Source organism: Marmota flaviventris, chromosome 7, assembly GCF_047511675.1.
Source record: "Marmota flaviventris isolate mMarFla1 chromosome 7, mMarFla1.hap1, whole genome shotgun sequence".
In the NCBI taxonomy this organism is placed as follows: Eukaryota; Metazoa; Chordata; class Mammalia; order Rodentia; family Sciuridae; genus Marmota; species Marmota flaviventris.
In genome coordinates this window covers 60406005-60634039 of record NC_092504.1, presented here as the reverse complement: position 1 = coordinate 60634039, position 228035 = coordinate 60406005, and the positions used below count along the sequence as shown (strand labels likewise).

Genomic DNA, 228035 nt, shown 5'->3' with positions numbered 1-228035 from the left:
TAGTCCAATTTCACCATCGGGGCAAGGTTGCTGGACATCTGTCCCCTAACCCCACCACAGTGGGTCTCCCTTCCTATACAGTAAGTGTGAGAAAGTGGCCTTGCTCACTAGAGAATATACAGATTGCTTGGTGCTAACTATAGGGTCAATTAGGAATGCCAGTTCTCCTCCACCTAAGGACCTTGGAGCAATAGGTTTTGCAGCCCCTCAAGGGAAAGTAAGGAGTATAGAAGTCCCGTGAGGAGCTGGGTGTGGGCTCTGTGGCTGCTGAAAAAATGAGGGAACTTTTGGGTCCTAACTGACACCAGAGGAGCACCCAGAGCCATTCGTGGACAATCCTGCTTGTTATAGAACACAAAACTCACCTATGACTAGTTAGCCCTTTTATTTCTCCCTGAGGAAATTTTCTCACATCATTGAATTTTCAAATAGAATATTCTATCAGATCATATCCAATATTTTACTCTCAGACCATCATGTAAGTCAGAAATGGTATAAGAGAAAGACAAACATTCCTCAGGAGCGTTTGGTATCTATTCAACTCCTCATACTCCCCTCTTCTTTTAAAATTCTCCCATGATTTGCAGTTTTTATGGATGTAAAATTCATATAACATAAAAGTTAAGTGTAGATCTGTATCTTCTAGTAAGTTCATGTTATTGTGCAACTACCATCCTTGGATCACTCCAAAACATTTTTATCACCCATAAGGAAAAATCCTGTACCAACTAAAAGTTACTCCTTGTTCCCTCCTCTTCCTAATTCCTGACAACATCAATCTGTTTTCTGGCTCTAAGGATTTGCTTATTTTAGGTATTTTATACATGATCTTTTGTGTCTGGCTTCTGTACTTGGCATACTGTCTTCAGGGTATATCCATGTTGTAGCATCTCTCAGGACTTCACTCCTTTCTTTGACTGAATAACATCCTGTTGTATATACCACATTTGTTTATTTATTATTGGCTGATAGACATTTCGGTTGTTTCCACCTCTTGACTTGTATAAAAAGTGCTGCTATGAGCATTTGTACACAGTACTTGTATAAGTGCCTATTTTCGATTCCCTTGAATATATACTTAGAAATGACATTCCTGTGTCACATGGTAATTTTGTATTAAACTTTTTAAAGAGCCATGGTTCTTTAAAAAGATTTGTTATCTTTTGAATCAATTTCTAGTTTGATTTAGAATAGATGACCACTCTGCTCAAGATAGGTTGCAATGCTGTTGAAGCAATCACTAGTCTTGAACATTCTGAAACATTTTCCACTGAGGCTAAGTAGAGATAGTATTTATTTATTAAGAGCTGGAAATGTTTCTCCTCCTCCTCCTCCTCCTCCTCCTCCTCCTCTTCCTCCTCCTCCTGCTCCTTCTCCTCCTTCCTCTTCTTCTTCTCCCTTTCCTCCTTTGTTAGGGATGAAACCCCAGGCCCCCCACATGCCAAGCAAACTCTCTGTTACTGAGCCATATCCCAAGCCCCTAAAACTGGAAATGTTTCTAAACAAACACTTGTAAAGTTAACTGAATAAAAGTTTTCTTTCAAGTTGGATCAATAAGGAAACTTCTGGGTAACAATTCCAAAGAGGCCCAGGGAATGTGATCAGAAGTCATGTGGGGACTGGGTTAGAGACAAAAACAGGTTTTAATTTTACACATTTTAATTTTACACATTCTATAGTGTAATATCCTAAACTTGCATGTCCTGTCTGCCCCTCCTCTCCTGCACTGCTGTCCCTGATTGGACACTTCTTCCACACTCTTTGGGGCTGACAAGGCCTGCCTTGGCCAGCAGGCCATTCCTTCTTTACTTTCCATCTCTCCTGTCCCCCACCCCGCCCCCAGAGAGATGCTGAGTGAACTTGGCTTTTTGTTTGAACAATGTCTACGGATGGAATGAATCACTCAAGGATAACTGTACTCTTGTGTTGTTTATTTGATTTCACAATGTGCAGGAAATCAGGCAGCCCTGACATTTCACAATCCCTCAGCTTTGCCACACTGAGTTGAATAGCTATTTAAACACAACCCAAGCCTCATTTGCTTCTAGAAAGTACCATCAAACTATTTCCAGAGGGAACATTTTTCATGTTAGAACATATTTTGGAAATTATATTTTTAGCCACCCACCTGGCAACTCACTCCTGGCTCTCCATTAGAATAGCAAGTCCAGGCAGGCAGAGGTATTCTCTCTCACACACAATTAATTCCAACCCTTGTTCTCCTGAATGCCCAAACCCTGACAACATTCTAATGTCACAGCTTTTTCAGCAAATATTCATTGTTTTCCTTTTGCTCTCAATTACAGGAGGCCAGAAATCCCAAACAGTGGTGAAAGAGTTAACAGCTGATGTCAGGGCTCAGGTTGGGGTTCAGTTGTAGAGCACAAGCTTAGCATGTGTGAGGCACTGGGTTCAATTCTCAGCACCCTATATAAATAATAAAGAAGTAAAATAAAGGTATTGTGTCCATCTACAACTAAAAAATTAAAAAATAAATAAACAAAAGACTTGATGTAAGTGTCTAGCTGACTGGGGTTTGGGTACAAACTTTGCTTCTGACTGGCTACCTGCTGTTGGACATGATGTTAGTCACCTTCTCTGTGCCCACTTCCTCATCCTTAGAGCATTTACCTCCACGGGGCACATGAGGGTCAAATGAAGTAATACAAGTCCACCGTCTGGCACAAGTCTCCCCTGAACAGCTGGTGGAGAATAGTGATGTATTCATCAGATTTGTCACTATTTCTTTTCTTCTTTTTAGTTCCCTGCTGCCTACTCATCTCCACTCCACCCCACCTACACATTCTATTAGTTAGAAGAGTCTATGTTTGTGGTTTCAGGACAGGAAAGGGAACAAGGCAAATTGTTTGCTTTTTCCTAATTTTTGTATTTTTAAAAAATGTCTGCATCCTTAGAGGAAGCACAATTCAAATTAGTAATAATAATTTTAAAAAAGGAGTTGAAGAGGAGAATTCTCATTTTCCCATAACCCTGTAATCCCAGGCTCTCGGGAGCCTAAGGCAGGAGCATTGCAGGTTTGAGGCCAGTCTGGGCAATTTAGTGAGACCCTGTCTCAAAATAAAAAACTGGGCTAGTGGTGTTGCTCAGTGATAGAGCACCCTGGTTTCAATACCCAGTACTAGAAAACAAACAAACAATAAACTAGAAAAGATCCTCCAGACTGAGGAACAAAGATGATAATGGGAAGCCATGAGAATTTACCTTGTGGTTGGAAGAAAAAACAGAGAGTGCCTTGGGCAGCCTCACAGAGATGCCCTCTGCCATGTCATGGCATAACATGGCATAACATGTCATGGCATAAATGTGATAAAATGTTCCTGGTAAATAAACTCTCCTTCAGGGATTTGTAACCTGTCTACACAAAGAAGTTTGCAATACCAGAACTTTGGAATGATAGAAGAAAGGGAGGAGAGAGTAATTTTTTTCTTATGAATCCCACAATGGTCAGGGTAGAAGATGCTCCACAAACATTTAGAAATAACACGTCAATTACTACAGTATGATGGTACATTTAATAGATCATCTTCAAATAATAATAAAGTCAAGAGTTTTAGAAGCATGTTGAACCCAGACTTATCACTAATTTAGCAAAGCCTAGGGTCACTTCCATTCTTTTTTTAGGCTCCTGGAATATTAAAATAATCAATAAATAACAAAACACATGATGAAACAATTCACTCCAAGAATTAGTAGTTTTGTACCAAGCCGTTCATTTGCTCACCATTCTGCAATTCGGGCAAAGCTCAGCAGCAATAGTTCATTACTTCTGACCCACGGGGCATAGGTTATTTTCAGCTGGGAACTTGGTTGGGAGTATGACATCATGAATGGCCTTTCATGCTCCAGGGTCCTTCCCATGTGGTCTCTTATCATTCAGTCATCTAGTCTGAGCTTCTAACACAAGTTAGATCCCAAAAAGGCAAAAGAAGCAGCTGCCAAGCTCAGTAAAGTCCAACCCTAGATATGGTATCCATTTTGTCATGTTCTGCTAGTTAAAGCAGGTCACCTGGCCAGCCCCAGCTTTAGGGAAGGACTTTGATAGGACACAGGACTATAGGAAGAACAAGAACCATTAGCAATTACAGGGAACCATCATGGTTGTTAAGAATAAGGATGTATTATATGATGGGCATGATGGAGTACACCTGTAATCCTAGGAACTCAGGAGGCTGAGGCAGGAGAGTCAAAAGTTCAGGGCCAGTCAAAGCAATTTAGAAAGGACCTAGGCAACCTAGCAAGACCCTGTTTCAAAATTCAAATTATAAGTTCTGGGGATGTGACTCAGTGATGGAGCTCCCTGAGATCTGTTCCTAGTACTGGGGGGAAAAAAAGTGGTATATAATAAATATTTACACTATAAATGCTTTCAGCATAAAAGTATACAATGACTATATGACTAATCTCCTTTAAGTGTAATGTCAATATTTTAAATTTAAGTTGGGGCCCAAACGGCCTCTTGCTTCCCCAGGTAGCCCTGTCTTGAAAAATATGGACAAAGTTCTTTTTTCATCCTGAATGACTGTGTAATTTCAAAAGGTACCAAAAATTATTTATTCATTAGTGTGCTTGTTCTTTTTCAAGTATTCTGATTTTATGTGTAGAATTTTTCTGATTGTGTCCCTACCAGGATACGAGGCTCCCCATGAAACGTAGGAACAGTGGTCCCTTGCCTTAGCACCTCGCCCTCTGGAATTTCAGGGGTTATTAGTATATGCTGCCAAGCAGTGGCCACACCCTGAAGTAAAGTGCAGAATGTCACCTGTAGGGTGAGATGATTCTATGGCAATTAAATTAATGATGCTAATTAGTGATAGAGGCCGAAATGAATGGCTCTGTACAAAACTACTAACTCTTAGAGTGAATTGTTTCATCATGTGTTTTGTTATTTATTGATTATTTTAATATTCCAGCTCAGAAATGAGGAGGAGTTCCAAGGAGCATTGAGAAGCTTATATCAGATTTTTATATGGGGAGCCACCCGTGAGCTACTTGAGGGGTCTTCACTTGGTACTGAGCCATGGAGACTCAGGTTTTTCTCTTGGGAACTATCCGGGCTCTCCTGTGTGCATCAGATTGCCCAAGGCATGAGATCTCTGCCTCTGTTCTACTAGGGAGACAGCTTTCTTGGCTCTGGAGTGGGGCGTAACCCATTGGGAACTGGACAGCCCACCTCCTACCTTATTTGGCATAGAACATTCCATGGAAAACCTTTGATGTTCCCCCATATAAATAAAGCAAGTAGAGGCTCCAGCTCTCTCTTTCTAATGCAGAAGCTCCATCCCTAAGATCTGCTAGGCGTTCCACCCCCGCTTTTTAAGAATTACTTTCTGTGTCCTGCGGTTTTTTTTTTTTTTTGCCACCTGCTCTTTCTTAGCTTGTATTTCACAGCCAGCCCACTCCACAAAGAGGAACTTCAGTTCCGTTGACTGTGAGGGACGCAGGTGAGATTTTTAGTCTTTGGACCAAAGTCCCTGAACGTAGTAGTCATAGGGTGGAGATGAAGGATGCAAACAGAAAGGCCAATAGGTTCAAAAGTTATGCCAGCCTTCATGATAAGACAGAAATTACTGCAGGATTAAAGACTTCTATTTAGGGGATATGCATTCTTTTTAAAAGCTGTTTATATTTTCTGTAATTAGGTCATTTTTGTTCTGTCATAGTGTTTAGTACATTTTTAGAATGCTGGTCTAGTCAGCTGTGCTAAGAGGAACCAAGAAAGAGCTTTTTGTCAGCTTGGGCCAGAGATTTAAAAGGGAAGTGGTTCACAACAGCCTGACGCAGTAGAAACAATCAAGTGAGAGTTCCTCAATGGGAAGGTAAACCGAGGACATCAGAGCAGGAAGCCCTTGTTGAGAAACTCTCCCCACACTAGATATCTGTCATATATGGCTCCATCTCTCCATCCTCACAGTCAGTGACTTATCCTGAGATCCAGACAAGAGGCAAGAAGGAATCTCAATGAATAATGAGATAAATGCGATGGAATTGGTGACCAGGGCAGGAATGGGTAGGGAATAATGGACTTTACACTCCAGAATGAAGCCAGCAAACAGAAAATCTGATTTTAGTTGTCAGAGGTGGGGGTAGGGGTTCAATTTGAGCATGAACCTGTGAGTTCCAAGCATTTGTTCAGACATGTTACCAAATCATTTTTCTAGTTAGAGAAGGAAAAGACACACAAAGATTGCTGCAGAACCCCCACCTCTCCCCCACCCCCCCAAAATAAAAACCTAGGAAAAAGACAAGTGAGGGTTGATGGGTTAGTGTGGTCCCTCAAGCAAACTGGAACACTGGGCAGAGTGAAGTTGTTCAGACAAATGAAATCTAGAGCAGAAATGGGGACAAAATAGACTGTGACCATAGCAGAATTCCAGGTAGGGAAATGGTGAACACATGAGGACTGCGGGCCACACAGGCACAGGAGCCACCAGGCTTGGAATAGTTGAATCATTCCAGTCTCCAACAGGATCTGCCACTCAAAGATTGTTGGTAGCTGCAGCTGGGTAGAGCCAAGGAGTGTACAGCTACAGTAACTGCCAATATTCCAGCCTCAGTCCTGTCCCACTATCTGCTGCAGTTAACTATGATTGAGTGATATACCACACCAAGACTTAATAGCTTAAACCAACAATAATCCTTTATTTTGCATTTCAAGCAGGGCTCAGCAGTGGTCACTCATCCCTGCTCCATAATGTCTGGAGCGCATGACTCAAATGGCTGGGGACAGGTGGGAGACAGGAGAACATCTTTTTTTCTTGCAAGCTCAAAGCATCTCCCTGCAGTCCTTCCCATGCCCTCTCTAGGATAGCAGTCTCAATGTAGTTAAACTTAGGGGAGGCTCAGTGTTCCAAGAGCAAGTATGTCCGGAGTCCCACGTAGAAGTTGCAAGACATTTATGTCCTAGCTTCAGAAGTTCCAGGATATGGTCATTTCTACCATGTTCTGTTGGATTAGCAAATCATTAAAATTCAAGAGGAGACAGTATCGATACTACTCTTAATAGGAGGAGTGGCAAATAATTTGTCACCTTTTTAATCCATTACTCCATCTCAACAAGTCCTCAGCAACACCTCTTGATTCCTGTCCCCAGGTTCTCATTAGTGACAGCAATGCATGGAGTAGAAAAGGTGAGGGCATTGGAGGTCACCAACCCTAAATTGGTCCTAGGCAGGATCCACCACTTAGCAACTAGTTGAACTTGTTAGGTTGCATAACTCTCTGGAGACCAATTTCGTCATGTAAAATGAGGATAATATGGTGTCCCACAGAATCTTTAGGAGATTGGTTCTGGGACACCCTCATGCCCATGGATATCAAAATCCCTGGATGCTTAAATCCCTTATAGAAAATGACACAGAATTTGCGCAGAACTTACACTCATCCTCCCATATACTTTTAGGGAGGTTGTGTGTGTGTGCGTGCGTGCGTGTGTGTGTGTGTGTGTGTGTGGTGCTGGGGATTGAACCCAGGGCCTTGTGCTTATGAGGCAAACAGTCTACCAACTAAGCTATATCCTCAGCCCCTCCCACATACTTTTAAATCATCAGTAGATCACTTATAATACAATGTAAATGCTGTATAAGTACTGTTGTACTGGGTTTAGGCAATAGTGACAAGAAAAAAGAATCTGTGATTCCACACAGATGCAACCATCCTAGGTCTAACTACATAATACACATTAGCAAAAAAGTAGCTTTTATTCCTAAATTTAACTACATTGTATATATCAGCAACAATCTAGCTTTTACTCCAATGTTTTCAATCTGTGGTTGGTGGAATCCTAAGGATAAGGAGGACTGACTGTACTACTGCACTAGCCAAGAAATGTACTTCTCAGATCTTCCAGGGCAGATAGCATAACTGCCCAGGGGCTCTGCCCCAGCTGCTGAGCTCTGCTGAAATCTATCCTCTGATATCTATCTCCAGGTCGAGCAAGAGGCTAGCTTTCCAAGGCTGCTCCCAGCCCAGGACTAAGCACAGCAGGGATACTAAGGCAGGACATGCCAGACTTTGGGGACAAGGTTCAAGAACCAACACCCCTCCCCGCCCCCATGGCCTTGCTAGACTCAGCAGTGTCACCTGCTTCCTTCCATCCACCTTCCTTCTTTGCCCCTTTCCTTCACAAGAATCACATTTGCATCTCAGGTCCAACTCCTTGTCCAGTTCCCCTCCTACATTTCATTGTGCAATACTCCTATGGGACATTGTTCCTTGAGGACTTAAACACAACCATTTAATCATAGGGCTGCCGCAGGTATTAAATGCGTGGGTGTGTGTAAAGCACTAGGAAAGGCTTAGCACAGAACTAACATTCATTCCACACTTATTGAGTCCTTGCTGTGTGTGGGCCTGACCTGGGTGCATGGGATGAAATGGTGAGCAAAGCAGATGACACTACCAATTTAATTTGCTTAAAGCTCTTGCAGTATCCCAGCTCTTCAACAGGACACAAAGAGCCTTTCAAATCTGATCCCCAGGGCCTAGATATCCATCCAATGCCCTGCACATCTGAGCCTATGGTCAATAGAAATTTCCTTCTTCCCTCCTACAGATTTGGCTCTTTCAATGCCTTGCCCTCTGTTTCCTACTCTGAAATGCCTTCTCCACTCTTTCTTGCATACTTCCCTTTGGAGACAAACTCTTACATATCTTCCAAAACCCAGTTCAACCGTGGGGTCCTAAGTCATCCAGGAGAAGTCGCTGGCTGGCTCAGATCTCAGCATGCATCTTGTAAAAGCACTTGTTACACTGTGCTATAATTTCTGTGACAGTGTGCTGGGTAACTTGGAAGTTCCTCTGGAGCAGGAGCAATGTCTCATTCTATATGAAGCCCCAGCATTTGGCCCATAGTAGGCTCTCAGCATTTATCCACGGAGTGGGCAAGTCAATGAGCAACCGAGAAAAGCGATTTCCCACTGCCCTAGCCCAGGATGACTGCGGAGCCTGTGGCGAGGGGCTGGGGGCGCGGCCCGGGCTGGCCGCGGTCCCACAGTCACAGCCGCAGCCGCTGAGGGCCTGCGGGGACCTGCAGCTGCTGGCACCGGCCGAATCGCGGCCGCTGCTGCGAAGCACATGACTGCAGCCTCGCCTCGGCCCCGCCCGCTTCCCCCGCGCAGTCGCCGCTGGTCGCCTCCCCGGGTTGCTGCGAGGCCGACCGGCAGGCGTCTAGGCTCTGCGAGCTCCCTCCACCCTCCGAGCTGTCCCATCGAGGAAAACCGAAACCAAGCCTGTCCTTCACCCCGCGGCCCCGCCTGCCTGGTGCTCCGAAGGCCGCTCTCGCCCAGCTGCAGAGCCGACACAGCGCACCGCCCCGGCAGCGCGGCGAGCTGGGCACCGAGGACACGGGCACCGGGAGGGCGCGGGCGCCAGAGGGTCCCAGGTCTTCTCGCCGCTACTGCAGCGGCCTTGGAGGCTGCTCCTCCCTCCTTGCAGTTGAGTAGCATCGGGTGCGGCCTGACCCGGCCCGGGAGCCGCGCGCAGAATGGGCAGATGCTGCTTCTACACGGCGGGGACACTGTCCTTGCTCCTGCTGGTGACTGGTGTCACGCTGCTAGTGGCCCGGGTCTTCCAGAAGGCCGTGGACCAGACGATCGAGAAGGTGAGCGGTACGGGGCGTGTGTGTGTGTGTGTTTCCAGGACACCCTCGCACTTGGACCGCGGGCAGAGAAGACCTGCACCCGGTCAAACCCTCCAGACGGGGACCCTCCTTTCTTCCTGTGCTTTGTAGAGAGGGTTAAAGGATGGAGATGGAGTGAGAGGAATGCAGATGACTGTGTTTCCTTTCATAATAACAAATTGGACTGTGACTCTTGACTTTTCAAAAATGCTTGCGCTTAGATTGTCATTTGTATCTTTCCCTACCCCCCTCACACACCTCAATCTCTGTTGGACCCAAATTGTTTTTCTGTTTCATGAAGAACTAAAAGTAAATGAAAGACACCACAGAAGAGGCAGGTTATGTTAGCTGCTTGCCTAGCCTTTGAAGTGGTGTAGGGCTGGGGAGGAGAAGTGGGTGTGTGGTCTATTGTGTTCTTGCCTTCCTGTTCTGGGTAGGGCAGTTGGAGTAGACAGACCAAGTCGTTGGACTAGGTGACATTTCATCCATCAAAATCTGCTTACACAGACTTAGCAGCTTTGTATCTTGCACCAACAACCTGTGTCACCTTGTCTCACCATCATTCTTGCCTTTCTCAGACAGCCACCACTCTCAGGCACAGGTGCATGTAGATCCCTCTAGGAATTGGGACCTGTCTCTCCCCTTGCATGAGTAGGCTGCAAAGCTAGTTATGTCAGGAGCCTTCTCCATCCTTTGACTTAACTGGTCATTTCCTCTGCCCTTTCACCCACATCCACCAAGCCATGTAGAAAGAGGAAAGAGAAAGGTACTGGGATCTTTTTCCTTTTTTTTTTTCAAGTCACTGGAGCAGCCTTTCTTTTTTAGCACCAACAATTTCATGCTTTTATACCACTGATCTACACTTGTTATCAGCTAGATAAAATAGAGTCCAGGCCTTGTCCAGGTTGAGTTACTCTACTTCCTGGTTAGTAAAGTTGTTTTATTCCAGGTGATAACAGCTATCTCCCTCTAACAGGTTTTGAGAAGTAATCAATTACTTGGAATCTGACAATTAAAGGCAATTTTTAAAGAAAGTGCCATGGCAAAGCATCATTTAATTTTTCACAAGTTCACATTGCCAAGGGAAGACAAGGTCTACTGTCTGAGCTTCTCAAAGACCATTCTTTTCCTGAGCACCGAGTTCAGGAACAAAATAAAGCAAATCTTTTCTCTCCACATTCAAATCAAGATTTCACAGGATTTGTTTGAGGATGTAAACCCTTGTTTTTAGGGTCTAAGTAATCTGATAGTTGATATGTGAATTTTCTTGTATGGCTTTAAAGAATTGTTTCAGGGGAGCCAGATAGGGTGAGTGATCTTCCCAGTTCCTCAGCTCTAGCCAGCCCTCAGATTCCCTGTGGGTCTCCATTTCATGTTGGCCCGGATTGCAGGTGGAGTGTTGCTATAAGGCAGCCTAATACCTAAGTTTGTATAGGTTTTTCCAGTTGATTTTCTCCATAAGGAATGGCCAAAGACTGATGTTCCAGTACAGGGGTCCTTTAGAACTGACCAACCCCAGCTCTGTAGCACTGTACAATGGGATGTCTGAAATAAAAGGTTAAGACTAGTTTAAGTGAACAGATTCAGGAATGTTGTAACTCAACCAGAGGACACACCTTACCTTTTCACTCTTTTCACTCTTTCCTGGATAATCTGTAGGGTACAAGGTAGCACAGGACAGTGGGAAAGAGTAAGGACTTTGCAGATAAAAACTCCTGGGAATGAATCCTGGCTTCAGGTTCTAGCTGGGTGACCATGGACTAGTTGTTTAATCCCTCTTCATTCATTTCCCCTATCTGTAAATGGAGATAATAACAAATAGTGTACGTAGAAAGGTTATAAGAATTATTCAAGAAAATGGATATGATTTTCCTGGGATATAGTTAGTACTTAATACATGATAGCAATTTTGTTTTTATTAGAAGACACACGATGAAAGCGTACATGAGATTGGGAGTCAGACACACTGTATTTAGATCCTAAATTTGCCATTTTCAAGTTTTTTCCTCTGGGCAACTTCTCTGAGCCTCCGTTTCATTACTTGTAAAAGTAGGAATGAGAGATGTTAGTATTTTGGACACAGTGGTATATTTACTATGGGGCTCATAAAACTTAAGCTTTAGATCCCTCACTTGCAGAGGCCCTTCCAAAGCCCTGTACCTAATTCTGTATCCCAATTTTTATTCCCAGGAAGGACCCCTCAATTTATATGAGGTTCAGGACCCATAAAATCTGAATCTGCCTCTGCATAGTATTATGGGGCAAATGTAGAATTTTACATAATCTCAGGCAAGAAACACATGACCAATATAGGACAGTCATTATATTCCTATTAGTATTATCATGTAATAATTCTTTCATAATTTGACTATTATATAGTTGTAATTGAATCCACTCTTCTATTTCCAGTTCTTAGTGTTTTCATTGGAAAGTTGTCCATTGAAAAAAAAGGAGAGGGAAAAGGGATGAAGTTCAAATGCATAGTTTGGCTAATTATGAGAAGTAATTAGTACAGTAATTCCTGTAAGAATAATTTATCTCAAAGTGAACATTATCCTTGTGCTCTGCAGTGACCATAGGTGACTAAAGGGAGACTTTTATGATGGCCAGTGACTATAGTGGAAAAAACTAAAATATTCTTGTACCAACAGCCTGTGTTGGCTCACTGGAGACTGCCTTGTATTGGGCAAGCCCTGTAATAATTGCTATTCAATGTTCTGCTTTGCAAAAGAGGCCTTGTAGTACCTTCCTCCTTTTGGGCCCATATATTCATTTCCTGGGGGACATTATGGCATTAACAAGGCCTTTTCTATCAAGCACTTGAACTTTCCTAAAGACCTAGTGTAGAGACCCGGCAAACCCTTTTCTTCTTACAAGGGAGAAGGAAGAATTTCATGTTGTATTTCATGTAGTAGCCCAACCAATTGTCTTGACATCTGGCACAGTGCCTGCTACATTGTAGGGACATAATAAATGCCTGCTGTTTCCCTTTTTAATTTTATTCTCAGAGCTTTGCACATGCTAGGCAAGCACTCCAAAACTGAACCACTGTTGTCTCACTTTTGATCGTTTTAATGGAAAGAAGAGTGCCCTGAGAAACAGCAGAACTAGACTCAAATCATTTTGTCACCTACAAATACTTGGATTATGTTGAGTAAACTAAATAGCAAGTTATTTTAAATTTATTTTTTAATTAAACAAATTTCCTAGTAGCAAATCATTTAACCCTGAAAGATTCAGGTTTCTCATTTTGAAAATGAGGATAATAAGAATATATTGGGTTGTCAAATAATGAAATAAAATTATTTCTGTAAAGCCATCAGCTTAGTGCCTCACACAATGCCAGAACATTAACATTTGTTATTGTGTTTAGCTATAGTTTTCTCTCCTCCTCCTCTTCCTCCTCCTCCTCCTCCTCCTCCTCCTCCTCCTATTACTACTATACTAGGGATCAACAACTATACTGAGTTGCTGAAAGTCTCACTAAGTTGTTTCTAACTTGTGATCCTCCTGCCTCATTCTCCCAAGTCCCTAGGATTACAGGCGTGTGCCACCATGCCCATCTCATCTATTGACTGAAGCTTCTATGGTAACTCAAATTCCTTCTAGCTCCAAATTTCTGAGATTCTATGATACAGGCACAGTGACTTTTATTTAGGGGCAGTTATACACCTCAGAATAGTAAATTTACCTCTTGATCCCTGCAGACTTGTTGACAGTTTGAACATTTAATAGAAACAGGAGTGTGGAACTAACCTTAGGCTAACAAGAAATGGGTTGGCAAGAAAATCAATGAGAGGAAAAGAGACTTCATACCTTTTACCTCTTCTTCACAGGCCAAGGCAGGGTATAGCAAATGAACAGGACAAACACACTTACCCTTCACCTGGATGGAGGCTTTGGGCAAATGAGTAGTAGCTGGCCTCTTTGGGAATGTAGCAACTTTCAAGGGTTCTACTAATGCCTCAAGAAATAAAATAGAGTCATTTTTAACCAAGTAGCTTTGGTTGGTGAATATATGGAGTCTTCTTTTTGATTTTCGTTTATCATTTTTCATTAAGTCTTCTTTTTTAAAGTCAATGCAGTAAAACAGCTTTGTTGCTGTATATGTAAAGGCGATCAGCTATATATTATCCTAGAGGGCTCCTTCCTGGGTATATACTTTATCTCCTGAGTTGCTTCTATTGGAAGCTAGGAAAACTTAGAATCTTAATGTAAGATTTTTCTTTTTCTCCAGTTTCTATATCTAATATTTTTGTCTTTTAAAATTATAGTTATGAACATATTGATTGTACAAATTAATGAGATTCACTGTGAAATTTTCATACGTGAATATATCATTCATTACAATTTTTTTTCTTAATCAGAAAAATGAAGAGATTGCTTTATATGTTATTTTGCATTTAAGCAAAGTGAGGCCTGGGGAAAGTAAGTAATTTACCTACAGTCCAATGGAAAGGTAGGGGTAGAGTTAGGCATGTGTGCTGGGTCTCCTGATACTGAACCCACTTTCCCCACCTCAAGGATGGCCACACGTTCTGTTTGCCCAGGATCATCCTGCCCGGTACCTATTGTTCTGGTTTAAATATTAGCACCCTCTTTCCTCCAAAAGATTTCTGATTTGGACAATAAATTCTATGCCTCCCCACCCCCACTCCGTGTCACATTGTCTTCATATACTGCGCTGACTTCCACTCTTTGGCATTAAAAAGGTCTCATGCTCTTTAAGAGCTGTGTCTATTCAAGCTAGCTCAAGCTAAGCTGGAGGGGGGAGCCCTTAGATACCTAAGGATGAGAAGCACAGCATATTAAGTCCTCCTGAGAGTACAGTAAAAATTGGAAAGTCAGCAGGAACCAGGCATACTTTCCCACTCGTTCCTTTTCTTTCTCCACCAACCAGCTTCCTCTTCTGCCTCATCCTGCCCTAGCTGTTTATGCATCTGGGGCTTCCCAAGCTCCACCTCTGCATGGCTTTCCAGCTGCTGAGACTCCCATAGTCATGCTTCAACGCTTAGTTTCGCCTTTCTGGGTTTATATCAGAGTGATGTGGTTGACTCAGCACAAGCAGAAATGACCAACCTACAAAGGCAATATCATTTATTTCCTTGCAGGATTCTTTGATTCCTAAGCAAAATTATGCAACTCTTTGCTGGCTTCTAGAAATATGATCTTGTGATAGCACAATCATAGTATGTTTCTTTCAGCTTCTTACTATTCCACCCTGACCACAAATGCACCTATTATTAATATTTATGGCAATGGAGTAGACCAGTAGTTCTCAGCATAGTACCCAGACTCTAGGGAGATGCAAAATCGCTTATGAAAATGTAAAAAATAGCAGACCTTGCCCAAACCCGTTAATCAAGTTAAAGAGCTAACCATGAAATCCATTACTAGTTTGGATAATGATTATAGTAGCCCATATCTTCATTTCTTGAGATGGGGATTCTAGTTGAGGATATTACTACTAATAATTACTACCATTCTCCAAATTAAATTAAAGCAAAGATTGGGGTGAGGGGAAGTTTTTGCCTATGAAAATTTTTTGCTTTGCTTAATAAAGAGCAAAATTTCAGACTGTCAGGACACAGCAAAGGGGCCGACCATCTGTTCTACCAGACATTTGCTTGTTTCCCAGAGAAGAATCAGCAGGTGGGAATAAGCTCATTAATGATAACATAGGAGGTTGGCCAAGTGAGGAGACATTTGTGGCCTTTATCATCAAGATATGTACTGTTCATACACAATACACTGAGAAAGGGACTGTTTTTAATCAGAGATGGTAACTAAGTATCTAAAGGAAAATAAAGGTTGTTGAAGCTATTTGCTTTCTATTTCTAAAAGCACTTTTAGGTATATGCTTTAGCAGTCATTCGTTTATTTAGCAAATATTGACAGAGTGTGTATCATTTTCAAGGCAGAATGGATTAACAGTGAACAAGATACCATGCCTCCCCTTACAGACTTTGTAATCCAATTCAAATATTTTGGCCTCTATCTTTTTTAACCTCTTAAAAAAATGTTGAGGATCCCAAATAATTTATGTTTCTGTGGGTTATATCTATTGATGTTTACACTATTAAAAATTAAAACTAGTGGGCTGGGGCTGTAGCTCAGTGGCAGAGCGCTTGCCTAACATGTGTGAGGCACTGGGTTCCATCCTCAGCACCACATGAAAATAAATAATATAAAGACATTCTGTCCATCTACAACTACAAAAAAAAATTTTTTTTAAATTAAAACTGATATTTTTAAAGAACTTTTTCAAACACAAGAACACACACATACTCCAGTAACCATTAGAGCAAGGAAATGTTACATGTCAGGTAGCATCTGGAAAACTCCACTCTACTCTCAGAATGCAAGTAAAAAAGGCAAACACTATCTCAGTGTTATTATGATAGCTTTGACTTTGTGGAATCCCCTGAGATCCCAGGTGTCTACACACTATACTGATCCAGTTTTCATTTAACTATGTTAATTTTTAGAATAATTTTTAAAATACATAATTTCCTTGTCTTACGTTTCTGTAAGACCAGTTTGGAAACTATACTACTAACATTTTCAAACCACCAGATTTTTTTTTAAGTGTGTTATTTGTTGACTGTGTCCTTCAAGTGTCCCCAGGAACCCAGTGTTAAAAACAATAGTTTGGGTTCACTGTTTTTAACCCAGTGTTAAAAACAATAGTTTAACCCAGTGTTAAAAACAATTGTTTGCATATCTCCTGTCTTTAGCTGTGTGCTGTTCAAATTAAATGAGAATATCTGCATCTCTATAATTAAATTTCAATGATTCCCTTCTAGCTGCATCCCTGCAAGGATTTTCAATCCATATGACATTGTTTGGCATTTTAAACTAGCTTGAAATCTCTTTCTGAAGGTAGAGGTCCTGTCTTATTTAATTCTATACCATCTTCTCATACTGTCAAATGCAATACCTTATAAAAAACAGGTGGTCAGGGGTTGGGGGTGTAGCTCAGTGATAGAGCACATGTCAAGCATGGTTAAGGCCCAGCACTGAAAAAAAAAAAAGGGGGATGTCAATAAAAATTATTGGATGAATGGAAGTATGGATGAAATTTATATCTTTGGGAATGATTTTATTTGCATGTTGTCATTTAGCTTTACATTTGTCCCATTCTATAGGACAGTGGTCACATATTTGCCTCATGAATGGCTTATACATTTAAAATTGGGAAACTTCTGTGATTGGTGGCACATTCATGTAATCCTAGCTACTCTGGAGGCTGAGACAGGAGAATCACAAATTCAAAGCCAGCCTCAGCAACTTAGTGAGTCTGTCTGGAAATAAAATTTTAAAAGGCTGGGGATGTATCTCAGAGGTGGAGTGCCTGCCTAGCACATGTGAGACTCTGGAGGTTTAATCTCCAGAATTGGAGGTTGGGGAAAAGATCTGGAAATTTCACCCAGTGATCCAGATTTCTAGCTTCTCTTGGAACCTGTGGATACTCTGCAGTGCTGGCCCCACCAAGTCTTGTGTGGCAGCGGTCCATGAAGATAGGGACCAGCCCTTAGTTGGAACCTGCCTTCCCTGTTCTCTGCTGTCTTAGCCAGTTTGAACTGCTTCCACAAAATGCCAAGGACTGGATGGCTTATAAACAATAGAAATGTATTTCTTACAGTTCTGGAGGCTAGGAAGTCCAAGTTAAGGCACTGACAGATTTGACATCCAGTGAAGGCCTGCTTCCTCATAGATGGAGGTCTTGTCAATAGCTTCACACAGCAGCCTCTTTTATACGGGCATTGAATCCAATTCATGAAGGCTGTGCTCTTAGGACCTAATTACTTCCCCAAAGTACCTTCTACACCACTACATTGGGGGTGAGGATTTCAACAGAGACATTTAGTAGAGACATTCCTACCACAGCATCCACTGTCATTAACACCCTCTTAGATTCCAATGCCCAAGAAAGGTACCCTTGTCATCATGCTTTCTCTGTTGTCTTTTTTAGAATAGAGAAATATCTCTCTGTATCTGACCCTGTTTACCAAAAGAGAGAAATCGAAAGACAGCTCGAAGAGGGTCACTTGTTTAACAAAAATGGGACAGGGCATATTTCTACCTAGAAGTGAGTTCTTTCATCCATCTAACCTCTTCACTGATTTTCACACCCTGTCCGGAAAGATTGAAGCACAATGCCATTGTTATAGTAATGTCATCACTCATCAGAAGTCCTATTTTTTAAAATTTATTTTACTGATTAAAATGTTTAAAAAATTGTATATATTTATAGTATACAACAAGATGTTTAGATGTATGTTTACATCATAAAATGACTAAATCAAGTTAATTAACCCATGTATTATTTCATATACTTATTATTTTGAATGGTGAGAACTTAAAATCTGGGCCAGGTGCTGTGGTGCACCTGTAATCCCAGCCACTCTGGAGGCTGAGGCAGGAAGATTTAGAGTTCAAACCCAGCCTCAGCAACTTTGCGAGTCCCTAAGCAATTAAACAAGACCCTATCTCTAATAAAATATAAAAAAGGGCTGGGGGTGTGGCTCAGTGGTTAAGGGCCCTGGGATTCAATCCCTGATATCCCTCACCCCCCTGGAAAAAAAAAAAAGAACTTAAAATTTACTCTCTTAGCAATTTTGAAATACAGTTACACATAAAATACATTGCTATTTAGCTATAGTCGCCATGATATACGACGGATCTCTTGAACTTACTCATTCTGTGTAACTGAAATTTTGTGTCCTTTTCAATACCCCCCCCCTTGCAAGTCCATTTTAAGGGAATCTTCTTTTTATACTTAATTTCTGATAATCAGTAATGGAAGGAAGAGAGGACATAGGTATAAATAAGAAGTAAGGAACACATCACATAGTTCAGCTTTAAGAGATATAATCATAACCAAACAAGTTGTAAAAAAAGACTGGACGTACAAGTTATGCATAGAACCTGGACATTGTTCCCTTGGCCACATTTCTTGTTTATTCAAACATTAAAATTCTTTTTCTCACCTACTGTCTTATGTTTAAGTTCCCTTCTGGTAGCTGCTTTTTCCCATTAGACTGGCAGTTCCTAACCTTGGCTGCACATGTGTAATCACCTAAAACCTCTAAAAACATACCCTAGTCGGTATTTCATGGCAGGAGGATTTTTGGGATAGCTATTCCTCCACATGGTCCTGTATGGACTTTATAGACAGAGCAGCAGCTCACTCATGAACTAGCCTCAGATCTCATTAGCTAAAATCATGACAGTTGCAATTAAAGCCAAATGAGTTAAACAACAGTGCTACAAAAACAATGAATGCCAATATTTTGGTTCCTAAGTTAAAATAAGGATAGAATAATAATGGCAGCTTATTTCTTTTAGCACAAGAGAGAAATGTTGAGTAGTGGGCATTTCTTAAATAACTATAAGAGTCTGGTTTGGGTTTGGTTAATTGAGAGAGAAATTTTTAAACACAAAGCAAAACAACAGATATTTTGATATTTGGTAAGTTTTATTAATCTGAAATCCAATAAGATCCATTTATACACTATTCAGCCAGGTCTGCATCACCTCTGGGTAAATTTAGACTCTATAAATGGCAGCATGGATGTATAAGTTGTGTTTAATTATTAAGTCATCCTGTTGCCCTGAAACAGTGACTAGCAGTGCTCTTGAGTCATGAAAGTTTTCTTAAAAGTATAGCTGATTGCCATCAAAGTCTAATGCAATTCCCTAAGTGCTTATTTTTGTCATTTGGAATGGCTTACACCAGGACAGTTTGTTCAACAACTCTTGTGGCATTAACTTCCTGAAAGGTCATCTTCAGACCAACTTGGAGGTGATGTGACTTGTGGCTGTATTAAATCATGTCGGTGGTCAGCAGTCGAACCTAATCCTCTGATCTATCGCATACACATCAGGCCACAGCCTGGTCAGTGACTCCCTGCCCATTGTCATCCACTCATGGAGATTTCTTTCCTGCCTCTGATCTGCTTTTTGTTCATTCAAGTTTAAGATTATGCTGGTGGAAACTTTACTTTTATTTTAAAGCAGTCTTACTTTATACATAATCAAAAATATCATACTTTCCTAGTAATCCAAGATGCTCTTTTGCCACTATTAAATAATCAAAAATTTCTAAAAATCTTTTAAAATCAGTATTGATGTGGAAATGCTGAGGTAATTGCTCATAAACTGTTTTCTGAAAATAACTTGACAATATTTACAGGCTCATCTGTTTGTGACAATTTTGACCCACTAATTCTAAGAAATTAATCAATGACTTGATATTCAAAGATATTCAAGAACATTTGCTGCAGTATGAAAAAAAAAACCCACAAATATCCAATAATAAGAGAATGACTAAGTAAACTGATTTATCACTGCAATGGAAAAGCATACAGATATTAAAATAATATTTTTAAAACCTAATAATAACCGTGTATAAAAGGGCGAGTAAAAGTTGATATGAAATAATACATATCTTATGATCTTCATTTTATCCAAAATACACTTATACACATATATAAAATACCAGAGAGAAATAAATCCACCTGTTAATAGTGATAGCATGGATGACAGGGCAAATAAATTTTCTTCCTTTTAGTTCATTGTCCCAATTTTCTACAAGCAAGATGGAGTGGGTAGGGAAGGACAGAGGAACAGTTTGCTTGATTTAAGGTAAACAACCATCAGTAGCTTCTTAGGTGAGTAGAGATTGAAAGCAGCACTTGATTCTTTGCTGAACATTTGAAGTAATATGATTTGCAGCTTTTAACTGTCTCTTCTAAATATCAGTATACAAATTCCTGTTGATTGATAATTTATCATGATATCTAGGTATTTTTACCTGTTGAAATGCAATATTGTCTTGATTATAAGTCAGTGGGACTTTTGTGTCTTCACCTAAACAGGCTTATGCCTGTCAGACATATTGAAAGCCCTCACTATATACATATTGGATGATAAACAGAAAAGTAAATTCTCAGAATAAATTATAAGTTTGGCTGTTGATGCTGCAAATTCAGCACATAAGTTGGTCATCATTCTAATATTTCTTTTACTGATAGTGTCCCAGTATTGTGCTTGGAAACATTCATCATGTTCTGCTTGACCACATTCAGTGCCATCCAAAGTCACATGGTAAAATTGATTTAGGATCAATTATGCTGATTTTTAAAAATTGGTTTAATGAAGAAAACTCAGCTGATTACAAGGTTCATCCGGTGGCTGTCACTGAGGCAGAATCCTCAGAGAAGGGGATCAGTTGTTCCCAAGCCATGGTGTTAAGGTTAGGCTGGCACTGGGCTGTGACCCGGGATACTGGCTCCTTGTATCTGACAGAATGAATGCCTTCTTGTGCCAAACATTCTCCAGGCCTGAGCTTAAGGTTATTATTTGTTAGTTTCCCAGTCCTTCCCTTGCAGAGCAAAGTCTGGGAGTACATGTTGAATATCTGGGGCAGAAATTGGAAATTTAAATCAAAACAGGGCCCTCTTCTGGACCTCTTTGGGTGGCAAGGGTTAGAGGGGTTTTCTCTGGATACATTAGCATAAAGGGGACTGAGCAGTCACCAGGGGCTCTAGGTTTCAGTTCACCCTTTCTTGGTTCCTCCTGTGTGGGGAGCTGCTCTGGTTTCCTTTCCTCAAAAGATCAGGGTGACTCCTCCGGAAGTAAGAGATCAATTTATGGCTTTTCTGTAGTTTTACAGTCCCTCTGGGAGTAGGGTTGCCAGATAAACTATAAGATGTACAGTTAAATTTGAATTCCACATGGTAACAAATGTTTTAGTGATAGTATGTGTCCTGCAATATTTCTGTTCACTGTGAGTTATTAGTTGTTAACATCCTGCCATATTTATTTCATCTCTCTCATGTACACTTTTTTGGGGAAAGTATTTAAATATAAGATACAGGCATCAAAACACTCTGCCCCTAAATCCTTCAGTATGCATCTCAGAGGGATTAAAGCATTTTGTTTACATAACCCATGTGTTATTTGGGACATACCAATTCAAAAAAAAAAAATTGTTGTTTATATGAAATTCAATTTAAACTGGAAAATCTGTGTTTTTATTTGCTAAATCTGTAACTGTAAATAGGGGTGCTGTGGAGTGGCCAAGCACAGGCTTTGCAACACTTACAGACCTGGACTTGATCAAATTTGACTTAATTTATATATATGTAGATAAAAGACCAGAGAAAAATAAACCCACATGTTTACAGCGATAGCATGAATACAGGGGTAAATTCTCTCTCTCTTTTTCCTGTGACTCTGAAATGTCACTGCAGTGGGAAAGTTTACAGAATTATACAAACCGAAAAAAAAAAAAAGGGAATTCTTATTTTGCGCGACTCGAATTAATTCATAACGTACGTAAAGCCTTGTGCAGCCCCTAACTCTAGCAGCTGGCAAGTGGTACTGATGGTAACTCTCTTCTGAGCCGAAACTCAGGAGAAGATAAAAAATAAAGATGCAACTGTTTTAGAAACGCTGGCAGCCAACTGTATTTACAACTCCCCTCTGTTCTCTGCTTCCCCTTCTCCCTGCGGACTTGGCGATGGAGGGCGGTGGAGGGGACGCGCGCGTGCGCAAGGGCGCGCACCAGTGCACAAACACAGAGCCCCCGGTGTACCCGGGGTTTAGAGAAGGTTCCCTGACGACCCTCAGCCGTGAGGTGGAGAAAAAGAGACATATGAAAAGTACATAAAAAGCACCACTGTTGAAGGGGAGATTCGAATGGAATAAAAGAAGTGGGTGAGTTTGTTGGATGTCATCCACTCAAGTAGGAAGCTGCCAGGGCAGAGAACTACCCTGAGAGGTGGCCTACCAGGAACAGCCAAGCCGGGCAGAACAGAATTTGCCGCCAGCTGTGACTCTGGCCTGCTAGCAAGGATTTTTTTTTTTTTTTTTTTTTTTTTGTGTGTGTGTGTGTGTGTGTGAATAGTGTTTTCATTTGGCTTATTTAGTTAAGGACTCGAGTCTACCAAATGTTTATTTCTATCCTAAAAGTTGGAGTGACGAGTTCAAGTCAGACTATTCATAGATGCCTGAACAGCATGGCGTATCCCCCTTTCTGGAAATGGTTTTGTCTTCCTTCATTCCTTGCTTCTGGAAACTTTCCCACTTTTCCTTTGGATCTTTGGTTACCTAAGAGCTGGATGGAAACCAAAAGATAAACCTGAGCAGTGAAACATCTGTTCACTCACATTTGCTGATTCTCATGAAGTCATCATTTGGAGTTGGTTATCTATAACAAAGAAAGGAGATCTGAAGTCCTGTCTCCCTATAAAATTCCCCATGAACTGTGATGGCTGTCAGCATATAGGCTGGTCTCCAGGCGAAATCACTGATCATTGTCTGATCCCACTACTCGCATCCACCCTAATTCTTCCCATACCCTGTTCTTCTGGACCTGACTCCTTCCTGTAGAAAACTCTTTTGCCTAACCCTTGAGATTGCTGGAGATATCATTGTTAGAGCTGTCTCTCAAATATTCCTTGCAATAATCCTTTCAAATAGTCTCTCCTCACCAAAGATTTGGTTTTTATTTGACACTCCTGACCTTGTGCCAGCTGCCTATGTTGAGTTGACACAGGAAAGAGTTGTAGAAGATTAAACCAGTGTAAATGGGAGGAGGGGTGGACTGGGAGCAAGATAAGGATTAATTGAGACCAGTTGTGTGTGTATCTCAGGACCTAATCAAAGGGCTCAGTAAATGCTTGTGGTCTTAGTTATTACCATCTTCAGGTTGGGGTTAAGAGGATGTCAGGGCATGGTCTAAAGAAGAAAACAAACAAACAAAAACAGATCATGTCACTCCAGTGAGTCTGGTGAAATATAGGCAACTCAGCAAACGTGAAACAGAACAAGGGGGCCCGGGCAGGAGTCATTAATCACGGTCGGTCCTCTCTTCCAGCCCCAAACAACAAGCTGTTAACATAAAACTGGAAACAAGGGCTGGAGTGCTCAATGGTAAAGCTCTTTCCAGCAGTATCTGCCCTGGGTTTGGTCCCTGGAGGGGGCGGAGAGGGGTGATAACCGGAAGGTGGAACAGGAAAAGAATGACTTAGAAAATTATAGTTTAGGTTACAAAAAAAGCAATTAAAAAATTAAAAAGACTACATAGATATAAGCAATGTACTTAATGATCTATGTTAAATGTAAAAAGCAGATGTAAAGCATACCTGTGTGGGAACACAATGAGCAGATAAAGTGGGGGAAATAAAGATAATTTAAAGATTTTAATTTTTTAGTTACCCTAAAAATAATTGTTCCTTTTTTTTTTAAGTGAAAATCAGATTCTATAAAATGCTACTGATAAACTCTAAGGGAGGGAGAAGGAATGGAAACAAAGAAAACCGGTTCCTTCTAGTCTTCGTTTATTCTTGCAAAACAGGGTGAGCTTAGTCCTCCTAGGTTCAGCTCTCCAGAAGCCCCAGGTGCAGCCACCTGACATTGCACTTCCCTGGTTGATTTAGCACTCTAAATTCCTTGCTGATTTTTCTGGACACTTTTCACAGTGTATGAATAATTTTATCTGTTTAAAAAAAATCACTTCAAAACTGTGTACCCTGGGGGGGTGGGCTGGGTTGTGGCTCAGCGGTAGAGTGCTTGCCTAGTATGTGTGAGGCCCTGGGTTCAATCCTCAGCACCACATATAAATAAATAAAATAAAGGTATTGTGTCCACCTATAACTAAAAAATAAAATAAAATAAAATAAAAAGAATTATGCAACCCAAGAGAATTCTCAAGTGTCAATCAGCCTGGTTAGTCCTCTGGTTTTTCTTGCCTGCTTTGTCTTTAACATGTCCCTCTGTTTCAGGAAAGAAATAAACATTTAGTAGACTTGATTCCCTAACTAAACAAGCAAATTAAAATATTAGTGATAACAATTAAAATAGCCCCTGATGGCTTGCTAGAGTCATGGCTAATGGCAGATTGTGCTGCACCTGGCTTCTCCCCAATCTTTGCCTCCACCCTTGTTTTTTTCTGCCTGGCTGAAGGAATCTGATCAAGACTATCTTCTCTTCCAATATCACAAGCAAAATCAAGGGAAGCTAGTGTCTATGTTTCCTAGGATCATACTTAGTTGATTGAACAAATATTTCTCCAGGGAGGTCACTGTTCTAGGTGTCCCAGGTGCTATAGGAAGTATTAAACAAACAAACACCCTATTCTTCTTTTTGTAGATAAGCACTTTTCATTTTGAGACACCATCAGATAAGTTAATACATTGACATACTGAATAGTGGCATTTTTCTTTCCATTTTAGGTTGCTAGATTCATATGCTTTGTGTTAATTCCTAGAAACTTCAATTTTTCAGTGAGACCCTATCTCTAAATAAAATACAAAGTAGGGCTGGGAATATGGCTCAGTGGTCAAATGCCTCAGCAATTCTTATATAATATGTCAGAAGGTTCAAAGGAAGGGAGAATTTGTCCTATTGGGGACACTCAAGCAATTTGTGGAAGAGGAAAAATTATTGTCTTGCCCTTTTCTGGAACGTCATGGACAAGAAAAAGAGATCCTTATTTTAATGAAATCAACTTTTTAAATATCTATGGATCTTCAAAATCCTTTAGAAGATAAGTAATATTATTTACACATTAGACCCCATATGTAACATATTAGTTGTAGGTAGGTTAAACTCCAGTAACTGAGCTGTTTTTTTTTTTTTTTTTTTTTTTAAGTGCTGTATGTATATTTTATCACGGGAGACTCCACCATATAACATGTATAATTAAAATGTGTAGTATGTTATAAATATTTTATTAAAATGTTTTATGCAGAGATGGGATAAGAGAATGGAGAATGGAGGAAAAGCTTCTCTGAGTTCCAGACCCAGATCTGACATAAGTAGAGAAAGGTTGGATACCTCTTATCAGCCACAGGACCTTTCAAGTTACAGTGTTTTCTTGTACTCTGGGCTTGAACTGACTGTTTCTCTCTCCTCCTCAAATAGGTTAGGCTTCTGTTTAGAAGGTAAGATAAAAAGTTACAAAGCTCCTAACTGCTTCAAATGATTGATTAAATGTCTCCCATACCTGAGGCAGGAAGTGATCAGTGTGTGGCAGAACAGATCAAAACAACTTGCCAAGGAGTCAAGAGCAGGATCTTGGAGGTTTGGAAGAACACAAGGGATTTCATAGTTTGATTTTTTTCCATCTCATCATCCTGATCTCAGCTCATCCCATTATGACCCAACACCTATAAATACCTATAAAAATTTTAGGGCACTTATAAAATTGCTCAATGTAAGTTTTTACAGGAATCCTGTAGATAGGGTGATGGGACATAATGGGTTAAATCAGTCAGTGAAGACCAAGAGTATTTGAACAATGTATCATTTGGATAGAAAACTGAAGGTTGGACATTCCAAACTGACTTGAAGTTTTTCTGCATTTGTTTATTCCATAGTCACCTTGCGTTTTTTTTTTTTTGTTTGTTTGTTTGTTTGTTTGTTTTTTGTTTGTTTTTCTTCAGCAGAGATTCTTGGTATTTTTTCTGTTCAATAATAGAGCTGTGTCATTGCGTTTTCTTGCAACATTGCTTCTATTAAATTGGAGCCCTGGGCTATTCAAAGTTGACATTCTGTCATGTGCTTGTTACATTTATAGCCAGTGGTTTTCCAACCTGTTCTGAAGCTGGTCTCTGTTTATTGTCACTCAGAGCTTCTTTGTCAGAGGATTGACAGGGAGAGCAGGGGCTGCTTTGCTTGCAATCTGATGCTGTTTTGTGGGGGAGGGGATAATACCAGAGATTGAACTCAGAGGCATTTGACCACTGAGCCATATCCCCAGCCCTACTTTGTATTTTATTTAGAGATAGGGTCTCACTGAGTTGCTTAGTGTCTCCTTGTTGCTGAGGCTGCCTTTGAACTCCCAATCCTCCTGCCTCTTCTCCGTCTTGCAATCTGATTCTTATTGTTTCACTAGTGTCATGATATTGTACCAGTGGACCCCATTTTCCTTTCTCAGTTTTATTTTTTAAATTTTCTCAATATTAATTTCCCTACTCATTATTTTAAAAGTTGGAAAATACAAAATCTCATCAAGGAGAAAATAACAGTGATCCAAAGTCCCAACGCTTAGAGTTAATAACTGTTTTCATTTTGGTTTATTTATTTTTAGTCTGTGCTTTTATCTTTATTGTGTCTTTTAATAATTTCTGCTATGGAAATACAGTTTTTCTCCTTTAACATATTGAAGATTGTTATGGCTACAAGGTAATAGGAGTCTGCCTGTTAGCTGTAGCCACTTTATTTATCAGGCTTATGTTATCAGGCAACTGTGAATAACATATAGCACCCAAATCTCACTGTCTTAAAGTAACATCTATTTCACCTTGATGGGTGTAGGCTGGCTGCAGTTTCGGTTTGACTGGCTGAGCTCAATTAGGCTGGCTTCTAGGCTTCTAGTCAACTTCAGGCCTGGTCTGCACATTTCCATTTTAGGATCTAGGCTGAGGATCACCAGCTGCCAGGCTCTTCTCTTGGCAAAAAGTGACATCTCCAAGACATCTGATACAGAGGTGCCATGTATCTTAAGACCTTAGCTTCAAATGTTGCATTGCAACCACCCACTTACATTCAGTTGGCGAAACCTTGGCATTGGCCTGGCCTGAAATCAGTGGGGTGGGAAGAATACTCCTGCCCTAGGGAACCGTGACAATTCATTAGGTAAGGCTGCCATAATAAGTGCCACAGGCTGGGTAGCTTGAACAACAGAAACTAAGAGGCCTTGTTTCGGACTGAGCTCTGTACCAGGTCCCCAGAGACCCAATTAAAAATCAAAATGGAGCCATTCATAATAAAGTTAACCAAACCAAAATTAAGTTATCTTCTGCAAAATAAAGAGAGAACCAAATTTCCTAGAACCTGAAGTAAATTGTTGTTAAAAGTGAACTTCTATTGCCCCTGCTTACAAGGAAAATTTAAAAAATGACCAATCTACTTTATTGTTTTTTGTTTCTACTTTCCTCATGCCTTTTCTGTCTGTAATACCACCTCCTCTGCTCAGTACATCAGAACACTTATTCTATTTTGCAGCACATAAAGTCAAGTAAAATCTTTAAATTATTGTTATTTTGTCCTTTGACAGCAGGATTGACTTCTTCTGAAGCCTCTCTCCTTGACTTGTAGATGGCCATCTTTCCCTGTGTTTTTATGTGATCTTTTTCTATATATGTATGTATATCTCCTGACTTCTTACGTGGACACTAGTCATATTAGATTAAGGCCCAACTTCAGGACCTTATGTAACTTTGGTTACCTCTCTAAAGAACCCAATCTCTACATATAGTTACATTCTGAGGTCCTGGGAGTTGGGACTTCAACATACAGACTTGGGGGTGATAGGGGTATATAATTTAGCCCAAAACACCTGGCAAGGGTAGGAAGCAAAGGAAGGATTATGGACAAAGAATACAGTCTACCATAGTCGCTTAACCTCAGTGAGGCTCAGTTTCCTTGTCTTTGAAACAGGGTCAGGCATCTCCATTTTATGAATTTGTTGGGGATTTATATAAAAATGCATATAAACTCCTGGTGGTGAAGTGAGTCAGGATCAATGTGGTTTCAGCTCAACTGGAAGGACCCAAACTGGTCTGGAGCCTGTCTCCTTGTTCTTGTCTCACCTGGGCAAGCTGGAAGTGTATGGTACTTTTCAGAAGAGGCTAAATTCTACAGCAGCTGTACCATCAGTGACATCTTTGAAAATAACAAAGCCAAGTGGGGCATTTGGTTTTGGCAATGCCATGTTCCCACCCATGAGCTATGTCTCTAGCAACCTTCCTTTACAACAAATATTCATTGAGGACCTATGGCTTCATGGGACTATGGGGCCTCTTGGTGTAATGCATGGAACTATTCTCAAGAGATAGCCGTTGAATGCCTGTGAAATAATTAAAATAACTGAGGTAGGACATCTGAGAAGGGAGCATACTTCCTGCTTCATGTCCAAAACCAATGGCCTTACAGTTTTGTAAATCTCCTTTTGTTTTTTCTTTCCTAGAATATGGTGTTAAGGAATGGTACCGAGATCTTTGACTCCTGGGAGAAGCCCCCACTGCCCGTGTATACTCAGTTCTATTTCTTCAATGTCACCAATCCAGAGGAGATCCTCAGAGGAGAGATCCCTCGGTTAGAGGAGGTGGGGCCATATACCTACAGGTAAGTCCCAACCACTTGCCTCCTTCCCATGCTAGAAATATGGAAGGATCCCATTGTGCCTGCTCCTCTGCTGGCATCACCCTGTGAGGAGCACAGGTGTTGGCTCCATTCTGTCTGAAACACTGCTGATGGGTGTGATACCTCCATAGAAAATGACTGACTGTGTGGACTGGGCCGAGTTCTAGTGTATTTTATTTGCCATGAAGAACTATTCTCCACCTCTGGTCGTTTTAAGGTCACCCCTTGATACTCTTTAGTGACTTTCAGGGTCTTCCCTACCATTTCCCATTTCCACATACCTTTTAAAGTCAGTTTCCAGAATTTACCATGGGTCTGAGATACCTTTCTGTTTCTTTTCTGCCCCTTCCCCCGACTTATCCTGGGTATGAAAGATAACTGAGTGGCAGGGTTGGTTAGAGTCTTTGGCAATAACCACCAGTTTTAAACATTGGGGAAGTAGAATTGCATTAATTATTTTTTAAAAGATGAACAGCTTGTGGATCTTATAATCAGAACTTTTTCCCTCTTGCAATATCCCCCTTCTCCCTGCTGAAGTAGCTCCTCCTTCCCTCTGCAATAATCTTTCCAGTAAAGTCTCTCCTTGCCAAGTTAAAAATGGATAGATTAATAGAGGAAGCTGAGAGTAAGCTCTTTCTTTTTCAGGACCACTAAATGGTCGAAATGCCTATAATCTGTCATAACTGTTCACTCAGTGTTTGATGCATGGCTGATTCATTTGTTATGAATCAATATTTTTCTTGGTGCTGAAAATTCAGAGATAAAAGCCCTGGTCCTGCCTTTAGTGATCACACTCTACCTTTGGAGTCAGACAATGACCTATTTCTAATCTTACCTCTACAACTTATTGACTCACTGTGTTTTAGTTTCCTTATCTGTAAAGTAAGGATAAAAATAAAACCTCCAAGTAGGATTATTTGAAGACAAAATGATTCGATGAGTCAGTATTTATAAAATGCTCAAACTAGTGCCTAACACACAGTTAGTGATAGCAAGTAAGTGTTTGCTATTATTATTAGTCTTAATGGATTTATTTGGTCTGATCATAATTCACAAATCCAGAATGGTAAAATGAACCCAGTTGTTATGTAAAGGAATTTTAAGAAAATGCTTAGGTCCTTATTTTTATTTTCTTATTTATTGAGAGACAAGGTCTCACTATGTTAACTCAAGTTGACTTCAAACTCCTGGGCTCAAGTGATTCTCCTGCCTCAGTCTCCCAAATAGCCAGGACTGCAGGTGTGTGCCACAGTGCCTGGTGGGGTCCTCATTTTTTAAAGCACTTTTATGTCTATGACTAGGGACTGGGGTTGTAGCTCAGTTGTAGAGTACTTGCCTGGCATTGAACCTTGTGAGGTCCTGGGTTTGATCCTTAGCACCATATATAAATAAACAAATAAAGTGAAAATCCCATTGGCAACTAAAAAGTATTTTTAAAAAATGCTATGACTAAAGAAACTGTGCTGTGTGGTAGAGCAGTTCTCTATCTGAGGCTCTCCTGGGCAACAAATGGTTGCAGGATTAGGATCCAGTATACTGCATGGTGGTAGTTTTATTGTTTTAACTAAATTTCTTAAGGTGAGGGGGAGGCTGCCTCCACAGAAACAAACCTCCCCTGAGAACTCAAAAAGAACCCCAACACACGACTTCCCCTCTGGGTCTCCTGGCCTGCTCCTGTGGTCATTATCCTTGACTCCTGAGAAAAAAGACATGGACTCTAAGCTGGGTGCTGTGGTATGTGCCTATAGTCCCAGCTAGTGAAGAGGGTGAGGCAAGGGCTGGGGATATAGCTCAGTTGGTAGAGTGCTTGCCTAGAATGCACCAGGCCCTGGGTTCAATCCCCAGCACCACAAAAAATAAATAAATAAATAAGAAAGAGGGTGAGTGACGCAAGAGGATTACCGGACCTCAGCTCCAAAAACAAACCACCAAGAAGACGACATGGATTCTAATCAACTGAAAGCAAATTCAACATTCTGCTGAAATGTCTAATGGTTGTTGTGTCTGGGTGTAGGTATGCTCTATTAGATGTGTTTTAGGAATAAATCCTAGAATTAAAACAGCATTCAACTATAAACATAGCCCTCCATGTTCCCATTTAATATGGGCCTTGACTAATTACTCCTGGGGAAAGTTCAGGAACATTGTTTTCAGGGGTTCTTCCATAGATCATATGTTGTATTAGCAGTCCCTGAGGCCTTACTACTGGAGGCACAGACATTGTATCTCATTGAAGCTGTTTGAAATATTGTGGATGTTCATAAATACTTTAAAGTTATGGTAATCATCCAACCTGCTGCTACTTCTGTAGTGTTGATAAAGAGGCATATACATATTGCTTCTTAAATCACAGATTTTTAACTTGATAACAGTATTTCAGTATATAGTAGGCCCTCTGTATCTGTAAGTTCTGGGCTTATCCATCTTTCTGTCTGTTTGAATAGTTAATCAACTATTTGAAAATATTTGGGAAAACATTACATTGTTGCTGCTATGTACAATATAGTTAGTGCTGTGGTATTGCTTCTGTACTGAATAGGTACATATTTTTTCCTGGTTATTATTTCCTGAACAATACAAAAATATGCAACTATTTACACAATATTTACACTGTACTAGGTGTCATAAGTAATCTAGAGATAATTTAAAATGTAGGGGAGGATGTGCATAGGTTACACACACATATTACACCATTTTATCTAAGGGACTTGAGCATCTGAGGATGTGCATATGGGGGTAGGGAGCTAGAACTGACCCCCCAAAGATACCAAGGGATGACTAAAATCGGTTTCCTTGGTAATTCTGGGTATTTTATTTCCTGTATTTTAAAACGTTGATCTGAGAAATGGTCCTGAGGTTTTCATCATAGACAGCCTATGGAGCTTATGGCACAAAGAAGGTTAAGAATCTCCTGAGAGCTGATCCAGTAGGTTGGAAGGATTGATTCCTCATTGACTGTCTTATTTTTCCTCCATGAGCTTTCCTGCCTCTGGTCCTAATTCTTGCCTTCATTTCTTCTCCACTCTGTTGCCAGAGTGACTTTATAAAAGACACATCTGATATTTCCCCCTCTTCCCTGCTAAGTGTCCAAGTGATGCTCCTTGGGTGATTGATGTCCAAGGTCATAGAGATTTGGCTCCTTGTTTGTCTAGCCTCTTTTTAATTTATTTTTTGGACTTGTATTAGTCAGTTTTCCAGAATGATAACAAACACTTGGGGTAATCAACTTATACAGAGAAAAGGTTAATTTTGACTCAAAGTTCTGGAGATTTCAGTCCATGATCGGTTGGCCCTGTTGCTTTTGGGATCTGTAGCAAGGCAGCCCATCATGGCAGGAGTGCATGGACCACTCACCCCATTGCTTGGAAAAAGAAAAAAAGCGGAGAGGCAGTTTGGAGTCCCACCCTTCCCTCCAAGGGCACTCTGCCAGTGACCTGAAAACCTCCTTCTAGGCCCTACCTCTTAAAGGTGCCACAACCTCACAATAGAGCCACTCTGGGGAACAAGCCTTTAACACATGGGCCTTTAGAGAACACTTATCCAACCATAGCAGCATTCTTTTTTCCCTTTTTTGTGGTGCTGGGAATAGAACCCAGGGCCTTGTACGTGGTAGGCAAGCACTACATCAGCAGCCTTGCAGCACTCTTAACCTAGAATTTTAAATTCTGAGTTTTCCAATAGAAATTTAATACAAGTCACACAAGACATTGAATTTTTTTTTCTATTAGACACATTTTAAAAAGTTAACAACAACAACAAAACAGCCAAGTATGGCGGTGAACCCACATAATCCCTGTAGCTCAGGAGGCTAAGGCAGGAGGATTGCAAATTCAAAGCTAGCCTCAGCAACTTAGTGAGACCCTGTTTCAAAATTAAAAAAGGGCTGGGATGTGTCTCAGTGATTAAGTACCTCTGGACTTAATCTCTGGTTAAAAAAAAAAAAAAAGTTAAAAAATCAGGCAAGGGCTGGGGATGTGGCTCAAGCGGTAGCGCGCTCGCCTGGCATGCGTGTGGCCGGGGTTCGATCCTCAGCACCACATACAAACAAAGATGTTGTGTCCGCCGAAAACTAAAAAATAAATATTAAAAAATTCTCTCTCTCTCTCTCTCTCTGACTCTCTCTCTCTTTAAAAAAAAATCAGGCAAATATAATTTTAATATTTTATGTAATTCAATAAGATCCAAAATGGTATCATTTCAACAGGTTATTGATATTCAGAATATTGATGAGATAGTTTACACTTTTTTTATACTAAGGCTTTGAAATCCCATGTGTCTTTTACATTTACAGCATGTTTCATTTCCTTCTAGTTATATTTTTAGCACACATAGCTGTATGTGGCCAGGGGTTACCATATTGGACAGCTCAATTCTAACCATTCTGCAATTACTTGTAAACTGCCCCAAACTCTACCATGCATCAATTGCCTTTGTCAAAGAATGAATTCATCAACATTTTATTTAGCTTAAATCTGCCTCTTCTTGGAACTTGTCCCTGGTATGTGCACCCATTACAATAGTAACTAAATGCATTTTTTAAAAAAAAAAAATTTATGTATATATGACAGCAGAATGCATTACAATTCTTATTACACATATAGAGCACAATTTTTCATATCTCCAGTTGGATACAAAGTATATTCATACCAATTTGTGTCTTCATAACTGTACTTTGGATAATAATGATCATCACATTCCACCATCATTAATAATCCCATGCCCCCTCCCTTCCCCTCTAAACCCTCTGCCCTATCTAGAGTTCGTCTATTTCTCCCTTGCTCCCTCTCCCTATCCCACCATGAATCAGCCTCCTTATATCATCTTAATAATTGATTTACATATCTGTCTTTCCTTCCAAAGTACCAGAAGCTCCATGGAGAGCAGGGATCAAGTCCTTTCATCTCTGAATATTCAGTGTCTAATGAATATGTGTGGAATAAGTTAATGAAATATTCTTGGCTGTGACTTAAATTCATAGGACACAAGAGGAGAAATTGTTTAAAAACAAAGAACCGGAGTAGCTTAGCTGGAACCACAAGACTTAGGCAGGAAAACTCAAGAATAGGATCAAGAAGGAGGGACTGGGTCCTAAAAAACGAGTAGCTTTGTTAGGAACATGCATAAACACAGAGCAGACTGTTGAGGACTTCTAACTAGATTGAATGGGTTGTGAGATCTGGGATTCATAGAAAAACATGGCTTTTCAGGCCCCTCTATGGGGCCTGTTGGGCTCTATATATTTGCTTTTGGTAGTCATTCCTTGGATCTAATTTCTGTCACTTGAGACTGTTGTTTCCTGTACAGGATAGGCTGAGCATTCAGTAGCTCCTGCCCAGGTGTTTGGTAGTTCCACAGGCTCCCTCCCTCCACCTGAGTCAGCTGACTGTGTCTGCTGTGCCAAGGGACCTGGGGCAAAGGAAGGGGAGGGTGTGGGGCTGCTGGTGATGGGAAATCTCTGAGTGGGGAAAGGCTGTGCTAGGCCTGACTCACCCGCCCCACCATTGACAGTTGGCAATTTCCCCCTAGGTTGACACCTAGTTCAGACTGTGATTGTTCTTGGGAAAAGATGACACAGTTCCACGTGTTGATAAAAACCGGTCCGTCTGGTGTGAGGAATGTAGTGCCTTATTTGTATTTTTGTAAAGCTGTGGATCCACACAACTTTGCTTCATGAATTCTTTGTTTAGTGACAAATGTGCCTAAAATTTGTATCAAATTTATAATATCTCGTGGCTTTGCAACCATTTTGAGATTGAAAAAAAATTTTCTAGGCATCTTTTTTCTTTTTCTTACTATTTAACATTTCAAAAATTAAAAAGATAATTGTCCAAGTCCTTTTCAACTAATTTCTTTTTTCTTTCTTTCTTTTTTTTTTTTGGTGCTAGGGATTGAATCAGGGCCATGTGCATGTGAGGCAAGCACTTTACCAACTGAGCTATATCCCCAGCCTCTTATATGAATTTGTTAAAATGTCCCATTATATAATGTTGGGTTTCATAGTTACACTGTCGGTTTTATTCATTTCTTTTTTAGGCCTGATAGTAAGAAACAAAGATGTGAGGCAGGTGTGTTACCGCACAACTGTAATCCCAGCTACTCAGGAGGCTGAGGCAGGAGGAGTGAAACTTTGAGGCCAACCTGGGCAACATAGTGATATCCTATCTAGAATACAATTAAAAGGGCTGGGGATGTAGCTCAGTAGTAGAGTGCTTGCATAGCATTCACGAGGCCCAGGATTCAAAATCCAATACTAAAAGAAGAAGAAGAAAAGAAAAGAAGATGTGAGGGATATAAAGTGGGCTTTTAAAAAACTGTTCATTGATTATGAAGTAATATTGAATTATGAAATAGTAATCAAAATATATAATATCATATGTAGCATTATCTTTAAAAGGATAAGCTATATTTTATATTATAAACATTATATATATGCATGTATGTATACCTATATTTGTGTATTTATATGCTATACATACATATACAGTAATCACTAAATATAAACTTGAAACTGCAATAAAGTAAAAAAGGAAAAATCTACTATCCAAGGTTTCACTGTCGCAAAGATAAGCAATGTTAATATTTTGGTGGATGTCTTCTCAGCCATTTTTCTAGGGTGAGTTTAACTTTTAGATAGTCCTCATACTATATGCACATGCAAATACATATATATTATATATATGTAAATATACATAGGCATTATATAAGTATATATAGTGAGTATATATATAGGCATTTCCCCATGTTATATCTTTTTTTAAAAAACTGACAGATTATTAACAATCATAAAACTATACAACTGCAATAGGAAAATCAATGTTTATTTAATGAATTAAATGAAAACTAACCTGGATCTTACAGGGTTTTCAGCAGGTTCTGGGTTTGGTGCATACCTCCAAGGACAGGACATAGCTTGCTGGGAGCAGCAAGGAGTGAAAAGGTGGAACAATAATTTATCAAACATTTTCCTAACGGTTTTCCCCCAAAGTAATTCCCCTGAAATTAAAACAGAAAATAAAATATATGTATACCCAATTTCGGAAATGACTCACCACCTGCATCAATCTTCATTTTACAGTTTCGTTATTACTTTTTTAAAGGTGCTCAACACAAACTCAAATTTCATTTTAAGGCCATGAAATTGAGGGATGTGATATAGCAATTTCTTAACATCAAAGTTTAATTACTGCATAACGGTTCAAGCAACAAATACAAAGAAAATATTTGTATTGCTTGCTTCTTTCCCTCCAGCACAATCATGACTACAGCAGGCACTGTTGAACTGGTCACAAAAATTGTTGCATGAACAATATTCATTCTTTTTTAAAAAATGGAAATTTTACTTGTTTTTCTTTTCTATTATGGAAAAGAGAGCTAGACAGTTTTAGCATCGTTTTCTGCTGGCTGATTAAAGTCGTGAGCATATAAATCCTCTTGGTCACTTAACCTCCATCTAGCATGGAGGAGACACAAACAGTGAGGGAGTGTGCTTCCCTCATTCTTATCAATAGGAAAGCCAAAGCAAAAATAGAGCCCCATAGAAATTTCAACATTGAATTGTTTTCAAATCTGGAAGCTTAGGAGTCAAAGCTTTATGTGTCAGTAGACTCTGCAAATCTTTGTTAGCTCAAAATAAACCCTGATCTAGCAGATGATGTGTATTCCAAAGCCTATCTCTCAAAAAGTCCCAAGTTCCTAGAAGGTCTATTAAACAGAGGCCAGCAGTAACCACGTGCCTCTCATTTGCACTCTGTGAGAGTCACGTCCCTGTGATATAAAGGACAGCTATAAGTCTCCAGAGCGTTTCAATCCATGCACACACACACATACACACACAGAGTTATCAATAGCCAACATTGCTGACACTCAGAAAACTAAATACTTTCCTAACTGAATTCTAAAGGAAAAGTACCTTGAATTTAAGGGTTTTTTTGTTTTGTTTTGTTTTTTTTAACTTTAGTCTTCAGTATTGAAACTGCTGTGTTACTCCATTTTTCCATGAAAAGAAATAGAAAAATTAAGTTGGGGGAAAAATGTTTAAAATGAATGACCTTGGGAAAACATTATTAAATAGGTTAAGAAAAAACCTTCATATAAAGAAAATATCCTGGGCTTGGGGTTGTGGCTCAGTGATACAGCGCTCGCCTATCACATGTGAGGCCCTGGGTTAGATCCTCAGCACCACATATAAATAAATAAAATAAAGGTATTGTGTTCACCTACAACTAAAAAAATAAAATAAAAATAAAAATAAAGAAAATATTCCAGCAGGAGGTAAAAACTTACATGCATAGTGTTGCTCACAAGAGCATGACTGATAATAAATAACAGAAGCAAATGAAATATTCAGTAATAAAACTATGAAATAAATGAGGAAATGCCCAAATGATAAAATGTCATATAGCCATTAAAGATAATTAGGGAGATGATGAAAGATGAAGATCTGTGACATTGCTAAGCCAGATACAAGCAGAATCCCTGCCACATGCGAACAGCATGTATACTGCGCTCCTGTGCAAAAACCACCTGGAATGTATGCTGAAATGCTGTGTCACTGATATGGGTAGTTTTCCCTCCGTTGAAAAATGATAGAAAACTTTTATAGTGGCTACAAATTCTTTAGAAGAAAACAGAAATATAAAACATATATTTGAAATAAATGCGCCTGAGGGAGGCACAGTGCTGACACCAGGCAGAAATCCATTTGTCTCAACTAGGGAAGGTGGCATCTGGCCAGGCGCAGCTCTCAGGAGAGGGAGGCCCTTCAACAGGAGGGAGAGAAGAGGAGGCCCTAGAATGTCCATGGCCTCACCCGAGGTCCCCAGTGTCCCCACAGTGTCCCCAGCCAGGCCCTGATGTACCCACCTACAGCACTTTCATAAATACACACTTCTATGTTTGAGAACAAAATTTTACATCAGTCTTTGTAAATCCAGATGCATAATTATCTCCTCATAATAAAGCAGTTTTCAATCAGCAATAAGTTATTTGTTTTTTAAATGACAAGGTGGTGTTAATTATTTATACAGGTGACCATAGAGACCACTGGGTGATAGCCATCACAAGTACCATTAGATAGAGCATTATGTAAGAAAATAACAATTTCAATACAAAAGAGAAATACTCCATTTCCTATTTTACTGTGAGAACTGGGGCAAAAGATTACATTTTCTCTAAGTGCAATAGAATGGAGTTACAAAGCCTTCTCCATAAGCCCCCAAATATAGGGATGGAATATTTTTTATTGTTTTTATGTTGACAATTATAACTACTAGCAAGTTTAGCTCTCTGAGGAAAATGTTCATTAAGACTAAATCACACAGAGCAGTAATGATTCTCAAACAATTGCCTAATAAAAAATTTTTTAAATAGGAAATTATTTATAACACTAAATTATTGTTATCAAATATACGTATATCAATGAATCACCATGTCATCATATATCATCAACATCAATAAATGCTGTAGTCAAGTGGCTTATTAGTATATTGCAGTATTCTACTACAGAAATAGCCATAAGGAGTTTAACATACTCAATATAATGATAATGTTTTAATTTTTGCATGCTATGTATCTTTCAGTTACATTCTCCCAATTGATTACATTCCAAATAGCTTTTAGATAATCAGGTCTGACTTTTTTAAAAATATTTTTAAGTTGTTGATAGACCTTTATTTTATTTATTTATATGTAGTGCTGAGAATCGAACACCAGTGACTCACACATGCCAGGCAAGTGCACTACCGCTGAGCCCCAGCCCCAGCCCCAGAGCTGACGTTTTTATGCTGAAGGTAATAAGCATGCTCCCAGACATCCATCCCCTGCAGTGGAATAAGACCTGTTGTTCTTTGCGAAGGATCCTAATTAGAACAGGCAGCGATCTGCAGGCGTCCCTGCTCCTTATTGAAACAGAACCAACCCCAACCTGACCCCCCGCCCCCCCCCACACACACACCAACAGAGACACCTGCCATCTTCTCTTTAAACTTGTGGAAAGAACCAAAGTCACATTTGATGGCTTCCAGCAACTCTCCTTTGGGTTCTCCACCACCGTTAGGACTCAGATTTGTCCAGAAAATGTTGTGATTGACATGACCTCCGCCGTTGAACTTCAGTGCAGGTTGAAGGGCCACCTGAGCTGTAACACCTCCCTTGGCCAGTGCCTCCCGGTACTTTTCTCCTCCGCGAGGTTCAGGTTGTTCTCGTTGGCCGCGTGGTGCTTGCTGTGGCGCAGCTGCATGACCTGGGCGTTGATGTGCTGCTCCTGGACGCCATAGTCGCAGGGCAGGCAGATCGGGGAGGCTGGGTTTCTGCCGACACCCTAGAGACCCCGCGCTGCACGGCGGCACCACACAGCGCTCAAGGTCCTCAGCCGCAGCCTCAGAGCCTCCTTACCGCAGCGCCCACCCGGGGCGAGCTAGTGTCTGCCCCCCCGCCCCCCCCCCCCCCCCCGCGTCCCAGACCGCGCCCCCATGTTATATCTTTTTTTATTTTAATTTATTTATTTGTTCTAATCAGTTATACAGGACAGCAGAATGCTCTTCGATTCATTGTACACAGATGGGGCACAATTTTTCACTTCTCTGGTTGCACACAAAGTAGGGTCCATGTTGTGTCTTGATCTTTATAAAATAAATGTTGATCATGATAATATTTAATAAAGTGAATATATTACTACTACACCTTCTTCTATGATTCCTTCCTTTTTGAACATACAGATCCAGTTCTTGTATCAGAATAGAATAGTGTTGAAACTTAGAAAAGGAAGAGCTCCTATCGTTTGTGGCGACATAACTGAAGGCTGATATGTTAAGTGAAATAAGTCAAGCGCAGAAAGGCAAAGACTGCATGATCTTATGCATATGTGGGATCTGAAAACCTTGATCCCCTAGAAGCAGGGAGTAGAATGGAGGTTACCAGAGCCTGGGGTGGGGGTTGAAGAGATGGAGGACAGTGAGTTCAAGGGATAGGAGGAGGAACTTATAATTTTCTAATAGCACAACAATTAATTATTTCCAAATAGCTAGTAGGAGAATTTGGAATGCTCCCAGAACACAGGAAGGAACACTGCTTCCTAAGTTGGGCCATAGATATGCCAGTTACCCTGATCTGATTGTCACCCATTTTATAGTGTATTGGACTACACTGTGCCTCATAAATATGTACAATTATTATGTGTCAGTTAAAAAGAAAGAAGTCCTACTCCCATTAAAGGTTTGATATTCAAGTCTATTTTCTTGTAATTCAGTCTTTTTTTTTTCACATGTAACTTTTTAAGGATCAAACTGTCTTCCTTGCCATTTAGCAAAGGTAGAAACTTTGTTCAAACTTTTAAATTGTGTGCTTCTATTTCTTGGATTCTTATCTCTTAGCTAAACATATAATTTTTTTTAATATCAAAGAAATGATAAAAAATTTAAATCCCACGATTGTTTCCAAGAAGAGTGCCTACCCTTCTTCTAAGCCTGACTTGCTCTTCTATGATAGTCTTTTAGATTAGTAGCCACCACCACCCCCCAAAAAAAGGAACAAAAGTGGTTTTGAATGAAATAATGTATTTTTTTAAATCCTTAAACTCAAAACTAAGAAAAATAGAAAAAGATCCCCTACACCTTAGTGCTTGCCTTTGGCTTCCCTCTGAGACTTGGAAACTCATCTTCACGGGACATGTTTTTTCCGTGCAGCCTTGCTCTCACTTGATGCTGCTCTTTCACATCATCTCAGTCATGTCATCTTCTGCCCTGACCACAGCTTTCCCCTATGCACTCGGGAAGTGGGTCCTGTGCTGTCATTCTGTGCTGTCTGTCCGCCTGTCCCTCTGCCTCTGTCTGGAAGGCATCCTCCACCTCCTACCTAGGGTCAGCCTATACCTTCCAGGACCAACCCACAGGTGCATGATGATGTTCTCAGGATTTGCTTTCCTGTTGCCGCCCTCTCCATGGTCCTCTAGCTCCTGTGGTCTTCCAGCAGAGCACTTACCACAAGGAAGGCAGTGTTTCAATGGCAGTCTCCCTGTCCTGCTGTGGGTTCTCTGAGGACAAACAAGAACCAGGACTCATCCTGCCTCTCAGGAGCTAAGCACAAGCCTTTGCACGTGGTATTAGTAACTAGTGCTTCTAGGCACTTAGTATGTGCCAGGTGTGTCCTCACTGGATGGTCGATTTCTGTGGATTTAATTCTCATAACAACCCTACAAGATAGACATGTTATTACCTCCATTTTGCAGATGAGGAAACTGAGCACAGAAGCAATGAGTAACTTCTTAGTCCCAGAACAAGTATCAATGATGCTAGAGTTGAATGCTAAACCTAGCAGTCAGATCTCGACTTACACTTCTCTCTTGTGCTCAGTCACTCCCTACAGTGATTTTCAGCAGAGGATTAGGTGAATGAAGGAACCAAAAGGACCCAAAGAAGGGGTTGAATGACAGTATTGCAGACAGCCCTGAACTGCACCCAGCCCTTTTTTTTTAATTTTTTTTTTTTTTTGAGACAGGGTCTCACTAAGTTGTCCAGCCTGACCTCAAACTTTTGATTTTCCTGCCTCAATCTTCTGAGTTGCTTTGAATTACAGGTCTAGAGCACAGGCCCAGGTCATTTCTTAATGCCTAGAACCATGTTTGAGATTAACAAATGTTAACTGTGGTCTGAGTTTCATTAGCATCTCTTAATCAAGAGGGACTACCAGGCACTTTTAAATATGGTTTCTTGAATAATTTACTTTTGTTTTTGTCTTAAACTCTTGTTTGTATTTCTAGATGCTTCTTTGGTCTATTTTTAAAAGTGTCTTTTCGTGTTCTCTGATACCATAGGGCAGTAAGTGATCACTTCTTGCTCTCAACCCGCTGTTTACCAGTGGCCTCCTTGATTTTAGTTGACTGTTGGTGATCACCCATGGGGGATTTGGGTCACTAGATTTGTTGATGTTATTACTAAAACCTTTCTTTGTGTGCTGTGTCCATCTCATTGTTGCCAGAGTGACCAGAGTGCTTGGGAGGAAAACATTTTAGTTTCCTCAGACTAACATATATATTTTTTAAGTATTTCTTTTTTAGTTACAGATGGACATAATACCCTTATTTCATTTTCATGTGGTGCTGAGGATCGAACCCAGTGGCTCACGCATGCCAGGCAAGCACTCTGAGCCACCACCCCAGCCCCTAGCAAGTTGTTTTGAGAGGAAAGCCCTGGCTGTCTCTCTTTGTGGTTGCTTGGCCTCTGTGGAATCAGAGGTCATGTCTTACTGTCTTCTTTCATTAGAGCACTCTGTAAAGGCCAAGTGTCAGTCATGCCTTACCAGTCATGACTGGTGGAGGACTCCAGACTGCTGAGAGAAGTCACGTAGTTAACTGTAAGTGACCTGGCATAGTCAACCTGCAGGGAATTACATTTTTTTTTTTTTTTTTTTGAGATTTGGAAAATTTTGATATTCCAGGGTAAGCAAAAAAGAAAACATTTAAAAAGCTATCTCTAGTCAGTAAATATAAATAAACATAAAGGAAGCAGGCTCTAGGTTTGGGATTATCCAGGCTTCTAAGTTCATGACCTAGGGCCTAGGTGAAGAAAAAAAATAAGCCTTACTTAGCCAGGTCATTGACTTTTGACATTAATTTTCTAACTTGGCAGAGTTGACCCCTAGACCTATTCTGAGTTCTTCCTCTTGGCTCCCCAGCCTGGCTTTCTTTGCCTGCAAACTGGTGTTCACTCTCGTGTCACTTTTTCTACATCTAGCTCCTTAGCATCGAGCTCAGTTAATGTGCACAGCTAAGTACATATTGTAAACAGCTACTCTTTCTTTTAAAATTTTTATTATTAGTTGTTCAAAACATTACATAGTTCTTGACATATCATATTTCATACATTTGGTTCAAGTGGGTTATGAACTATATGGTGTAAACAGCTACTCTTGCAGAAGGTTTGGTCCTCATACTTGCTACAGAGAAGCTCTGGGAATGCCAGTTGAATGTGGAGAAATGTGTCCTCTCTGTCAGCACCAGCTGTGGCTAAGCAGGGGTTTAGCTTTGAAATTCCCTCTCCTCCTTCATCTTCTAACAAATCACTTTGTTTTTGTTATTTCTAGTCTAACCCTTAATTTTATTCATTTATTTTTCCATATTTTTTATTGGTTCATTATAGTTGTACATAGTGGTGGGGATTCATTGTTACATACTTATACATGAACACAATATAACAATATAATTTAGCCAATATCATTCATTCCCCAGTATTTCCTCTTTCCCTCCCCGCTGGGCCCTTCCTCTGCTCTACTGATCTCCATTCGATTTTCAAAAGACACCTACCCCTGAATACCTTTCTTTTCCTTTTTCCTCTCTAGCTTCCATATAGGAGAGAAAACATATAACATTACTGAGTTTAGCTTATTCCACTTAACAATAGTCTCAAGTTCCATCCATTTTCCTGCAAATGACATAATTTTATTCTCCTTTATGGCCAAATAAAACTCATTGTGTATATATACCACATTTTCTTTATCCATTCATCAGTTGATGGACACCTAGACTGGTTCCATTGTTTGGCTATTGTGAACTGTGCTGCTATAAACATGGGTTTGCATGTATCATTATAGTATACTGACTTTAATTCCTTAGGATAAATACTGAGGAGTGACATAGCTGAGTCCTATGGTGGTTTCATGTCTAGTTTTTTGGGGAATTCTCATACTGATTTTCATAGTGTTTGTACTAATTTACAATACCATGAACAATGTAAAAGTATTACTTTTTCTCCATATCCTCTTCAGAACTTATTCTTGTTTGTATTCTTGATGACTGCCATTCCGACTGGACTGACATGAAATCTCAATGTTGTTTTGATTTTCAGTTCCCTAATTGATAATGATGTAGAACATTCTTTCATATATTTGTTGGGCCATTTGTATTTCTTCTTTGAGAAATGTCTATTTAATTCATTTGCCTATTTATTAATTGGTTTATTTGTTTTCTTGGCATTTTTTGAGTTCTTTATATATTCATGTATGTAGACATATGTTTGATTGACTTAGTAATTATACATATTGATGCTGAACAGTGACAATATGTATAATTACATATTATATGTGGGATGTGGACTGATCTAATCATGACAACTAACTTATCGTCTCATTTATTATTTATGTTTGGAACATTGAAAATTCTTTCTATTAGCTATTTTGTACTATTCGGTTATTAGAGTCAACCATAGTTATCCTACTGTGCTCTACCAAACACTTTCTAAGAGATTTCCTAATACTTCATTTGGGGAACTAACTTGAACCAAACTGAACTGCATTACAAACAAGAATAAACTGTTTTAACTTACTAAGCCTTGGGCCTTATTTTTTTTTTCCCTCAGTAGTGGGGTTTGAACCCAGGGAAGGCCCTTGCATATGACAGGCAAGTGCTCCATCACTTAGCTATATCCACAGCCCTTTTCAAAATTTTTATTTTGAGATAGAATCTTGTTAAGTTGCTGAGGCTGGCCTCAAAGTTTCAATTCTGTCTCACTCAGCCCCCTAAGTAGCTGGTCTTACAGGCATGCACCACCACACCCAGTAAACCACAATTTCTTCAATGAATTTTCAACTGAATTCAGGATAGAAATAAGAAGGCATTAATAAATAAATTGAAATTCAAAGTGAAGCTATAAACTGAAGTGAAAATGTTGATAATATTTCAGGATCAAACCATATCCAAGGAAAGAGAGTTTCTTGGTTGCTTCAATTCCCTGGTCAAGATGGCCCTTGACTGCTGTCCTTTCCCAATCATGGGGGGAAAGAATGAAAACAATCTTTTTGGAGAAAACTATCTGAAGCCTCATTTTCTTCAATCCCACATTTTAGCTTCAATCCCAAGGTTTTAAGGGTTTCTATATACAGCCTCTCTAAATAATGTATCCTTTAGAAAGAGTTATATTGAAAGTATAACTTTGATACTGAAAAAAAAGGAAAAGTCTTGTTTATGAAAGTGGTATCTATTTTCAAATATTTTTTTTTCTTTTAGGGAAATCAGAAACAAGGCAAATGTTCAATTTGGAGATAACGGAACAACGATATCTGCTGTTAGCAACAAGGCATACGTTTTTGAACGGAACCAATCTGTTGGAGACCCTAAAGTTGACTTAATTAGAACACTGAATATTCCTGTACTGGTAAGCAGACATTTTTATATCATTGTGAATTTTAGAAGAAAGGAAAAGGATAAGGCTAGTATATAGTTTTGGTTTTAGGAACCTATTTAGGAACTACCATGCTTTAAAATATATATATATATATATATATATATATAGTAGAAAATGTATCTTCCTTCTCTTCTTTAAAGCCATCTTAGACTTTTTTTTCCCCCTGAGGTCTATTAACAAGGTCTTTTCAAATGATAATAAAAATACAAATTTTAGGATTTGTTTTCACAGTTTCTTTCTGTGTGTTCAGCATTAGCACTTGTGAAATAAATAAGAATTTCTTTGGTAGCTAGTAATTTAAAACATACTTATTTGCCCCCCCCCCCCCCCCCCCCCCGCTTTTTTGTTATTCTAGCAATAGAATTCGCATACCACTTCTTAGTTCAGATTTCTATCTGGAATTTCAGATTCTCGAAATATGCGGATTGACTTTTTTCCTCCCTTTTTCAAATTGCAAAGAATGGGCCATTGATTAGAACCTATTGATAATGGCAATTCCATCTTATAATGGCACCTATACTCTGCCTATACTATACTGAAACCCAAGAAACTTGTTTTTGATGGTTGTGGGGGACCAGGGATTGAACCCAGAGGTGCTTAACCACTGAGCCACATCCCCAGCCCTTTTTATATTTTTTTAAAAATTTGAAACAGAGTCTTGCTAAGTTGCTTTAGGGCCTGGCTAAATTGCTGTGGCTGGCTTTGAACTTGCGATTCTCCTGCCTCAGCCTCCCGAGCCTCTGGGACCAGGAAACTTTCTGATTCAAGTACACTCAAGTACACCAACCTCTTGGTGACTTCCCCATACATATTCAGTTAGACACTTGTTGGACCTAGAACCTGAGGGAATATGGATCTCAGATCCTGCCTTACTCTGCGACCTAGTGGTGTACCTTTTATAATGAGGGTACAACTTTCAGCTCCGCTCAGAAGGAACCATAGCGCCACTGTGTGGTCAAAAATGCCATGTATTCACAAGAACTTTCCCCTTCTGTGATGTTGGGATGACAGCCTGCAAATGAGGATGCTAAGCTCACATTTACAAAACATAATATGAGAAATAACAACAACTGAAGAGCCTTATTATTCCACATGCAACCAGAGAGGAGCTCACAGACTGATTTTCAGCTCTTTAACCTCAACATAGAAGTTTCCAGCCCCTCTTGATGAGGGATAGTAGAAGAGAGGTGTTTTGGAGAGGAGCACACTCTGATCTTAAGTTGCCTTTGTCACCCAGACTGTCATAGAATGGGCCCAGGTCCGCTTCCTCAGGACACTCATCGAAGCCATGTTGAAAGCCTATCAGCAGAAGCTCTTTGTGACTCACACGGTTGACGAATTGCTCTGGGGCTACAAAGATGAGATCTTGTCCCTCATCCATGCCTTCAGATCTGACATCTCCCCATATTTTGGCCTGTTTTATGAGGTACGTTGAGTTTTCTTCAAAGCTTCTTTGTTCAGCTTATGGTGAGGGCAAGGGGGGAGGCACCCCAACCAAGATTTCTTCTTACCTTAAATTTTCTTCTAGAATTCCAAAATTGTCTGTCATTCTAGATGTGTCTTATACTGTATGAAAAATAAGAAAGTGTATGTGCATGTGGTTTTTTGTTTTGTTTTTTTTCTTTTTTATCCTGAAGCTGGGGATTGAATTCAGGGCTTGCACATGCTAGGAAAGTGCTCTACCCCTGAGCTACATCCCCAGCCCTTTTTAAATTCTATTTTGAGACAGGGTCTTGCTAAGTTGCCAAGACCGGCCTCAACCCTCCCTGTTTCAGCTTCCTAAGTAGCTGGAATCATAGGCATCTGCCACCATGCCTGACAAGAAAGTAGTGTGTTTTTTTTTTTTTTTTTGAGGAAAAAATTCTTGAATAACATAAATAGTTGGCAAGCTGGTAATAGACAAAACTAACCTCAGGAAGAAAGTGTTATATTAGGGGTAGGTAGGCTCCAGGATCACAGGTAGTTTGCTTATCTTTAAATATGTAGTTATTTTCAAGTTCAGCCTATCTGAGAATCTTACTCTTATCTATGTCACAGTCTTCTGAAAAATTCCTTCTCCAGGATGCTTCAGATTTTGTTCTCAAGCCTTTGAATTGATTGAATGAGGTCTACCAACTCACAATTTTTTTTATATATATACTAGGAACTTAACCCAGGGTTAAATTAACCACTGAGCCACAGCTCCAGTGCTTTTAAAAAAAAGTTTTTCATTTTGAAACAGGGTCTTGCTGAGTTGCTTAGGGCCTCACTAAATCCTGAGGCTGGCTTTGAATTTGCAATCCTCCTGCCTCAGCCTCCTGAGCAGTTGGGATTATAGGCATCTGCCTCACCCACTCACGTTCTTGAGGGTAATCTCTTTTAGTTAGTTAACTGATTGTAGGTATTTATTCCATCCATGAAATTCTGTCACAATAGCACATCTAGACTTGTGTTTAACCAAACAACTGAACAGCCTTTCCTAGACAAAGTGACAAAAAGTTAATTAAGTTATCACATTCATTTATTTTCAGAAAAATGGAACTAATGATGGAGATTATGTTTTCCTAACTGGAGAAGACAATTACCTTAACTTTACAAAAATTGTGGAGTGGAATGGAAAAACGTAAGTCTAACGACTTATAGTTTTAATTATTTTTTTCATCTTTTATTTGAACTAAGTATACATTCTTTAAAAATTTTAGCATTTTGGGGGCTGGGGATGTGGCTCAAGCGGTAGTGCACTCGCCTGGCATGCGTGCGGCCCGGGTTCGATCCTCAGCACCACATACAAACGAAGATGTTGTGTCCGCCGAAAACTAAAAAATAAATATTAAAAATTCTCTCTCTCTCTTAAAAAAATATTTTAAAAAATTTTAGCATTTTTGGATGAAAATGTATAAATATGTAAATGTGAAAATGTATAAATATTCTTGTAATTATTTTGTAAATTAAGGGGACATGATATATTTTTTAAATTAAATAATAATGATTTGTAGAGTTATCAGGATCAGGTGTAAATTACAAGTCAGGGTCAAGTCTCTCTCTTTCTCAGTAGTCATGGAAAGATGTGCCATAGCCACAGCACAAATACTTTCCAACCAGTGATTGTTTGAGGAGGGAAGGATGATTCTGGTTCTCTTTTTAATTTCATGGTTGTGAATTGTTGATGTATTTTTCTCTAAAGATAAAATATGTGTAAGTTCAGTATTATAGCATTTTAAGAATGTTTTATATTTTAATACTTACAATGTATCACTAAGCTACTTCCAAAACAGGAGCTGAGATAGCTTACAATAAAGCTATATAGAAAACAAAATAATCTGATTTTTTTTTTTTAGAGTCAGAAAAATGAGAAACCTTTTACGGAGTAGGAGGCTAATTCTTCAAAGCCCAAAGTCAAGGAGTTCCATTCCTGAACATTTGATTTACTTGTAAACTCCAGAGTAATCCAGGAAAAGGGATATACAATGAGTTTTGTGGGGTTTATGGCTGTGTTATTTCAAGGAAATAGACTGCATCCTGACTTCAAATTCTGAGAGAAATTCATCATGTATATTTTTTTGTAAAAAGAACTTTGGGTAACATAATGAAAAATGTCAATAGCAATTTTAGGTGTAACGTAAGCATATCATATTACCGTATTTCTAATTCATTGGAATAATTTTACAGAAAGCTTAGCTAATATCTGTGAGGTACATTTCTTTCTGTTTCAAAGGTAGATTCCAGAAAACCCAGGAAATGAGCGGTTAACTTGTCCTGTTAGTGCTTATTCTGTATCAGTCATCTGGCTAGTTAAAGAACAGGAAAAAATAAAAAGCATTTTCTGTGAGAATTATTAAGGCAAAATGCTGCACGGTGTACCTAACATACTACCGCTTTTAAGAAATACAAATTTTAAAAGCATGTCCAAACATGAACCATGTCAAACAAACCAAGGAGGCAGTAAGGAGGGTGAGCAGTCACCTCACAGAGATGAAAACAGGCAAACTCCTCCTCAGCCAGGTAGCCAAGGGCATCAACAGTGGCAGGTCGTGTCGATACCGTGTGATAACAGGCACAAAGTGGTACTTCGTCTCTGTGGTCTTCTTCCTAAAGCCCAGCCATGAGAAAAACACCAGACTAATCCTCAAGGAGGGATATTTTTAAAAAATACCCAGCCATCCCTGCTCAAAACTGTCAAGGTCATCAAATACAAAGGCAAGTGTGATAAAGTATTACAACACAGAAGAACCCCAGGAAATATGACCACGATGTGTCACGTAGTGTCTTGGATGGATCCCGGAACAGAAATAGAACATCAGAGGAAAACTAAGGAAATGGGAATATTGTATGAACATCAGTTAATAATAACATATCTACGTTACTTCATTAATTGTAACAAATGTTCTACAATAATGCCCAATGCTAACAAGTGGGAGAAACTGGGTGCAGAATGAGGGGGAACTCTACTAGCGTCACAATTTTTGAACTATTTTTAAATTAACAGTCATATAAATTTTTAAAGCATGCACATATATGTATACAAATATATTTACACACACACCCGAATATATAAGATCTCTAAAAGAATTTAGAAGAAGCCAGGATGACTGTCTAACAGTCTGGTGGTGGGGTGGAGGAAGTGCGAGGTGGCTAGGTATTGGGCTAGAAGGGAAATTTACTTGTAAACAGGATATAGCTGGATGTCATTCTATATCCAATCTATTTTCCAGGCTTTTAATAGGAGAGCTTAATCGTTTTATATAGATGTTGTAATTATGGGTACATTTGTGATACAATGATATGTTATTTGATACATTGGACTTATTTCTACATTTGCTTCCACACTTAGGTTTTTATGATTCATATTTAGCTACAACTTTTCTCAACATCTGTTTCTTCTTTTTTCTCCTTCCAAACAAGACAATAACTTTACCCAGATCTTACCACCCACACATGTACCTCTTCCTTGTTACTCTTGTCTACACCTTATTTCATAAACTCTTACCAAGTTAAATATAAGCGGTTAACTTGTCCTGTTAGTGCTTATTCCATATCAGTCATCTGGCTAGTTAAAGAACAGGAAAAAATAAAAAGCATTTTCTGTAAGAATTATTAAGGCAAAATGCTGAACGGTGTACCTAACATACTACCTCTTTTAAGAAATACAAATTTTTAAAAAATCATTATCTCACCAACATATTTACTAATTTATACTTTTTTTTCTTCTCATATCTTCCTCCTGGGTTCATTTTTCTTCTTGCTAAAGATTGTCTGTTGATATGGTGATTTGCAATCACAGGTCATTTTGCCACCCATCCCAGCCCAGGAGACATTTGTTGATGTCTGGACATTTTTTAGTTGTCTCAACCGAGGAGTGCTGCTGGCATCTGTCTACAGGGTAGTGGCATTGCAGCCCTAAAGCCTACCAATACAGGACAGAAAAGTCCCAAGTCCAGAATGTTAATAGTTGGAGAAACCCAGCATGCTTAGCTCTTTCATTCAGTAAGGCTCTGAGGTGGTAAAATCTCTGTGACTTTGCATATATTAACATATATATATGCAAATGACATTTAAATGTCATTATTCCACTCTGAGTTTTGAATGATTTTAGCCAGGTACAGAATTCTAGGCCAACCATTCAAAATTACAGTGCTGTTACTCCATTGACCTTTGGTCTTTATCTTTTCCCTTTATCTTCTGCAAAACCGTGTCCAGATCTGAATTTATTGTATTTATTTTGTTTGGCCCTTGAGGGATACCTTGAATACTTTCAGCAATTATCTCTTCAATCAATGTTTCTCTGGTATTAATTTTTTAATATTTTTTAGTTGTCAATAGACCTTTATTTTATTTATTTATATGTGGTGCTGAGAATTGAACCCAGTGCCTCACACATGCTAGGCAAGTGCTCTACCACTGACCCACAACCCAGCCCCTCTGGTATTTTTCAGCCTAGTCATACTTACTCCCCGAGTCCCTGAATTCCTCTTACACATTTATTGAAGCCTCTCATCTACTTTCTGTATCTTGGTCCTTTAATTTTTAATTTTTCTGAGCTTTTATTTTTGTAAATTCCTTAGAACTATCTTCCAGTTCAGTTTTCTCTTTAGCTATGTACAGCCTGGGTTTTATTCCTATACTGAGTGCCCCCCCCCCAAAAAAAAATAACCTAATTTTTTATATCTAAGATTTCTTTATTTTCCATTTTTGTATCTTCCTTATTTCATTCTTTTTTATTTTTTAAATAATTTCCCACTATTTTTTAAGGATGTTATTTTTTCAATTGTCTCTTGAAGGATACTAACCAGCATACATATTTGAAGTATTAGCCAGGTTGTTTCATTATTTTAATTTCTTCTAAAGTGAATTCATTTCTTTGTTGTTGATTTTGCTTCTGGTCCTTTAATGTAAGTTTCCTTCAATTAAATGAATCTTTTTTTTAAAATTATTTTAGTTGTTGATGTACCTTTATTTTTTGCTTATTTATATGTGGTGCTGAGGATAGAACCTGGTGCTTCACACATTCTAGGCAAGTGCTCTGCCACTGAGCCACAATCCCAGCCCCTAAAGGAATCTTGATTTGCAGAATTACCTTAGTTGGGAAGGGAGTCTGTTATCAGTGTGCATGGGTTTACTTGTCTCTCCTTACCTCTCTCTGTACGGATTTTGTACTTCCTCCAAGTCTCATACTCTGGAGTCCCCAGTCCAGAACCAGTGTGCCCATGGGAGCCTCCGGCAGTTGCACTGGGGGAAATCAGCAGAAAGCTGGGCTCCACTTCTGGTTATGAGTGTATGTCTGGGTTTTCCCACCTCCCCAGCCACTAAACTTTCCATAAGTTTAAATCCAAACAGCAGGTACAAGCTGCTTTCTTTGGCCTTTTTTTTTTAAATTGGGGAGGAGCCTGAGGACCTTGCACATGCTAGGCAAGCATTCTACCACTGAACCACACACAAGCCCCCCCTCCTCTTTTTTTTTTTTTTTTTTTTTTTGATTCAATAACTCTTTATTGTCCTGCAGGGAATCCCCCACAAAGGGACCTTCAAAACAGGGGAATGAGACAGGCATCACAGAGACCTTTCTGACAATTTGAACAAATGGGGGACTGTCGTCACACAGCTCACCTCTGCTTTCTGATGGCACTCTCTGTTCTGATGGGCCATCCATGCTTGGACCCAAGGAATGCCATCACTAGCACAAGGCCCAGACCTGGGCTGGGGCCAAGTATGGTTTACATTGCCTGTTCTACAGGGGACACTATGGACATGTCACCTCCACTCACCTCACCTACCAGACCCCAAACTACAGAGGGAGACAGACCCAAGTGCTCAGAGGCCTCAGGAGAGGGGAAGAGGGTGTTGCGTGGGCCGGAGGACACCAGAAGATGGGCACACAGTACCCTAGTGCAGCTTCTGGCAGACATCTGAAGGGGGGGGGGGGCTCATCCAGACCATTCTAGGGGCCAGTGGGGATGGCTCCAAGGGCACTGAGCTTGTAAAGCCCCCTTTGTGTGGCCCCTCACACCTGGGGACCAGAGCTGTCAGCCAGGGGCAGGCTCCTCACCCATGGTGCTGCCTCACGGGTAGGGTAGGTCGTTGTCTGCCCGGGCACTGGGCTGCAGCAGGAACCCAGCAGGCAGGGGCAAGAGCTCTAGGGGAGTTAGGCCTTCTGAACTGGAGGACAAAGGGGGTTCCTCAAGGTGGAGTCACAAGCCCAGGGGAGGGGACAGGGAGATTCTGAGTAGCCAGTGAAATACAACAGCAGACAGCCCTGCCACATACTCACCCTCAGCCCTTCATTTTATTTTATTTTTTATCTTGAGACAGGATCTTGCTAAGTTGCCCAGCCTGGCCTCGAACTTGTTATCCTCCTGCTTCAGCTTCCCGAACAGCTGGTTCCAGAGGTGCACCACTACACCCTGCTCTTTGGCTGCTTCTTTTTTTCTCAGTATTGGGGACTGAACCCAGTTGTGCTCTATCACAGAACTACAACCCCAGACCTTCGTAAGGCTTCAAAATGTTGAGACAGTGTTTCTCTAAGTTCCCTGGACTGGCCTCAAACTTGCAATCCTCCTGCCTCAGCCTTCATGAGTCACTGGCATTACAGGAGTGCCACAGTGCCCGGCTCTTTGGCATCTTTGATCTCTGCCTGTTAGACCCTGATTTCAAACCCGTGGTGGACCACTTTTAATCTTTATTAACTTCAGGGAGGAACTTCCAGTTCTTGCTCCTTGCTTTCAAATCTGCCACCAAATGTCTTTAGACCTACTCACCACTTGGCATCTCTCATCTCTACCATATCTAAGGAGAAGTTTGAGTTCTAGTATAGACTTTCTAGATATTCTCCTTTCATGTTTTATCACCCACAACTTTACTCGGACTTGGGAAAAGCCCCAAGTTCTTGAACTTAAAGTGTCATCTGGAACCGAAATTGGAGAAATTACTACTTATTGCCTGCCCTTTCCTTTCTTTTGAATTTTGAACTGGTTTAGTCTATTCAAAGCACTAAAACAAATTATCATAGACTGAGCAGCTTATAGAAACTGTTTTGAATGCTGGGAAGTACAGGATCAAGGCCCTGGCTGATTCGTGACTGGCGAGGGCTCAGTTCCTCACGGTGACTTTCTTCTCACTGTAACTTCACATGGGAAGGGGAAGGGAACCACTGGCTTCTCTTTAACAAGGGTACTAATGTCATCCATCAGGGCTCTGCTTTTGTGACCTGTTCACCTCCCAAAGATCCTACTGTTACTATCACCTTGGGGATTAGGATTTCAACACTTGAATTTGGAGTGGACATAAGTATTTATTCCATTGATATATCATTAGTTTAAAACATACATACAAATGTGTGTGTGTGTGTGTGTGTGTGTGTATTTGGTGCTGGGAATTGAACCCAATGGTGCTTTACCACTGAGTTACATCCTCCTTCATTTGTTTGTTTGTTTAGACATCAGGTCTCACTACGTTGCTGAGGTTGGCCTCACATTTGTGATCCTCCTGCCTCAGCCTCCTGAATTGTTGAAACTATAGGCATGTGCCACCACACATGGCTAAAAACTGTTTTTTAAAAAACATGCTATCTCAACTGCGCTTTCAGTTAGCATAAAGTCATTTCAGTATTTCTTGTGATCCAAGAGAAGTCCTCCATTATTTTTGGAAGAGAGTAGTATTCAGAAGATGCATTGACTCTGTCATGAATATTATAGAGCCATATATGTCTATTCAGAGTCTGTCTGTGGCCTGGGCTGGCTGTGGACTAAATTGGGTTACTGCTTTAAGTAAATCAATATTCCTAAATCTTTATGTAGGATACATAGTTTGGAAGAAGAAAATAAGGCTTTGGAGCTTTTATGTTATTAAGATGGATTTGAGGTCCAGGACCTTCTTTTTCTCCTCTCCTAATCCCTAGTACTCTGTGTCTGTGTATGAATATAGCCAGCTCCGATTCCATATTGGAAAGTCTTGACCATTTAAAAGAATCTATATTCCATTTTGATCATCATGACTCTTTCTTGTGCTTATCAATTGTAGGTCACTTAACTGGTGGGCAACGGACAAATGCAATATGATTAATGGGACAGATGGAGATTCTTTTCATCCATTAATAACCAAAGATGAAGTCCTTTATGTCTTCCCATCTGATTTCTGCAGGTAAGAACTTTAAAAATAAGTTTCTATTTTTTAAAACTAAGGATTTTTACTACAAGAACACCTAAAGCATGAGGAATGTGTGCAAATGTACTCATTATGCATAATAGTGATAAATGCTGATGGCACATTGAAAGAGCACAGACTCCAGAGCCTGTTTGTTTGTTTTTTTTTCCAATGATTTTTTTATTTGTTCTTTTTATATATACATGACAGTAGAGTGTATTTTGACCTATAATACTTACATGGAGTACACTTTCCCATTCTTGTGGTTGTACATGATGTGGTGTTTCACTGGTCACATATTCATATGTGAACATAGGAAAGTTATGTCCAATTAATTCTACTGTCTTTCCTACTCCCATCCCTCTCCCTTCCCTTTATTCCCCTTTGTCTAATCCAGTGAGCTTCTATCCCCCTACCCCTTATTGTGCGTTAGCATCCACATATCAGAGAGAACATTTAGCCTTTGGTTTTGGAGGGTTGGCTTATTTCACTTAGCATGATAGCCTCCAGTTCCATCCATTTACTGGAAAATACCAAAATTCCATTCTTCTTTAAGACTGAGCCATAGTCCATTGTATATATTTACCACATTTTCTTTATCATTCATCTGCTGAAGGGCACTTGGTTATGTAGTTTAGCTACTGTGAATTGAGCTTCTGTAAAAAATTGATTTGCCTGCACCACTATAGTATGCTAATTTTAAGTCCTTTGGGTATATGCCGAGGAGTGGGATAACTGGGTCAAATGGTGGTTCCATTGTAGGTTTCTGAGGAATCTCCCTACTGCTTTCCAGAATGGTGATAACAATTTGCAGTCCCACCAGCAATGTATGAGTGTACCTTTTTCCCCACATCCTTGCCAACATTTATTGTTATTCTTCATAATTGCCATTCTGACTGGAGTGAGATGGAATCTCAATGTAGTTTTTTTTAATACATTTTTTAGTAGTTAATGGACCTTTATTTTATTCATTTATTTATATGTGGTGCTGAGAATCAAACCCAGTGCCTCACACATGCCAGGCAAGTGCTCTACCCACTGAGCCAGAACTCCAGCCCCATCTTTTCCACTTGTGCTTTGCTTGTGTCTTACACTTGGTGCCACCTTCTCTGCTTGTGGTCACCACACTGTCCATGCTGGTCTAGAGGACTCTTTTATTTATTTATTTTTAAACATGTCTCCATTCCAGATGTCTTCCTTCTTTTCCTCCGTCTCTTCTTCTTTTTGACATGGGGTCTCTCTCTGCTGCCTCAGCCTCCCAAGTGGCTGGACTGCAGGTGTGTGCTACCACACTCTGCTTATGTTATCTTTTTAATTTTTTACCACACATTCTGTTTTCCCTGGCCTCATTGGATATTACCATAGTTGCCACCTCTTCAACATCTTTCATTACAATCGACCTACTTTATTTCACAGTGAGTTGGCCGAACACCTTTCAATCATTCTTTTGCATCTTCATTTTCCACTTACCCATAGCTTTGGGCTGTGTTGTCCCTGAGAACTATAGGTCACTTACCCATTCTGGGCAGATCATGCTGACTAGAGCCCACACTGACTTTTTATTCTTACATCCTAACAGGTCAGTGTACATAACTTTCAGTGACTTTGAGAGTGTACAGGGACTGCCCGCCTTCCGGTATAAGGTGCCTGCAGAAATATTAGCCAATACCTCAGACAATGCCGGCTTCTGTCTACCTGAAGGAAAGTGCTTGGGGTCAGGAGTGTTGAATGTCAGCATCTGCAAAAATGGTAAGAACTCAGAGAGACTTGGATCGTGGTGGTCTAGGGTACAGAAAGATGGGAAGTGCAACCAAGAACATGATGCCAGCCCAACAGAAAGAATGATCTGACCTTTCCAGAATAATGTTTTGTAACATGGCTATTGAATGACAAAAAAACAAAAAATGTGTGTGATATTGTTTTAGAATGCCATGTTTTTGTTTTTGTTTTTGTTTTCTGAGCAGTAGTTTAGAAGTCTTAATTGTAATAATACCTTATATTTACTGAGCATTTTCTACTGCATGTGCTGCTATTCTAATGGTTTTGCATATTTACATGTAGTTAATACATACAAAGCAATGAACTGGTTTTATGTTTCACACAATGCTAAAGGAAAAGTTGGACAATCTGATTTCCAGGAAGAACATATCTTGGCAAAGATTCATAATGATTTTGAGGTAGAATCAGTTTTGAACCCTGACCATAGATTTCTCATTGTCTCTTACTGTCTGCTCCTTTATCTCCTTTTATCTGTACCACTGATAATACTGAATGAGGCAGAATTATCAGTGATATGGCTGACAGAGCTATCTTCTTCTTTTTTTAAACTTTTTTAAAATATTTATTTTTTAATTGTAGTTGTACACAATACATTTATTTATTTATTTATTTATTGTGGTGCTGAGGATCAAACCCAGGGCCTCGCACATGCTAGGCGAGCACTCTACCGCTGAGCCACAACCCCAGTCTCATCTTCTTCTTGAAGATTAGTTTTAACAGTCATATGTTGAATTATCCACAATAACTTACTAAATAGATGTTCAGAATCCTCTTTTTATAATTGTAGACAGTGTCTGGCTCTTATTAAACCCTCAAGAGACATTTCAAAGGTCATTGTAGGTCAGAGAGAAGAAAATTGGGGCTGTTTGGAACTGTTTAGCAGTAAAGTGCAAACTGCTATGCACGTGAGAGATGATGTGTACCTGGAGCCATGGGCTGGTATGTTTGTAAACAGACTTAAATTACTTGCCAATAAGCTCGTTTCTCCAAAACCATATTTTTCTTGCAGCAATATCTTCTTTTCAGTATCCAGATCTGGAATAGATTTCCTTTAATAATTATTTCCCTGTTCAGTTCTTAAAATGAGTAAGAAAGAAAAAAAATCCGTCTTCATATGGGCAAACCTTGATCTGGTTAACAGACATACAGCACCAACCAGGCAAACTCTCTTTTTTAATTCTTTAATTGGTGCATTATAATTATACATAATAGTTGGATTCATTATGCCAGGCAAACTCTTTAAAAATTCTTGCATCAACATATCCAGGAGAACAAAGTTTATCTTTGGTAAATAATAAAAAATAAATTTTTTTTAAAAAGCAGAAACAAGGAAAAAAATACATTTCTATTCACTGGTAGAGAATTTTTCCCCTCTTTGTGGTGGGCATTGAACCCAGAACAACATACTTACTAGGAAAGCACTCTCTCACTGAGCCAGAACTGCCAGCCCAAAGAATTGCAATTGAAATGGGTACTCAGAGGTGGGATGTCCTCATTCAATTAGAATTCTGCCTTCCTAACCTGAGAGCTACATATCCTGGGAAAATTTCTTTCTTTCTTTTTCTTTTCTGGTACTGGGGATTAAACTTAGAGGCACTCCACCATTGAGCCACATGCCCGGTCCTATTTTTTGTTTTTTTATTAAGAGACAGGGTCTCACTGACTTGCTTAGTGCCTCACCATTGCTAGGCTGGGTTTGAACTCATGACCCTCCTGAATCAGCCTCTGGGGTTACAGGTGTGTGCCACCACACCCAGCCCCCTGGGAAAATTTTGTAACTTCTGTGAACCTCAGCTTCTACAAATGCAAAACAAGGATATGTTAATTCTAATTTCATAGAACTACTAGGAGTATTACTTAATGTACATAAAGTTTGCACTTTATAGGTTCAATAAATATTTGTTGAAGAATAAATAATTTAGCAAGGACTTCTGTATATATAATGTGCAATAAAATAATGTGGGGTATATGAGATGGCAGAAAACGATGCATAAGTCTTGAATTAGGAGGTACAGAAAGGTATTTTAGTTTGCCCACTGTCTTCAAGTTTATGTATGGCTTTTCTTTTTACTTTAGGAACCAAGTTTGTATTCAAGAACTTTATATACATTTTATATTTTAAAAATTTAAAAACCACCTTCATTCATTTCTGTTTCCATTAAAATGCAGGTGCACCCATTATTATGTCTTTCCCACACTTTTACCAGGCCGATGAGAAGTTTGTTTCTGCCATACATGGCATGCATCCAAATAAGGAAGATCATGAGACATTTGTGGACATTAATCCTGTGAGTACACACTTCTTCTTGGTAAAAGAGTATATTTTTTATTCTGTATATGCAGTGTTCACTTAGTCCTGAGCATCTTAAGAAACACACTTTTTTTACATATGTGTATTCCTTCAAGTGGGGAAAAGGTAGATCAGTGCCGATTGAGGGATTGAGGGATGGTCTTACAGCCCTGTCATGAGAGGGCTGAGTCTGAGGATCTAATATGCAGAAACACCTTCAGACTTACTTGAAAAAAAAAAAAGGAAGGAGGGATGGAGGTAGCAGCAGTGAAAATTCAGCTATTGGAAACACCTGAGATTGGATCCATGTAACTAACCTTGTTAGTCTTCTGTTGCCAACCCTGGACCTGAGCATATATATGTTTTTCCCATTGGGACACAAATCAGTAAGGTTAAAGACATCTTTCTGCTTGCTCACTGTCAGGAACATTTTGGCTGAAATTTAAATATGTATATTAGCTTCAGTCACTTTTGGTAAACTTCTTTCTATGGTACTTTTGAGAGTTTGTTATATGATATTATTAATTTTTAAAACTTCAGATATATTTATGCATTGTTGATCCTGTATTCATAGAGGAGAAAAACTAAAACCATGTTGAAATGATAGGAATATCATTTCACAATGTGAGAGTCTCTCACTGTAGAGGCTAAATCAGGTCAGATAACTTTATCTTGGAACTTTGAACATTATGGGATAATAAAGAAAAGCAACAATATTCTTTTAGTACCACGTTTCATGGACATTTCACTCTCAGCTACACTCATCACGTCTGTATTGAGAACCAGTGATCTTACCCTTCGTTGAATGAGATCAGGTGTGACTTTCTTCCTTCTCTCTTAGCCACCAATCAGTTCTCATCAGCCAACGGAGTGCAGTGCTTGTTGCCAAGACATGGTTCTATTAGTGCAAAGATGGAGCTGCCCTGGGGAAGACAACTGATGTAGCTACTCTTCCTGGGCTCTGTGATGTAGGCCTAGACTTGGATGCCATTCCCTAGATGGGACCACCATCCTCCTCTTAGCTCTGGACAATTGTCCAGCCCTGACAGGGGATCTGTGGCTGTCCTTCCTGCTGGGATCCTCTCAGGTTTTGCCATGCAAAGTGGCAGTATCCTGGGAGCTTTTTAGAAATGCCCAGTCTCAAGCCCTACTCCAGACTTACTGAATCAGAATTTTTATAGAATTACCAAGGATTCACATTGGTAAAAGCATTGGTCTACCTGACACAATTAATTCTTGTTCAGTTTTCCCTTGTATTACTCTGCCCATTAAACATGGTAATAGCCTCCTGTTTATCAGAGCCTCATAGAAATGATGCTTGATTGAAAATATCATGTTTGTGATATAATAAATCCTAATGTTTTCTTCTCACTTCTGATTTGCAGTTGACTGGAATTATCCTAAGAGCAGCCAAGAGGTTCCAAATCAACATTTATGTCAAAAAATTAGATGACTTTATGTAAGTTTTGCTTTTTTCTACAGAGGCAAGAAACTAGTTTTGCTACCTTGACTTTCTGGTGGGGCAGTGTCTAATTGCTCACCCCATCCTTCAGGGAGGGGAAATGATCAGCATTTTCATGGGTGCCAAGGTCTTGGAATTTACTTGTTTTGTTTAATCAAATGATTTCTGTAGATGTTCTAAGTCCTTAGTTTACAGCTTTGTATTATCCTCATTTTACAGATGAGGAAACCAAGGCACAGAGAATTTAAGAAACTTGCTGAAGCTCACACAGCTAGTAAGACTTGTGCATACAACCTGCTTTAACCTACTCCATCGAGCCTTTCCCATCATACACCATGATTCCGGTTGCCATCCCTTCCCTGTTTCTGCTCCCATCTGGGGCCAGCCAAAAGTCTCATTTGGACAGTTAAAAGAGTTTCTTGAGTCCAGGCTTTTCCTCCCATTTTCCACCTTTAAACCACTCCTTAGATAGAATTCTTAAGTATAACCTCCTGCCCAAACTTTCAATGGGACTTTTTTAAGATATGTGAAAATGCTTATGATAAAATGTTGAATGAAAAACAGGATGCAAACCTATACATACTGTCTTATTCTATTTATCTATCACCTTGCTTTGTTTCCCCCATTGAATTCACCAGATTTAATCTTATGTCGTGGTTCTTTTTAAGAAGCAAATGGGGTTTGTAAGAATATGCTTTCTCAATCAAGTATGGTGGAGTGTACCTTAGTCCCAGGTACTTGGGAGGCTAAAGCAGGAAAAGTAAGAAGATTGCTTGAGCCCATAAGTTCAAGACCAGTGTGGGCAACATAGTGAGACTCTGTCTCAAAAACAACAACAAAAACCCTGCATATTGTCACTCATATATGTATTAAAGAGGCAATATAATTTAGTAGCTAAAATCTGGAATACAATCCTGGCTCCACCACCCGCTCTTGGCAATTCTCAGAAAATTATCTTCTCTGAGCTATAAATTTCTCAGCTGTAAATCTGTATTAATGCCTTCTGCATGTGACTGCCATCAAAAATTGAATCAAATAATGTCCTCAAAGCACCCATCACAAAGCTGGCACATGGAAAACATTTAGTTGACTCTTGTTTCAAAGTTAGTACTTAAGTGGCCTAGTTACAAAACTTTCTGAGGAACAGTGGCATTGTTCTATCTGGTATAGTCTTCTTGTGATGATTCTAGGGAGAACAGTAATAATTTTGATGAGTTTACTTTCAGTGATTTGTGTTTTGATAAAATGATGATGATAATAAAAATAATAATAAAATGATAAACTAAGTGCAGCCCTTGGAGTTGCTAGACTGACACACTGAAATATAACTTCTGATTGATATGTTTGCAAACATAACTAAGAAGTCTGCTGTAAATTCCAGGTAATTTAATGAAAAACATGTACTGAAATTTTCATATAAACATGTTCTCCAGGTGAAGGTATTATGGTGATGAGGAAAACTATAAAATAATTTCATCATTTGTCTTTGTAGTGAAACAGGAGACATTAGAACCATGGTTTTCCCAGTGATGTATCTCAATGAGGTAAGTTCCAAGAGGGAAGGAGCCACAGGTATGTTTTAACTGTCTAATCTTGGAAAACTTCCATTATAATGTCTTCTATTGTAGCTCGGTATAATTTAAGATATGAAAAAATGGAGAAAGATACTTGTAGGGGAGCGGGTTCTGGGAATAGCACATGCTAGGCAAGTGCTTTATCACTGAGCTAAACCCCCAGCCCTTTTTATTTGAGAGAGAGGCTCATTAAATTCTCCAGACTGGCATTGAACTTGTGATCTTCCTGCCTCTGGAATATGTAGGATTATAGACACGTGCCACCATGCTGGAGGAAAGATGATTTTAAAACTGTTTGTCCTTGGAAAATTTCTCTTAAATGTTTACATGGCAATGCCTGTGTCTGGGAGTTTTGGAAAAATGACAGAATTTTTCCTTCTTAAGAACATTAGTTGGAAGTTAATAACAAGAATCAACAAATGGGACTTACTTAAACTGAAAAGTTTTCTCTCAGCAAGAGAAACAATAAGAGAGGTAAATAGGGAGCCTATATCCTGGGAACAAATTTTTACTCCTCACACTTCAGATAGAGCCCTAATATCCAGAGTATACAAAGAACTCAAAAAATTAAACAATAAGAAAACAAATAACCCAATCAACAAATGGGCCAAAGACCTGAACAGACACTTCTCAGAGGAGGACATACAATCAATCAACAAGTACATGAAAAAATGCTCACCATCTCTAGCAGTCAGAGAAATGCAAATCAAAACCACCCTAAGATACCATCTCACTCCAGTAAGATTGGCAGCCATTATGAAGTCAAACAACAACAAGTGCTGGAGAGGATGTGGGGAAAAGGGTACTCTTGTACATTGCTGGTGGGACTGCAAACTGGTGTGGCCAATTTGGAAAGCAGTATGGAGATTCCTGGGAAAGATGGGAATGGAACCACCGTTTGACCCAGCTATTGCCCTTCTCGGACTATTCCCTGAAGACCTTAAAAGAGCGTACTACAGGGATACTGCTACATCGATGTTCATAGCAGCACAATTCACAATTGCTAGACTGTGGAACCAACCCAGATGCCCTTCAATAGATGAATGGATAAAAAAAATGTGGCATTTATACACCATGGAGTATTACGCAGCACTAAAAAATGACAAAATCATGGAATTTGCCGGGAAATGGATGGCACTAGAGCAGATTATGCTTAGTGAAGCTAGCCAATCCCTAAAAAACAAATACCAAATGTCTTCTTTGATATAATGAGAGCAACTAAGAACAGAGCAGGGAGGAAGAGCAGGAAGAAAAGACTAACATTAAACAGATACATGAGGTGGGAGGGAAAGGGAGAGAAAAGGGAAATTGCATGGTAATGGAGGGAGACCCTCATTGTTATACAAAATTACATATAAGAGGGGAATGGGAAAATAAACAAGGAGAGAAATGAATTACAGTATATGGGGTAGAGAGAGAAGATGGGAGGGGAGGGGAGGGGGGATAGTAGAGGATAGGAAAGGTAGCAGAATACAACAGTTACTAATAGGGCATTATGTAAAAATGTGGATGTGTAACCGATGTGATTCTGCAATCTGTATTTGGGGTAAAATTGGGAGTTCATAACCAACTTGAATCTAATGTATGAAATATGATATGTCAAGACCTTTGTAATGTTTTGAACAACCAATAAAAAAATTGAAAAAAAAAAAAACAATTGGCAAAAATTTCAAACATAAAAAAAAAAAGAACATTAGTTGGGTAAAACTCCCTTCTGGAACTGGTTATGTGAGAAACAAAATGTAGAAGTGAAATGAGGCATTGTCCGGCTCTGCTGAAGCAGAATAGCCAGAGCTCATGTATATGTCTTAAGTCTTTGCCTCCTTCTTTGAAACCCTGTCAATTTAAGACCCCTGTGATAAACTCTCTTTAAAATCACGTATCTGATTTACTGTGATTATATGTCTTCATTTCCCCTCTTTCATCTAGTTTTAAACAAATTATTGAGCATGGATGGTGGAAGGAGACACTCATCATTATACAAAATACATGTATGAAGATGTGAATTTGGTGTTAACATACCTTATATACAATCAGAGACATGATAAATTGTGGTATAAAGATGTATTAAGAATTGTAATGTAAAAAATAATAATAAAAAAGAAAAATAATAATAAATTATTGATTGGTAAACTTCTAATATTAACAGTCGCATTTTAAAGTTTTTATTATTTTTCTCCATTTCCTTAAAATACTTGTTATTCATAGAAAATTTAATGAAATTAGTAAGAAAAAAAATTTTTTAAATCACTATTCACAAAATCTAATGCCCACTTAAGGTATCGTTTTTATTTCTCAGTGTTTTCTAAAAATTTTTTCCAGAGACAACTAAACAAAGATTAATGTTTTCTATTTAGTAAAACCTGTGCCCTTTGTAGAACTGTTGGGAAATGACAAAAAAAAAAAGTGTATAAAGTAAAGCACTGATAAGCCTTTCAGTCCTTGAGGAGGACAGTTGACATCTTCAGATGTTTGTTGCCTCCAAGTATTTTTCTAGTTTTGATATTATGAGTTGATGTTATTGAAATAATACCATAGAAGCAGGTTTGCATCTTTTATTTCTTCATTTAGCCTTATGTTGGTGGTCATGTTTATAAATTGTGATTACAGTTCCAAGATAAGCCTTATTGTTTCATAGGAAAAAATTCAGGCAGTATTTGCCAATTTAGAGGACCTGATTGGGATTGCTCTAGGAATTGTCATTGTCATTGTTTGTGGGGAAGGACACAAACATAGAACTTTTTGACAGTACAGACAGATGATTTCCTGCCAGTTTGAGTTCAGAAGAGTGGCATTTTTGAAGTGCTCTCCCCCTAGCTTTTGCTTTGCTTTTTTGTTAAATACCTGATTGAATCCTGAAACATTGAGTAAAAGCTTTTGCTTTTGCTGTCTCCTAGAAGTTCGATTTTTCTCTTCTCTAGAAAAATGAAATATTAGACCTGGAAATGACCTTGGAGATTTCTGCCCCAACATCTTTTTACCAATAAGGAAATTCTGACCCTGAGGGGTGTTGGCCAGTTTTTGAAAGAATCGCCATTCCATCTTGTGACTCACTCCAATGCAAATTAAGTCAGAATTGTTGCCTTTAGTTTTTATGGGATTAAGGTCTTTAGATACCTCATCCATGACACTAGATGAGAATTTCTCTGCACTGCATGCTGAAAACACTCTGGAATTCTGGTTAGCCCTACAACTTACCTGAACACTTTCTGTTAAGACATCTGGTCCTGATTACTATAGATGAATCAAGAGAGAAATGACACTTCCCATGCACCATTTTTGGAGTGTTTCATTCATCCATGGAGTCAACCAGGATTAACTGGTCACTTTCTTTGTGCTGGGTGCTGTATCCAGTGCAGAGGTGACTGAGATGTCTTACATTCACTGACCCTACAGTCACTGGGAGATAAACAGGTAAACCACAGTTATGATGGGGAATGCAGAAACAACAAATGGAGGTTCCATAGGGTGAGAAGGAAGTCTAGAGAACAGGCCTTTTGTCAGGTCTGAGGTGGCCAGAGGTAACTTCTGGAAGGAAGCAATGCTGAGCTAGATTTTGAAGAAATTATCTGATACAAAATACATTATCTCAGCATTTCTGAATTCTTTTTCACTCTTTTATAATTTATGTTAAGAGTAACATATGTTTTCAGGAGAAAAGATATTCATGAATAAATTCCCCCTCTGGTTACTCTAATATATAAATCAATTTTCAGTATATGTGGCTTGCTAACAAAAGGGCATAACCAAATTGTGTTCGGTGATTTGAAAGACAACCATTACTCCTGATACTTAGTCATCAAGGGAATATTATGTTCTTGCTTCGCAGAGTGTTCTCGTTGATAAAGAGACTGCTAGTCGACTAAAGTCTGTGATTAACACTACTTTGATTGTCACCAACATACCCTACATCATCATGGCACTCGGTGTGTTCTTTGGTTTGGTCTTCACCTGGCTGGCTTGCCGAGGACAGGGATCCATGGAGGAGGTGAGTACTGATTAAATGAACTTCTTTCTCTCTTACTTGGTTAACTTTCCAGAGGATTCCTTAACTGTGCTTCATTGAAGGGCCATTAGCTGGCTCAGTAGGATGGATTCTGGGGCTTTCTATGTGGGAACACAATGATTTCCTGGTTACATTACTGATGGACCAAATGGTAAGCAAGGCACGTGTGTCAAAGAAGACTGTGTCGAGTAAGGCAGGGGGATAGAATGCGGCTTTCTTGGTGAGATTGGAATCCCTGTATGTATCCCACTCACATTTCTTCTCTTGGCCTGCTTCTTCAAGGGCCCCTTAAACTTCAGACGTAACCTTGTCCAGTAGGCCTTTTCTGACCACTTTCACACCTATACCAGAGAAGCACTCTTCTCTGTGTTAGTCCAGGCCACACTTACTTATCACACTATTAGGCTCTTTTCCTCCATCTTCCTCCACCTACCACCCCAACCCCAGCTCTTCACATATGGGGCAGTTTCTGACATGAACACCTGACTTCCCTTCTGTCTCTCTTCTGTGTCTCAGGGAACAGCAGATGAAAGAGCACCACTCATACGAACCTAACTGAATTTAACCATCACCTGAGCTTGGTGAAGGAACATGTGAACTGTCCTGAAACAGATGAGGGGAAACTCCACATCCTCATAGACTCCTCACCTGTTAGGAGAGAGAAGACAGTGCTGGCAAGTGATGACAGCATGTTGGCCAGAGGTGAAGAGCAGACTGACATGGCTGACCATTATGCTTCATGAAAATCACATGGTTTCTGAAACTGTTTTTTCATGTGTCTAGCAAGTATTTAATAAACTCTTGTATAGTCATTTTTTGTTGTTGGGTAGCTACAGAATTTTGTGACCAGTTGTAGATATAAAGTCTCTGCATCTCTTGTTAATACTACCTGTCAATATGTTTCATTCACCAAATTTTGTGCTCAAAATACGTATATACTGCTTTATGTTGTATTCCTCCACTTCACTCCCCAAACAAAAGTAAATAAGAGTTTCGAATACAGGGTAAAATGATAACCTTTTCCAGTACATTATTCAAATGCATTTGATTTCCTCTTTAAAACATTACATATTGCATTTCATGTTAGTCTTCAGTTCAAATTCCTCCAGGAAAATAACATGGTCTTCTGGTTACATTTATACTGTGTGGGAATCAAGCAGGGAAGGGATCAGGTGAGGTGGTACCCATGAGTGGATAGTGATATGCTCCTAAGGATTTTTAAGTTGTACTTTTGTGAACAAAGAGAATGCGTAAGTAAGCTTGGTGAGGATAGCTCCAGATATTTCATGTAAAGTAGAACTAAATGCTAGTTATGATATTTGTAGATAGTTAACTTTACTTTTAGTCAAAATTATCTTGATGTGGAAAGATGCTTCTGGGAGGATGTAATCAGTGATCCCCCACTCAATACTACTGAGTGATTTTTTTGGTAAAATTATGAATATAAAAAATCTACTCATCCATAGCCTAAGTTACACATAAATTTCAGGGAGTCTGTCTAGATTAGAAAGACATTTCTTCTTCAGCAGTCTTCTTGGTAACTTGAAACTCTTTTTATAAATTATTTCCTCAGATTCAGTTTCTTCCAGTGTTTTGTGGCTCACTGTCATTCACTGAGTAGAGAAAATGCCCTACATTTCCTGCGACAATCATTTTGCTGACAGAATGATAAGTAAACTACTACACCTAATGTGCTTTAAAGAAAGGTCCCCTTGGGATGAGAAGCAGAGACAAGTCTCTTCAAAATACTTCTTGGTTTTCAGTGTAACCAAAGGCAGAAGATTGGGAATCATCATTAGTCACAGTGTTTAGGATTCAAGGGTATTTTCTTTGATTTTCAAAGTTCACCATGCATTTTTAATTGAGAAGCCTATACAGTTATCTGGCAAAGTGCCTATAGAACTTCCTAACAACTGAATCATTCAAAGGGATTTTTTTTATATTTGTTTAAAACTGAATTTCACTGTAAGCAAATGAAGAAAAAAATCATGGATTTCACTTACATAGTTTCTTAGCCCTACAGGGAAGTAATAAATTACATTAATTTACATGCCCAAATTTTTCTTCTCTATAGACTAAAGCAATATGTAATGTGTTTCCCTTCTTGAAGGGGCAATTCATTATACACTTAATCATTTCTATAAATCAACATAAAAACCTTCGATACCCCAAATCATCAAAACATGAAAATTTATATCAAATATATTTGGTCTTCAATAATGCCAAATACCTACATTAAATATTTATCAATATTTAATTATATAATTGGCATATTTTGTTCATCATGTATCTACTTATCCACACTAATGAAACAGATAGGCCAGTATGTACTAATTGGTTCTATTCTCGGGATATGAATATCTGTGAGAAGACTTTTAAGTACTATAAATGATGTACACATTTAGACTAAATCTCATATAGGCAAGGAGACCAAATATACATTGATTATATTTTTGTGCCATGATTCTTAACAGTGACAACTTAAAACTACATTTGATATTTTCCTTCTGAAAAGTCTGTGGCAAATCCATAAACTATAGTCAAAATTATAGGTTGGTTAAGAAGAATGATTATGCCTATTTGATTTTAGGTTGAAAATAGCAAACTATTCCTCTTGCTTATTCCCTTGCAGCCATCATCCTGGAAAGACCCCAAAGGCTTTGTGATTGTCAACATCGCTGTAATCACAGCATGGCAGGCAGGGAAAACTGGGAGTTGAGCGCAGGGCAGGAAATGGCCATTGCCACTTTTAGCTCCCGGCTTTTCCCATTAGAAATTATTTCATCATGTTCTAGAAAGATCACCAATGATCAAGTGGAATAAGCACTACATAACTAACCCCTATTGGGGTTTTTACTTAAGGGAGATTAATTTTTAATTTAAGTTGCTTGAGACATGAATTCTGCCAAAAGTGATCCTCATAGTTGGCCCTCTGGACATTATTACTGGAGTAAACTGCTTGTGTCAGAATGTTCTTCATGTATCTAATACAGTTGGTTTATTTCATGTGATTCTTGGCCTGATTTATTTCTACCCTTAATGCAATGAAATATTTCACTAATAAAAAACTTTATATAAAAGTTCACTGAGAATCATATGTCATCTGATGTCCAGTTGTCTATGGAGTTTCTCTTAAAAAATACATCTTAACAGATGCAGCCCTGAGGCACACCCCTTCAGGCTACCCTCAATTGGTCCCGTACTCTGCTTTTCTGCCTCTGGGGTTTCTCCAGAGCCCTTGGAAGCCCCAAAGGAGTGTGGGGAGAGCTAATAATACAAGGGCAATCCTAAATCAAAGAAGGCACAATGAGCCGATCAGTGTTCTAATCCACTGAGGAGCAGTGCTCATGCTTATTCAACATGACTCCTGAACCAGGACTGGGCACAGTGGGAGCTGCTTTCTATTAGCATTTCCTCATTCTGCCTCACTTGGTCCTGTGCCTGAGCTACTGCTTCCTCTCAAATCATCTATCTGCACTAATATCCTTTTCTCAAATCTGCCTTCATGAACACGCAAGTAAAATGCAGACAAATCCACCCAGAAATGCTCAGGAGGATAAGAAAGCTACTGGAGAGGTTCTGAAGCTTCTGTTTCTAGGGACATCGGGACTTTTATTATTCCATAATTCCAATATTAGGAATTATTATTCCTATCATTAGTCCAAAAATTCAGATCATCTTCAAAAATTTTCCCTTCTCAATATTGCATCTTATTCCTCAAATCAGAGAAGATCCAGATCAGTCATACAGTTCCTTGCTCTGTGTTACACATGTCCCTATACATCAAGGACGTGGTCCCTAGCATATGCCTTTCCTAGGAATCCCAAATCCAATTTCAGTTGGTTTGTGTCACAAGGGGAATGCCTCGAACCTATATCATCATCTTTTTTTTTTTTTTGAGCATTGCACCATTTATTTGTTCTTTCAGTAATTGTTAAGTACCTACTGTGTACCAGACAGTAAGACTCTGTATAGTTTCTCCCCATTTTTCAAAGTAGCTAAATGCCACCAGAGGACAGAAGGGAGGTCCTCAGTAACTCAGGAGTCTTGGCTCCGCCCCTTCGGCTTTGGGCTTTTCCTGCTCCTTCCATCCCTACTTCACTTAGAGGTTGTTACAGGCCCATGAAGAACACAGAAACCAGTCTTCATCCACCACTTCTCCAGCCTAGGGCTTAATCCCTTTGGCTGAGAAGGCAAGGTCTAATGTTATACCTTTAGTCTGTTCTCCTTCAGTTTTGGGGTCCAACCGGAAGGCTTTCAGAGAGGATCCTCTAAATCTATATCTTCTTAACCAAAGGTATATAAAGACACATGGAACTTTGCAACATACCAAGCCTAATTATTTCAAATCAAGGAGTAGAAAAATCCAGAAAACATATTCAAAAGACTAATAGGTATTAAAACATACCCAGGAACAATAATTAAGACAGTATGGTATAAGGTGAAAGGTGTAGAACACAAAAACTAGAAACGTGTACGTGTATCACAAGATGAAAGTTCCATTTCTAGCAATTATATTCTTCCACTTGTTCAACTATTTTTAAACTTTTAAACACCTTGACACACAGTTTACACACCATAAAATTCACCCATTTTAAATATACAATAGAATGATCTTTAGTAAACTTACTGAGTTGTACAATTTTAGAAGATTTTCATCATCTCAATAAAATCTCTCATGCCAGTTTACAGTCATTCCCTTTACCCAGTCCCCGGTAACCACTAAGCTGCTTTCTGTCTATATATATTTGCCTTTTCCACACATTTAATGTAAACACAATCATACAGTATGTGGTACTAAGGCCTGACTTTTCTACATTATACCTAAAAATGTGCTCAACTAATTTTATTGGGCATCCACTATATGCCAGGTACTATACCATAAACTAGGCTACTGATGACCAAAAAGAGACATGAACCTTATGGTCTAGTGGGAAAAATAGTAACCAAACGATCATACAGGTAAATGTAATAATTCAACTAAGTTTCATGCAAAGCAAAGCATCTCAGACAGAAGGAATGAATGTGCCCAAGAGCAGGGAGAAGCATATTTACTCCAAGTGACTTGAGATGTTTGGCTGGAGTTCAGAAAGGGAAGCTAAGGCTGTGGAGAAAGGAGGGGCCATGTCATGTTGGGTCACATTGAGCTATATAAAGATTTTGGTATTTTGGCTTATTTTAAGACCAATGGTAAGTTACTGAAGTATTTTAAACTGGATTGTGAGAAGAAGGTAAGTGAGATAACAGGTTTGTTTAGAAAGACCCATTGTAGCTTCAGGGTAAAGACTGAATTAGAAAAGTGGACATAAACGCAGAGAAATGCTAGAAGGCTATAGTGCCAAGTGGGTCCTTTTGATGTCCCCACTGGTAGGGAAGATAGGTATTCTGTTTTCAGCTGTCATATGCCATCCTTCCTGGTGAATTCCACAAAGCCACATAGCATGGGCTAAGGAATGGGTTTTATGGGGGAGAAGTTAAAATATATAAGGTGAAGACTGTCAGAATAAAAGAAGGTACAGACTCTCCATTGCCACAGTCTGGCTGGGCACAATTCAGGAGCCACTTGTCAAAAGAAATGAACTTTATTTTTAGAACCACACTCCAAACAAAACAGCTCCTCAGGAAAAACCTTCAGAGCCCAACTGCCACCACCGGCTTCCCACAAGCCTCTCAACCTCCCCCACTCCTCCTGCTCTTGAGGCCAATTGGCTGGGTCACATGGGAGGAGCCAAAAAAGTCCCCCAATGAGCAGCTCCGTAGTCTGAAAGGGCGGGGAAACAGCCCAATGAGCATCACCGCAGAGGAGCCAATCAGCTAGAAGTTGCTGGGGCCGCTGTGAGCCAACTGGGGCCCCTTCGGCTGTGGCTCTCAACACTCCATCCTCCTGCTAGCCCATGGGAAAGTAAGTTGAGGGTGAGAGTGGACTCTGTAGGGAGAATGTGTCTGCCTGCTCATCCTCCTTCTGATAGGAGAAGCATGAAGAAGCAGTCATAGCAACAGATGGTTTGGATTTGGACTGCCATTGGTTTACTGTTATTTGGGAATGCCAGTTGTCCCTAGAATGTTACAATCTTGCTGGGGAGATGGCATTGGTTCCATGGGAACCTGAGTTTGGGTGCTCCTTACTAGAATGGGGTTACTCCAGCCACAGCTGATTCATTCTGACCCAGAATGAACTGCCTGGGTCACACTCAGTCCTGCTCACCGCTCTACAAGGGCCACTGCAGAAGTCTAGGTTGGGATTATTACTTTTTCTGCAAAGGACCAGATAGAAAATAGTTTTGGTTTTGCCAGCCACATGCTGGTATTAGTTATGCTCTGCCATAACTTATCAATTCTGCTGTTTGCAGCCTGAAAGCAGCTATAAACGACATGTGAAAGATGTGCCTGTGTTCCAAAAAAAGCTGTATTTTTCAAAAATAGGCAATGTTCTGGACTTGGACACTCTATCTTAGGCTCCCATGAGGGGTCTCCGCTCTCTTCTTAAAAATGGTGCACAGGGCTGGGGATGTAGCTCAGTTGGTGGAGTGCTTGCCTCTCATGCGCATGTACAAAGCACTGGATTCAATCCCAGCACCACAAAACAAAACAAAAGGTACACAATTGAAACCTCCCTCCCTTCATACTCTCTCCCTAATAATAGCATTTATTCCTCTGCTTTCAATTATAATCTACACATGAATCTCTCTGCTCTATCTCAGCCCCACAAATCCAAACACCTGTTGGTTATCCCCAGTCACCTTGTCCTCAAGTCAGTAAGTAAACTCATTTTCCAAAATGTGAAATGGCATCACAATCTGTCCTGTTGTTCAAGCCAGAAACCAGAGATTCCTGATAGACACTTTCCCTCCCCTTTATATTGCATCAACCAATCATTTTTCAGTCTTCATCCTCACCTGCATATCATGGCTTTCACTAGGAATCTGGCAATAATGACTGTTAGCATATTAATATTATTAATTTTTAAATAAGTAACCTTTTTACATTTTCAAAAAGTGAAGTCTTCCTTTACTACTGTCTCGTAGCCACCCAATTCATTATCCCAGATACAACCAATATTGTTTTTTTTAAAAAAGTATATCTTCCAGGAATATTTTGAATATGTATATTTATATTTTCTAGCTCTCTCTTTTTTAAACCCAAATTGTGGCATACTATAGTTGTTCTGAATTGTTTTGTACCTGTGTGTGTATGTGAAATTTATCTTTTGAGAGCTTTCTTATTAATGCATAAAGAGCTTTTCTTTTTGTTCCAAGTCTATGGTTGAATAATACCCCTTTGTAAAAATGTCAACAATTGATTTAGCCAAATCCCTGTTTCCAATCATTTATCATTAAAGTAATGCAACATTGAATAACCTTTTGCCAAGTCATTTATAAGGTAAATTCCTAGCAATCCAATGGACATTTGTTAAGTTTTTGACAGATACATGGGCTTTTATGTTTTTATTTTTATTAAAATTATCCATACAAGCACATACAGAATTCTACAAAGTATGGTATTAAAAAAAAAAAAAAAAACCCCACACAGAGGTACCTCTTTTAGTCTCTTTTTTTAAATTTAGCCCCTTGACTCTAGATAGCATTTGCTCTGTATATTTTCAGGTTTATTTATTTATTTTAAATTTGAAAATTTTAGTATTACCCAGACTCCCATCTATGAAGGATGAAGACTGGCTCTTTCCTCCCATTTTCCCTATACCCTCATATTTTTTTTTTCTATTTCCCCCATCTTTCCAGTAGGGAGTTGTGTTATAATTTTGGCTAGATCATAATTACTGGGATTATGTGGGAACTCTCCACAAGTAAGCCATGTCATAACCTTTTATTATTTTTCCTTTCTGAGACATTGTCTCTTTTCTCTACTTTCAAATTTGTATTATCTAAATATCTTTATAATTTAAAAAAATTGGGGTTTTGGAGTCAAGAAACCTGAGTTTAAAACTAGGCTCCAAAACCTACCAGCAAGGTGATTTGGGGTAGCTTGGGTAATCTGCTTAGCAACTCAACCTCAGTCCAAAAGAGCTTAACAACAGACTCTTCTGTAGGGTTATTGGGAGGACTAATAGGGGCACAGACGTCAGCAGTTTCAAGGCTCACTGGCTTCAGCAGGGGCCATTCTATTCTTCTCAGTGCTCACCTTACTGTTTATGGGTTAAGAGTACAACCTCCCCGGTACCTGTTACTTGCACCACAAAATGGGAATAATCGTCAACTGTCTCCTTAGACAGTTAAGGATTAAAATAGTGTAAAATGATAAGCAGACTGCTGGCACATGGTACACACAACGAGTTGCCACTACACAATTATCTTTCAGTTCTTCCGACATGCCTCCTCTTTCTGCCTCTGCTTCTCCAACTCAGCTTTCAGGACTGGGTTCAAACATCACTTCCTTAGGGAGCTTTCCCCCAGATCCCAGGCCCTCTTTTTAGTGGGTCAGCATCATGTACTCTCCAGCACGTGCTCATCCCAAGCGGCCAACCGCCCATCTCTACAGTAACAACTTCGGCCCCTGCAGAACTTTTCCAAAGAACCCCGCTATGGCAATTTCTAAGGGCGCTCAGGCGGGCGGCACATCCTGGCGAGCTCTCCAGCATTTTCTTGAGTTGTGACGCTCCACGCCACGTGAAGCCACGAAACACCGCCCCCCCCCCCCCCCCCCCGGAAGCGAGCGGGTCCTGCGCGTTCCCTTTCGACTCTCCACCCACTACGCCCAGGGTCTGTTCCCGCCTCTTTGGCTAGGCCCGAAAGGGGCGGAACGCGGTAGAAAAGCTGGTTAGGTTTCTCTTCCGGACGGAAAAGAGGAGCGTACTGAGCGTCGCGTCGCGGGAGCCCCTCTTTGCTCCGGTTTGGTTCCCCGCTCCCGCGACATGGCCTTCAATTTTGGGGCTCCCTCGGGCACCTCGGGCACCGCTGCAGCCACCGCGGCACCCGCGGGTAAGTTATCCCCCGGACCTTCTCGGAACTGGGGAAGCTTTTGGTCCATCCCCCGGGTCCGAGACGCAGGCTTGGAGATCCTGGGTCTCCCGACCGCGCAAAACACTTTAGGGGGGCAATGGAAAAGGGCGGGCGGCCGCGGGTCGGGTGGAGGCGGTTCCTGAGGAGGCCGCTGGGGTTCTCGAGGCCCTATCTGGATCTCGCGCCCTGCGCTTGGATCCCCGCGGGGCTCCATCCTCCCGCGGATTGCTTCCCGCCCATGAGGAGTCCTACTCGTAGAGGTTGGAGACCGCTCCGATCTCCTCGTACCCGACACCCCCAGCTCCCCTCCGCATCAGCCTCCCGGCCAGGCGGGAATACACAGTGGTTCGGGCGAGTATAAGGTTGGGGAGCCCCGAGCTGCCCGGAGACTCCCTCGTCCTAGCCCTGGGGCGGAGTGGGGGGCGGTGCCTAAGCCCTTAGTGGTCTTCGCCGAGGGAATTCACGCTCCTGCTCCTTCCCTCTGTCCCCATCTCCTCTGCTTTCTCAACCTATTTGAAGCGAAGTAGGTTTGTTCACTTCTGTGAAATCCCTTGCTGAATCTTGTAATCCTTATCTTACTTTCTTTTCTTTTTCTTCTTCTTCCCCTTCCCCCTTTTAAATTTTTGTTTCTTTGCCTGCACGCCTATCAGGATTTGGTGGGCTTGAGACTGCCAACTCCACCGCCAGTGGGTTTAATTTTGGGGGTTTCGGATTAACTGCTAATCCTGCAGTGAACTTTAATATTGGGAATTTCGGTGTTTCTACTACCTCGGCGACTCCGTTCAATTTTGGTAACAGTCTGGCAAGTGCAGGTAGATAACTGCGGGTCATAAATGAGTGTTGGGAGCTGGAGTCCAAGAATAATATTTCGTGGTTTCCAGAGTTTGGGAAAGAACAGTGACTTGTCTAATAAGGGAAGGAAATTTATTTCTTAATGAAAATCGAAAATAAAACATTTTTATCAAGTTGTGACTGTCTTAAATTATGTGGGTTTTGGAAGGCCTTGCAAGTTATAATGTTCCCTTGTTAAATCTGCATTTCATTGAACGAATAAAATAAGAATTTGGAATGAATTTTTATATCTTCCAAATTATTAGATGTATCTTTCAAATTGTAAGCTCACCAGACAGGCTGATTTTCCTGGAATTCTTGGACTCCTGCAGTCATTTTTCATTTTTTTTTTTTTTTTTTTTTTGCATTTTTCATTGGGATATCATTTTATTGTTCTTGTGTTTCCAAGAGAAACAGTCTTATACGAACAGCAGTAAGTCTTGTTTTATAACCCTTTTAAAATAATGTACTTCTTTGGTCAACTCGTCAGATTAGGATATATTTCTATAAGACATATAATTATAGGAAAAATTATCCACATCTTTACTGGATTTTTAGGAAATTCTCAGAGAAATTTAACTTATTAAATAACATTTTGAGTTTTAAAAGGTGGACCAGATGTCTTTGCATTCAAAAAGATAATTATGAAGATTGTTTTATGGATTGTTTGAAGCTCATCAAAATTTTTTCAAGACACAATAATAGATACATGTCTGAATTTAAAATAGATTTATGTATACTTTACATACAGTGATACCATAGAAAAATCTTGTTTTTCAGCTGCTCGTATATGAATTTTTCATCCATTATGCCTTTTATGCCCATGCCAATTATATGCATTTTGTAAACTTTCTTTACTTCTTAAAACATGCTTGGAAAGTTATGTATTTTTGTTCATTCACTTGTTACTGAAATAAGACTATTACCTTAGCATCTGAAAACAGTTTGAGAAATAGTTTAAATTCCAAAGATAAAATAACCTGTTATCATTAAGATATATTTGAAGTGGACACTAATTACTGTTCTTTGGTATGTTTACTTTCCTGATTGCTTAAAATTGGCACTGGGTAAAACAAACCTTAATTTGAAGTTTGTGTTTCCAAGTAAAGCCACCCAGCTCATAATTCAACAACAATAAATAAACCTGTTGGTATTCGCTTGATTTAATGTTGATTTGGAGTTATCATGGTTAATTTTGAGTTTTGATAATAAAATGATGTTTCAGTGCCTTTCATATGTTGACTAATTTAGTTTTCAGCAAAGGACTGGTAGAAACTCTTGTTACTTTCTTATTTTGTGTCCATGCAGATCCACTAATTCAATAAAACATTTTTGGTATTGTGGAACATGATAAGTCACTAACTAGTGTTTTCAGTGTGTAGGCAATTTAGATTATATCATAAGTTATTCTGTGGAAGTGAGGAGTAATGAAAAGATTAAGAACAGTGTTTAATACTTTAAGTTTTTTTTTAATCATTTAGTTTGCAGTACTGCAATAAACCTACAAGTTAATAGAATATTTAGTTGTGCCTATACATGCAAAACATAGTCTACTCTGAGTAACTTTCCAAATCAGAATTAAACGGTGATATCAAATTGCTTTTTCTTCTTATATCTTTTATTTTGCAATATTGATGAATCAGTTTTATTACAAGAACATGAGATTAAAGTTAGCTCAGAAAACCTGTGTTATAACTTGGTATTAATATTTCACATATATACTTTGAAAGTTTTTTTGCCATCACATTGATAATCAGCAAAAAACTGGCAATAAGTAAAAACGAAATGATTTTAGATTGGCTCCTATTCCATTCCATTCATATGTTGTTAGATATGGTTAAGGTTAATTTTGTTATTAGACTACCTAAAGTAGAAATTTGTTGGAGTTTCCACATTGTAGTTCAGAGACTGGTGCTAGCTCTGCTCATCTTCCCTGCCACTGCTTCCATTTGTGTTTTTCCCCTTATTTCTTCCATTAAGAAACACATTCTTATATAGTAGTATGTTTCCTTTGAAAAGTTGCTTAGTCTTGACATGGACTTAAATAGAAATATAAGGTAATGTAGATATAAATTAATTCGCCAATTTCAGTCTCTCTCTCTCACTCTCTTTTTTTTTTTTTTTTTTTTTCTTGAGACTGGGTCTTGCTGTGTTATCCAAACTGGGCTCTAACTTGTAATCCTCCAGTCTCAGCCTCCCACAACACTATTTTTTAAAACATTTGAAATTGAATTAAGATTTAGAAATCTATAAATGAGGGCAGGGGTAGTTGTCTAGCATGATTAAGGCCCTGGGTTTGAGCCCCAGCAACACACACATACACAAAACCAAAAACTGTAAGTTCTGTGTAGAAAATTCAGATTTTCTGACTCTTGGGGGGAAATGGGAATAGTATTATGATCTACTAAACTACCATTCTTTTGCAACAATAATCTGCTGGAATTTAGGAACTGCTGTCATTTTTAAAAACTTCATTTTAAACAGTTCAGAAAACATCTGGTCTACTTTACTCATTAATTTTATTGGTCTAAATCTTACAGACATTTGAATTTGCAATCCTACTCTAAAAGTACATGTAAGAGCCCGGCGCGGTAGCATACACCTATAATCCCAGCAGCTCAAGAGGCTGAGGCAGGAAGATCGTGAGTTCAAAGCCAGCCTCAGCAGCAGCAAGGTGCTGAGCAACTCAGTGAGATCCTGTCCCCAAATAAAATACAAAATAGGGTTGGGGATGTGGCTCAGTGGTGGAGTGACCCTGAGTTCAACTCCCGCTACCAAAAAACAAAAAAGGTACATGTAAGAGCCAGGCATGATGGCTCATAACTGTAATCTCAGCTACTCAGGAGGTTGAGGCAGGAGGATCTTGAGTTTGAGACTAGCCTGGTCAATATAGTGAGATCACATCTCAAAGTAATAATAACTAATAACTAATAATGAAAATGCGTAATAATCATTTTAGAGTTATGGCAGTAGGCTTATATGTTTTCTCAGCTGTGAAAGAATCACCTCTTTAGGTGGAAGATATTATATGTGATATTTCTATTTAAAATATTTAGCTGCTATTTCTTGTTATATATTGACTTCTTGGTTAGTAGTATAGTTTTAAAAAATTAATGTTGAAAGTAGAGGAAGGAAAATTTAGATCAATATATTTTGACTTTATGTGTAGCAATTACTTATGATATAATTTGAAAAATTGCCTTTATATGTAGAAAAGAATCTTTCTATTTTTATCCTTTTTTAATTAGGTGGGTTTGGAGGATTTGGTACAACATCTACAACTGCAGGTTCTGCGTTCAGCTTTTCTGCCCCAACTAACACAGGCACTACTGGTAAGAAGCCATCGGAAGACATTGTTAAAGTAAATGTGGTAGAGGACAACTTTTTTTTTTTAACCTATGCAATTCCAATTTTTATTTCTTCATTCAAAGGACTCTTTGGTGGTACTCAGAACAAAGGTTTTGGATTTGGTACTGGTTTTGGCACAACAACAGGAACTAGTACTGGTTTAGGTACTGGTTTGGGAACTGGACTGGGATTTGGAGGATTTAACACACAGCAGCAGCAACAGCAGCAAAATAGTAAGTATAAGGTTTTCATCTTCAACTATAAAGCCATAACAATAATAGCTAACATTATTGAATGTATCATTTAAAATGCTTTAGTGAATTATCTTCTTTTTTTTTTTTTTTTTTTTTTGAAGAATTATAAACATTCCAAGGAGACCAAAAGCTACTTTTTATGTTTGTATATGATAGCAACTGTGGAGAAAACTGATGGACATGATTAGGATAATAAGGTCCCTTGTATAGGATCATTCCATTAAATTCTTTTTGTTAAAAATAATACAGAAAACCACTCAAGAGTTCAGCTTACTGAAGTGTGCATAAGATGAACGCTGGAGAGATGACCCTGGCTACCCACTTCAGAAGTCCACCACCTTTTTTGTTCATAGTCAGAGGAACTATAGTCCTCTTTTATTATCATTTTCTTTTCTCATGTGTGTAATAGTATTGATTGCCTGTGTTAAATCTCTGTATCTTCTCCTTTTATTGCTCTTTATTATTTTTCAGTTTGTTGAAGACATCAGATTATTTGTCTTAGTTTTTTGTTTAGAAATTTATTGGGGTTGCATTTTTTTATTGGTGCATTATAATTATACATAATAGTGGGATTCATTATGCCATATTCGTACTTGCTTATAACATAATTTGATCAATCTCATTCCCCTGATTGCATTCTTGTAGTATGGTTTAACACATTCTTTTGTCCTCTATATTTCTTAGTAGTTGAGTTGGATCCAGGGGCTTTTTTATATTGATAGTTTAGATTTTGTTTATAAGACTATTTCCTAGGTAGTGTATTCATCATCAGAAGGGCATATAATATCTGATTGTTTCTTTGTGTGTGATGTTAGCAGCCATTGGTGATCATTACCTAGATCCATTAATTCAGTAGGGGTTAAGAAACAGTGCTATTTCACCTTGATTTCTCTTCCATTTGTTTGTTGGAGTTATCTATAAAGAAAAACTTTATCTCATCTATTTGGTTGATTTTTTTTTCCCTTTATTACTCTTTTCAGAATTGATTCCCTAACATTCTTCAAAGTTGACTATTTTTTGGTCAGGGACTCAAGCATTTTTTAATCCAATGCAGTTATTCTTATTGATGTTTAAATATTTCCATCTTTGACCTTTGCGCACCTCTTAGGTTAGCTCCCAAGTCTGTTTGATATAATCTCTGTAACTGGCTTAGACTGCATGGTCTTATGTATCAGTGACCCTTGTCAGTATGCTAAATTCCCTTAGCAATGTATCCCATTCGCCTGGGGGGCGGGGGGGAGTCCAAGCCTGTGTATTTGTCCAACCAAATAGTGCTTGAGAAAAAAAAAATCACACAGAAGATTGTATAACCTCTGTAAATTTGTATCACCAATCTCAGTTGGGACCTCAGCATTGCTTGGTAATCAGACAAATTTTCTATTTTTAACTTATTCTCCCACTTCTATGGTAGTTATTTTGGACCTTTATTTTCCTAAAATCTCAAATTTCTCTGTTCTCACTTTAGCAGATGGCCTTGACCCCCCAATTCAAAGAATAGATGGAATCCTTCATTGCAGTTCCTTCAACTTTCCCCACTTTTAAATCTCTTTCTCCATCTGTAAGCAGTTTTTCCTTCTTACACCTGTGTTGTGCATCTCTTAATGCCTATCTTCAAGAGGGGCACTTGTTCTGTTGATTCTTTTAGCTACATTAGCTAAGTTCCCCAACCCCTAAAAAGTCTTCAACTTTTCTCTGTGTCCTTTTTATCGAAAACAACCTGAAGTTGTTTTTTTCCTCTTCAAAACAATAATAACAATTGTAAACCAACAAAAAAACACACTTTCACATTTCACTTCAACTATCACACTTCTCCCTTTCACAAACTACTTGAAATGATTGTTAGAGTACACCCTCTAGTGCTCTTTCCTTTTAGCCCACACTAATCTGGTTTCTATTCTTTACTCTGTCAAATAGTTAAGGTCAGTTATTATCTCAGTGAATCCAGTGAACATTTACTGTTTTTTATATATGCAACCTGGAGTCATCAAGTCAGAATGTGCTACATTTGTTTTTATCTAGCTCCTTTTCCCCTTTTTTAAAAATTGGAATACTTTAAAGCAAATTCTAAACACATCATTTCACCCTTTATTTAATGTTTCTCTCTTTAAAAACGTGGACATCCAGGGCGCAGTGGCACACACTTGTAATCCCAGCAGTTTGAGAGGCTGAGGCAGGAGGATCGTGAGTTTAAAGCTAGTTTCAGCAACATTAAGGTGCTAAGCAACTCAATGAGACCCTATCCCTAAATAAAATATAAAATAGGGCTGGAGATGTGGCTCAATGGTCAAGTGCCCCTGATGAGTTCAATCCCTGATACAAAAAAAAAATAAAAAACAACTATGGATATCATTCCAACCCACGGTAATTCCTTGTTATTATCTAATACCTGATCCATAATCAAATTTCCTCATATGTCCCAAAATGTTTTATTCATTTGGTGTTTTTTTTTTGTAATTATAGGTGGATTCAATACTTTTATTTTTATGTGCTGCTGAGGATCAAACCAAGTTCCTCACGTGTGCTAGATGAACACTCTACCATTGAGCCACAACCCCAGCCTCTCATTTGGTTTTTCTAATCCTAATAAGGTCCACACATTAATTTTCTTGTTATGTCTCTTTAAGGTTTTTAGTATACAGAATTTCCTACTTTCTTGTTCTCCTTCTCAGGAACTGTTGCAGAAATTGGGCCAGTTGTCCTGTGAAATGTCCCCCATTCTGGATTTTTTTTAATGGTTATTTCTTTGTATTATTTAGCTTCATCCTTCATAATTCTGATAAATGAAGTTAGCTTTAGAGACCTGCTTAGATTCAGGTTAGACTCGTGGGCAAGAATCCTGGTATTGGTGTTATGTGCTTCATATTACATCACACTGGGAGGCTATCTAGCTTTCACTAATGCTAAAATTGATTAGTGGGTTCATGTGGTAGTAGCTGATCTCTTTATAAAGTTCCTCATCAGCCTTTAATCTGATGGCTTCATTCATTGATGATCATTGCCTTAGTTATTTTATGAGAAATTACAAAATGTTAATTTTCTAATTTCCTTCTTCCTCACTGAAATTCTCTATAAAATGAATTTTTTCTTCATTTCCCCAAGCCTACTTGATCACCCTGATACAAAGTTTATATGGGAAAGACAGGAAAAATTCTAACAGACAAATTTTTGTAAGGAGTTGGTGGCCTCATTTCCAGTAGTGTCCAATGAGTTGGAATTTTTTAAATTTTTGATCTTTTTAAAATTATCATTTGCAAGTGTGGACTTTAATAAATATATTTCAGTTAGTTGCATTCATTATTATTATTATTATTTTTGGTGCCTGGGGTTGAACCCACTGAGCCATATCCCCAGCTCATTTTTGTATCTTATTTAGAGACAGAGTCTCGCTGAGTTGCTTAGGGCCTTGCTAAGTTGCTGAGGCTGTCTTTGAATTTGTAATTTTCCTACCTTAGCCTCCCAAGCTGCTGGGATTACAGGAGAGTGCTACGGTACCCGGCTCATTATTATTCTTGATGCTCACTTACCTTGTCACGTTTCTAGGAAATTGGGAGCACTTCGTTGATACTCTCATTCTATTTTTATCCCTGCCACATCCTTCAGTACTCTTTAAACTTTTTGCCAGTTTCTTCTTCCCCAGAGATTTTGCACATTCTGTTTGTCTATACTATCACCTCATGGCCTAGCCGATAAGTTCCAATTAGACAGATTTCTCTTGACTCCCTTTCTCAGGCTTTATTTACTCCCTTACTTAGTACTCATAGCCTTTGTTCTTCTCTGAGAAACTTATCACAGTTGTTATGATATGCTCAATTTGTTTAGAAGATATCATCTGTCTTATTTACCATTGTATCCTTAGTATATAGCTCTATCTGACACATTTGTTGCATGAAGGTATGGTAAACACACACACACATATGCACTGTATGTAGCCAGGCCTGGTGGCACACACCTGTAATCATAGCTGCTTGGGAAGCTAAGACGGGAAGATCTCAAGTTCAAGGGTAGCCTGGGCAACTTAGCAAATAAAGTAAAAAGGTACTGGGGCTAGGTGTAGTAGTCCATAATCCCAGCAGCTCAGGATGCTGAGTTAGGAGGATTGCAAGTCTAATCCAGCATTAATGAAAGGAAGGCACTAATCAACTTGGTGAGATGTCTCTAAATAAAATACAGAATAGGGCTGGGGATGTGGCTCAGTGGTGGAGTGCCCCTGAGTTCAATCCCCAGTAATTAAAAAAAATATATATATATATACACATACATACATACATACACATGTGTACTTACACATATACCAGGAGAGACAATATTGTTAAGAACTCTAAATGACCATAACATGTTCAGCCTCCCAAAATGGCTGTGCACTCTATGTAGGTATGATATGACAAAATACATTCTACTCTTACATATAACTAAAAAGAACAAATAAAAAAATTCTAAAGGTGTGGTATGTTCAATGAAAAAGATTTTCTTTGGGTAGCTAAAGAAATAATGGCAAAAGGACTCTGACAAGGTAGGAAGATATAAGAAATCTGATACGCTAAGGCTTGAAGAGAATCTATTGGATTTTGTAATTTGAGTTCATTAATTTCTTCTACCTTGTGAATTTTGAGTAGACTAGTGTGACTGTAGTCCAGTGTGAAATGTAAAAGGAGAGGCAGAATATAAATCAGTATACATTTTCTCTCATTGAAAAGTTGAAGAAGGGGTTGGGGTTGGGGCTTAGTGGTAGAGCGCTTGCCTAGCATGTGTGAGGCATTGGGCTTGATTCTCAGCATAAATTAATAAAATAAATGTTCATTAACATGTTAAAAAAAATTTTTTTTAAGTTGAGGAAGAAAAACCTTGGAATTTCTTACTCAATGCTAAAAAGTAAGCTTATAATAAGCCAGGATTCATGTTTTGATTTCCAGTCCATTTCTTTCCAATTTTTATGTACCCGTTTGGGTACTAATAATACTCTTCTGGATGGTAGATAACAGGAGCACCTCTCTATCTCTGTAGAAGACCTACAAACCTTGGTGATACTTTCACTCTTTAGAGCTGAGAGAGAACTTAAATGTCAGATATAGTGTTCTAAAACTCAGGTCATTTTGGTAATGTCTTCATGTTTTTTGTTTTTTTTCTTATCTACATATCCTTTTAAGAAGTTTCCTTAAATCTATTTCCTCTTTAACATCATGTAGTTAAAATTTTAAGGAAGATCTATATTGCTGGTATAAATGGAAAGCAAACCTGTGTAATTTGCTATAAAGAAAATAGAACCAGCCAAGCACAGTGATACCAGCTGCTTAGGAGGCTGAGGCAGGAGTGTTACTTGAGCCTACCAAAGCCCAACTTGGGCTGTAATACTGAGACCTCATCTCAAAAATTAAGAGGAAAAAAAAAGATGACCAAAATTAAGTACAAAGGAAATACGATATTATTAATAAGCTAGATAAACTTTGCCTTAAGCCAACCTGAGACTTTTGATATAATCAGATCATCAAAAGGTAACTTTTCTGTTATGTGAATTAATGCCATGTAGTAGTAACTCAGCTCTTGCTTGACAGCTTTCTTTGTTTTTTTGGCCAGGGGGCGGGGGGGGGGGGGTCTCTTTTTTTTAGTCTTTTCTTTTTTGGAACTAGGGATTGAACCTAGGGCTTCGTGAATGAATGCGTCCCAGCCCAAGCTTGACAGCTTTCTTAACTCATACTTTGGGAATATTTTTCTGCTCTATCAACTTTGCCATTGTTGCATTGGAGAAATTGTAGCCCAGAGACTTGCTCCAAGTTACACAGTTATCTAAAGCTTTAGCCTGGCATCCTGATGCTGATTATGTTAGTCTTTTCACTACATATTACTTTATAATCAGTGATATAATGATTTTTAGAATCATTTTATATTATTTATATTATAGAAATTTATATTATTGAAATACAATAGCAATATTGTTTTTTTTTAAATCCTGTAACTGCAAAAACTTTACTTTTTCATATTCATATGGTTTTTTTTTTGGGGGGGGGGGTCCAGTTTTAGTAATGGAATTAATTGTATTAAGCTATTATCATTAGAAAAAGCAAGTTTAGTATTTAAGACTTGTTTTGTGTCCCTTTGTCTTATTTTCCTATACTGCCATAACAAATTATCAGCGTGGCTTATGACAACAGAAAGTTATTACTTTACAGTTCTAAAGATAAGAAATCCAGGAATGGGTTTCACTGTGTTAAAGTGATGGCAGATCTGTGATAAATTCTGGAGGCTCTCGGGGAGAATTCAGTCCCTTACCTTTTCCAGCTCCTAGAATCTCCCTACACTTCATGGTTTGTGGTTCCTTCCTCCATATTCAAAGTCAGCAGCATAGCGTCTTCTAATCTTACTTTGACTCTGAGCTCCTTTTTCTATCTTAAAGGACAATTATGATTATACTGAACCCATCCTGATAATCCCAGGGTAATCTCCATATTGCAGTATACCTAACCTAATTATATCTGTAAAGTCCCTTTTGCCATGTAAGATAACACATATATAGGGTCTGTAGATTAGGATAAGGACATCTTGGGGGAGGGGCATTATTCTGCCTATCCCATCTAAGGATTTGCATTGGGTTTTGTTGTTGTTTGTTTGTTTTTAGCATTAGGTGGTCTCTTCAGTCAGCCTGCCCAAGCTCCTACCCAGTCCAACCAGCTGATAAATACTGCAAGTGCTCTTTCTGCTCCAACACTATTGGGAGATGAAAGAGATGCTATTTTGGCAAAATGGAATCAACTGCAGGCATTTTGGGGAACAGGAAAAGGATATTTCAATAATAATATTCCACCAGTGGAATTCACGCAAGAAAATCCCTTTTGCCGATTTAAGGTATTAATTCTGTTTCTGCTCTTTATTTTAAAAAGAATACATTCGAAAGAACATGATTTTTGGATTAAAATTATATCAAGAAAACAGTTGCTTGTTTCTTTAGTACTCCTTGAACATGGTATGATTATACTTTTAAAAATATAGAAATTATAAAATCAGAATGTTTTCTTTTATGGCTCAGAGGGATCAGAATATGGCTAAAGATAATGTATCACTAGAATGTGACTTATAACTTAAGGGAAAATGGTCTACCTTGCACACCTGTAAAGGGGAGACTCAAAATTAGACATTAGTTGTATTCATATAACATTGGAAAGTAAACTGCAACCTGGCCAGTGGACAGTTGTCCTTGGCACATGTAACCCTATTGCCATTTTCTTTGTTCTGATTTCTTGTCTACCAAGCAACCATCTCATTTTTTTAATTTTTTTTTAATTAGTTACACATGACAATACAATGATCTTTACATATCATGCATTTGAATCAGATGGAATATAATTTCTCATTTTTCTGAGTGTACAGGTTGCAGAATTACATTGGTCATGCAGTCATGTATATAACCAAAGCAATAATAATATCTATTTTATTCTGCTGTCCTTCCTTTCCCCCCTTTCCCTCGCCTCTCCTCTCATCATTTCTCTCTACCCAATCTAATGTGACCCACTTCTTTTTTTTCCCCCCTCACATCTTCATACCTGTATTCTGTATAACGAAGGGGGTTTCCTTCCCTCTTCCATGCAATTCCCATTTTCCTCCCTTTCCCTCCCACCTCTCTTCCCTATCTAAAGGTAATTTTCTTCTCATGCTCTTCCTCCCTACCCCATTTTGAGTCACCTCCCGTATATCAGAGAAGACATTCGGCATTTGTCTTTTGGGGATTGGTTAACTTCACTTAGCATAATCTGCCACCATTTCCCTGCAAATGCCATGATCTTGTTATTTTTTAGTCCATTGTGTATAAATGCCACATTTTTTAATCCATTCATCCATTGAAGGGCATGTAGGTTGGCTTCACAGTCCAGCTATTGGGAATTGTGTTGCTATAAACATTGATGTGGCTGTGTCCCTATAGTATGCCATTTTTAGGTCTTTTGAGTATAGTCCGAGAAGAAGAATAGCTGGGTCAAATGGTGGTTCCATTCCCAGTTTTCCAAGGAATCTCCACACTGCTTTCCAAATTGGCTGCACCAATTTGCAGTCCCACCAGCAATGTATGAGTGTACCTTTTTCCACGCATCCTCGACAGCACATATTGTTGTTTGACTTCATAATGGCTGCCATTCTTACTGGAGTGAGATGGTATCTTAGAGTAGTTTTAATTTGCATTTCTCTGATTGCTAGCAATGCAACCATCTCATTTGAATTTGACTTCATATATGTATTCATCAGTGAAAGAGAGTATGTAGGTCTACTTAGCAGTGTATTTTCCATAAAAAGTTAATGTATTTTAGTCAGTTTTATATTTCAACCTGTGTGTGTGTGTATGTGTGTTGCTAGGGATGGTACCTAGGGCCTTTTGCATGCTAGGCAAATGTCCTACCACTTAGCTGTATACACACACAAGCCTTGTACTTAAGCCTTTTCTGAGTTATGTTGACCTGTGTCAGTCCCTTAAAGTTAACCAATAGTCTTGTGTTTGGAGCTACAAGGCTGAGGATCAGATGCTTGAACAGAGTGAAACAAAAATGGTCAGCCTGTCTTTGTTAGAGTACATATCTTAGTCTCATCACTCTAACAAAAAAATACACATTTGGGATCAAAGGCATTTCAGATTGCACATCTGAATAAGAATATTTGCATATGCATAATGAGACTCACCTTGGGGATAGGACCCAATCTAAAAGTGAAATTCATATATGTATTATGTAGTTTTATACACAACCTGAAGCCCATTGCTGTTTTGACTGCAACCCATTACATGAGAGCAGGTGTGAAAGTTTCCACTGAGCCATCATATCAAAACAATTTCAGAATTTGAAGCACTTTGGATTTCAGTTACTCAACCTATATATTTTTTGAGTAAATTAGTTGAAATTTTAATCCTTTTATTTAGTGATAAGAAATGCAGTAGTAGATATAAGTTGAATATAATGATTTAAACTTTTTCTTTTTTCAAAATTTGAAGTATACTATGCTAATGGTAAAATGCGTAATATACACTTGAATGAATTTAAATACTTTTAAAAAGTTGTAAGTGGTAACAAGATAAATGGCTTGATAACAAGATAAAGAGCAATAACAAGATAAAGAGCAATATTTTAGCCTGAGTCTGGGGCTTATGGTTCAGTGGTAGAGTGCTTGCCTAGCACATGTGAGGCACTGGGTTCAATCCTTAGCATTGAATACAAAATAAATAAATAAATAAAATAAAGGCATTCTGTCCATTTACAACTACAAAAAAAAAAAAAAACCACCCAAAACTAACATGTTTAATAAAAGTTTTGTTATATGAAACCATAAAATGATAGACATTTTTTTTAGTGATTTTAACCTGACAGTTTCATTATTGTACATTAAAAGTATTTATTTGTAAATCACTTCCTTATCTAGAACTTTAAGATTCTATGAATTAGGTATATTGTGAAATAAATTCAGTTGGCCTGTGATTTTTGCATTAATGTTTATAATGACATGCAAAGTTGTTTGGTTCTAAATATTCAACAATAATGAATATCAAACTTTTTTCTGAGTAAAAGCTCTTCAGTTACTATTTTAAGGAGCAGATTTTAATTTCACCCTGTTTATATTATTCTTGGGTAATATAGTTATAATTGTGTGACTTCTTTGGGTACAAAATAATGTATTCTTCATAACCAAACATTAAGCTGTTTTGCCTCATTTTAGCAGCTATTAAGCTATTAATATTAAACACTTGACTTAAGATATGTACATATTTTTATATTATTTATTTTGTCATTTTGCAGGCAGTAGGTTATAGTTGTATGCCCAATAATAAAGATGAAGATGGGCTAGTGGTTTTAGTTTTCAACAAAAAGGAAACAGATATTCGAAGCCAACAACAGCAGTTGGTAGAATCATTGCACAAAGTTTTGGGAGGAAACCAGACCTTAACTGTAAATGTAGAGGGTATTAAAACATTGCCAGATGATCAGTAAGTATACATAAAATATACTATTTATTTTTGTGTGCCCTGGTCCAGAGAGTAGTCAGCAGAGTTTTTTTTGTTGTTGTTGAAACACAGATTATATCTTAGAACAGAATGTTATTTCCCAGCTGGTGGTTATTTAGTATTTGTAGAAATGTTTGTTTAAAAGCTTTTTTTTTTATTTAATTTTGGATTTCTTATTAGATGCTAATAATTTCATAGACTTTCATTCAAGACCAGGAGGAAATATTTTATCACAGTTATACAAACTGAATGCCACATGATATTACTAGAAGGTTTAATTAACTTATTACCATTCATGTTCATTCATGACTAATTGTGATTACTTTACTTCCCTTGACCTCATATGATTTTTAGTCTTAGTGGCAAGGCATTTTACTTTAGGATTTTAAGGTTGAATTTTACTTCTTGCTATCAGTAATGCAGAAAAGTAACCCATAAGTTTCAGCAGAATCTTCAAAGTATTTCTTAGTTCTGGAAAAAATATCAAAATAACATTTATGTAGGACTTCGCAGCTGACCAGACCTTTTCACAAATTTGATCTTGTTGACCTGCATTTTAACTTTTATCATTTAAATTGGTTGACAACTGAATTTGAGGGTTTATTCTCCAAGATTTGAGGGGAAGAAAAATTCTGAATTCATCTAGCACTCTTCTAAAATCATACGTTGTATTGATATTTGTGGCTGTGGGTTATATGTACTCAATATTTTATAAGTTGGGTTTTTTCCCTACAGGACAGAAGTTGTCATTTATGTTGTTGAACGTTCTCCAAATGGTACATCAAGAAGAGTTCCAGCTACAACATTATATGCACATTTTGAACAAGCTAATATAAAAACACAATTGCAGCAACTTGGTGTAACACTTTCTATGACTAGAACAGAACTATCTCCTGCACAGATTAAACAGCTTTTACAGAATCCTCCTGCTGGTATGTTTCTAGAGTCATACAATTGAAAAAATGAAAGATTTAGAAATAAGTGTTCCCCTTTTAGGAGATGTTGGTTGGTTATTAATGTTAATCAGTATGAGCTTATCACATGTCTACTTATTTGTGAGATCGTTTTGAATATTTGTATTCATTCATTCATGTAACTTTTTATTATATAGCTAATATATTTGTTAGAAATATTGAGAAATTATCAACTAAAGAAAAAGAATACATAATTCATCTACCCTCTTACATTATTTTAATTTCCTATAGCTTATCTCTTAAGCTGAATATTCAAATAAAACCTGAATTTTTTTCCACCGTAAGATATTCTAGATGGCCTAACTGTGTTGACTAGTTCTCCTTTATTTCCCTTCCCTAGAAGTAACTATTAATTCTTTATCTGTGATTTTAAATGTAAGCATACGTACTTGTAGTTTCTTTAAAAAAGGATTTTCCACTGTACATTTGCTGTAGCTTGCCTTTTCACCTACAGTGTTCCTTAGTACTTTTCATGTCAGTACATGAAGGTAAATTTTATTCTATTTAAACACCTACATAGTATTTTACACATATGTGTTGCTGTTTAATTCCCATGTTGTTTCTGAGTTTTCAGTTTTATAAACTGTTTCCTTGTAGATATGTCTAGAGTACATGGGTATGTACTTTTTTAGAATGGATCTCTGGAAATGAAATTGGAGTCAGTATTATATATGTTAGATATATACGTTTGATATTGCCAAATTGCCCTCTAAAAAACCCCCACCATTTAAATTTCTTGTTTTTGGGGGGGCTACTGGGGATTGAATTCAGGGACATTCGACCACTCAGCTACATCCCCAGCCTGATTTTGTATTTTATTTAGAGACAGGGTCTCACTGAGTTGCTTCGCACTGAGTTGCTGAGGCTGGCTTTCAACCTGCGATCCTTCTTTCTCAGACTTCGAGCCCCTGGGATTGTAGGCATGTGCCACCACACCTGGCTCCATTGGAATTCTTAACAGCAATATTTTTGCTGCTGCTGTTTTGCTACAGATGGCAATAAATTAATTTAAAAATTAATATTTATTTTAATCTGCATTTTCCTGATTACTAGCAAAGTTGAATTAGCTAAATATTTGTATTTTTTGTGAATTACCTATTTATGTCCTTGGTCCATTTTCTATTAGGGTCTGTCTCTGTCATAATAGGAGCTCTTAACTGTATTCTGAAGGTTAATCTATTATTCTGTAGGTTTTAGGTATTTCCTTTCAACCTGTATTTTTTGTTTTAGCTTTGTCCTATAATAAAACTTTCTACTTTTAGAATGATCATATTTGACAGTCATTTTTCATTATAGCTTCTGAGTCTGTCTTTGGGGAAAATCTTTCCCATACACATATTTTAAACACTTACACATATTTTAAACACAGAAAAGTGTTTAAAAAATATTTTTTCTTTGTGGTAGGTGTTGATCCTATTATTTGGGAACAAGCCAAGGTGGATAACCCTGATTCTGAAAAGTAAGTGTGTCTTCAAGCTAATATTTACTACTATGGAAGCAAACAGATGTAAGCTAAGCTCTTAATTGTATTTCTAACATTTGAGGAGTTTTCATTGCTTTAAAAAAAAATGTTTGGGGAGACCCATAGTGTGGTGAAAACTACTAGAGATGAAGAAATCTGAGTGCCGTTTCCCCAATTAACATTGAGTTTCATTATAATTTTTGACAACTATATTTCCTCATTTGTAAAATAGGGAGGAACACTTGATTTCATATTGATCCATCTAGAAATTTGATGTAAAATTATACATTACTATGAAAATCTTATATATTTTGTAGTAACAGACTTAAGATCAGATAATTGACTACTTGCATTTCTTCAGGTTAATTCCTGTACCAATGGTGGGTTTCAAAGAGCTGCTACGAAGATTGAAGGTTCAGGATCAGATGACTAAGCAGCATCAGACCAGATTAGATGTAAGCAACTAGCTTTTTATTCTCTGGTTCTGGTAGTAGGTAGAGGGACTAGAGACATTTAATTATTTTATCAAGGGTGCCATTTTTCTCTTATGGGGAACCAGTATACTGCACATTAACAATTATAGCTTTATACAACTACCTTCTTTATAATAGGCTTCTTAATATCATATAAATATGATTTGATATATTTCAAAAATATTGATTTTCTTTTTTGGTACTCAGAATATTTTCTAATTTCCTTTGAGAATTTTTATTGTTTTTGATTAGTGAATTATTTTAAAATATTTTTCATTTCCAAGTGTTGGAGGTTTTTCAGGGATTGAACTCAGGGGCAGTAGACCACTGAGCCACATCCCCAGCCCTATTTTTTATTTTATTTAGAGACAGGGTCTCACTGAGTTGCTTAGCGCCATTGCTGAGGCTGGCTTTTAACTCGTGATCCTCCTGCCTCAACCTCCCCAGCTGCTGGGATTACAGGTGTGTGCCACCACGCCCAGCCCATACATCTTAATATTACGAGTAATTTCTAGTTTTTCATCTATTATCTCTGCTTTGATGTCCTTTGTGGAATAGAAATCCTTAATTTTATTGTAATTAAATTGGGGTGTTTTTGATTTTCCTTTTTTGTCTTTAGAAATTTTTTTAAACCATTCTTTACCCTAGGATCTAAGAGTCACCTACATTTTTTTCTAACATTTAGAGTTAAATCTTTCACATTTGCCTCTTTTGCCCTCAGTGGAGTTCACCTCTTTACATGTTATGTGACTTGAACTTTTTTTCTGAATGGTGGGTCTATTTTTCAAATATCCATAAAAAATTTGATTTACCCCATTTAACTAAGAATTTGAATTATTATATGTGTGTGTGTGTGTGTGTGTGTATATATATATATATATGATCTAATTCTAGATCTATTATGTTTCAGGGTCCAGTTGGTCTGTTCTCACAAGATTTTTTTACTTTTGTGGCTTTGCAACACATACTAAAAGCTAGTAGATTGAATTTCCAGTTTTTGTTCTTCTCAGGGTTTTCTTGGCTCTCTATGGACCTTTATTTTTTCATAAAGATACTGGAATCAGTTTTTCAAAATGCCAGAATTTTGAAATTGCATTAAATGTAAAGACTAATTAGTAAAGAATTGAATCCTAATGCTAAATCACTCCATACATGAATATAATTTGTCTCTTTAATCACTGATGTCTTTTATGGCCTTCATAATTATTTTAATATATTCTTTTTAAAAATCTTGCATGCTCCTTTTTGGTTAATTCCTGGATGGTAAATAAATACTGCAGATGGTAACATGGTCACCTAGTTTTGTCTCTTTATAATGGCCTGGCATTTATTTCCTTCAAAGGTGATATGCACAGATGGACTTGTTAAAATGTGTTATACAATCTTCTTATCCTCTTTCCTATGTCTATGTTAGCCAGTGACATAGAATGATTAATTATGATGGGACAGTTATGGGATTAAATCCAGTTGGAATGCTTTAGTGACATGGAGAGATTTTTAACCTAGTTTGTTAAGATTTTGTAAGGCAGAAAGTAGGATTTTAAGCCAGGCAAAGAATAAATTAAAGATCCAGTGTCATAAAAATGTATTCAGTTGTAGAATTCATATTTCTTTTCCTCTCCAATCTGATTACTCCAAATATTCTGTAAACAGTTATATTGGGCTATACTATATTTTATGGCAATAGATTGAGGTGATTAAGCCTACCCCTACCCTCTGCCCCTTTTTACTATGCAATGCCCAAATATCCTAGTGCTCTGAAGAATTCTTTTAATAGTAACTTATGATTTTTAGATACATAAGAAGGAAAAACTGCAAATGCAGAATTAAAGGGAAAGAATTTTATATTTTGAGAGATAAATTTCAAGTTTATTTCAGATTTAGGCTTTGCATATAGGCATAGCTGATAAATAATTGTAATACCCATACCTGACTTATATAAAAGGCATTTTTTCCCCACAGATTATATCTGAAGATATTAGTGAGCTACAAAAGAATCAAACTACAACTATGGCCAAAATTGCACAATACAAGAGGAAACTCATGGATCTTTCCCATAGAACCTTACAGGTAGTAATTTGGAATTTTTCCCCCAACATTTACAAGATGATACATGTGAATTACGTGCTGAATATAGGAAAAAAGAGACTCAGAAGAAATAATGATCCAAACTGTAAGTACCAAACTTAGTAAAACCTAGACATTGGAGGAGAAGTCTTACAGGGTTGGGTAAGGAGAGTAAAATTCTAAAGTTCACATCTTAGTAACAGAGTAAAGGAAAACCATGAAGAAATAAAGCATTTTAGTATGAGGAAAGCATATATGAAATCACTGATATCTAGTCTTCATAAAGTAGAAAATACTTTTTATTTTTGAATGCCAGAAAAGGGAGTGTAACCACTAATGGTTGAAAAAAACAACAGAACTTCCAAATTAACAAGAGAAAATTTAAAATGAACAACAAAAACACCCTGAAATTATAAACTATCATGAAAACAAATATTACATACCAGAATCAGTGGGATGCGGCAAAAACTGTCCTCAAGAGGAAAATGTATAGGCTTAAAAAAAAACAAAAAACTTCATTTCTAAAAATCAAATGAAAGAAAATAAACTTATGTTGTAGCATGTTAAAGTACTTCATTTTCTTTTATTGCTGAGTAATACTTCATCATATGAATGTTCTGCATTTTTATTCACTCATCATTTGATGTACACTTTGGTTGTTTTCACCTTTTGGCTATTGTGAATAATGTCATTAATATTTGTGTACATTTTATTAGATGTATGCTTCCATTTTCTTGGGTATAAATCTAGGAGTGAAATTTCTGGGTCATATGGTTAATACTGCATTTAATTGTTTGTGAAATTGCCAAAATGTTTTTCAAAGCAGCTGAAGCATTTTACATCTCTATTTTTAGCAGCTTAAAAAAAAATCTATGAACAGATATTTCTAATAAAAAATGCAAATTATGTTTAGTAAAAAAAAAGACTTACTGGCTATATAATGCATGATTTCATTTATATGACATTATGCAAAAATGGGACAGTGCTGCTAGAGGCTGGAGATGAGAACTTTTGGGGATGATGGAAATAGTTTATACATACTTTTGTGGGTTGTATGGGGGATTACCCCAGGGCCTTATACATACTAAGCATGAATTTTACCATTTAGCTATACTCCAAACACCTTTTTTATTTATTTATTTTTTGCAAGTTTTTTTGTTTATTTTTTGTTTATTTTTTATTTTATTTTTTTTAATAAAGAAGGATAAGTGTTTGAAACTAGCTTCTAGAGGGATAAAAAAGAAATAATGATGGGGACTTCCTTTATCAGATTTATAACTTACTTTAAACTTCTTGTACTTTTGGGGTATCTTTTTTTCTTTTCATTCTCTCATGCTTTTTTGTGGCAGGTGGGAGGCTCTGCAGTGCTAGTGATCAGACTCAGGTCATCAAAATTTTGGTGGTGGTTACATGACTGTATATATTTGTCAAAATTAACTAGAGACCCATAGAACTCTGCACCTAAGTGGGTGAATTTTTTTGTATGTGGATTATACCTCAGTGAATTGGGACCAGAAAACCCCAGAAATTCTAAATGAAGAAATGACAGTCTTTCAATATAACAGTGTTCTAACACATTAAAGGAAAATATATAATAGACTATATCCAAAAATAGCAAATATTTCAAAAGGCAAAACATAAAAATGGATATTCAGAACCTAGACCCTGAGATACCCAATCTTATCATTATTAATCACTGTTATCATGGAGGTTTTCAAAAATATAATAAGCAATAAAATAAATATCAATACTGGACAGGAGATCAAACAATCAGTTTGCTGAGGGCATTATTTAGAAAACTCAGGACAATTTATCATAGAATTAGTGTAATCTGGCTAGATATAAAGTGTAAAAATTAGCTTTTCTTATATCATCAGGAAAATACAACATTTGTTATGATGACAAAACTATAAAATACTTAGGAATAAATTTATGAGGAAAGTACATAATTTGAGGTCTTTACAAATAGATAAAACCATATTTTTAGATGAAAAGACTTCATAAAGTTTAAAAAGGAATTAAATATTTTTAAAAATTGATTAAAATGTTTGTTTTTTTAAATAAAGAAGGATAAGTGTTTGAAGCTAGCTTCTAGGACAATATAAAAGAAAAAATGAAGAGGACCTTCCTTTATAAGTAAGGTTTAAGAACCTACTTTAAAACTCTTGTGGTCAGGCTGGGGATGTGGCTTAAGCGGTAACGCACTCGCCTGGCATGCACAGGGTGCTGGGTTTGATCCTCAGCACCACATAAAAATAAAATAAATATGTTGTGTCCACCGAAAACGGAAAAATAAATATTAAAAAAAAAATTCTCTCTCTCTCCCCCTCTCTCCTCTCCTCTCTCCTCTCTCTCTCTTAAAAAAAAAAAAAAACAAAACTCTTGTGGTCAAATCAATGTTAAATTGACAATAGGATTAGACATAAAGATATCTGGAAGAGAATCAAAAATCTGTAAGTAGATGCAAGTATATCTGTATGCTTGACAAATGACAGAGGTGGTAGTTCAATTCAGTGAGATTGTTTAGTAAACAATGCTATAATAACTGTGAGAAAATAAAATGTAGACCACTGCATCATACTATATACAAAAGTAGATTAAAGACACAACTCTTAAAAAAAAACTCCTGAAGCTGCATGTACAACTTCAGGGATTAGAGAGACACTTGGTCAAAAACTGTAAAACAGATACTACATAAGAATTAGAAAACATTATGGCAAAATATACCAGAAGCCATATGTCAGTAGTTGTGGAAATTTTGCAAAAAGCATTTATTTTATCTTTAGTGTTAATATATGTATTATACAAAAGATTCTATAATTTGACAAGAAAACCTAATTGAAATGTGGGCAAAATATTTGTAAAGGCATGTCACAGAAAAACAAATACAAAGTTACTTCTTAACCAGAGATGCTCTTCTAGCTTACTAGAAGTCAGGGATTTGCAAATTAAAGAAAAAAAATTTTATATTCATCAGATCAGAAAATTTTAACCACCATTACCAGTGGCTGGCAGGAATGTGGGGTAACGGTAACTCTTGACAAGTGGTTTGTGAATCTACACTGTTAGAATTTTTGGAGAAAGCCATCTTAGCAGCTTGTATTATAACTGAAAACATACTTTTAAGCCCAGCAATCTCATTCTTGGGGGTCTACAAAGATCTTTACACAAAAATATGTAGTAAAGCATTGGTCATAGAATCATAACTAGAAATAAATATGTGCCTATCAAGATAATAATGATTGATTATTGGTTATTACTCATGAAAAGGCATGAAGCTGTTAAAAATAACAAATTAGAGCCACACCTCTTAAGGATTTTAGTATGATTATAATTGAGTTAACTTTGTGGGGGAAAAAAAGGATTAGGAGTATGGATGACAGTTTGAAGGAACTTGCAGTTTTGACACTATGTATCTTGGGATTGGGAGTAAGAGCAGAGCAAGTCGGCCTTTAGTGGTCTCAGCACTGACTCCCGAGGTACTATTAAGTTCGCTTAAAGAAAGAAGCACGACACAGAAAAACAAACAGTATAGTTGTATTTTAGATACATGTATGTGCATGTATGTTTTGTATGTGTGAACGAAAGTATAGGGGAATGAACTTTAGTCAGTGCTGTTTCTCTTGAGAGAATGAGAGAAAATTTGCCAAAATTTTTGTATGGTTTCTAGACAGGCAAATACTGCTTTTTTAATCTGAAGCAGAAGTCCAATAAAATTTTTAAAAACTTAAAATTGTTATAAGCTCACATTTTTATATAAAGAACACTTGATTCTGAAAGGCTATAAAGGTGTAAAACTGTGAGGTGCATAGAGAGCCTGCATCTTGGGGGCAAATCTTTACCCCTCACACATCCGATAGAGCACTAATCTCTAGGGTATATAAAGAACTCAAAAAGCTAAGCACCAAAAAAAATTTTAAATAACTCAATCAATAAATGGGCCAAGGACCTGAACAGACACTTCTCAGAAGATGATATACAGTCAGTCACCAAATATATGAAAAAATGTTCATCATCACTAGCAATTAGTGAAATGCATATCAAAACCACTCTTTAAGATTTCATTTCACTCCAGTCAGAATGGCAGCTATTATGAAGACAGACAATAATAAGTGTTGGTGAGGATGTGGCGAAAAAGGTACACTCATACACTGCTGGTGGGACTGCAAATTGGTACAGCCAATATGGAAAGAAGTATGGAGATTTCTTGAAAATTGGGAATGGAACCACCATTTGACCCAGCTATCCCTCGCCTCGGTCTATATCCAAAGGACTTAAAAACAGCATACTACAGGGACACAACCACATCAGTGTTTATAGCAGCACAATTCATAATAGTTAAACTCTTGGAACCAACCTAGATGCCCTTCAACAGATGAATAGATTAAAAAAATATGGCATGTATATACAATGGAATATTATTCAGCAATAAAAAAGAATGAAATCATGGTATTTGCAGGTAAATAGATGGAGTTAGAGAAGATAATGCTAAGTGAAGTTAGCCAATCCCAAAAAAACAAATGCTGAATGTTTTGATATAAGGAGGCCGATTCATAGTGAGGTAGGGAGAGAGGGAGCCTGGGAGGAATAGACAAACTCTAGATAGGGCAGAGGGGTGGGAGGGGGGGTATGCGGTTATTAATAATGGTAGAATGTGTTGATCATTATTATCCAAAGTACAGGTATGAAGACACGATTGGTGTGAATATACTTTGTATACAAACAGAGAGATAAAAAATTGTGCTCTGTAAGAATTGTAATGCATTCCGCTGTCATATATAAATTTTTTAAAGTGTTTTACAAAAAGAAAAAAAGTATAAAAACCATAGAACTGTTGTACTCCTTCTACCAGCACTTAAGTGATACTTCTACCTAGTACCACAGAAATGTGAGTCAGTTCTTGAACTGTTAAGCCCAGCTTTATTGTTAGTTTTCAGCTAATTTCTGTCAACAACTAGTAAAATTACTTGCATAACTAAAAAAAGTTCTATTAGTATTGATGATTTCTTTTTAATAGGTCCTAATCAAACAGGAAATTCAAAGGAAAAGTGGTTATGCCATCCAAGCTGATGAAGAGCAGCTGCGGGTTCAGCTAGATACAATTCAGTGTGAACTGAATGCACCTACTCAGTTCAAAGTAAGCATTTCTACAACATAAAGCTAGAATTTATTTCAGGTGGATTTGCAGACAAGTTTTAAGTAGTTTTCAAACAATAACTTTGCATTTTTTTAACATTCTTTAATTTAAAAACTCTTTCTAAATTGAACTTAGTCATGATTTTTTTGGCTTGTGTTAGTGCTTCAAATAATGTACAGAGCAAGAATTGGAAATTTTTAATTGATAATTTTGAAACTCTCCTTTCAAAAGGTTCTCTTTTTGAAATGGTTGCTGTTGTTAGCAGTTGTATTTTGACCCATTCTTACTCTTAGGGCCGACTAAATGAACTGATGTCCCAAATCAGAATGCAAAATCATTTTGGAGCAGTCAAATCTGAAGAAAGATATTATATAGATGCAGATCTATTGCGAGAAATAAAGCAGGTAAGTGTTTCACAAAGATGTACTTTTTAAAAGTGTCAGCTTACCATTCACATTCATTAGGATGGCTATTATCCAAAAATAATAATAATGTGTTTGCAATGATGTGGAGAAGTTGGAACCTTTGAACTGTTAAGGAAAGTGGAGCCTATGGAAAACAGTATGGTAGGGTCTCAAAATGTTATAAACAGAATTACTAGGTGATCTGGCAGTTCCACTCTAGATGACCCAAGGAAATTGAAAGCAGGTATTTGAACAGATATACATCCATGTATATACACACACAATGTGCTATTTCTTCCTAAGAAGAAGAAAATTCTTACACATGCCATAACATTGATTGACCTTGAAGATGTTATCCTAAGTGACATAAGCCAGCCATAAAAGGACTAATTTTGTATGACTCCACTTACATGAGGTACCTAAAATAGTCCAGTTAATAGAGAATAATGGTGGTTGCCAGGGGATGAGAAGAGGGGGAAATGGAGAGTACTATTTAATTGGCACAGAATTTCAGTTTGGGAAGATGAAAAGTTCTAGAGATAGATGGTGGTGATTATTGCCCAACAGTGTCAATGTACTTAATACTCTCATTTGGGCTTAACAGTTCAAATGATAAATTTTATTTTCTATTTTACCACAATAAAAAATAAGTGAATCATGCCCATCACCATCTCCTCTGAGCATATAAAGGGTGAATTTAGAGGTAATAGAAGCCCTAAAGTTACCTAGACCTTACTACTCAAAATGTAGGTGGTAGCAGCACCTGGAAGATCATTAGAAATGCAAAATCTCAGTCTTTATTCTAAATCTACTCAACTTGCATTTTACCAAGGTCATAGGGAGATGAGTGTGCATGTTAAATTGAAGAGCAACTATTGGAGATCATACCTTCTCAATCTATATGCCACATACAGGTATATAGAGTTAAGGGACGGGACCTATGCAGAGGTTGGGGTAGCTAGAATCTTCAACCATGTGTCTAAGGCTCACTTTGAATGAAAAAAAGATTTTTTTACTATAGCTTATTTTCGTACAAATTTATTTAATGAAAGCTATTCAAATATTGATTGTGCATAAATAAAATATTAAACCAGGTATAGTGTCTCATGCCTGTAATCCCAGCAACTTGGGAGGCTAAGGCAGAAAGGATCACAGGGTTGAGGCCAGCTTTAGCAATTTAGCAAGACCCTGTCTCAACATAAATTTAAAAATAAAAAAAGGACGGGGGTGTAACTCAGTGTTGAAGAGTGCTTCTGGAATCAGTCCCTAGCAACAGCAGCAGCAACAATGACAATATATATGTGTATATGTGTGTGTGTATGTATACACATATTTGTTGTTTGTATAAAAGATGGTAACTTGGTGAAACACTAGGTGTACTGGCATGAGCTTGAGGATTTTAGATAGTTATGTCATTAACAAAGCAATCTAGTGCTTTGTGGAAATGTAAAATAATACATATACTTTTGATTATTATGTGCTTCTCTTTTTAAAGTAAATATAGCTTTAAGGGGTAAATCTTTTGAAGGTTATCTTTAAAGAGTTGTGAGGTGACTATTAGCACATTATAGTACAGAGCCATATTAAAGAGTCTGTACATGCAATAATATTGGAAATCATATAAACAGCCATCTTTCCAAAATGTTTTGGAATTGAACCACAACTTTCCCTCTACTTTATTGCCTTGGACAAATAACTTACCTATGTCTCAGTTTCTTTAAAGTAAAAATGACCCTAATACTCCAAAGGGTGCTCAATGGTTTTAAATGAATTAATAAGCAAGTTAATTTCAGTGAGGCTATTAAACAGTATGTTAGTATATGGGAAGGACTCCTAAAATGTTATCAACTATATTCATCATCACCCTTACCATCATTACATATACTTTGTACTTCAAAACATGAAAATTGTTTTTAAAATGTTTGCTTATTCTGGCCATCTGTATTCATCTATATATAAGTACCTTCAACTTAATTTTAATATCATACTTTTGTTTTTAATTTAAAAATATATCTGTTAAAGATGCTGCTCATATTTTATCTTTCTTGAGAGTATACTTTTACTGTGGGTTATGTAAAAGTTTTATTAGTAAAAGATGTAAAAATGTTTATGCTTGCCTGTTTTATTTAGAGCAGTTACTACGTACTGTATTATTGCTAGTACAATACTAAAATTTCTTATGAGTAGCTTGCAATTTAGCAGAATAATACATTAATATGTTCTATTTTATTCTAGCATTTGAAACAACAACAGGAAGGCCTTAGTCACTTGATTAGCATCATAAAAGATGATCTAGAAGACATTAAGTTGGTAGAACATGGATTGAATGAAGCCATCCATGTCAGAGGTGGTGTCTTTAGTTGACAGTTCACAAATTTGTGTTTGTGGTTGGTGAAATACATCCTCTCAACTTACTTCATCAGGCCTTCCTTAAGAGAATGAAACTGACCACGTGGAGAAGAAAGAAAATGATCCTCTCCTGGCTTGGGTTTTACCGACAAATCTGAAATAAAATAGCCACCTCACAACTCTTTAAAGATAACCTTCGAAAGATTTACCTCTAAAAGCTATATTTACTTTAAAAAGAGAAGTACATAATAACCAAAAGTATATGTATTATTTTACATTTCCACAACAGCATTTTCTTAACTATAGTCAGTGTTTAATGATTATTCTTCATTCAGCTTTCCATAGCAAGTAAAAATATGTCTACTTTGCACATAATTACTGAGCTGTTGGATATTTGTACTTCAGAGAGTAAATGTACATCAGTTTTTATATTTGTGAATTCATCTGTGGGAGGAGTAGAGAAAAATCCAAAAGTATTTAATGGTTAATGTGGTTTTCTTTTTTGTTCTATAAAGATTTGAAAATATATTTTTGTATTACTTTACTTGTTTGGAATTTACAGAACACATCTAAGCAATTAGGATATAACACAATTACCATTTTTGCAAATTTTTTGTTTTTTAAATCTTTTTATTTCTAAAAAAGATGAAAACTTTTAAATAAATTCTTTATTTGTAATTTTAGATAATTCTGTCTGTGCTTTCTTTATTTGGCTTTTGGGGAAAGACCATTAATGTCCACTCAAATCCTAAATTCATAATTATAATCAATCCAGGAGTTTTAGTCTTAAGGTATCATCTAGAATAAGAATTCCCTGTGATAGCATTATTATGTGAAAACTGAGTTAGACAACATAATGTTTCTTTAACAACCCTTTTTTTTTTTTTATATTTCTGACTGCAGTCTATAAATACCTGGGCTGCATATTGTTGTCACCTCTTAAAATGCTATAACTTTACATTACTATGTGATGCTTTGGCTTATATTAAGAGGTGTTGCAAGAAATTATCTCATAAGCCTTCCAATTGTATTCATGGGGAAGGTGAGAGATAGGATGCATGTATATCCAGAATGAGACCTCACTGAAGGAATTTCTCTGTTAGTACTGCAGACTTGGAGTTGCATAAGAGGACTAGGAACTTCAAACTGATTGTTCTTTCCAAGTTAGCTGCTATAGTCACTTTTGACAGTTTAGGGCATGCAAAATTTGTTATATTCACTGAGCCACATAATCTAGTGAGCACATCACTAACCATGTATGCCGTGCTCATTTTCATGTTCCGGTACTATTAGGTTCTTGGTTCCACAAGATAAATACACCTAGACAGAAGTCAGGGTCTGCCTTTTAAAGACAAGCCAGTCATCCTAGGCCCCACTGGGAACATATGCATAAGGCATATGTAGTACTACAGGTGTGTTCCTATTAAATGATAACCAAGTGCTGTGGACTAAATCTGTTTCCGTAAAGTTCATAATTAAATTCTAATACCCAGTATGATAGTCCTTGAATGTGGGGTCTCTGGGAGGTGATCAGGTCAGGAGGGTAGAGTCTTCAATCAATGGGATTAGAGTCCTACCTCTCCTGTTCGAGCATTCTGCTATGTGAGACCCAGCAAGAAGACAGCTCTTCTGCAAGAAACAAAAAGGGCCCTTACAGGAAGCAAATCTGCTAGCACCTTGATCTTGGACTTCCTAGCCTCCAAAACTGAGAAATAAATTTCTGTTATAAACTATCCAGTCTACAGTACTGCATTATCATAGCAGCCTAAACACATTAAGATGTTAAGTTCTAAATTTTGGGTGAGTAGGAGGAAGAATCACATTAGCCTGACTACTAAGTTGTATTCTATAAGTCAGTTTACCAGAAGTTCTGTATCTATTCCTCAACTGGTTGGTGGTTCTTGTAATTTTGAATGAGGGCTACTTAGCTTGTACAAGACTCTGGGTTCAATACCCACCAACACACACACACATACACACACACACATACACTGCTTTTTAAACTTGTACAGTTGGGTTCCTGTTGGCTTTTGCATTCCATCCTGGGATCCCAGGCCTCTTAAATGAGTTTACAATTTATATAATTGAGGTTTAAATCTTTGTGTTGCAAAATTCTGTGGATTTTGCCAAATGTGTCATATCACGTATCCATCAATGCCATGTCATACAGAGTATTTTCACTGTCCAGAAAAAAATCTCCAATGTTTGCCCTGTTCAGCCTCCTCCTATCCCACCCCTGGCAGCCACTGATCTAGTTACCCTCTCTATAATTTTTCCTCTTCCAGTACTGGGGATTGAACCCAAGGGTACTTAACCACTGAGTCTCATTTCTAGCCCTTTTTATTTTTATTCCTTATTCCTTCTATTCCTCATTCTGAATCCTTAACACCTAGTTCAGATTTGAAAGTGACCTTAAATCTGTTTTGAAACACTGACAAAGGCAGAGCACAGTGGTATGCACTAGTGTGCAAATCCTAGCAATTCTGGAGGTGGAGGCCCTGGAAGTATTGCTAGTTCAAAGCCAGCCTCAGCAACTTAGCAGGATTCTGTCTCAAAAAGAGGGCTGGAGATGTGACTCAGTGGTTGAGCACCCCTGAGTTCAATCCCCAGTACTAGGGAAAAAAAAAAAAAATCAACAAAGTATAAACCAGTCTTGGCTTGGCTACCAATATCTACTGCTAAATTAGTCACTATTCAACTGCCACAGTACTATATAACTTCTTTTTTTTTTTCCTTTTTTGATATATTCACTACCCTGTCAACCTTCCTAGATTAACATGAGATTCAAGTTAGCGACTGAAACGTTTTGTAAACTGTCAAGTGTTTATAAAGACAACAATATTCATATGTACTAAGGGAGGATGAAGAGATTGTCAAAGTCTTCCTACAAAGAGATGAGAATATCTTTTAAAACTGATTCAGGTATTAAATTTATGTTAAATCACTAACAATAGTGATGGACAATTTAATAGCTGGCAATTCTACAGAAATAATATCTACTAATATTAAAGTCTTTTATTGAATCCAATCAAAAGTACAGTTTTGTTTTTTAAAAATAAGATTAATATAGAAATAAAAGAAAAGTTAATTCTGTGACATTATATCTGGACCAACTTTCTGAATTGCAAAACAAATAACAAATATACAGTTCTCATTTTATAAAGTGGCTTTGGCCAACAAGTGAAAAATACATCATTCCTTTTGATCTCCTATAGGATCCCTGTAGTGTATTTCAAGTAAAGAATAAGAAAGATAAAGACTGTATCAAACTATGGAGCAACAAAAAGATTTACAGCAGAAGCACTGATTAAAATGATGAATGTCCCAAATGGTGGAAGAAGCCTTTTGACAGAGGATGCAGAAGGATTGGTTTCGGGACCTGGAACAGGACCTGGAACAGGAGCTGGAGCTGGAGCTGGAGCTGGAGCTGGAGCTGGAGCTGGACCTGGATCTGGACCTGGACCTGGAGCTGGAGCTGTTAATGAGAACACACAGTCACTGACACATCATTTTTTGGTATCAAGTATCATCATCTATACCATATATCCTGAATATGTAAATGCTATAAGTTAAGTTAGAAGCTTACTGAAATGCTTCTACTCGGGAACAATTTTCAAATAAATGTAGTTCTTAACAAATTTCAGGTTATATTCCTCTCTCCCACCCCCATCTCATATAAATATAAATATATATATATACACACACACACACACACATAGATCATCAGGTCATGCTGCTCTGGGTTTTATCTAAGGTTTCACAGGATTTAAAAGCCAAGATAATTTTTTAAGTTCTCTTTAATTTCTTAGAAATTTTTGTTTCTATTTTCTGTATATATATTCATGCAAAGTAAAGACTGTCTCTTCTATTTCAAACAAGACAACACATTTCACATGCATATGCAAACCGCTACCAGATAATAGCTTCCTTTTAAAGCATTGATTCTGCAAGCTGACAGAAAATAGTTTTTCCTCTACATATACATGGCTATAGAGAAAACTGCTTTCCTTGCATCTGAATTCTTATAGAGAATCAGTGGACTCCATCTACAGGATAATCCGTTTTATGCTGCTCTAAACTCAGATAATGGATTTAAGGTATGTTTTTTCTTTAAACAGACTGTACAGGGAAAGATTATCACAAATGGGATAACCAGACTTCATAAGTGAAACCAAGAAAAAGAATTTTATAAAAGCCTTCATGTCACAGGGCGTGGTGGTGCATGCCTGTAATCCCAGCGGCTCAGGAGGCTGAGACAGGAGGATCGCGAGTTCAAAGCCAGCCTCAGCAAAAGCGAAGCACTAAGCTACTCAATGAGACCCTGTCTCTAAATAAAATACAAAAACAGGGCTGATGTGGCTCAGTGGTCAGGTGCCCCTGAGTCAATCCCCAGTACCCCCCCTCAAAAAAAGCCTTCATGTCAATTTATTTGCCATAGTTATAAACAGGCAGTTGTATGAGTAGAGACAGGGAAATAGGATAAACTCATGCATTAGTATGTCATCACAGAACAGTGGTTCTCAAGAGTATAGTAAGTCCTGAGAGGCAATCTGGACAACTGTCAAAGGGATTTTCTCTTTTATTCTTTTTTTAATGTTGCTGGGGATTGAACCCAGGGCCTTGTGCATGCAAGGCAAGCACTCTACCAACTGAGCTAGACACCCAGCCTGATTTTCTTTTTTATTGTTACACCAATGGGGTGCAGGTAGGAGGGCTAGATATGCTGAGATGATTAAGAGAGTTTTGCACAATGAAAAATCAACCTACTTCATGCCCAACTTTCAAATGCACTGCTAGACACATATGCAAGTTAAAAACCTATTTATAGTGATTAAATCCAGAATCTAAATCAGTTTTACATATAAACAAAATATTTTCAGATGGTTTTAATAAAAATAAAACATTTTTATCTAGTATCCACTGTGTTTCTTTAGTTTCATTTTCTTCTTACATAGAACAATTTCTAATCTCTTAAATTCAAATTTATTTGAATACATAAATGAAAACAACTGATTTCATTAAGCCTTTCAATATAAGCTAAGCATTTACATATTGAAATATGTTCTTTTGTTATAAATTACATTCAGGATATTATAATATTTTTTATGGGTATAAGTACATCTGATCTATGAATCTTATTTTAGGATAATACAAGGGCTTTGTACAATATTTGTTATTTAAAAAAAGGGTTGAAAAGATTTCAACTACTGTTTTAAAACAGCATAGTCTCCAGTCATAGCTGAAAATGATTTTTCAAGAAACAAAGTTGCCCCTATACATATTGTTATAATACCTTAAATTCTTGCAACTTCCTTTGATAAGAAAAATTAATTTCTCACTTTTTCTACATTGCAGAAACATTAATCAACAAAAGAAATGAGATATTTCTTACTAGGACTGTTGGTATTTCCTTGACTTTCATCTTCTAAAACAAAAAGAGATTTTGAGTTAATTGTATTATACATCTATTTATCTGGAAGGAAAAGATAAAAAAAAAAAAAAACAAGGTCCAATAAAGATTAAGCAAACTTGATTATCTCTGAGAGCAGGCAGGATTAATAAGTTTAGAAGTATATGGCAGGTTGCAGAAAAGTTTAGTTTTTACTCATTTATGCTCTTTGAAAAATTTCTCCATGAATATGCATTTCCATTAAAATAGAGGTTAAAATGTTGTTTACCAAAAAGGTACTTTTTCTACATACTGAACTCAGATTTTCCCAAGTATACCATTAATGATTTATTGTTTGTTATCTGTCAGGCGTAACAAAAATGCTTTATGTACATTACTTCTTACAATCCTAATAGGCAGGTATTGTTAGCCATATTTCACAGATGTTCTTTAAAACACCTGTGACATGTTTTGAGGTATGACATACCAAAAATCACAGAGGTTAAGTGGTAGCAATATCTGATTTCAAAACCTTTACTTTTAATCACTATTCTATACTATCTCCATGTGTGTGTCTCGCATTGAAATATTTCATTAGTTATTATATTTTCACAGTTTTAAAACTAAATTATAGGAGCTCAGGATAGAGAATAGAGGTGTATATCAAAATCTGTCTGGAAGACAAGTGTCAAGTGGCAGAAAGTGAACAAAACTTGAAACATTTGAGTCATGGTTGTCTCTTTCTAGCCTTTTACTGTTCCTATGTTCCACTTCCTCATCTTTGAAGTGACACTGGATTAAATGAGAACTCGTGAACTGTTTTGACATTGTCTTTTAAAAAGGCTGCACTGTACATAGTTTTAAAGGAGAGGGCACAATACAACACAGTCTCAGCAAAACCCAGGGTCCTATTTGTGAAATAAAGGAGAGTGTAGTGAGGAGCTCAATGTTAATATGCCATATAGTTGTCATTCACAGTTCTTTGATGATGCTATTCCTATGTCCATAGATTCCCTCCCTATTCCAGTTCACTCTGGAAAGCCTCCTGCCTCATTCTGGAACAGAAAAGCCCAGCTGGACAGTTAACTGTTCCAGTTTCAGGTCAAGCATCATTTTTCTCCTTGGCCCAGAGAACCTTAATAGCAGTCCACTGCTCACAATAATAAGTTCTCAACCTTCCCCTCCTCTGCCATTCAGAGAAGGATGTCAGAAACTGTAGAGCCCAAATATCTTCCCTAGACCCGCTTAAGCCTGACATAACTGAGTGATTACAGTGAAGGACTTAGAACCACATGGTGCCTCCACCCCCAATATAGAATTTATTACCTTTTATTTCATCTGGTTCTACCACTTTTATTCCTAAGTGAAAAAACATATTTTCAGTTAATAATTATTTACTATTTTATTATTTTTTATCATGTATTTTACTTCATTAGGTCCTAATTTACTCCCAAAAGACTGAAGTATCCTCATTTCACACAGGTAGAAGCAGAGACACACAAAAATGAAGTAACTTATACAAAGTTACCTAAAGGAAAGTGGCAGAGGAGCGACTTCCTGAAGCTAGGTATGTCGGTCTACACAGCCCGTGTTCAACCCCCACTCCCTGCTCAGTGGCCATCTTTCAAACAACCACAGTGTTACTATCAGACCCTGACGAAAGCATCAGACAAACTCAGGTCCACACAGTGGAAGAGATAAGGACAGATGAAGTGTGTCATCAGTATCACTAGGGGTTCACTTTCAAATTGTGGCCAAACAAATCCATCAGTGCTAATCTTGGTTAGTACAAAAGAGTTACTGAGCCCGCTTTCTGAGCCTGTATCCATAACTGAACTGTGACCATGCTGTTTCTGTGCATGGCATGCAGTTTCAATAGGCAGCACTCAGTACTATGTGGTTAGATTTAATTGAGCAGATGCTGAAAATCTAATTTCTTTAACAGGTTACCATTGCCCTAATTAAAAAAAAAAAAAAAAACAACTTAAAAAACACTTTTTTTTTTTGGTAGATGGACACAAAAAAAACACTTTTTAAAGCACTATAATGAACTCAGGAAAAAGGATTTTAAACATTAGATAGGGGATGGCACCTGAGATTTTATGGTTTGATAGTCCTTACAGATATTCCCATGAAGTAAATATGACACTTGAAAGATGACAATTTTGAGGCATAGAAGTGCCATTACTATCATAGCTCTCTGGTAAAATATCATATGTCCATTTTTTTTCTTATTATCTCAGGAAAAAACTTGAGGAGCTTTTTTCTTCCCCTGTACACATAAAGTTCTTTACACATAAAGTTCTGAGGTTCTTCTGAAAAACGTGACTGGAGTCACTGTTCACTTTCTCTGGCCAAGAAACTCAAGGTCCCTCAATAGCCTTGCCCTCAGTTATAGCTCTCATGTTAAAAATGCTCATTTTTATAAAGGTTATTTATTCAAGGTATGTTAAATCTGTCATGGTAAATATGCTGGAAAAACACACTTGTGGAATCACAGGTATTTTCAGTGACTTTCAGTTTGTGCCAGTGAATATGATTTTCAAATTCTGGTCTGATGTATTCAAGAGATACGAGCCCCAAAGGTCTGACTGCACTATAGTTTCTGGCTTTTGACTGAAAAATTTCTGGCTCCATAAATTCTTATTGTACAAATCTACACCAAGCTTAGAGGAGCTTTTTGTCATAGCACTTCACTCAGTGTGTGTCCATGCCAGGAGAATACTGGGTTTTGTAACCTGGAGAACCCACATGATGAGTTGTTAACCAAAGCTAACAGCTTGTGAAAGAGCTGAAGTTTCTATTGAGTAACTTTAGCTGTAAAATCTGGAAGGTGCTGGCCTAGTGCATCCAGGTTCCAGCAACTTTGCTCTTAGCCAAGATCCCAACACAGCTAACTTCCTGCCTCGGAGACTGTTCCAAGAGCACAAGAACGCTGGAGAGGAAAGGTACTTTCTCTAACCCTCATCCCAGATACATTTTTGTAGGTGATTGACGCAGTCATAAGGGAATATTAGTGAACACTGCCTCATGATAATATTCTCTTTAGTCCAGGTAACCATTATCACCTCATACTTGGGTTCAGACCAACAGAAAACTATCTTACCAGGTATTTCAGTGGATTCAAGGCTTTTCATACCTAAAGGAAGGAATGATTATTGATAGTGACAATTAATTACCTTGCATTGTTAATGTTCCCATCCTTTTACTACTTCCCCCAACAGCAGTAGAGGAAAAAAAAGAGGGGAAAGAAAAGAGAAAAAGAGAAGGAAGAGAATGGAAAAAGAAAGAAAACAGCCACAACAAAAGCACCTTTCAATGGTTCTCACTTTCCAACAGGATGAAGTCCAAACTCCTTAAGCTAGACTTAAAGAACTACCATGATCTACCCCTTATATCTCCACCTCATCTTCATAAGGCAGTCATATAACAACCATTTTTAAATGAAATATTAATGGGTTGAAGTCTCTGCTTGGTTTAGCTCCTGTCATTACAGTTATTAGTTCTATAATTTTGGGCAGGCTACTTATTTACATTAAAGTGGGAGTACTTTCTTATATCATTAAATGATTTTAAAAACAATTTTAAGCTTAGTGTTTCATAATGTATACATAATTTATTTAACAACACTCAACTGCTAAACACTAAGAATGTTTCTAAATTTTTGGTACTGTAATATCTGTGATGAAATATTTTTGTACACAATTTTTTGCGTTTATTTCTAATTTCTCTGGACAAATACCAAAAGTGTTATAACTGGATAAAAAGATAAAAACATTTTTAAGGCTAGTAATATACATACTATTAAATTACCCTACAGAAAATTTTTTCCAGGGGCTCAGGGGTGTAGTTCAGTGGTAGAATATTTGCCAAACATGCAGTAGGCCCTGGGTTTGATCCACAGAACCCCAAAAGGAAAAAAAAAAAAGGAAAAGGGAAGTCATTCTAATTTATAATCTCACTAGAAAATTATAAAAATAGAGTCCTCTCCCAGGACTCTTAAGAGCATCTGAATAATATCATTAAAAAATAAGCCAGCATGGTGACACGCATCTAGTCCTAGCAATTTAGTAGGCTGAAGTAGGATCACAAGGTCCAGGGCAGCCTCAGCAATTTAGCAAAACCCTGTCCACAAAATTTAAAAGTTAATTAATTAAACAAAAGGGCTGCAGATGTAGCTCAGTGGCAGATCATCCCTGGGTTCAATCCCCTATAAAAAAAAAAGTAAATAAATAAAACAGCTGGGTGTGGTAGCATATGCCTATAATTCCAAATACTGAAAAGGCTAAGGCAAGAGGATTGCAAATTCAAGGCCAGCTTAGGCAATTTAGCAAGACCCTGTCTCAAAATAAAAATAAAAGATCTGGGAGTATAGTTCAGTGATAGAGCACTTGCCTAGCAAGAAAGGCCCTGGATCCAATCCCCAGAATAATAGTAACTATAATAATGATAACAGCAACAACATTTAAAATAAAATAAAAATTTGGAGATAATGCTGTGGCATGTACTAATAATTAAATTGCTATAGCTAATAGCATCTATTATTGAGACTGCTAGAGACAGAAATAAATAGAGAATCATCATTTTCATTTAGAAAAAAAGTAATGCTATTTGTTATGCCCATCCAAAACTCCCAGTCACAAGAGTTCATGTAACAAATGTTCTCTATTTTCAGGAATTGCCTGAAGATTGTTAGACAAGAGACAAAACTGCTGAGTCATTTTTATAAAGAGATGCCAAACTAAGGCACTAAGCAGTGCTAAGGCTGGCACTGCCTTCTTCCCATTCTTCCTTACTATACAACATGCATGGCTGCTCACACCCGTAAAGTGAACTGCTGCAAAATGAAAGCCCCCAGAGTTCATGAAAGTGTCTTACCAGGGTCCTCAAGACTCTGGTTTTCTTTACCTAAATTACAAAAAAAGAAAAATCAGTTTTAATTGATCTAAATAACAAGAGATCAAAAGAAATAGGACTTACTAAAGCTACAACATAACTATTTTCAAGGAAGGCTGAGACAGGAGGATCACAAGTTTGACATTAATGGGGTAACTGAGCAAGACCTTGTCCAAAATAAAAATGTTTAAAAATTTGGACAAGATCCAAAATTAGCTTTGTAGTAAAGCATCTTCCTAGCATACGAGGCCTTGGGTTCAATCCCCAGCAATACACACACACACACACACACACACACACACACAAACTTATTTTCATGGTAGTATGGCTATAAAGAACCCCTTGGTATATCCGTAACTACTGCCACTGAATTTTAGTGTCAGCCAGAAACTAAATGTAACTTGGCTCTCTGGCCCTCTACATTAACAAAAACCAATATATATATTTATATATCCTAGTAGTCTCAAGAAAGCAGGAAAATGTCTGTTTTGAATTGTTAGCTAAGGTCCCTGTGAAGTGACCAGAATTTGGGACTGCAATAGGCCATTTAAGAGGGGTTGCTGCCAGTCATGGTGGCACACACCTTAATCCCAGCAACTTGGGAGGCTGAAGCAGGATAATAGCAAGTTCAAGGTCAGCTTCAACAACTTAACAAATCTTTTTTCAAAATAAAAGATAATAAGGGCTGAGGATGCAGCTCAGTGGTATAGCACCCCTGGGTTCAACCCCCAAAACAAAAAAGACAAAAAGAAAAGGGTCTATCAAGTCCATTAAGACAGGAAGTATCTTCCAGAATATGAAATAAATGGCATATTTAAGGAAAGGGTGAATTTTTCTCAAGATAAACTTATTGTAGCCACACGGGCCAAACACACAAGGAATGTAAATACAAATACATGATTTTATTGTATCTCCATTAATGGAAACTTAAAAAAATTTATAATCACCTGGATATTTTTAGTCAAACAATACTTGTCCAGGGGCAAAAAATTACAATGGAGTAGCATTGGTTTGGGGCACTTAAAATGGAGTTGGGAAGCCATGAATCAGATCCCAGGTGGAGTGCAGACATGACCACTCCTAGCTCTGAGATGACCTTTGAAACACTGTTAACCTCTACTGACCTTCTGTTAAGGTATCCCTTATCCCAAACTACCCAGAGAGTTCATGCCCATTTCCTCTCTTACAAAACAGTCTGATTATAAAACACCAATCACAGTTCCTAACAAGTATTTCTAATTTTCACCCTTCTTGCAGTTTAAAGCTATAAATTCAGCTGCCATTTTATAAAACCCTGGAGCACATTTTCAAGATTGCCTGAATCTGTTTTCCTGGTCTGTGATCCCATTAGTCCTGAATAAATGTAATTTAGATTTTATTCTCGGTGGACATATCACATGTCAGTATATTTCAGAGTTGCAAATACAGTTTTCTACTTACATTTGAATGTTGGCTTCACACAAGCTAATTTCAATGACTGACTATAGAGTTACAGCTCACAAACCTCCCAGACCAGGTCTTGAGCAATTAGCTTTTCAGATCTCATCACCCTATTCCTCAGAAAGTTTCTATATTATTCAGATCTCCAGAGCCATCTCTCTCTCACTGGAGGAAGGTAAATTTCCCCAGAATAGGTTTTATTCATCTAAGAATTCATTTGCTAAACTGGAAAGAGCCATTAAACATTCTTATATTATAATTTTATTTTTTAAAATTAAGAGCATACTCACTAGGGTTGTAGATGTAGATGGGCTGAAAATATTCTGAAATACAAATATGTTTTCATTACTTGCTATTCTACTCAGATGTGAATGTCAGTTTCAGTCTATCTTTAAATGATTACTAAAAATATAAAGATTTGAGTTGGCTTACATTCAAGAAACATAAAACATGGTTATTATAAGAAATATAAGACTTCAATCAATAGACAAATGGATGTGGGTTCTTTTTAATTACACAAAGAAGAGAAAAAGTAGCCAGGAAGGCATTTAGAATTGGACCCTTGTTTTCAAAACTTTTAATAAGGAAATCTTCAAAAGGACCCACTGACAGGATACATCAGTACAAGACATTTTCTGGCAACTTTGGTTCAAATCTATTAGACTTTTAATAATGCCATTCAAGAATACTCTTGGGGGGCTGGGCTCAGTGGTAGAGCGCTCACCTGGCACATGTGAGGCACTGGGTTCAATCCTCAGTACCACATATAAATAAATAAATAAATAAATAAATAAAGATATTATGTCCAACTAAAAAAAAATTAGAAAAAGAAAAAAAAAAGAATACTCTTAGAATTTCCTGTCTACCTTCCCAAATCTTTCCTGACTTTCTTCTAAGAAACATTTTTTGTTACATCCTGTTTTTCCATGGCAAAGCGGAAACACCTCACTATTGTTCTGTCAGCCCATATTTTCCCTTTGAGCCATTCACTCCATTCATTAGTCTTCCAAATGTTATTTCCTAAGATATAGGAATGGGAGGAGTTTAGCTCTTTGCAGATGGGCAGTGACCAGAGATGCAGGGGCACTCTGGAGTCCTTAGGCTCCCATAAGGACAGGCTGGGGTGAGTGGCCTGTTTGCCTGAGGGCAAGGCAGTGTTTGAGAGAATAGCAAAAGCAAGAATGGGGGGGGCTGGGGTTGTGGCTCAGCGGTAGAGCACTTGCCTAGCACATGCAAGGCCCTGGGTTCGATCCTCAGCACCACATAAATAAAGATATTGTGTCCAAAATAAATATTTTTAAAAAAAGCAAGAATGGAGCTGGGGTGGGGAGTTACAGTAAAGGTGGAGCTCACCACCTGAGAAAATGATGGTTGACAGAACAGGAGCACCATGGTGGGAAGGATTTGACTCATACTTGTGAGAAACAACACTGACAAAATTCCATTAGAGAGAATACTTGAAAGCATATCTTACCTAAGTTCTCGATGCAATTTTCAGTTTTCAGTCCTGAAACAGAAAGATTAAAGCTTTGTTACATATAATGTAAACTAGTAAAAATTTTAATTGATCGGTGGCTCTTGATAATTTAGTCTGTCAATTCTTAGCCTATAACCCATAATTTTGTGGGATGCAAATGTGTTCTTAGAACAGCCACTGAACACTATATAACTTTTGACAAAATATCTGACCTTTCTGGAATTCAATTTCAGATAAGTCTGTATCTGTTATTGGGCAAAAGAGAATTAAGATTGTAGTGCTAATAATCCTGTGAATTAGCTGAACTTCAGAGAGGACAACTACCCTGCATTATCCAGGTGAGCTCAGTCTAAACACAAAAATCCTTAAAAGTATGAGAGGAAGAAGAGAGCATCAGAGAGAGGCAATGTGAAGAGGGCTTAACATACTGTTTGTGGTTCTGAAGATGGAAGAAGAAGAAGGGCCACAAATTTAGGAATGGCAAGTAGCTGTCATAAGCTAAGTAAGGCAAGGAAACATTCTTGCCCAAGATTCTAGAAAGGAATGCAGTTTTACCAACACCTTAATTTTAGCTCAGTTAGATCCATGTCAGACTGCAGAAATGCAGAATAAATAACAATCATATATAGGTATATATAAAACAATATAACAGACATTAATAACAGAATTTAATGTTACATAAATATTAAATAAATACATAATTTCCATAATGAATATTTATAATATATCTTATATATAATAAATATCTAAGATAATAAAGCTTTGATATTTTAAACCACTAAATTTGTAATTTTTTTACAGAAGCAACGGAATACATGTACACATACATAAAAACAGAAAATATCTAAAATGAAAGAGGAAAAAAACTAAAACAAAAATAATAGAGACTCACTGAATTATGGAACGACTTTAAGAAGCTCACTATAAATAAATAAATAATAAGTAAATAAATCATTTAAAGGGAAGAATAGGCTAGGGGTGTGGCTTGGAGGTAGAATGAGTGCTCAGCATGCACTCAGCCCTTGATTTTATCCTCAGCAGCAGCAGCAACAACAACACACACACACACACACACGCTTGCCCATACATGAAAAACAAAAGAGGAGTGAAAAAATATTTGAAGAAACAACAGCCAAAACTCCCCAAAATCCAATGAAAACCACAATCACACAAATCTTCTATCTTTAATAATAAAAAATTCAAGAGACAGTAAGAAAACAAGCCACCCCATTAAAAACGGGCAAAATATTAGAACAGATACTTAACTATATATATATAAATGGCAAATACATACATGAAAGGATGTTCAACATTACTACTCAATAGGAACATGCAAGTGAAAAAACATATCTTTTTGGAACTATAAAAATGAAAATGACATAGCATACTAAGTGTTGGCAAGGATGTGGTAGAATTGGAACTCTTATTTAGTCCTGGTAAGGATGTAAAACTACTTTGGAAAAATACTTTGGCAGCTTCTTTCAAAACTATACAAATACCTACCATATAATTTAGCCAACATACTCCTAGATATTTATCGAATGGTAATGTATGTATATATCCATACAAAGAATTATAAAGTTAACAAATGATTTATTTGTAATAGCCCCAAAGTGGAAACAATCTAACTTTTCTTCAACAGTTGAGAGTATACAAATATATTGTGTTGTATCCAGGATTCTATAATAGAATGTAAGGAACTATTGATATATGCAGCAACATGAATAATCTCAAAATTATTATTATGCAGAATGAAAGAGGCTATGCAAAAAAGAATATGATAGTACTTGAATGAAATTCTAGAAAGTACCAACTAATATTTATGGTCAGAAAGTAACCTGTAGCAGGGCTGGGGTTGTGGCTCAGTGGTAGAGTGCTTGCCTAGCATGAGTTTTAAAATTTGATACTCCGAATGCTACCAAAGGATATTTCAATGCTTCAAAAGAAACACAGTCACACTTGTTATCTGTCTGGACACTGAGTGAACTACTAGCTTGGGTAGAAGGCAGTTTCAGTTATATGTTAAATGTTACCTATCATGTTACATTCTGTTTGATGTCATCATATATTCGCAAAGCTGGGTCTTAAGCAATTGTGATAAAAGGCAAGTATATGTGGAAAGCAATGTGGAACATGAAATAAGATAGTATTTAATCTGATTCCAAGATCTGAGAAGCTGTGTGCAGTGTCTAACAGGCACACACCTCCCATCAGCAAGTTAAATGTGGTAAAGAATGAAATAATCACACTTTATTGAAAAAGTAAGTGTAGCATTTTTATAACAATTACTAAAATATTAGGATATACTTACTGAGTTATTTGTATTTACTTAATAAACAGAAACTTTTGTGTATTTGTTTTAACCCAGGGACATGGAAAAAAATTGTGACTAAGCATCATGAACTGAAAAAGTTTGAGAACCCCTGCATTAAACACTGCACTAGACTTATCTACAACTTTACCCAAACTACTGACTCAATGGGTGCCTTGCTTACAAGACTTGATACATGAAAAGACAACATAGTTCACTGATAAAACAGCCTGCCCCAGGTTGGGCAAATCCAGTGGAATGTTGCATTCATTTGTTGTAGTGATGTAAATTGGTCTTTGCCTTGGATGCTCTGTGGGATGAGGTGAACCTCAAAAGAGCATCCTGGAAGGGATACAATACTTTGAGAGTGAAACACACTTATATTGGCTCATGTGACAACACTAATACCTTAACTGTAATGGTAAGGCTACTGGGTCACTCAGAACTGGATTACTAAAGATAAATCCATACTCAAGTATCTCTATATGGTGTTTCCAATGCAGAAAATATAACTTGTGATTTCAATCTTATTTTACTCACATATATAAACATGAGTGATAGAAATCACCTGGGAACTGACAAAGCAGATGAGGTATATGTGACCATCGTCTCTATTATAGCTTATGAATCTATAAGCAAATCTACCACAGTAAGAAAATCATTTATAAGGACTAGGACTTCAAATGAAAAATTCTACCAGTCTTCTCAATGAGATTTCTCCAGGGCTGTCTGCTCTGACTATCTTCAGTTACTTATAAGCTGTAAATAGCCATCCTAATTTACCTTGGTTGAGTTCCCAAGCACCAAGGAATCACGAGTTGAAGAAAGAAGGGAAGTGAAAGAAGAATATACTTATGTAGGTATGCTTGCTCTGACCTCAGTATTTTGGTGGATATAAAACTGGCTTTTACTACAATAAAAGAATATATTTCCTGTAACCTCAGCAAAGTACAGATCATATTAATCTGATAAAAACACTAGTTTATGAAATTAGAGGCTTACTTTGCTTCCAGTGGCTAATTTTCTCTTGTTCTCAGAGGTCAACACAGAATTCATCATCATGGGAAAAGGACAACCAAACTGGATTATCCCCAAGAGGAGGTGACAAGACTGTAATGGATTGGACTGGGATTAAGGTGGCAGCTTCTGACATGGCTATCAATGATCCTGTCTCTTGGTATTCACACTCCTTTGTAATCTTCTTCCCTTGAGTGTGGGCTGAACCTAGTAACTTGTTTCTAGCAAACAGAATGCAGCAGAAGTGATGATCTGACACTTCCATGGTTAGGTTGTAGAAGTGTAACTTGTTGGTACTCTCTTGCTCATCTGATGAAGCAAGTTGCCTTGTTGTGAGATGCTCTATGACAAGATCTATGCAACTAGGAACTAAGGAAGACCTCCAGCCAACTACTCATGAGGAACTTTGGTCTTGTTTGAACTCATGAAGGACTGCACCCTGCAAACAGCCATGTGAATAAGCTAAGAAACAGATCCTTTCCAGTCAAATCTTAAGATGATTATAGTGTCCACCTAAGTATGCCTGGATTCCTGACCCACAGCAACTGTAAGATAATAAATGTTGTTTTAAGCCACTAAGTTTTGGAGTAATTTGGCATTCAGAGGATGACTAATATAGGCTTAGGTTCTGTTTTCTATATCAACTTGTCTAGGATACAGTTAGTCCTCAGTTATTCAATAAAACACTAATCCAGTTGTCATAATGAATGTGTTTTGTAGATATGACTAAAGTCCACAGTTGGTTAATTTTGAGTAAGGTAGATCACCCCAAATTACTGTTCAGGCTTGGTTCAATCACACCTGAAAGGCTTTAAGAGAAGAGGCTTTCCAAAAGAAGAAGCTCTGCCTGTGAACAGAAGCATAAGCTCATGCTTGAGTTGCTTCCAGCCTGTCCTTCACCCCACCCTGCCTTGTGGATTTTTAGAATTGACTTACTGGTTTCTTAAAAGTGTAAGCCAATTCTTTTAGCAATACATTTCTAAATAAATATTTCCTGCTGATTCTGTATCTATGGTTGAACCTTGACTGATTCAACAGTGATAAATGAATCTGGTGGGTGAAAGTCTAAAAGAGTTGTTGGTAAGCAGTCTTCAAATTCTTCTAAGTATTGATTCATAGTGGTGAACTGGATATGTCACTTACTCTGTGGTATTGGATATGTTCTTTCTTATTTGTTTTAGCTACATGGATTGATATTCCAACCCCAGACATTCTTAGAAATTAGAGGCTTACTTTGCTTCCAGAAATTTTGCCATTCCAAGGAAATGCTAATGGGTATCAATCAGAACCAATAGAGATACATACATTTATTAAGCTCTCAGAAGCTGCAGGTGAATTTATAAGAAATAAGTTGGATAGCCCCATGGACTCATTTTCTTTCCCCCTTTAGATGTCTTAACAGAGAGCTGGCTTGACAGGCCTCAGTAAGCTCAATAAAATACGCTAAAATAGCCATTGAAGTCCAGAGGCATATTCTTTCTAATGAGGCCACTTTCCCAACTGGGGAACATTGATATTCTCTAATCCCCAAGCTCTGTAAATATATAAATCATTATACCAAGATTACCCCTCATTACAGAAACATTGGCCAAAATACCATATCATCTATGCCAACCCTTCAGGGGATAATATTGCTCTATAAATCTTTCTCCTGATAAACGTGTTATGTTTGTATTGTAGGGAATCCAAAAGCTATTGCTTTCCTCTAGGTATGTATAATTTATCCACTGTTCTCCCAATCCAGATGTAATTTTCCAATTGTGTAATTTTTAACAATAAGGAAAGTAGCCTGATTACACTGCTGATATTCTACTTTTATCAAGTTTTGTAGGAAAATAGTATCAATGATAGTAAATCTGCAGTGATTTTCTATTGAGAAAAAAGAAAGGATATTTTTCCCCTCAGAGTTCTTTCTCTTATTAGATGACTACCATTAATGAGATAGCAATAGTCTCTCTACCTCCTAACAAACTATTTTTAGTTAACTAGTTTTTATAAAATCCACTAAAAATTTTTAGCTTTAAATTCGTAGACAGTAACACAGGTCTGTGTTTAGTACATTAAATTTAGTGCTGTAATTTTTTTTTTTAATGCTTGGGATTGAACCCAGGACCTTATGCATGTGAGGCAAGCACTCTACCAAGATATATTCCCTAGCCCCTAGTGTTATAACTTTTTAAAAATCCTTTTAGAAATATTGTCTCTTTGTATCTAGAGTCATAGGTAAATCCTGTCAGTGGAACAAGATTCTGAATCTATCCTCCTGACTTGAGCTTTTAAAATCCCTAGTCAGATTGTTGCAAACAGCTTGTTTCTGTTTTTAAATCAAGCTTGAGTTAGTTAGCCATAGGGAGTTTTTGGACTCCATTCTCATAGTTATCTCTAGATGGCAGCAAAGAACTCCAATCTAGGATTAAATACCATAACTCCTCTCAGTTTCAATCAACACACTCAAATACAGTGGCTTAGAGCTCCCCAAACACATGATACATAGAAGTATCCACAAAGGCCTCCTTTTGTGGCTAGTCTGAATATTAATTTGCTGTGCATCTTCTGCCTAATCCTTGTTCCCCTCCCCACATCTTCACACAGGACTCATAATGCATTTTTCCATGTAGGTCTTAAGCCCTGGCTCATTCAGAATCAAACCAGTTAGCTCTACCTCTTTTACTATATCACAATTCCCATCACAAACATGGAGTCATTGCCCAACATAACCCAACAACTAGGTATTAGTACAAAATCTGGCTTGTAGCCAGGGACCCACAAATAACATTTGTCTAAGTGCACGAGAACACCAAAAGTAGAAGTACTTCAGTTGTGTACAATGTGTCAAAATGCATTCTACTGTCATGTATAACTAATTAGAACAAATTTAAAAAGAACACCAAAAATACTTCAACTATGTTTCTAGCTGTGATATGCTGGTAAAGTTTAACACACTTGGTGGTGTAGTACTCGTTAATTTTCCTTTTTTTTTTTTTTAAGAGTTTTAGAGTTTTATTAAAACTGTGTTTTTAAAAATTATTATTTGTTTTAATTAGTTACACATGTCAGTACTGTGATCTTGACATATTATACATTTGAATCTAGCAATCAGAGAAATGCAAATTAAAACTACTCTAAGGCACCATCTCACTGCAGTAAGAATGGCAGCCATTATGAAGTCAAACAACAACAAGTGCTGGCAAGGATGCGGGGGAAAAAGGTACACTCATACATTGCTGGTGGGACTGCAAATTGGTGCAGCCAATTTGGAAAGCAGTATGGAGATTCCTTGGAAAACTGGGAATGGAACCACCATTTGACCCAGCTATTCCTCTTCTCAGACGGCATACTACAGGGACACAGCCACATCAATGCTTATAGCAGCACAATTCCCAATAGCTAGATTGTGGAGCCAATCTAGATGTCCTTCAATGGATGAATGGATAAAAAAAAAATGTGGCATTTATACACAATGGAATATTACTCAGCACTAAAAAATAACAAGATCATGGCATTTGCAGGGAAATAGATGGCATTAGAGCAGATTATGCTAAATGAAGTTAGCCAATCCCCCCCCCCAAAAAAAATGCCAAACGATTCAAATGGGGTAGAGAGGAAGAGCATGAGAAGAAAATTACCTCTAGATAGGGAAGAGAGGTGGGAGGGAAAGGGGAAAAGGGGAATTGCATGGAAGATGGAGGAAATCCTCATTGTTATACAGATTACATGTATGATGATGTGAGGGGGAAAAAAAGAAGTGTGTCACATTAGATTGGGTAGAGAGAAGTGAGGGGAGGGGAGGGAAAGGGGAGATAGGAAGGACAGCAGAATAAAATAGACACAATTGCTATATGTATATTCGTGACTGTTAATTTTCATTGTAAAGCAGTTTCCACTTCTCAGTGATTTCACTTTCAGTTATCACTGGTCAACTGCAGAAAAATCTGCCTTAATTCTTTCAAAAAAGAGACAGCAGTCATAGCTTATATACAGTATACTGTTATAATTATTCTATTTTATTAGTTGTTACTGTTGCTCTCTTGCTGTGCATAATTTATAAATGAAACTTTATCACAAGTATATATGTATAGGAAAATATAGGGTTTGTTATTTTCTGCAGTTTCAGGCATTCTCTGGGGGCCTTGAAACATATCTCCCATGGATAAAGGGGGTAGAAATATATAACCAAACCATGGTCAATTTTAAACTCCTGTGATATAAGAGGAACTGGGAAGAAGATATATGCCTTTAATTTGCTTTGATTAATTCTCAGTTGATTATAGTTAGCTTGGGTTTTGGTCAGGTCCAATGTATAGTTGTTGATGAGAATGAACACTTTCTTTCAACACAAATTTACTCACGGCATCCTTCATCTATCCCCTCAAGAAAAATAGTCTTATTCAGATGCAACTCAAATACAGGAATAGAATAAGACAAATGAGGGGCCTAGAGTATAAAATTTAAGGAGGCACTCCCTTTCAGAATCATGCAAATGGAAGTAGTTTAAGTATATGGCCCTAAAAGTGAAAACTTCCTTCAATTTTGCAACCTTGGTACCTCAAGAGCCACAAACCTTCTGCCATCCAATCCTATCAGCTCCTAACTCAGGCATGTCTCACCCTACCCAGCCTTTTTAATTTACAGTACCTTGGGCACAATGAGGCAAGATCTAAAGGTCTAACCCACTTCTAAGACCTATGTAGTACTCAATCACAATGCTTGACACAGCAGCAATAGTTTTTGGTTCAGCTAGAGAGTCACACTTACAAGACCCCGAAAGGCCTAATCCTCACCAGTTTACTGAGTTTTGCAGAAAAAAAGAAATGCAAGGCAAGGAACATATGCTATTTAGCAGCAGGTGAGCATTAAGTATGGCCCTTCAGTGCAAGTCTTCATAGTCCAGGAATATTCTTTAATCCCCCAAGATTACAGTTAGTCACAAGGAAAGATTACACAGGGAGGTGCAGGAACCTCTGTAGTTTAGTAACCTCATACCACATAAGAAGACAGTATCCTTGAACCTGCCAATCTTGTACAGGATTGATACAGGTCCTGTTTGCCTTCTGGCATTCAACAAGGAGAACACGTGGGTGTGCTGCACCACATTCAGGAAGGCCCCAAACAGTGGCCTCCCTGTGGGTATTTATAGTTCATTCACAATCCTACCAGCTCACATGAAGATCAACAGGAGGCCACTTTCACAGAAGAAAGGGTTTTTATTGACCCTTTAAATCATATACATCAAGGCACAATACCATAAAGTTTCAGAATTTTAGGAATAAAGAAAACACATTAAACCTTTCAGATTAAAAAAATAGGTTTCAGGAAGGGGTTTTACAGCCCAGTAAGTGAGTGTTTGATTAGTATGTATGATGCTCTTGTTTGTATTCAGCACCATAAAAAAATCAAAACAGGGGCTAGGGCTATAGCTCAGTGTGTGAGACACTAGGTTTGATCCTCAGCACCACATAAAAATAAATAGATAAAGATATTTTAAAAAAACAGACTCATCCAAAGTTTTAGTAGAGTAGCTTTCAACTTTTTTTTTTTACAGAAGTTACAGATTTAGATATCATTGGAGGAACATCTTCAAGTTTCCAAGGAAAATAATCTCTAAAACAGAAATACAAATTTACAAAAACTACTACTCAAGCAAAAAAGTAGATCTTTCAGACACACAGTCTTAGAAAATTTGCCTCGGTGTATAATTTATTAGAAAACTGGAGAATCCCCAGTCCCACACCACTAAACAAAGAAGTGATTCAAGGAAGAGCTGCAAATGCAAGAAATAAGGAGTCTCTCATAGGAAAGGTTCCAGGACATTCAGCAAACCTAAAGAGCATATTATAGAGCAGGATGTTGGGGAAATGCAGGAAGAAGAGAAGAGGAAGAAGAGGAGTAGGAAGAGGAGGAGAGAGAAGGGAAGGAGGTGGAGGAAAAGAGAAGGAAGGGGAAGAAGAGAAGGAAAAGCAGAAGATGGGGAAAGGAGGAGGAGGACAAAGAGGAAGAGAAGGGGAGGAGAAGGCAGAGGAGAAGAAGGAAGAGAAGAAGGGGAGGACAAGAAGCAGAAGAACAAGGAGGAGGAAGAAGAGGAGGGCAAGGAGGAGGAAGACAAACATAAGGAGGAGGAAGAGGAGGAAGAATAAAAATGACAGATTATCTGACTGTATTAAGAGATTTCTATTTCTGTCAAATAATTTGGAGATGAATTAGTGATGGGATATAAAAAAACTAAACAAGTGGGGAAAAAAACCCTAAACAAACAAAAATCATAAAATAACCCTTAAGCACTGAAGAAACAACTCTGATTCAGCTACGACTGGTCTTTGCTACACGGAGAGAACAAGAATAGCAAAATGCACACATGGTGGAGAGGAGGGTGGTAGTTATCAAATGCTTTGGGTTTAATGACATAACAGCCATTTCTAATTCCCTTCTTTCTTGTCTCCCTACACTACAGAAGCCAGTAAAGCTAATTTTTCCATTTCCAAGCATGTTTTCCAGCTATGATTGAAAAAATAGTTCTAGTAAATCATCTGTAATCAGAAATCTACTAAGGTTTCTGGAAAAGTTTTTACTTTCCTAATTAAATAGGTAGATTTGGCTGTTAACCCCCTTCCCTTTCTGTCTTGGACATAGATCAACGCATACAGCTGCAACAGTTACACTGCAAACACGAATCCATTCACCAAGGATGGTGAACAGACAGACAGAAAGGGCCTGAGTAACTGATGATGTAGATGAGCCACTGCACTAGACAGGCTGCCCTGAGACTTATTAAACAAATACTATCAGCCAGGTTTTCTGTTGGAGCTAAAAGCAATAAAGAATTCTTAACTAAAACATTGTACATAGCTCATGCTTTTTAGCAAGAATTTAATAGTGTCTAAAATTTTTTAAATGAAGAAATAACATGTTGAAGCATGCTATTTCTTTAGATACATGACAATAAGTACCTGAAAAAATAGCTACAATATTAAAAATAAATGCCACTGATGAGTAAGTGGATAGATAGGGCGGGGATTGCTATTTTTCATTGTAAAGTAGGTTTAATGGTACACTAGGGGTTCCTGACAATAGCACTACCCTATATTTTAGGTCAGTTAATTCTCTGTTGTGGGGGGCTGTCCTTGCATTATTTCAGTGTCCCTGACCTCTATCCGTCAGGTGCCAGTATTAGTCCCTCACATCTTCCTCAGTTGTGACAATCAAAAATATTCTGACCACTGTTAAATGACCCTGCAGAGCAGAGCTGCTCTGGCTGATAGTTACTCTTATTATACTATTCTGTTTTTTAACTTTTAATAATACTGTAAATGTATTATTTTGATAAAATTAAAGTATGGATAAAGAAACAGTATAAAACAAGCTAGACTGGAAACTGCCAATGTCATTTCTCCTTTTTAACACTTCTCTCCCTGGGCCTAAGAATCCCACTCCATTCCTCCCAGACAAGCAGAGTTAAGAGAGACACTTACCACCTAGAAACGCACACTCATAATGGCTGCAGGTCTTGTTTGTGCTTTGAAGGATAAGATTATTGCTATCCCCTTCCCGTGAAACCTGGAAAACCTCACTCAGAGGTATTAAAGTAATTTTTTCATTTTCTTTATCAAAAAACTTTTCAACAGCAATTCCAAAGCATGTGTGGATGGTTAACACAATTTGTTGCTCATCAACTGTTTGAGGTTTGGCTGAGTATGCCATTGTGAAATTGCTAAGCCTGGCTTGGTTTAGCTCTCCAAATGTAAATGAAGTGTCCTGGCTTATTCTATACACCACATTTTTGTAACTTTCCTCACAAGGTCTTCTCAGCAACTGCAGGGCTCTTGTCAGGTAAAAATGAAAAGCTTTGAACTGGAAGTCATAGATATAAGCTTTTCGAGATTTCCCGGCCATCTTCACAGCTTCATTGAAGAGATGGTAAAAAGGAGTTTGCTGTTGATATTCAGAAACATACGCTGTCAGGGCTATTCCATGGTTATCCTTAAAATTCAAAGGAAGAAAGAGCTGAGCTTTCTGGGCTTCCCATTTGGCTTTTGCATTTTCCCACACAGTCTGTAAGAGCTGATGGGTTGATTTTTCCTCTGTGAGCAGTTGAGGAACATATTTCGTTTCCATCCTATCAATACATTTCAGGTATTCATCATCAAATGTATTATCAGCCATGTCCAACATTTCAGCCTTCACCTTCAAAGGAAAAGGAAATTAATACTCTTGAAATGAGATATTTAGATATTTATTTATCACTTTGTCTTACATTACTATACCCGGCCTCTCATACCATGACAAGATTCTCTCCTTGCTTACAACCAACTGTGGATATGATTTTTATGCATAAAGCATATTCCATTGCTATTGATGTTTTCTTTCCCAGTTATAACTTTTTTCCCTGGGGATTGAACCCATGGGTGCTCAACTACTAAACTGAATCCCCACTCCTTTTTACTATTTTGAAATGGAGTCTTGCTGTATGGTCCAGGTTGGCTTTGAACCTGCCTTAGGCTCCCTAATTGCTGAGATGACAGGAGTGTGCCATTATGCTAGGCTTTAATTATGACATATTTATGTAAAAGAATACATATAAATAGATGAGAGCTATATGAAAGAATAAATATAAATGGACTAAGCCTGTAACTCATTTACCTGCATACTGTGATGCAGAGGAAACTGAAGAACTTGGGGGAGGGGGGTAGTCCTGGCTTGGAACAAAATCCTTAGCTACATTTCCTCAAACAAGATTGTTGAGAGAGTCTAAAATATCACATGCAAAATACTGTACATGATAGGTAAGTATAATGGCAAATATTAACTCCTTTTCTTTGGGCATACCCTGTCTCTTGTCCATATGGCATAGACAGGACTGATTTTGCACTTCCAGCCCAAAATATAAGCAAGTGATCAAGGCCTAGCAAACAGAAAATTCCCAAAGGAAGAAACAGATCTTTCTTCCTCTAAAATCATAGGCCCTAAAGATAATATTGGTTGGGGATTTCTAATAATTTCTAATAATTATCCTTTTAGTTTAATAAAGAATCATTTCTGAAAGTAAAGTAATAAAGACTTAAAGAACTGAGAGGGAAAGAGAAAGATAAGGCTCATAAAACATATTTGAGGCCCTTAATCTAACTGAATCAGAAGACCATGCTTTATACCAGTCATAAAAGTTAATAAAGTCTCTTATTTCTTGAGCTATTTTGAACTATATTTCTGTAGCATACATTGGAAAAGGCCTAGTGCATCATCTAAATGACACATATGCTCACATACTGTAAGCAGCAGGGTGATATAACATTAATTTAAAGCCAGTCAGCTCTGAGTTCAAATTTAATTTCCATTACTAACCAGGTACTAACTACATATGGGAAAGTAACTTGACATTTCTGAGTTCAATTTTTCATTAAAAAAGGATAAAGCCCTTAGCTCACATATCAAGCTTTCAACTAAATATAATTATTGATTATTATTATTTCAGGATAGGAATCATGCATTATACTGCAAGTTTCTCAAGAGCAGAATCTGTATTGGATTTATCTTTAATTCCCAACCACTCAGTATAAAACCTGGCTAAATATTTAGGTGAACTAAATAAGAACCCTATACACTGACTTATGGATCAAAAGTAAGATGAGAAAGTCTGCCCAGGAATACTATTTATGGGTTTCTACAGTTTCTTTTTCTACAACTCCACAGTTGTATGGTACATGGCGACCTACATCTGCTTAAGGATTTCAGTTGGAGACTTTATAGAGAATAGAATATAGTGACGAGCTGTTAAGTTAGAAGCTTCATGTGAACAAATCATAACAGTGTGTGTGTGTGTGTGTGTGTGTGTGTGTGTGTGTGTGAGAGAGAGAGAGAGAGAAATTTTTTTAAAAAGTCTAACCCAAAACTTGATCCTACTATCTCTTTTCTCCCTCACAAACTTCTTGACAGAAATATCTGTCCTTGCCATCTCTAGTTCATTTCCCTCTACATCTCAACTTTTCCAACCAACATTCCTCCACCCATTCAGCTCTGAGGGGATATTTCTTTTTATTCTACCTGGTCACTAAATGTTGGGGTTTCTTTTTTAAAAAATATCTTTTAGTTGTAGATGGACACAATTCCTTTTTTTTTTTTTTTTTTATTTTTATGTGGTGCTGAGGATCAAACCCAGTGCCTCACACATGCTAGGCAAGTGCTCCACCACTGAGCCACAATCTCAGCCCAAATGTTGGGGTTTCTTAGGTTATTTATATTCTAATTCTCAATTCTACCCCCTTGGCAATTATATACACTCTCATAGTTTCAATTATCATCTAAATACTCTGACATGTCCTGTAAATGCCAGATTTACACACCAACTGACTACTTAATACCTCCACTTGAATGTCCAAAGAACATGTCTAAAGCCAAACTTTTAAATTAATTGACTATAATTACTACTGATAACAACCTGGTTCTTAATTTGTGAGGCTTTCCTAGGTAACTCTTTCTTAAGTCACCCTCTGTGTCTACATCATCTCTAAGGCCTAACAAATATTTTCAGAGTTCTTTCCACATGCCAGGCACTAAGTGCTTCATATGAACTATGTCATTTAATCCTCGAGGAAGGTATGATCATTAGAAACCTTTTTTAAAAAGACTTTGAGGAAACCAATATACAGAGAGATTGAGACTTACATTGGGATTTGAATACAAGCAGCCTGCTCCAGAGTCTTGTCCTCTTAGTCAAAATGTTCTGTTGCCTCTCAAGATTAAAAATGTTTCAAATGATGAAGACAACTGACATTTATGTAGCACTTTTAGACTATAATTTTGTTTTATGAAAGTTGGGACAGATGATTATTAATTAATATTAATATTTTGTATATTAATATTTATTGATATAGTAATTGTTATTATTATTTTAAAAATGAGGTAACTAAACCAGAATAAGAAACTGTCTTGATTATTAGCCACAGAGTATCCTCCTGAAGAAATCACTGAGACCCCTACACTCCTGGGTTTGTAGGTCAGTGTCTTGACATGGGAATTTGAGCTTCAGGAGATCAAATCACTGCTGTCTCATAGTCAAGAAATGCACTTTCCTCTGCAGCACAGAATGTACCAGAGTGCAGTTTGGGCACCAATGCCTGATTTATCTGCAAGACTTCAATATAAGACATCAGACTCTGAAATCACCTCCCACATTCCTCACCTCATATCAGAGTTGATCCAATATGTTCCTGTCTTTTCCCTTTGCCTCTAACCAGTCTCCACATGTCTAATTTTAGATGTTAAGCCTTTCTGGCTAGACACCACAGCTGATTGTGTGTTCTGTACAGTGCGTGCCTTGAGCAGTGATAAAGTTCACAAATGCCACTAGTACTCAGGGACAACTGAATGGATACTAAGAAACAGGTACAAAAGACTAGGTGAACAAGGTGATTATATATTTTTTTTCTGATTTAGCCACTGAAACAAAAGCTCATACTGATGAAATTCAATTACTGAAAAATGTAATACAAATATGTGGAAATGATCTACATAAATGCTCAAGAAGAGAAACTGGTTAAACAAATTACAGAACATTAATAAAACATTAACAAAAGCATTACAATTATGTTGCAAGAGAAAACTAAAGTACAAACTAAAACCACAAGATACCACACCCATTGCTATCTTGATAAAACAAAAACAAAAGGAAAATAACAAGTAACACAAAGACACAGAAAAATCAAAATCATAATACATTGTGGTAGGATTAGAACATGGTATAATCACTATGGAAAATGGCTTAGTAGTACCTCAAAAAGTTAAACACAGAGGTGCTCAGGTGATCCAGCAATTCCACTCTGGGTATATACCAAAGAGAACTGAAACATGTTCACAATTTTGTTAGCATGTAGCAAATAGTGTAGCCCCTGATATACCACTTACATACATATTTCCTGTATGTATGTAAGTAAACATTACTAGGTAATGCTACCACATAGTGTTTGTATTATTCTCCAAATATATCAAAATGATTGTGATTATATAATTGTTTAAAGAGAAAAGAAGGAAAACTTATGTTCACACAAAAACATGTATACAAATGTTCATGGGAACATGAACATAATACAATAGCTGTAAAACAGGAGCAACTCCTCAGCAGCTTGAGAGGCTGAGAGAGGAGAATCCAAGTTCAAAGGCAGCCTCAGCAATGGCGAGGCACTAAGCAACTCAGTGAGACCCTGTCTATAAACAAAATTCAAAACAGGACCAGGGATGTGGCTTAGTAGCCAAGTACCCCTGAGTTCAATCCCAGTACCCAAACCAAAACAAAACAAAAAGAAAAACAGGAACAACTCAAATTTCCATCAACTGATGAATGGATAAACAAAATGTGTTATAGCCATACAAAAGATATATTATTCAGCAACAAAAAGAATGAGGAACTAATGTGGGCTACTACCTGAATAGGCCTTGAAAACATTGTTAAGTTAAAAAAACAAGACACAAAAGACCATTGTTTTTAAGATTAATGTCCAGAATAGGTGAATCCACAGATGCAAAGTAGATTACTGGTTGCCAGGCAATGGGGGAAGGCAGGAATTAGAGCTGCCTACTCACAGGTTTTTTTAGGGTGAAATTTATGAAGTTAGATGGTAGTGATGGTTGCACAACATAGTGAATATACTAAAAATCAGTGAAATGTTCACTTTTAAATGGTGAATTTTTCAGGTATGTGAATTATTGCTCTATTTTTATTTTTTTTTTGGCTATACTGGGGATTGAACCCCCCAGGAGCACTCTACCATGACTAGAGAGCTACATCCCCAACTGTTTTTATTTTTTCATTTTGAGACGAGGTCTTGCTAAGTTGCCAAGATAGGCCATGAATTCGTGGTCCTCTTGCCTCAGCCTCCTCCCAAGTCTTTGGGATAACAGGCCTGTGCCACCACACCTACCTAGCTCAATTTTAAAAACACACAAGAGAATGTGCAGACAATAGAATATACAATGATTCTCTAGATAATGTATCAAAATATTAAACTAGAAAATAGATAGAATTTTAATAATTTAAGACATTTTAAAGAAGGCATTCAAAATCAGTGTATAAACAGTGATGATGTGGTGGCTGACATCTGGGGGAATCAAATGAGATATGTCTGATATTTTAAATGAAAATATATTATACAATCTTAAAGATTTAACTGCAAATAAATACAATTTCTATCAGAGAAAAAATGTTCATATGAGAAAAGAGTAATTATATAATTTGATTTAAAAAACCATGTAATATATAGAGGAGAAAAAGTGTTATCTTAGTTTGTCTGCATCCAGCATGAAGTATTAAAGTGGGAATTAGGCAGCTGAAAGTGTAGTAGCCTTTTGATTATAAATAAAAGTGAAATATGTATCTGGTTATATGTAAATGTTAATGGTTGGGAGTAAGAATAATGTAATCTCTTTCTTGTCAGTGCTATCCTGGAACATGACATCCTTTGCAACTGAGGTCACACAACTGAGTCATCGGAGTTCCTCTTTAAAGCAATGCCTGGACTATACCCTAGACCTTCTGACTCAGAACATGGCCCCATCTGTGTAGATTTTAAAATTCCCAATAATTCTGATGTGTGCCACTGGTGTAGTAACACTGACCTGGATACTACTTAGCCCTAGCTTTTTGATTTTGGTATCTCAGTATCCTCATCTGTAAAATGGGGATCAAATGAGATTCTTAGCCATGGGAGAAAGTATTTGGTCAGATGACTTTAAATGAATAGACTGCTGTGTTGAAAAGGCTTTATTGCCCTGCCTCAAAATATATAAATACAAGATATATAGATAGATAGATAGATAGATAGATAGATAGATAGATGGATTTTCTTACCTTAGCAGTCTTGCAAATAGCCATTTGTCTTGGGAGAAAGACAAGTTTTTCTAGGTGCCATGAAGGAACACTGATATTGTTGATGTGTCTTTGGAAGTGGGGTATGAATGGAAAGGTAAACTGATATTTTTGGTTCATATGTACACACTAGAAGAAGCTTTTCATAATAAACTACACAACAATAAAAAAACACATGTAAACAAACAATATAGCATTACCTTATTTTGGGAAAAAAACATGATATTTTCAGAATATTTTTTGACATGGAAAGACATGTATCGCAGTATTAACTTAAAAGCAAGGTTAAAAATAATACTATGTATAGTGTCAATCTATGTTCTGTAAATTACACACACACATATACACAAAGAAATGCCAAAGGATGATATGTACCAAGACCTTAAGGAGTCTTTGCCTCTGAGTGGAGAGATAATGGATGATTTTTATTCTCCTCTTTTTGCTTAATTTTTTCAACTTCCCACAGTTAACATAAATCATATCGGCAAAATGACCAAAAAAAAAAAACCTACTTGTAATAAATTCATTTACCTATCTTACCTTCTCTTATTTCCACACAGATGCCTCAGGCAATGTTATATCAAGTGTTTCCATTCCAGTGACCCCATACTTCCCATTCCCAACATTACCTGGAAGATGTCCATTAGAATCATGGCTGCCAGAAGCATGGTGACCATTTCAAAATGTCCTGTCTTCATTTTTCTTTTCTAAATTAAAAAGAAATTACAGGAGTTTAGGGGAATAAAGCAGGATGACACTATATTTTCATCCTGGATAGGAGTGGATATCATGATGGTCAGGAAGTGGTTATCAATAAATTCCTAATGACTGCAAGAACCATTAAGTTTCATCTACTTTTCTAACACCTTCATTTTAGAGACGAGGAAATAAAAACTCAAGAGAATTTCAGTGCTCAAGTTTAAATCTGTCCGTTTCTTTATCCCTCCAACATGTCCTCTCTCCTACCATAGTTGCTGATAGACAAACTTGTCCCTCTAAATCTCAGTATGTACAGGAAATAATACAAACTAAAATACCACAGTCTCCAATGGGTACCTTAGGCCTCAGTTTCTAAGAATTCTCCAAGAACACATTCATACACATCTTCCATTCTTCTTCTACCTCAAAGAAGGTAGACAGAGGAGATAAGTAGTGGTACAAAGCAGATTATCAGAGGTGATCGCCTTCTCCATATATTCATGATAAGAAAAGCCTAAGGAAAAACAAGTGTCTCATCCACTTTCTGAAGGCGGGGATGAGAGTAAGAAAGAACTGGGTAAGCAGCAATTCTAAAAGATTATATAACTCTACTGGCTGAATGCCCAATATTCATTCCAGTATTTGTGATACTGAAAGGGGTAAACAGGAAGATGAGAGGTCCTCAAGAGCTAAAGCCATCCTAGAGCCATTAAGCAATTCAATTAAAGGATACAGCAGGTCAGTCTTGGTTCCTTCCACATACCAAAAAAAAAAAAAAAAAAACCCTACTTGTAATAAATTCATTTACCTATCTTACCTTCTCTTATTTCCACACAGAAGCCTCAGGCAATGTTATGTCAAGTGTTTCCAGAAAAGGGAAGAAATATTAGTGGACAGAAAAAGATCTGGAGGATTCTCAGAGGCAACAGGCTGGAGAATGTGGGCTTTGAAGTTAGAATCAACATTACTGACACTGAAATGAAACCTCTATTTTATCTTACCAATTACCATATTCTAGATTCTGAAAATGGGAATAAATAACAGATTAAGGAGGATAGTCTTCCTTTTTATAGCTCATTTTGGCCCTAGGTTCCCATCATTCTTCAGAAGCAGTTTCTTTAATTAAAGATGTTAAAATATAGTACAAAATGTCACTTCTGTGTTAAACTTACCTTTCAAAAAAATCTGGAATATAACATTAGATAGGTAGGTACCTGTCACAGGCAGTATGTATCAAGCAAGCTCTAGATCAGACTTTTCCTTGCAATTCTTCACCTCTATAATCTGAGTGTAAATAAAGTCAAAATGTTTACCTGGATTTTGTGCCTTTGAAGGAGATTCAAATGTTTCTAGATCTCAAACTGACTCCCTGCTCTCAGCTGTGATGAGTGTGTCTTCAGAATGGGATGTTGTTGACAGTGAGAGTTCAGAAGGGAATGCTTTTCTTTTTATAAACACCCCCAGCAGTAGCTTGGCAGTGGCATATTACCCCACTTGTGTTCAGCTATTTATATCTGGCTCCCACACAGTGCCTTGGAATCACCAATGTTAACACTTTAAATCTCCAAGAGGCTTGTAAAGCCACAGCAATTCCCTGTAACCACAGAATGCTCAGTTCTGAGTTCAAAGTTCTGGGCTTCTTTCAGAAAGAAACAACTTCCCATTCCTAACCCTTTGACATTAAGATGTTAGACTAAAGCATGGATTTTATTCTAGCTAGATGATTCACATAACTATGAGGACTTGCTTTGTTAATCACTGGCAGAGTGATGGCTATCACCATTCATTTGGTTGGCTTACTATATTTCAGATACTGTGCCAGGAGCAGGGATACATAAGCATGTGAAACAAACTGAAAAGTATTCACAATCTAATAGCAGACGTGCATGTACATGAATAACCTAAATATAACATGTTAGGAATCCTAAGTATAAACAAAGTCCAGTAAGAATAGGAAAGATTTGATAATGCCTGTGACTATAGTTCCCATTTTTAAAAATTTGTTCTCATTAGTTATTCATGACAATAGAATGTATTTTGACATATTATTCATATTTGGAGTATAACTTCTCATTCTTCTGGTTGTACATGATGTGGAATTACACTGATCATGTAATCACATATGCACATAGGACATTAATGTCCAATTCATTCTACTATCTTTCCTATTCCTATTCCTCCTCCCTTCCCATCATTCCACTTTGTCTAATTCAAAGTATTTCTATTCTTCCCTACCCTTATTGTGAGATAGCATCCGCATATCAGAGAAAACATTCAGCCTTGGTTTTGGGGGATTGGCTTATTTCACTTTGCATGTTAATTCTCCAGTTCCATCCATTTACTGGCAAATGCCATAATTTTTTCTCTAATGGCTGAACAATTTTCTACTTTGTGTGCATATTATATGTATCACAACTTCTTTATCCATTCATCTGCTGAAGGGGACCTAGATTGGTTCCATAGTTTAGCTATTGTGAATTGTACAGCTCCCATTTGAGTAAGGTATTCAAGCTGAATATCTTGGCTACAATGCCAAAGAACACTTTGGACTTCACTGACTATGGGTAAAAAATCTTGAGATGTCCTTCAAAATTCATGCACATTGACATCAAAATACATTAAGAGAATATTTATGGCATCATTTCATAACAACCCCAAACTGAAAAACACCCAAATTTCCACCAACAATAGGCTAGATGGAATTTTATGTAGAATTGAAAATCAACAAACTAATGTATATTAACAAATCTTATAAAATTTTGAACAAAAGAGAAATAAACATATATACTGTATGATTTAGCTTATACATATAGAATATTTAGCAAAACACGTTAATTTCATTAGAAGTCAGAAGAGGCGTCCCCGTGGGTAGTAGGTAGTAAGTGGAAGGTATACAAGGGAAGCATCTGGTATGTTAGCTAGGTTTTGATTACACTGCTGTATTATTCAGTTTGTGAAAATTTACCAAGTTGTACACTTATGATATGTGGATTCTCCTGTACATACACATATATTACCTTCAACAACACATGAAGGATACCCACATTTATATAATATTTCTCTGCGGTTCAGAGTTTGCCCAGTTCTTCTGGACCAACATCACCTGTCTGCATCATGACTGTGAATACTGCTGGAAAAGCATACATTTCTGGCCTAGGCAGAACTTCCGTTATAAACCATGGGAAGAGAGGTGACCACCCTTATTACATTATGTCCTGATCCAATGGAACTGAGCCCAAGTCTGACCCAGCCATAAGTATGAGAGTATATAACCAGGGGTGAGAAAAAAGGACACTGCCCCAAAACTTACAGTGTTGTGGAAATCTATGCATTTGTTCTTGATTTTTAAAGAAAAAAATGGATCTTTTAATTATTTTTGTTATAATTTGCAGTCCTATTACTATCAGCATCCAATATAAGCAAAACTGCAGACTAGATATTGGCACTGATTTGCACATTAATTCATACCTTTGTCTGCTTGGTATCTTAATTTCTTACACATTATTTGTCATCATGACTGCCATTCTCCTCTGAAGTCATCCAGCTAACAAATGTGATTCTTTTGTTTGTTATTGTGTTGTTGTTTTGTTTGCAGTATATGTTTATTTTCAGAAACTTTATTAATAGAGTTGCCCCTGGGATAAGACTTATCAAAGATAATACTCAGGAGCATGTGGTAGATGTAGCAAAAACATCACAATTTAGCAGTCATTAGTTGTTGTCATTTGGAATAAGGATAACATTTAATGAAAATAAGCCTTTAGTTGCTCTCTATTTTGACTTGTAAGGATACCACATGAGCTGAATCTTTATTCTTCTTTCATGTTTGATTTTTTCTTTTGCTGAGGATTTTGGTTGGATCTTTTAGAGTTATGTAAATTTATGCCATCATAGCTTTTGCTGTAATCAAAATGGTAATACTAATTCAAAATAAGGTACCAATTAAAAATAAAAACCCAACACACTTTTGTAATTTAAGAATAGAGTCAACTGCCAAAAGAAGATTATAAGAGACTTCAGAAAGATTCAATGGAAGGTCATTATTTCTGACTGCATGTTTACTTAGGTTGCTGCATGCAATATATTTTATATCTAATGTTTAGGAAAAAAACCTTCCCACAAAGCACAAATTAAGAATTTATATACATTATAAATACTGGATTTTTTAAAAGAGTGGTTTTTTTAATTCAAAGAACTGGTAGTTGACTGCAGGAAGGCAAGTCTCTATCAATAGAATGGTTCTGAATAGAAAAAAAGAGCCCATAACAGAATGTCCTATACTACAACTTATATGAAATCTTGATGCAGGATATTCTTAAAGCAAATTTGTGGATGGTGGGTAAATGCTCTATTGCAATGCTCTATTCTATATTGTACTATTTATTTATATAGTAAAGAAATTATGTCTGTGATCAAACTTAACTGATTTAAAGCCTCTGTGTCAGACATTAATGAACTTGGCAATTCCTAAGTCACACGTGTGCTCTTAGTTTTACAATATCCTAGTGCTTATACCATTTTACAAAGTTTCAGACCTTGTCCAGAAAACCAAACAGTTCATCTTAGCTTTCAAATACTAAGACAATAAACAATGTAGAAGTTGTCAGATCAATAAACTAGACACTTTTTTGTTTTGTTTTGTTTTGTCACCAAGGATTGAACCCAGAGGCTTAACCTCTCAGCCACAACCCCAGCACTTTTTAAAGACAGGGTCTTGCTAAGTTGATTAGGGCTAAGTTGCTGAGGCTGGTTCTGAACCTAAGAGTCTCGGCTTCAGCCTCCCAACCACTGGGATTACAGGCATGACCACTGTGCTGCCTAGACATTTTTAAAACAAGTTGTATAATGGTAATGCTAAAGAAGTTTCTATACAAAATAAGATAGCCTGGGCAGACTTGCTGTCTGAATGAAAAACTACCTACTTAATTCCTTGGATTTATCCTATGAAGTGTGAATAGAATTAAGACCTGCAAGTACTACCATGAACTTTTTTTTCGGTGCTGGTGATGGAACCCAGAGTGTTGTGATCACTCTAGTACTAAATTAAATCCCCAGCCCTATGAACATTTAACATTCACTCTTGGGCAGCAGAGAGTAATATGCACACAAACAATTATTGTGAGACTATATATCTTCCATCTTTTCCCTGTGTTTTGGAATTCTGGGGACAATCTGGATATGACATTGCAGAACAGATTTAAGTTGCTGTGTTTATGTGCTGTAGTGTCCTTCTGCCATCGTGAGTATGGCTTGCTTGTTATTTTCTCCAGTGTTTAGTTGTAATCACTGGTTCTCAAGCTAGAGTTTGTTTCCAGAAAAGGAAAACAAAACTGTGTGTGAGTGTGTGTGTCTGTGTGTGTGTTTGCTGATTAAAAATACTTATTAGATTCTCATCTTTTGAAGTTACCTTCCGAGCTTATTTGGTAATAATTGTTTTTTCCAGCCCAGACATGGTTTAGTTTTTTGGGATTCTGAAAATCTATACAATAAATTTTGCATTAACTATTAAAAATCCTAGACAGTTTTCAAAAGGTAGCTGAAGATATTTTTTGCTTGTTTTTTTAGGAAAAAAGGAATGATTTCTGCCTGACACAATCTTTCATAATACCTCAATTTTGAAATAAAAGAAAGAAAATGGTATTTTATAACCAACGTTAGTCAGAAAAATATATATTAATTGAACTAAGAAAATTATTTAACAGATGGGTAACTTAAATATTTTTTTAAAAATTTTGTAGTTGTGTATAGACATCATGCCTTTATTTTATTTATTTTTATGTGGTTCTGAGGATCAAACCAGAGCACCACTGAACTACAGCCCTGGCCTTGGTAACTTAAATATTTATTTGTGTTTTCTTAAAATGAATTTACAGTTTTGTAGCCATGTTATGAAAGATCATATATAACCTGAAGAAATCTACTTAATTAGGTGAGTGAAGTAAAAGTTTTGCAGTAGCATCCCTCTTCCATATACTAAAGTAACACTTAGATTATAAAAGCTGGAAGATTATACAGCATCAAGCTCAAATGAAGGGAAAAACAAAACAATGGCAAGAAGTTATAAAAACCAAACTTCATTTGGTGCTAAAGGTTGTGAATAAATGTGCCCCCAAGTTCTTAATGCTATGTTAACAGAGAAGGTCCTTCAAAAAATTATTTCTGACCTTCAACTTCACCTAAATACCCCAAGAATAACAGACTCTGTTGTAGCCTTTCCTTGATGTGACACAAGTCACATGAAGCGGCAGACTTTTTGAAAGCTATAACGTTTGTTGTTCTGTGCGATACTGTTTGTACAAAATGCAGGGGTAGGGGGAGATATGCAGTTTTATTACAGATTCTTTTTTTTTAAAATATTTATATTTTAGTTTTGGGTGGACATAATATCTTTATTTTATTTTTATGTGGTGTTGAGGATCAATCCCAGTGCCCCGCGCATGCCAGGTGAGCTCGCTACTGCTTGAGCCACATCCCCAACCCCTGCAGATTGATTGTGACTGCAAACTTCAGACATTGTGATTCATTGAAATCATTTTTCCAACATCAAATACGCATACCTTTTCTTTATGTTGGTAATTTTGTTTATTTTTGCTTTTCTCTTTCTTTTTTTATTTTGCTGACATTTTTTTCAATAGTAATGTAAGCTTTGAAGTGAGACAAATTTTTATTGTTCTTTTCAGAAAGATTTTTTTTTTTGCTATAAAAAACTAAACATTGACATACTTTTCACCTATTTTGTATTTTACTTAAGGAGAACTCTCTCAATCATTAGTAAAGTTGTTTTAGGGAGGAAGTTTCAGGGTCAGAGTCATAATAATATTTTGTATTTTTGCTTGGAATAAATTTTACAATGCTAAAAAATTTATTTGGTACTCTTCAATAAAGGCCCACTTAAGTTTTAAAATAAAATCACTTAAGATGGTTGTGTTTTTCTCCAGCTACATTCAGTTCCACAAGCAGACAGATAATAAGCTGAACCAAGGATATAACTTTTCCAAGCAAAGAAAGAACTGATTTGAATGATTATTGCAATACCCGTGAACTGACATTTCACCAAGCAAAACAGATAAGTGACAAACAAGTAGTAAAGATTTTCAACATCATTATACTGGGTAAAAGCAAATTAAAATGACTATATATCCACTAGATTGGCTAAAACTAAAGGCTGACAACATTGAAGGTTGATGATGGTATGAAGCAACTAAAACTCTCATGTTGCTCATAAGAATGCAAAAATGGTACAGCTATTTTTGAAAATGATTTGAAAGCTTTTAATAAAGTTAAACATGTATTTACCATAAGATTCGGTAACTCCCACTTGTGGGAAGCCGTTCTCGCACATGATTGGTCTACCTCCCTGACTGGGTGAGGCACTCAGGCCAGCTATGTCAGAGCTTTATCCCCACCCTTTCCAGGTGCAAGGGCCTGTTGATGTGGGGGTGTGACTGACCATTGACCTGAAACCAATCACTGACCCTGACCTTGGAATGCTGTCCCCCTCGACCTTCACTGGATGGAATTTTCCTCTGAATTTTTTGTTCCTCAATAAAAGCCCACTCTCTGGCGTGCTTCCTCCTCTCTCCTGCTGGTCTCTTGTGTAAACCTCGCTACCACATCAGGTGGCTCGAGGCAGGAGCTGGGAATGGCTGTCACTTAGCTGGGCAAGAAAAAGGTAAATTGAGTTTTATTTGTCTTTATTTTGATCTCACTAATTAACTTCTATGTTTGGAACCTCTAGTATGAAGCTAGCGTGCTCGTCGCGCAGCAGACCCATGTATAGGAATTTACTCAAGAAAGATGAAAGATTATGTCCACATGTCATAGCAGCATATGACTATTCATAATAGTCGAAAGACAGAAACAACTCAAATACCAATCAATTGTATTACCAAGTAGTATTCCATTTGGAATAAAATTTAAAAAAAAAATAAATAAAAAGGGGAAAGTTCTTATGTTTAACACAAGAATTACCATATGACCCAGCTTATGTACCCACTCCCAGGAATATATCCAAGTTAAATAAAAATATATAATCCACAAAAACAGTTTTGTACAAATGTTCAAAAATGTTCACAGCAGTATTATTTATAAAATAGTCAAAAAGTGGCTCTAGAGAAATGCAAATCAAAACTACTTTAAGATTTCATTTCATCTCAGTCAGAATGGCAGTTATCAAGAATACAAGAAATAACAAGTGTTGGTGAGGATGTGGGGGAAAAGGTACACTCATACATTTCTGGTGGGATTGTAAATTGGAACAACCACTTTGGAAAGCAGTATGGAGATTCCTCAGAAAACTTGGAATGGAACCACCATTTGACCCAGCTGTCTCACTCCTCCATCTATGCCCAAAGGACTTAAAATCAGCATACTATAGTAACACAGCCACATCAATGTTTATAGCAACTGAATTCACAATAGCTAAACTGTGGAACCAACCTAGATGTCCATCAATAGATGAATGGATAAAGAAACTGTGGTATATATACAAAATGGAATATTACTCAGCATTAAAAGAGAATAAAATTATGGCATTTCCAGGTAAATGGATGGAGTTGGAGAATATCATGCTAAGTGAAGTAAGCCAATCCCAAAAAACCAAAGGCCAAATGTTCTCTTTGTTAAGTGGATGCTGATCAGTGATGACGGCGGGGCATGGGAAGAATGGAGGAACTTTGGATTGGGCAAAGGGGAGGTTGAGGAGGGGTCTTGGGAGTAGAAAAGATGGTGGAATGAGATGGACATTATTACCCTCGGTACATTATGATTGCAGAATTGGTGCATCTGTACATCATGTACAACCAGAGAATTCAAATGTTGCACTCCATTTGTGTATGATGAATAGAAATGCATTCTGCTGTCATATATAACTAAGTAGAACAAATAAAAAATATATAAATTTTAAAATTTATGTATTTTTATATAAATTATATAGAGTTCAACTTAATGCCTATCAACTAATGAGTAGATAAACTGAGGTATATCTATCCATACAGTAGAATACTGTTCAGCTGAAAAATAAATTAAGTACTGATACATTTATATGAAATATCTAAAACAGAAAAATCTATAGAAATAGAAAGAATAGTGGTTTTTTAGGTCTAGAAACATAGAAGGAAATTAGGAAGACTGCTAATGGATTCAGGTTTCTCCTTAGAGCAAATGAAAGCAATGAAAAAAGTCCTTTCATGACTTTTTTGGGGGAGAGGTTGAACCCAGGGGCACTTAACCACTGAGCCAGACCCCCAGCCCTTTTTATTTTTTTGAGAGAGGGTCTCACTAAGTTGCTTAGGGCCTCACTAAGTGGCTGAGGCTGGCTTTGAAGTAAACTATTGATTTCCTCTCACCTCAGACTCCAGAGTCACTGGAATGACACTCTCATGACCTTTTCAGTCAATCTCCTCCCTCCACCAAAAACCTTTGCAAGCACCAATCAGCTTCCTATCACTATAGTTTTACTTTTCTACTATGCCATTTAAATAACATTGTACAGTCAGTATGTGGTCTTTTGTTACTTCTTAGCATAATGCTTTGAAATCTACCCATGTTGCTGCATATATTAGTAGTTCTAAAAACAACTGCAAGGATGGTTATACAACTTTATAAAAAGCCTAAAAGCCATTTAATTGTACAATGCAAATGAATGAACTGTATGGGATACGAATAATGTCTCAATAAAGCTGGTTTTTAAAAATGAACTGCTGATATATACAATATGGGTATGAGGGAATTCTTTTGAGGGTTGAAATGATTCATATCATGACTACAGTGGTGGTTACGTGATAACATATATTTGTCAAAAATCATGGAAGTGTACATTCAAATTGATGCATTTTACCTATATAGACTATAGCTAAGTACAGTGGATTTTTAACAAACAACAACAACAAAATCTTGCCCAGATAGCCCTTGGATTGTCTTTGGGTACCCCCAGAGGTATACCAAAGACAACTACAGTACATCATCTGTCATGCTGCAGTGGCTTATGGAAGAAGTTGAAAGAGAGCTGGGTGATTCAAAGGAGCCTGGGGTTGTGACAAGGTGAGTGCAAAACACATAGTCTTAAAGACTGGAGGCTAAGTCAAGACATTACAATAACGAAGGGAAATCATTCCCTTTGAAGACTGAGCTGGATCAGACAACCCAGTGAAAGCCAATGACCACTAGAGGTCAGCACCAGAACAAGCTATTTCTTCAAAGGCAACATTTACACTGCTGAGGCAGAAGAGAATGGAAGGGAAAAACTCTGAGCTTAATTGAATATTTACTCAAAGTAAGACTGCTTCACTCAGAGTGACTAAATTTTAGTTGGTATGAGTAATGTTTTATAGCTGGAGTGGCAGCACCCACCTATAATCCCAGTGACCTGGGAGTCTGAGGAAAGATTGTACATTTGAGGCTAGCCTCAGCCACTTAGCAAGACCCTATCTCCAAAAAAGAAAAAAAGAAAGGAAAAAGGGGGGCGGCCTGGGGATATAACTCAGTGGGTTCAATTCCCAGTACTAAAAAAAAAAAAAAGAGGAAGAGGAGGTTGTTCTGTTTGTTTTTATCATCAGTAGATGTGGAGGTTTCTGAACTACTGATTGCCAATACAGAAAAATACATTTTTCCTTTTTGCACACAGCTCCCCATCTACGTTGCCACTCTGATATTGGGAAAAATTGTAATTTGCTCTCTGTTGGCTCTAGCTATTTGACTGGTTTCCTACAATGGTGACAATGGTGAACTGCTGGCTCAGTATTTTAGTATCTTCTACATACTGTGGGTGTCCTGTTGGTATTCCCCTTATTGGGGCCTGGGCACTGGGTATTTTAAAGTGAAACCATCTCTCTGCCCTCTAACCCTATTAAGTGGTAATTGTACATGAGTTCCCTTGCTCTTGCCCAGCATCTTACAGAATAATGTAAGCTGGCTTGTACCCCCTGACTTACTTTCCCTAGGTAGGCTCCAAGAAAAACCTAGGGGTTCCATAACAGCAACCTTAATTTTGTAAAAAACTATAAAGGAAATTTTGTCCTCTCTTAATTCTTATTGCTACTTTGCTGTTTCCAACTTGTTAGACACAGTGCTTTTCTTTTTCTTTTTCTTTTTTTATTAGTTGCACATGACAATACAATGATCTTGACATATCATACCTTTGAATCAAATGGGGTATAATTTCTCATTTTTCTGAGTGTACAGGTTGCAGAATCACATTGGTTATACAGACATGTATATACATATAGCAATACTAGTGTCTATTTTATTCTGCTGCCCTTCCTATCCTCCCTTCCCCTCCCCTCTCCTCCCATCACTTCTCTCTACCCAATCTAATGTGACACATTTCTTTTTTTCCCCCTCACATCATCATACATGTATTTTGTATAACTATGAGGGTCTCCTTCCATCTTCTGTGCAATTCCCCTTCTCCCTCCCATTCCCTCCCACCTCTCTTCCCTATTTAGTGGTAATTTTCTTCTCATGCTCTTCCTCCCTACCCCATTTTAGAGCCAATTGGAAAGCAGTATGGAGATTCCTTGGAAATCTGGGAATTGAACCACTATTTGACCCAGCTATTCCCCTTCTCAGACTATACCCAAAAGACCTAAAAGAGCATACTACAGGGACACAACCACATCAATGTTTATAGCAGCACAATTCACAACAGCTAGACTATGGAACCAACCTAGATGCCCTTCAATAGATGAATGGATTAAAAAATATGGCATTTATACACAATGGAATATTACACAGCACTAAAAATAACAAGATCATGGCATCTGCAGGGAAATGGATAGCATTAGAGCAGATTATGCTAAGTGAAGTTAGCCAGTCCCTTAAAAACAAATGCCAAATGTCTTCCCTGATATAAGGGGGGTGACACAGTGCTTTTCTAAGAGACCTTTAATTTCTCCAGTTTGCCCAAAACAGCTAAAACAAGAAAAGACCCATTTCTGTTGCTAAAAGATCCCTGAAACTTATCAGGGTGTTTCTCAACTCCTATATGAAACTTCTCTAGAATTTCAGTCCATAGAAGACAAGGCGTAGAAGTCTGATTTCATTCCTTTCTTTTCTACTCTAGAATCAAGTCCTCCTTGTTTTGACTTTTTTTTTTAACCTTTTCCCTCCTCTAGTAACTTAAGGTGACTGGAGTACAGACAGAACAGACTTTTACAGGGGGAATGAAGAGCGTATGTATTGCCGGGTGTGGTAGTGCATGCATGTAATAATCCCTGAAGCTCGAGAGGTTGAGATAGGAGGATACCAAGGTTGAATTCAGTCTCAGCAACTTAGCAAGGCCCTCAGTAACTTAGTGAGACCCTATCTGAAAATGAAACATAAGGGCTGGGGTTGTAGCTCTATGGTAAAGCACCCCTGGGTTCAATCCCCTGTACCAAAAAAATAAAAACATAGAAAGAGCATACGTATTGAGTTTTTGTCGCCTGCCAAGCTGGGGATAGAACCGAGGGCCTCAGGATGCAAGGTAAGTTCTCTACCATTGAGCTACATCCCCAGCCCTAGTATTTGCAAAACACTGCAGAATATTATCCCTATGGCATGTAATATATAATTACTGTTATTATCTTTAATATATGCATGCTATATGTATTAATGCAAGTATTGAAATGTAAATATGGTTAACAGTTTGACTAGTATATAATTCTAGGTCCAAGATAATTTTCTTTCATAATTTTGTATAATAAATGAATCTCTAAAAAAAAAAAATTGTGTAAGACACTGGGCATTGTGGATCATGTTTGTAATCCCAGTTAGTTGGGAAGTTGTGGCAAGTTTAAGGCCAATCCAGGCAACTTAATGAGACCTTGTCTCAAAATAAATGTGGTGCTGGAGATGAAGCTCAGTGACACTGTATTACAAAACAAAAACAAAAACAAAAACAAAACAAACAGGTTTGTGTAAAACTAATTTCTAGAATTTAAATTATTTTATCTTTTAATGTCATTGTTGTAAACCAATTTTTAAGGTTTTATACTATGTTTTCCTATTGTGTTCCCCAAGTCTCTGTCAAACAGTTAATGATATGTAAACATAAAACTTAAATACTTGTGTTCACTGAGTTGTGCTTAAATGTGACTTGGTGATGAAAAAAGTGAATTTTTAATAGGACTTAATTTAATTTAATTTAAAGACTGATTATTGATTTACAGGAAAATTTAAAGTTTGGAACAACTCAGGTATGTACATCTACTTTTCAACTTTAAATTTTATAAGAGCTAATTTTATAAGATTATCTAATATTAATAAATATTGTCTAAAATATATCTTTTAGACAATGCTGAACTAGAAAAAACAGCATGCCTCCTATGTCTGAGGAAAACCAGGAAGGTTCAGAGGTGAGTGTGGCTGGAGCCAAATGAGTAAAGTGTAAATGATAAGGTCATCATGTGGACACATACATTTTAAATCTTCCTATGATAACAACAATGACTGAAACCATTTTATTCTATAATCATGCCAACACACTGTAACATGCCACAAGGTAGGATGGTGGTAGGAAAAGACTTTATGATAAATCTCATTAAATCTGTGGTGGTGAAAAGACAACCATTCAAGAGCAGGGTACCCAATTCCATGATTCCGGACATAGACAAAGATTTTAGCAGGCCCAGGCCAGATCCAGTCCATTATTCCTTCACTTTTTCTCCACATTCCTCTAGACTTTCCAGTCAAGGCTGTGTCTCCTCAAGTATTTTGATTTGCATTTTTTCCTCCATACAAAACTGATTAATTGATATAGGTCTAAGAATAAATATTATTATTTTTTTAAAAATATGTATTTTTTAGTTTTAGGTGGACATATATCTTTATTTTACATTTATGTGGTGCTGAGGATCAAACCAGTGCCTTGTGCATGCTAGGCAAGCGAGCACTCTACCACTGAGCCACGATCCCAGCCCAAGAATAAATATTATTTTAAATGGAATGGACAACTATCATTTGTAAGATTTGACAAGATGACAAAAATAGGACCTTATGGATTAAGGACACAAAATGAACAAACAGAATCTGATTTGATCCAGACCCTATGGAAGTTATAGCCTCCTAAAAGAGGAAAAAGGGGAAGAAAAAATTTTACTTTTAGCCATGTACATTTCCTTCTTAAGTGAAAGTAAGGGTCACTATTAAATAGGGAAGCATTTTACTTAACATGAAGCACAGAATAAAACTGTCCCTAGGCATAGCTAATGTTGTAATCAAGAGTTTCATTATTACTCTTTTCATTATTACTCTTCCAAGGCTGGAAACCCCCACACACTACTGTTAAAACATCAGTCGAAGTTAAAAGAAAACTGAAGATAATTTAATGTCTTGTTAACATGTGTACTCTTGTAACAGAAAATCTTAGCTTTTGAAAAAGGGGAAGCAAAACCAAAGGGGGTAATCCCTTTGTCAATGAGAACAGTGTGTGCCATGAGTGGTGGTAGCATTCTTACATGTGTTTCATCACCCATATGACTTTCTATTTTAAAGTGACTCTTCAGTGAGCTGTCTACTCTTGCCCCAAATACCAAATTCAAATGCTGTCTTACTAGCTTTTATGTAGAATTGACAAAAGGCTACCCTTGAACTATCTCAGAAATTGCCACCTAAAATTGTCCTTAGAAAATTAGGGAAAGAAATGCTTAAAAAGCCCCTATCCCCAAAAAACTTATAGTTAATAGGAAGAGGATACCACATAAACAAAAATTATCATGTTGTGAGATAAGCATAATGTCAGAAATGTGCATAGGGTGCTACAGGTCCTACAAAGGAGGGCAGCAATATGAAAAGGGTGACAGGTATTGAAATGACAATTTGGTTGAAGACTGAAGAAGTAGGAGTTACTTAGGGGGAAAAAAAGGAATGAACAGCTTCCCAGTCAGAGATAAAAGTACAACAAGGCAGTGAGGGCATAAAAGGAAAGCACAAATTCAATAAAATGTAAGCCAATTATTATAGTTAGCATGATATGTGTCAAGGAGCACAGAAATTCAAGGCTGGAGAGAAAATCAGGGTCAGATCATTATAAAGAGCTTTGAGTCATACTTCTTGAAGCTTTGCTAAATTCCTAAATCATAATCCACTCTGAGAGAAGCCTTCATCAAACTCCAAATTAGGTTGCTGAGTGATTTAGAGCTATAGCCAGTAAATAAGATGCAATTATTCCCCAATCCCTACCTACTCCCACTACCCATAACCAATACTATTACATATTAGGGTCTCTCAGAATAGCATCCTGTACTCTGTATTCATAAGAAAGTGTTAGGGTCTGTAAACAAGTCAAGATGGCGCCTGGCATTTTGCCAGAGGGAGTGGTTTGTGAAGTAACGCCAGCCAGCCATTAAATGTGGAGATTCCTTATTGGTTGACTGCTGTATCTAGTTTATGTTAATTAAGATAAGCTGTGTGGAATGTATAAATACCTCTGTTGTCCTACAATAAACGGCTCCCACTCCTGCTGTATCAATATACACAAGTTGTTCGTCACCCCCCAGTTAGTTTGCTGCAGCCGGACTGTGGCAAGAAAGTCTGCTTAACTGGAAGTCATTTGGAAGAGAAGGCTGGAACATAACTCTCTGACTGCCAGGTCTGGCATATTCAGTCATTCTCTCTTGCCTGGAGGTTCCAGATAGTGAAGAAGCAGAGGAAGGATAAAGGAAGGGAGATTTTATAAGACAACAATGACTGAAACAAATTTATTAAGGTTTTATTTTATGCAAGACAAATGAGAGGAAATGGAAGGTATATCAGACAAGGTTACTTCTGTGGAGCAACCCCTTATGTTGAATGATTATCACCACCATTTTAACATCTGTAGGAAAGTAGGTTCTGATTTCCTAACCACTGACTCAATTTCCTAATCACTGACACATTATCTGGCACATCATCCCACCAACAATCCCTCTGATAATTTTAGAAGTGCTAGTGTTACATATCTAACACATTTTGGCTAATTTTTTTTTGGATCCTCATATCCCTCCTTTGTCAGACTTTTACAAACTTGGCTAGTTTTTCAATTTATAAGGTTCGCTTGTTTTTTCCCTGCCCTTATGACTACTTGACTACTAAACCTCACTAATTAATTTCTCTAAATTGTCAAAGTCACTTAGAACTTTAATTTAGTTATCCATTCAATTGAGACTGCCTGAATATGAACATTTCTTTTTCTTCTGAGATACCTGTAAGGGAAAAAATTGATTGAAAATATATGTAAGCTATAAGCCAATTAATCATAATTTTTTAAGTAGAGGAAAAAAAGGTTCGACTTACAACCTTTTATATTTAAAGCCAAGAAACAGCCTTTTAAAAATAATTTTACAATTGCCTGTTATAATTAATCAAAGAGTAAGGATGGAGAAAGAAAAGGGTTAGAAATATGAATGAAGATTAGTGAGAGTGGGAGGGGGAGGGAGAGAGAGAAAGGGAAGACAGTGCAAAAAACTAAAAGAACTTTGACCTCTGAACCTTCCAAAGCAAGTATCTGCTGTTAGATTTTTCTCCTGGACCACAAATCTAAAAGCAGAAAATAAATGAATAGAAAGAAAAATGCTGTAACTATGTAAAGGAAACCATACGTTACTTCTGCAGCAAAGACGACATGTTTGCCATGTATGTATAAATAGGTAGGAAATTCCTATTACTTTTCTCACCTCATAAATAATAAGGGTACTTTTCTGCCCAAGAAAACAGAAAGATAGAAATGAATATATCTAAAATAAGGATGAATCAGTAGTGATTGATTCTTTGAATTGTGAAACTTACTGAATCAGTAAGTGTTAATATATGCATTTTTATCAACTTTCTATTTAGCTCAAAGAAAGAGTCTTCATAACAACATATAGCTTGTGGAACCCACTATCTTTAATTGAGGAATCTCAGTTCTACATCAGACAGATTAATCAGACCAGATTCAAGTAATTCATTCAGACTCTCAATGGCCCAATCTACCATGATAAATACCATATTCTTTCATCAATTTTAAAGATGACAAACAAAGGTATTGTTATAATGCCTGAAAAATTGTTGGTTTAAAAAAGTAAACAGATAATGCCAATACTAAGATGAAAAAGGTTTTCTTTTTTTTAATTAATTTTTTTAATTCAAATATATCTGCATTTAATAATTTCTTTTACTTTTTTATTTATATGTGACAGCGGAATGCATTACAATTCTTATTACACATATAGAACACAACTTTTCATATCTCTGGTTGTATACAAAGTATATTCACACCAATTTGTGTCTTCATAACTGTACTTTGGATAATAATGTCCATCACATTCCACCATCATTTCTAACCCCATACCCCCTCCCGTCCCCTTCCACCCCTCTGCCCTATCTAGAGTTCGTCTATTCCTCCCATGCTCCATTCTCCCTACCCCAATAGGAATCAGCCTCCTTATATCAGAGAAAACATTCAGCATTTGTTTTTTGGGGATTGGCTAACTTCACTTAGCATTATCGTCTCCAACTCAATCCATTTACCTGCAAATGCCATGATTTTATTCTCTTTTATTGCTGAGTAATATTCCATTGTGTATATATGACACATTTTTTATTATCCATTCATCTACTGAAAGGCATCTAGGTTGGTTCCACAATTTAGGTATTGTGAATTGTGTTGTTATAAACATTGATGTGGTTGTGTCCCTGTAGTATGCTGTTTTTAAGTCCTATGAAAAAGGTTTTCATACTAATCAAAGCACGCATAAAAGTTACAACAGAACTTGGCTACATTAAATTCAATTTAGCTGGGCATGGTGGCACATGCCTGTAATATTAGCAATAAGGGAGGCTGAGGAAGGAGATTTGCAAATTTGAGGCCAGCCTTGGAAACTTAATAAGATCCTGTCTCAAAAATTAAAAAAAAAAAAAAAAAGAGGATGGAGGGGAAAGGATATAGCTCAGTGGAAGAGCACCCATGGGTTTAATCCCCAGTAACTCTCACACACACACAAATTAAATTTGATTCTACTTAACTTTATTGTCCAGACTGTACCTGGTAGTCATAAGCAATTAGTACTTTACTCCTAATGTCTTTCTATCTGACCAACTAGGATTCCATAGTTTCCAATGCAGCTGCTACCTACAATAGTCAGTGTGTCATGAGAAAATTTCAAAGAAAAACCAAAACACTGCCACAGTACAGCTTTGAATATTACGGATAAACTCTAAAGGGGGCTGTTATCCAAATATTCAAAGGTAAATTATTTTTTGAGCAATTAAAAAAATCTAGTAACAGATATTGCCTTAGGGGATGGTACTGTATTTATGAATTACTTTTAAACCATGAACATATATGAAAGCTAGTATGCTGCAATGACTTTCTGAGTCTGAAATGACTCAGTTCAAATTCCTACTCAAGCTGTTGTCTAGCTATGTGACCACTTAATAGCCAGGTGAGCTGGACATGTTTATTATCTTTCTGTATCTACATATGATAAATGGGAACAACAGTTTCCTTCACAGGGTCATTGCAAGGAATCAAAGAGTAATAGATGCAGAGTACAGCTAGTACACAGCAGTATAAAATTCAGAAGAAAGTTACAATAAAAAGCATCTTGTGGAAAACTTTTCAAAATGGAGCCAGGAGATCATTAGAAGAACCAGATCTCTGCACATATTAGGCAGTTGCCTGGGAAGTGAACCATGAACTCGGCAACAAGAGTACTAACCATTAAACTATGCCAAAGCCTGCAAAGCACTAATATCTTTTTTGGAGATAACGGCAGAGCAACCGTCACAAGTAACCAACAAACTTAACACCTAGAGATAGCCCTAGCAATCAATCACTGATATAAAAATTAGTGTTAGGATAGCTTCTTTGCACTAATAACCTTTCTCTTCATGTAACTTGTGGAGTTTCCTTTGTCCTCTGCTTCTCCTTCCATTTTAAAGTCACATATAGCTGGGCACAGTGGCACATGTCTATAATCCTAGCTATTCTGGAGGCTGAGGCAAGAGAACAGCAAATTCAAGGCCAGCCTCAGCAACTCAGGGAGACCTTCAACAACTTAAAGGCAACCTGTCTCAAAATAAAAAATAAAACGGACTGGGGATGTGGCTCAGTGGTAAAGTATCCCTAGGTTCAATCCCAAGTACCAGAGGGAAAAAAAGAAAAGTCATGTACAATCTGAATGTCTTCAGAATATTCATTCAGATCTGTCTGAACCCGTGTTTCCCCCACACTGCAATTCTCGGGTCCCAAATAAAGTTACTTTTGCTTTTATAGTTTCTAAGATTAAAATGATCATCATAAGCACTATGTAAGTATTATATAGCATTATATTTTAACTTTTAAGTTAATTTTTTACTTATACAAAATCAAGAAAATAAGTTATCTTTACTTCTCTCATTCCTCTTCTCCTAATGATAACATCTTTTATAACCATAGTATAATTATCAAGAATAGGAAATGAACACTAGTACAATATTGTTAACTAAACTTCAGATCTCATATAAATTCACTCTATACATTGCCATTAATGTCCTTTTTCTATGGTCCTATCTAGGACTCACACTGTATTTAGTTATTTATTCTTAGTCTCTTCTGATCTGTACCAGTTCTTCCTAGAAAATTCAAACTTAATAACATGATCAAAGTAAACATCACTAGTAATAACACATATCAACATTATGAACTTTGACATAATGTACTGAAAATATTATTTTGTAGTTTTTCATGCCAACAATCAATAACCTCATTCTAATTATGAGAAGACATCAAATAAACCAAATTGAGGAACAGTCTATAAAATAACTAAAGAATATTCTTTCAAAGCATTACTATTCTTTTTCTAAATTAAGGGTAAATTATCTTCATAATAAATTTCCGTAAGCAATATGACACTGAAGTTTGGCCTCCTTTTCTCTGATTCTAAAGAATTAGAGTGGTTTCCCACTTATCAATGGAACCTAATTCAAATTTCATTCGAAGACCCACTGTTGCTGATTTTTTTTTTTTTCATGATAATCAGAAGTGTCTTCCAGGTCTCAATCTGAGATGTCAGGAGTACATCTCTTTCCCTTATTTACTCCCTTCTGAATCTAATGGGCAATAAGAACTTTGCCCCTTTCCTGGTCTCTTGAAACACATCTAACACCTGTCCTCCCCACCCACAATTACTCTGTAGCCGTTAAACACTAATTCTGATACTTAACAACTTTCAAGCTGGTTGCTCCCTTACTCTAAACCTGATACCTTCTCTCTTTCCCTAACCCCTGATTCCTAGTTTTTGGAACCTTTTTGGAGCTCTTGGTTTTAGAACATGTTCACAGGCCTCTTTGGCTTCCCAGATTCAGCTCTAGCTAGGTCCTGCAAGATTTTGGAAAGGCTCCACCAGTAGAAGTAAAAGTTTCCTTCTGCTAGTTTAACCCTCACAGAATTCAATCTATTAACTGGGATGATGTCTGGCATCCTTCTAAACATGCAAACTCAAATATCAAGGACTCTGAAAATAAGAGGCTTGGGATGAGGCAACATGGTTACTGGGTCTCTAAGAAAGGATTTAGAATGTAAGTTAAAGGAAGGGAAAGGTAGTAGGAGGAATTGATGGGAATGAGGGTGCAGTCCCAAGGCAGTTTCTTTGCCCCCTCCTCTATCCTTCCCTGTTACCTTTGAAAGGACACAGGGCCTTCATCTGGTATAAGTTTCTAAGGCAGGAGTCGACCTGCTGCTGGCTACCTATTGTACCAATTTCTCCTGCTGCCTCGGAGAAGTTTCTGTCCTCCTCAGCTAACTGTAAACAACACAGGCTTCTTGCTTTCTCCCCCATCCCTGGAATAAGTATTGGCTGTTTTGAGGCTTTCTAAGGGTTACTACTGCTAGTTACAATGGGGAAAGAGAGGATAAACATTACTCACTAAAGGCAAATTTTACCAAGTCATACAATAATAATTTGAAATGTACATTAAACAGGGCTCTAGAACTTCTCCAGCTTTCTCACCAGGACCCTCAGATTCTATGTCTCTCAAATGGTTCCACACTAATCCACTCTAGCCTCCTTCTACATTTCCTATTTTCCAGGGAGGCCTGGGTCTGAGAATTATATAATTAGACCTCTGAGGTTGCCTTTTCCTTCCCATTTCAACACAAAAAAAGGGAACTTTTTCTTTTTTTTTTTTTTTTTTTTTTTTTTATTGTTGGCTGTTCAAAACATTACATAGTTCTTGATATATCATATTTCACAATTTGATTCAAGTGGGTTATGAGCTCCCATTTTTACCCCATATACAGATTGCAGAATCACATCAGTTACACATCCATTGATTTACATATTGCCATACTAGTGTCTGTTGTATTCTGCTGTCTTTCCTATCCTCTACTATCCCCCCTCCCCTCCCCTCCCCTCCCCTCCCCTCCCCTCCCCTCTTCTCTCTCTGCCCCCTTTACTGACATTCGTTTGTCCCCCTTGTATTATTTTTCCCCTTCCCCTCACTTCCTCTTGTATGTACTTTTGTATACCTCTGAGGGTCTCCTTCCATTTCCATGCATTTTCCCTTCTCTCTCCCTTTCCCTCCCACCTCTCATCCCTGTTTAATGTTAATCTTCTTCTCATGCTCTTCGACCCTACTCTGTTCTTAGCTACTCTCCTTATATCAAAGAAGACATTTGACATTTGTTTTTTAGGGATTGGCTAGCTTCACTTAGCATAATCTGCTCTAATGCCATCCATTTCCCTGTAAATTCTATGATTTTGTCATTTTTTAATGCAGAGTAATACTCCATTGTGTATAAATGCCACATTTTTTTTATCCATTCATCCATTGAAGGGCATCTAGGTTGGTTCCACAGTCTAGCTATTGTGAATTGTGCTGCTATGAACATCGATGTAGCAGTGTCCCTGTAGCATGCTCTTTTTAGGTCTTTAGGGAATAGACCGAGAAGGGGAATAGCTGGGTCAAATGGTGGCTCCATTCCCAGCTTTCCAAGAAATCTCCATACTGCTTTCCACATTGGCTGCACCAATTTGCAGTCCCACCAGCAATGTACAAGTGTACCCTTTTCCCCACATCCTCGCCAGCACTTGTTGTTGTTTGACTTCATAATGGCTGCCAATCTAACTGGAGTGAGATGGTATCTTAGGGTGGTTTTGATTTGCATTTCTCTGACTGCTAGAGATGGTGAGCATTTTTTCATGTACTTGTTGATTGACTGTATGTCCTCCTCTGAGAAGTGTCTGTTCAGGTCCTTGGCCCATTTGTTGATTGGGTTGTTTGTTCTCTTATTGTCTAATTTTTTGAGCTCTTTGTATACTCTGGATATTAGGGCTCTATCTGAAGTGTGAGGAGTAAAGATTTGTTCCCAGGTTGTAGGCTCTCTATTTACCTCTCTTATTGTATCTTTTGCTGAGAAAAAACTTTTTAGTTTGAGTAAGTCCCATTTGTTGATTCTAGTTATTAACTTTTGTGCTATGGGTGTCCTATTGAGGAATTTGGAGCCCGACCCCACCGACTGTAGATCGTAGCCAACTTTTTCTTCTATCAGACAGCGCGTCTCTGATTTGATATCAAGCTCCTTGATCCATTTTGAATTAACTTTTGTGCATGGCGAGAGAAAGGGATTCAGTTTCATTTTGTTGCATATGGATTTCCAGTTTTCCCAGCACCATTTGTTGAAGATGCTATCCTTCCTCCATTGCATGCTTTTAGACCCTTTATCAAATATAAGATAGTTGTAGTTTTGTGGATTGGTTTCTGTGTCCTCTATTCTGTACCATTGGTCCACCCGCCTGTTTTGGTACCAGTACCATGCTGTTTTTGTTACTATTGCTCTGTAATATAGTTTGAAGTCTGGTATCGCTATACCGCCTGATTCACACTTCCTGCTTAGCATTGTTTTTGCTATTCTGGGTCTTTTATTTTTCCATATGAATTTCATGATTGCTTTCTCTATTTCTACAAGAAATGCCGTTGGGATTTTGATTGGCATTGCATTAAACCTATAGAGAACTTTTGGTAATATCGCCATTTTGATGATGTTAGTTCTGCCTATCCATGAACAGGGTATATTTTTCCATCTTCTAAGATCTTCTTCTATTTCTCTCTTTAGGGTTCTGTAGTTTTCATTGTATAAGTCTTTCACCTCTTTTGTTAGGTTGATTCCTAAGTATTTTATTTTTTTTTGAAGATATTGTGAATGGAGTGGTTGTCCTCATTTCCATTTCAGAGGATTTGTCGCTGATATACAGGAATGCCTTTGATTTATGCGTGTTGATTTTATATCCTGCCACTTTGCTGAATTCATTTATTAGCTCTAATAGTTTCTTTGTAGACCCTTTTGGGTCTGCTAGGTATAGAATCATGTCATCTGCAAATAGTGATAATTTAAGTTCTTCTTTTCCTATTTTGATGCCTTTAATTTCTTTCGTCTGTCTAATTGCTCTGGCCAGTGTTTCGAGAACTATGTTGAACAGAAGTGGTGAGAGAGGGCATCCCTGTCTTGTTCCAGATTTTAGAGGGAATGCCTTCAATTTTTCTCCATTCAGAATGATGCTAGCCTGAGGCTTAGCATAGATTGCTTTTACAATATTGAGGTATGTTCCTGTTATCCCTAGTTTTTCTAGAGTTTTGAACATAAAGGGATGCTGTACTTTGTCGAATGCTTTTTCCGCATCTATCGAGATGATCATATGGTTCTTATTTTTAAGTCTATTGATGTGGTGAATAACATTTATTGATTTCCTTATATTGAACCAGCCTTGCATCCCAGGGATGAATCCTACTTGATCATGGTGCACAATTTTTTTGATGTGCCTTTGTATCCGAGTGGCCAGAATTTTATTGAGGATTTTTGCATCTAGGTTCATTAGAGATATTGGTCTGTAGTTTTCTTTCTTTGAAGTGTCTTTGTCTGGTTTAGGTATCAGGGTGATGTTGGCCTCGTAGAATGAATTTGGAAGTTCTCCCTCTTTTTCTATTTCCCGAAGTAGCTTGAAAAGTATTGGTATTAGTTCCTCTTTAAAGGTTTTGTAAAACTCTGCTGTATACCCATCCGGTCCTGGGCTTTTCTTAGTTGGTAGTCTTTTGATGGTTTCTTCTATTTCCTCAATTGATATTGGTCTGTTTAGGTTGTCTATATCCTCCTGACTCAATCTGGGCAGATCATATGACTTAAGAAATTTATCTATGCCTTCACTATCTTCTAATTTATTGGAGTATAAGGATTCAAAATAATTTTTGATTATCTTCTGTATTTCTGAAGTGTCTGTTGTGATATTGCCTCTTTCATCCCGTATGTTAGTGATTTGAGTTCTCTCTCTTCTTCTCTTCGCTAGCATGGCTAAGGGTCTGTCGATTTTGTTTATTTTTTCAAAGAACCAACTTTTAGTTTTGTCAATTTTTTCAATTGTTTCTTTTGTTTCGATTTCATTGATTTCAGCTCTGATTTTAATTATTTCTTGCCTTCTACTTCTTTTGCTGTTGTTTTGCTCTTCTTTTTCTAGGATTTTGAGATGAAGTATGAGATCATTTATTTGTTGGTTTTTTCTTTTTTTAAGGAATGAACTCCAAGCAATGAATTTTCCTCTTAGAACTGCTTTCAATGTGTCCCATAGATTCCGATATGTTGTGTCTGTGTTTTCATTAATCTCTAAGAATTTTTTAATTTCCTCCTTGATGTCTTCTATAACCCATTGATCATTCAGTAACCTATTGTTCATTCTCCAAGTGATATATTCTTTTTCCTTCCTTCTTTTATCGTTGATTTTCAGTTCCATTCCATTATGATCAGATAGGATGCATGGTATTATCTCTACTCCTTTGTATTGTCTAAGAGTTTCCCTGTGACATAATATATGATCTATTTTTGAGAAGGATCCATGTGCTGCTGAGAAAAAAGTGTAACTGTTTGATGTTGGGTGGTATATTCTATATATGTCAATTAAGTCTAGGTTATTAATTGTGTTATTGAGTTCTATAGTTTCCTTATTCAACTTTTGTTTGGAAGATCTGTCCAGTGGTGAGAGAGGTGTGTTGAAGTCTCCCATGATTATTGTATGGTGGTCTATTAGACTCTTGAACTTGAGAAGAGTTTGTTTGATGAACATAGCTGCACCATTGTTTGGGGCATATATATTTATGATTGTTATGTCTTGTTGGTGTATGGTTCCCTTGAGCAGTATGTAGTGTCCCTCTTTATCCCTTTTGATTAACTTTGGCTTAAAATCTATTTTATTTGATATGAGTATGGATACTCCTGCTTGTTTCCGAAGTCCATATGAGTGATATGATTTTTCCCAACCTTTCACCTTCAGCCTATGTATGTCTTTTCCTATCAAATGCGTCTCCTGTAGGCAGCATATTGTTGGGTCTTGTTTTGTGATCCATTCTACTAGCCTGTGTCTCTTGATTGGTGAGTTTAAGCCATTAACATTTAGGGTTATTATTGAGATATGGGTTGTTCTTCCAGCCATATTTGTTTATTTATGTTACTAAACATGGTTTGTTTTCCACTTTGATTATTTTCCCCCCTTTAGTGTCCTACCTCCCACTGTTGGTTTTCATTGTTATTTTCCATTTCCTCTTCCTGTAATGTTTTGCCAAGGATGTTTTGAAGAGATGGTTTTCTAGCTGCAAATTCTTTAAACTTTTGTTTATCGTGGAAGGTTTTAATTTCATCTTCCATCCTGAAGCTTAATTTCGCTGGAAACACAATTCTTGGTTGGAACCCATTTTCTTTCAGTGTTTGAAATATGTTATTCCAGGATCTTCTAGCTTTCAGAGTCTGTGTTGAAAGATCAGCTGTTATCCTGATTGGCTTACCCCTAAATGTGATCTGCTTCCTTTCTCTTGTAGCTTTTAAAATTCTCTCCTTGTTCTGTATGTTGGGCATCTTCATTATAATGTGTCTAGGTGTGGGTCTCTTATGATTTTGCACATTTGGCGTCCTGTAGGCTTCTAGGATTTGGGGTTCTGTCTCATTCTTCAAGTCTGGGAAGTTTTCTCGAATTATTTCATTGAATAGATTGCTCATTCCTTTGGTTTGAAACTCTGTTCCTTCCTGTATCCCAATGACTCTTAAATTTGGTCTCTTGATGTTATCCCATATTTCTTGGATGTTCTGCTCATGGTTTCTTAACAGTCTTGCTGAGCTGTCTATGTTTTTTTCAAGTTGAAATACTTTATCTTCATTGTCTGATGTTCTGTCTTCTAAGTGTTCTACTCTGCTGGTAGTATTCTCAATTGAGTTTTTAAGTTGGCTTATTGCTTCCTGCATTTCTAGGATTTCTGTTTGTTTGTTTTTTATAACCTCTATTTCCCTGTATAGTTGATCTTTTGCTTCTTGGATTTGTTTATGTAATTCATTGTTGAAGTGATCTTTCATTGTCTGATTTTGCTGTCTAATGTCTTCCTTGAGACTCCAGATCATCTGAAGCATGTATATCCTGAATTCTTTATCTGACATTCCATCAGCTGCAGCTATTACCTCTTCTAAAGTTGAGTTGACCTGCAATGCTTGTGGTCCTTTCTTTCCTTGTCTCTTCATACTGTTCGCGTTCCTTTCTTCTTGGTGGAACTGTTGTGCTATTGAATTTTCCCCCTATATATTTATATTGGTCTTGTATAGTTGCAAAGTCTCCCTCGCAGGCACGGGCGGCGGCTCTGCCCCTCCGCCAATTGGGGCAATGTGCCTACCACGCCGGCAGGCCGCTGGGCCTGCTCTGCCAGTCGGTAGCAGGTCCGCCGTCCTTGCAGGCGCGGGTGGCGGCTCTGTCCCTCTGCGGGCCGCTAGGCTTGTTCTGTCGGTGGTCGCCGTTCTGCCTACTTTGCAGGCGCAGGCAGCGGCACTGCCCCTCTGCAGGCCTCTGGGGCTGTACTGCCAGTGGGTCGCAGGTCCGCCTACTTTGCAGGCGTGGGGGGGGCGGCTCTACCCTTCCTCAGGCCACTGGGCCTGTTCTGTCTCTCGGTTGCAGGTCTGACCTGTTCTGATGGTGGTCTCAGTTCCGATTACCTTGCAGGCGCGGGGGGGAGGGGGCGGCTCTGCCTCTCAGCAGGCCGCTGCTCCTCTTCTGCCGGTGGGTCGCAGGCCCGCCTACCTTGCAGGAGTGATTGGAAGCTCTGTCCCGCCCTGGGCCACTGGGCCTTTTCTGTCGGTGGTCACCCTTCCCCTACCTGGCAGGCGAGGGGGGTGGGGGGCGGCTCTGCCCCTCAGCAGGCCGCTGGGCCTGCTCTGTCTTTGGTCCCAGTTCCCTCTACTATGCTGGCGCAGGGGGAGGGGGCGGCTCAGCCTCTCAGCAGGCGGCTGCTCCTCTTCTGCCGGTGGGTCGCAGGCCCGCCTACCTTGCAGGAGTGATTGGAAGCTCTGTCCCGCCCTGGGCCACTGGGCCTTTTCTGTCGGTGGTCACCCTTCCCCTACCTGGCAGGCGAGGGGGGTGGGGGGCGGCTCTGCCCCTCAGCAGGCCGCTGGGCCTGCTCTGTCTTTGGTCCCAGTTCCGTCTACTATGCTGGCGCAGGGGGAGGGGGCGGCTCAGCCTCTCAGCAGGCGACTGCTCCTCTTCTGCCGGTGGGTCGCAGGCCCGCCTACCTTGCAGGAGTGATTGGAAGCTCTGTCCCGCCCTGGGCCACTGGGCCTTTTCTGTCGGTGGTCACCCTTCCCCTACCTGGCAGGCGAGGGGGGTGGGGGGCGGCTCTGCCCCTCAGCAGGCTGCTGGGCCTGCTCTGTGTTTGGTCCCAGTTCTCTCTACTATGCCGGCGCAGGGGGAGGGGGCGGCTCTGCCCCTCAGCAGGCTGCTGGGCCTGCTCTGTCTTTGGTCCCAGTTCCCTCTACTATGCCGGCGCAGGGGGAGGGGGCGGCTCAGCCTCTCAGCAGGCGACTGCTCCTCTTCTGCCAGTGGGTCGCAGGCCCGCCTACCTTGCAGGAGTGATTGGAAGCTCTGTCCCGCCCTGGGCCACTGGGCCTTTTCTGTCGGTGGTCACCCTTCCCCTACCTGGCAGGCGAGGGGGGTGGGGGGCGGCTCTGCCCCTCAGCAGGCCGCTGGGCCTGCTCTGTCTTTGGTCCCAGTTCCCTCTACTATGCTGGCGCAGGGGGAGGGGGCGGCTCAGCCTCTCAGCAGGCGGCTGCTCCTCTTCTGCCGGTGGGTCGGTGGGTCGCAGGCCCGCCTACCTTGCAGGAGTGATTGGAAGCTCTGTCCCGCCCTGGGCCACTGGGCCTTTTCTGTCGGTGGTCACCCTTCCCCTACCTGGCAGGCGAGGGGGGTGGGGGGCAGCTCTGCCCCTCAGCAGGCTGCTCAAAAAGGGAACTTTTTCATTGCTGTTGTCCCGACTCTGCTTCTTATTAAATATGTTCTATGATTTAAGATTATGTTATATAATCTTTTGACACTTCATTTTCTTCTTTAAGAAGTGGGTAATGTGCCCATCCTTAAGAATTGTTAAGCACCAATGAGACACTATGAAACACAGCAGACATTAAACAAAACTATGATCTCCACCAGCCATCCTGCTACCACCATACACCCAGCCACCAACTGGCACAGATACAAGGTAAAGGTTGGCAAATAGAGTTGAAGAGTAGAGCTGTAGTTCTCTGACCATGCTTTTTTACTGTTTATCTACTCACATATAACAAGTAAGAGCACAGAAACAAGAAACAAAAATAAAGCTAGGTTATGAGTTCTAAGGTAGAACCAGGATGTTGGGGAAATCTTAGAAACAAGACAATGATAGGAATGTTTTATTGGCTTTTTATTTAAAAAGAAAACAATATTCAACATAATGTGCCAACCTTAAAAAATAGCCTTTCTAAATATTTAGGTGTTGTTCTTATCTTGAATCCAAAAGAAGGAAGGTCATTTAAGTATTAAGAAATTTAAAAACTGCAACAACAACAAATTCCTTCCGGTCCTTTTTGTGACATTACTAGCTGTACCTCCTATTTAAAACATTAAGTCTACTTAAGTTCAAACTAGCAAATCATGTATATTGAAATGCTCCTTATAAACAGTCATTTATATTCTATAAAAATAAACTTAACAAATCTGGTGCAGCTTCATACCTTGCAGACATAACAGACATAGCTCTTCTACCTTTCACATGTAGGGCTCATCTCTCCAGGCAAGATCCTTTTGTGTATTACTGTTTCAAACTAAACCTGAAATAATATCAGCTGGATCTATTTTCCCCTCCCTTCCAGCTTTTCTGAGTAACAGAAGCAATAAACAGTAAATGAAGCTACTACACAATTTTCCCCTAAGAGCCAAGCTTCCTTCAGTTAGTTGTTTGTAAGTTGTTCATGGCTAATCTCTAGCATGTTTCTATCCCTTAACAATAGGCATGTTGTTTCCCAACTTGAAAAATTAACATGAACATCCACATTGCCCCAGCAGTTGTCAACTGCAGTCATTTTCTAGGTGGCCAACTGAAGGCCATGCATAGAGCTGCCTTTGTTATGAGAAAAACAGTTTCTCTGAAGTTTATGGAGATACTGAAGTTGTTCTGTACTACACATTCCTCCTGGCTCAAATACATGCAAACGACAGCAAACATTCTTTGAGGAGTGTAGAGGACAAGGAAAAGGGATTAGTCTAGACAATAAGGTAACAGCCTGATCATTTCTTCTGTGTTCTTAGTTTCTACATATGTGGTTTTTGAATTTTACCTAAAATTCTAAAGGAAAGAAATTAGTTTTCAAACTCACGTTCTTTGTTGTCCTTTCTGAATTACTGTAAGAATAATATATCAAGTAGCTTTTCTTTTGACACTTGTTAATTATATTCTAATAAAGTAAAATTCCAAGGCAAATAAACTGGGTTATAGTTAGAACAATGTTTATATACTCTGCTTTGTCAGGTTAAAAAAAAGCAAATAGTGGCTATTATTTGATAATTATTCTTGTTTCAAAGAAGCAGAAAAACATTGCTTTTTCAGAAGAACAACAGATTGATGTTCTTAATCATCCAATTTCCAAAAATGAAAGGGAAGTATTTTAATTAACCTACTGCAGTTTATTGTTTAGGGATATCTTTCCTTTGAAATAAATCTAATTAAGCCAATGAGAAATCATCCAATTCTAGGAACAAGATACAGAAGCTTACATGTGATCAGCAAGAATAGGTATCAGTAACTAGTCTTCAAACCTTCAATCATGGAAGCTAAAAAGTTATTCCAAAGTACATCTTTCAGAGTACAGATAAATGTCTCTCCTCTAACATAAGAAATTTGATACAGAGTTCAGTAATCTCTCCTATGAGGTGTGTGATAGTTTTGATTCCATCCCTTTCTGGCATGCCAACAAGGAAAAGACAGGTAGTTGACTAGCAGTGGCTCTCTTAAGCATGGAAGGTTGGTAAGGTGATGGAAAACCAGTCCATTTTTTTTTTTTTTTTTTTTTTTGTACATGCATTTGAGATTGCAATGTTTGGGGGAGCACATATCAAGAAAGAAGTTTTCCTTATGAAACATGAGCTCTCTTATACCTTATTCTCACATACCAGATTGCATTAGCAGAATACAGTTTTTTGAAAATGTCTTCATATGTCAAAGTCGTGGAAAGAGATTAAGTTCAGGCTCACAAACAGTCTTATTCAAAATGAAAACCTTGGAACTCTACAATAGCAATAAAACATGCACTAGTCTTCAATGCCTTAAGAGATTTTTTGTTATTTAAACAATTATATTTCAAGCTTTTGTGGGAAATATAGCCTTACCAGTGCCTAATGACTGGCTTGAATAGAGGAATTTGTCTGACTTCTAAGACAAATAGGTTAATAATGTTATAAGAAAATCACAAAAGTAGTATTGTATGAAGGATTCAAAAAACGTCACTAGCAACTCTCTAAATTCCTTAACCTCTTTGTAAAAGAGCACCAAGTACTGCAAGTACTATATTTTTAAGAGTTCAGGATTCAACATCAATCTGTTCACTCTATTTACATTATTTCAGGTGACATCTGCTCCAGGAGTGAGTCATCTGCCTCCTATAAACTCAAACTGGATTCTGTTAAATCATGCTGATTTATAATAAATGGAAATACTAGTTTCCATTTCTAGTCCATTTTTCTTTAACAAGTGAACTAAATACTCTTGATATTAATTTTTTAATTTGTTTTTGCAGGTAATATATTATTTAGCGACCTAATGAATGGTGAATTGGGAATTATCTTTTTAAATGTTTTCATTGGTGCATTATAATTATACATAATAGTAGGATTCATTGTGACATACTCATACATGCATATAACAATTTGATCTATTTACTTCCCCAGTATCTCCCCTTCCCTCCCGCTCCTGACCCCCCCTTCCTCGACTCTATTGGTTTCCCTTCTGTTTTTTTCTATTAATTGGTGCATTATAATTATACATAAAGTGAAATTCATTGTGATACATTTGTACATGCACCTAGCATGATTTGGTCAATTTCATTCCCTAGTACCTCTCCTCTCTTTTTCTTCCTCCTCCCCACACCCGCCTTGGTCTCCATCTCCTTCCTCTACTGATCTCCCTTCTATTTTCATCAGATCCCTTTTTTATTCTTTTTTTTCTCTCTAGCTTCTCTGCACATGAGGGCATACATTTGACCCTTGAGTCTGCCTTATTTATTTCACTTAACATGATGATCTCCAGTTCTAGCCATTTATCAGCAAATAGCATAGTTTTGTTGTTCTTTATAGCTGAGCAAAACTCTTATTTTGTACACATACCACATTTTTTTCATTCATCTTTTTATTTTTTTGGTACTGGGAATTAAATTTGGAAGCACTCGACCACTGAGCCACATCCCCAGCCCCTTTTTGTATTCTATTTAGAGAGAGGGACTCACTGAGTTGCTTTGCACCTTGATGTTGCTGAGGTTGGCTTTGGACTCATGATCCTCCTGCCTCGCTTCTCGCTCCAGCTTCATTCATCTTTTGACAGACACTAGTCTGATTCCCTAACTTTACTGCTACAGTAAGCTTACTTTAGTTCTTTTGGATAGATATGAAGGAGTGGGATAGCTGAGTCACATGGTGATTCCATTCCTAGTCTTATTTTAAGGAATCTCAATACTTATTTCCATAGTGGTTATGTTAATTTGCAGTCTCACCAACAGTGTACAAGTATTTCTTTTTCCCTGCATCCTAGTCTGAATTTATTATTATTTGTATTTTTGATGATTGCCATTCTAAGTGGAATGAGAGGAATTCTCAGTGTAGTTTTCATTTGCATTTCCCTTTCTGCTAGGAATGTTGATCATTTTTTATACATAAAAGTATGAAATGCTTTATGAATTTGTATGTCATTCTTGTACAGGGGTCATACTAATCTCTATATTGTACTAATTTTAGAATATATTAGAATATATGCTGCTGAAGCAAGCATGGGAATTATCTTTAAGTGAACTTTAAAACTCCCTACTCCCCAACCCCATGCTGGGGATCAAACTTAGGGTCTCAGACATGCTAGGTAAGTGCTATATCACTGATCCTCGCCCCAGCAAATTGTAAAATTTTACATTAAGTGAATAATTTGGCAGCATTGCTAATACTTTAGATGAGTCACAGATTATGAAATTTTTAAGCTGGAAAAAACTCTGGTGATTAATTATGGAAACTAGATTCATTTCCTGGGATGCTCCTTTAAATTGAAAGGAAACTTATTTGAAGGGGTAGACCTAGGAATATAAAACAGAAAATAGTCCAATTCCGGGAACAACAACAGAGGCCAACACTACTAAAAAGAGAATGTAGCTTAATCTTTTTTTGCATTTAATCAAAAGAAAATGAACAATGAGGCATACTAATTTAGGGAAGAGAGGAAAAGAAGAAAACTGGGAAAAACGCAGAACTGTCTTTAAGAAAAAAAAAATTCACGGTATCTAACCTAGTCTTTAATAACTAGATCCCCATTGTCCAATACTGTAACTACTAACCACAAATGACTACAGAGCATTTTAAATGTGGCTAGTTCAATTCAAAGACTTAGTACTAAAAAAGAGAATATAAAAATATTTCATTTAATTTTTATATTGTTTACACATTGAAGTAGTTTTCATATTTTATTTTATTTTTTAAAATATTTATTTATTTTTTTTAGTTTTAGGAGGACACAATATCTTTATTATTTTTATGTGGTGTTGAGGATCGAACCCAGCGCCCCGCACACGCCAGGTGAGTGCGCTACCGCTTGAGCCACATCCCCAGCCCTAGTTTTCATATTTTAGATTAAAAATATCATTTACATTACTTTCATCTGTTTCTTTTTACCTTCTAAATGTGGCCACTAGAATACTTAAAATTATGTGGCCTGTATTATATTTCTACTGGATAAAACAGACAAGGCAATCAGTTCTATGAAGTTAAAAGAATCATATTGCTCAATATGATATCAAGAAAGTTTCATAAAGGTAAGACTTCACAAAGATATCCAGATTTGAATGAAAGGATTCAGAAAAGGAGAGGAAAGTGCATTCCATGCTAGACGAACCAAATTTTATAATCAGAATAGGAGATCTCTCAGACTTACTAGATGAGGGAATGTTCTGAAAGAAAATCTACATGTTATATCAAGGAGTATTTCGTATTTACAAATCAGAATCAATCCTGAAGACATACTTGATCCCACATGTCTACAGAGTCAGCAAAAATCAGGCCAATACAATATGGCAGCAAAGTGTCAAAATTTACAATATACAAAAAGAAATTTGATTGGTTTTGTTCAATGCTCTATCATCCATAACTTTAAGAGGCCAGGCATGTGACATATATCTAAAGTAAACATTTCATGAGTGAATGACTAGGTGAGCAAATTAACTACAGAAAGTGGTGGTGCTTTCCAGGAAAAAATGTAAAGCAGGAACACAGGGAAGAAAAGGCAGTGAAGAGGGAGTGTGTGTTAAGGAAGGAGCAAACACCCATATACATTATATTAGCACCAGCCAAAGCATAGTAAGGCTTATTTTTTATATGGCTCAGGGAAATGAGGTGAAAAGGTTACAGCATGAAACCAACTGTTCTTCCAACCCTGCATAATTTTGGATTGCTTGAAGGCTTGAAGCAAAGAACTAAATAAACTTTCCTCAGCATTCATTCTGTGATTTGGCTCCAAGAAAAAGCAGACAAGGCCATACCCACATGGGTAGGATTAGTTCCTCTCTTCTAGGGTCACACACAAGTAGCAGCAGCACCCTCCCTGTGGACTATGGATTAGTCTTTCTTATAGAGGAGGAGGGAGGATACTTTTTTCCTCTCCTGGTCTTCGGCCCTGCCTCTTCCTAAAGTATCTATAAACACAGTATCCATGTATAATCTTAAAAAATGTTACATAATATAATTTTCTAGGGACTTTTAAATTTTTTAATTGCAAATTACTAGCCAGGTGTAGTGGCACAGGCCTGAAATCCCAACTATCTGGAGGCTGAGGGAGGAGGAGCACAATTTTGAGGCCAGTCTGGGCAACCTAAGACCCTCAAAATAAAATAAAAAGGGCTAGAGATGCAGCTCAATGGTAGAGAATTTGTGTAGCATATATGAGGTCCTGGGTTCAATCTTCAGTATGAGACGAAGGGTTGGGGGGAAGAGGCAGGGAGAGAGAGAAATTTCTGTTTAAGAAGTTATCTAACATTAAAGCTACATGACAGTGTAATACTTTAGGTAAACAGAATAGTTACCATTGTTTTGCTATATTTTTAAAACCATGCTGTGTGTTTGTACACAAGACTACTTAAAATTTTCAAGAAGAACAGACTATTTTAACATTCACAATTACAATTTTAAAATACTTTTGTATCATATAACAATATTATCCAATCTTTTATTAAGTGGGCATGCTTATGCTAATACTGAGTAAGATGTGATATGTCAATTTAAGAAAGAACATTGTAATATTAGAGATAATAATAATAGCAGTTAATACTTTTTGAGTGTCAGATACTTCTAAATGATGTATGTGCATTACTTCTTTTAATATTTAGCTTGTAACAGATCTTTGAAAAAAGTATTTTTATTATCCCCCATCTATAGATGAGAAAACTGAGGCTCAAAAAGGTAAGTTACTTGCTCAGGAACACACAGCTAATAAAATAAGAGCTTGGATTTGTACACACACAGGTTGACACCACAGACTTCCCTGTTAACAGTTATGCTGTACTGCGTTTCCAATGCTCGGAGAATGAAAAGCAACATTAAAGAAAAAATAATGGGTTGAGTATTTATGAGCTCCCAGAGCATATGTGTATCTTTGACCTTACCCATACACCTATGGGAAAATTAGTCTTACATTATGATAAAGAACTGAATAAATGAGAAAGAATGTTACAGCTACTTAGATGCTTATTAAAGACTTTCAGAGGTTTTAAAGACTGAAATGGTTGTTAAAAATATTTGTGTCCAGGGCTGGGGTGGTGGCTCAATGGCAGAGCGCTTGCCTAGCATGTGTGAGGGGTTCGATCCTCAGCACCATGTATCAATAAATAAAATAAAGGTCCATTGGCAACTAAAAAAATTTAAAAAAAAGAATTTGTGTCCAAATAAAGATATGATTTCAATATAGTAATATAAAATGGTAATCTCAAAATATATAAAATCCCAAATTATACCAATGATAGGAAGAAATGTTTCAAAACTACAGATATAACAGGGAGAAAATAGAAGATATTATTTATGATTGATATAAATAATTAGAAAATTTCAGGTAAAAAAAATATTTATAAAGAATTTTAAAGCTTAATATCAAAATGTAAAACAATGAATTCCTTTCAAATCACATAAGAAATATTTAAAATGTAAAATTAGAGGGTTAGGGATATTCCTCAGCATTGGAGTTTGCTTAGCATATGCAAGGTCCTGAGTTAATCCCCAGCACCACAGCCGGGGCGGGGTGGGGGGGGGGGTTGTTCAATTAGAAAAATATCAAAGAACACTTAGAGGAAAAAAATAGCAAGAAAACATTTTTAAAAATTACAGATTACCAGCTATATAGTAAATATGCTTTATTAAATTCACCCATTTAAAAATCTCTTGGATATGATTTTTTTACACCTATGGGAAAATTAGTCTTACATTATGATAAAGAACTGAATAAATGAGAAAGAATGTTACAGCTACTTAGATGCTTATTAAAGACTTTCAGAGGTTTTAAAGACTGAAATGGTTGTTAAAAATAAGTGACACACTTATTTAAGTGACATACTTAAATAGATTTAGAAAGCTTAAGAGGAAAGGATAAAAAGAAAATAGGGATTACAGCCAAGTATAATCTAAGAGTTGTAAAAACATCACGTGAAAAAGAGGATAATATTTTTTTACAATCCGTAACACAATTCATACAACTTTATGTACTTAGTGCTAAAATACTAAGTACATAAAGGTAAAATACTAAGTACATAAGGTAAAAAACTTTAAAATGCAAAAGGAAATGAACATCAAGTACAGAAGTATAGGAATACTTCTTTGGACATGACATTATAGATGTAAAATAATATATGCCTTATCTATGATAAGCAACTAAGACTTAAAAGTAAAAGTCAAATGATTTTAAAATATTTTTAAGAATGTTCTTTTGCATATTGTGCAAAGGGTGAAAGGACTGAACTACAAAGACTTTCTTCCTGACTGAATGGCAATCATAATCCCACTGCCCAGGGAAGTCTAACAATTAAGTGCATTTCTAGGAAAGACTACCTTCAGAAATGCTGGTTACTGTCTGTATATGCCCTCTTTATCAAGTGCTTTCAAATTCATATCACTTTCAATACTACAATAAATAGGAAGGGATAGTGACACTGAGGTGAGAATAAAATAGAAACTCTTGGAAGCAAAAAAGGAAGATGACTCAAGGAGGGAAATTCCAGTTGCTCTAATAGGATGGCTGGTGGATAAAATGCTCTTTATATACCAATTAAGAACTACCTTTTAGGTTTAGTGTTTCTAATCCCTCCAAGAGTTCCAAAGGTGAAGCCGAACAGCAGCAGCAATAAAGAAACAGAATGAATGTGAAGGGCATGGCTATCGTCTTGGCTGTGATAGTCTGTGCTAGGATTACTGAAGGTATATGATACTTTTTGCTTCAGTCTATAAACTCCTTTTGTAATGTTTCAATGTCTTTTCTTTCACTTTTATCCTAAAATACATGGTAAATTTTTACTGAATCTCATATATTAGAAGTTACTTAATAGCTTTGACAGAAAATGTTGGAAATGTTTAAGGCATTAGAGATGACTCTTAAATCTAGAGATGATAAACTTCATGGGATTTTTTTTTTTTTTGGCTACAATATCTGACAAGATGCTTGACAAATAGCTTTAAATGTTTGTAAAGAAGACTTTAAGTGGTATTATGTTAACTTCTTGGAAAAATTCTTAAGTATAAAAGCAACAGACAAACAAGCTTCCTTTAATAAAAGTCTTTCATATTCCTATAATAATTATTACTACTACTACTTCTTTTTTGGTGCTGGGGATTGAAGGTAGGGCCTTGTGCATGTGAGGCAAGCACTCTACAAACTGAGCTATATCCCCAGCCCTGTCCTATTATTTTTAATGACTTTTTTACAAATTTCAAAAGAAAATCATCAACATCTTACTTAACTCCTTTACCAATAACATAGGTATCAAGGGCTATTTGACAGATTACTACAAACTACAATCTTTATCTTTTATGAAAACTCTTCTCACATTCACCACCAGGATAATAACTATATGTTGCAATCAGATGTATTACTAATCAATATTCTGATCTGTCCTAGGCTTTCCTATGTTCAAAGGGGGACGTTGTCTTTGTATAGGCCCCGGAGTAAAAGCAGTGAAATTTACAGAAATTGAGAAAGCCTCTGTCATCTACCCAAGTAACAGCTGTAACAAAACTGAAGTGATGTAAGTAATGCACTTTCTGAAGATGACAATGGTGGAGCTTTTTTGTTTTATTTATTTTCCCATGTGAAGTTTAAGACTCACTTTTATCTTCCCTTAACAGTATTACCTTGAAAGCACATAAAGGACAACGATGTCTGAATCCCAGATCAAAGCAAGCAAGCTTTATAATCAAGGTAAATTTCTTGTTACTCCCATGTTAGAATCTATTTTATTCAGGAAAGAGCTTCTGAGAAAAGAAAGCAGAAAGATTCTGCTATAATTTCATGTGAAATATTCTATTAAAGTGGGCCTTGGTTATGATAGCATCCCGTTCCTGATGTATGTTTTTTATGTATTCCCAAGGAAATGAGAATAGTCTAGTAAATAAAGCTCTCATTTTCTCATTACAGCAAGTTGAAAGAAAGAATTTTTTAAAATATCGAAACAAATGAAGTTCTGGAAAAGAGGATTTGAAAATCTAGAACAAGTTTTATTTTGGCTACTGACATATGAATTCCGCAATAGAAAACTGACTTCCTCTTGCCTGTTGCAATACACATTCATGTATGTCAGGTTAGAGAACATTTGAGAAATTTGATTCTTGTGACTATTTTGCTGTGATTGTAAAAACAATTCTATTTCTAAAAGGCAGCTGTATGTACTTGAGCTATATTTCATATTACTAACTCTGGTTATAATTGAGACATTAATTACTGGAGACAAACCCCTGAATCAAAAGCATCCATGTGTGTAATAAAACATTCCTGAAATAATTTTTCATACAACTTACACATTCTTTCCCCATGTAACACATAAGTATCTAGGGAAAAACTTCTTATGTATTATGTATTTCAAGAAATGTACCATAAATAAAATTATGAGCTACAGGAAACTGGCTAGCACACAAATATAATTATTAGCAGCATTGGTCTTTGATTTTTTTTTCAACTTTTTTTCAGAGATGTTTTAAAGCAAAGAGAATATGTGTGTTTAGTGTACACTTGGGTTTTAAATTAGTTATAAAGAACAGCAAAATCTTGGGACATATTTTAGATATAAAATGTTTTTGCCCACCAAAGTAAAATGCTGAAAAATAAATAAATATATGCATATCTGGCAATCATCTTTACTTTCTGTGACTTTATTTCTTAGAAAAATATACATTCATTTCTTTAGTCATGCTTATACTATAAAATTTAGGGATACCTAAAATTGCTTTTCTCTGAAAAGAAACAAAGTCATCTTTCTCTAATAAGGTACCACAACTCTTTTTAAAACTGAAAAAATCATATACTTTCCAGAACACTTGAGATATCTTTAGCAGTTTTACCTTATATTTCAGTAGCACACAGCTATTTATCATCATGAAGAATTGTTTAGAAATACATTCTAATGGGTATCTGTAAAGGGAGGCTATTTGATTTTACTTCGAGTGTGGGTTTTCCTAGACCAAAACCCACTACTCACTTGGGGCAGATTCCTTATTAGGTGAGTATTGGTGAGAGGCTAAAAGGAAGAAGCCAAAGGGAAGAGATCTCCCCTTCAGCCAGAACAAAGACTCAACCAAGCTTGTATACTTTAAACTCCAGCTAGCCCCACAAAAAATATTACCAGTAAGAAAATCATTAAAAGCAGCAGCAGTAGCAAAAGTCATATGGTAGTGTCTCCCTCTAGCATGACTTTGACTAGTCCTTCCTGCCACCTAGCTCCCTTACTTAGGTCGTTGGTTCATTTTCCAAGCCTGATTCTCCAATCTTTCTGTGGTTTCTTCAACAACCAATTAAATTCCTTTTCTCCTTAATCTAGCCAAAATCTTTGACTGATAAAGCCTTCTTTATAGTAATCTCCACATCTGAAAAATGAAATGTTTGTTATAGAATCACAATTAGATATATCTCTATATAGTTATGCAATATGTTTATATTAAATAATTTCTACCTAGAAATGGAACTTCTATATAAATTCCTTGGAAAGTTTTCAGATCAGAATCTAATCTTTGTCTATGTACACTGGTTTTTAAAAAATATCGTTAAAAGTTTTAATTTTTCTAAGTTAAGGCTGCATGACTCATTCTGTTTTTGTTTCTGAGGTTCTGGAATTGAATCCATATTTTTGCACATTAGGCAAGTGCTCTACCAGTGTTATACCTCATGTCCTTTTTATTTATTTTTTGATACATCATTTCCCTAAGTTGTCCAGGCTGACCTCAAACTCACAATCCTTCTGCCTCAACCTCCCATGTAGCTGGAATTGCAGGCCTGCCTCCTTGCTTGCTAAGTGTGCTAACTTAAAAAAAAATAAGATTATATATCATAGGCCAGTGAATTATTATTGAGAAGATAGCACATACCTATACTTCTTCATAGAAAAATAAATATATGAATAAATAACAGTCCAGGCAAGGTTCCTCTCATCTCAGTACCTTTGAAAACATTATTCTCTCTGCCCACTTTTCACTTAAATCTCAGCCTAAATGACATTTTCTCCAAGAAGCCTAAGAAACCACCTCTTCAATCCCAACTAGATTAGGTGTTCTATTTATTTGTTTTCATAACATTCTTTACTTTTCGTCACATTATTTATTGCAATTGTAACAAAAGAATTATTTCTCTGTTTAGTATCTGTTCTTCCCACAAGGGCAAGTTCAATATGAAAGCCACTGTAGTTCTTCTACTCCCCAGTACAATGCCTAGCACATATCAGACCCTATTGAATGGTAATAGAAACTAAGGGAAAAGGAACTTACAGCCCAGAATGGTATGAAGGAATACACAGTGGTAAGAAAGTACAAGGTGATTTTCTGGAATAGTAACTAGATTCATTTGGTTGGAGTGAAGGATAAGGAGTATCATGTCTAGCTAAACAACATTTTCCTTTTATTCTGCACAAAATGGGGATTCATTAAATATTCACCAATGAGAGAATGACCCTAATTCCAAGTTATTCTAAATTATTCTAGGAATGACAAAAAGGGCTGATTGAAGTAGGAACAAATGAGGAAGGGAAAATGAGTTGGGAATATGTTGCAATTGCTCAGGTCTTTATTTCCAAATTTCAAGTTTTTCTCATACCATCTTTAAGATTCTTTAATATGTCTCTGTTCAATCTTCATAATATTTTTGCAAATTGTGTACCTCTTTATTTCATTTACATTTACAGGAAAAGCAAAATTTCACTGCTATCCATGTGAAATCAATATTAATGCTATAGAAATAAAATGATAACACAAAGTATAGAAAAAAATACCAAATTCTAACTAGATAGCTTTGTATGTCAAAGGTTCTGAACTTAAGCCTGTATTTATTAAAAAGGAGATGAAAACAGTTAGCAAAGTGTTTGAAAGCCATGCTAATACCACACTGATTTAATCAAAGGGACTGAAGTTAAAGAAAGTAATTAATTGCTATCAAATGTCATTATCAATGAGCCACCTGGTATTGTCCCATATGTTGGGAGAAACACATGAAAAGTAATAAGGACATTATGCAGTGAATTAAACTGAACTGCTACATGAACCAGCAATTCCACTCCTTTGCATATATCTAAAGGTTTAAAAAAAAAAAAACACTTGTACACTCATGTTCATAGCAGCACTAAGCAACAGCCAAAAGATAGAATCAACCCAAATAGCCATCAACAGATGAATGGAAAACCAAAATGTGAAATATACACACAATGGAATATTTTTCAGTGATAAAAAGAAATGAAGTTCTGATAAGTCCTACAATATGGATGAATCTTAAAAGCATTATGCTGAGTGAAAGAAACCAGACACGAAAAACCATAGTTTGTTTTTGCAGTTCTGGGAATCAAACAGGGCTTCGCGCAAGTCAGCAAGCGTTCTATCTACCACTGAGCTAAGCTCCTAACAAGATCATATATTATATGATACCATTTTACATTAAATATCTAGAATAGGAAAATCTTTAAAAATTAGGCAGTAGATCAGGGGCTGGCAGGGGCTCTGGGGAGGGTTTAATGGGTAATGACTGCTAAACAGACACAGGTTTCTGTTTGAGGTGATAAAAAAAAAGTCCTGGCACTAGATTATGGTGATAGTTACACAACACTGACAATGTACTTAATTCCACTAGTAGTATACTTTTAAAGGGCTAAAAAGGAAATTTTATGTTAGGAGTATATTACCACAGTAAAAAAATAAGGGCTAACCTAAGGTAGTAATGGTGAAAAAAGAAATGAATAATACACTGTATTTGCAAAACTAAAACAAAGTGGCTTTTCAAACTTTTTTGTTGAAAAATATAGCTATTTTTCATAAAAGTATGCTATCTGTGTTAATATGCAATGGGCTTCTCTACTTTGCCTTTGAGATACAAAAACAGCTTTCTATTGAACATTTTTGACATCCCCTTATTGATTCCTTTAATCCTGCCTAGGCCTCTAAGTAAAATCTTTAAAATCGTTTCAAAATCACAAGTACAAGTATCCTCTGTTTCCTTTCAAATCTGGTACATACTCCTGTTGATACTGGTCAGGCCGACTGAGCAAGAAAAATGGCATCATCCAAAAAGAATGCTTTTCATTGCCAGAGAGATGGCTATATTTCTGAAATTCTGGCCAGTGAAAAATTCGTTAAACTTTTTTTTAAAAAAAAAAACCTTAATCTACTATCATCTTTAAAATAACCTGAAAGGTAGATGGATTAGTATTAAAATGTTCACTTGAAGATTCAAAACAAAACAAAAATACCCTGAAACGCACACAGATCTAATTTGTCCAAGATCAGAGAACAAGTGAACGATAGAACTACATACTACATGCCTAGACCATCTCCTTCATCCCATCAAGTGTGAGGAAGGTTAAAACTTTGCATGGTCTAAAATGTATCTGAACAGAAACTATTCTCAGCCCTTCCAAGTATGATGATTATAAAGATCTAGCTATTCACTTTCACACACTCACACTGTGTCTGTGCTCTCTGCTCAAGTTGTGCAGGTTGAGATACATGGTAATTCAAAATATAAACCAACATTACTAGATACTGAGCAGCTAAGGGAATGTTTTGAGAGCTCAAAGTCAAAACTATCAAGTTCTCCTTTGTCCTCCTCTCCCATATTTACCAGAGTACCCTATCCCAGCTGAGGGAATTTCCAGCCTACTAAAGTTCTTCTTTCTGCTCACTTTTTAGGAAATTTCTTCTAAGCATAGTAGTTTCTCAGAAAGCTCTCCCCACCAACCCCATCTGTCCTAACAAGCCTGTCAGGGCAGACTATTTTTTGTTTTGCTTTGTTTGGGGCCTGATGTCATAATCAGAGGCTTAAGATAAACAGTTGAAACTGAAACTGAAATGAGGTATTTTCTTAACTCTCATTTTCTTTCAAAACTAGACTTGGATCAGTAAATACCAGGAAAGTGAATCTGCCAAAAGCCTTGCAAGAATTGATAGAAAAATAAATTTAAAAAGATCTATCATTAAGATTTTTATTCAAATGATCCATGCAAGGGCTGGTTGTAGGTAGAATAAGTAATAGTGGCTAATGTCTATGTAAGTTTGATTTTTTTTTCTAAACATTTTCCACATTGATCATATTTATAGGATTTCTCTCCCAAGCAGACCCCCATTCAAAACAAGAAGAAAAGGATCTTTTGTTTTGATTCTATTCTCACCAGGCAATGTATTGATTGCTAGTTCAACTTCCAGGGACTTTGATCCTAGAAAAGGATAATCTAGATACCAGAATCAACTATGAGTAGGAACATACTCATTACAAACTAGTGAAGTGCCTTTAATTTGCATTTAGTCTCTTATAGATTTAATTTACATAAGTAACTCTCTGAAAACATACGTAACTCTCGATTAGGAAAAACAGGCATTTCTGAACCTGTAAAAATGAAGACCAGATCTACTGAATCCTGACAAGGTAATGCCATACCAATTAAACTCTATTAACCTTCCTGACTGCTTGGCTGACTTTGTTCTACACTATTTGCTGTGCCATTTCTATTATTGTGTATGCTTTTCTCTCCTGGCCACTTGTCTTAAGTTTGAGGCTCATCTCAGGCTTTTTTGTTTGCTTTTTCTGAATACTAGATCTTCTAAGCACTTTTGGCATAAATCAGTACGCTTTCCTCTGTGCCAGGTATGATGGCACATGCCTATAATCCTAGCTACTTGGGAGACTGAAGCAAGAGGATGGAAGGTTCAAGGCCAGCCTGGGCAACCTTGTCTCAAAATAAAATAAAAAGGTCTGGGAATGTAGTTCTGTAGTATAATGTCCCTGGGTTAGGGACCTAATAAAAATCCCTTTTCTCCAAATTTTTGCCAGCATTTGTTATTTCCTGTATTTTTGATAATGACATTCTAACTGAGATGAGATGATACTTCACTGTGATTTTGATTTGCATTTCTCCGATGATGAATGAAATTGAGCTTTTTTTCATGTATTTTTTGGCCACTGTATGCCTTATTTTGAAGAGTATTTGCTTAATGCTTTAGCCCATTTTTAAACTGGATTGTTTGATTTATTTTGGTGTTCAGCTTTTTTGAGTTCCTTATATATTTTGGATTTTAATTATTTGTTGGATGTACCATTTGCTAATATTTTCTTCCATTCTGTAGGCTCTTAATTCTATTGACTCCTTTGCTGTATAGAAGGTTCTTAGTTTGATGTAATCCCATTTGTCTATTTTTACTTTTGTTGTCTGTACTTTTGAGGTCCTATCCAAAAAACATCATTGTCTAACCAACTGTCTTTAAGTGTTTCTCCTATTTTCTTACAGTAATTTCATGTTTAAGATTTAGGTCTTTGGTCCATTTTAAGTTGATTTTTTTTTTTTTTTTTGTAGTTGGACACAACACCTTTATTTCACTTGTTTATTTTTGGATGTGGTGCTGAGGATCGAACTCAGGGTCTCGCACGTGTGACACGAGCGCTCTACCGCTGAGCCACAACCCCAGCCCTTGAGTTGATTTTTGTGTATGGTAAGAGGAAGGGATCTAGTTTCATTCTTTTCCATATGCATATCCAGTTTTGCCAGTACTGCTTACTAAAGACACTGTTTTTTTCTCCACTGTATAATAGGTGTTTAATTCCTGAAGCACCAAAATAATCTCAAAAATTATTCCAGCTAATTAAACAGAAGCAATGGAAATCAGAAATCCAAATTAAAAACAATATTTTCTCTCCAGAAGATACATTTAAAAGTGGCTGAGAACATGGAGCCAGAGTTACTTATTACAAAGATTAAATGAGTCAATATTCATAAAGCATTTCAAAAAATGCCTAATTCCGTTTATGCTATGTAATGTTTAAAAATCAATTCAATGGAATGAAATCAACCAACAATTAACCTCATAATTATAATGTCCCAATAAAAAATAAGATAGCAAATAAAATATCAATAAGAAATATTTGCTCCTTAAGAAAATATTTTTAGTTCACTTATCAACTTTCTGCCTCAAATATCCTTTTACTTTGTTATTAGACAGCATCTAGGCTGAGAACTTAAATGCTATCAAAAGTGAAAATATTTCCATATATCTTTTTATTTATTTTTTTTATTTTTTATTTATTTATTTTTTTAAATGAAGGATTTTTTTTTATTTAATATTTATTTTTTAGTTATCGGCGGACACAACATCTTTGTTTTGTATGTGGTGCTGAGGATCGAACCCGGGCCGCATGCATGCCAGGCGAGCGCGCTACCGCTTGAGCCACATCCCCAGCCCTCCATATATCTTTTTAATTGTTTAATGTCTAAATGTTCAGAACCTCTCCATTCATGCTGTCAGGGATATCTCTGAAATATTTGACATTCTTAGTCACAGTCCAATTTTTATTCTGCACACAGGTACAGGAAGACCCTGCCATGTCTCTATCTTTCCTAAGCTTTTCTCTCATCAGAAGCAAATCCATTTTGCTAGATGAAAATCTAGGTTCTGTGGACCCCTGTCTCATTGCTCTTCCTTTTGCCCTTCCAGTTTATCACAGCAAAACCCACTGACTTAACTACTTATAAGTTTAGTTCTGTTCTAGTCCCTAGATTAACCTAGTATTTAGCGCTCTAGCATTTCCACCTGCTTCAAATGGCAGCCCACTCCCTATTCTGATGATGAACTTCCTACATTTGAGGTTCCAAGTGTCATGTGTGCCCAGTTTGTAGATATGGGCTTCATTCTCAGCATCTGATGCCAAGTTTTGTACCAGTACCTGCCAGGTACACTGACTTGATCTAGAATGGAATCAACGCTATTTCATAGCCTATCCCTAAAATGTTGTATCCTACCTGTCTATGAAAGACTACCCATATATTTTTCTAGATTTCCAGTATCAACTGCCTCACTATTGCAGGGTGATGCCTGCATTTGACAGACACCTGGTTGCCACTTGCAAAAAAACCCACACCCACAATATCCTTCAGATACTTAAATTTCAACTGTCAGGTCTATCATGTGTTCCACTATATGGCTATCACATGCTTTGTATTGTTGTCATTTACTGTAATAACCATCAAGTACTACTGAATGCTAAGAAACACGAGTTTTATCTCTATTTATTATCCAGCTGAAACTGTGCTAATTTCAGATATCATTGTTATCAGCTCAATGGCTGACATATTTTTTTCCCCTTTTCTTTGAAGTTGTCTCCTGGAGCTGAATCCTGTATTAAATCGATTTATTTCCCTCTTGTCTCAAGCTGTTTTCCCAAGGTCTGTTTCTAATCATACTCCATTTTCAATTTATTTCCTCATAGCTATAATAACACTATTATAGCTATGAATCCTTTCCTCACACCATTCTAGATACCATCTTATGATATTTTCATTCAGGGACTGACTCTAAAAAAATGAAACTTGTTTTAACACACCAGAAATCAGATATCCAAATGACTAGTGTTTCTCTCAAAATATTTACATTGGAGGCTATTCATTTATTCTAATGATATTATAAATGGCCAACGTATTTATGGAATTCTTTGAAATTTGCCAATTCTATATCTTTTACCTTGTCCAAGACCAACTTTTTAGTACTTGATCAAAGGGCACTGCTCAGCTAAATCACCTGTCATCAGATATAACTTGCTATTACCCAAAATTAACTCACCTACAAAAGATGAAAAACTGCTATTAATGAGAAGTAAGAGACTATTAAAATATACTTCTGTGAAAGTAATCACAAAAATTTAAAATAAATACTGGAAAATGTACCAGTTACAATACAATAAATGGATGGCAACCAGTTTGTAACCTAATACAAACATCAAACCTCTCAAGATTCTTCTTCCATTTGTGAAATGAAAATAACTTTACTACCTTCTTTGCAGGGTAACTATGGGAGAAAATGGCAATGTATAATACTTCTGAAACCTGTAACAGTAAATAACGTAAAATATTCCCATTCATGCCTATTGAGTCAAATTAAGATGGACACAGTGTTGGAGAATGCAGACAATCCTCTCTCCCTCTTACCCTAACTCCCTCCCTCCCTTCCTCCTCATGGAATCTCTGCCCTGCTCTGTCCCTAAAGGAACTGTGGTTTCCTGCCCTCAGCATTAATGGTTTCTTTTACTACTGCCCAGAGGATTTCCTGACTTGGATGCCTCTGTCAACGTAACATATAGGAAAAAAATTAAAAAGAATGATGCAAAACACATTAAGGCCCACTTACTTAAAAATTGTACTTAGGACTTTGACTTAAAGATTAATTTGATATTTTACAGGAGGCAAACGTGAGAATTAAATGTCCATTAAAAAAAAAAAAACTATTTCTGTATGCAATAAAGATCTGTTTTTCAAGAAACAGTTTATGTTTTGGAAAGTGAAACCTAACTCACTGAAAAGAGAGGACAGGGGGAAATTCCATAACTCAGAGGCCATAATAAATACAAATAATTCCTTTGATTTTGCAACAGGGGACTTCCCCAAAGACTAGCCAGCAGATTTTGCTGAGTCAATTGTTATCCAATCAGAGTTAGGGAGGGAAAATGCCTTTGCATATAAATACTGCACACCAGCTCCACATTTTAAGAGACACTCCTCAACTGCTTAAACTTTCTGAGCCTACTACAGAGGAACCTCTGGTCTCTGCACCATGAACCAAAGTGCTGTTTTTATTTTCTGCCTCATCTTTCTTACTCTCAGTGGAACTCAAGGTAAGAAATATTAAGGAATATTTAATTTATGAAATCATAAAGCAGGACTGGGTATAAATTCTATATACAATATAGAAATAGTATATTTTCAAGTTTCAGTGTGTGTCTAAAAATGAGAGGGAAATAAGCAGAGATTACTACCTCTGGTCACAGTTTATATGACCGAAGTAAGAGAAACAAGTAGAATTAAAAAAAGAGGGACAGAGGAAGTGAAGGAAAAGATTAAAAAAAAAGGGAGAAGCTGGTCGAGGTAGCGCATGCCTGTAATTCCAGCCACTCAGGAGGCTGAGGCAAGAGGATCTCAAATTCAAATACAGCCTCAGCTACTCGGCGAGACCCTGTCTCATAATAAAATATATAAAAAGGGCTGGGAATGTGGCTCGGTGGTTAAGCATCCCTGGATTCAATCCCTGGTACAAAAAAAAGGAGGATAGAAAAAATGTGAGGAAATGAGGAGAGGATAAGACACAGATACTCCTTACCTAGCTAACCTTGCTCCATTACATGAACTGTGCCCAAGGGGGATTTTATAATCAACAAGTTACAATTCCCCTCTTCAAGATAATCAGCTATTATATCATTTAGAGCTGTGTTACAATAGGAAACGTTCCCCCTCAGATTAAGTGACTATATGACAATATAGGGATAGGATTCCACTAAATACTACCAATCCACATGTCTTATGAGACCTGTATTAACTTTCCCTGCCATCTTGTCGCTCTTCCTGCAGGAATGCCTCTCTCAAGAACAACACGCTGCAACTGCATCCAGATTAGTAATCGATCTGTTAATCCAAAATCATTAGAAAAACTTGAACTTATTCCTGCAAGTGAATCTTGTCCACGTGTTGAGATCATGTGAGTAAAATTCCATCTGAGGGTCACCTCCCTGGTTGTAAAGTATTTTAAACATGTGATGATTATCACAAAAGATCAGTAAAGGGTTTGTGATGAACACTATTGTATAGCAGAGGAAAATATCTAGAGTGAAACTTAGATGTCTGACTTTGGAACTGTGTATTCCATCTACTTTGTAGCCTCAACATTGTTTTAAATATTTTTACTCCTACTTACTTCTACAGTGCCACAATGAAAAAGAGCGGGGAGAAGAGATGTCTGAATCCAGAATCTAAAGCCATCAAGAATTTACTGAAAGCACTTAGGAATGAAAGGTAGGTTTGTTGTTGCTTGCAGAACAACTGCTCTTTAGGGAATGGAAATCCTGGGAAGTTAGCAACGTTTGCATTGGGCTTTACTGTGCGACCCTTGGGTTAAACGTATGTTACTATCATGCCTTTTTCTACCTGCATTTACTCAGATGTGAAGCTCATGCTTTACCTGAGGATCTTTGGGTTATCTATATACTCAGTGTATTTTAAGCAGAACCCAGACTAATTCCAGAGTCTAGACAACTTTTATATTCCTTTTCTCTTCTTACAGGTCTAAAAGATCATCTTGAAACCAGAGATAAGCAAAATCACTGCAGTGCTGATAAAGATGGACCACAAAGAAGATATTTCTATTACTTCCTCACAGAGAGTGTATGTTAAATTCTAACTGTTCCTGGTTTGTAGTTCTCCTGAAAAGTGACCAACGACAGTCATCAAATTAGCTGCTATACCTCCTGTGGTTTATTCTCCTGAGCTGATATTTCTCTAGTAGTAAGAGTTACTAGCTCTATTACTAATAGCTAGTAATAGCTCTAATAACTAATAATGACTCTGTCCTGGCACTACACTATAAGCTATGTTGAGATGCTACCTTCCTAGCAAATGTGCCAAGTCCTAGCCTGCTACTGACACTTTCCTCACCTATCCTATCTGCTAAGGGTTATTAAGGGATCCTTTTGACTTCTGGCTTTATCAAAATCTTAAATAACTAAAGGTATGCAACCAAAGGTATAAAATCTGCTTATTAATGAATAATCTTTACTTCGTGGGTTTTTATTGTCATCCCCCCCCAGGAATTCATATTTTTTCAGTGGTTACATACACATAATTCCAAATACCTACAGGAAGTTGGATATGCCTGGAAATTATGTGTAAATATTGTTATTTAATGAAAGACTGTAAAAGGAGTTCTTAGAGATATATTTTTATATTGTTTTCAATGTATATGAACTAATATAATTTGTATAATTAAATACTACAGACCAATGAGTTAATATGGACATTTTAAAATCTAGGTATATGCTTTGCATGTTATATAAGACAAATGTGTTGAATGGTTTTTAAAACAAAAATGATGTGCTGTCCTGGAAATATTAAAAAAGATTACATAACTGTTGTAAGACCATAAAGGTAATAAAGTAATTATCACTAAGATGAAGTGTCTTGTGGGTCTCTGACTGGAACATTTATTTCATAAGGAGCTTATATTGGAAAATCCATGGCTTGGAGAAGCTGGGATGAGTAGAAGACAAACGAGTTGGAGAATTACCACACTCTCTCCAACTTTAGTCTCCTGAAAGGCCCATTATATAAGATTCCTATATAAGCAATGTAGTATGAGAGACCTTGGTCTGTTTCAGACCACTATAACCAAGTTTCTATGCAACAACTCCCTCTGAACATTCTATAGGGACTTCAAATTACAAAATATTGCAAATTTATTCTCTCTTAGATCTGTTTCTTCTACTCTAATGTCCTAGTTGAAAACTGCACATCATCCACACAGTTCCCAAACCAGAAACAGAAATACTTCTATACTACTACTACTCCCTCACTTCCCACATCCAATTAGTTACTAAGAAGATATTTGCAACAGATTCAGTTGAGAAATTATTAATGTCTAAGATATATAAAGATTCCTATGGATAAAAAGGGAAAAACAAGTTGAGAAGTGAAAAACAAAAGTGAATTGGAATTTCACACAAAAAAAGAGGCACAATCCCCTAACATGAAAAGATATTCGGCCTCCCCCTCCCCCCCCCTCTTTTTTTATGTACTGGGGATTGAACCCAATTACACTCAACTACTGAGCCACATCCCTAACCCTTTTATCTTTTAATTTTTTGTAAGTTGTCAACGGGCCTTTACTTTATATGCAGTGCTGAGAACCGAACCCAGTGTCTCTTACCTGCTAGGCAAGCCCTCTACCAGAGCTACAACCCCAGCCCCACAACCTTTTTAATATTTTATTTAGCGACAGGGTCTCACTAAGTTGCTGAGGGCCTCACTAAGTTGCTGAGGCTAGCTGTGAATTCACCATCCTCTTGCCTCAGCATCCCAAGACACTGCTATTACAAGTATGTGCCAACAAGCCAGCTTCATTTTTTAATCAAGGAAAGGTACTTTCAAATCATTATGGGATACAATTTCACACCAACAGACTGGCAAAAAAAAATTTACTTTGGGTAATACCAACTGTCAGCAAGAATGCAGAGCAATGAGAATGCCTCTTCATTGCTGGTAAAAGAAAATGCTGACTACTTTGGAAAATAGTTTGGCACTAGCTTATAGAGTTGAATACATATATATCCTATATCCCAGTATTTCTACTATGTGTATACCATAGATAAATTCTTTTATCTATGGCATAGGACATGTTTAAGAACGCTGTAGCAGCACTGGTCATATAAGAGCAAAACTCTGAACACAATCTAAATGTTGATAAGTGGATAATTAAGGTATATTTATTCAATGAAAATAAATAAAGTACAACTACACACATCAATATGGATGAATCTCAAAAACAATGTTGCACAAAAGCAACACATTACAGCAGAGTACATGCATCATGACTCAATTTACTATTAAGTTTATGCCAGAAAAACTGAACATTTTATTTAGGATTAAAGACAGGGTGAAAACAAAGAATTGGCATGAAAATCAGGATGGCAATGGTTTTCACAAAGACAAAACAATGCAGTAAGAGAGAGCATATAAGGGATTTCTGGACTATGGTAACTAGGTGGTGGGTAGATGAGAGTTTGTTACTTAATCTGGACCTATACAATTTCTTTCAAATACAAACACTCTATATTAAACTTAAGGTAAAGCAAATTATCAAAAGAACCTTGGAATGTTACCAATATGAGACATCTTCATGAATATCAAGGAATTTCATATAACAAAGTGGAAAAAAATTATGTATTCTGATATATAAAAAACAAATACAGAATGTGACAATTACTATGGGAGCTGTAGGTAAATCTCAGAAATACTTGGATATTGAAGAATTCCTCCTTCCTACCTTCTTATTTTCCTAACTTTCTAAATCTATATAAAAAAAAAAGGTACCTATTGTTTTAAATCCATTTTGTGCTTCTACATCAAAACATCTAAGACTGAGTAATTTATAAAGAACAGAAATTTCTCACAGTTCCAGAGCCTGGCCAGTACAAGATCAAAGCATCAGCACCTAGTGAGAGCCTTCCTGTTGCTTCCTTATATGATGGAAGGGCAGGGGAGGTAAATTCCTCCATCAAATCCCTTTATAAAGGCACCTCATCTCATTCCTTTAATCAGAGAGAAGCTCTCTTCGCCTAATCATGGTTTCTTTCTTTCTTTCTTTTTGGTATTTGGCTTGCTTACTTTTTTAAATGATTTTATTACTGCATTCTGCATTGTATTTATACACAATAATGAGGTTTATTTTGACATAATCATCCATGCATGGAATATAATTTGTTCCATTTTACTCCCCAGTACTTCATCTTTCCTTTCCCTCCTCCCCTGTTCTCCTTCCTCTACTCTACTGGTCTTCCTTCTATTTATTTAATGATTTTTAAAATTGGTACTTTATAGACATTAAGATAGAATTCATGTGTTATATTCATATATACACAGTATAATTTGGTCATTTTCATTTTGCAATTCCTCCTTTTCCCTTCCTTCTTCCCTCCCCCTCAATTCCCTTCCTCTACTCCACTGATCTCCCCTCTTTTTTCATGGAACCTGACCCCTTTCATTTTTCCCCCTTACTTCTCTCTAGCTTCTGTATATGACAGACTTTCCGAGTCTGGCTTACTTCAATTAACATGGTGTTCTCTAGTTCCACCCATTTACCAACCACTATCATAATTTAATTCTCCTTTATGGCTGAGAAAAACTCCATTTTGTGTGTGTGTGTGTGTGTGTGTGTGTGTGTGTATACCTGAATTTTAGGGGAGACATTCAAAACACAGTGTCTTACATTAACTGACAGTTAATTTTCAGGAAGGTGCTAAACCTTCCTATTCAATTTTAAATTTCTCTATCCAAAAGTAGAATGTTTACTTAACAAACATTTATTTATGCCTACTACATACCAGGTTACAAGAAGTGACTAATTTATTTACTGAAGACAAAAGTAAATAGATTATTCTATGGACTGAAAAAACTCCAAATGTATAAAAGTAAATACATAAATTCAAAGAAGCCTTTCCTAGGAAAATAATGGCTGATTTGAAATTTGAAAAACACATTTGTATCCGATAGGTGGAAGAAGGACAGTAAACCCAGAAGAAAGAACCTGTACAAAGACACACAGGTGTGAGACACCAAAGTGTATTCAATCTAGAAAAATGTAAATATCTAGTTAAAGGTATAGATATTTTTAAAACTTCATGTTGGAGAGACAGACAGAAGTTAGGTCATGAAAGCAGCCTTTTTATATTTGCCAAGTATGCCATCTCCATCAATATACTTATAATTTTATACATTTTACATATGTATATATGTGTCATAAAACATGCACAAAAATAATGTACAGTAAGCCATCCATATCCAGGTTTCTGTATCCACAAGGGTTTGACCAACTATGGACTCTATTTTTTATACAGTCATGCACTGCATAACGATGTTTTGATCAACAACAAACTGCATGTAGGATGGTGGTCCCATAAGATTATAACTAGGCTGAAAAATAAAGCCATTTAACACTGCAGCACAACACATTACTTATTTGTTTGTGTTGATGCCAGTGCAAATAAACTTAAGTTACTAGTCATATGAAAGTACAGCACATACAATTATGTATACTACATAATACTCAATAATGATAATTTAAAACTATGTTACTGTTTACATATTTACTATACTTTCTATCCTTATTTTGAAGTATACTTCTACTTATAAAGAAGTTTATAAAACAGTATGCCATGTCACCGTGGCAGAAGCCTCAGGTATCTTGAGTATACTGTGTTTAATTACTGCATCAAGAAGCCAATTCAAATAACTAATCTGTTCAGGTTTGTTTACATACACTCAATCAAATTTGTACAACAAAATCAACAAATGACACACTTCTCAAAATGTGTTGCCTAATTATGCATTAAGTGACAAATGACTGTACTGGGGGAAAACTGCATCTTTACTGAACATGGAGACTTTTGTCACTATTCTCTAAAAAATACAATGTAGCTAATTTCAAAGAATTTACACTGTATTTTGGTATTATAAGCAATCTAGAGATTATAATTAAAGTATACAGGAGTATATGTGTAGGTTAAATAGAAAAGCTATTCTGAAATGGAGGGACTTATACATCTGCAAATTTTAGTATCTATAGGGATCCTGAAACCAATCCCCCACACATACCAAGGCATGACTGTTCAAGATTGCTGGATGATACTGTAGTAACAAAAGTCTCAAAATATAAAGTGCTAACATAATTAAAGTTTAATTCTTGCTCATATAAATCTCCATATAATGTAATGGGGCTTCCCGGTAACTCCCTCTATCCAAATCAAGGTTGCCATGACAGCAAAAAGAAGAATGGAAGTGGCATACTGGCTTTTAAATACACATTTTTCCTTGTTAAGAACAAGTTATACTACCTTATTTTTAATTGTAATGGGGGCTAGAAACTTAGGGAAACTTATTATCTCTGTCACAAATGTAATTTTTTAAAAATATTTTTTAGTTGTTGATGGACCTTTATTTTATTTATTTGTATATGGTACTGAGAATCGAACCCAGTAATTTTTAAATGTTATTTTAAAAAGTTATAAGCAAGAAAATAAAACTTATGCAGAAACCTAGCTCAAAGAGAGAAGTCTAGGCAGATAAATTTAAAAAATAAACTTCACTGTCTTAGGGAAGTTAGATCACAAAGAAGAATCCTTTTCCTACATAAAAACTTCACCATGTGTGATGTAAATGAAAGTTGATGTACACAGTGAACATACAGATATGTCTAATGGAGTATGATCATTCTAAAACAATCATTTTTCCTCAGGAAATACTTGGACCACAATGATCAAATATTCCATCTGGTCTAAAAATACTGGCCTCTAACAAAGGGAGAAGGGTAAAAATGATTATAATTTTTACTCTCAATTTTCTTCATCAAACCATAGTTAGTCCATCACTGTTTCATATCAAGAACTTGAGAACTGGCTAACACTACTGTTTCTTCATTCAGGGGCCAGCTTAAAATATCAATAGAGCAGTAAGAAAAATCACAGAGGCTACTCTGCTAATTCTGAGTAAGTCATCAAAGCCGACTCATCTATAAAAAGGCATGTTGTACCTAAAATGTACCTAACAAGGTCCTGGGTTTGATCCCCTGTAGCAAATGTGTGCACAGAAATAGCATCATCCTGAAATGTTGCAAAGAGAAATAAATGTCAAGAGTTCTTTAAAATACTATTCCTATGGGATAGTATTACAGATGATTGCTTTTTGTTTCCTTTTCCAAATTTTCTATAAAGAACTTATTTTTTTACTGTTTTTAATCAGAAAGAAGAGTTCAAGCAAATGGAAACCATTTTTAAAAACTATTAATCTTAAAGTTCTAGGATTTCAGTGACTTTCACTAAACTACTCATCTCTGAGAAAGATATGAAGTGAGAGCTGAGTCATATACATATCAGAACTTCTTTCTCCATGCTAGGATAAAATTTAACAATTTGTGTTAAAATTCATTGCACTGGTACTACATACATTTCAGGTCACAAAGTAATGGTATGTTTGCTGTTACTGGTTTCTTTGCTCACCATCTTCCCTGCCACCATCTCTAAACAGCCAGGGGGATACTTTTAAATACATAAATTGGATTACAGCTCTCTTGCCCGCACTTTTCCAATAGCACCCCATCACACCTGTAATGAAATCCAGTCTTTCATCATAGTCTGTAAAGCTCTACATAACTTCTCTCTATCAGTCCTATCATTCTGCTCTTCCACCTTTCTACTTTAGCCACCTATGCCTGCTAAAGCATCACAAGTACAGCAAATATATTTCCAGAATTTTCACAACTCCTCATTTCCTCACTTTTGTTTAGGCCTCCACACATACGTCACCATCTCAGAGAGGGCTTTCCTCGCCAATCTATTAAAACAGCACCATTTCCATCACTCTCCCTCTTTGTATCCTCCCTTAATTTTGTTTATTGCCCTTATTACTACTGGTAAATGCATATTTCCAATCCTTTGGATATCCGTGTTACCTCCAAGGACAGGCCAACTTTCCAAAGACTTTAAATAGTTCTTAAACCTCAGCTGAAAGTAAACTTAGAGCCACGCTTCATGGCAAAAACCTGTAGTCTTAACTACTCAGGCAGAATGATTGCCAGTTCAAGGACTACTTTGACAACACAGCAAGACTCTGCCTCAAAAATAAATAAAATAAACTTGGAAATGAAGAGAAACTTACCAGTTTAAGTCACTGGACAGGCACAGAATGAATGATGACCTTCTCCCATTACAGTATCCAATATGTCTATTGGCAAACTGTTTACTAAACTATGAGAGCCTCAACGTGGGAAAAGAATTAAAGTTTAAATAAAGTCTTATAAGCCTTTCAAAAATAAAATACTTTGGGCTGGGTATATAGCTCAGTGGTTAAGCACTTGCCTAGCATGTGCAAAGACCAGGTTGAATCCCCAGTAATGAACAACAAAAAACAAAAATAAAAATGTTGCAAAACTAATACTTTAACAGCAGTAGTAACAGCTGTTCAGAGAAATGGAAATCCATACCCCTTCCAAGGTTTCATTTTAAGGGGCAGTTCTTTCAAAATGATAAACAACTCTTCTTATTTTCACTTGTGACAGACAAGCATTTTAAGTGATGTTTTTCCAGGACACTCAAATCTAATTAGAGTCAAAATAGCACTCTATCTAATTTCCCAGGTTCAGATGTGAGAGAAAAACCCCCGTACTTAACTTTAGAAAGGGAAAGAGAGAGAAAAGAGAAGTTGAAAAAGTTCAACATCAATCTAAACTTAAAGAGAGTTGAAGTGCCTGCAGCACCAATGCTCCCAGAGCAGATTTTTATCTTGGGATTTGTGGATTTTAGAGCTCAATAATTTCCTTAAAACTAGATGTAAAATGTTGTATAACCATGCATACATCCACAGCTTTTGCAAAATTCTGAGCTCTATATCCTCAGAAATGTTTTTAAAAATATATGTCTGTTCTAATTTTATCACAGATTTTAAACAGATCCTATCAGTTGTGCACTTCAGACAATAGGGACAACAGTTTAAAAAAATGTAGTATTGGAAATCTTATACACTAGAACACTCGGCCACTGAAAATTTGTTTAATAAAACAGGTGACCTCAAAGATCTGGGCCCTATGAGAGACATTTTTAAAAAATATTTATCTTTTAGTTGTAGTTGGACACAATACCTTTATTTCACTTATTTATTTTTATGTGGTGCTGGGGATCAAACCCAGGGTCTCACACGTGCGAGGTAATCTCTCTACCACTGAGCCACAACCCCAGCTCCTAGGAGAGATATTTAATGGTTCTTATTTCCAAGGTATTCCTAGAATTTCTAAGACTATTTTATATCTCTTGATGACTGGATGTGAAACTCAAAGTGAAACTCTTCAAGGACCAAGAAGAAATTAAGCTTGGCCACGAAGCCAGAATCAAAATTAGCACTGTGGGTATACACCATCTAGACATATATACTGGCTTCTGTAAATACCTTTATTTACCTCTGGGACTAAGGAAAATTATTACTTAGCTTGGAGAAAAAGAATGATTTGAAATAGAAAATATTAGAATCCTAGGCTAGCCAGGGGCAGTGGCACATGCCTATAATCGAAGTGGCTTGGGAGGCTGAGGCAGGAGGATCGCAAGGTGCTAAGCAACTCAGTGAGACTCTGTCTCTAATAAAATACAAAATAGGGTTGGGGATGTGGCTCAGCAATCAAGTGCCCCTGAATTAAAAAAAAAAAAAATCCCAGGCCAAAGATCCTCTGATATGGAAGTTCCCCACAGATGTTTTGCAATATAAAAACTAATTATAGGGATAGGGTTATGGCTCAGTGGTAGAGTGCTTGCCTAGAATGTGTAAGATATTAGGTTTGATCCTCAGCACCACATAATAAATAAATAAATAATGAAGTTATAATGTCCATCTACAACTAAAAACTATTTTTAAAAAGTAATTATAATTATACATTTCTTGGAAAACATGAGTAAAAAAAATGAAGTCTGACATCACATCAAATTTCTCAAAATATAAATTTACAACTGATAACAAATGACATTTTAGTTTGCTTAATTAACAAATACTACAAAACTAGAGGAGAAAAGATGAAAAGAACATATCCATATATTCATATCATGATGAGTTAGAGCACAATTCTCATCTGGGAGTACAACCATCCTTCCCACCATTTGGAAATAAATATTTAATTCTATAATTATAAACAAACAGTAACAACTATTATTTTTGTAATATTAATCACAGAAAATAAGCTTATACAATCCTATTGGCTGGTAGAGATTCTCTGAAGGTGAATATAAAAGATTTTAGAGTAAGCCTTATCATTAATGCTATGTATTAACCTCTATGAGCTACGCACATAATAGGAATTTTCAGTTAAAGCATTTGTTTTATTTTAAAATTGTTTGCTTTTGGGACTGGGATTGTAGCTCCATGTGGAGAGCTTGCTTAGCACATGTGAGGCACTGCGTTCCACCTGCAGCACCCCTTAAAAATAAATAAATAAAATAAAAGTATTGTGTCTGTCTATAACTAAAAATTTTTTTTAAAATTGCTAAAAAATTGTTGGCTTTCTGTGCTTACTATAATACAAAAAAGATTCTAATTCTCTTAACTTTTGTTCATCTACTATTCCATTTTACTACTCGCAGATCCTCTTGATTATGCAAAATAAACGAGTATTTTAAGAATACTACCATGTAGATCTCCTAGAAGTTATCATTAAGAGGTGGGATTGCACAGGCTGAAATATGAAACATGAAATAATATATTTACTTATTTCAAGTATGAATTCAAGAATATTAGAAAGAATGTTATATAACTACATTATTTTGACATTACCAAAATCAATTTTTAGAATTCAAATTTGATTCAGATCTCAATGATAACTTTCTGAAATTTACTTTGGATAAACTTAACCATACACATAAATAGGTTTTGTGTGTAATTCCATTTCTATGACCTATATTTATATTTAGAAAGACATGTTGTCCACATATCTGACAGTATTACAAGCTTGAGATGGAAGTGTACTGAACTTTCCTCTTTTACTTATGGAAGAGAAAAGTATGTCTGAAGACAAGGCTCACACTGCTATCAAATCAAGCTGAACACCATGTACTAGTATCCTTTAAGATGAAAATTGTTTTTGTCTGACTTCTAAAGATGAAAGAGTCTTTATAAGCATAAATGATTTTAACTACCATCAAAAAGTAAGGTAGAGGGCTGGGATTGTGGCTCAATGGTAGAACACTCGCCTAGCATGTGTGAGGCACTGGGTTCGATCAACAGCGCCACATAAAAATAAAATAAAAGTATTGTGTCCATCTATGACTAAAAAATAAATATTAAAAAAAAAAAGTAAGGCTGAGGGCTGGTAGAGTGCTTGCCTCGCATGCACAAGGCTCTGGGTTTAATCCCCAGCACCACAAAAGAAAAAAAAAAAAAAAAAAGGTACGGTTGTTTTTAAAGGCAATCCAAAAATAACAAAACAATAATTAACTATTTTCTACTATAATAACTATATTTTAAAGTTACAAAAATATCCATGAAATCAATTACATTCCTCATATTCATAACACACAACAAGAAAACAAAATGGGAAGAGAAAGAAAATTCTATTCATAAGAGCTACCAATAGACTTAATGAAATACTTGGTAGTCAAGAGCTATATAAAAGAATATTATAAAACTTAATGAGTATATATTAAATTTAAGAACTTCCATTCATCAAAAAGTATTATTAAGAAAATGAAAAGACAAGTTATATACTTTAAGTTTTACAACTCATATAACTGGCAAAGAGGCTTATTATCTAAAACATATAAAGACTTTTTACACATTAACTTACAAAACAGGACAAATAACAGGATAGAAAATAATGAGCAAAAAATGACATGCATAGTCAAGAATATTAAAAGACTTCAGCCTCATTAGTAATTTAAAAAATGCAAATTTAAGGCCATAATATTTTATACCTATTATACTGGCAAATTTCTCATAATCTAAGTATTAGAATGTATATCAAAAAGAAACCTTATCCTTTTGTAGATTTTACATTGGTATAAATAGTTTGAAAAACCAATTTTTCATTATTTTTTAATTTCCCATTCTGATAACTTATGATCAGCAATTTCAATTCTACTCCTAGTTATATATCTCAGAGAAACCTCAAGTCACCAGGAATGTGCTTAAGAATGTTAATATACAGAGAAAGGTACTTACTAAAAAGAAATAACTGAATACAAAATTCAAAACAGTGGTTATATGGGGTAGGGAAAAAGTAGATTAGACCAAATGGATGGGTTATGGAAGGATGCTATGGTTTGAGTGTTTGTGTCCCTCTAAAGCTCACATGTTGAAATCCTAAAACCAATAACTAAATGGCTTCCTTATCAATAATGATTTTAACTATAAATGCATTAATATTCTAAATGTATATACAAAAGAAAGTGTAAATTATGAAAGATGATATAATATCCGCCCGCCCCCACCCACAGTGACAGAATTAAGAGGTAGCATCTTTTGGGAGGTCTTTTGGCTCTGTCTTATTGAATGGGATTAGTACTTTATCAAAGAGACCCAAGGGAGCCTATCTTTCACATGTGAGGATGCAAGATGGTACCATCTATTAGGACCAGGTTCTCACCACACCCATATCTGCCAGCACCTTGATCTTGAACTTCCCAGCCTCCAAACTATGAGAAATAATTGTTGTTTATAATCTGCATGGTTCATGGCTTTTTTTTTTTTTTTTTTGTACCAGGGACTGAACTCAATGGCACTCAACCACTGAGCCACATCCCCAGCCCTATTTTGTATTTATTTTATTTAGAGATCAGGTCTCAACGAGTTGCTCAGCACCTCACTTTTTGTTGAGGCTGGATTTGAACTCATGATTCTCCTGCCTCAGCCTCCTGTGGTTTGTGGCATTTTTGTTGTAGTAGCCCAAAAAGACTAAGACAAAGCTATATAGAGACAGATGCCAATAACTGGTAAGGTTCTGGACCTTGGGTTGGTACTGTCTATGCAAGAAGTTCATTTATTATACCATCTTTCATAATTTACATGTTCTTTTGTACATACATTTAGAAAACTTAATGCATTTATAGTTAAAATCATTACCGATAAGAAAGCCATTTAGTTAATGGTTTCCTTTCTGTTATTGCAGTTCCTCAATCGTTTCGTGACAACTTTTTTGTTATTTAGTTGAATTTTATTTAGTAGCATTTTCCTTTTCTGTTTAATTTTAATAATTTTCTTAGTGGCTACCTTGGGGATTACAATTAACATCATAAACTAAACATTACCACCTTAGTTTCAATAGCATACAAACACTCTGCTCCTATACACTTCCATCCCCCCTCCTTGACAAATGTTATTATCACAGACTTCAGCTTTGTGTGCTCATTCACACAGATTTATAAGTATTGATTTATGAATCAGTCTTTTAAATTCACATGGAAAAAAGAGAAACCACAAAACAAATGTACAATTAAATTGGCTTTTACATTTACCTATGTAGTTATATCTTTGTCAGTGTTATTTATTTCTTTATATGGCTTTGAGTTACTGCCAGTATCCTTTCATTTTAGCCAGAAAAACTGCTTTTAACATCTCTTGTGGGACAGGTCTACTGATGATAAACTCCACTAACTTCTTTTATCTGTAAATGTCTCAATTTTTCCGTCATTCTTGAAGAACAGTTTTGTTGGATATAGAATTCTTGGTTGACAGATTTCTCTCTTTCAGTACTTTAGATACAGTCATGTGCCACATTATCATTAACAACAGACCACATATATGATGTTGGTCCCATAAGAGAACAATGGTGCTGAAAAATTCCTATCATTGTAATTACTCAAGTTTGTGATAAACAAGCCCATTGTGCTGCATACACAAAAGTGTGTGTGTGTATGTGTGTGTGTGTGTGTGTGTGTGTGTATATATATATATATATATATATATATATATATATATATCTTACTGTTTTATGTGTTTACTGTATTTCTGTAATTATTTTAGTGTGTATTCCCTTTAGTTATTAATAAAAAATAGTTTACTATAAGATCATATGTCATGATAAACTGGCAGCAACCTCAAACATTTTGTATTTGCCACATCTCTTCATTTTCTTGTTATTTAATTTAATCTCATTTTGTTTATCATGGCCCTAAGAGTGATAGGCTATGCTGTACAAACACAGAGACCATATATCTTAGTGTGTGTACAGTACACTATACCATCTCCATTTATATAAGTACATTCTTAACACATCTCAGAATAGATCATTAAATGATACAGTAAGTGTATGTTGTTCCACTGTCTTCTTGTCTGCATGGTCTCTGATAAGAAATCAGCCATTAATCTTAATTAGGATCCCTTGCATGTGATAAATCACTTCCCTTTTGCTACTTTCAAGACTCACTCTTTGAGGAAAGAAAGGAGGATGTACTGGGGAATGATGCTGGTCAAATTATACTGTTATAATGTGTGCATGTGGGGCTGGAGTGTGGCTCAAAAGTAGAGTACTCACCTAACATGTGCAAGGTACTGGATTCGATCCTCAGCACCACATAAAAATAAATAAATAAATAAAGGTACTGTATCCAACTACAACTAAAAAAATTTTTTTAAAGAAAAGAATGTCTGCAAAAAAAAAAGAATGTGTGCATGTATAAATATGTTACAACAAATACCATCATTGTGTACAATTATAATGCACCAATAAAAAACATGGAAAGAAAAAGATTCCCTCTTTGTGTTTTGATAATTTGACTACTATGTATTTCCGTGTTGATCTCTTAGGGTTTATCTAGCTTGGTGGTCATTGAGCTTTTTGGACGTACAGATTCATCAGATTTGGGAAGTTTTGGGTCACTATTTCTGAGAATATTCTTTCCACCCCATTTGTTTCCCTTTCTGAAATTCAAATTATGTATATGTTGATCCACTTGGTGGTTTTTTAGGCTCATTTTACTTTTCTCCATTCTTTGTAAGTTGTTCCTCTGACTCAATAATTTTAATTGTCCTGTCTTCAAATTTGCTTATTCATTCTTCTACCAGATCAAAACTGCTCTTGAATCCCTCCAGTAATTTTTCACTTTATTTGTAATTTTCAATTCCAGAATTTTAATTTTTCTTTGGCTCTTCTTCTTTTTATGTTTTTATATATTCATGACAGTACAGTGTACTTTGACATATTATACATACATGCAGTATAACTTAATACTAGTTAGGATCCCATTCTTGTGGCTGTATATGATGAAGTGTTTCACTGGTCCTTTAGCTCTTTAAGCATATTTAAGACACTTGAATTGACATATTTGTTTAATAAGTCAAAGTCTAGACTAACTCAGGGACTTTATGGACCTCATTTTAATTATCTCTTTAAAGACCCTATATCTAAATACAGTAACATTCTGAGGTACTCACAGTTAGGTCTTCAACATGAATAGTTTGAGGGGATACAATTCAGCTCTTAGCATATATTATATTCAATAATAAATTATGAAAAAATGGAAGCAACAAAATAAGAATAGCAGATGTTTTACCTTAAAAAAAAAAGGATTAACGCTTCCTATATATGAACTAACATGCACTTATAATGTTAATACAGTAGTTCCCCCTTATCCAGTTTCACTGGCTATCCAAGGTTTCAGTTACCCAGAGTCAACAAGAAGACTGTGTACAGTATAAGAAAATACTTTGAGAGAGAGACCATATTCACATACTTTTTACTATGATATATTGTTATAATTGTATCACTGCATTATGGATTTTAATGCCTATGCCTAATTTGTAAATTAAACTTTATTATAGATATGTATGTATAGGCAAAAATAGCATATAAAAAGATAGTTTGGTATTACCCATGGTTTCAGGCATCCACTGGTGGTCTTAGAATGTACCCCCCATGGATAATGATGGACTACATTACTCTGACTCTACTTGACAACTGATCTTGAAAAGGTAGAAAATGCAGGTATTAAGCCAACACAAACTAAAATGTCAATATTAAAAAGTGGAAATAAACACTAACCTCTGGTACCAATTTCCGCATATTAAATAACAAAAACAAATACAAATGGTAAGAGAATTGGGAATCAGGTACATCAACAGTTTGGAAGGGTAGTTACAAATTTAGTCTACTCTTTATGGCAAACAATCTGCCAAAATGTTACCAAAAACATAGAAATTTTTTTTAACCTTTGTCCCAAAGAAGGAAAATATCCCAAGACAGTAAAATCCTTTTCTAGTTTTGTTTTCTTTTCTTTTAAAATACAGGGATCTTGCTATGTTGCCCAACTAGCCCCAAACTCCTAGGACCAAATAATTCTCCTTCCTCAGCCCCTCAAGTAGCTGGGAATACAATCACGTGCTTCCTTGCCTTGCACCAAGAAAGTAAAACCTTTTGAGAAATAAAAAGAGCACTGTTGTATTACTGAAATGTTGGGGGGGGGGCAGATTCAAGTGGCCAACATTGCAAATAAACAAACTAGAAATATGAAGAACCATTAAAGTAAGATTAGTTAAAAGGTATTGTTCAGTAACAAAGGTTAGATGTGTGTAAGTCTCTTCCTGTCACTCCCTTGATTAAAAATCCTTCAATGTCTCCTCACCTAGAGTATTTATAAGGCTTTTTATCAAACTCTGGTACCTGCTTTCTTTCCAGCCCCATTTCTCACTCATTCCCTCATTATCACTTGCTTAAATGCAGGACTATACTTTCCCCTCTATACACTACTTTGGTACAATTAATCTACATTCAAAATTCACACTAGGATCAATAAACTTTTAAATCACTAATTATTACCCTCCCCCTTGCCAAAATACTTGGTACTTCTGATATTTGTCATACCTTCTCATGTCTCCTGCTCAGAATACCTTGCCACACCTTCTTATAATAATGAACTCCAAACAAGTCTTCCTTCCAGATACAATTCAAACAGCTGTGTTTGAACCCTTTCAGCCAACGTTTGGACTTCCCTGAACTTCCAATTATTTTGAACAATCTAATGTAGCACTTCTCCTACAGTAATTATTAGTTTATATGCTGCTTTCCCCCACTCACTGTACCCTCTCTAAAGGCAGAAATTATTGTAAATAACTTGTGTCTTCAGAGTCTAGAATTATAATAATAATAGCTCGATGAATGAAGTGAAATGAATGATAAATAGTAAATAAGAGTTTCAAGAAAGTGGATGTTTTCTTATAGAGTTACGTAAACAATTTTAAAGTAAATCGTTTAAAATGAAAATGAATGTTTTAAATATAGTAATATTTTCTTTCTTTTCAGGATGCTTTTTCTTCAGATTAGGGAGGAGTTTCTTCCCAACTATAATCACAACCAACTTGCCAAAGTCACAGAACAAAAATGCTGTGTTAGCGCCAACATTTAGCCACAGCTGTTCTTGAAATGAGGTCCTGACTTTCCCTTTCAAGACTGCTTATTCACAAACCTAACCCAGTTCTCAAGCTTTGCATGAGACATATAAACAAAAAGGCCAGCTAGTAAGATTAGCTAAGGAAGAACCTGATCCATTCTCTTAATGAGGTGAGATGCAGACACCATTAAGAAACACTACAAAGCTATGACTTTTGTACACAGACAGTTCACCACATAATAATTTTATAGAAGGAAAGACTAACTTCCTGCATGGGAGTAGAAAAGGAAAAAGAAAACTCAGAATGCTATAAATCAGGGCTTCTGAGACTTTAACAAAGTACACTTTTTCCGAGTCAGCATCCTTTTAATTCTAGCAGTAGCTGCTAAAAGGAGGGGAAATCCACACCGTGAGAAATTAAAACAGGCCTGAGGGTTTCAATATGAAACTTCCTCTCCCGTGGTAAAAAGGAAGCCTCTCATCTTCACTGTGACACAGTGAGTCACACTATATATAAAATAAAACAGATGACACTGATTCCATAACCAAAAAGATGGAAGTGGGAGGCCAGACAACATGTGAAAACCAAGGCTCTTGGGGGTTACATCAGCATTCAGGTGCTCGGGGACACAGAACTGGAATTTTTCAAGGCAAAAGAAATTAAAACTCTGGTCCAAAGGGGAATTAAGAACTATCTGTTGATTTCAACAGTCCTGACAAACTTTGGCTCCTTTCCCAGGATTGTGGGAAACTCCTGCAATATCCTCTCACCAGGTTTCTATTTCTCCTAAAAGCCCTGTTTAGTCATAAGTGTGCTGTCAATGGGTTTTCTCTTTCCCTCTGCCCAATCAGAAGCGCACTTTGAGCTTGCATGATGATTCCCCCCCCCCAAAAAAAAAAAAAAAAAAAAAAAAACCGAGGCCTGGGAAGCAAGTGTCCGAGTAGACCTAAGTAGCGGGCATTGTAGTCTTCATTTCCACCCCAGTGGTTCCGCCACTCACCTGGGAAGCCCTCTCCTCCCGCTAGAGCATCCACCCTCCTGGGTAACAAGGCGCGGCCTGGCCTCGAACGACTCCTCACTGACCCCAACTCCCACTTTCTAAGGTCCAACAGGTCCGGTTCCAGCTCTGGGGTCTGGGAGCCTCGCCTGGAGGCCTCCGCCCGGTGGGCGACCCAACCCTTCTGGGGCCTTCATTCCCGCAGGCCTCACCCAAGCCTACTGTGGAAGCTCCCAAAGGGCCTCTGTGAGCCCCCTGCCTCCTTCCCCCTCCCCAGGAAACGCGGCCTCCCCTTGGGGAGGCTACAGGACAGTGGCCAGGGGACAGAGGAGAGATCCCGAGGGCACACACACTACCTCTCCTCCCCAAAGCGATTCTCTTCCCCCTGTGAGGATCAGAGCAGCAGCGGACAACCAGCAGCGACACCAGCGGCGGGCGAGAAAAGAGTGAGCGCTGGGAGCTCCAGCCGTAACCTCCTCGCGGAAGAAGGTTCTGGAAGCACAGCTGGTTGGGCATGCGCAGTGCGCACGCCACGGGCCTCAAGGAGGTCACAGGGCCAGAGCGGTGCCTGGATGCAGCCGCAGAGCCCCTTCACTCACTGATAGAGCATTTGCTGGATACTTACTGTGCCAGACTTCCAGAACTTTCTTCTGGGACGAATGCTCTTTTTCTGCAGAGAGATTAACAAAATCAATATTTGTGCTTAAGCAAACTTATCTGTCTCCATCTTATAGTTCAGCTTCTTGGGTTTTGTCTTTGTGCCTCTTTGGGGATGGGAATGACAGTCTTTGCTTTCAAATTCTACCTTTGGGGCTTGGAGAAGTGGCTGCTGCGGCACTAACTATCAGGAGAGAGTGAGGACAGCCAGAGTCAGAGGAAGCCTCAGGCCAAACCAGGGGCGCCCCAAATGAGCCACCCTACCTGAGAAACACTGTTTTGTGGTAATGGAACCTCTGATCTTTAGCAGGTCAACCAGAATGAAGATGACATTTCTTAACTTCCCCTGCAGCTAGGTGTGGCCATGTGAATAAGTTTTGTTGCCAGGGCTGTGATGGAAAATGATAGCTGCAACTTTGAAGATGAGTTTCAAAAGGAATAAGATGCCCTTTTTCGGCCTTTCTGCTATTTTGTACTTGGAAATCAGACATGGTAGCAGGCCATCTTTGCCTTGTAGATGAGGGCAGTGACCTAGAATGGTGGCAAAGCAATAAGATAGAGGGAGCTTGGACAACCTCAGGGAAAAGAGCCTCCATACAAGCGTTGGTCCACCTACCTGTGTCAAGGAGAAATAAGCCTCTATCTTGGCCACTGTTAATTTGGGTCTCTTACATGTATCTGAACTATAATGTTAACTGATCTATCAATTTTAAAAATAATAGGCTGTGGCATCAATGACACAAAATGAAATTACCACCAGTAGAAAATAACATGGCCCCTAAAGAAATTAAGGTGCTTAAAGTTGCTGGATGGACAATATGAGAAAGATAATGTAGCCATGTATTATACAGAAGGCTAGGCCGTAAGTAATAAGGGAATCACTTAAGTGAACTGTAATATTTCCCATTTGGAAACCATATCTCCAACTCTTACTGTATGACATTAGTATTTTCATCGCATAACCTGTTCTTCTCCCAGGTGAACAGCTGTGAGTTTGCTAAAGGCTGCAAGTGCTGTTGGTTTCACATCACTTTCTAAAAACTACCCATTTATGTGAAATGGAAATAAAACAAGCAGAAATTCCCTTGGATCAGAGATTAGGATTTCCCCCAGCACAATCAATTTGTGGTTGGTTTAGCTTGATCTAAGGACAACATCCAATCAGAGTTTAGGAGGAAAATTGATCTCCTAAATAAATATGGTTCCACAGAGCATGTTCTCAAAAGAATTCCTCAGGTTCAAAATATATAGCAGTGACTTGGTAGAACTCCATTCCCTGACTATGAAGAAAAGCGGTATTCCTTTCCTCTTGGGCCTCATCTTCCTGGTTCTGTTTGGAGTTCAAGGTAAGGGATTATGAGTTATATTACATTAGTAGAGTCAGAGGTATGACTCACTATTAAGCCCTATGGGTTCATCAGATAAAGTTGAATATTCTGCATGCCCCAGAAAGTAATGTTGGTCACTCATAAAAACATCTTGGTGATGTGGTTGATTATCTGAAGATCATAACTTGGACCTGCCAAGTCAAACACAAGTCTTCTCAATTTAGGTGTGTACATTCCTAGTTAAGTCTTAATAAATGTTTGAACATTTAATAACAAGAAGCCCTATCTCAGAGCCAAGAAATTTCTGCATATTTTATTTCCATTTCACATAAATGGGTGGTTTATAATAAGGGATGTGAAACAGCAGCACTGGCAGCTGATAATGAGATGAGAGACTCTGTTTCCTATACTGTTTTCATGTTTTTTCCTGATATGGATTCTTGATAAATATGTCTGTGTTTAACCAATTGAGAATTGAGAAATCAGAGAGATCGCCCCTAATCCATTTACTATTTTTGTTACCTTGGTTAATAACCTTACTGGAACTCAGTTTCCATATTTGTAAAATGGTATTTTGAAGTTAATGTGTGACACAGTAAGCACTGCATAGATATATGCTGAATGAGTGTCAAAACTTTCCCCAAATTTAAAGCACTATTGAAAATCAAGCAGTGGGGATCATAGAGGATGAGGTTGGAAGTGGTAATTATAGTTAAGTAAAGCTCTCTGTTCAAACCTGTATCAACTCCATTTCACTAAGGTCAGGGAATAAATGTATTTGGGAGTTCCTTAGGAAGTTGGAACCACATAATGCTAATGAATTATATGTCTGTGTGTCTTACCTATAATAGGCATTTATTAAATGTTGTGGGGGGGGTTGAATTTGTGGCTCAGCAGTAGAGTACTTGCCTAGTATGAGCAGGACCCTGGGTTCCATCCTCAGCACCACTTTTATATTTATAAAAATAAATATAAAAAATAAATTTATTTGAAAAAAAAATGTTGTGAAAGTGTCTACTCCTCTTAAAGTTGTAAGGTGATGTATTTAAAAGCAGCACCTTTGGACACAGTAAAACCTGAGCTGAAATCCTACTCGTACTCCTGCCCCCTGAAAGCTATTGTGATTGGTCTTTATTTAATCTAACTGAACCTTAACCTCTTTATCTACAAAGGGGAGAAATACCTGCTTCAAAAGTTTGTGGTTATGATCTACCGACAGCAAGGGATAGAAATAATTATGACCAAATGCATGTATCATTTTGATGAATTGCCTCAATGGGAGAATTGACCTAACACGTGCATGTATTCCACTCTTTCTCTTTCTGATAGGAGCCCCAATAATGAGGAATGACCGTTGTTCCTGCATCAGTACTAGGCAGGGGAAAATCCACCCTAAAGCCTTAAAAGACATTAAACAATTTGCCCCAAGCCCTTCCTGTGAGAAAACTGAAATCATGTAAGTAAAAACTCATTCAATACACAGGTGCCACATTGGCAAGGACACTAAATTTAGTGTGACTATTATTACTTCACAAAATGAGGGCAGTGATCTAGAAATGATGGCAAATGGAGTGCTTGCCCATGCAGACACTTAAAGTTCAGATAGTTACCCTTTCCATAAGTCTGTCTGTTGCTTTCTTTTTTTCTAAAAAAAAATTAAATTTCTGGTAGAGAGTGAGAACCAAGTATGATAGACTGTGAAGTAGCACGTCTTCAATGTAGAGAAGTTTGTTTTTCAAGAACAAAAATAACATTTCATTTATTTGAGACTAATTAGGATTGTAACCTGGAAAACATATATTCAAGCAGTCCAGAAAATGGGCTCCTAGAAAATGCTTAAAGAAGACACTGACAATCTTCTTAAAGAAGACACTGACAATCACCTATAATCCTACCAGCCAGTGATAAATACTATCATATACCTTCTGGGTACATGGTATTCCAAAGCTTCCTCATTTGCTTTGGGTATATGTGTTTATACACACACACACACACACACACTATATATATATATATATATATATATATATATATATATATATATATATATATATATACACTAATATTTTATGCATATAGATACACAAATAAAAATCAATAAAATCATGTACAACATACCATAGTTGCCCCTTATCTGCTGATTCACTTTACTCACAGTCAATCATGGTCTGAAAATATTAAGTGAAAATTTCCAAAAATAAATAGTTCATAAGTTTTAAATAATTTTTATTATAGTATATAATTAAAATTATTTCATCATAGTATTATTTATTGTTAATCTCCTACTGTGCCTAATTTATGAATTAAACTTTATCATAGATAAGAATGTACAGGAAAAAACAGCATACATAGGATTCACTGCTATCTGAAGTTTCAGGCATTGGCAGAATATCTTGAAATATATCTTGAAATGAGATACATTTTAGTCTAAAAATCCTTTGAACAGCTTTTTGGTCCAAAACTCCACCAACTCCATTCCATTAAGGTCCACTTAAATTCCTAAGAAATTGGTCCACATCTCTTGAGCACCCTCAAATAGGAGTGTTTCAAGCCCATTTTATTTGTTTTAATTATTGTATTAGGTATGTTTGTGTACATTTGCTTTTATGATGCTTGTAACTTATTTTAATGCTCCTGCAAAGTCAGTGTGATATTTACTCATCCTACAGATCCCTCATCTTTGGCTGACAGCATTTCAAAACACAGCAGTGGACCAAATAAAAATTCTTGCCTTTGTAGCGGTTGTTCTCCCATTGCTGTTCTTTAAAAAACCTAATTGTTATTAAACATAAATCTAATTGTTATTTTAATCCAATTATGTTATTGATCTAGGGTGCTCAGCAGGCATCTAATCAGAAAGGCCACACACCCAAAGCAGCTGCTCTGTGTGCTTTGGGAGCTCTTCAGGTAGCCCTTAAAGCTTTATACTATGGATTCCAGAAATTGGCTGGTCCTTGAAATCAGTGGTATTCTATGTACGTAAAGTGTTCCCTTCCCTTATGATCAAAGCATATGATCCAGGGAACTCTACATCCTCTCCCTTTCATAAGGGTGCTTAGGGTTAGGGTCAGGCCTGGAGTTGCCCTTGGATGATTTCAGTTGGCCTGGTGACTCTTAGTTATGCCTTCAGGGTGTTCTTGCTCTGCATAAAGAGAAAATTCTGTGGAAGATGTGGTTGAAGCATCAAGAGGAACAAAAATGGAATTTCACACAGTTTCCCAAATGATTATGACCTACTTTTCTGCTACTAAGAATTTTGTCTAATAGACATTTACTTACATAAAAAGAAGTTGGTCCACATAGCACCCATGAGTATATGTATGTGTCTAACCTGTAACAGACATTTATTAAATATTGTGACACTGTTTTCCATCCTTTTGAATTGTCTTGAATTGATGGGAGACACTTAGGATAATATAATAAGATAGAGTTCCTACCTGTACAGTTCCTTTACTGAACAGTTTTGCAATATGATTTTCATTAACACTATAATTATGAACATTTTCTCATGTTTATGTCTGTAAATCTTCTATAATAATTTCATTTTTTCTTAATAATTCCTCCCCCTTTTATTTTATTTTTTGGTGCTGAGGATTGAACCCAGGGAGCATGCTTCTGTCATTGAACTATATGCCCCAGCCATAATAATGTCATTTTAATGGTCAAATTATATTATATAGAGGTGCCATAATTTATATAACCAATGCCTGCTGTTAGAAATATAGATTATTTCCAAATTTTGACTATTGCCAAATTCTTACTGTGACAGTATTGTCTTTAATTCTTCCTATCATTGCTAGGATAAATGATATGCATATTTTAAGTTCTTTCATACCTATATTAAGAATTATATATGAAATTTCTACTATTATTTTCAGATTGTACAGAGAGATTAATGAAATATCATGAAGTTATTCTTGGATGGGCTGCTATAATTTTTAAAATGCAACCAAATAATCTTGTCTTTAAATTTTTAAGTAATTTAAAGTAATTTCACTAAAAAATTCAGCAAAATTCATACCTATTTTTATTATTTCTACAAAAAAAATCAAATTATTTACAGAGAAAAAAGAAATCTCATTGCTGTTTCTTTGGCAGTGCTACAATGAAGAACGGGAATGAAGAATGTCTAAACCCAGATTCAGGTTATGTGAAAAAACTGGTGAAGATGTGGAAAGAAAAGGTTGGTGAAAAGAAGAACAGTTTTCTATCTTTTAGAAATTGTGGAAAACAAAGAATTCTGTGTAGCTCAATGAAGGGTACAGTTTTCAACCTTTCATCCTTTTGAATTGTATTGAATTGATGGTAGACACGAAGGATGCCAAGGTAATAAGATATAGTCCCTTCCTTCTATAGCAAGAATTAATTAGTTGTGATGCAATGCATACATATAATATCAAGGTATATATTAGAATCTTGAGGGTTATAGAGAAAGTAGTAATTGATTTTACCAGGAAAGCGACAGGGAGAAATTATTAAGGAAGACTTCATATATCAGGTGACATTGATTTGGAGCTTGAAGGGTAGGTAGCTCCCCAGGCAGCTAAGGACGGTGTGAACAAGAGTAAAATCAAGACAGAGCTTGCTGTGTTCAGGCAACCTCATGTAATAAGACTGAAGTTTATGTGGAGAGAGAAAGATGTTGAGGTGGAAGAGTCAGTGAGGACAAAGTGGGAAGAATTCTGCATGACATGCTCAGGAGTTGGGTTTGATGAAGGACACAGAATATGTGGTGGGGAGCATTAGTTCTGTGGTCTGACAGACTATTGACTGGCCACGTACTAGCTGTCCAACTGTTGTAGGGACAAACGAGGCAAGGCACCGAAGATAGCAGGAAACAGTTTTATTTGGCTGCAGCCAGGTTCAGAGGGTACAGCCTTTGCTGTAATCAATCAATCCCCTGAACCCCGAGTTCAGGGAGTTTCAGAGTTTTATACCCAGCATGTAAGGGAGGGGCTCAGAAGTTCACAGTCTGCAGAAGTTTACATAAAAGCAGCTTTTTATTTCACTGTTCTGGGCAAGTTAACTCTTCAAGGATAACACCTGAGGAGAACTTCTTCTCCCCTTTCTTTCCTCCCCCTGCCAGCTGTTACCATGGAGCCCAATTATAACTTATCTTAAAAATGTAGACTTCTCTGTGAAGCTCAGCTCAAGGCCAGAGGCCTTGTTTGCACATTTCTTCAAAGTACTATACTGGATACATTTGTGAAAAACTAGTAAGGGGGTGTCCAGCACCTAGAGTACTGGTATCTTCTCGGCCAGTGGCCAAGTAAACAGGGTGACATGAAAATAGGAAGTTTATCTACAATGGACTCTTTTGCTGACAGTCCTAAAATCAGCCATGGTGAAGATGGCTTTTCTGTGGAGAAAGGGGGTGCCACTTCACAACTTTGGACAAGTCACCCTCTCTTAACCTCAACCCCCTCATGTATAAAAAGTGGATGATGATATTACCAACCTCAGAGGGTTTCAGTCAGGGCAGGTGGCTGGTAAGCAAAGTTGGTGTGAGGACATCAATAAGCCAGGAGAACAAACAAAAGAAGTGAGCAAATCAGAGAATCAAAAGAGGCCCCTTTGAGAGAAGGCAACTTTAAGACAGTTTTGAGAATAAAGAAAAACCACAGTCAGGAGTTTGGATATAAGGAAGGGTAATTTGTAAAATTAAAAAATATTATCCTTTCCCCGCCCCTCTCTGCAGGTCATCCAAAAGAAAAAGCAAAAGAAAGGGGGAAAACAAAAAATGAAGACATTTTTAAAAGCTAAAAGACCCCAACGTCCTCATCAAAAGAAGACTACATAAGAGACCACTTTACCATCAAGTACTTTATGTTAAATTTTTTTTTTAATTATACTGAAATAATTCCAAGAAGGGATGACCTCTAATAAATCAGTTTGTTAGTTTGAATAGAAAATCTAAAGTACTCTTTTAAAAATGTAACTAAAGTTAGAAAGTTGATTTTAAAACCAAAATGTTAAGACTTGTTAGAGGCAATAGTTGTCTTTGTTCCTCTACCCTCAACCAACTGAATTTCATCATGTGTAAGGCTATGATCTCAGTAACACCCACATCTGGACAAATATCCACACAAATACATCCCACACATAACAGCTGCCTGGGCTTCCATGGCCACAAACTACAGCCTCTAGAGAGTATTCTGAGGTATGTGTCAGCAAGCCCCAGACCTGTCCATGTGCCAGTGAGTCATGCAGTTTGGAATTGAGCTGGACTCGCCAAGCTGCCATGGCTGTTGGCATCTGCATTTGAACCAACCTGTAGGCCTTTCACACAATGTGTCTGCTGCTTCCTTCTGAGGATCCATCACTGGAGATCACCAGAGCTTAGCTTTCAGAAACTTCTCTCTGGCTTTTGAGGTCATGTGACTCTTGCCTGCCCAAATTGACCACACTATTTCTTGTCATTACCCTTCACTTTACTCAAGCCAATTCTTCACCATCTTGCCACAATTTAGTGCCTGTCTTCTCTCCACTACACAAGTTATGCACTCATTCATGAAATTCATTCACCTGGGTGTACTCCTTTCTCACTTTTCCCTCTATACTCCACAGGAATGCCTTCTTCTCCCTGCTTATCTCTACTTGATCCCAGTCTTCAAGGTTCAGTTCAAGTCCTGCCTCTTAAATAAAACCTTTCTGGAGAGTTGGGTGTATAGCTCAATGGTAGAGCAGTTGCCTAGCATATGTAACATCCTGGATTTGATCCCTAGCACTGCAAAAATAAGTAAGTGAATCTTTCAAAAATTTTTCTGGATGCTCAAATCATCATAAAACTACTATTTCATGAGTGTTTAGTACAATATGGAGGATCACTTAATTGTCATCTAATTAATTTCTGAATGTCTGTTTTCTCTCTCTAACCAGATTGTCAGTTCCTTGAGGGCAGAGTTACAGTTTAACTTCCTTGAGTCTGCCACCACATCTAAAAGACTGTGGAGCTGGGTTTTGAATAGTTTACTAATTGTATCTGTTATAGGTAGGAAGGCAGTCAGACCATCCTCTCAGAGAAAGCAGGATGTTTCCTGGCTACTCTACTGTGTCTAACCCTGGGTAACCTCTTTTAATCATTATCTTCTGGCCATTATCACTGCAGGAAAGAAGGATGAAGTAACATCCTTGTTTATTATATAACAGGATATTAACTTGGCTTCTCTAACAAATAAGAAGCACATGTTTCAAACATTTGTGACTATTCTGGACTATTATTCCAGAACATTCCAGATATATATGGCATCTAGAATCATGTAATCTTATAATGAAAAGCAGCTTTAGAGATCACGCATTGTGACTGAGGATGTAGCTCAGTGGTCAAGTGCTTGCCTAGTATGTACAAGGACTGGAGTTTGATCCCTAGCACTGAAAACCCAGAGAAAAGAAACACACATACAGAGATGTTAGCCAGTGCCCAACCTTTTGCCACCAATATGAAAATTCCTTCAATACCATTCCTGACAAGTTCCAACTTTCTGTAGTTTAAAAAGACAGCTACCAAGATACTTCTAAAAACTAATTGAAGGCAAAACAAATTTCATTGCCAGGTGACCTTGTTTTAGAATTTGCAAAGTTTTGTGATTATCAATTATCACACCATCTTTCACAAAGAAAAGGAATGATAAGACACTAAGAGCCAACGGGAAGAGTGAATTCTGCTAGTGGAGGCATGTTTGGTATCTAGTTAGCCTCTTCGAGGCTGGGAAATTTCTTCTGAGAGCATGTTCAGGAATTGAATAGGAGAGAATGTCGTTGGCCAGAATGTAAACCTAAACTCACCTTCCCAAATACTGTCACTCCTCATGCTGCTCGTGATTTTGAGTGCTGCCCAGTGGTGATCCCATGTAAACAACTTTACCTAATCATGGAACTCTGTAGGTCCTTTCATATAATGTCTCTGAAAAAATATAAAAATGTTCCATATTTTGAGTCTGTGGCCCGGTTACCTTGCACCTCACAGGTAAAGTGGACAGTGTATAACTAAAAACCAAAGACTACCTATTTTCAATAAATATTTGTGATAAACATATAGTCCCATATTCTAATCATTCATCATTTATACATGCATATATACTAAGTAAATAATGTTTAAATTCAAACTAGTATGACATAAAATACTTTGTACTTTGAAGCATTTTCTTTCTTAAAAGACAATAGGATCAATAAATAGATCATTGATTGGAAAATAAATCTTGGTTTTCTTTTTCATGTCTCAAACATGCCCTTTAACAAGTTCATGCTTAACAGTAATTCTGATGTGTCCTTATTCATTTACTTTTTGTTTTTCATCTAATGACATGCAATATTAATTAAAATAGACATGAACCCAGGTGTTGTGGCACACTCCTGTAACCCCCATGATTCAGGAGGCTGAGGCAGGAAGATTGCAAGTTCAAGAACAACCTGGGCAATTTAGTGAGACTGTCTCAAAATAAACAATAAGGGGCTGGGATTGTAGCTCAGTGGTAGAGTGTTAGCCTTGCATATGTGGGGCATTGAGTTTGATCCTCAGTACCACATAAATAAATAAAAGAAAGATATTGTGCCCATCTACAACTAATAAATAAATAAAAGGATGAGAATGGAGCTCAGTGGTAGAGCACCCTGGGTTCAATCCCCAATAACAACAACAACAACAAAAAGATGAAGACACAAAATCTCTCTAAAAGGAGCTCTTTGGGGCTAGGAAAAAAAAAACTTCCATGGAAAATATGACAACATGGCCTTATGACATTGTTGACTTGTAATTTTATATGGAATTCAGTTTATTTCCTAATCCTCAGGGGTAACACTATTCCAATGAGATTTAAACCCAGGAAACCAAAAATGTCTTCACCTTTTTCTATCTCCTGAAATTATACATGTTCAAATATTATAAGGCCTCAAGTAGGTATGGAGGAAATCTAAACACCAGGTAAGTTATTTAAGAAGTTAGTGCTATAGTTAAGTATTCCCCAAAGGCCCATGTGTTAAAAGTTGCTCACCAGTTAGGTGAGGCCTGCTAGGAGGAAGTTAGGACCTTAGTTCGTTCCTTCCTTCCTTCCTTCCTTCCTTCCTTCCTTCCTTCCTTCCTTCCTTCCTTCCTTCCTTCCTTCCTTCCTCTCCTCCCCTCCTCCTCCTCCTCCTCCCCCAACCCTCACTTCCCAGCTTCCATGAGGAAAACAGGCCTCTACTACTACATGCCCCTGCCATGATGAACCATGATACCAAGGCCCAAAGTAATAGAATGAAAATTCTGAAACCATAAGCCAAAATAAACCTTTCCTTTTTTAAGTTGGTTGTCTCAGATATTTTGTCACAGTAACAAAAGGCTGGCTAACAGCTAGGAAACCCAGGCTGGAGATATTATGCAGTACAGAGTCTCTTAGACAGACCTGTATATTTGAGGTACTTTTGAGGAGCCAGGTATCACATAACTAATGGTGAACATGAATTCTCATAATTAACCTGAGAGGCAGCAGGATGCTATGGAAAGAGCAAAGATTCTAAGGTATTGGGGTTAGGATCACAGGCCTATTACTGTGTAACTGTGTTATCTTGGTTAGGTACATTCCAACTTCCTGTGCATTGGTTTCCTCATTCAGGACTACTGTGAGGAGAAGGCTCAGCATAGATCTTGGTGCATAGAAAGTAGTGGACCCTCTCTGACCACTTACTTTTGCCACACATAACTCTCAACATGTCTCACATCTCATATTACAGAGAAATGTTTTCAGGTCTAAAAAAGTATGTTGGAGAAATGAAAACAAAGACCTTCCTGACCAATTCTCTGTATCAACACTTTTTTTTCTCTCCCTTTTTTAGAAATATGGGAGTTGAACCCAGGTCTCATATGTTAGGCAAGTGCTATACCTCTGAGCTACATCCCCAGCACTTTTTTTTTTTTAATATTTATTTTTCAGTTATCGGCGGACACAACATCTCTGTTTTGTATGTGGTGCTGAGGATCGAACCCGGGCCGCACGCATGCCAGGCGAGCGCGCTACCGCTTGAGCCACATCCCCAGCCCTCCCCAGCACTTTTTAAAATTTTATTTTGAGATAGAGTCGTGTAAAGCTGCTAAAGCTGGCCTCCAACGTGAGTTTTTCCTGCCTCATTCTCTGAAGTAGCCACGGTGCCTGGTTTGTATTTTCATTTTCATAATCCTAGTCCAGACCATGATTATCTTTTTCCTATTATTCCTGATGCCTCTTTTTCTCAAATTTTCTCTTGCTTCCCCACCATCCATGACAGACAGGATGAACCTTTTAAAGAATACTTCAGAATCCCACCACCTTGCTTAAAATTCTGCAAGTTAGAATTAAATCAAAACTGGTAGCCTGGCTGCCAGGTGCCCTATCACATCAGGGCTCTGCCTTCTTCTCCATTTTCTCCCTAGCTTATGGAACTTCAGTGTCACCTCTTTTCCATCTCTCAGGCACTCTGAATCCATTTCCTTCTTGAGCCCTTTGTATATGCTGTTCCCTGTTGTGCTGGGTTGTTCCCTGCTATGTGAACTTGGTTGGGCTGGGAACTACATTTCCTAGATCCCTTTCTCCATGTGGTTCTAAGTTAGAGTTAGGCAATGAGGAACTTATGTGAAATTTGGGAAGCAGAAATAAATGAGTGATAAGACTTATTGACAGACACAGTGGTATCCAGTAGGTCTCAGCTTATCTTCTTCCCTTCTTTTGTGTTTGGCTCTCCTTCACAACTGCTGACTAGTGATCAATAATGCTTCCAGGCCCTCCACCAGTTATTGGCAATAGACCCACAGAAGTAGGTAGTAGTTATACAGAAGCAGCAGCTTCTATTAGACCATAGCATTCCCCATGTGGCAGCTGGGCAGAATCTGCTTTTTGGATTTTCTCACAAACTTATTATCCAACTGTACAAGAGATTCTTATGGACCAGTCAGTGATCAGTCATTCTTTCTCCAATACCCTGGTTCTCCATTTCAGACTTTCAATTCCTAACACCCTCCCTCCTCTGTGTAAGATCTTATTCCTATAGAACATCCTTTGTTCCTGTAACATCCATAGTGACTCTACTCCTAAACCATACAAGTGCCTGAAGCATTCTTCTTTTCATGGCTGTACCCACCTCATCATTTAATTTTCACTTTAAATGGCACTTCATATAGTCTCCCTGAATCTTAACATCCTCAGTAAAACAGCCATCCTCTCCCCAGACCCTTTCTATTGTACTGGTTTCTGAAGTGGGGTATGTGCTCTTGGGGAGAGGATAAAATGAAAATATTTAGAACTTGCATTTTTGCCTAAAAATAAAAACTGAATTTATAAACCTGAGCCCAGGTATCACAGCTTCACTCAGTGCACTTAGGTGGTCATGTGTCATGTGCTAGATTCCTGAGACAAAAGTGAGACCTCCACAACTGGGAGGACACATGCCCTCACTCAGCTCTTCACTTCTGCATAATGTCCACTTATGTGTATACAATTAAGTGGACATAAGGGTTATAAGAGTGCTAACTACGCTATCTTCATGTATTATAAGATAGAATGCTATCTTATGATATATGTGATTTCCTTCACGAAATGGGCACACAGTTTAAAAAAAATTTTCCTGATGGGTACAATGGCACAAACCTGTAATTCCAGCAAATAAGAGGTTGAGGCAGGAGAACTACAAGTTTGAGACCAGGCTGGGTAACTTAGTGAGACCATGTCTCAAAATAAAAAATAAAAAGGGCTGGAGATGTCGCTCAGTGGTAAAGTGTCCCTAGGTACAACCCCAGCGACAAATAAGTAAATAAAGCCTGCTAAGAGATTCATATGAAAAATAACAGTAACAATGCAAAATAAACTAACAAAAGAATAAAATGCACATAGAGGGGGTACTCATTTTAATTTTACCTATAAGAGTACATAATTTCAAAAGTCTGATGGCTATAATCTGTCTCTTTTTCTTTTATCACAATCAATACGTTTTTAATCACAATTAGACGTAGTAATCAAATGTCATCAAAAGTGGAAATTATCTTTTTAAAAAATTGCATGGTCAGTTCTTATTCCCCACACTACTATACAGGCAAATTTAAATTCCCTGACTGCAAAAATTGTCCTCTTCACTGCTTTGTTTTTAGTACGTATATCAGTCCCTAGCACTTAGGAAGCACTTCATATGTTCTTTTTGCTTGATTGGCATATCTTTCACCCTAAACTTTCTTCTGGGACTTTTCCAAATCAATTTCAACTACTCTCATTACAGTCATCTAAGCTTATGTTCATTTCTACCTTCAGCTTTTCTCATTTTCTTTTATTTTCTGATTTTCTTCCCACCTCATCTATGTGACACCTGCCCGTACAAGATTAAAGTCCCACTTTTCCAAGTCTGTCCTAGAATGCTCCTATGTCACGTTGAAATTTGTCTGCCTTGTCCTAAAGACTTAAGAATAGCTCTTTGATTAAAACATTTAAATTGTTTTTCTATACCAAGAAGTGATTTGAACCATAAAAGAGTTTAAACATTAGAAGAATTGTTAAAGAATTCAGATTTAATCTGTACACTATAGTGTTGAATTACATACTAGTAATCTCCCTAGCAAATGGAGACAGGCTTAGGAGATGACAAGGATTGAAAAAGCATGTGGAACTTGAATTGAAATCATCATGATCATCATCATCATCATAACTAGATTTATATTTTAAAACAGACTGACTCATGAACTAATTTAGAATTGCCAAAATTTGAAAAGGCTACCTTTCTGGCTTTAGTTTATTTTGATAACAGAATTTGGAGAAAATTATTTGTCCCTGTGATGGGGATTGAACTCAGGACCCAAATTGTGCCAAACAGTTCTCGACCATTGAGCTACACTCTCAACCCAGCAAGAGGGCTTTTGACCCTATATTTTAAGGACCTGAGTAAATCACAAAAGAACTGTCTCATCTAATTCTAAAAAAAGTTTATGGACAGGGGCAATTGATAAAAGATTAAAGGGTAAAGTTTCAAGTTATACATAACCATTTGCTTTTTTATAAAGTTTTCTACATATAAGCCAGGCATAGTTGTGCACTCCTATAATCCCAGTGACTCAGGAGGCTGAGGCAGGAGAATTACAAGTTTGAGGGCAGCCTCAGCAACTTAATGAGGCCCTAAGCAACTTACAGAGATCCTGTCTCAAAATAAAAAATAAATAGGGCTGGGGATGTGGCTCAGAGGTACAGTGTCCTGGGGTTCAATCACTGGTACAAAAAAAAAAAGTTTTCTATGTACTCATAAAGAAATCATGACCCTTAAATAGAGTACACTGTTTCAAGTTGACTGTTTTAATAAAAAATTTTTGCTTAAAAAGGCAGTGGGGGGTGGGGTGGGGATAATTGCTGGAATCACCATTTCCCGGTACCAGGTCTCCACCTTGGCCTTCTGTACACAGCCTAGGACCAGTAGGGTCAGCCAATTACCATAAGCTTTGTTTAACCTTCAGAGTAGACAGACTGAACCTCTTCGGGAAGGAGAAACTGTTAAGGGAGAAGAGGTGTATCCAAAGAAAGGTCTGAGGAGTTCTGGGAGAGAAGGGGGAACTCCATTCAGGGGTTTTTGGCATACACAATATGAAAAAGATTTCGGCATATGCCAGTCAAAGACATAGACAGAGGTTTATTTAGGAAAGTAGATACATATTCAAGGGAGAATGAGGACAATCTCTAGAGAGAGATGCTTTGGGGGATAAAGCAAGGAATACACATTCAAGAAAGAATGTAGGCTATCTTGAGAATGAGAGATGTACTTTAGGGGTTCTCAGCTCTTGTTTTAAAGAAAACTTGATGAGGAATGGGTATGGAAAGGTATGTAAGAATATCAATCTGATGATCTCAAGAGGGGTTCTGGCAGTCTGGTCAATCTTAGGATCCTCAGGCTGACGTGATCTTCATTATCTGATCAGTAGACAGTGCTGGCAAATTATATGTTTCTCAAATATCATATTTCTATTTATTGTGGAGTTAATTAACAATGCACAGGTTAAATTTATAGATTTCCCAGGAATTTGGGAATAACAGGACTGGAATGGAGGCTTTAGGGATGACGAGGCTTGCAAAAGTATGTGAAACTTGTGAATTGAAGTAATAATAATAAGGCCATTTGCTTTCTGCTTGCTGTCTTGATGGCTCTGTCTACATTGTCCGGCAGCCGCATCTAGAGGTTGGAGCTGGGCTGCGTGCCGAGCCCTGTCCTCCGAAGGCTGGACCGCGGCCTCGAGCGCCTCGGTCACCTGTTCGCCGCTGCACCTTCGGGCAGAGCCTGCTCTGGGGTCGTTCTGCATCCCCCTGCGAAGGGACCTGTGCTCTGGAGGAGGGGGTTGGAGAGCTGCTGTGGCAGCCGCTTGGGCCCCAGGGGCCGGGCACTGGGCTGAGGAGCGGAGGAGGCCGCGGCGGCTCCGCTACGGTCGCAGACGAGCACGGCGCCCGTGAGCGTGGCCCTGACGGCGGCAGGGTTTCATTTCTAGAAATCTGGACTGGAAACAGAAGCAGCAGTTTGTATAATCCCAAGAACTTGCTTATGCCAGGAAGCTGTAAGGGTAACATGAATATCATTGAGGAGATTTAACATGGTGGCGGGCGCAGAGAGATCAAGTCTTTGACATCTTCAACTGCGCGGGCATAGGGAGCCGTAAATTGTCTAAATGCTGTTTGCTCAGGATCACTAGGCAATGCTGAGCTGACGTGGATCTGGGGCGTACAGTCTGGGCCCCTCAGAACACACACACTGAGCCCGGATCGGCTGCATTCAAGCTCCGGTTCGCCTGCTTCTCGTGACTCAGCACTAACGATCCCGCTGAAATAACTGGTCGGCCCTTATGAACTTACAGAAGTAAAAGCCAACTGAGCCTTCATAGGCAGTGGCCACAGGATTGAAATGGGGATTGGGAGAGACAGTCAGGACCCACCCGTTGCATTGGTCACCCGGCAAAGGGAACAAACGGTCACCATTTGCATGGGATACCACCTTGGCAGAGAACTGACGTCACGGGCGGAGGAGATAACTGCATTGAAACCAGCGCGACAGGTGTGTAATCCCCTAGCCATCTCTCTCCACACAGCGGGGAAACCTTAAGGGCCCCTCCCAGCTCTCCCGTAAGGGCTCCTCCCAGCTCTCCTGTGAGCGCAATAGCCAGACCGAGGGAATCTGGAGTGGCACGGGACTCACGGCGCGGAACTCCCGGCTACCGCTCCAACCAGTGCAGACAACTGAGGTCTCTTGCACCAGCTACCGGGGGCGTGGCTACAGGAGGGCAAGCAAATTCGCTGTGGGTTCTCAGCCCCAAGCTCTACAAACTTAGGGTCTGAGGGAGGCAAACAGGGAGAGTGAGCCCAGGCGTTCATTTTATTATTTTTATTATTTTTTAAATTTTAATTTTCATTTTTTTATTATCATTATTATTTTTATAAAAAAAAATTTTTCTTTTCTTTATTTCTTTATTTTCTAATTATTTTTTTGTTTTTGTTTCTTTGGTCTTTTCATTTCTTTTCAATTTTCTTATTCCCCCTTCCTTGAATTCTACCTGCCTACTCTCATTCTCTTTAGTGACTTCTTCCCTTCCCTTCTAATATCTTTCCTCCCAAGCATCAAATAAATTTATAAGAGTAAACAGTAACTCAGCAGTCAAACAGAACAAGAAGTAACATGAGCAGCATAAAAAAGCAAGGAAGAAAAGGAGTACAAACAATGAAGGACAGCCTAAATATTCAGGGGGACCTAGAGTCAGCAGAAAAATGGTCATATAAAGAACTCAAGGAATACCTTAGACAGATGGAATGGAACCTTAAAGAGGATAAGAGACAGCAAATCCAAACAGTGAAATAACACTTTGAAAATGAATTACATAAACATATAAAAGAAGAAGTTAAGCATCTTTATCAGGAAATAGAGATTATAAAAAAAATCAAACAATAATTCTAGAAATGAAGGAAACGATAAACCAAATTAAAAACTCAATTGAGAGTATCACTAACAGAGTGGAGCAAGTAGAAGCAAGAACGTCAGATAATGAAGACAAAATATATCATCTTGAAAAAAGCCTAGCCAACTCAGAAAGGCTGGTTAAAAATCACGAGAAAAACATCCAAGAGATATGGGATAACATAAAAAAACCAAACCTACGAGTCATCGGGATAGAAGAAGGTACAGAGATTCAAACCAAGGGAATGAGTAACCTGCTGAATGAAATAATTACAGAAAACTTTCCAGAAATAAAAAAGGAAACGGATATACAAATTGTAGATGCATACAGGACACCGAGCACACAAAATCACAGTAGACCAACGCCAAGACACATTGTTATAAAGATATCCAATATACAGAACAAAGAGAAAATATTAAAAGCTACAAGAGAAAGGAGGCAGATTACATTCAGGGGTAAACCAATAAGGTTAACAATGGATTTTTTTAACAGGGATGAGAGGTGGGAGGGAAAGGGAGAGAGAAGGGAAATTGCATGGTAATGGAAGGAGACCCTCAGGGTTATACAGTGGAGGGGGTAGAGAGAGAGGAGGGGAGGGGAGGGGAGAGGTGGGGAGGGGGGAGGGGGGAGGATGGGAAAGGCAGAAGAGCACAACAGACACTAGTATGGCAATATGTAAATCAATGGATGTGTAACTGATGTGATTCTGCAATCTGTGTATGGAGTGAAGGTGGGAGTTCATAACCCACTTGAATCAAAGTGTGGAATATGATATGTCAAGAAATTTGTAATGTTTTGAACAACCCACAATAAAAAATTAAAAAAAAAATGCTGAAAGCGAGAAGATCCTGGAACAACGTATTTCAAACACTGAAAGACAATGGGTGCCAACCAAAAATTCTGTATCCAGCAAAATTAAGCTTCAGGTACGACAATGAAATAAAAATCTTTCATGATAAACAAAAGCTAAAAGAATTTGCAGCCAGAAAACCAGCATTGCAAAGCATCTTGAGCAAAACACTACACGAGGAAGAAATGAAAAACAATAACCAAAACCATCAGTGGGAAGTGCTTCTATAAAGACAGAGGGCAGGGGGAAAGCTAACCATGGAGAAACAAACTAAATTTAAAAAAAAGAAGATAAATAATCAAACATGGCTGGAAGTACAAACCATATATCAATAGTAACTCTAAACGTTAATGGCTTAAACTCTCCAATAAAGCGACATAGGCTGGTAACATGGATTAAGAAAACAAATCCAACAATATGCTGCCTCCAGGAGACACATCTGATTGCAAAAGACATACACAGGCTGAAGGTGAAAGGTTGGGAAAAAATATACCACGCACATGGTCCTCATAAGCAAGCAGGGGTGGCCATCCTCATATCGAATAAAATTGACTTCAAGACTAAGTTAATCAAAAGGGATAAGGAAGGACATTATATACTGTTAAAAGGAACCATTCACCAACAAGACATAACAATTATCAATATTTATGCACCAAATAATGGTGCTGCGACGTTCATTAAACAAATTCTCCTCAAGTTCAAGAATCAAATAGACCACAACACAATAATTATGGGTGACTTCAACACACCGCTCTCACCATTGGACAGATCCTCCAAACAAAAGTTGAAAAAAGAAACTATAGAACTCAATATCACAATCAACAACCTAGACTTAACTGACATATATAGAATATATCAACCATCATCAAGTGGATATACTTTTTTCTCAGCAGCACATGGATCCTTCTCAAAAATAGACCATATATTATGCCATAGGGCAACCCTCAGTAAATATACAGGGGTGGAGATAATACCATGCATTTTATCTGATCATAATGGAATGAAACTGGAAATCAATGATAAAAGAAAGAAGGAAAAATCCTACATCACATGGAAAATGAACAATATGTTACAGAATGATCAATGGGTTACAGAAGACATAAAGGAGGAAATCAAAAAATTCTTAGAGATAAATGAAAATACAGACACAACATATCGGAATCTATGGGACACAATGAAAGCAGTTTTAAGAGGGAAATTCATCGCCTGGAGGTCATTCCTCAAAAAAAAGGAAAATCCAACAAATAAATGAGCTCACACTTCATCTCAAAGCCCTAGAAAAGGAAGAGCAAAACAACAGCAAATGTAGCAGAAGGCAAGAAATAATTAAAATCAGAGCAGAAATCAACGAAATTGAAACAAAAGAAACTATTGAAAAAATTAACAAAACTAAAAGTTGGTTCTTTGAAAAAATAAATAAGATCGACAGACCCTTAGCCATGCTAACGAAGAGAAGAAGAGAGAGAACTCAAATTACTAACATACGGGATGAAAAAGGCAATATCAAAACAGACGCTACAGAAATACAGAAGACAATTAGAAATTATTTTGAAAACCTATATTCCAATAAAATAGAAGATAGTGAAGACATCGATAAATTCCTTAAGTCATATGATTTGCCCAGACTGAGTCAGGAGGATACTCACAACTTAAACAGACCAATATCAATAGACGAAATAGAAGAAGCAATCAAAAGACTTCCAACCAAGAAAAGCCCAGGACCGGATGGGTATACAGCAGAGTTTTACAAAACCTTTAAGGAAGAATTAATACCAATACTTTTCAAGTTATTTCAGGAAATAGAAAAAGAGGGAGCTCTTCCAAATTCATTCTATGAGGCCAACATCACCCTGATTCCGAAACCAGACAGACACCTCAAAGAAAGAAAACTACAGACCAATATCTCTGATGAACCTAGATGCAAAAATCCTCAATAAAATTCTGGCGAATCGGATACAAAGGCACATCAAAAAAATTGTGCACCATGATCAAGTAGGATTCATCCCTGGGATGCAAGGATGGTTCAATATAAGGAAATCAATAAATGTTATTCACCACATCAATAGACTTAAAGATAAGAACCATATGATCATCTCAATAGATGCAGAAAAAGCATTCGACAAAGTACAGCATCCCTTTATGTTCAAAACATTAGAAAAACTAGGGATAACAGGAACTTACCTTGACATTGTAAAAGCTATCTATGCTAAGCCTCAGGCTAACATCATTCTCAATGGAGAAAAATTGAAGGCATTCCCCCTAAAATCTGGAACAAGACAGGGATGCCCTCTATCACCACTTCTATTCAATATAGTTCTCAAAACACTGGCCAGAGCAATTAGACAGACGAAAGAAATTAAAGGCATAAAAATAGGAAAGGAAGAACTTAAATTATCACTATTTGCAGAAGACATGATTCTATACCTAGCAGACCCAAAAGGGTCTACAAAAAAACTACTAGAACTAATAAATGAATTCAGCAAAGTGGCAGGATATAAAATCAACACGCATAAATCAAAGGCATTTCTGTATATCAGCGACAAAACTTCTGAAATGGAAATGAGGAAAAACACTCCATTCACAATATCCTCAAAAAAATAAAATGCTTGGGAATCAACCTAACAAAAGAGGTGAAAGATTTATACAATGAAAACTACAAAACCCTAAAAAGAGAAGTAGAAGAAGATCTTAGAAGATGGAAAAATATACCCTGTTCATGGATAGGCAGAACTAACATCATCAAAATGGCGATATTACCAAAAGTTCTCTATAGGTTTAATGCAATGCCAATCAAAATCCCAACAGCATTTCTTGTAGAAATAGATAAAGCAATCATGAAATTCATATGGAAAAATAAAAGGCCCAGAATAGCAAAAGCAATTCTAAGCAGGAAGTGTGAATCAGGCGGTATAGCGATACCAGATTTAAAACTATATTACAGAGCAATAGTAACAAAACAGCATGGTACTCGTACCAAAACAGGCGGGTGGACCAATGGTACAGAATAGAGGACACAGAGACTAATCCACAAAGCTACAACTATCTTATAAAGGAGCTAAAAGCATGCAATGGAGGGAGGATAGCATCTTCAACAAATGGTGTTGGGAAAACTGGAAATCCATATGCAACAAAATGAAACTGAATCCCCTCCTCTCGCCATGCACAAAAGTTAACTCAAAGTGGATCAAGGAGCTAGATATCAAATCAGAGACTCTGCGTCTGATAGAAGAAAAAGTTGTCTCCGATCTACATATTGTGGGGTCGGGCTCCAAATTCCTTAATAGGACACCCATAGCACAAAAGTTAATAACAAGAATCAACAAATGGGACTTACTTAAACTGAAAAGTTTTCTCTCAGCAAGAGAAACAATAAGAGAGGTAAATTGGGAGCCTACATCCTGGGAACAAATTTTTACTCCTCACACTTCAGATAGAGCCCTAATATCCAGAGTATACAAAGAACTCAAAAAATTAAACAATAAGAAAACAAATAACCCAATCAAGAAATGGGCCAAAGACCTGAACAGACACTTCTCAGAGGAGGACATACAATCAATCAACAAGTACATGAAAAAATGCTCACCATCTCTAGCAGTCAGAGAAATGCAAATCAAAACCACCCTAAGATACCATCTCACTCCAGTAAGATTGGCAGCCATTATGAAGTCAAACAACAACAAGTGCTGGAGAGGATGTGGGGAAAAGGGTACTCTTGTACATTGCTGGTGGGACTGCAAACTGGTGTGGCCAATTTGGAAAGCAGTATGGAGATTCCTGGGAAAGATGGGAATGGAACCACCGTTTGACCCAGCTATTGCCCTTCTCGGACTATTCCCTGAAGACCTTAAAAGAGCGTACTACAGGGATACTGCTACATCGATGTTCATAGCAGCACAATTCACAATTGCTAAACTGTGGAACCAACCCAGATGCCCTTCAATAGATGAATGGATTAAAAAAATGTGGCATTTATACACCATGGAGTATTACGCAGCACTAAAAAATGACAAAATCATGGAATTTGCCGGGAAATGGATGGCACTAGAGCAGATTATGCTTAGTGAAGCTAGCCAATCCCTAAAAAACAAATACCAAATGTCTTCTTTGATATAATGAGAGCAACTAAGAACAGAGCAGAGAGGAAGAGCAGGAAGAAAAGATTAACATTAAACAGATACATGAGGTGGGAGGGAAAGGGAGAGAAAAGGGAAATTGCATGGTAATGGAGGGAGACCCTCATTGTTATACAAAATTACATATAAGAGGGGAATGGGAAAATAAACAAGGAGAGAAATGAATTACAGTAGATGGGGTAGAGAGAGAAGATGGGAGGGGAGGGGAGGGGGGATAGTAGAGGATAGGAAAGGTAGCAGAATACAACAGTTACTAATAGGGTATTATGTAAAAATGTGGATGTGTAACCGATGTGATTCTGCAATCTGTATTTGGGATAAAATTGGGAGTTCATAACCAACTTGAATCTAATGTATGAAATATGATATGTCAAGAGCTTTGTAATGTTTTGAACAACCAATAAAAAAAAATAATAATAATAATAAAATGTTTATATTTTAAAACAGACTGTCTTATGATCTAATTTAGAATTGCCAAAATTTGAAAAAAAAAAAAACTCAAAACGCTACCTCTCTGGCTTTAGTTTATTCTGATAACAGTGAGGTGGAAACTAAAAGACTCCAAAAAGGTTTCATTCACTCTTTCTGTATTCCCTATCAAATGCAAGATCAAATAAAGTCCAGTTACTTCCCACATTACTCATTCCTCTGCCTAATGGTGGGATTCTCCAACTGTCCAGTTACCTCTGTAAGTCCCTCAGGTTGGGGGCATATAACAGAGAAAATGCTGCTCCTTTTGTAACTCAGTACCTGAGGGCATAACCAGAATATTCCAGGAGAGGGAGAAGACAGAAGTTCTAACCCCTTTGATTCATTTCTTAAAAGAAATTATGGGTTTTTAAGCCCACTCACCACAACTCATATCATTTGGATTACAGAAGAATAGATTTCTTCCTGATACTGTGTGTGTATATATGCACATATATATGGAGGCCAACATAGCTTATAAGCAAAGAAAGAAAGAGACAAATTATAGACATATGTTCTCTCCCTTTGTTGTAACTTGTTTTCTGAAAAGGGACCCACAGATCCTTATATATCTTGCCTAAAATTAAAAAAAAAAATAACAGTCACAGCCTACTATGTTCCTCATGAGATGAAAATATTATATAGTGGTGTGGGAGGATCTTGGGCCCCTTGGTGGTAATTTTATTAATAGTTTCCTATAACAACAAAAATCAGCAGTATCCAAATGCAACCACATCAATAGTCCTTCGATAGTCTAAATTAATCTAGCAGTGACAGCAGAGCTTATAGAATAAGGTGGTTAATATTGTAAGGTTCATCTGGTACCCCCAAGAAATCTGATAGAAGGATAGGGTAAGGCTTGGCTTCTGTTATCCATATGGGATTAAACATTAGCAAAATGTGCAGCCGTCTATCTACATAGCGGCCAGTTATTGACTCCCTATTCATGAAATCATTACCTATTTTAAGAAATTAAGTAAAAAAGAGAAAACAAAAATGTTTTTACCCTTTGAGATGTTAAGATAGACACAGACTTAAAATAAAAAATTAGTGGTTTTGAGAAACATTTTGATTTAAGAACTCGGATGTGGTATATAAGACCAGAAACAAAACAAATTGAAAATCAAACAAACAAACACCCCCCCTAAAAAAAACAAAACAAAAAACCAGAGTGATGGAGGAACTAGACCCAGACTCCATTAAGCCTGGGGTTGATAGAGTTGTACAAAAGCAGTTCCAATAGTTTACACTGCCCACAGGAAAGAAAGAAATAGATGGTCTGTGCAAAAATTCACAATAAATATGAGGGGGGAGAGGGAGAAAAAAGAAAAAACAATGAAATTAGCTTTGGAAAGGATTCAAGATTCTTCTGTCAATTTCCTGTTTGCCTGTGGTCATTTTGTCCAATGGTGTGATTTTCTTGTTAAAAAGAAGAGCGCGAGCTCCCTCTAATGGATGGTCTAACAATCTTTAGAACAATATATTTTTAAACAAGAGGGAATTGACACATTCCTGGATTGTCTCCTTTTCTTTCTTTCTTTCTTTCTCTTTTTTTTTCTTTTTGGGTGCTGCGGGTTGAACTCAGGGGGCACTCGACCACTGAGTCACACCTCTGGCCCTATTTTATATTTTAATTAGAGACTGGGTCTTACTGAGTTGCTTAGCACTTCCTTTTGCTGAGGCTGGCTTTGAACTTGCGATCTCCTGCCTCAGCCTCCAGAGCTGCTGGGATTATAGGAGTGTGCCACTGCGGCTGGCCATGCCCAGCTTTTCTCAACATACTCAGCATTATTGGTTTCTAAAGAGAGGCAATAACTATGATAGTCACTGATTCTGAAGTAAATTTTGTTTTCTATCACATACTTGAAGTATTAGAATAGACTGTAGAGATTATCCATCTATTCATTCATTCCACAAATATTAACTGATTGATTACCTACTCTGTGCCATGAATTGCTCCAAGTGTCAGGATAGAGCAGTGAACGAAACAGAAAGTCTTCATTAAACCCCTATTCTAGTGCGTAAGGACAGAAAACAGTTAAATTAGTAAATATATGATATGCAAAGATTGGTAAGGGCTATGAAAAAGAAAGAAAAGAAGGAAGGGAGCATTGGGTGGAGGAGGGGTGGGAGGTCAGATGTACCATCATTGAGGAGAGACCTGAAGGAGGTGAGAGAACAAGACCTGTGGTGTTTCTGTCAGAGCAAACAGCAAGCACAAAGACCCTGAGGCTTGAGAAATTCAAGGCTCTAGGAGATCATCTTTCTGAGGTAAAGTGGACAAAAGGGAGAGGATGGAAAAGAAGCCCAGAGAGGTAATTTGAGATCAGATCATATAAGCCCATTGTCTTACTTTGCAGTTGCTATAACAAGGCACTGCAGACTGAGTGACTTCAACAACAAACATTTTCTGACAGTTCTCTAGGCTGGGAACTGACTATCTGTAAATCAAGAAGAGGACCTGCAGATAATCAGTTTCTGGTAGCAGAGACCAGAGAGGGGAAGCGAGTACTGTCTCTTTCTGTGAGGGCATTAATCCTACTCTGAGGATTCTTGACTTAATTACCCTGTTGATCTAGTTACTTCTCAAAGGCCACACCTCTTAATACCATTCCATTGGATCTATGGTTTCAACATATGAATTTGGGTGTGTGGTAGGACATGTAGTCCATAATAGCCTCTATGTCCCTGAAGAACTTTAGCCTTTTCTGAGTTAGAAAGGAAACTGGAGGAGTTCCCTGATACATATAAGAATCCCTAAGGCCACTACACATAAATACCCTGTAGGTGGCCAAGGGGAGTGGGGATCAGTTAACCAAACATATTTCTGAGAGAAGGAAGAGACCAAATGTGCCCAATGCTACTGGTAAGATAAGTAATGAAAAAAATTATTTAGCAGCGTGAAGGTAATCAGTGATTTTGATTTAAAAAAAAAACAGTTTTAGGGGCTGGAGGTGTAGGTCGGTGGTAGAGTGCTTGCTTATCAAGCACTAGGCTCTGGATTTGATCCCCAGCACTGTGAAAAACAAAACAATAAAATTTTAATGGAATGATAGAAGCAAACGACTTGTAGTTTCTTAAAAGTTGAACATAAACATACCATATGATCCAGCCATCCCACTCCTAGGCATTTACTAAAGAGAGTGAAATCATGTCCACAAACTTGAATATGAATGTTCATAGCCCAAAACTGGAAACCTCCCTAATATCCAACAAGAGGAGGATGTACAAACAAATTGTTGTTTATCTATATGATGGAATATTTCTCAGGAATAAAAGGAGTGAACTATTGCCAGGTGCAGTGGTACATGCTTATAATTCCAGCTACTTGGGAGTCTGAGGCAGGATTCCAAGTACCAAACCATCATGGGCAACTTAGCAGGACTCTTTCTCAAAATAAAAAACAAGAAAGGTTGCGCATATAGCTCAATAGCAGAGTGCCTGAGTTCAATCCCAAATACTGTGGGAAAAAAAAAGAAATGACGTAATGAAGCATTGATATACATAACATGGATGAATTTCAAAATAATATGTTAAGTGAAAGAAGACTGGCTCAAAAGAAAATGATGATAGAGTGTATGTTTTATATGATTCCATTTGTATAAAATTCTAGCAAATGTAAACTTGCCTCTGGTGACAGAATGCAGATACCTGTTTGTCTAGAAAACCTTTGAGAATGATCAATATAATCATTATCTTGACTGTGATAATGATCTCATGGGTGCATACCTATAAAACTCATCAAATTGTATACTTTATGGGCAGTTTCTTATACATCAATTATTTCTTTTTAAAGCTGTAAAATAAACAGTTAATCATAAAACAGAAAGGGAGATAGAGAGGATGGTTAATGGGGTACAAGGGTACAGTTGGATAGAAGGAATAACTTCTGATGTTCAGTAGCACAATGGGATAACTATAGTTGATAATAATTCATTGTATATCCCTAGCCTGCCATCTTAAAAAAAGTTTTGAAACAGGGTCTCACTAAGTTGCCAAGCCTGCCTCTAACTTACTTACCATTCTTCTGCCTCAGTCTCCTTCGTAGCTGGGATTACAGTCATATGCCACCATGCCTGGCCATGGATGGGGTTTTAAGAAAAGATTTATTGTTTACATTTACTTCATAAAAACTTCTCAGGTATTAGATTCAACAATCAATAAAATATCTATTCTCCAAAGCCAATTAAGTATCAAATTGTGCCTTGTGCAGGGTTTTTTATTTTGTTTTTACTCAGATGTGATTAGAGAGTTGTCTTGTTTTAGACTCATTCTATTACAGTTATAGGTGACCTTGACTGAAGTTGGTGTTCTGTGAAAAACTGCTTAGATTAAGCAGGAGAACACCATGGTCTTGCTGTTAAGGCAGATCAGTTACCACCCAATAGGTTGTTTTTGCCTTTCTCCTCTAGTTATAATCAGGCTACCTGTACTGAAATCCAGGGTTCCTCAACAGCTCTGAACTTGGGCAGTCAACTTCCCTGAGCCTGTTTCCTCAATGCAAAGTGGAGATAAATAGTGCCTATTTTAAAGGGATGTTCTGAGGATTAAAGGGGTTAATATGAGAAAATCCTTTGAACAGTGCCCAGCACAGGATAGGTAATAGTATGGTTTTGTATTAACAACACCCTGTTTCATTCATTCATTTAACCAACCCATATTTTCTTACGTATATCTTGGGACTGTAGCAATTTATTCATCTCTTGATAGTGCCAGAATCTGAATTTAAAATTCTGGCTGAAGAATGTTTGCAAAAGTTATAATAGTGGTTGAAATTTAAATACAGGTTAATTTGCATTTTTTAACCAATCAGCACGATCAATGGTTCATTCATTACGTATCCTTTTCCTTTTCTAGGTCATTATGAGTTGAAACACCCAAAACCAAAATAAAACCGAATATTTAAAACCATACAAAAACTAATTTACTTTCCTCTTTGCTCTTTTTCCCCTTTCCAAATCGAGCTTGTGCTATGTATACCAGCCCTTATAGTCTTCGGGTTTTTTTTTTTTTTTCTTCTAGTTTCTAACGTTGGGCTGTGGGGTTAAAAAACAAATTATTAA

General features: G+C 37.3%; 6 protein-coding genes, 1 non-coding gene and 1 pseudogene across 8 annotated transcripts; 5 read left to right on the top strand and 3 right to left on the bottom strand.

Moving 5' to 3' along the window:
- The first annotated feature begins 9149 nt into the window (after nucleotides 1-9149).
- Nucleotides 9150-68781, top strand: Scarb2 (scavenger receptor class B member 2). Its single transcript, XM_027939796.3, has 12 exons — nucleotides 9150-9619; nucleotides 28623-28780; nucleotides 44793-44940; nucleotides 46208-46396; nucleotides 47481-47572; nucleotides 54463-54582; nucleotides 56165-56334; nucleotides 58534-58652; nucleotides 60040-60113; nucleotides 61609-61660; nucleotides 65520-65678; nucleotides 66213-68781. Exons 1-12 carry the CDS (start codon nucleotides 9503-9505, stop codon nucleotides 66249-66251), a joined length of 1437 nt encoding a protein of 478 aa, XP_027795597.1. The 5' UTR covers nucleotides 9150-9502; the 3' UTR covers nucleotides 66252-68781.
- On the bottom strand, nucleotides 38348-39050 carry LOC114096260 (superoxide dismutase [Mn], mitochondrial pseudogene; annotated as a pseudogene).
- A 5717-nt stretch (nucleotides 68782-74498) lies between the features above and the next one.
- On the top strand, nucleotides 74499-102607 carry Nup54 (nucleoporin 54). The gene is made up of 12 exons (XM_027939848.3): nucleotides 74499-74632; nucleotides 78733-78816; nucleotides 78916-79065; nucleotides 85697-85923; nucleotides 88848-89035; nucleotides 89789-89985; nucleotides 91432-91486; nucleotides 91851-91944; nucleotides 93925-94032; nucleotides 99047-99166; nucleotides 99460-99570; nucleotides 101806-102607. Exons 1-12 carry the CDS (start codon nucleotides 74566-74568, stop codon nucleotides 101932-101934), a joined length of 1530 nt encoding a protein of 509 aa, XP_027795649.1. The 5' UTR covers nucleotides 74499-74565; the 3' UTR covers nucleotides 101935-102607.
- Nucleotides 102608-105019: 2412 nt separating this feature from the next.
- Art3 (ADP-ribosyltransferase 3 (inactive)) lies at nucleotides 105020-132999 on the bottom strand. Its single transcript, XM_071614817.1, has 9 exons — nucleotides 132928-132999; nucleotides 125916-126627; nucleotides 115119-115151; nucleotides 113935-113967; nucleotides 112187-112216; nucleotides 110415-110447; nucleotides 108635-108667; nucleotides 107312-107344; nucleotides 105020-105322 (listed from the first exon to the last, which is right to left on the bottom strand). The coding sequence occupies exons 1-9, from the start codon at nucleotides 132994-132996 to the stop codon at nucleotides 105189-105191; spliced, it is 1110 nt and encodes a 369-aa protein (XP_071470918.1). The 5' UTR covers nucleotides 132997-132999; the 3' UTR covers nucleotides 105020-105188.
- A 32161-nt stretch (nucleotides 133000-165160) lies between these two features.
- Nucleotides 165161-165272, bottom strand: LOC114096380 (U6 spliceosomal RNA). Its single transcript, XR_003583419.3, has one exon. It is a non-coding gene; the product is annotated as a U6 spliceosomal RNA (small nuclear RNA).
- Nucleotides 165273-169859: 4587 nt separating this feature from the next.
- Nucleotides 169860-171466, top strand: Cxcl11 (C-X-C motif chemokine ligand 11). Of its 2 annotated transcripts, none has more exons than XM_027939727.3 (4): nucleotides 169860-169938; nucleotides 170636-170762; nucleotides 170863-170935; nucleotides 171156-171466. In XM_027939727.3, exons 1-4 carry the CDS (start codon nucleotides 169878-169880, stop codon nucleotides 171174-171176), a joined length of 282 nt encoding a protein of 93 aa, XP_027795528.3. In that variant the 5' UTR covers nucleotides 169860-169877; the 3' UTR covers nucleotides 171177-171466. The 2 variants fall into 2 exon arrangements, with proteins under 2 accessions (XP_027795528.3, XP_071470917.1); XM_071614816.1 differs by having other exon boundaries at nucleotides 171152-171466.
- Nucleotides 171467-180716: 9250 nt separating this feature from the next.
- Cxcl10 (C-X-C motif chemokine ligand 10) lies at nucleotides 180717-183174 on the top strand. Its single transcript, XM_027939811.3, has 4 exons — nucleotides 180717-180853; nucleotides 181584-181710; nucleotides 181935-182024; nucleotides 182293-183174. Exons 1-4 carry the CDS (start codon nucleotides 180793-180795, stop codon nucleotides 182309-182311), a joined length of 297 nt encoding a protein of 98 aa, XP_027795612.1. The 5' UTR covers nucleotides 180717-180792; the 3' UTR covers nucleotides 182312-183174.
- An 18374-nt stretch (nucleotides 183175-201548) lies between these two features.
- On the top strand, nucleotides 201549-208349 carry Cxcl9 (C-X-C motif chemokine ligand 9). Its single transcript, XM_027939737.2, has 4 exons — nucleotides 201549-201629; nucleotides 202941-203067; nucleotides 205710-205794; nucleotides 207310-208349. The coding sequence occupies exons 1-4, from the start codon at nucleotides 201566-201568 to the stop codon at nucleotides 207409-207411; spliced, it is 378 nt and encodes a 125-aa protein (XP_027795538.1). The 5' UTR covers nucleotides 201549-201565; the 3' UTR covers nucleotides 207412-208349.
- The last annotated feature ends 19686 nt before the right edge of the window (nucleotides 208350-228035 follow it).

Bases quoted from the DNA above. Each gene is read 5' to 3' on its own strand.
- Scarb2 (XM_027939796.3), top strand. From the start codon at position 9,503: ATGGGCAGATGCTGCTTCTACACGGCGGGGACACTGTCCTTGCTCCTG. The intron at 58,653-60,039 runs GTGAGTACACAC...TCTGATTTGCAG, and splicing joins CATTTGTGGACATTAATCCT to TTGACTGGAATTATCCTAAG. The intron at 61,661-65,519 runs GTAAGTTCCAAG...CTTGCTTCGCAG, and splicing joins CAGTGATGTATCTCAATGAG to AGTGTTCTCGTTGATAAAGA.
- Nup54 (XM_027939848.3), top strand. From the start codon at position 74,566: ATGGCCTTCAATTTTGGGGCTCCCTCGGGCACCTCGGGCACCGCTGCA. The intron at 74,633-78,732 runs GTAAGTTATCCC...TTTTTTAATTAG, and splicing joins AGCCACCGCGGCACCCGCGG to GTGGGTTTGGAGGATTTGGT. The intron at 94,033-99,046 runs GTAGTAATTTGG...TCTTTTTAATAG, and splicing joins TTTCCCATAGAACCTTACAG to GTCCTAATCAAACAGGAAAT.
- Art3 (XM_071614817.1), bottom strand. From the start codon at position 132,996: ATGAAGACAGGACATTTTGAAATGGTCACCATGCTTCTGGCAGCCATG. The intron at 113,968-115,118 runs GTAAGATATGCT...TTTGTATTTCAG, and splicing joins AAATTGCATCGAGAACTTAG to AATATTTTCAGCCCATCTAC. The intron at 112,217-113,934 runs GTGAGTATGCTC...TTTGTAATTTAG, and splicing joins CATCTACATCTACAACCCTA to GTAAAGAAAACCAGAGTCTT.
- Cxcl11 (XM_071614816.1), top strand. From the start codon at position 169,878: ATGAATGTGAAGGGCATGGCTATCGTCTTGGCTGTGATAGTCTGTGCT. The intron at 169,939-170,635 runs GTATATGATACT...GATCTGTCCTAG, and splicing joins CTGTGCTAGGATTACTGAAG to GCTTTCCTATGTTCAAAGGG. The intron at 170,763-170,862 runs GTAAGTAATGCA...TTCCCTTAACAG, and splicing joins TGTAACAAAACTGAAGTGAT to TATTACCTTGAAAGCACATA.
- Cxcl10 (XM_027939811.3), top strand. From the start codon at position 180,793: ATGAACCAAAGTGCTGTTTTTATTTTCTGCCTCATCTTTCTTACTCTC. The intron at 180,854-181,583 runs GTAAGAAATATT...CTCTTCCTGCAG, and splicing joins TACTCTCAGTGGAACTCAAG to GAATGCCTCTCTCAAGAACA. The intron at 181,711-181,934 runs GTGAGTAAAATT...TTACTTCTACAG, and splicing joins TGTCCACGTGTTGAGATCAT to TGCCACAATGAAAAAGAGCG.
- Cxcl9 (XM_027939737.2), top strand. From the start codon at position 201,566: ATGAAGAAAAGCGGTATTCCTTTCCTCTTGGGCCTCATCTTCCTGGTT. The intron at 201,630-202,940 runs GTAAGGGATTAT...TCTTTCTGATAG, and splicing joins GGTTCTGTTTGGAGTTCAAG to GAGCCCCAATAATGAGGAAT. The intron at 203,068-205,709 runs GTAAGTAAAAAC...TTTCTTTGGCAG, and splicing joins TGTGAGAAAACTGAAATCAT to TGCTACAATGAAGAACGGGA.